At 41.2% G+C, this 288,358-nt stretch overlaps 1 protein-coding gene across 2 annotated transcripts; it reads right to left on the bottom strand.

Annotated features, from left to right (window-relative positions):
* Positions 1–75,854: 75,854 nt before the first annotated feature.
* jph2 (junctophilin 2) lies at positions 75,855–241,526 on the bottom strand. Of its 2 annotated transcripts, XM_059980571.1 has the most exons (6): positions 240,755–241,526; positions 228,786–229,572; positions 108,610–108,728; positions 97,395–98,326; positions 82,286–82,378; positions 75,855–82,143 (listed from the first exon to the last, which is right to left on the bottom strand). In XM_059980571.1, exons 1-5 carry the CDS (start codon positions 241,131–241,133, stop codon positions 82,298–82,300), a joined length of 2,298 nt encoding a protein of 765 aa, XP_059836554.1. In that variant the 5' UTR covers positions 241,134–241,526; the 3' UTR covers positions 75,855–82,143; positions 82,286–82,297. The 2 variants fall into 2 exon arrangements, with proteins under 2 accessions (XP_059836554.1, XP_059836555.1); XM_059980572.1 differs by lacking the exons at positions 75,855–82,143; positions 82,286–82,378; positions 108,610–108,728 and having other exon boundaries at positions 98,122–98,326.
* Positions 241,527–288,358: the final 46,832 nt, after the last annotated feature.

Below are 288,358 nucleotides of genomic sequence, written 5' to 3'. Positions count from 1 at the left end.
TCACAATCAATGTACACAAGGGATGCAGTTGGATTCAGCACCAGGTGAGACAGAAGCCAGGCATGTGACAGTGACAGAGGAAAAGCAGTGATCTATTGTTGGTTGGTTGTTCATCTGTTTCTCAGTGATTTACTTTACTCTATATAGGGAGTGTATTTAAAAGAAAATATTTTTAGCAAGTTCCTGTTGACCTTCAGTGGTGTATAACATCAGACTACTGTCTGAGATGTGAATTCAGAGCAATGCTTGAGAAAGAGCTTGCAGAAGTACAGATTTTAAGATTGATGTTGGCCTTAAATTGTTGACTGACGATGGGTATCCTTGCTCTGAATAGAATGGTGGTATAACTCAGGGCCTCACAGTGGGCCCCAGTGAAAAGTGGCCTATCTTAATTTACTTGGTATGCTTTGTCAATGTTGGATTCTGGTTAACTTATATATATTGTATATATAGGGCAAGGGCTATTAAAATTCTTAAAACTCCTTCTTTTGTTTATATCAAAAATTGTTAGGAATTTCTGCCTTGAATCCATGAAATTTAAAATAAAGTAGGGACAAGTGCAGCAGCCATTCTGTGAGTGGACCAGCGTTAGGGTGGAGAGGCTTTGACTCGATAGGTTTGGGCAATGTAAGTTTCTGGTACGTTTCTTCTTCAGCATTCTTCACCAGTTAGTGCAGTGATAATGGCTCCAGGCATTGTGGGATATTCTTTGTGAGGGATGTGAGAATTCTGGGAGGCTTCCAACTTCTGGGATAACTGTATCTGCACACAGCAGGCTTACCAAAATGCAGCACCTCAGAGACCATGTTAAGGCACTGGAGCAGCAGCTCAGTGACCTTCATCTCAAATGGGAAACTGAGGAGGTGATAAATAGAAGCTACAAGAAGGTAGTCACACCAAAGTAGCAGGATGCAAGTACCTGGATGACTGTCAGGAGAGGGAAAGGAAATGGGCAGGCAGTACAGAGTACCCCTGAATAATAAGTATACTGCTTTGAATACTGTTCAGGAGGATAATCTACCAGGAAAAGTCACAGTGACCAGATTTCTGGCACTGAATCTGGCACTATGGCTCAGAAGGAAAAGGCGGAGAAAAGGGTGCAGTAGTGACAGGCGATTCCATAGTTATAGGAGTAGACACGAGATTCTGTGGACGTGGAAGAGACACCAGGAGGGTATGTTGCCTCCCGGGTATCAGGATCAGGTCCATTATGTTCTAGAGGGGGAAGGTGAGCAGCTAGAAGTCTTGATACATATTAGCACCAATGAAATAAGTAGGAAAAAGGAGAAGGTCCTGAAGAGAGAATCTAGGGAGTTAGGAAGAAAACTGAAAAGCAGGATGTAAAGGTTAGTAATCACTGGATTGCTGCCTTTGTCACACGCCAGTGAGGGTAGAAATAGGATTATTTGACAGATAAATGTGTAGCTGAGGAAATGGTGTAGGGGGCAAGGCTTTAGATTTCTAGATCATTGGGTTCTCTTCTGAGGAAGGTATGACCTGTAGAAAGGGATGGGTTACATTTGAACTATTGGAGTGGATTTAAACTATTTGGTGCGGGGGGGGGGGGAGGTGAACGAGAGTGATAGGGCTGAGATTGGGGCAGTTGGTATAGAATTAGGTATAGTGTGCAGTGAGACTGTCAGGAAGGAAAGTCAGATGCTGAGACAAAATTTCAGTCAGTGGGATGACTTGCAATGTAACACAGGGACAAAATCATAAAGGGAGACTAATACGAGAGAGAAGATATTCCATTTGAATGCAGTAAGTATACAGAATAAGGTAGATGAACTTGTCGCACACCCAGAGATCGGTAAGTATGACATTATGGGCATCATGGACTTGTGGCCGAAAGAAGATCATTTTTGGGAGCTTAACATACAAGAATAGACATTGTATCAAAAGAGCAGGCAGCTAGGAATGTGGGGTGGATCTGTTGGTATAAAAAATGAAATCAGTTCATTAGAAAGAGGTGAAATAGGATCAGAAGAGGTAGAATCCTTGTGGTAGAGTTACAAAACTGCAAGGGTAAAAAGACTCTGATGGGAGTTTTCTACAGGCCTTCAAACTGCTGCCAGGACATGTGCTACAAATTACAATGTGAGATAAATAATTCATATCAAAAGGGCAATGTTATGATAGTCATAGGGGATTTCTATATCCAGGTAGATTGAGAAAATTAGATTGGTGCTGGATCCCAAGAGAGGGAACTTGTAGAATGTGTCTGAGATGACTTTTTAGAGAAGCTTGTGGTTGAGCTCACTAGCAAGAAGGCTATTCTGGAATCGATCTTGTGTAATGCACTGAATTTGATTAGGAAGCTTAAGGTAAATGAGTAGTGCCTTGACCAGTGGCCAATCCAGACATCAGAAGTTTGGAGAGGAGGGTACTTCATTCAGGTCCACTGCCCACGGATAAAACGCAACATAATAGAGCTTTCACCAGTAGCCAGTTGGTGATTGGGATTAATTAGTAAGAGCAAATTAAATAAAGGTGAATTTGGAGTATTGAGTGCAGTTTTGGTCACCTAACTGCAGGAAGAATATTAATAAGGTTGAAAGAGTGCAGAGAAGCTTTACAAGGATGTTGCCAGGACTTGAGAAACTGAGTTACGGAGAAAGGTTGAATAGGTTAGGACTTTATTCCTTGGAGCGTAGAAGAATAAGGGGTGACTTGTGTATAAAATTATGATGGGTATAGATAGAGTGAATGCAAGCAGGCTTTTTCTACTGAGGCCAGGGGACAAAAAAAAAACAGAGGACCTGAGTTAAGGGTGAAGGGGGAAAAGTTTAAAGGGAACATTGGGGGGGGGGGGCTTCTTCACGCAGAGAGTGGTGGGAGTGCGGAATGAGCTGCCAGATGATGAAGTGGTGAATGTGGGCTCACTTTTGACATTTAAGAAAAACTTGGACAGGTACGTGGGTTTGGAGGGATATGGCCCAGGTGCAGGTCGGTGGGACTAGGCAGAAAAATGGTTTGGCACAGCCAAGAAGGGCCAAAAGGCCTGTTTCTGTGCTGTAATGTTCTATGGTACTAAAGGCAGTGGCAAGCGCAGCAGCCGTTGTCGGATTGGACATAGTCAGAGTGGTGATCTTAAGGCTTTAGCTCTTCAAGGCTTCATGCGGAAAAACCAAAGAAAGCAAAGATCAAGTTTTTTTTTCCTTCTCTTCTTTATATCTGCTCAGCTAAGTAGAGATGACAGGCAGGATAGTGGAAAGCTCCTCTTGCAGAATGTGGGAAGGCAGGGAGACCTCCAGTGTCCCTGACCACTACAACTACGAAAAGTGCACCTCCTAAAAAAAACATGTTAAGGAGTAGGAGCTGGAACTGGAGAAACTCCGGGATCATTTGGGAGGCTGAAGGGGTGATAGATATGACATATAGAGAGGTAGTTACACCAAAAGAACAAGACACAGGAAGCTGGGTGACAATCAGGAATGGGAAAGGGGTTAAAGAGCCAATGCAGAGTACCCCTGTGGCCATCCCCCTCAATGAAAGGTATATCACTTTGGATACACTTGGGGGAGGGGACTGACCTAACAGGAAAGTTATAGTGGTCGGGTCTCTGGCACTGTCTGCCTCTGTGACTCAGATGGGAAGAGGGAAGAAGAGGCATGTTGTGGTGATGGGATTTGTTAGTTAGGGAAATGGACAGGAGATTTTTGTGGGTGAGAACAAGATTCTCGGATGATATGTTGCCTTTTGGATGCCAGGATCTAGGATATCTTGAATCGAGTCCTCGATATTCTTTAGTGGAAGGATGAACAGCCAGAAATCGTGGTCCATGTAGGTACCAATGACACTGTTAGGATGAAAGATGAGGTTCTGCATAGGGAGTTCCGGGAGTTCGGTGCTATGTTAAAGGGCAGGAAGGAAGGACAAAAAGTTGGAACACCTTGAGCATGAAAGAAAGTGGATCTGTTTAACATGACGAATATATTATGGAATTCCATCATATTGAAAATAGGAATTTAATTTATAGAAAAAATAAAGATAGGCATTCAGATACACAGACAGGTGGAGGGTTTAATCTGTAGCATGGAAGAAGGAAATTTGAAATCAAAAGAAACTACTGGAATCATTCAACAAGTGGGGCACATCCAGAGAGAGCAAAACATACATTGAGCCATTAATCTTTTAATAATCGGATCTCGTCAAAATATATAAACCTTTTAAAGTACATGTATAACTACAGAGTTCGTATTGAACTGGAATGTCTATCTTTTCTCACTGCTTTTCTGTTTTATTACATGCTTCAGCTTTATTACACCTGTAAATTGTGTGGGAATTGCCCAGCGGAGTTTTGACAGGATCTCTAGTTACACAGCATGAAAGCCAATGGTGCAGCAGCTGATCAGACAACACCCTCCCCCTCAACCGCACATACCCCACAGAAAATTTACCACTAATTTCATCTAAACACAGCAGTAAAAACATGTCGGAAATGATAGGAGCCTAAATTCATGGAATCCGAAAAAATAATCCTGGCTGTTACACTGTTCACTGCTGTGCTATTTTCCCAAAATTAATTATAATTGGCATTGTGCAGATGATATATTGAAGCATAAATTAAACAATTTACCACATTGGAAATAAAGCATTGCATAATACATTTTAAAATTAAATTTCATAACATTGAAAGTAAATGAAATTGAATTTTTCAATCAATCGTTTTATAAAGAAAACTCATTAGATCTTTTAGCTTGCAAAAGCAAATCCCTTCATATCAAAATAAGGTTGCAAAATTCAATGTTGCATTTCCCTACTCCTTTTCCTTCCCTTGTCTCACTGGAAATGCATCATATGTGTTTACAAAGTCTTTGTCCTGGGTAAAGCAGTATTGACCAACTGTCACAACATGGAACAGTCATAAGTAAACTCTTGGAAAATCTCATCTTTTGGAGCACCCAGCCATGCAGATTCTAGTTGCTATGCAGGTTGAAGATAGTAATAGTTATCTTATCAAATGATGCCATTAAAATTTGCTTTTAAGTGGATGGCTATTCCTTGATTGAGCAATAAATTTTCAGGAGGAAATATAGATCTTTTCATGAGCATTGACCTTTTGTTTCTGCTTCAAACTGGATTCTGAATCATGTATATTTCTCTTTCTTTCACTGGAGTTAAGTGCTGCAATTTAAAAACATAATTCAGATAAGCAAAAATGAATGATTATGTAATTATGTACAACTGCCAACTCAATGTAAATGTTTTTCTGATTTTATGTATTTGTGATTCTGTAGTACATGATGTTTCTGTATGACATGATGATTCTGTACTACATGATGATTCTGTACGACATGATGATTCTGTACTACATGATGTTTCTGTATGACATGATGTTTCTGTACTACATGATGTTTCTGTACGACATGATTCTGTACGACATGATGATTCTGTACTACATGTTTCTGTACTACATGATGATTCTGTACTACATGATGTTTCTGTACGACATGATGATTCTGTACGACATGATGATTCTGTACTACATGTTTCTGTACTACATGATGTTTCTGTATGACATGATGATTCTGTACTACATGATGTTTCTGTACTACATGATGTTTCTGTATGACATGATGATTCTGTACTACATGATGTTTCTGTACTACATGATGATTCTGTAGAAACATAGAAACATAGAAAATAGGTGCAGTAATAGGCCATTCGGCCCTTCAAACGCACCACCATTCGGTATGATCATGGCTGATCATCCAACTCAGAACCCTGTACCTGTTTTCTCTCCTTACCCCCTGATCCCTTTAGCCACAAGGGCCATATCTAACTTCCTCTTAAATATAGCCAATGAACCGGCCTCAACTGTTTCCTGTGGCAGAGAATTCCACAGATTCACCACTCTCTGTGTGAAGAAGTTTTTCCTCATCTCAGTCCTAAAAGCCTTCCCCTTTATCCTTAAACTGTGACCCCTCGTTCTGGACTTCCCCAACATCAGAAACAATCTTCCTGCATCTAGCCTGTCCAATCCCTTTAGAATTTTATACGTTTCAATAAGATCCCCCCTTATTCTTCTAAATTCCAGTGAGTATAAGCCTAGTCGATCCAGTCTTTCTTCATATGAAAGTCCTGCCATATCAGGAATCAATCTGGTGAACCTTCTTTTTACTCCCTCTATGACAAGAATTCTTTCCTCAGATTAGGGAACCAAAACTGCACACAATATTCTAGATGCCATCTCACCAAGGCCTTGTCCAACTGTAGTCAAACCTCCCTGCTCCTGTACTCAAATACTTTTGCTATGAATGCCAACATACCATTTGCCTTTTTCACCACCTGCCCACTTCCAATAACTGGTGTACAATGACACCCAGGTCTCGTTGCATCTCCCCTTTTCCTAATCGGCCACCATTCAGATAATAATCTGTTTTCCTGTTCTTGCAACCAAAGTGGATAACCTCACATTTATCTTCATTAAATTGCATCTGCCATGAATTTGCCCACTCACCTAACCTATCCAAGTCACCCTGCATCCTCTTAGCATCCTTCTCACAGCTAACACCGCTGCCCAGCTTCGTGTCATCCGCAAACTTGGAGATGCTGCATTTAATTCCCTTGTCTAAATCATTAATATATATTGTAAACAACTGGGGTCCCAGCACTGAGCCTTGCAGTACCCCATTAGTCACTGCCTGCCATTCTGAAAAGGTCCCATTTACTCCCACTCTTTGCTTCCTGTCTGCCAACCAATTCTCTATCCACATCAATACCATACTCCCAATACCGTGTGCTTTAAGTTTGCACACTAATCTCCTGTGTGGGACCTTGTCAAAAGCTTTTTGAAAATCTAAATATATCACATCCACTGGCTCTCCCCTATCCACTCTACTAGTTACATCTTCAAAAAATTCTATAAGATCCGTCAGACATAATTTTCCTTTCATAAATCCATGCTGACTTTGTCTGATGATTTCACCTCTTTCCAAATGTGCTGTTATCACATCTTTGATAACCGACTCTAGCATTTTCCCCACCACCGATGTCAGACTAACCGGTCTATAATTCTCTGGTTTCTCTCTCCCTCCTTTTTTAAAAAGTGGGGTTACATTATCCACCCTCCAATCCTCAGGAACTAATCCAGAATCTAAGGAGTTTTGAAAAACTGTCACTAATGCATCCACTATTTCTTGGGCTACTTCCTTAAGCACTCTGGGATGCAGACCATCTGGCCCTGGGGATTTCTCTGCCTTTAATCCCTTCAATTTACCTAACACCACTTCCCTACTAACATGTAGTTCCCTCAGTTCCTCCATCTCACTAGACCCTTGGTCCCTTACTATTTCCGGAAGATTATTTATGTCCTCCTTAGTGAAGACAGAACCAAAGTAGTTATTCAATTGGTCTGCCATGTTTTGTTCCCTATGATTAATTCACCTGTTTCTGACTGTAAAGGACCTACATTTGTCTTGACCAATCTTTTTCTTTTCACGTATCTGAAAAGCTTTTACAGTTAGTTTTTATGTTCCCTGCCAGATTTCTCTCATAATCTTTTTTCCCTTTCCTAATTAAGCCCTTTGTCCTCCTCTACTGGTCTCTGAATTTCTCTCAGTCCTCAGGTGTGCTGTTTTTTTTTTGCTAATTTATATGTTTCTTCTTTGGACTTGATACTATCCCTGATTTCCCTTGTCAGCCACAGGTGTACTACCTTCCCTGGTTTATTCTTTTGCCAAACTGGGATGATCAATTGTTGTAGTTCATCCATGCAACCTTTAAATGCTTGCCTTTGCATATCCACCGTCACCCCTTTAAGTATCATTTGCCAGTCTACCTTAGCTAATTCTCGTCTCATACCTTCAAAGTTACCCTTCTTTAAGTTCAGAACCTTTGTTTCTGAATTAACTATGTCACTCTCCATCTTAATGAAGAATTCCATTATATTATGGTCACTCTTACCCAAGTGGCCTCGCACGACAAGATTGCTAACTAACCCTTCCTCATTGCTCAATACCCAATCTAGAATGGCCTGCTCTCTAGTTGGTTCCTCGACATGTTGGTTCAGAAAACCGTCCCGCATAAATTCCAAGAAATCCTGTTCCTCAGCACCCTTACCAATTTGGTTCACCCAATCTATATGTAGATTGAAGTCACCCATTACAACTACTGTTCCTTTATTGCACGCATTTCTAATTTCCTTTTTAATGCCATCCCCAACCTCACTACTACTGTTAGGTGGCCTGTACAGAACTCCCACCAGCGTTTTCTGCCCCTTAGTGTTATGCAGCTCTACCCATATCGATTCCACATCCTCCAGGCTAATGTCCTTCCTTTCTATTGTGTTAATCTCTTCTCTAACCAGCAATGCTACCCCACCTCCTTTTCTTTCCTGTCTATCCCTCCTGAATATTGAATATCCCTGGATGTTGAGCTCCCATCCTTGGTCACCCTGGAGCCATGTCTCTGTGATCCCAATTAAATCATATTCATTAATAACTATCTGCACATTCAATTCATCCACCTTGTTACGAATGCTCCTCACATTGACACACAAAGCCTTCAGGCTTGTTTTTACAACACTCTTAGCCCTTATACAATTATGTTGAAAAGTGGCTCTTTCTGCTTTTTGCCCTGGGTTTGTCTGCCTGCCACTTTTACTTTTCAACTTACTACTTTTTGCTTCTACCCTTATTTTACACCCCTCTGTCTCTCTGCACTTGTTCCCATCCCTTTGCCACATTAGTTTAAAGACTCCTGAACAGCAGTAGCAAACGCTCCCCCTAGGACATTGGTTCCAGTTCAGCCCAGGTGCAGACTGTCCTGTTTATACCGGTCCCACCTCCCCCAGAAATGGTTCCAATGCCCCAGAAATTTGAATCCCTCCCCCTTGCACCATTTTCAAGCCACATATTCCTCTGAAATATCCTCATATTTCTACTCTGACAAGCACGTGGCACTGGTAGTAATCCAGAGATTATTTTCTTTGTGGTCCTACTTTTTAGTTTATCTCCTAACTCCCTAAATTCACCTTGTAGGACCTCATCCCATTTTTTACCTATATCATTGGTACCTATGTGCACCACGACCACTGGCTGTTCACCCTCCCACTCCAGAATGTCCTGCATCCTTGACCCTTGCACCAGGGAGGCAACATATCATCCTGGAGTCTTGTTTGCGACCACAGAAACGCCTATCTATTCCCCTTACAATCAAATCCCCTATCACTATAGCTCTCCCACTCCTTTTCCTTCCCTCCTGTACTACATGATGTCTCTGTACTATATGATGTTTCTGTACTACATTTTGATTTCTCCTCCTTTGGCCATGAAAGCAATTAACCCAGAAAAGATTTATTTCATTGCATTTCCCAGAAATTACAACTGCTCTTTGATTGTCATTTAGGAATTCAATTCAGCACATAATCTAAAATTATATATCATTTAGCTCACTAACAAGGTACTCTAAGAGACGCTTGCCAAAAAACTTGAATGGTGCATTAACCTATTAAGGTGTGGCTGGCAAAAACATCATTTTGTTTCAGGGCCCACTGCTCAAAAGTACATGAATGTAAGAAGCTTAAGCAGTTTGAATAGTACTTACTCAATAAAAGGCCTTCCCTTTAACAGAGAGAACAATTCAAGAAAAGGGAGAGAGGTCTGAGTTTAAAGAAAAGGCATTGGTATTGGTACGGGCTGGCAGGTGAGGTTTAAACTGAAGCTGAGGATTTACCTTGGGAAGATCCCGAGCACAAAACTTTAAGGTCTAAGTCTGCTTAAGCAAATCTAAGTTTAAGTGACATTGATATAGGTGGCATAAACTTCTGCACATAGTGTGCAGCCTGTGTTGTCCATGAGCATCATGTGTAAATGAAAATCCTAGAAAAGATGTCCAGTTGTGTTACTAAATAGCTCTGATCAAATTGTAAAGCAAATGCAATGGGGTAAATAGCATAAATCTGCTCCAATATCCTATGACCTTATGGTCTTAAATTAAATCCATGTTTATAAGGACTTTGGCACTATTTTAGCTCTGCCATTTGGAGATCACGTGTTTATTATATAGCTTCAATCTGTGGAATTAACACCTATTTCTAGGCAGAAAAGATAAAGTTTGGCTAACTTTTAAAATGTCATGCCTGGTTTTGCATTGCAGTGCCAACTTTTATTCATGTTTCTGGCATTAATGATTCTCAATTTACTAAACACAATTTTCAATTTAAATGATAGTCCTCAGTTTTTTTTCTAGCAAGTGCCACGAGGCTTTGAGCAAAGTGCACAACTGGAAGCCAGGAAGCACAGAGATGAGCTGTGAGTCCATGGTTGACTCCAGCTCTCACTGACCTCACCAAGTAAAGCACTGAGGAACACTGAAATTATCAAGGAGAGTGCAAAGGCAAGTGAGCATTCGGTCCTTCCTAAAGTTTCTCACTCGCTGCTGATGGAGGAGGGTGGCTGCGTGTGATGGTCTCTTTCTCCCTCTCACTCGTCTCTACCAAGAGAAGGTCCTTGCTTTTGAATGATCTCTCTCTCCCTCACTGCTGTTGGAGGATGGTGCCAGAGCAAGGTTTAATTTTCACATTATGATTTGTTCTATTTTTTTTGGTAAATTCCTTCTTTTCCTATTGCAACTTTGTGCAATTTTTGAATCAGGCTGGCCTGCAGATAAAGAACACTGAGCTGAACTGAAATATGCCTTTTGATTCTGTGTTTTATTTTCAGTGCTTTCACTTGTATTTGTAAAATTTTGCTGCCGTTTGTGCAATTTGTTTCTTTTGAGTGTGGGGGGGGGGGGCAAGAGGGGTGGTGTTTGATGTTTTTCTTTGAACAGGCTCCATGGTTCTTTGATTCATGGCTGTCTGTGGCGATGACTCTGAGTTGTATACTGCGTACATATTTTGATAATAAATCTGCTTTGAATCATTTGAAATGAAAATGATTGAAAAATAATGCTTTTGACATTTTAATCTTACTTTTAATCATCAGGCAGGTTTAAATGTTCTTGGTCATCAAATCAGAGTGCAGGAGCATTAATTGTGTTTAGTTGCTCACAGTTAGTGCTCTTACATTCTGAAGGCTTTCTTAATTTAGTACATTTTTGATTTCTGGTTGTTTCTAATGCATGTATAACTTAAACCTTAATGTAACACATTGCACAACTTTCAGCCTTTTGTCAGAATCAGAATCAGATTTTTAATCACTGATGCATATGCTATGAAATCTGTGAGTCTGCAGCAGCATCACAATGCAGAAGCATAAGTATTACTATCAATTATGAAATAAATGAATAGTGCTAAAATGGAACAGTAAGAGAGCATTCATAGGTTCATGAACTATTACGAAATCTGAGAGTGAAGAGGAAGGAATTGTTTTTAATATTTGGGTGTGGATCTTCAGGCTCCTGTATCTCCTCATCGATGGTGGTAGTGTGAGGAGCACATATCCTGAATGCTGATGGTCTTTAATGTTGGATGCCATCTTCTTGAGGCACCACCTCCTGAAGACCTCCTCAGTGGTAGGAAGTTGTGCCCATAATGGAGATCTCGGAGTCTATAACCCTCTACAGCATCTTGCATTTGGAGCCTCCATACCATACCAGCAACCAGGCCAAATGTTCTCCATTCTACATCTCATCTTTGGTGATATACAATATCTCCTCAAACTCCAAACAAAATAAAGACACTGAAGTGTTTTCTGCATGATTGCATTAGTATGTTGGGCTCAGGTGAGATCCTCTAAGATTTTCACACCCAGGAATTTGCACTGCTGACCTCCTCAATGAGGACTAGTGTGTGTGCTGCCAACTTACCCTTTCTGAATTCTACAATCAATTCCATGATGTTGCTGTCACTAAACGCAGGGTTGGTGTTATGACACCACTCAACCAGATGATCTTTGTCACTCTTGATTTAACCACTGCGAAGGATTTCCTACTCTTGTGGGATCACATCTTTCCTGACAAGGGGGACACTCTGCTTGGCAAGTGAGACCTGTGGCTGTGAAACAATCTCAGCTTCTGAGGGCTCTTCCATGGTTGTTGTAGGAATTGACTCTAAGACTGCATGAAGTGGTTCTGAAACTCTGGATACCTCTAACAATTGCCTCTGCTCTCCTAAACTGATGTGTCCAGATGACATCAGATGCAATCTCCACTGTGTTGGACAATGGTCCAGTTCTGTCCTTAATCTTTCCGTGTACCCACTTTTGATCATCTCTGTAGACCCTGCCAGGACTGCTCATCCAGGAGTGAAACCTCAAACCTAATTTGAGGAAACCTCAGTTCGTCTCTGCTGTTTGTCCTGCAAATGCCTTCTGAGATTGGGTTTGATTTAATCCTGAGCACAAGGGACGACCCAAGCATAGCTGGTGAGTTGTTAGTTGTGGAGTGTGCTGCATTGTGAAATGAAAGGAGTAAATTAGTGAGCTTCTGATTCAATGTCAATGTACTGTGTTCTGCTTTAGATCCTGGATAAAACTTTCCACCAAGCCACTTGTAGTTGGGTGGGATGCTGCACATGTAATTTGTTTTATTCCATTCATTTTCAGGAATGACTGAAACTGTTCTGCAACATACTGTGGTCCACTGACACTGATTAAGTGTTCTGGAACACCAGTCCTTGAGAAGAGGCTTCTCAGCACATCAACAGAGTATGAGGCTGTAGTGGAGGCCATTGGGAACACTTCTGGCTGCTTTACTATCGAGAAATTTGTGCCCGTGAATGGTCTGGCAAAATCCACATGAATGCTTTACCAGGGTGATGCAGGCCACTGCCAGCGATAGAGCGGAGGGGAGCTTGGCAGCTTCTGGAAGTGTTGGCACCCCAAACAGTGCATGGCAAGCTGTTTGATCTGCTAATCTATCCCAGGACGCTAGAGAAAGCTTTGAGCCAACACTTTCGTTGCTCCTCCACCACTTTAGCTTTCAGCTTGGATCATACCTTAAGCAATGCAGGCTATTTTCTGGTTTCTCTTTGGATCATCCCTGCCATAATCGAAGAGTTCCAAGAAGAGTGTCAGCTTTTAGTAAATTTTTTCATATTTTTTTTCAAGAGTATCCCTTCAATACAGCCACATAAGCTGAAGTGAACTCCCCTTCCTCTTGATTCCACTTATGAAACCTAAAGCATTCTGTTATCAACCATGGTATTGGTTCTATATGTTGCTGCATTACTTTCATGATATCAGCAAAGTAAATTTTGGCAGATTTGTTTGGAGCAGTTTAACTTCTAAACAAACTATATACTTTTCCATCTATTGCCATCAGTAACCCTGCATTGGCTATTTCATTTGCTCCAAAATACTGTTCAATTTGTTTAGCATACCTCATCCAGTTATCCATTGTGCAATCAGACTCATCTGTCTTTCCAATGTAGCTGGCCATTACATCATTTTTATTATTATTACCACCCAATGCCCATTGTCTATAAACCTGTGAATTTTGTTCATATTCTGCTTTTTTTTAACTGGACAGTCTCTCACAACCATTCTGGGGAAACACCTGGTGCACTTTAAAAAAAAAATTGAACCTCCTGCTGCACTTCAACAGGTAGGTAGACTTCTAGGGATCATTTTAAAACTCCAGAAACTGATCAAAAGATAAAAAACAGAACTTTGCTTTAGTTTAGTGAGGCGTTTACATTCAACGTGTGGCGTAATGACATATGCCATTCAAATACTGCTTACATAGAAACAAAGAATGCTTAATCAAACAATATATTTACAATATTACTCAAATATTACTGAAATATTAAACACACTACAATCTCCTGATTAGCAAGTTGAGGATTCATTTGCAGAGGGAGGTAAGGAGGCCCAGGTTTTGAAGATTAGACATTTCTGTTGATAGAGTTTGCTGCCTTTACTAAATGATGTTATATTCAATAGTTTCAATAGTTCAATTTGGTATCAGAGAAATGTATGCATAATACATCCATGAAAACAGAAGGTTGCTCCAAGTATGAGTGACAGTAAAATGTTAGAGACCCAAAGCCCCCCCCCCCCACTCCCTTCAAAGCGAGACATCAAAGGTAGACATGAAGCTGTTTCCACAGATGAGCTTGAAGCAGGGGCTGTTAAGTGCCTTCGTAGCTCTACCCCTTTCCCCTCTAGCTCAGTTGTTTGCTTTGGTAAAGGACAACACTAACAAGCCCATAAAGACTACAATGACTTTGAATTAAGGATGTTGATGCATGAGGCAACAGAAGGAAGGCATCTCTAGCAAAGATGATACAGAGCCGACATGACTGTTACCTAGAGATATGAGGGTAACTGGTTATTGTTGGAGACAGAAGGAAATCATGGAGAATATAGAATAGAATAACATGGCTGTAAGCAAGAAGAGCAAGAACATGTTTATGTTTCTGGTGGGAGAGGTGACAAACGAGATATCAGTGAGTTCATCAGTACAATGAACATCAGGCATAGTATTGTATGTAGTTATAGTGAGAATCATGAAATGAGGAATCTCTTGTGATTCTGTGTGATCCTGAAAGGAGATTTCAGTCTAGTCCCGGAAGGCATTTTCAACAATTACCAGTTTGGTGTATGCAACTAAAGGCAAGTACGTGGTTGAGCAGAGAACACATCGAAAAAGAATCATTTCTAGATCTCCATACATGATCCCATAATGCACAATCTAATGTACAAGCTAGTGAATAAATTGGACTTAACATTTGTGCCAGCAATATGTTTATGACACAGGCAGCAACATGGAATGGACACATTTCAAGACAGTTTCTCTAGGCTAACATTTCAGAGGTGAAAAGCAGCGAACAAGCCCATAGAATTGACAATGAATATATGCTTAACTGCACATGTGCAGAAATCCATTGGTGCTGTCAGCTTGGTGACAGCATGATGACACTTCAAGGCCAGTAAATTTATCTAATGTACACCACACTAGCACAGAACTATCAGATTAACTACTGAAAATGGGTCTAAACTGATTGCATGTCAATACTAATTGTAAAATGTTTAGCTTCTGTCATTGGAGGTAACTGCTTTCGATTTCTTTTTAATTTGCTTCGATCACAGTTGTCAGAGCTTTCAATACGGATCTTTGTTGTAACGCTCAGCAGAGATAGTAGCCACAGTCATTTAATGACAATCCAGGGAAGGAATGTCATCCTTTTTAAAAATGATTACTTTTAGTGACTTTTTTTTAGAGACAATATTTCTTAAACTAATCTTCCATAATCTTTTCAGTTACTAGCTATAGATAACTGTCCCTTGTAATGGAGTTACTCGGGTTTCTTTAATCTACCTTAATCAGTACTGATGAAGGGGCTTGACTCTAAATGTTGATTGTCCATTTCCCTCCATAGATGCTGCCTGATCCATAGGGTTCTTGCGTGTTGCTCCAGATTTCCAGCATTTTCAGTTTCTTTTGTCTCCAATCTTCTGCGCAGATCTTCTAAGAAGAACACATCTACCCTCCACTTGCTTCCGGATGTCAAATGTGGCTACTAAGATGTAAGCAACAATGTTCCTGGTATCCAAGGTAATCAGCGGTTGAAAAATATTGTAACTTGCCCAGCGAGACTATTTAAAAATACCTCACAGTTATAGTTTCCTAAAATTGTGTTTAATCAAGGACAAAAAACAAGCAAGAGTAATTTCAATGAAAAGTCTTCATTATGTCAGAGAAGAAAATTGCCCGACTTGCTCAGGGCTGGTAGGACTTCCAAGTTTTTCAGATTTCCAACATCTGCAATTTGTTGCTCCAAGAAACCTAAGTTCCCCAGGTTATTCATCCCCAGTATGAAATGAACATTGATTAATGTTAGTGTATTACTTATTGAAATGATCAAATCCCTTGATGAATTGTGGAAGCTCTGAGAGGAATACTTAATATACCTAGAGTTAATTATCACAGTGTAAGTTCCCATTAATATCAAGTTACAACAGAATGTAGATATATAAAATATAACGGAGCATGCATAAATTCAATAGCTGATTTAGTCATTCAATCCCTTGATAAGTTGTAATTCATTTTCTACCCTTTTACTGACTTGGATGGGCACCATGAAATGTTCTTTCCACATCAAGTAGTTGATTTGAAGTTTTTGAATAGGTTATTTTATCCTCTTTTATCCTGTGGAGCACATTCATGATGTTTCCATTGGAATTTACCTGTTCCCTGGGCTGGTAGTAACACAATGAGAGATCAAGAGCAATGGGAGGGCAATCTTTTGCTTCTGATAGTCTTTGCTCTTTTCCCCCAGTCTGAAAGCCAAAGTCACACTGCAATATTACTTCAAAGACACAAATTGCCCTCTTATATGTTGCATAAGTGCCCATTTGTTGTGGGCAGCAAATGTCAAAAGGAAGCTCAATTTTTCACTGCAGAGTACTCACAATCAGGTCTATTCTAGTTTTTACCTTACACAGTGGGCACTTTTAACTCCCTATGCATGACATTCCACAGTGTATTGGAGTACTGCATAATACACTCATGATAAATTTCCTTGTCCTATTTTAATGGAGTTTTTAGCTCATTTAACACTAAATTATGAACATAGAATTGTATAACACAGAATAGGCCCTTCAGCCCATGATGTTGTGCCAAACCGCTTAAAATACATCTTAATTAATCTAATTCCTCTTCCCACACATTGACCATATCCATATTTTCTCTGAATATTCATGTGCCTTTGTAAGAGCATCATAAATGGTTATGTTATCTATCTCTATCAAAACCCTTGGTAATGCATTCCAGGCCTCATACATCTCCTTACACCTTCTAGCTATTATACCACCAGCCAATTGGAACAGCTTTCCTTTATTTCAAAATAAAACTAATTAAATTTATTTATTTATCCTTTTAAAACATGTTGTAATCTGGTATACAGCTGTCAAATTTTTGTTCCTTTCCTCCAAGACATATACTCCCATCTTCTTCATCCTAACATTGTACCTAACATCTCTCCATTCTGTAAAATGTTTTCTGGTTGAGAGAGCTGCTGAAGCCTGGAGCTGCAGATGTAAAAGGCATTCATTTAGCACAAGCAAGTATGCAGGAGACACTAGGTAGAAAGAAGACAAGAAATGGCCTTGACAAGAAAGATTAAGGTAAATCCCAAACTCTTCCATAAATATTGGATGCAAGAGGTTAGGTAGGAAAAGACCCGTTCCCCTCAAGAACCAAAAGGGAAATCTGTACTTGGAAAAGGAGATGTGTGTGGGATACTTTTCTCCAGGGAGAAGGATGTATCAAAGTAGACAAAAAAAAATACTCAGAACATAAGTTGTAAAGAGACCTTAAAAATAGGTTGTAGAGCCTCTCAAAGTCCAACTCTACATCTCCGCTGTGAGAGGTGGAAATAGGTGAGGCAAGACAACAGGGCTCTGGCGAAGTTGTACAGGCCAAATTCATGTACAGTGGAGAGAATGGATTACAGAAGCATTGATGAACTCCAACCATACCATTGACTTCAGAGATATCATTAATAGCCTATGCTCCACTGTGAGCTCAGGGCCCAAGTATGTAAATAGGTTGCAGAATCAGTTCAGAGTTGTTATGAGTGAAGTTTTCCACAACAGTTCAAGATTGAGATGGTTTTATGGTACTAACTTTACCTAATGATGTGAGATCTAAGGCCTCAGTAACACCTGACAGATGGCAGTAGTGAGAAGGGAGCATGTCCTGGGTGCTGGAGGTCTTTGATGATGGTCGCTGCTTTCTTCAGTTTCATGTAAATAGGCTCAATAGTGGGGAGAGTTTTTTTTTTGCCTGTGATGAACTGGGCTGAATACACTATTTTCTCTAGTCTTTTCTGTACCTGGGCCTTGATATTTCCATACCAGGCAAGATGCAACCAGTTAGGATACTCTTCATAGAAGTTAGTCAAAGCTTTAGTGACATCTTGATTCTACAGAAACTTCTAAGAAAGTAGAAGCCCTGTCATGCCTTCTTTGTAATGGCACTTACATGCTGGTCCAAAGATAGATCTTCTGATATGATAGCACCAAGCAATTGCTTGGCTATTAGCCCACTCCACCTCCAATTCCATAATGAGGACTGGCTCGGACCTCCACTTCTTCCTGCTGTAGTCTATAATGAGCTCTTTGACTTTGTTGATGTTGAGTGAGAAGTTGTTGTACCACCATTCAATCAGATTTTCAATCTCCCTGCTATAAGCCAGTGCAACAAGTTATTAAGAAGGCAAACTGAATGTTGGCCTTCATTGCTAGAAGGATTGAATTTAAGAGCAAGGAGGTCATGCTGCAACTATACAGGGTATTGGTGAGGCCGCACCTGGAGTACTGTGTGCAGTTCTGGTCTCCATACTTGAGGAAGGATGTATTGGCTTTGGAGGCGGTGCAGAGGAGGTTCACCAGATTGATTCCAGAGGTGAAGGGATTAATTTATGAGGAGAAATTGAGTTGCCTGGTGCTATACTCTCTGGAATTCAGAGGAATGAGAGGGGATCATATAGAAACATACAAAATTTTGAAAGGGATAGTAGTAGGAAAGTTGTTTCCATTGGTAGGTGAGACTAGAACTAGGGGATATTGCCTCAAGTTTCAGGGGAGAAGATTTAGGATGGAAATGGGGAGAAACTGTTTTTCCCAGAGAGTGGTGAATCTGTGGAATTCTCTGCCTAGGGAAGCAGTTGAGGCTTCTTCACTAATTATATTTAAGAAACAGTTAGATTTTTCATAGTAAGGGAACTAAGGGCTATGGGGAAAAGGCAAGACAGACAGGCAGACAAACATACTTTATTGATCCCGAGGGAAATTGGGTTTTGTTACAGTTGCACCAACCAAGAATAGAGTAGAAATATAGCAAAATAAAAATCAAAAATAATTAAATAATAAGTAAATTATGCCAAGTGGAAATAAGTCCAGGACCAGCCTATTGGCTCAGAGTGTCTGACACTCCGAGGGAGGAGTTGTAAAGTTTGATGGCCACAGGCAGGAATGACTTCCTTTGACACTCAATGTTGCATCTCGGTGGAATGAGCCTCTGGCTGAATGTACTCCTGTGCCTAACTAGTACATTATGGAGTGAATGGGAGACATTGTCCAAGATGGCATGCAACTTGGACAGCATCCTCTTTTCAGACACCACTGTCAAAGAGTCCAGTTCCACCCCAACAACATCACTGGCCTTACGAATGAGTTTGTTAATTCTATCCGTGTCTGCTACTCTCAGCCTGCTGCCCAGCACACAACAGCAAACATGATAGCACTGGCCACCACAGACTCGTAGAACATCCTCAGCATTGTCCAGAAGATGTTAAAGGACCTCAGTCTCCTCAGGAATTAGAGACGGCTCTGACCCTTCTTGTAGACAGCTTCAGTGTTCTTTGACCAGTCCAGTTTATTGTCAATTCGTAACCCCAGGTATTTGTAATCCTCCACCAAGTAGATGGAGCTGAGTTACAGACAGGTCAGCCATGATCTTATTGAATGGCGGGGCAGGCTCAATGGGCCGGATGGCCTACTCCTACTCCTATTTCTTATGTTCTTACGCCAAGTTATCATCATCTGTGATTCAGCTAACAACTGGATCCAAAATTGGTTTGGTGATAGAAGGCATAAGGTAGAGATCAAAGGGCATTTTCTATCTGGAAGTCTGACACTAGTGGAGTTGCACAGGGATTGGTTCTGGGACCACTCATTCTTGTCTTATGAATAAATAACTTGGGATGATAATGTAAATAAAATGATTAGTAAGTTTGCTGATTATACAACGATCAGTCTAAAGCCCAACACATTAGGTGTTGGTTGATCTGTTGAGTTCCTCAGGCATTTTGTATACGTTGCTCTTGACTTAAAGCACCTGCAGAAGCTCGTGTGTTCATGAGATAGTGAGGGGCATAGATCAGTTGGAAAACATGAGGTATGGTGAGCCTTAGGATGGATGTTCACAGCTTTCTGAAAATGGTGACACATCAAGACATGGTAGTGAAGAAGGCATCTGGCATGGTTGCCTTCACACGCTGAGGCAATGTATTTAAGAGAGGGGATGTCATGTTGCATTTGTAGAAAACATTGGTCAGGCTGTACCTAGAACATTGTGTACAGTTCTGGTTGTCATGTAACTGGAAGAAAATAATAACATTCAAAAGAATGCAGAAAATATTCAGGGAGGATATGACCTAGATCAGAGATCTTCACTTGTAAGAAGAGTTTGGATAGGCTGGATTTATTCTAACAGTAATGTGGAAGGCTGGGGGGTGATCGTAGATGTTTTTACTGATAGAGGAGAGTTTACATCCTTGGATAAGGAGTCTGAAACCAATAGGCATAGATTTAAGGTGAGAGGGAAGATCTGATGGGCACATATTTCCATGTGGAAGGAGATGGCTGTATGGAGCAAGCTGCCAGAGGAGGTGGCAGAATGAGATACAATTACAATATTTAAAAGACACTTGGGCAGGTAAATAGATAGGAGATGAATAAAGTGATATGGTCCTAATTTGGGCTGGGAAGAAGTTTCCAGATGAATCATGTGTGTAATATGTGAGGCTATTAATTTAGTTGGAATCAGCAAGTATTTTTAAATGGTGGGATAATAATAAATGCTGTTGGATAGAGGAATCTCTGTGATCAAACCTAAAGAATTGCAAGCTTGTCATGATGTTAAATTCCCCTTTAACAGCTGTGCCTTTGATCTCATTTTAGCCAAAAGTCTCCCTACATATACTTTCTCCATCCTTCAGAATTCATCATCTTTCTCAACTTCACCCTCTGCCCAAGTGTTCCCAACCTTTTATATGCCATGGAGCAATACCAGTAAACAAGTGATCCATGGACCCCCGCTTAGGAACCCCTGCTCTGGCTTCTAAACTTCTGAATTGAAAACTTCTGTATTACAGCAGCTTCTCAATTATACTTGCTCTGGCCTATCCTGCTCTGAATTTGCATTGCATAGGAAAGGCCTATTCCTAATTTATGTTTAGGAACAATATACAAGGATCAACCACAGATTTGTAATTATCTAGCTAATAAGGGTAGTAGAGTTGTTGTTTGATGGACTAATTGTACCTTCTGGGATCTGAACACAAATTCAAATATTCCCTCAAAATCTTTCTCTCCACAATCAGACATTCATTGGCAATGGAGGCCATTCAGAGGAGGTTAACTTATGAGGAATCTTTGATGGCTCTGGACCTGTACTCACTGGAATGTAGAAGAATGAGAAAAGACCTTGTTGAAATTGTCAAATATTGAAAAGCCTAGGTTGAGTGGATGTGGAGAAGAGGTTTCCTATAGTGGGTGAGTCTAGGACAAGTGGGCACAGTGCCAAATAGTGGTCATCCATTTAAAAATAGAGATCCAAAGGGATTTCTTTAGCCCGAGGGTGGTGAATCTGTGGAATTCATTCCCATGGGTGGCTCTGGAGGCCAAATCATTGAGGATTTAAAACAGAGGTTAATGGGTTCTTGGTTAGGTAAAAGCATGTGAATTGGGTTGAAAGAGACAATAAATCAATCATGATTGAATGATGGAGCAGACCCGACTGGCCAGCTGGTCCAATTCAGCTCCTATGCCTTATGGTCTTATTCAGAGAGTAATTAAAGTAATCTCTGCTGGAGCTCTTGCCTTGGTACCACATGCAAAGCCCATAGTTTACTGTCTCCCGACATAGGATTGAGTTTTGTTTTGTAGGGCTATCATTTCGGTCAATTCTTCTACAATTCTTCAACTCATTTTAACCATTTCTTATTCCTTATCTATACTTGCAGTCTACTGATATCTTTCAATATTTTCCACTTTCTCCATGAATGTCAGATGCCTGTGTCCTCATTCTATCAGTAAAGCCACTTTGCTGAACAAAGCCTGAACCAGTCACACACCACAACCATTTGAGACTTCGATTTCACCTTTTTGATGGATAGCGCAGCAACCATTACCTACCACAAACCCCAAACTCCCACGATAACTGTGAGTTAATTGGAGAGTTATACTGCAGATGTTGAATAGACTTAATAAGCATAAATAGAAGCCATAGACGCCTTCAAGCTTTCCTATTCCTCAATAAAACTGTCATCAATTCTTTGCTCAGGTGTTCCAAATCCTCAGATTTCCTTTGCAATAGTATTGAGATTGGGTTACTCAGGGATATGGGAGCTATGCAGATCAAGTAAAGTAATTGACTTCAGATGACTAATCAATGTAAAAAAAAGTTTTACAGTCGTATCAAAATCACACATGGAACTGGCATATCTCTGCTGGAAACAAGCTTTAAAAATGGCATATGTAATACTGTTACCAATAATGAATTATCAGGGTCAGTACAGAGTATGATTAGAATTTTTCATTCAAGTTTTTCACTTTGCCGGGGTACCACTGTCAAGAAGTGTTATTTAACACTATTAAGCAATCTTAATAAGATCCTGATTCAATCACTACTATTAATAGAATCAAATTTTAAAATTGGAGGAGTGAGATTCTTGACTTGAATTATTATTACAGGCTGGAAATGGAAAATGTCCCCGCTGAAGTGATGACAAAAATAGTTTGGAATAAACTTGGCATTATATTTAAATATAGAACACAATTTTCACCTTAAATTAAAATTTTACCATTAACTTAATAGTTTGACAGAAACGTTAAAGCCAATAGGTACAATATTTTAATGTAAATTGGATTACTGTAAGCTGTTTTCATATGACATTTACCTAGTACAGAAGCACTACTCTGTCATTTATTCTAGTCTTTTAAATACAAAGTAAATCTTAAACTGTTTAATGTAACTTATAATTCAACAAACTTCAATGCCCCCTTCTCATTTTACCAGGAAATATGCAGCTCCATGAAACTTGTGTAAAAAGAGTTTATAATAAATCATCACAATACTAAATAATATCAACATGGTTTTATCCAAGAATCAAGATCATCACAATGCCCAAGTTTTATGATCTAGCTGGCTTCCTCAAGTTTTCTACAAACATTGAGAATTAACCAGAAAAATTCTATTTATTTTTTTAATTTATTCATTTATTTCATCTTGATTACAAATAAATTGATGATGATGAAGGATATGATAGAATATAGTTTGCTAGCAATGTCAAAACAATAATGAGTTTCCTTTGTATCTTTGCTCTGCCTCTTTAGAATGAAAATCTATTGCTTAAAATACTTGTAAGTTATAATTCATTTTAAAATATGGAATTGAATATTTTTCTCTACAATCACAGATGAAGGAAGAATCAAATGAAGATTAAATCTCAGTGCAATGTTTCACTTTAATTGGTCACTTTTGTGATGCTTCACATCTTAAATGTTTCATTAAAGCTAAGATTGGAATAAGATCTGAATGTCTGATTCAATATAAATAAACTGAAAAAAGAAAAAGCATTAAGTGGCTAGATTCAACATCCCTAAATTCACATGTACCTTTGGTACTCACTCTACTTTGTAGTTTCTTTTTGATTTTACTTGCCAGAATCAATTAAAATGTAAATATTAATCTATTGCTAAATTTTAAAATAAATTATTTTTCAAAAAAAACCCCTGGATATAACAAGTTCCTCTTATTTAATAAATCCTTCTCCTTAAATTGCTCACTGAAACTCAAAACTCTATTCTATATCCAAATTTCTGAGCAAACTATTGCATGAAGATTCTAATTTTTAAAAAATGGATTGAGATGGTGGAGAAAGCACATAGACCCACAGTAGTTGTGTGTTTGTGAAGTGCACCAACAGAACACCATATAGGATAGAATCACAAAATGTAATGCAATTTTAATAATATTACCTAGCATGCCAAGATTGTCTAGAAATTAGTGCATTATCAAACAAATTAATTTTGGTCAAAGTGTGGATAACAAGAATTGGAGAAAACGATCATAATTAGACCTGAAGTGTCGAAAGTAGGGCTTCTGCTTCACACAGAAAATAAATGACAACTGATCTCCAAGAATTTTATTAGAACATGACCTATTTTGGTTGCAATAGTCACAGAAGAAAAAAATCTATTATTCTTAACATTCATAATAAAGTATGAAAGAAAGCCATTCAGCTACTGTGTCATCACTGCCTCTTTGAAAATACAGTCTAATTTATGTTATCAGAAAGTTTTGCCACTCAATATTTATTGTGGGTATTTTGTCACAACCTAGCATAAGAAGCTTGGAAATAGTGTAAACATTTTTTGGATGATATATGTTTCTGTGCTGTATATTCTTTGCAATTAAGGAGATTCTCCTTATTTACTATACCAGACTTGTTAATCATTAATCATCTTCTCAAAAGATGCAAGTCAGTTTTTCAAGTTTCTGCGCAGTTAAAATCCCCATGCCTGATATCATTCCACTAAATCTCCAACTGTGATCCTAAAGTTTGCTGCCAAGTTTTCAACATAATACTTCAGTTAATGTTGCAACAGCATTTCCTTCACCTAATATGATTTGATTCTATTAATGAAGGCAAAAATCCCATGCAATTTTAAAAATTTTCTTGCCAAAGTGTCCAGCTACAGTCAAAAGTCACTCCCTTCGGTAATCACGAGCTTAACCTATGTAGTGTTAGTCTCATTTATATAGGCAGTTTTACGTGGTAATTTTGAAAGTTTGTGGATAATAACTAGAAGGTGAAAATTTAATACAACCTGTATCTAAAAAATTTGGGATCTTAAACTTCAAACTTGGTGAAATTAAATCTCTTTGCTTTTATATGTACTGTCTGGTACATGTTGGGACACGTCCCGACAGGACAGGACAGGACAGGACAAGACAGGACAGGACCAGACTGGACTGGACCCAATCAGACCAGACCAGACCCAACCCAGACCGGATCACACTCAAACCCAGGGCCACTTATATTCCCAGTCCCAAGTTGAGCATCAGGTGTTTATGTTTAAGTTCAACTGAAACAAGGGACAGCCGGAGAACCCAGAGTCCGGAGTCCATGGACTGGACTGTGAACTGGAATATTCTCTCTCTCTCTCTCTCTCTCTCTCTCTCTCTCTCTCCCTCCCTCCCTCCCTCCCCCCCCCCCCCCTTATTCAGGCCTCTACCCATGCACCCTATCCATGTTCCAAGCTTTCAATCCACCTTTTATTGTTCTGATTTCTAACTTTCTCCCTGGCTCCATTTAAGACTATACCCAAGCTCATGTCTGAGTGATGTATTTCATTCCTACGATTATACAACATTTATACTCTGGATACTGGTCATTAACATTAATAGTAGTCCAGCAGCTGAGGAAACCATTCTTACTCTATTACTAGTTTAACTATCTAACCACAGGAAGTTTTAGGTCTAACTGTTAATTACATAGCAAAAGCTAGCATTGAAATATCCACCTTTGCTATTTAAGAATCTGGACTTACACTGCATGTCTGCTAGTGACTGTGCAATTGAAAGTTTTGTAAAAAACTGTGGCTGTTGAATTGATTGAGGGGGTAACGTATTCCACACAGGATGCTGGGGGAGCTCTTCATATCAGGTGACATGGCAAGATCTAAGGAGGGGAATAAACAGTTCATGTTTCTGGTGGAGACCTTTCATTAGGACTGGAAAGGAAAGGGACAGACAATAAGAAGGTGAGAGGAGGGGAAAGAGTATAAGCTGGCAGGTGATAGCTGACGGGAGGTTGGATGGGCAGAGGTGTGAATATGAGTGCTGGGGGTGATAGTTGGAAGAGGTAGAGGGCTGAAAAAGAAGAAAATCTGATAGGAGAGTACAGTAAAGTAATGGGAAGGTGGAGGGGGACTGGGTGGAGGTGATGATGGCAGGGGAGGGCAAGAGAAGGGGGGAGAGCGTCACTCTCCAGCTCATACCCTTCCCATGAACTTATCTGGAGTTCCAATACTGAGGAAGGTTGATGAGACACGGGAAATTGTAACAAGTATTCCATCTCAAGCAGCTGCTGAGAGAAGTGGCAGAAGTCAGGGAGGGGCGGTGGGGAGAATGCACGTACCAAGGATTCATGTAAAGAATGGTCCCTGCAGAAGACAGAAAGAGGAGGGGAGAAGAAGGTGGGATCTCATTGCAGCTGGAGGAGATGACAAAGGGACAAAGGACCAGGTGAGGAGATTAGTAGTGTGAAAGGTGTGAATTCTACCTTAGTTCTGTTGGAGCAAGGTGAGGTGAGAACAGAACATGAGAAGCAGATGAATGAGGGGGCTTCATGAACCATGGTAAACTAAGTTTGCTGTAAATAAACCTTAACAATTTTGTTAAGCATAATCATTTTCAATATTAGCATGCTTAAGTTTATCATGCACCCCCACTAGACAGAAGTGAATGAAATCTCTGAGAATTCGGTCCTGGAGGCTAAGGGATGAAGTTACTTCCTTTTACCTCTGTTGGGAGGATTTCAATTCTCCAGCCCCATCTGAGTTGGCCAATAAATGAATCAAAACAAACAAAAGAACTGATGATTATAGAGGGTTTAGTTGAAGTAAATAATGAATTGAGATAGAATTCCACTTCAGGGAATTATTCCTCATGTCAGAGACATATGACCACAGAAAGGCATATAAATAAGTAACTAAGTGCAGACAGCAGGAACAAAATTCTAATGTTGCCAAGAAGGGAAATAAATTTCCAGATTGATCAATTCAATTAACCCCTTCATGAGAAGTCAGAATGAATCATTGGCCCTTCTGTCATGTTTATCAAATATTGATGGCTTAATGAAATTTAGAATGCCTGTAGAAATAATAGGAAATTCGGGCAATGATTAGTTAAATCTGGAAAGTTTGACTTTATATATAACACAAAACAGAACATTGGCCAGATTTTTTTTTTCAAAATTATAAGAATTACGGCTTACTGCTTTCAGTAAATGTTACACTGAAGAGCAGACGTGCAATCAAACTCAGAGGAAAGATTGCTGGACAAAAATAGGATTTTGTAGTTTCCTTGCTATTGGTTGCACCAAGGACCATAAGTTTCTTGTAGTTGTACAGTAGATCCATGATGGATAATTACTAGACAGGTATGCCTTGACTGCAGAAGCTTATGCTTTAGTCTAATGACGAGATGTTAATTCCTGTCAGTCAGCTTCCCTAGTGTTGAAAACGAATCACCATAAGTATGGAAACATATTCCTTTGTGTAGCATTTGTTATCAGTGGCTTTAAAAATGTCAAATTATGTTTAAGAAATGCTATGCCTTCTAATAAATTTCAGTTCAATCTTTCCTTAACTGAATGGCTAAAAACTGTAGATGCTTGAAATTGGGGAAGAAAGCAAACAATGCTCTAAATACGTCAAGCAGCATTTGTAGTGGGAGAAACATTGTTTACATTTCAAATCACTAATCTTTCATCTGAATTATTTCCTTTATTTCTCTTCTCTACCTAATTTGGCAATGAACTCTGAGTTAGAATTCCTTTTCCATTCTTCGTCTGTTTATTTCTTACTTGGTTGCTAATGGAGATATGTAGGTGCTTTTTACACTTACATCACAATGATCCATTTTCTTTTTCTGTGGCAGTATGAGCACAAAATTTAAGCAATTTGTCACATTAAAATGTTCAAAGTCTAAACATGCATAAATACGCCTAACTATTGGCAGATGCTGTTGAATACCAAGCCACAGCAAAATTGTAGCCATTATAGTAATACCCATTTACATAATTAACTCTCCTGAGATATGAGATCTTTAGTTTCTGCACCTCCAATGTTGCAAGACTGACTACGCTTCAGAAGTCTTTTATTACCTTGGGCTCTTTATGATGTGCTTAGGGCATGAGGTCTTGGACTATAATAATGTACAATGGTCAAGACAAATGTAGGTCCCTTACAGTCAGAAACAGGTGAATTGATCATAGGGAACAAAGACACGGCAGACCAATTGAATAACTACTTTGGTTCTGTCTTCACTAAGGAGAACATAAATAATCTTCCGGAAATAGTAAGGGACCGAGCGTCTAGTGAGATGGAGGAACTGAGGGAAATACATGTTAGCAGGGAAGTGGTGTTAGGTAAATTGAATGGATTAAAGGCAGATAAGGGCCAGATGGTCTGCATTCCAGAGTGCTTAAGGAAGTAGCCCAAGAAATAGTGGATGCATTAGTGATAATTTTTCAAAACTCCTTAGATTCTGGATTAGTTCCTGAGGATTGGAGGGTGGCTAATGTAACCCCACTTTTTAAAAAAGGAAGGAGAGAGAAACTGGGGAATTATAGACCGGTTAGTCTGACATCGGTGGTGGGGAAAATGCTAGAGTCGGTTATCAAAGATGTGATAACAGCACATTTGGAAAGAGGTGAAATCATCGGACAAAGTCAGGATGGATTCGTGAAAGGAAAATCATGTCTGACGAATCTTATAGAATTTTTTGAAGAAGTAACTAGTAGAGTGGATAGGGAGAGCCAGTAGATGTGGTATATTTAGATTTTCAAAAAGCTTTTGACAAGGTCCCACACAGGAGATTAGTGTGCAAACTTAAAGCACACGGTATTGGGGCTATGGTATTGATGTGGATAGTGAATTGGTTGGCAGACAGGAAGCAAAGAGTGGGAGTAAACGGGACCTTTTCAGAATGGTAGGCAGTGACTAGTGGGGTACCGCAAGGCTCAGTGCTGGGACCCCAGTTGTTTACAATATATATTAATGATTTAAATGAGGGAATTAAATGCAGCATCTCGAAGTTTGCAGATGACACGAAGCTGGGCAGCGGTGTTAGCTGTGAGAAGGATGCTAAGAGGACGCTGGGTGACTTGGATAGGTTAGGTGAGTTGGCAAATTCATGGCAGATGCAATTTAATGAAGATAAATGTGAGGTTATCCACTTTGGTTGCAAGAACAGGAAAACAGATTATTATCTGAATGGTGGCCGATTAGGAAAAGGGGAGATGCAACGAGACCTGGGTGTCATTGTACACCAGTCATTGAAAGTGGGCATGCAGGTGCAGCAGGCAGTGAAAAAGGCAAAAAGATTTGAGTACAGGAGCAGGGAGGTTCTACTGCAGTTGTACAAGGCCTTGGTGAGACCACACCTAGAGTATTGTGTGCAGTTTTGGTTCCCTAATCTGAGGAAAGACATTCTTGCCATAGAGGGAGTACAGAGAAGGTTCACCAGATTGATTCCTGGGATGGCAGGACTTTCATATGAAGAAAGACTGGATCGACTAGGCTTATACTCACTGGAATTTAGAAGATTGAGGGAGGATCTTATTGAAACGTATAAAATTCTAAAGGGATTGGACAGGCTAGATGCAGGAAGATTGTTTCCGATGTTGGGGAAGTCCAGAACGAGGGGTCACAGTTTAAGGATAAAGGGGAAGCCTTTTAGGACCGAGATGAGGAAAAACTTCTTCACACAGAGAGTGGTGAATCTGTGGAATTCTCTGCCACAGGAAACAGTTGAGGCCGGTTCATTGGCTATATTTAAGAGGAAGTTAAATATGGCCCTTGTGGCTAAAGGGATCGGGGGGTATGGAGAGAAAGCAGGTACAGGGTTCTGAGTTGGATGATCAGCCATGATCATATTGAATGACGGTGCAGGCTCTACTCCTGCACCTATTTTCTATGTTTCTATGTTTCTAATAAGACATTTAACAAGGTTCCACATTGCAAGATGGTCTAGCAGGTTAGATCCCATGAAATCTAGAGAGATCAGGTTAGGTGGTTTCAAAATAGTCCCAGACGAATGAAGCAAAGAGTGGTGGTTTAAGTTTGCTGCACAGAATGAAGGGCAGTGACTAGAGATGTGTGACAGGAGTCAGTGTTCAGACCCTTGTTAGTTGCTATTGATATCTTGGATGTGAATGTAGAAGGCTTGATCAGTGAGTTTGCAGAAGGCAAAATTAGGATTAGGAAGTGTTGATAGTGAAGAAAGTTATTGTAGATTATAGCTGGACCTTAATCAGTTAGGAAATAGGCTAAGGAGTGGCATAAGGATTTTAATACAGACAAGTCTGAGGTAATTTATTTAGGAAAGTCAAACCAGGGTAAGACATATTATGAAAGATAAGGCACTACGGGAGTTCAAGTGCATAGTTAATTGAAATTGGCATCACAGGTAGGCAGGTGATGAAAAGGCACTTAGCACACTGGCTTTCATCTGTGAGAGCACTGACTATGAGAGCTGGACAGTTATGCTGCAGCTGATTAAGTGTCTGATGAAGCTGCACTTGGAGTAATAGGCAGCTGTCGAACCCAGGGGATCGTGGGTTTGCGTCTCTGGTGGATTGTGTCCTCTCCAGGGCACAAGCCTGGGTGGGTGGGAAGATTTGAAGAACCAGCTGTTGCCCATGCAGCGGGTTCACCCTCTCTACATCACTGATATAGTCCAAGGGAAGGGTGAGCACTGATACAGCTTAGCAGAAGTGTTATCACAGAGGTTGCCGGAGTGAAGTTGTAAACAACATCAAACTGCCTTAGGGACCCCGGCTCCGGATTTCTGCCACCGGGTTTACTCCTGGAGCCTTTCCCATGGGAGGGTATGGCTGCAAGGCAGCAGAGGTTTAAAATCAGAGTTTTCCTTCTCTTCGGCGGGCTGCAGTCCAAGGCTGACAAGCCCTCCTGCCCGGGCACGTGGAGTACTGTGTACAGTTTTGGTCACCCTGTTATGAGAAAGATGCAGTTACACTGCAAAGGGTGAAGAAAAGATTTTGCAAGGGTATTACCAGGACCCAAAGAGCTGAGTTTTGGGAAGAAGTTGGCCAGGCTAGATGTTTAACCTTTGAAATGTAGGAGAGTGAGCGGTGAAATGCTTAAAATTCTAGGAGGCATAGATAAGGTGTCAGTGACAGTCTTTTGCCAAGGTAAGGGAGCCCAAATCTAGGAGGACATTTAGAGTGAAAGAGGAAAGATTTAAAAGTGACCTCAGGGGCAAAGTTTTCATGTAGAGGATAGTGAGTATGTAGAATGAGCTATCAGAAGTTGTGGTTGAGACAGGTACAATAATTTTGGAAGCACATGGATAGCTATATGGAGGCACAAAATTTAGAAGGATGTGGTCCAAGTGCTGGAAATTGCAACTAGCTGGGTGGGCACCATGGTTGGCAAGGAGTCGTTAGACCGAAGATCCTGTATCTCTGCTGATTTGTTCCATGACTTTTTAAATACACAGTGTTCCCTCTTTCCTTTTCTGAGATTCAGGCATTTTGGTGGGAATAAAATTAATTTCTGTTCTTTCATTTTCTATCTGTATATAAACACTATTACATTTCTTACATTCATTGCAAGAATGAAGGTCTAGAAATCCCGCCTGAGAGGCTAGTAGAGGCAGAAACCAAGGATATTTTGGGACTGCAAGAATTGTGACCTCCAAAAAGAATAAGGTCAATGCACACATGGGATCAACACCACATGCCTACTTCCTTCCAAATCACACTTTATTCTGTTTAGGAAATGTGTCAAGAACCATAAGACCATCAGACATAGGAGCAGGATTAGGTCATCTGGTCCATCGAGTCTGCTCCACTATGCAATCATGGCTGGTCCTTTTTGCTTTCTCCTCCTCAACTCCATTTCGAGGGCTACTCCCTGTATCCTTTGATGCCATGTCCAATCAAGAACCTATCAATCTCTGCCTTAAATACACCCAACAACCTAGCCTCCACAGCTGCATGTGGCAACAATTTCCAGAAATTCACCACGCTGTGGCAAAGGAATTTCTTCACATTTCTGTTTGAATGGATGTCCCACTATCCTGAGGCTGTGTTCTCTTGCATGTTAAACATGTTAAACCCAGCATGTTAAACATCCTTCCACATCTATTCTGTCTAGGCCTTTCAACATTTGATAGTTTTCAATAAGATCCCCCTTCATCCTTCTAAATTCCAGAGAGAACTGACCCAGAGCCATCAAACGTTCCTTGTGTGATAACCCTTTCATTGCTGGAATCATCCCTGTGAACCTCCACGGGACCCTCTCCAATGCTAGGACATCTTTTCTTAGATGACGGGCCCAAAGCTGTTCACAATACTCAAGGTGAGGCCTCACCAGTTCCTTATAAAGCCTCAGCTCTTGTATTCTAAACCTCTTGAAATGAATGCTAACTTGCACTTCTCTTCCACACCACCGACCCTACCTGCAAGTTAACCTTTAGGGTGTTCTGCACAAGGACTCCCAAGTCACTTTGCATCTCAGACTTTTGGATTTTCTCCCCATTTAGAAAATAGTGCCCACATTAATTTCTACTGCCAAAGTTCATGACCATGCATTTTCCAACATTGTATTTCATTTGCCACTTTCTTTCCCATTCTCCTAATCTGTCAAAGTCCTTCTGCATCCTACCTGTTTCCTCAACACTATCTGCCCCTCCACCTATCTTCATATCATCTGCAAACTTGGCAACAAAGCCATCTATTTCATCATCTAAATCATTGATATAAAGCATAAAAAGAAGTGGTTGCAACCCCAACCCCTGCAGAACACCATTAATCACTGGCAGCCAACCAGAGAAGGATCCTTTTATTCCACTCGCTGCAACCTTCCAATCAGTCAATGCTCTAACCATGTTAGTAACTTCCCTGTAATAGCAAGGACTCTTAACTTAATAAGCAGCCTCATGTGTGGCACCTTGTCAAAAGCCTTCTTAAAGTCCAAATATACAACATCCCTTACAACTCCTTTATCTATCCTACTTGTAATCTCCTCAAAGAATTCCAGCAGGTTCATCAGGCAAGATTTTGCCTCAAGGAAACCATGCTGACCTTGTCCTATCTTGTCCTGTGTCACCAAGTACTCCATCACCTCACTCTTAAAAATAGACTCCAACATCTTCCCAACCACTGAGGTTAGGCTAACTGGTCTATAATTTCCTTTCTGCTACCTTCCTCCTTTCTTAAAGAGTGGAGTGACATTTACAATTTTCCAGTCCTCTGGCACTACAGAAAGATAATTTACTGATGCGTCCACAATCTCTACCGCTACCTCTTTCAGAAACCTAGGGTGCGGTTCATCTGGTCCAGGTAACTTATGTACCCTTGGGTCTTTCATCTTTTTGAGCATCTTCTCCCTTGTAATATTAACCACACCCACTTCTCTTCCTTCACATACTACAACATCTGGCACACTGCTAGAGTCTTCCACAGTGAAGACTGATGCAAAATACTCATTTAGTTCATCTGCCATCTCCTTGTCCCCCATTATTATTTCTCCTGCCTCATGTTCTAGAGGTCCTATATCTGCTCTCATCTCTCTTCTATTTTTTACATACTTGAAAAAGTTTTTACTATCCGCTTTGATATTATTTGCTAGCTTGCTTTCAGATTTCATCTTTTCTCGTTTAATGATTCTTTTAGTTGCTCTCTGTAGTAGTAGGTTTTTTAAAACTTCCCAAACCTCTATCTTTCCATTAATTATTGCTTTGTTGTACACCCTCTCTTTTGTTTTTACATTAACTTTGAGTTCCCTTGTCAGCCACAATTGTACTATTTTACCATTTGAGTATTTTTTCTGTTTTGGAATACACATGTCCTGCACCTTCCTCATTTTTTCCCAGAAATGCACCATTGCTGCTCTGCTGACATCCCTGCCAGCAGCTCCTTCCAATTTACTTTGGCCAACTCCTCTCTGTGACTTCCCTTACTCCAGTGCAATACTGCCACATCGGACTTTACTTTCTCCCCATCAAATTTCAATTTGAACTCAATCATATTGTGATCACTGGTTTCTAAGGGTTCTTTTACCTTAATCTCCTTAATTGCCTCCGGTTCGTTACATATCACCCAATCCAGTAGAGCTGATCCCCTAGTAGGCTCAATGACAAACTGCTCTAAAAAGCTGTCACTTAGGTATTCAACAAACTAACTCTCTTGAGATCCATTACCAACCTAATTTTCCCAATCGACCTGCACATTAAAATCTCCATGACTATCATAACACTGGCCTTTTGACTCGCCTTTTCCATTTCCTGTTGTAACCTGTGGTCCACCTTCCATCCACTGTTGGGAGGCCTGTATATAACTGCCGTCAAAATCCTTTCACCCTTGCAGTTTTTTAACTCTACCCACAAAGATACAACATCTTCCAACCCTATGTCACATCTTTCTATTGATTTGATGCCATTCTTTATCACACCACCCCCTCTGGCTACCTTCCTATCCCTCCAATACAATGTATAACCTTGGACATTCAGTTCCCAACTACAACCGTCCTTCAGCTACGATTCAGTGATGGCCAGAACATCACACATGACAATCTGTAATAGCGCAACAAGATCATCCACCTTATTTCTTACATTCCACACATTTAGATACAACAATTTGAGTAGCTTTTTTGTTACCCATTTTGATTCTGCATCCCTAATGTACTGATACTCAGCCTGTTGGCTGTGACAATGTCCCACCACCTGCCTTCCCTTCCTGACAGCCTGACTACACGCTATCTTTACTTTTTTACCATCCGTCCTGTCCTGAGTCCCATCACTCTGCTTCCCACGCCCCTGCCAAATTAGTTTAAGCGCTTCCAAGCAGCTCTAACAAACCTGCCCGTGAAGATATTGTTCCCCCTTGGGTTCAGGTGCAACCAGTCACTTTCAAACAGGTTATACTTTCCCCAGATGAGATCCCAATGATCCAAGAACTGGAAGTCCTGCCTCCTGCACCAGCTTCTCAGCCATACATTTATCTGCCAGATCATCCTGCTTCTGCCCTCACTGGTGTGTGGCAAAGGCAACAATCCAGAAATTACTACCCTGGAGGCCCTATTCTCAGGTTTCTACCTAGCTCTCTAAAATCTCTTTTTAGAACCTCTTTGGTTTTCCTTTCATGTCATTGATATCAATATGCACCAAAACATCTGGCTGCTCTCCCTCCCTCTCCAAAACATTGTGGACACAATCTGTGATGTCCCTGACCCTGGTACCGGGGAGGCAACATACCATCCGGGTGTCCAACTCACATCCACAGAATCTCCCGTCTATTCCGCTCACTATTGAGTCCTCTCTTCTTGGGCAGTTAGAGACGGGCAATAGGTGTCAGCCTTACCAGCAAAGTTCTGATGTTAAAATATAAACAAGTAAATAGATTAATGAATATATAAATAAATAGATAAATAGACTTAGTTATTAATATAAAGTGAATGAGTTCATGCTTGTTTGCTGCTCTCAGCCTGTTCTACAAAAGGTTTATTGAGCTGCAGCTGCTGCAAGAGTGGTGAAAACAATGTAGGCTTGATAATGTGCAATCATATCAATATTAAAGATGATTTTAATTTTGTCATCTGTTTTTGTAAAAAGGTCCCCCCACTTCTTATCCCCCCTCGACCATCCCATGTTACTTCACTCCTGATGCTGTCTGGCCTGCTGAGTTCTGCCAGCATTTTGTGTTTTTCATTATAAACTGCAGTACAGCCAATTCTACTCCAGGTGATTTATTGAGCTCCACAATATGTCTCAATTAGATTAATGCACACTGCTAACAATAGGGTACCAGAGGCCATGATTAAATAAATGATCTTTTGATCCTTCGGTTGTTTTTCTTTAATCTATAGGATTCCAATGTTTAATAAATGTACTTTTTTGTTTCAGATTTCCGAAGCCTGCAGGTGTTTCTTTTCATATGCAGTATATTCTGGGCTGAGCTTTGGCGTCAACCTAAGAAATTTTCAACAGTTCGGACAGGGCACGCCTGATGAACCGAGCCTTGAATAATTTGTGAGGTAATCTCCTCCTGCAGGGCTAAGAGTTGGTGCAGCTCTTCAGTTTTTCCGAGGCTTTAGGCACATTCCTGAAATATTTCTGCCGTCCACCTCGTAATTTGTTCCAATGACAGAGCTCAGAATAATGCCCTTGGTGGGGACTGTTGGACTGGTATTTGATGTAGCCTGCCTGATGGAGCTACCTGAACATAATTTGCATTTCATCCTTGGGAATGTTAGCCAGAGTACAAACTTCCAGTGGATTTGGAGAATTTTGCAATACTTTGATGTGTATGCTGTAGATAGTCTGGGTCTCAGGGACCTAAAGGTGAGCAGGGATCTCTGCTGCCAGAGAGAACATGAGTTATGTATCAGGTTTGAGATTTTAATCTTCAACTACTGGAGTCAAATTGAATTTATTTTCATGAGTGTGAGTACAGAGAGGTACAGGTACCATGAAAAATACTGCAACTTCACAGGCACATAGTACAGACAACACTTAGAATATAAACTATGCATGGGTAATGAAGAGAGAGGAAAAACAGACTAAGAAAATAAAGACTTCTGTGTAAAAGCAAATGACATAGAGATAAGTCCATAGTAGTGCAAGATTTGGTGCAAAGTGTTCCAGTGCTGTTTCATTCCTTTCCCTCAATTGTCCAACAGCTGTGCTAGAACATTCAAGATTCCAGATTAAAGATACAAATTTATTCATCATGCATACATTGAAATATACAGTGAAATGCATCATTTGTATTAATAACCAACACACCCCAGGGCATGCTGGGAACAGCCTGCAGGTGCCCCAACACATTCCAAAATATCTTGCCCAGAGTACTTGGCAGAACAACATAGAACACATACAAACAAGCTGGATGAACTCAGCAGGTCGGGCAGCATCCGTTGAAAGGAGCAGTCAACGTTTCAGGCTGAGACCCTTCATCAGGACTGAAGAAGGAGGGGGCAGGGGCCCTATAAAGAAGGTGGAGGGAGGGGGAAGGTGCAGGTGAAAACCCAATCAGAGGAAAGATCAAGGGGTGGGGGAGGGGAAGCAGGGAGGGGAGAGGCAGGAAGGGTGAAGAAGGAATCTAAAGGGAAAGCACTATGGATAGTAGAAGAAGGCAGAATCATGAGAGAGGTGATAGGTAGCTAGAAGAGGAGGCAGAGTGAAAGTGTGATAGGGGAAGGGAGAGGGAGGGATTACCGGAAGTTGGAGAATTCGATGTTCATACCAAGGGGCTGGAGACTACCCAGACGGTATATGAGATGTTGCTCCTCCAACCTGAGTTTGACCTCATCATGGCAGTAGAGGAGGCCATGTATGGACATATCCAAATGGGAATGTGAGGGAGAGTTGAAGTGGGTGGCAACCGGGAGATCCTGTCTGTTGTGGCAGATGGAGTGGAGGTGCTCGACGAAGCGGTCCCCCAATCTGCGTCAGGTCTCGCCAATGTAGAGGAGGCCACACCGGAAGCACCGGATGCAATACCGGATGAAAAGGGCTAGGCAGTAGGTACAGAGATGTCAGGGGTAAGATTTTTATGCAGAGAGTGGTGAGTGTGTGGAATGGGCTGCTGGCAACGGTGGTGGAGGTGGATACAATAGGGTTTTTTAAGAGACTTTTGGTTAGGTACATGGAGCTTAGAAAAATAGAGGGCTATGTGTAAGCCTAGTAATTTCTAAGTTAGGGACATGTTTGGCACAGCTTTGTGGGCTGAAGGGCCTGTATTGTGCTGTAGGTTTCCTATGTTTCTAACTGTCAGTGCCTCTCTGTGGATCTCTTTCTAATATTATTTCAGAGAAACTAAAATCAGAAAGTGCTAAAACACTCCGCAGGTTAGTTAGCATGGAAAGATGAACAAGAGCATATGTTTCAGGCCGAAGACCAGGGTTTTAATTCTGTTCTAATTTGCCTCATCACCTGTTTATCTTTTTCCATTCACTTTCACCTTGGAGAAGCTGTGATCTAGAAGGTGGAAGTGAGGATGTTGAATTAAATGACTAAATGAGGACAAGGTGAGCAAATTAAATCCAAGTTTCTCAATTCCATCTGTGTAAGAAAATCCATGCTTTACAATATGCTTATGCTCACTGGGAGCTTTGAGGAAAATTTTGATAAACTGAATGACCTTTCTTCTCTACTATATACTTGTAATGTCTATCTTATTGTTTTCTATGTTAGCATTGCAAAGATGTATCTTCATCTGAAAAATTGTATGGATTTGACATTGCAATAAATAATTATTTTAAGTAAAATGTTCTGGTCACGATTTCTCAAAAACAACCTAAAAGTAAACCAAACTTCAACACAAGAAGTATCATAGGAAAGGTGGATGATAGTGCTGACTATAAGGGAGCTGGTTTACAAACAGAGGCAATGTGTAGTGAGAAGAGGCTGTTGACAGGGCAAAATTGCAGTCAACAGGATGAGTTGCAATGTAAAAGGTGGACAAAATCGAAAAGGTTGAATACAGGACTGAATGTGTTGTATTTGAATGCACTCAGTACACAGAATAAGGTAGATAAACTTGCAGCACAGTTGTAGATTGGCAGGTATGATTTTGCAGGCATTAAGGAACCATGGGTGAAAGGTTATTTCTTGCTATTGAGGGAGTGCAGCGTAGGTTCATGAGGTTAATTCCTGGGATGGCTGGACTGTCATATGTTGAAAGATTGGAGCGACTGGGCTTTTATACACTGGAATTTAGAAGGATGAGAAGGGATCTGATTGAAACATGTAAGATTATCAAGGGATTGGACATGCTAGAGGCAGGAAACATATTCCCAATGTTGGAAACAGTTGAAGAATAAAGGATAGGCCATTTAGAACGGAGTTCAGGAAAAAATTTTTCACCCAGAGAGTTGTGGATCTATAGAATGCTCTGCCTCGGAAGGCAGTGGAGGCCAATTCTCTGGATGCTTTCAAGAAAGAGTTAGACAGAGCTCTTAAAGATAGTGGAGTCAAGGGATATGGGGAGAAGGCAGGAATGGGGTACTGATTTTGGATGATCAGCCATGATCACAGTGAATGGTGGTACTGGCTCAAAGGGTTGAATGGCCTACTCCTGCACCTATTTTCTATTGTCTTTTATAGCTGGGAGCTTAATATCCAAGGATACACATTGTATCGAAAGGTTAGGTATGAAGGCAAAGGGGGCAGTGTTGCAGTGTTGGTAAAAACTGAAATCAAATCATCAGAACGAGGCAACATAGGGTTGGAAGGTGTTGAATCATTGTGGATAGAGCTAAGGAACTACAAGAGTAAAAAGATCCTGATGGGAGTTGAACACAGACCCTAAAACAGTACTAAGGATGTGGCCTACATCTCACAATTGCAAGGTTACAATAGTCATGGGAGACTTCAATATGCAGGTATATTGGGAAAATCAGGTTGATACTGGATTACAGGAGGGAGAATTTCTAGAATGGCAATGAGATGGCTTTTTAAAGCAACTCATGGCTGAGCCCAGCAGAGGATAAGCTATTCTGGATTGTGTGTTGTGGAATGAACCAGAATTTTCGATTTTGTAAAAGAACCTTCTGGGGAAAGTGATCATAATATGTTTGAATTTACTCTGCAATTTGAGAAGAAGGTAAAGCCAGATGTATCAGTATTACAGTGGAGTAAAGGAAATTGCAGAGGCATGAGAGAGGAATTGGCTGGAATTGATTGGAAGAGAACATTGGCAGGGATAATGGCAAAGAATACGAAAGAAAGGCAGCTAACAATACTAAAGAAGAAAGCAACATTTACTGCAGATACATGAACTGTGAAAGACAGGCAAGAGTGGACATCAAACCACTGGGAAACAACGCTGGAGAGGTAGTAATGGGAGACAAGGAAATGGCAGATAAACTGAATTTGTATTTTGCATCAGACTTCACTGTGGAAGATACTAGCAGTATGGTGTAATTTCCTGGTGACAGGGGTCATAAATTGTGTCAAGTTATCATAATTAGACAGAAGGTTCTTGGGAAACTGAAAGGTCTGAAGGAGGATGAATCACTTGGACCAGATGGTGTACACCCCAGAGTTCTGAAAGAAGTGGGTGAAGAAATCATGGAGACATTAGTAATAATCTTTCAAGAATCTGGAATGGTTCTAGAAGACTAGAAAACTGCAAAAGTCACTGCATTCTTTAAGAAGGGAGAGAGGCAGAAGGAAGGAAACTATAGGCCAGTTAGTCTGACATCAGTGGTTGGGAAGATGTTGGAGTTGATTACTAAGGATGAGGTCTCAGGGTACTTGGAGGCATGTGATAAAATAGGTTGTAGTCAGCATGGGTTCCTCAAGGAAAAATCTTGTCTGACAAATCTGTTGGAATTCTTTGAAGAAATAACAAGCAGGATATACAGAGGAGAATTGGTTGATGTTGCATACTTGGATTTTCAGAAGGCCTTTGACAAAGAGCCACACATGATACAAGCTACAAGCCCATGATATTACAGGAAAGATTCCAACGTGGACCAATCAACGGGGATAGTTGATTGGTGGGAGGCAAAAGGTGGGAATAAAGAGAGCCTTTTCTGGCTGGTTGCCGGAGAATAGCGGTGTTCCACATAGTCTGTGTTGAGACCTATTACTTTTAGGTTATATGTCAATGATTTGGATGATGGAATTGATGGCTTTGTACAAAGTTTGCAGACAATATGAAGGTAGGTGGAGGAGCAGGTAGTTTTGAGGAAGTAGAGAGGCTACAGAAGGACTTAGATTAGGAGAATGGGCAAAGACATTGCAGATGGAATATAGTGTCAGGAAGTGTATGGTCATGCACTTTGGTAGAAGAAATGGAAGGGATGGCTATTTTCTAAAAGGAGAGAAAATACAAAAAAAATTGAGATGCAAGGTACTTGGGCCCTTGTGCAGATTCCCTAAGGGTTAATTTGCAGGTTGAGTCTGTTATGAGGAAGGCAAATGAAATATTAGCATTCATTTCAAGAGGACTAGAATGTAAAAGAAAGGATGTAATGTTGAAACTTAATAAAGCACTGGTGAAGCCTCATGGAGTATTATGAGCAGGTTTGGGCGTTTTATCTTAGAAAAGATGTTCTGAAAATGGAGAGGGTTTAAAGGAGGTTCATGAAAATGATTTCAGAATTGAATAGTTTGTCATATGAAGAACAATTGATGGCTCTGAGCGTGCATTCACTAGAATTCAAAGGAAAGAGGGTAACCTTATTGAAACTTATTGAATGGTGAAAGGCCTTGATATCCTTTCCATATCCACTCTATCGTGGAACAGTCTCAGACCGGATGACACAGTCTCAGAGTACAGGGGTGTCCTTTTAGAATGAAGATGAGGAGGAATTTCTTTAGCCATGGAGTGGTGAATCTATGGAATTCTTTGTTGTGGAGGTAAAATCAATGGTCGGGGCATGAAGAGATACAGGGAGAAGGCAGGAGATCTGGGCTAGGAGGAAAATTGGATCAGCCATGGTGAAATGGTGCAGCAGATTTGATGGGCCAAATGACCTAATTCCGATCCTATGTCTTATGAACTATTTCCTGGAACCTCTACAAACAAGTCCCACAAAAGTTAAAAGCTGCTTCAAATTATGTGATTCCATAACTAGTTCCCCTGTTCTATCATTGATAAAACACCAGGTCTGCATCATTCATGTTCTCTAGACTTTCAACAGTGATACTCCATGGATGGGACCTGGTCGCTAAGAAATGCTCATTTTCAGCCAGGGCTACATTTGTCATTGATCTGGCTTAGTTTCAAAACTTACAGTGTATATCTGTGCCATAGCTCGGAAGGCCCATGAAATTTGGTTCCATTATTTCTGATGTAAAGGTTACGCTAATTAATTAACTGCCTGTGAAAGATGTTCAGGTTAAGATTACAATATAGAATAAGTTTTGAAGAAATGTCATAATGTAAACAAATCACACATGACCTCGGGTGGTAAGCGACTGATTATATCAATTACGATGCCCAGCAAATTTCTTATTCACTTTGAAGGAATGAATTCTATCAACTTCTGTGGTTTCATGTATTTTCACGAGTTCCTTTCACCATTTTTAAAATGGCCCTAAGTTAAAACCTTATCAACAAAGTTTTCAAAACATAAAATATCAATGAATTAATCAGTTCCTTCAGCAGTTGCATATTTTTACCTCAGTGAAGACCGTTTAAAATTAACTGATTTGAGTGCAAACCATGTTTACTTCATATAAGAACCCACAACTGCACCAGAAAGAAGAGCAGAATTATATTCCATAGGATGGCAATTTTCATTCATACCTTTCTGCATACAATATTGATAATCATTCATATTTTCCATGCATTAGCATTTCCATATTACTAACTACACAGAAACTGGAAAGTCATACAACTTCAATAAAGGCTTGTTACTTGAAAAACGATGCAACAGATAAGTGCACCTTTATGGTCAATGCTGACTTAGAAGAAGTATTTTGCTGTGGTTTCCTGATTGATTTTTACTGAAGCACAAGCTATGATCTTGAAGACTAATTGAGCATTATATGTTCAGAGGGCACTTCATTAGGTACGCCATGCTCCTGTGCATTAACGCAAATATCCAATCAGCCAATCATGCAGCAGCAACTCAATGCATGAAAGCATGAAGGCATGGTCAATATGTTCAGTAGTTCAATCCAAACATCAGATTGGGGAAGAAACGTGAACTAAGTGATTCTTGGTTTGAGTATCTCAGAATCTGCTGAAACCTTGGGATTTTCAAGCACAACGTTCTCCAGAGTTTAGAGAATGGTGTGAAAAACAAAACAAAAATCCAGTAAGTCACAGGTCTATGGGTAAAAATGCTTTGTTAATGAGAGATCAGTGATGAATGGCTAGACTGATTTAACCTGACGGGAACTCAGATAAGCAAGCATTACAACAGTGATGTACCAATGTGTTTCAAGGTACAACACATTGAACCTTGAAATGAATGGGCTACAGCAGCAGAAGAGCATGAACATGCATTCGGTGGCACTTTATTAGGTTACAGGTGGTATCTTATAAAGTGGCCACTGAGTGTATCACTGGTGTGGCTACTCTCAACCAGCACCAACAAAGCATAATTTCCTATAACTTGAATTTTGATTCTATTGTCTCTCATTTACAATTTACAACCATGACCTCAATATTTTTGGGCTGTGCATTTATGAATTCAAACAGTCCATTATTGCTCATTCCATCAAATCATTTGGTTTAGTTCTGCCCTGTCTGATTTGCATTCAGTAATAAACTTCTCTCTGCAATAATAGGATTCACACAAGTTACAATTTTTTGTCATTGAAATCAATAATCAATTTTGTTTCACCTGTTCAAGAATCCCATAATCAATCATTTTTCTTGGGTGACTAATTTTCAATATGTACCTGTAGTACTAACACTCAGCTGTTTCCAGTTCCCAGATTACTAATATTGATATAATCTGACATATAAAATAGGCCTGAATGGAGACACTTGTCCTAGTGCAGGATTACGACCCAAAACATCGACAATTTCTTTCCTCCCAAAGGTGCTGCTTGATCCAGCAGATTGTTTGCTGCTCTAAATATGTCTGAAAGTTCTATTTAATAAAACAAGTTCACCTTTATAATTATCCACAAACATCTCTACATTGTTAAATATTTCTTGCATGACATTTATATATGAGTGATTCAAGAAATAATTTAATATAATGGCAAGGAAAGGTCATAAGAGGAGGAAGTGCAGAACTGTAATTATTCTGACATGCCAATAGAATGTTTAAGTGCACTTGGAGAAAATATAATAATTCTGGTAATTAAGAGTAACTAAAGACCAATAAAGTAGTAAAATTTAGGTAAAACCAGTAATATAATTCAGGAGGCAAATAAATAGAGATATGTTCAGTGAAATAATGCACATTGGTGCCATCATGTGGCCAGTATTCAAATTGTATTGAAAACTGAGTGTGAGTTCACTCAGAATTTTAAGTAGTATGCTTTTATTTTAAACGCAATTTTAATTTATTATAGTAGACTTCTGACTAGTACAGCTGAATGAAATCAAATCAAGTAACTCCATTTAGGTTGTGTAAGAGTGTTGTAGAACAGCATGTTAAATGTCAAGGTATTGACTTCACAGCTATCAGATTCAGAAATGAGGGAGGAAATGCAGGCATTTCTCTATGGGTCATCTTCTCTTTGGAAGGAAAGTAATGGAAAAGCCTTGAATATCATTACATTTTTAAAAAGATGATAATTTTGGAAAATTAGTGCTGGAGAAGAGTCAAACACTGGGAGAGTATCCATAACTGGATTCCGCACTGCATAGAGCTCTTTTTACCACTGGAATTTGCAACAAAATCCTTACTTTATCCTTGAAGTCCTGAAGGCCCTCCTACAACATAGGTCTCTCTCGATGTCAAGAGGATGTATGAACGTAATTGCATAGGACAAAGGAACAATTGTAAAATGGAGACACAAGAGACCGTGAATGCTGGAATCTGGAGCTAGGAACAACTTAATGCAGGGTTTCAGCCTGAAACATGGACATTCCCACAAATACTGCTCAACTGATTGGGTTTCTCCAGCAGATTGTTTTTGTTTTGCTTTGTTTTGAGGTGGTGCTCTAGCATAATGGTTAGGGGGCCACATTAGAGTCTGGGTTAAATTGCCACCACTGCCTGTACATACTCCTCATGACCGTGTGGGCTTCCTGTCTGTTTTCTGGTTTCCTCCCACATTCTGAAGACATACATACAAGTTAGAGTAAGTAAGCTGTGGGCATACTATGTTGGTACCAGAAGCACAGCAACACTTATGGGTCCATCTTCAGATTGTGTTGGTCTTTGATGCAAGACGACACATTTCACTGTATGTTTCAATGTACTTACATGTGATAAATAAAGCTAAACTTTAATCTTTAATGTTTCTACTAGCATTTATGTCTTGTTTTTATAACAAGTTTATTTGAAGGATCTTGACCAAATTATTCAATTAGCAATGTGTCACTGAAAAATACAGGTTATAAATAATCTTAGCTCCAAAGAAGGACTTGTTTATCCCTTTGGAAAATTGAATCAGCCAGACATTCAGTTTTGCTTTTTAGAAGTAGCTGAAAAAAGGAAATTTTGTGGAGAGTAAAGGTAGGAATTGGAAGAGCTGTTCCCTTGTGATTGCTTTTCACTTGCCTCCACTCCAGTTTACTGGGTGCTAAAGGGCTGAATTGACAATGAACCTATGGATATTGCCTTAGTATTTTTTCCCTTTTTAAATTATTTATTAGATTTTATTTTTTATATATACTTCCTGTAATTTATAGCTTTAATTATTATGTACTGCAATGAACTGCTGCAGCAGAACCACAAGTTATCACGACATAAGTCAGTAATATTAAACCTGATTCTGATTAGGTCAAAGCAGGAACTACAGACTTGCTTTGGCGAGTAGGTAGTGATTGATAGAACAGGCTAATGTATAGTTTTCAAAATAGTCTGCTTCTTACGCCACATATGTCTGGCCTCTGTGTGTTCCTGGTGCAGGTCCTCTAAGATATGAACTACCTACAGCAGGCATCTCAAATCATTGGAAAAATACAATAGCTCAACACTGCAACACCTTGTAACATTTTCCATCTTCACTGGAAGAATAATCAAACTATGTCCCTAGTAACACACTCAAAATGTGGAAGGAACTCAGCAAGTCAGGCAGCATCAATGGAAGGGATCAAACGGTTAATATTTCAGGCTCATCGGCACGAGTGCCTCCTTGCCAGTCCTGACGAAGGATCTCGATCTGAAACATCAACAGTTTATTCCCCTCCACAGATGCTGTCTGTCTGACTTGCTGAGTTCCACCAGCATCTTGTGTGTGTTACTCAAGATTTCCAGGATCTTCAGAGTCTCTTCTGCCTACGTGCCTAGTATTGAGACCCTAGTCATACTTGGCCAGTAACTATGGTCAGGCCAATGACTGAAACTAGCTTTATTCTGAGCACTATTGTGGGAATACATCGCAAGACAGGCAGAGGAAATGATTCAAGGATATACTCAAACCTTCCTCGGTGAAATATAATAAACCTACTGACTCTTGCTCATGACTGTTCGACAATGAGAATGAGCCTTTGGGTTAATATGAGCACCTTGAACGTATATGCATGTGGCTTGTTTTTCACATCTTTGACTTGTGGGTGTTATCGTAGCAGCTCATTCTGTTTATTGAGTAAAGCACCCTGACAGCTGAGCAGTTTTAATAAGTGCCTCTGTGTGCAGCAACACATTACACAGACTAAGGGAGCTTAACTGCCCATTTAATGGCTGCATAATTTCAGCCTATCACAGATATTGCATATCCCAGCTTATCAGCTATCTAAAATAACTCGCTTTCTGTCTTTCTCAGTTGCGATGATAGGTTTTAAACCTGAAACATTAACTGCTTCTCTTTTCAGACCTGACCTGTCGCGTTTCACCTGCATTTTCCATTTTTTATTTCAATGTTTGACGCGTTTTCGGGTTACCTCATCATTTGATTACCAGAGGCTGTTGATAACAATGTTAATATATATATATTTCTTAGAGAAAAAAAGGGTAGAATTTAGTGGGGTTTTAAGCTTCTGTACACAAAGGTAGCTTTGTAAAATGTGTCATGAACCATTTTTAATTTGCTATTGTTTATTTTCTCTGATGAAGGTTGAGGATTCAGGAGTTGGACACAGTAACAATAATTTACACAATATAATTCATCTCAGAATGATTTGTGGCTCTGAGTAGATCTTGCACATGACATCATTCTTGTATGCCTTCCAATTGGGCCTCAGTAAACGTCACCTTGTAGAATGACATTGATTTTTGGAGATGATCTTTGGCACTCGTACTGTGTAAATATTACTTGCCACTTAAGTAACATAGTCCTGAAGTTGACTTAGTCCTATTGCATTCAGGTATGGGCTGGTTCACACCTGTAGCTACGAAGCTACAACTAGAGCTGAGCATTGTGAAACTATCACTTGGAAAGAAAGACATTGATGGGGCAACTTAAAAAAATGTTTAGCCTAAAATATTATTCCTACAGTGATATCCTGAGACTAATGGTTGACCTCTAACAAGTCAGGTCTTCTTTCTTTATAAACACAGTGTTTTGTCCTTTATCCTCTTTAATTTCTCATCTGATGGGATTCATTGATTCCACACATAAAGAAATATTGTTTTACAGTCAAGAACAATCACTGTCACCGGAACAGGAAAGTTTTAGGATGAATGAGAGGGAACAACTAAATCATAGGTCTCGCCTTGTGATGCTCCGTGTCTTCCTGAAAATTAGCACACAGACTTTTGGTATTGATCACAACCTTGGGTTGGTTCATGATTTGGAATAATGTTTAATTTGTAAAGGAAATTTAAATAATTATGGGAGTATTTCCTTCACACAGCTTCCCATGTCAGCACAGAGGGAGAAGAACAACTGGACCCTCAAAAGTATAATATGGCATTAAACCACACAATCTCTCTGCCAGACACTGGGGAGGAATTGACCATATGTACCCTGGGGATTTCTTCCCACCTCAATCCAGAATGTACATTCAGCACCTGGAGCATTCACAGTCTCCATCTTCCAACCCAGTCTGAGAGTTTTAATCCACAGCAGGACCTCATACTTTTAAATTTGGCACTTTTTGATGAATTAGTGTAGGGTAAGCCAGTAATTAACTTTTTTAATTTACTTTTAATTGATCTTTTAATTGAGAGTCTGTGTTGTAGAATTTGAACTATGTCAGTAATTTGTGGTTAAAGATTCTCCTTTGCTTAATCATGGAAATGTACAACAATCATTTTTGTATTTTTGAAAAGGTCAAAACATATTAATTTAGCAATCACTACAATACCAGAGACCAGGGGTCATTTTCCTGCCGCTGTCTGTAAGGAACTTGTACATTCTCCTCCTGACTGCACGGGTTTCCTCCTGGTGCTCCAGTTTCCTCCCACAGTCCAAGGACATACCAGCTGGCAGATAATTGGTCATTGTGAATTATCCTGTGATTAGACTAGGGTTAAATCAGGGGTTGTTGGTGGCCTGGCTCAAACAGCCTGTAGCGACTATTCCATGCTGTATCCCAATAGGGAGATGAATAAACTGAGTCTTATTATTTTATAGCTTTGTTATCTTTTGGATTTATGGAAAAAAGTACAGTCAACATTTCTGGCTGAGACCCTTCAGCAGGACCCTTCGGACGGTTTGAGTTCCTCCAGCATTTTGTGTGTGTTGCTCCGCGTCAGTTGTTATGTATCTGTCTGACAGCAGAAATGTGTGCTGCAGCGCCACCAAGAGCCTACACCAGGCATAACAGAAAATGAACTGACTTGCATGTTTATTTCCTCTTACTGGATTTTCACCTGGCACCTACCAGCCTTCTCCTTCCCACTCTCCCCCCACCTTCTTTATAGGGTCTCTGCCCCCACCCTCTTCAGTCCTGACAAAGGGTCTCGGCCCAAAACTTTGACTGCTTCCACGAATGCTGCCTGACCTGCTGAATTCCTCCAGCGTTTTGTGCGTGTTGATTTGCATGTTGGCCCAGTGTAACTGAGATGACTTAGTCAAAAAGAACTACAGCACAGAAACAGGCCCTTCAGCCCATCGAGTACATGTCAAATTATTATTCTGCCTAATCTCATCAACCAGCACTTGGACCATAGCCCTCCATACCCCTTGCATCTACATACTTAACCAAACTTCTCTTCAATGTTGAGATCATACTCTCATTCTCCACTTCCACTGACAGCTCATTCCACACTCCCACAACCCTCTTACCCCCTCATGTTCACCTTAAACATTCCATTTTTTGCCCTTAACCCATTACCTCTAATCTCACACAACCTCAATGGAAAGAGCTTGCTTGCACTTATCCTTCTTATACCCCTCAAAATTTTGAATATCTCTGTCAAATCTCCCTTCATTCTCCTATGCTCCAGGGAATAAAGTCCTGAAATATTCAATATACCCCTGCAATACAGGCCCTCAAGGCTTTGCAACATCCTTGTAAATTTTCTCTGTACTCTTACAATCTTATTGTTTGAAGTTAATTTTGGATAAGGATAGGTCTGGTCCTCGAGTTGAGGGTCTAAGTCGGAGAGGGGCCAATTTTGTGGAAATGAGAAAGGATCTAGGAAGAGTGGATTGGGATGTTGTTTTCTGGCAAGGATGTGTTCAGTAAGTGGAACGCCTTCAAGGGTGAAATTTTGAGAGTGCAGAGTTTGCATGTTCCTGTCAGGATTAAAGGCAAAGTTAACAGGTACCGGGAACCTTGGTTTTCGAGGGATACTGGTGATCTGTTTAAGAAAAAGAGAGAGGTGTATAGCAGGTATGGGCAACAAGGAACAAATAAGGTACTTGAAGAGTATAGAAAATGTAAGAAAATAATAAAGAAGGAAATCAGGAAGGCAAAAAGAAGACATGAGGTTTCTTTGGCAGATAATGTGAAGGTAAACCTGAAGGGCTTCTACAAGTATATTAAGAGTAAAAGGATAGTAAGGGACAAAATTGGTTCCCTAGTAGATCAGAGTGGTTGTCTATCTGTGGAGCCTCACAAGATGGGGGAGATCTTGAACAGTTTTTTTGCATCAGTATTTACTCAGGAAACTGACATAGCATATATGGAAGGAAGGGAAACAAGCAGTACTGTCATATCACATATAGAGTTTAAAGAGGAGGAACTGCCTTACAGTGAATAAAGGTAGATAAACTCCCCCAGGCCTGACATAATATTTCCTTGGCCCTTGAGAGAGACTAGTGTGAAAATTGCAGGGGCACTGGCAGAAATATTTTAAAAGTCCTTAGCCATGGGTGCAGTGCCAGAGGATCGGAGAGTAGCTCATGTTGTTACTTTGTTTAAAAAAGGCTCCAAAAATAAACCAGGTAATTACAGGCTGGTGAGCCTGGCATCAGTAGTGGGTAAGTTATTGGAAGGTGTTTTGAGAGATTGGATATACAAGCATTTGGTCAGCCAAGGGCTGATTAAGTATAGTCAGCATGGCTTTGTGCGTGATAGATTGTATTTAACCAATCTTGTAGAGTTTTTTGAGGAGGTTACCAAGAAAGTAGATGAAGGAAAGCCTGTGGATGTTGTATACATGGACTTTAGAAAAGTATTTGACAAGGTCCCACATGGGAGGTTAGTTCAGAAGGTTCAGACACTAGGTATCCATGGAGAGGTTATAAACTGGATTCGAAATTGGCTGTGTGGTAGAAGACAGAGTGGTAGTGGATGATTGCTTCTCAGACTGGAGGCCTGTGACTAGTGGTGTACCTCAGGGATCTGTGATGGGACCATTGTTGTTTGTTGTTTATATCAATGATCTAGATGACAATGTGGTAAATTGGATCAGATGCCACTAAGATTGGAGGCATTGTGGACAGTGAGTAAGGCTTTCAAAGCTTGCAGAGGGATCTGGACTGACTGGAAAAATGGGCTAGAAAATGGCAGATGGAATTTAATGCAGACAAGTGTGAGGTGTTGCATTTTGGAAGGACAAATCAAGGTAGGACATACACAATAAATGGTAGGGCACCAAGGAGTGCAGAGGAACAAAGGTATCTGGGAGTTCAGGTGCATAATTCCCTGAAAGTGGCATCACAGGTTGACAGGGTTGTAAAGAAGGCTTTTGGCATCCTGGCATTCATAAATCAAAGCACTAAATATAGGAGTTGGGATGTTATGGTGAGGTTGTGTAAGACATTGGTGAGGCCAAATTTGGAGTATTGTGTGCAGTTCTGGTCACCAAACTATAGGAAGGATATCAGTAAGATTGAAAGAGTGCAGAGAAGATTTACTGGGATGTTGCCGGGTCTTCAGGAGTTGAGTTACAGGGAAAGATTGAACAGGTTAGGACTTTATTCCTTGGAGCATAGAAGAATGAGGGGAGATTTGATAGAGGCTTACAAAATTATGAGGGGTATAGACAGAGCAAATGCGAGTAGGCTTTTTCCACTTAGATTAGGAGAGATAAATAAGAGGCTTTAGGGTGAAAGGGGAAAGGTTCAGGGGGAACTTCTTCACTCAGAGTGGTGGGAGTGTGGAACAAGCTGCCATCTGATGTGGTAAATGCGGGCTCACTCGTAAGTTTTAAGAATAAATTGGATAGATACATAGGTGGGAGAGGTCTGGAGGGTTATGGACTAGGCGCAGGTCAATGGGACTAGCGGAATAAAGTTTCGGCACAGACTAGAAGGGCTGAATGGCCTGTTTTCTGTGCTGTAGTGTTCTATGTTTCTATATCTTTTCTGTGGATAGGTGACAAGAACTGCACATAATATTCAAAATCTGGCCTCAGCAATATCCCATACAACTTCAAGATAACATCCCACCTGCTGTACTCAATACTCTGATTTATGAAGCCCAATGTGCCATAAGCTCTCTTTGTGACACATTTTCAACCAGTGCTGCAACTTTCAAGGAATTATGGATCTGTACTCCCTGATCACTCTGTTCTACTGCATTCCTCAGTGCCCTCCAATTCACTGTGTAATTCCTATAATAGTTTGTCCTCCCAAACTGCAAACCAAGTAGTGGACATCAAGGCAATAGCTTGTCTCGATGTCCACTAGTCAATTCGAGTCAGGTCAAGATTCAAGTTTATTGTAATTTAACCATATACTGTACATGTGTACCACCAAACGAGACAATGATACTCCAATCCAGGGTGTAAAGTACACATAACACACAATAACCTGTGGAAGTAAGGACAAAATCTACAGAGGAATCATACATTAATAACAAAATAAAGTGCATAGACTAAATAGTGTAAGGTACAGAACAGATTAACCAGTGACACTTTGAATACAATGCGGCAGGGAGTTTAGAAGCCTAATGGCCTGAGGGAGGAAATTGTTTGACATCCTGAACATTCATGTTTTAATGCAACAAAGTCTCCTGCCTGATGATAGAAATTCAAAGAGGATGCTGGATGGATGGTGGGATCCTTAATAATACTAAGGGCCCAGCATACGCAGCACGCACCAGACTTGGTGTCATCTGGAAACTTGCTGATCCAGTTAACCACATTATAATCCAAACCAATGATATAAATAACAAAACAACAACAGACCCAGCATCACTCACTGCAGGACACCACCTTTCACAGGCCACCAGCAACAATCTACTGCTGGTAGAATCTCAGGTGGTGATGAGAGCGTGGATAGGTCCTTGATAGCCAACTAGTGAAATGGTGCCGGAGCAAGAACCTGGCACTTAACGTCAGTAAGACGGAAGAGCTGATTGTGGACTTCCAGAAGGGTAAGATGAAGGAACACATGCCAATCCTCATACAGGGGTCAGAATTGCCGAGAGTGAGCAGCTTCAAGTTCCTGTGTGTCAATATCTCTCAGGATCTAACCTGGTCCCAACACATTGATGCAGTCATAAGGAAGGCAAGACAGCAGCTATACTTTATTAGGAGTATGAAGCGATTTGGCATGTCAACAAATACACTCAAAAACTTCTATAGTTGTACCATGAAGAGCATTCTGACGGGCTGCATCACTGTCTGGTATGGAGGGGCTACTGCACAGGACCAAAAGAAGCTGCAGAAGGTTATAAATTCAGTCAGCTCCATCTTGGGCAGTAACCTACAAAGTACCCAGGACATCTTCAGGAAGTGGTATCTCAGAAAGGCAGTGCCCATTCTTAAGGACCTCCAGCACCAGGGCATGCCCTTTTCTCACTGTTACCATCAGGTAGGAGGTACAGAAGCCTGAAGGCACACACTCAGCGATTCAGGAACAGCTTCTTCCCTTCCGCCATCCAATTCCTAAATGGACATTGAACGTTTGGACACTACCTCACATTTTTTTTAATATACAGCATTACTGTTTTTGCATATTTTTTAAAAATCTATTCAACATACATAATTGATTTGGTACATGGAGCTTAGAAAAATAGAGGACTATGGGTAACCCTAGGTAATTTCTAAAGTAAGGACATGTTTGTCAGAGCATTGTGGGCTGAAGGGCCTGTATTGCTCTGTAGGTTTTCAATGTTTCTATGTTTATTTATTATTATTATTATTTTAATTTTATTTATTATTTTTCCTCTGCTAGATTATGTATTACATTGAACTGCTGCTGCTAAGTTAACAAATTTCAAGTCAAATGCCAGTGATAATAAATCTGAAACTTACCCATACTGACCTATAATTCCCTGGGTTAATCCCAGACCCTTTCTTATACATAACAGAACAACATTTGATATCCTCCAATACTTCAGCACCTCACCCGTGGAACGCTACTAGTCATTGGCAGCCAACCAAAAATGGATCCATTTATTCCCACTCACTACCTCTTACCAATCAGCCAATACCTTAAGCATGTTAATAACTTCCCTGTAATACCATGGGCTCTTGACTTGCTAAGCAGCCTCACGTGTGGCACCTTGTTAAAGGCCTTTTGAAAGCCCAAGTGTACAATAACTACTGCATCCTCTTTATCTATTCTACTTGTAATCTCCTCAAAGAATTTCAACAGGTTCTTCAGGCAAGAATTTCCCTTAAGGAAACTATGCTGACTTTGACCTATCTTGTCCTGTGTCACCAAGTACTCCATAACCTCATCATTAACAACTGACTCCAACATCTTCCCATCCGCCTGAAGTCAGGCCAGCTAGTCTATCATTTTCCTTTCTGCTGCTTTCCTCATTTCTGAAAGACTGGAGTAAAATTTGCAACTTTCTAGTCCTCTGGCACCATGTCCGATTCCAATGATTTTTGAAAGATCAGAATCAGGTTTGTTATCACTGGCATGTGTCATGAAATTTGTTAACTTAGCAGTAGCAGTTCAATGCGATATAGAAGATAAAAGAATAAATAAACAAACAAACAATAAATACATCAATTGCTGTATATGTATAATGAATAGATAAAAAAAAACAGAAATATATATTTAAAAAGTGAGGTAGTGTTCACAGGTTCAATGCCTATTTTAGTATTGGATGGCAGAGGGGAAGAAGCTGTTCCTGAATTGCTGAGCGTGTGCCTTCAGGCTTCTGTACCCCCTACCTGATGATAACATTGAGAAAAGGGCATGCCCTGGGTGCTGGTGGTCTTTAATAATGGACACTGCCTTTCCGAGGCGCTGCTCCCTAAAAATGTCCTGGGTACTTTGTAGGCTAGTACCCAAGATGGAGCTGACTAGATTTACAACCTTCTGCAGCTTCTTTTGGTCCTGCGCAGTAGCCCCTCCAAACTAGACAGTGATGCAGCTTGTCAGAATGCTCTTCATGGTACAACTATAGAAGTTTTTGTGTGTATTTGTTGACATGCCAAATCTCTTCAAACTCCTAATAAGGTATAGCCACTGTCTTGCCTTCTTTATAACTACATCAATATGTTGGGACCAGGTTAGATCCTCAGAGATCTTGACACCCAGGAACTTGGAGCTGCTCACTCTCTCCACTTCTGATCCCTCTATGAGGATTAGTATGTGTACCTTCACCTTACCGTTCCTTAAGTCCACAATCAGTGCCTTATAGTCTGTGTTGCTGGCCTTATTTCAGTTCCTGCACAGTCAAGAAACTAGATCTTGGGAGATGATCCCCATCCTCTCTTTCCCTGGCTTCTGATTCCTGGGCCCAACACAATGATGTAATCAGGAAGAAGCCAGTTCCTCTACTTCGTTAGGAGTTTGAGGAGATTTGGTATGCCACCAAAGACTCTTGGAAATTTCTATAGATGTACAGTGGAGGGTATTCTATTTTGTGCATCAAGGTCTAGTTCCGAAGTTCCAATGCACAGGATTGAAAGAGGCTCCAGATGGTTGTGGACTCTGCCAGCTCCCTCATGGGCACATCCATATCCACCATCTTCAAAAGGAAGCACCATCATTAAGAAAGCTCACTACCCAAGACATGCCCCCTCCTTGTTCTTTCCGACATGATGAAGGTAGAGTAGCTGAATATACACACTCAACATTTTAGGAACAGCTTCTTCCCCTCCACCATCAGATTTTTGAAAGTGGTATGTACACCACCTCATCATTCCTTTTTTTGCACTATTTATTATTTTAGTAGTTTTTAGCAATTTTCTGTCATTCCAGACTACTGCTGGTGCAAAATAACAAATTTCATGTCATATAAGAGTGATAATACTGTGATTCTGGTTCTGATGCCTATTATGATTCTGTTCATGCTCTTTGAAGATGTCCTGGGTACCATGTAGGCTAGTACTCAAGATGGAGCTGACTAAATTTACAACCCTCTCCAGCTTCCTTCAGTCCTGCGTAGAAACCCCCAGCCCATACCAGACTGTGATGCAGCCTGTCAGAATGCTCTCCACGGTACATCTATAGAAGTTTTTGAGTGTTTTTGTTGAAATGCCAAATCTCTTCAAATTCCTAATGAAGGACAGTTGCTGTCTTGCCTTTTTCGTGGCTGGATTGATAGCTCGGGACCAGGTTAGGTCTTCCGAGATCTTAACACCAAGATCCTCTATCTTCCCGCTAATCTTTTTGTTGCTCTGTGCCCTCTCTTTTGCTTATATATTAGCTTTGACTTCCCTTGTTAGCCACAGTTATACTATTTTGCCAGTTGAGTATTTGTTTTTGGAATACATCTATCCTGCACCTTCCTCAGATTCCTCAGGAACTCACACCATTGTTGCTCTGCTGTCATTGCCACCAGCATCTCCTTCCAATCTACTTTGGCCAATTCCTCTCTCATAGCACTGCAATTTCCTTCACTCCACTGAAATACTGCTATGCCAGACCTTACTTTCTCCCTATCAAATTTTAAGAACTCAATCATATTTGATCACTTCTTCCTAGCATTCTTTTACCTTAAGCTTCCTAATCACCTTCTGTTTATTACATGATTCGCTAGTGTTACCTGCTCACAGTTTGATCATGGGGTGAGTGGGATGATGTAATTGTCTCATGACTGTGGGCTGATGTTATGTAACGTGATGGCATGTTCCAAATGGTATTTAAACCAACTTGCAGTCTGTGATGCAGTTCTCATTTTTATTTTTGATGCAATGTTGTTGTTGCCAGTCAGAGGTGAGGAGGCTCCACTGGTTTTGTTTGTTGCGTGTTTATTTTTCCCTTACAGTCCAGTATCGGAGAGAGAAGGCATTACCGGAGTTATCCGAGTTCAAAGGATTGGATAAGGTTAACGTCATTCAGCGTTTTGGGGAATGATAGACCTTCGTGACTTCGTTCAGGAATTGCGGCAAGCACTTTTTAATCAAACCCTGCAAGGTCGGGAAAGTTTGAGCAGTGACTACCCTCCAATCAAAATGTCAGTTCCTATTATTTCCTCATGATTTCTTTGAAAAAGGCACCTCTTGGCTGTGGGATCGGCAGGTTCATCGCTATGTCGAAGGAATCATTGTTTCGGGGAAGTCTCTCACATGGACTTTTGAATTTATCACTTTAAGTCTGCACTTGGATGAGAACTCATTAAGAACAGTTTCTAAGTTTGACTGTTTGTTAGATACTGCCGCCAAACTGTTATCTCCCAGTTAAGTTAGTCGTGTATTTACTTTTTTAAGTTTTGAGCAGAGGTTAATAAATCTTGGGATTTGTTTTAAACCCTGTCTCAGTTTCATATTCATTGCTGCTGCATTCGTAATACTAGTAGGATCAACAACAAACTGCTCTAAAAAGCCATCTTGTAGGCATTCAACAAACTCACTCTCTTCAGATTAATTACCAACATTATTTTTGTAATCGAAGCGCACTTTGAAACCTCCCATGACTATCATAACATTGCCCTTTTGACACACATTTTCTACATCCCGTTGTAATCTGTGGTCTACATCCCAGTTACTGTTGAGAGGCCTGTATATAACTGCCATCAGGGTCCTTTAACCCTTGTAGTTTCTAAGTTCAACCAACAAGGATTCAACATCTTCTGATCCTATGTCACATGTTGATGCCATTCTTTACCGGCAGAGCCATGCCACCTCTTCTGCCAACCTTCCTATCTATCCAAAACAAAGTGTAACCTTGAACATCCAGCTCCCAACTATAACCATCCTTCAGCCATGATTCAGCGATACCCACAACGTCATACCTGACAATCTGTACAACAAGATCATCCACTGTATTTCTTACACTTGGTGCATTGAGATATAACTCTTTGAGTACTGTATTTGCTACTCTTTTTGATTCTGCATCCCTAATACATTGATACTCACCTTGTTGGTGCAATTTTGTCCTATCATTTGCCTACCCTTCCTGACAGTCTGATTGCACACCATCTTTGCTTTTTTACCATCCTTCCTATCCTGAATCCCTTCACTCTGGTTCCCACGCCCCTGCCAATTTAGCGCTCCCCAACAGCTCTAACAAACCTGCCCACGAGAATATTGGTTCCTCATATTCATTGTCTCATATAGCTGGGGAGGCTAGATCATTGGAAATATTTAACACAGAGGCTGATAGGTTCTTGATTAGTAATGGCATCAAAGGTTAAAGGGAGAAGGCAGGAGAATAGGGTTGAGAGGAAATATTAATCAACCAGGATTGAATGGTGAAGCAGACTCGATGGGCCAAATGGCTTAATTCTACTGACGAAGGGTCTCAGCCTGAAACGTTGACTGCTCATTTCAATGGATGCTGCCCAACCTGCTGAGTTTATCCAGCTTGTTTGTACGTGTTGATCTGACCATAGCATCTGCAGTGTACTTTGTGTTTTAATTCTACTACTACTACTATGTCTTTTAGTCTTATACTCTTAACAGCCCAGAATCTTGAATCTTTTGTCACGTGTGCTCAGTGTGCAGCACATTTTGAACCTAGCAACAGCAGTGAGGCAATACTTCTAAGAGGTGAATTTCGTTGGTATGTGTTAGTTCACGGTTGGTGTTGGAGTGAGGGTGTTCATGGTCCATAGTGAGGTGAAGGCACAGTTCTTTATTTTCACCCTAAGTCCATTGCAGATATTTGAATAACTATTTTTCAAAGCATAATTTTAATTTCTTTCTCTCTGCACACTAATGTCTATCAACATTTCAATCTCCTGAAGCTGTCTTCTAAAGTTTTCACATGCTGGAAGGATCTTTCCTATTAAAAATTATTTCTAGCATATTTTCTCCTCTAGATGTCCTCCCCAGGTTACAAACAAGTGTTTGGAATCCCACAGGATGGATTTGCTGCTGCTGTGGAAATGCAGGCATCTTATGTGGGAATACTATTTGCATCTTGCAGAGAAATCTGAATGGTTTCATTGAAGATTGTCCTTGGATGTCCTATGATTTTTATTTTAAATATATTGCTGGGTGGCCACATTTCCATCCTGTGAATTATTCACAGAAACAGAACCTTGGGTAACCTGAGGAAGGCCTGTATTGGAAAATTAATGTGAAGTGGTTTTGACTGAAGCCAGAAAAACACATTGTTCTTGAAGAGTCCCAGGAAGCCAGCTAAAATAATAGCTAGCATTATCACTCTCTACTAAAATGAAATGTGGCCATTGATCTATCACTTACATCTATCATTCCACACTTCGATAACCGTACAGCAAATCTTTCAAAATTCAATATTATACCCACTCTGCACTGAAATTGGGAGACATTGACCTGTTATGGGGTTTCAATTGTCAGATACTTACCTTCTTGGTCTTGTAGACTAGTCAGCTGAGGAGGATGGGAGAAGTTACTCATTTAACTTTCTTTGGGTAGGGTAAAACTTCATGGAAATATTCTGAATATTCGGTTCTAGGTCATTGTTAAATCTTGATTCCCCCACTTTGGTAAAGTTGTCAAAGAGCACCATTATTAACAATCAATTAATAGAGCTGGTCCCAAAAAATTCTTGGGATACAGTATTGAGGAAATAGTAATGATACAATGTAATTACTTTTGGTACATTGAACAGTTGCGATTAGTTGCTGAACATTGTCATCACTTGTCAAAATGAAAATTTTTCTTTTTCACTAGTCTTCACTTCTGCTGAACTCTTGAGATTGAATGTTATTGTGATAAATATTTGCAGCTCATCAATCAATGTTGCAGTCTTTAATTACATTCTATTAACATTATCTGGGTAATCCATCTGCCTCCTGAGAGGGCGACCTTATCCACATTAATAAATTTGAATACCAGTCATAAAATAATCGCTCCCATGATTTTTTTCTGAAAGTGGAGAATTTGTTTAAATAACCATGAGTGTGAAATAAAGGGAAATACTGAATTTATCAAAACTAATTAATTCACATACAATACTGGTGAACTCTTAAAATGTTCATTGAAATATAAAAAAATCTACTTGAAATTAAATATTAACTGAGTGAAGTTTTGTGTGATGGCCATTTAACTGACACAGAAGAGATGCTTAGAAAGCTTATGATTATTTAGAGTTTGTTTTTCAGTCTGAGTTGAATAGCTACAGAATTGGCACAATTCATATTAATGACTTCACTGAACAGAAAGTGGCTTTATTGCACCATATTTTATTTCCTTTCATTCATTAGTTAGAACGTTGACATTTATTGCCTATCTTTGGTGATGATGGTGGTGAGCTACCGTGTTGAAACACTGAATTACTTTATAACCACATAATTGTGATTTAGGTCCAATGGGAATGTAAGATTCTGTCCAAGGCAGGGTGATGTGTGATTTGGAAAGATGCATGAAGGATGATAGTATTACATTGTGCACGTTAACTTTTCCTTTCCCAGTGGAGGTTACATGTTTGGGAGGTATTGTTAAGGTAAACTGGATGAGTAAATTTGTGTACTATAGTTATAGTAGTGAGGAGACTAAATGGTTGTGGGACTACTGACTTCTCTATCTCCTCCTTAGTGGTAGGAGTTAAAATAGGACATATCCTGGATGGTGAGCATCATTAATGATAGATACCACCTTCCTGAAGCACTACTTCTTCAAGAGTCCTCAATGGTAGGAGGATTGTGTTGAACTGATTGAGTCTCTTGCAATTCTGTTCATTAAAACCTCCATATGAACCTGTGATACAACCAGTCTACATGCTCAGCCTCATCTGTACACATTTGCAAGGGTCTTTGGTGACATACTGAATTTTATCAAACTCAAACCAGCTAATCTATCTCACTCCTCTAAGCTTTCTCATTGCCACCTGAAAATCTACCAACAATAGTGGTGGCATCAGCAAATTTATAGGTGGCATTTGAACTGTGCCTAGCACACAATCAAGAGTGTAGAGAGAATAGAGTATTGGGCACCTTGAGGTGGTCCTGTGTTGATAAGATGATTTGCTCCTCCATGTTCAATAACCACACCATATCTCTGACAAATTTTACTATGGCAGCATCCCATGCAGCTACTGGAGATGCAACACGTTTCATCTCTTTCCACCAAACTGGAAACCCAAACAGTCCTTCCAGATGAAGGAGTAAATCACTATTACTTCTTCCAATCCAAAGTGTTCATGAAGTGAAGTCTTCTAGGAAGGAGAAATCAAAGAAAATTGGATGACTGCTAAATGGATCAATCTCCTTTGTTACTTCCTCAGAAAAAAAAATCAATGTTTCAGGATTTCACTTCTCACAAAGTCATGCTGATTATTAATAATCAGTTTCTTAGAACACTGAACAGTACAGTACAGGCCATTTAGCTCACGATATTGTGCCAACCCTTTACCCTTCTCCAAGTTTACTCTAACCCTTCTCTCCTCCACAGACCTCTATTTTTCTTTCATCTATGTGCCTATATAACTCTTTTAAATGTCTTCCTCTACCATCAACTCCGCAGTGTGTGTTCCTCTGACATCTCCCTATACTTTCCTCAAAACACTTTAAAATTATGCCCTCTTGTATTAGCCATTTCTGCTCCGGGAATAAGGAGCAGGTTGTCAGCTCTAATTTTGTGTCTTATCAGCTTCTACACTTCTAACAAACCAACTCTCATCCTCCATCTTTCCAAAGAGGTAAACCCTAGCTCGCTCAACCGATCCTCATAAATCATGCTCTCTAATCTAGGCAGATTAATCTCCTCTGCAAGCCCTTCTATAACGAAGTGACCAGACTGAACATAATACTCCAAGTGTGGTCTAAACAAAGTTTTATAGGGCTGAAATATTATCTTGCGGCTCTTGAACTCGTTCTCTAACAATTGAAGGCTGACACACCTTCTTAAGTACCCTATCAACTTGCACTATAACTTTGAGAGGTCTATGTATGTGAACACCTTTGTTCCTCCACAGTCAGAAATCCAGCCATTAACACTATATTCTGCCTTCTTCCTTAACAAATGAACGTAAATCCCATCCCTTAGATTTTTCTCCAGTTATTTTCCACCTCTTCCTTAAGGCTTGAAGGCCTGTAGTTACTTGTCTTATCATGCTCCCTTTCTTAAACAAAGGAGCAACATTAGCTCTCCTCCAGTTTTCTGGGACCTCATGTATGGCTACTGAAAATTCAAAAATCTCCATCAAGACCCCAGCTATCTCCGCCCTTGTTTCCCATGGCATTCTGGGATAGATCATGTGACCCTGCGGATTTATTCACCTTTACATGTTTCAAAATATGTAACACGTCCACCTTCTTAATACCTATTTGGTCTAGACAATAAATTATCCCTCCCTAAACTCACTATTCTCCATGTGTTGCTCCTAAGTGAATGCAGATGATAGCTATTCAGATAAGACCTTGTTCACATCCTCTTGATCTTCACACAGATTCTACTGTCTTGTTCCCCAAAAGGACCTACTATTTCTCTAGTTCCCTTCTTGCTACTATTATAGAATTACCTAGGATTGTGCTTAATCTTACCTTGAGAGGACATTTAAATTAATAATTACAGATCACAGCCATGTTATGCAGAAAGGCCAGCACTAACTCTGTCCACAGCTTAGAGAACAATATTGTATTGAAGTAAAAGTTCCTATACTGTCAAACTTCAATGTGTTGAACAAAATAGCACATTTTGAAATGTATAGCTCCCACTCAGATTTTTTGGTTTTCCCTGGCAAATAGAAACAACTTTGTAAGCATGAGCTTTCATGATAATATGTGTTGAATAAGGACCTGAGGTTGGCTTTTAACTTAACACAACTGATACAAGTCAAACACAAAATCTGCCTGAAGAACTTAGTGGGTAGAGCAATATCAGTAGAAGAAAAGAAACTGTTGATTTTCAAGGCAAACCTTGCATTAAGATCACAAGTTACTGCTTTTGTATAGTACTGCTTTTTGTGTGGTAAATTCACTTTGAAAATCAGAGTAGAGTCATTTAAATGCCTTTAACGAGCATTTGCACTGAGCAGGAGAACAGAAAAACAAAGTAGGAGCAAGGATAGGCCATTCAGTCCTTCATGTTCTCTACCATCACACAAAATCTTGTCTCATTATTTATATTCATATCTTATTCCTGGTTCCTACTCATACAACATTTGTGCCTTTTGTATCTGAAAATCAATTTTCTCTTCAACTATTTTCAGGGACCTGACCTCCACTGTCTTCTGCAGTAGATAATTCCATAAGTTCACCATGCATTGAGTGAAGAAAGTTGCCGGTGACTAGTGGTGTTCCACAGGGGTTTGTTTATGTTGGGACTGATTCTTCTTACATTATATGTCAATGATTTGGATGATGGAATTGATGGCTTTGTTACAAAGTTTGCAGATTATGTGAAGATAGGTAAAGGGGCAGGTAGTTTTGAGGAAGTAGAGAGGCTACAGAAGGACTTAGACAACATTCATTTCAGGAGGATCAGAGTATAAAAGCAAGAATATAATTTTGAATGTAATTTTAGTTTGTAAACCAGCTACCTCATCTTCAGCACTATCATCTGCCTTTCCTACAATACTTCCTGCATTGAAATATAGGCAGCTCAGGACATTAGTCACACCATGCTCAACCTTTCTATTCCTAGGCCTTTTCTGAGGTCTCACCAACTTCTGCATCTACAACTTTTTCATTAACTGTTCTGACATACTGGTTCCCACCCCACTGCAACTCACTGTTAAACTTCACTGTGCAGCATTAACAAATCTTCCCGCTAGGATATTAGACCCCTTTAGTTCGGGTGCAAACTGTCCCTTTTGTTCAAATCCCCCCTTCCCTGGAAGAGAGCCCAATGATCCAAAAATCTTATGCCACCCCTTACTACACAAACATAGAACATTACAGCACAGAAAAAGGCCTCTTGGCCTTTCTTGACTGTTCCAAACCATTTTTCTGCCTAGTCCCACTGACCTGCACCTAGACCACATCCCTCCATACACCTCTCATCCAGGTACCTGTCCAAGTTTTTCTTAAATGTTATAAGTGAGCCGGCATTCACCACTTCAACTGGCAGCTCATTCCACACTCCCACTACTCTGTGTGTGAAGAAGCTCCTCCTAATGTTCCCTTTAAACTTTTCCCTTTTCATCCTTAATCCATGTCCTCTGTTTTTTTCTCCCCTGGCCTCAGTGGAAAAAGCTTGCTTGCATTCACTCTATCTATACCCATCATAATTTTATACACCTCTATCAAATCACCCCTCATTCTTCTACACTCCATGGAATAAAGTCCTAACCTATTCAACCTTTCTCTCTAACACAGTTTCTCAAGTCCCAGCAACATCCTTTTAAACCTCTGCACTCTTTCAACCTTATTAATATCCTTCCTGTAATCAGGTAACCAAAATGGCACATAATACTCCAAATTTGGCCTCACCAATATCTTATACAACCCCACCATAACATTCCAACTCTTATACTCAATAGTTTGATTTATAAAGGCCAATGTGCCAAAACCTCTCTTTACGGCCCTATCTACCTGTGACACCACTTCTAGGGAATTATGTATCTGTATTCCCAGATCCCTCTGTTCTACTACACTCCTCAGTGTCCTACCATTTACCTTGTATGTTCTACCTTGGTTTGTCCTTCCAAAGTGCAATACCTCACACTTGTCTGCATTAAACTCCATCTGCCATTTTTCAGCCCATTTTTCCAACTGATCCAAATCCCTCTGCAAGCCTTGAAAACCTTCCTCACTGTCCACTACACCTCCAAACTTTGTATCATCAGCAAATTTGCTGATCCAATTTAACACATTATCATCCAGATCATTGATATAGATGACAAATAACAATGGACCCAACACTGATCCCTGTGGCGCACAACTAGTCACAGGCCTCCACTCAGAAGCAATCCTCCGCTACCACTCTCTGACTTCTCCCATTGAGCCAATGTCTAATCCAATTTACTACCTCACCATGTATACCTAGTGACTGAATCTTCCTAACTAACCTCCCATGTGGGACCTTGTCAAAGGCCTTACTGAAGTCCATATAGATAACATCCACAAACTTCCCCTTATCCACTTCCCTGGTAGCCTCCTCGAAAAACTCTAATAGATTAGATAAATATGACCTACCATGCACAAAGCCATGTTGACGCTCCCTAATAAATCCCTGTCTATCTAAATGCTTGTAGAACCTATCTCTTAGAACTCCTTCCAATGATTTACCTACTACTGACATCAAATTTACCGGCCTATAATTTTCCAGATTACTTTTAGAGCCTTTTTAAACAATGTAACAAAATGAGCTATCCTCCAATCCTCTGGCACCTCACCTGTGGATACCAGAATTTTAAATATATCTGCCAGGGCCTCTGCAATTTCAACACTGGCAGTTCACCCTTCCACTTAAGAATGCTGTGGACTTGATCCAATATATCCTAGACACTGGCACCCGGGAGGCAACATGCCATCTGGGCATCTCTTTCTCACCCACAGAATCTCCTGCCTATTCCCCTAACAAATCCTCTATCACCACAGCATGCCTCTCCTCCCACTTTCCATTCTGAGCTAGAAATGTGACCACTGTGATCTCTGTTAGGTCAACTACTCCCCCTGCCCCTGCTAATAGTGATATACCTGTTGTTGGGGGGAATGGCCACAGGGCTACTCTGAACTGGATTCTTAATCTCTTTCCCCTTCCTGTCACCCAGTTTCCTGTATCCTACACCTTGGGTGTAACTACCTCCATATATGTCCTATCTATCACCCCTTTAGTCTCCTGAATGATCCAAAGTATATTCAGTCTTGCTCTGACACCTTAACATGGATTGTTAGAGGCTGCAGCTGGATGTCGTCAGAGACGCTGGATGTCGTCAGAGACGCTGGATGTCGTCAGAGACGCTGGATGTCTCCTTACCTTCCCACATCCTGTAAGAGAAGCACTCACCTATTCTGCCTGGCATTGCTGCTGTCCTAGCTGAGCAGATTTAATGAAGTGAAGGAAAAAAAACTGAAACTTGAGCTTTTCTTTTCTTTGCTTTCTCTAACTGAAACCTCGAGTAGCTAAGGCCTCAAGATGACCACTTTGACTCTGTCCACTCTGCCAACAGTCATTGCATTTGCCACTGCCTTCCTGTAATCATTTCCAAACACCAATTGGTCACTGGTCAAAGTTCTTTTCATAAATTGCTGTGAAACCTGCATTTAAAATCTTGATCACCATCTGATTAAGAGGTACCTGTCTGACACAGTCCCTGTGATGGATTTTGTGAAGCTCTGCAAAAATTTCACCCACCCTGAACATCCACTTTTCTCCTCCCTCCCATCACCCAGCAGATACAAAAGTTTGAAATCTTGTACTGTTATGTGTGATGAGAAAACCATGGGGAGATGGGGTCCAGAGTTGATCCCTGTGAACTATGCTGCTAACGAGAGAGAGAGCAATAAAGAGGGGGAGAGGCGCCATGCTAAACATGCTCATAATGAGAGGGACACAAGGATTTAAAATTATGGCTGCTTTGCTGATTGTTGACTTTACTTTCAAGGACTCTGCCTGCTTGTGTGAATACTTGCTGACACAGCAGAGTGATGCCAGGTGCCTGCTGAGACAGGAGGGAGTGGCCAGTTTGGTGGACATGGTCAGTTGATGGATGACTGGTACCCTGGCTGGGGAGATGAAAGACGAGTCTGCTGAGATACAGGCAGAAACGCTACTACTGGATACTGGAAAAGTGTTGTGCACCCACAGGAAGGTGGGGGCTTGGAGGATCGATTCGGATGAATCTGTCCGAAGCTCATAGTGTGTGAAACCAGGCCGGTGGGGGCTTGTGTGTGTGTCCACCCATGCCTGGGCTGATGAGCCCACCACTGAAGAACGCTCTGGCTTGGAATGAAAGGGTCATAATCAATGATCACAACAGTACAACAGAAGGTTTGCCTGCTGCAGCTGCTCATTTCTCACTCACTCACACTCTCTCTCTCTCCAACGTCACGACAGCAACTACCTCAACCCAAACTGAACTGAACTCTGCATTATCTTAAGACTATTCACTTACCCCTAGACTACGATACAGCTTGGTTTTGATTCTTATTCCTACACTTCTGTATTTATCATTGCTAACCTGTTTTATATGTATATTTGCATTTTTGATACTGTATTACTTAGTTTACTAATAAACACCTTTAGTTACAGTTCCACCAGACTCCAACATATCATTCCATCTCTGCTGGTTTGGTAACCCGGTCATGGGGTACATGACAGTACCATCAAGCTCTAGGGCAGCTGCTACAGACTATAGACTGGTATGGTAACCTACCTTGTTATGGCCTTTTACCTTATTGTCTGCTTGCACTGCACTTTGTAACTGCAAATCTTTATTCTACATTCTGTAATTGCTGTCCCTTATGCTACCTCAATGCACTGAAATTATGAGTGGCATACCTAAGTTTTTCACTGTACCCTGGTACAAAAAAAAAAAAAAATATATATATATATATAAATGTGTCAGTAATTTACCAATTCATCTTTTTTTTCCTTGGGGCATAGGAAACTGAGAGGTGATCTTATGGAAATGCATATAATCATGAAGGGCAAAGATAGGATGAGTGCACTTCGTCTTCTTCCGAGGATTGGGAAATCAAAAACTAGAGCGTATAGGCTTAAGGTGAGAGGGAGAATATTTATTAGGAACTTGAAAGGTAACCTTTTTACATACACAGAATTATCCGTGTATGGAAAGAACTGCCAAATGAAATGGTTAAAGTAGATACAATAACACTTTTAAAAGACAGTTGGACAGGTCCATGGATTGGAAACATTTGAACAAAGTTGGGTCAAATGTGAGCAAGTGAGAGTGGCTTCAATGGACATCTTGATCAGCAGGGATAAGTTGGAGCAAAGGTCATTTTCTATACTCTACCACTCAGACTAGTTGCTTACTGCACTAACTTGTTCATTTTCAGTGATGGGCATATGAGCACATCCAGGTCCTTTTGTACATCAATATTTCCCAATCTATCACCTGTTTTTGCTGTCACATTCAGCCTTGTTTTATTGTAGTTGCCATGTATTTGTCCACTAACTCAAATTGTCTAAAATCCCTTGAAGCTTCTTTTGTGTTTTATTAATTTATCATTCATCACAGTTTAATACTGTTTTAACAAACCCAGAAAGATAACTTTCAGTTTTCTCATCCAAATCATTACTGTTATGAATAGCACTGGTCCACACACTTACCCCTGTAGTTCCCCACTAGTCACCAAATGCCCTCCTGAGAAAAGTTCATTTCTTTTCTTCTTCACTGCCAATTAATTTCCAACCTATGCCAGTATATTACTTTAAATAGCATGTACTTTAATTTGGCACGCTGTCTTCTTCTGTGAGACTTCATCTGAAATTTCATTGGTTCACTGGCCTATCCTATTATTTCCATTAAACTTTCAAGTATGTTTGTCAAACACTATATCACTTTCATGAATCCATGTTGATTTTGCATAATTCCATTGATATGTTCTAAACTTTTTGTTGCCAGGACACTCCAGTGTTTTCAAAGTCGCTTGTTTTTCACTGTTCTTCTCTCACACACATTTTTTAAATAGAGGAGTTACATTTGTTACTCCCTCACCTGTAGCAACTGTTCCATAATTGATAAAATTTTGGAAATTGTCAACCAATACATCTATTATTTCCATTGATTCGCCCTTTAGGATGCAGAATACTAGACCTTGGGGACTTATCAACTGTCAATCCCATTAGCATCTCCAACACCTTTTTTTGCTGATATTAATTTAATTTCTTTTCTCTTTGTCATTAGACTTTTTATTTGGTAGTATTTCATAGAAACAGAACCAAAGTATTAAATTTCTCTGTCATTTCTCTGTTCCTTATTTTAATGTCCCTTGTTTCAGACTGTAAGGGATCTACATTTGTCTTCACAAATCTTCTACTTTTTACATACCTGAGGAAGACTTTAAAACCCACTTACTGTATATACATAAACACAAGAGATTCTGAAAATCGAGCAAAAAATGCAAAATGCTGAAGTAACCTAGCAGGTCAGGCAGCAGTTGATGTTTTGGGCCAAGACTCTTCTTCAGGGTCCATATATGAATATACTGCATATTCATTCTTCTCATGCTCTGTTTCTCTGCTCTTCATCAAACTCATACATGTTTCTGAATTGGATCACTTGCAGTGACATGAATAAACAGTTTACGTCCTACATCACCAACTGGAAGCATTTCAAGTAATCAATTTCTTCCAGCTCTAATGTAAAATCTTAGGTACTAAAATCTGGCAGCTCTGTTCAGTCTATTTGCCAATATTTTCCATTACTTTGAAGAGGAAAATACTTCTGTAATCTCAGTAGCATTCTTTAATTATTTTGTAGTTCAAAAAGATTTTATTCCAGCAGATGGCAATCTGCTTCAGCAGTCACCATCTTACTTCCATAAAAACCTGGTCCAGGCTTGTCAGAGAACCTAACTGCCAAGGGCTCCTTAGTTTGTGTACAGTTCATTTCTTCTTCTGTTGATGCAAATAACCTTTTATTCATTATGCCTGACTGTCCCATATCAAAACAGGATTACATTATACTGTAATGTTACATCTTTATTAAGGTTATAGATTCTAACCATGCTGAGGTTTGTAATTAGTGGCTTAGCAAACAGAAGATAAATCTGTTATCTCGAGACAGTATTCTCTGGAAAATACATCTCACAGACATATTTGTGTGCAATTTTGTGGTCAGTAGAAATGTTTGACTCCAATTTTAAGTATGATGCTAGTCAGGTTTGAAAGAGATAGTTTAAAAGTCTTTCCCTACAATACAGAATGTTATTGAAAAAAAAACAAATTGAGGCTTATTTAAAAAAAACAACCAGATAATCTAGGAGAAAAACATGCAATTATTGAGTCAGACATAATGTCTTTTCATATTAATGTAAATACAGTGGTTAATGATTTGAAGATGGATTCTCTGTGGGTGTATTTTTATAGAAGTGCTTAATATATTAAAAAAAGCTGTGCAGTGGGAATAGAAAATCTGTACTAACGAAAGTAAGTTGACTGATTCACTGTGATTTATCATTTTTATTACAGATTTCTAGCATCTGTAGATTTTTACTTATCAAGGAAAAGTCAGTATCATGTCACAGTTGGATCATATATCCACCAGGAAAAGTTGCACTTGGATTTCAAGACACCCCCATGAAAAAATATCCAGCATAGAATCCAACAATTGAGGCAAAACCCACCCCACCATCATCACCAGAATCTGCAGACTATAGGTGCGAGTTAAAAATGTAAAAACTCCCAGGTATATTTTCAATTGAAAAGTAAGGCATCGTATTGACACTTCTTTTAAAATTAGGCTCTCAGAGTGCAATTAGGAACTGGATTAAAATGTAACAGATGCTAGCCAATATATATTGGGATATCAAGTACTAACAAAACATGTACAGTAAGTAGTAAGGACTCAAGAATGTTGATGATTGACTGAGATGCAAGTTCATAGCTCCCTGATAATGGAGATAGTGACAGTGAAGAAAGCATTTAACATGCATGCTTTCATAGGCTGAGGCACTCAGTATAAGAGTTGGTATGTCTTATTAGAGCTGTACAAAAGATGGCCAGGTATTGAGTATTGTGTATAGTTCTGGTCATCAAAGTTCAGGATGGATGTGCAAAAGAGATTCACCAGGATGTTGAGTGAAGAGAAGGCTTTACTGGTAATGATAGCTAGTTTTATTCTCAATGAAGGTAGGAGGCTGAGGAGCAACTTCTGAAATTATGATAATATTTTTCTGATTATGGGTAGTATAAATTTGGGGGACATAGGTTTAAGGTGAGAGGGGAAATATTTAAAGAAGGCCTTAGAGGCAAGTTTTTCACACAGATAGTGGTGGTTACTTAGAATGAGCTCCCAAAGAAAGTGGTAGGTGCAGGTACAACTAGTGTTTAAAATGTATTTGGACAGGTATTTGGGAAAAAGAAGGACCAGAGGAATAAAGTTCTAATGTAGAGAAATGGGACTAGCATAGTGGGACATTATGGGTGTGTAGGTCCAATAGGACTGTTTCTATGCTAGGTAACTCTATGACTAAGGTTTCCACTCATATAATACCACCTTCTGTCTCCCATTTGTTTCTGAGTGCAAATATAGCTGGTGCTGTTTGCTTCATTGAAATCTGCTTTTTTTTAAATTTAAGACCAGAACCTGCAGTATGTGACCAGCTAGAGGCAAGCCATCCTTGAGTTGCAGCTTCATACCAACAGACTGCTGAATCAGACAAATCAGTACAAGTATTGAGTCATTTAAAATAATTAGGTAAATTACCTCACACACCGCATCTTTTTGCCAGTTTCCCTATTTCATCCTGTGATTAAATTGGCTTAATTATGTAATGATCTACACAAGCATAGAAAATTATTCCAACCTGAAGGAAGGTAAAATTATTGAAGTGGAGCTAAAGATATTTTTAGGTCACATTTTATTACTGAAAATCTATTCACCAAATATTAGGAAGATGATGTTCAATTCATGTCAAATTGGGAATTTAAAATCATCTACTGTTAACTGACAGCAATTAGCAATTCTTATCCATAAACAGCAATGTGTTTAAGTGATACTAGTAAATGTGGCTGCATGTCCAAGTTCCTTCTTGATAATGAAACATTCTGCAAAGTATTTTGTAGAAACCCACATAGAAAAAGCATCTGAGCTTTTGACTGACTGTGTAAATTAACTGAATCCTAAATTATATAATCTTGCAAGACTTACTTCTCTTCATATTTTATATTGCTTTATTGCATAAAAACTGTAGCATAAAGTTGTCTGGATTCAGCAGGAGATCATCACAATAGTTGTATTTATAATCACACATGAAGGAAGCTGGTGTGGTTGTTCATTATCATTCATCCCAGCCCGAGACTTCCATGTAAGAGTTCTTCAAGGTATGTCTGAGACTCTACCATCTTTAGCTATCTTATCAATGACCTTTCTGCTATCATAAAGCCAGAAATAAAGATGGTTTCTGAAATTGCACAATCCTCAAGTCTTCAGCAAGTGAAAAAATACATGACTGCATGAAACAAAACATAGACAACATGAAGGCATGGATGATAAGAGGCAAGTAACACTCACAATGCAAAAGTGCCAAACAATGACAATCTCCAACAAGAAAAATCTAACCATCTATTCTTGACATTCAATGACATTGGCATCATCAGATCTTCCACTATCAGCATGCTGGAGATCACCATTGACAAGAACCTCAACTGGAACAGCTACATAAATACTGTTTTGTAAGAGCATTTCAAAAGGTACAAAAGGTATCCTCATGGAAGTCATTCACTTCCTGATACCACAAAGTCATTCCATATTCAGGACACTAGTTTAGACCATAAGACATAGGAGCAGAATTAGGCCACCTGGCCCATTGAGTCTGCTCCGCCATTCAATCATGGCTGATCCTTTTTTTTTCTCCTCCTCAACCTCAGTTGCTGGCCTTCTCTCTGTAACCTTTGATGCCATGTCCAATCAAGAACATAGCAATCTATGCCTTAAGTACACCCAACGACCTGGCCTCCACAGCTGCATGTGGTAACAAGTTCCACAAATTCACCACCCTTTGGCAAAAGAAGTATCTTCGCATCTGTTTTGAAAGGGTGCCTCTTTATCCTGAGGCTGTGCCCTCTTGTCCTAGACTCTGCCACCATGGGAAACATCCTTTCCACATCTACTCTATCTAAGCCTTTCAACAATCGAAATGTTTCAATGAGATCCCCCGTCATCCTTCTGAATTCCAGAGAGTACAGACCCAGAGCCATCAAATGTTCCTTGTCTGATAACCTTTTTATTCCTGGAATCATCATTGTGAACTTCCTCCAGACCCTCACCAATGCCAGCACATCTTTTCTAAAATGAGGGGTCCAAAACTGTTCACATTACTCAAGGTGGGCCTCACCAGTGTCTCATAAAGCCTCAGCATCACATCCTTGCTCTTGTATTCTAGAACTCTTGAAATGAGAGCTAACATGGCATTTCCCTTCCTCACCAATGAATCAACCTGCAAGTTAACCTTCAGGGTGTTCTGCACAAGGATTCCCAAGTCCCTCTGCATTTCATATTTCTGAATTTTCTCCCCATTTAGAAAATAGTTTGCACATTTACTTCTGCTACCAAAGTGCATTACCAAGCATTTTCCAACATTGTATTTCATCTGCCACTATCTTACTCATTCTCGTAATCTATGTCCTTCTGCACCCTACCTGTTTCCTCAACACTACCTGCCCCTCTAGAAATCTTTGTATCATCTGCAAACTTGGCAACAAAGCCATCTATTCCTTCATCTAATTCATTTATATACAGCATTAAAAAGAAGTGGTCCCAACATGGACCCCCGCGGAACACCACTCGTCACGGGCAGCCAATCAGAAACAGTGTTAGAATACTCCCCACTTACCTGAAGAGAGCATTTGTCTTCCCATTAGCAATGGCTATAGATGGTGAAACTTTTAAAGAGCCTGTGAAAACTCGTCAAAATTTATTGAATGTAAGAAGCAAATTAACATGAGCAGTATAGTAACTAATCCACAATTAAATTTAAGTTTAATTTATTGTCTGAGATCAGTACTGCTGTCAATTCTCTACCATCAAAATCAATATTTAATTAAAAGTTTAAGAAAAAAATAAAAGAAAGCAAAAAAAGTCTCATTGTTCAAAGACTCCTAACAGTTTTCTAATAAATCTCAGTGATAAGATTATTTCTTTGAACATTGTTATTGCATTTGCAAAATGAGATTAGTAGCTGTTTGAAATATTAACAATCTAAACTTTATTTAGATTTTGTTCACTGTGTACTGGCCATAAAACCACACATCTGGTTTAGAATTCTTTAAACTATTAAACAGATAGAATTAAAATTTTGTATTGCTTTTTGTAAAATTTTGAACTGCACGAATATTGCTGAGATCTTAAGACTACTCAGATTACATACTGCAAGTAATGGTCTAGCATGAAAAGAGGATACAAAAGTTGTTCAACCTTATCATCTGATCTGGAATGCACAAAATTCCAGTGTGGTAGTGAACATGCAAAGCAACTGTGTGTTAAAAATACAGTGTTACTTTTCTGTTTAATGATTGGACATTTAAAAGGAAGTCCCTGTTGAAGTGAAACTGTCTTATGTTAAATAGGTAAATGCAAATGAGTATATTCAGAACCTGAGCTGGGTTTGATTGTATATCATCAGATGTCAATGTCTTTCTAGCTGCCACTGTCTGCTATTTAATCTTGGCATTTAGTAATACCACTGGTTATTTCAGGATCATCGCTTTCCCATTTGCCAAGTGTCAGTTTCCCAGCAGACAACTCTTGTGACAGATGCCAGCAGGTGGTAGCCTGACCTCTTGTGATTCCTTATGTAAGAGTAGCTGCCTGTTCCAATTCTGGAGCCAGAGGGGATGTTCCAGTAAGGCACCAACTAACAATTATGTTTTCTTCAAAGACCTTGATATCGAGAGAAGGTCAATAAGCCCAGCTTAAATGAACAAATGGAGTCTATCTGTATATTAATATTAAAAAAAAACATCAGAATTCAATGATGCCTAATCTGGAGGTGGATTTTGTGTTGACTGTTATTGAGTATTGGTTGCTGGCAAAGCACTACAGTGTGCTTACAAAAAGTGCTGAGGATACAGCAGTAATATCATCTGTGTTCTATGACCAACCTGTGATATCAACTCTCCTTACAACAAAGCTCTTGCTGACTATTGTTTTTGTTTTTTTTTTTGTGGGTGCTCCCTCTTACTGCCTCGTTTTTCCTCTGAGTACACTAGTACAGCTGTCTCTTGTGCTTGGATTGTGCAAGGCATTAGATACTGAGCAAATGATCTTTAGCTGAACCTAATTGATATTTCGTCTTTTTGTGTTTGCTCCTTCTTCCTGCTTTATCCTTTTAGGGTCCTAGGGCAAAGCGAAAATGTATTTCTGTGGTAACGAGGGATGAGATGATTAAGATCATAACATAATAGGAGATGACAGAGGTTTGGAGAAATGTGGTGAAAAGAGTAAGAAAAGAAGGCCCTATGAAATGAATTTTGTAAGAAGATAGCAATGGAAGGAAGGCTTGAGGGATTGGATCTCAGCAGAAATCCTGAGGCAATGATTTAATTTCTGAACTGGGGCCAGAACCTGACAATACATTCCTCAGCATTGTTCTGCTCTGTGATTGATAAGTGGTTGTCGTGTTGCATTTAGAACCTAATAGGAAAGTACATCCTTAATATTTCAAGACTCAGATCCAGAATACAGTACCAGATATTATGAGAACCTTGCAACACCAGCTCTCATTTTGACCCTTTCCATTTGAAATTTACTATTTCCATTAATTACAGCTTCTCCCTTTAAGATCTACAGTGGGTTTATTTATTTTGTTCTGTTTCTCATGAGATGAAGAACTAGTGTTTGAACAGTGCAGGCAGCTCAACTGTGGTGAGAATATTATACACAAAAAATTATAATTGCTCCATGCTTTCATGATGAGAAATACAGGATAAATCAATTTTATCTCCCTTATTTGTAATTGTTATTAAAGATCTATTTCACATGCCATCCCAAGAATGTTTTGTTTTTAATTAATACAAAGGGAGCATTGTTGAAAGTTAATGTTGTTACCACATACCAACTACTAAATCCTTCTCCAATCATTTTCAAGTGATTTTAATGTAATGTGCATTTTGACAGTGTCACCCAGTGAGTTGTGTGTCATGTGATCTGCTTTGCTAGCAAACATTCAATTCAATGGCAGTCAAGGTACTCAATCTATTTAAAAGAGAGACCAAAAATTAATGATTCTACCCTAACGTTTGTTAAGTTGCTATAATATCCCCTGGAAATTATAGTTAATGGCGTATAGTTACATAAAAATCATGTGCATGAAATCAGTATCAATCACTTACTATGGTGCCTTCACCAAGCTTGACTTCTTTCTGCTTCCTTTCAGTCCTGATGAAGTGGCTCAGCCTAAAACATCAACTGCTTATTCATTTCCATAGCTGCTGCCTGACCTACTGAGTTCCTCCAGCATTTTATGAGTGTTGGCTCTCATATAGCATTTTACATAAGTGCACAGCTTGACTGAGCTGTCAGCTAAATCCATTATTTAATTAATATGAATTTAGTGGCATTGCTTCAAAACCTCTGCTGAGAATTTTGAAGAAAATAAGGGCTAGTTGGTAGCTTACTGGAGCAATCATTCATTTTGCCTAGCCTCAGTGTTATTACCCCATTCAGTTCGCAGCTTTTCCCTACAGAATTAATCCCAATTTATTTCATCCACCCTCTGGTAAAGGACAGTGTGAAGCCTTGAGAATTGTTTTGTGCTCCAAGTGGAAATCTATACTAAAAGAAATACATTGGAAGTAGAACTGCAGTCTCACGCATCAGCACTCAATACAATGGGATCTAATGTTAATTCCAATGCTCTACTAATTTATTAGAGCATGCAAAACTATTCAGCTCACTGGGTCTATGCCAGGTCCCAGCAGAGCAGCCTTGTTGGACAGAGGCAATGGTGGGACCACAACCTATACTGTAGTATTGTAGGCTGGAGTTCCCTCAAGGGAATTCCATGATTCAGACCAATTGATAAATGAAATACATCTTATCAATCATACTTTATTAGTCTGAAGATGATTTCCATTTAAGAAATCTGGAATACTGCATTCAATTTTCAAATCTGTATGACACTATCATTGATAATACTGCCTTAGCTGACCTGTGTAATAACCTGCTGAACCTCTACTTTTCTCTGTTTAAAAGAGTTCTTAAAATTTCTCTTATCCAGATTTCTGGTCACCTGTCATACGGTCTTTCTGCACAGATTGTTGTCAAATTTAACTATATTGTTTCTGGCAGTTTTACTAAAGTGGAATGCATGATCTAAATGCTGGTGGACCTGCATTCTTGCTCATTAGTAGCCAACAGGCAGGTGGGCACTTTGGCAGTAAACAGTGACAGGACACTAGACTGTGGAAGTGTCCAAAGATGAGCCAATACTAATTGGGGAAGCATATGTTTGGTGGTTGCCATTTAACAGCAATATTAATTGAAAAGCTTTGAAACCCTCAGGAATTCTTCGGCTACTTTAGAACTCTCATAATTAACAGATACGCAAGGTCAACTTTTAAAATGAATCATTTGAAGATTTTGAATAAAGGATTACTACAAAGAATCAAAAGAATGAAATGTTTATTTAATAGAGTATGCGAAAAGAAAAATCAGTATGATTAAGAAATAATAAAACATTAATATCTCCATAAAATAAACTGACAAGACTTTTGTTTTGAATAGTGTTTAGAGGGCTCATACCAAATTTATTGCCTGCAGGAACTTCTGAGGCATTTTTGGTTTCTCTTGGAAGGTCTGGCAATGGAATATGATGAAACACTGTAATGCGACATTCAAAATTTTTATTTGTTTCAAATACTTATTTACTTTTTACCAATTTACTTTGTCAATATATGTTTGAGATGTGAGGTTACCAGGAATTTGTGCTATTCACCAGTTTCATTTCTTCATAGGAGACACTTCTAGGAAGTGACCTCTATTGTTTCCACTGTGTGTACACAATTTTCAATTACCTCTTTCTCAGACTGATTAAAATCTTATTCAATTAAACCCCACCAATTGCAGTAAAAAATATTGTTTCAAACTGATCAACCACCATTTAATCAGTCCTAGGCAATGCCAATCTTGTAAAAATCACAGTTCATTAGTTTTCTTCAACAAAATTTATGAACAAATTATAAACCATCCAACATAATTTTATTACATCAGATTGTTTTATAAATGTAATAACTGTTTATAAAATGTATAAACAATCTGACATCATCATGCTTAGCTTTTCATTTCAGAGATGCAGCAAAATAAATTAGTTCTATATTTCTATTAAACCAAAGGAAAATCTATTTAATCTGTTCTGAGTCCAAGCATGATATATTTTTTGAACAGGTTACACTTATTACAAACTTTACGATTTCACTATCACTCCATTTAGGAGAAAACCCAATATGATCACGTGAAAATCAAGAGAAAATCTGCAGACGCCGGAAATCAAATAACATACACAAAATGCAGACTACGCATCATCCATGGAAAAGATAAACAGTCAACATCTTGGGCTGAGAACCTTCATCAAAACTGGTGATAAAATTAATTTCTTTTAGGACCCTGTATGCAAATTCTGTTCAATGTCATTATGCATGCAGTGATTCATGCTAAGCAACAGCTGAAATAAGGGATTTAAGGAATACAACTTCAAAAGAGTCAGAAACAAAACATTATTGATGGTAAATCCATGTTTAGTGGCCATAAATTTCCACAAGTAGTAATTCATGTCTTTGCAGATATTGGCCGAGTAAATAAAATACAATGCATACCCTTCAGCTTTTGGAATAATGAGAGTTAAAATCATTGAAATATACAAACATTGTGGGTTTGTCAGGGTAAATGTAGGAATGATTTTTGTCCAGCTGGCATACCTAGACCAAAGATCACAATCCCCAAAATTAGGAGTTAGTCATTCAGACACGAGAAGAAACGTGTCACATGGAGTATGATGAACCTTCAGAATTCTGTAACACAAAGGGCCGTGGTAGGTAAAATACTGGGTATAATCAAGATAGAGACTAGAGGATATTATGGGAAGCAAAGAGCCTGGAGTTGATTCAGGAAAGTGACATTAAGATAAATGATTAGCCTTGATGTTACTGAGAGGAAGAGCATGGACCTGTTTCTATATCTTAATTGCTTTATTCCTACAACAGACTGATCTTGCTGTTGCACTGAAAGTCTCTCATGGTTCCTGTACATGTGACAAAAGCCTAGGAGAAAATGGACCTAAAGTACAACTAAAGCTGACGTCAAATTCGAGTATCAGTAGAATGTGAACCAAGTGCCATTTTGCTTAATACTAATTCAGTAACTAAGTCGAGGAAGCAACATTTAATTTGTCAGCTTTTGTATTAAAATAAAAGTATCTTAACAGTTGTTGTATTTTATCTGTAAACAATGATAGATTTAAAATAATGCAGCATTTCTTTGGCAAATTTAGCCAGTCCTGCTCCAGCATAATCATTAATTGTATTAAGGATATATGCATATGAGTTCTTAACATGCCCCTCCAAAAGTAAATTCAAAATCTTCTCCAGGCCTCAGCACCATTCCAGAAACCTATTGATATTAAGTAATTGGAATTTCAAGGGTCATGTATCCATTGAAGCACACAAAAATAGGACAACAAATGAATATGGAATCAACTGTGCTGAATGCTATCAAAATTAAAAACTATACGAACCCACTTTTGCCAATGGTATGATTTAGCTATTTTAAATTAAGATTCTCTTTTACAACATAGTGCTCTAGTTACTTTATCAATGTGACAAATATTGATTACAATAAATGCAGTATGTCAGAATTAAAGTTTATCTGAGTCTGTACCAAAGTATCAGATTTACAATTGCCTACTTTGGTGTACTAAGCTGGTTGAGTTGATGAAATTGAAGTATTTTACTACAATAAAAGTGATCAATTTTATTATGAAGATTATCTTTCCACTTTGATGCATCAGGTTTGCATCTTGCAGCTTTGTTATCCACTGAAATAATTTGAAAGTACATACAGTTTCTGCACTTTTACTGAAGATAAATATTAAACTCACCACAAAAAATAAATCATGTCAATTTCAGTCCAAGTACCCATTTGTTAGAATAATCAGGGTAAGTACTTATCTGACCACTAAAATTAAGCATTATAAATAAGGAATCTCCTTCATTCAAGATTTAAATTGTTGGAGATTTTAGAAGAGGCAAATTCCTTTGTTTAATTGCTTTGGTTGCACATAATCATATCTTCCTTTCCCTTTTGTATATTTCACTTTCTGAATCTTTTTGACATTGAATTCACTTACTCTGACATGCACTTCTCCCTCAATCATCATGAAATGTTCACTTTATAAACCATCAAACAGATTTGTTAAGGACACAACTTCTTGCCCATTTCACTTGGGTTCCAGCTGCTTGTCTTTTTTTTACATTGTTTTATTATCAGCTCACACTTTCAGTAACTTGCTCTAAAAATATTTACAACCTATTGTAGACATGTAGATGGCAAGATACTGGTAAATATGGCCCATCTTCTCTTATAATCACTTACTAGTTCAAAGTCAGAAAAATTTGGTTAACCTGCCAAAATAATTTACACTTTCAATCAGAATCATTTCAGTGTGGATCCTACAAAAGAGAAGCAATTGTATAATTTTTGAATATGTCATTAAAACTATGTTGACATTTTCATAGAGATAGAATTATGGTTTAAAATTAATTTTTAAAAAAAATCTTAACTCTTTTAAGACTGTTTTACTTTTGCATATTACTTAACATAAAGGTTATAAACGATCTTTGAAAAAAGTACTCCCCTCCCAAAAAAACATATTATACTGTACATTCAAGTACAAATTTTAAAATAATTTAAAATTTAGATTCCATATATAGAAAAGACCAATACATATCAACCATTGCAACAGTTTTAGGATGATTTGGCAAAGGTCTCCATGACTTGACACTGTGCAACAATCCTAAGAGTAATTTCCAATAGTGCCTGGCATGGAATAATCAGTTGGCCTTAAAATGCATTGAGTGTAAAGTTTATATTAATTAAAGATTTCTTCTAACAAGAAAACAGTTTCCAGGAGAACCTAGGACAACCACCTCCACCCACCTTAAACCTGCTCATGCTTGGCAGAGGCCAGAATGGATTTTGAGGCCTGGAAACAGAACAGATTCAAACTGCAGCTTTCAGGAGTTTAATGCTTTTTTTTGTGCACAGGAAATTGGGAATGGGTTGGGGAGAAGATAGGTCCAGGACAGAAACAAACCAGTGAATAGTACTAATACTCCTCCTAGCATACAAAAATATGACAGAAAAATCCTTAGACACTTTGCCTGTGCAAGTGATCTCCTTCTGTAGTCCTACATTAAAAAGCCCAATGACTGAACTGTGGACAGTGAATGATTGCTCCATAAGTCTTCTCAAACTGTGATTGGGTACCAAACCCTATTTCTGATTTGCATAATAGACCCATGCTTAGGTGTCTTTGAAGGACGTTGTTAAAAGCTGTAGTCAGCATATCAGTGCTACTCAGCTATAAAATCTAATGTACTTATCATCTCATCATTAATGCAAAGCTCAGTTAGATAATATCAGTCCCATTCTTTGCAAGTTCCTCAAATATGACACAGTTAAGAAAATAGTTTGTTTTAAATTATAACAGCCCAAATCAAAATCACTAACAATGTTAAGAAAAAGTTGAGGGTGTTCTCCAGAGAGGGGAGGGAAGGAGTGTGTTGGGATGGATAACCTGTTAATGTCCATTTTCAACAATACCAAAAGAATTTCAAATAGGTCTTAATGTTTTAACTTGTCAAAACATTCTAGAAAGAAGCATTCAAAGCAGAGCTTTGGTGAATGACAAAATCTTAGAGATCATTATAATTTATAACACTTCTAAAATACTACAATTTGTCATAAGATTATAATACATTTCATTCAAAATAGAGCTTTTTATATCAGTAGCACTGATAATTAAAAATGGCTATTTTAAATGAAATTTTAACATCAGAACTATTTTGTGATAGGAAATATTTGCTGTATAAGGCACTAATCCCTCCTTTGTTTATAATATCATTGTAATAAATGCCTTATGGATCAATTAAGATACCTTTAACTCACTTCACTTCAATTAATTATCACATCATATCATATGGCAGTGAAAGAATACAGCTTCACAAGAATAATACCATAGAATGCTTTGGACACTCAACTCATGTAGGAATTTTTCTTAACCATCAAAGCCGTAAATTAAAAATACATCCTGATTTACATAAGCACATTCCACAAAGTACTTCATGTAGAAATAGCTAACAAGACAGTATTTAATAACATTTGTAGAAATGAATAAATATCTGGAAGATAAATGTTCAACGTGGCTGGTGAAGTTATTCATATTATAGTAAGACCTGAAAATACCAAATAAGCATTTCAATCAAAATTTTGGAGAAGCATGCGTCTCTGAGGTAATTTTATACTTTTTTTATATATATAAATCTTACAAAGCAAAAAACAGTCCTGAATGTATATCAACACAAAAGCATTTATACCTTGCTACATGTGAAACAAGGTTTAGAATCATCTGTGCTAACATTCTACAAAGTGCGCTACATGCAGAGAAAAGGAAGAAAGACAGCTCGTAACATTTGTATTTTAGCCAAAAGAAGGAAAATACTAAACTGCAAGCAATTAATTACCAAGTACTGTGTGAAATTTCTGGTTTAATCTGATTTTTCCCACTTTGAATATACTGGCAAAAGTACTGTTAGGCATTTGTTTTGAATGTCTGTGACTTAAAACTTAATGCCAAAATTTCTTCTCAAAAATATATGGTTACAAACTGTAGGTGCACAATCTCAAACTAACAATGGCATTCAAAATGTGAAGTGTTAAATTTGTTGCAAAATAGTTTTGGTCTTCTATGAGTTTTTAATCAATTTAAATCTTAAAGCAAAGTGATGTTAAGAACTAATCTGTGCATTCACTTTAGTTGATTAGTTATTCAAAAATGCATGCTACTTATGGCAGGACTGCATAATTAGTTTAAAAATGTAATTTAAAAACATTTCATTGTTAAAACATGCAACAAACACGAGTTATTGTTCTTGTACTCATTTGATTAAAATAATCATATAGTGAGAAAAATTAATTAAAAATTCACAGTAGACCAATATTTCCCTTCATAACATATAAAAAGTCCCATGAATGCAGTGCACAGCATCCACATTTGCATTTCCAAAAGTCAAGCTCTAAAGGGAGTATTTTCATCTGAAGGTCTTTTTAGTGGTAAATGAGGATTCTAAACTAGGGAACACCACATTACTTTTGTTTTAAACCAGAAATAGTGAAGAGAGAAATATAGCCCTAAATCTTTCAGTTAAGTATGCCAAATAAGTATAGTAAAATTCATATTGAAAATCATTTTGCTTTACTCATTTTAACCAAAAAAGTTCATCAAGCTACAAAAATACATGAGCAAGATCTCCCTGAACTAACTCAACTTTCTTGTTTATGAAATAGAACCATAAGAATCTGTTTTACTCTACTCCTCTCCCATCTGAGTCCCCAGCTCCCTTTATACAATAGAATAATTCAAGCAGTCGAGCACAAACCTTGGCAGCTAATACTGTGTAATATAAACATAGGCAAAAAGGTAAGGCAGCTGTTAGTTTCTACAAATAAATTCAGCTCAGATGTATCTCTTCCAATGTGTCTCATTTCCAAAACTTTAGGGCACAAACTGGTGATGGAAAACAGATCAGAGAATCCTTCAAGAAGGGCCATTGTAATCAGTTTCTGCAGTATCTTGAATGCTAAGTCTTGCAGAATGTACAATTTTCCAAAATTCATCTTCCTTATTCTCAACAATAGACAGAACACAGACGTCTGCAATGACTGCAAAGAATTCATACAGCATTAACATAAGTTTATTTTTAATTTTCTAAAAGCACTGTTGCAAGAAAATATTGGACTTTTAAGAGTGCTACTATAAACATTTTTTTTATAAATAATAAATGTAGTAAAATGTGCTTCATACCTCAAAAACAAATCATGTCAGGAAATGCACAAACAAGATGGCCAAGCCAATGTTCAGTAAAATGACCATGGCAATCATAATGGTATTAGGTCCCTGCAATAAATAACAAAATGTCAACATCAATGGTCTAAACTGAAATATTCTTCATAACATGTTGTTCCAAAGAAGTGCAAACAGTACAGTTTTAATTTCTAAGCCTCATTTTAAGTACTATATTTAAGTATTTTTTTTTCATTTTGGCATAAATGATATAAGAAAGACATTCCAGTGATCTGGAATGGATGTCTTCTGTATCATATATTCTTGACATGACTAACAATATTCAGATACTTTTGACTATATGGTACTCTCTGTCCATACAGAAAATTATAAGGTATTTTTGAAAATACTCTGCCCTCCATATAACGGAAATGAAATACCACTATCTCATTGCTAGGTCTGGAGTCACATATAGGTCAAAGTGCCAAAAGATGACAAATTTCCTACACCACTGAGCAATAATGAGACTGATTTGTTTTCAATAACAGTGCACAACCTTTGTATTATTGTTACAAGGGCTGGCATTGTTTGTTTTAATAACTTCATCAGTATTTAGTTATTAGAACTTAAATTCCCCTGCCAATGGGCACCAATGGTCCACACTCTTGGTTGGTGATCCAGTAGCTTAACTACTAAACAGAGTAAAAAACATTTTTTATCACTATGTTTTGCTGCTGCACACCACATGGAATCTGACAGCAGAGCTGGTCTCTCTGGGTTTCTACAGAATTACCGTGAGGAAGTCACAAAGTCTATGACAAGTTCAGTGCTTTTATTGAGATTCCAGGCCTGCAGATGAGATGGTACATGAAGGGCAAGTTTATATATGTTTAATTACTTCACTATAATTTTTAGTTTTGTGTTTCTAAAATTCATAGGAAACACAAGACTGCCAGTCCCCACACCCCCATGTTTTTGTCCATTAGCCCATAACTGACACTATGCAATCACGTCTTATATTGTTGTGCCACATATTACAAGTCTCCAAGTGTCTTCAATTCTCTGTACCCTTACTTGATCTAGATAGGATTCAAAGCAATGCTCATCAAAATCCATCCAGTATCTTAACAGAGACCAAAACTTGGAGTGAGAGGTGCAAAAGATTAAAATAAATCAATCTCAGGACTTGCTGGTGAGTTTCCTTAAACAGCACTCTATAAGAGACACATTGGCAAACTGTTAGTTAATACTTTATTGGATAATTAGCTAACACCAGCCAGCTGCAGCTCAAGAGACTACCAAGAAGTTACAGTCAAGTACAGTGGCCACTATGAGAGGGGGCCAGTGTAAGGTGGGGAGCTGAGGCTTTGATTCAAGAGGATTCAGTGTGAAGAAATAAAGTAGCCCAAGTATGGGGAGTGAGAGCACTTCCTTAAATAAGCTTCTGTGAGAAGGAACTTGGTCTCCACATGAGTCTGTGCAATGAATTCCAGAGTCACCACCAGTTGCTAAAGAAATTCCTCATCTCAGTTCTAAATGGAGGTTCCTCTATTCTGAGGCTGTGCTCTCTGATTCTGGACACTCAGTAAAGGAAACAACCCCTCCAAATCCACTCTATCTACACTTTTCAATATTCAATAGATTTCCATGAGATCTCCTTTCAAATGTGCCTCATATGTTAACCCGTTCATTCCCAGAAACATTTTCCTGACCCTCCTCTGGACTCTCTCCAATGCCACGACATCTTTTTTGAGACAAGGGGCCCAAAACTTCTCACAATTCTCCAAGTGCATTCTGACCAACGTCTTATAAAGCCTCAACATTACATCTCACATTCTAGTGTCTGCAAAATGAATGCTATTATTACATTTGTGTTCTTTACTACCATTTACAAGGAAGAAGATGCTCAAAAAGCTGAAAGACCTAAGGGTACTTAAGTCACCCAGGGCAGATGAAATGCACAATTGGGTTCTGAAAGAGGTAATGGTAGAGACTTTCAAGACATTAATAATGATCTTTCAATAACTATTGGATATGGTGCCAGAGGACTGGAAAATTGCAAATATCACTCCACTTTTTAAGAAAGGAGGAAGGCACCAGAAATTATAGACCAGTTAGCCTGAACCCAGTGGTTGGGAAGATGTTGAAGTTTATTGTTAAGGATGAAATTATGGAATACTTGGTGATACAGACAAGACAGAAGAAAGTCAGCATGGTTTCCTTCAGGAAAAACTTATTTGACAAATCTGTTCAAATTATTTGAGGATATTACAAGTAGGATAGATAAAGAGGATGCAATGTATGTTGTATATTTGGTCTGTCAGAAGACCTTTAACAGGATGTCACACATGAGGCTGCTTAACAAGTTAAAAGCCCATGGTACTACAAGGAAAGTTACTAACATGGCTAGAGCCTGATTGGAAGGAAACAGCGAATGGGAATAAAAGCATCCTTGTCTGGTTGGCTGCCAGTGACTAGTAGTGTTCCACAGATGTCGCTGTTGGGACCACTTCTTTTTATGCTGAATATATATGATTTAGATGATGGTATATATGGCTTTGTTGCCAAGTTTTCAGATGATACTAAGATTGGTAGAGGGGTAGGTAATGTTGAGAAAACAGGTAGGTTTCAGAAGGACTTAGACAAATTAGGAGAATAGGCAACAGAGTGGCAAATGAAATACAATGTTGAAAAATACACGATCATGTACTTTGGTAGAAGAAATAAAAATGCAGACTATTTTCTAAATGGGTAGAAAATTCAAAAATCTGAGATACAATGGGACTTGGGAGTTTTTGTGCTGAGCACCCTAAAGATTAAATTGCAGGTAATGTTGGTGGTGAGGAAGGCAAATGCAATATTAGCACATAATTCAAGAGGTCTAGAATACAGGAGCAGAGATTTACTATTGATTTGTACTCTAGGGCGTGTGAAGTGCAGAATCAAATATCGCTGTGATAATTGTACGCTCTAGTATCAATTGTTTGGCGACAATAAATTAAAGTAAAGAGATGTGATGCTGAGACTTTATAAGACACTGTTGAAGCCTCACCTTGAGTATTGGGAACAGTTTTGGGTTCCTCATCTAAAAAAAGGCATGCTGGCATTGGAGAGGGTTCAGAGGAGGTACTCAAGGATGATTCCAGGAATAAAAGGGTTATCATGCGAGGAACTTTTATAGCTCTGGGTCTGTACTCGCTGGGACAGAAGGATGAGAGGGGATCTCATTGAAACCTTTTAAATGTTGAAAGGCCTAGACAGAGTAGATGTGAAAAGGATGTTTCCCATGGTAGGGGAGTCTAAGACAAGAGGGCAGTCTCGGAATAGAGGGGAGTCCATTTAAAACAGAGATAAGGAGAAACTTCTTTACCCAAAGGTTGGAGAACTTGTGGAATTTATTACCATAGGCAGCTATGGAAGCCAGATCATTTTGGGTATATTTAAGGCAGAGCTTGATTAGTTCTTGATTGGACACGGCATCAGATATCACAGGGAGAAGACTGGGGAGTGGGACTGAGGAGGGGAAAATAGGTTCAGCCATGATTGAATGGTGGAGCTGACTTGATGGGCCAAATGGCCTAATTCTGCTCCTATACCTTATGGTCTTAATTCGACCTGCAAGTTAACCTTTAGGAAATCCTGCACAAGTACTCCCAAACCCTTTTGTACCTTTAATTTTTGAAATTTCACCCCAGTTAGAAAATAATCTACATCTTTATTTCTTCTACTATGACCACACCCTTCCCTGCAGTTTATTCCATCAGCCATGTCTTTGCGCATTATCCCTAAGTCCTTCTGCAGACTCCCTACTTCCTCAATACTATCTGCCCCTGCACCTATTTTCATATCATCTGCAAACGAGGCCACAAATCCATAAATTCTGTCATCCAAATCATTGACATATAACATGAAAAGCAGCGGTTCCACACAGACCCCTGTGGAATACCACTAGTCACTGGCAGACAACCCAAGATGCTCTTTTTATTCTCTCTTTTCTTCCCGCCAGTCAGCCAGTCTTCCATCCATGCTAGTATCTTTCTTGTAATATCATGGGCTCTTACATATTTTATTAAACAGCCTCATGTGCGGTACCTTGTCAAATGCCTTCTGAAAATCCAAGAAAACAACATCCACTGACTCTTCTTTGTCTTTCTGCCTGTTATTTCCTCAAAGAATTCCAACAGAAATGTCCAGGCAAGTCTTCCCCTTAAGGAAACCATGTTGACTTTGTCCTTTATCATGTGCCTCTAAGTATCCCAAAACTTCATCCTTAATAATGGATAACAAGATCTTGCTAACCACTGAAATTAGGCTAATTTCCATTCAGCTGCATCTTCCTCCCTTCTTAAAGAGTGGAGAGACATTAAAATTTTTCTGTTCTCCAGAATCATTCCAGAATCTAGTGATCTTGAAAGATCATTACTAATGCCTCCACAATCTCTTCAGCTACTTCTTTCAGAACCCTGGGATATTGTCCATTTCGTCCAGATAACTCATCTAACTTCAGACCTTTCAGCTTCCCAACCACCTTCTCCTTAGTAATAGTGACTGCACTCACCTCAGCACCCTAACACTTGAATTTCTGGCATTCTGTTAGTGTCTTCCACAGTAAAAACTGACACAAAATACTTATTGAGTTAATCGGCCATTTTGTTCTCCTCCATCAGCTCTCAAGCATCATTTTCCAGAAGTCCAATATCTACTATTGCCTCTCTTTTACTCTTTATATATCTGAAAAAAATTTGGTATCCTCTTTAATATTATTGGCTAGTTTACCTTCATATTTCACCTGTAGTTGCTTTTGATGGTTTTTAAACGCTTACTAATCATCTAACAACCCAATATTTTTTTTGTTTTTATGATGTCTTTGACTTCCCTTGTCAACTACAGTTGCATTATTCTCCTTTAGAATGCTTCTTAACCTCTGATATATATCTTTCCTGCACCTAACAAATTGCACCCAGAAACTCCAACTTTTGCTGTTCTGTTGTCATCCTTGCTAGTGTCCTTTCCAATCACTGTTGTCCAGCTCCCATCTCATGCCCCTATAAACTCCTTTTACTCTTCTGTAATACTGATACTTTTGACTTTATTTACCAACAGAACCACCTGCCCCCTCAGTCTATCTGCCTGTCCTTTCTAAACAATGTGTATCCCTGGATGTAAGCTCCCAGCTATCATCTTCTTATAGCCCCAACTCAGTGATGCCCACAACATGGTACCTGCCAAACTCTAACTGTGCTACATCATTTACCTTATTCCGTATACCGTGTATCCAAGTATAACACCTTCAATCCTGTATTCATCATGCTTTGCAATTTTTCTCCCATGTTACACTTCAATTCATCCCAGTGAGTTCAATTTTGCTCTATTATCTGTCTGTCCTTCCACACACACTCCATCTACTTGTATACTAACTGCCCCATCCTCTACCCTCTCACTCAGATTCCCATCCCCTTGACAAGTTAGTTTAGACCCTCCCCAAAAGCTCTAGCAAACCTGCCTGCAAGGATTTTAGTCCCTCTCGAGTTCAGGTGCAACCCATCCTTTCTGTACAGTTTGTACCTCCCCTAGAGAGTTCCAAATAATCCACAAATCTGAAACCCTACCCCCTGCACCAATTCCTTAGCCACACAGTCATCTGCCAAATCACTCTATTCTTACTCTCATTGGCACATGGCACAGACAAAAATCCAGAGATTACTATCCCGGAGGTCCTGATTTTCAGCCTTCTACCTAACTCCCTAAATCCCTAAATTCTCTCTTTAGGACCTCCTCCCTTTTTCTACCTATACCTACATATTATTATACCACTAGTAAATTTTCTGAGAGCAATAACATATTGAAAAGAGACTAAATGATAAACTCTGTGGCACGAAAGAATAGCAATCCACTGACTTAAATAGTATATTGAGAACAAATTTGAAGTAATTTCTTCTTAGAACAATCATGTTCAACCAAAATATTTAATTAACTACTGGGCATCACCTTTTCAATATGATATTTTATCAATAATTTTACATATTCTTACCATTTTAATAAATAACCTAAAGATTTTAAACAAATGAATCTCATTTAATCATCAAAGAGTTAGTAATTTTACTTTATTTCTTGTCAAGTTTCAAACATATCCATAAAAGGGTGAGAAATTACAAGTGTGTCATACTAGTGAGGGTTGAGACCAATATGACCAATGTGTGTTGGGCAAATGCAACTTGCTCAATACACATTCCGAATTCACTGCATGTTATTAATAGCTAAAGGATTAGATAATATTGCCCTATGTACAAGCAGTTCTTTTATATTCTCATGCAGTAAATGTTACGTCCCATGTTCCTTTTTAATTTCTGCCTGAATTATTGTTAATGTAATTTAGGTCTGATACTGCAGTTTGATTCGCATAGTGACCTATTGGTCTCATGCACCTGGTTCACTTGTTTACTTTTTATGAGTTTTCTCTTTCATTTGAATATAAATGTTTAAGAAACAATGAGTAACAATGCTGCAGTAACAGTCATAAGGTTCTAAGAACTGATCATTCATTGTCACAAATCCACTAACACCCCTTCCAAGTGATTTTTCATACGTGGCTTTATTAACATAATTTACAGGTCAGTTGATATATGATGACCCTTTGTACTTAGGAGAGCAATCAAAATTCAAATATGTACTATTGATACACTGGTGGTAACAATGGCACACCAACAACTCTTAGAGATTAATATACCACTGGCGTATGTTGGAAAATTTGTTATTATGTGGTAGCAATACATTGCAAAAAATAATAATAAAAATTGTAAATTATATTTGAAAAGGTTAAATTAAATAAGTAGTGCAAAAAGAGAAACAAATCAGTGAGGTAGTGTTCATGGGTTCAATATTCATTCAGAAATTTTAATAGAGAGGAAGAAGCTATTCCTGAATCACCGAGTGGGTGTCTTCGGGCACCTGTACTTCCTCTCTAATGGCACCAATAAGAAGGAGGCATGTCCTGGGTCATTAACGATGGGTGCTACATTTGTAAGACCTTGCTCCTTGAAGATGTCCTGAACACTGGGGAGGCTAGTGCCGATGATGGAGATGACTGAATTTACAACTTTCTGCAGTTTATTTTGATCATGTACAGTGTTCCCTACACCAGAGAATGATGCAGCCAATTAGAATGCTCTCCACAGTACTTCTATAGATATTTGCAAGTGTTCTTAGTGACATAAAAAATCTCTTCAAAGTCCTATTGAAATATAGCAACAGGTGTGCCTTCTTTGAAACTGCATTGATATGCTGGACCCAGGATAGATTCTCAGCGATATTGACACTCTTTCCATTTTCATCCCCTTGATGAGGACTGGTGTGTCTTCCCCTTCCTGAAGTTCACAATCAATTCTTTGATCTTACTGACAACGAGTGCAAGGTTGTTGCTGTGACAGATAGATAGCTGTTCTATCTCACTCCTATGCATCTTCTCATCACTATCTGAAATTCTGCTAACAATATAAATTGTCAAAATTACTTATAGATAGTATTTGAGCTTTGCCCAGCCACACAGTCTACACAGTGTAGAGAGGACAGAGCAATGGGCCAAGTACTTATCTTTGAGGTGCGCCAGTATTGACTAGCAGTGAGGTGGAGATGTTATTTCCAATCCATGCAGACTGTGGCCTTTCAGTGCTGAAGTCAAGGATCCAGTTGCAGAGGGATGTATGGAGACCCAGGCTTTGGTGTTTTTTTGATTAGAAATGTAGTCAATAAACAGCAGCCTGACGCATGTGATTGTCCAGGTGATCTAAGACTGTGTGAAGAGCCAATGAAATTGCATCCACTGTAGACCTATTGTGATGATACATAAACAGCAGTGGATCCAGATCCTTGCTGAGGCAGGGGTTGATTCTAACCATAACCAACCTCTCAAAGCACTGTATCACCATAGATGTGAGTGCCACTGGATGATAGTTGTTAAGGCAGCTCATCCTGCTCTTCTTGGGCACTGACATTATTGTTGCCCTTTTGAAGCAGGTGGGAACATCTGACTGTAACAATGAGATGAAAAAGTCTTTGAACACACCCACTAGTTGGTTGGCCCAGGTTTTCAGAGCCCTACCAGGTACATCATCGGAACCTGCCACTTTGCAAGAGTTCATCCTCTTGAAAGACATTTTGATACTACGTCAGGATGCTGTTCATCGACTACAGCTCAGCATTTAATACAATCATTCCCACAATCCTGAGAAGTTGCAGAACCTGGACCTCTATACCTCCCTTTGTAATTGGATCCTCGACTTCCTAACTGGAAGACCACAGTCTGCATGGATTGGTGATAACATATCTTCTTCACTGACAATCAACACTGGCACACTTCAGAGGTGTGTGCTTAGCCCACTGCTCTACTCTCTGTATACACACGTCTGTATGGCTAGGCATAGCTCAAATACCATCTACAAATTTGCTGATGATACAATCATTGTTGGTAGAATTTCAGGTGGTGATGAGAGGGCCTTGAGTGAGATATGCCAACTAGTGGAATGGTGCTGCAGCAACCACCTGGCACTCAATGTCAGTAAGACAAAAGAGTTGATTGTGGACTTCAGGAAGGGTAAGACAAAGGAACATATACCAATCCTCATACAGGGGTCAGAAGTGGAGAGAGTGAACAGCTTCAAGTTCCTAGGTGTCAAGATCTCTGAGGATCTAACCTGGTCCCAACACATTGATGTAGTCATAAAGAAGGCAAGACAGTGGCTATACTTTATTAGGAGTCTGAAGCGATTTGTCATGTCAACAAATACACTCAAAAACTTCTATAGTTGTACTGTGGAGAGCATTCTGACAGGCTGCATCACTGTCTGGTATGGAGGGGCTATTGCACAGGACCGAAAGAAGCTGCAAAAGGTTGTAAATCTAGGCAGCTCCATCTTGGGCACTAGCCTACCAAGTACTCAGGACATATTTAGGGAGCTGTGTCTCAGAAAGGCAACATCCATTATTAAAGACCTCCAGCACCCAGGGCATGCACTTTTCTCATGGTAACCATCAGGTAGTAGATACAGAAGCCTGAAGACACACATTCAGTGATTCAGCAACAGCTTCTTCCCCTCTGTCATTCAATTCCTGAATGGACTTTGAAGCTTTGGACGCTACCTCACTTTTTTTTAAATATACAGTATTTCTGTTTTTGCACATTTTAAAATAATCTGTTCAATATACATAATTGATTTACTTGTTTATTTATTATTCTTTTCTCTCTAGATGATGCTAGATGATGTATTGAACTGCTGCTGCTAAGTTAACAAATTTCACATCACATGCGGTGAAAATAAACCTGATTCTGATGTTGGTCTCTGAAATAGAGATCACAGGGTCACCGGATACTGCAGGTATCCTCATAGATGTGGTTTTATTCTTCCTTTCAAAGTGTGCATAGAAAGCATTGATCTTGGAGTGAGGTTTTACTCTGTAGGAACTAACGGCTTGTAAACCCTACCAGAGTTGACATGCATCTGATTATGTCTCTAACCTGAATCGAAATTGTTCTTTAGTTCCATAAGTCGTACCTGGCCTTCTTGTTTAGTGCTGGATCATGAGACTTTAATGCTACAGATCTAGTCCTCAGCAGACTAAAAATCTCCTGGTTCCACCATGGCTTTTTATTCGGGTATGTATGGTACTTTCTCATGGGCACACACTCATCCACATAGGTTTTAATGAAGTCCGTGACAACTGTGGCGTATTCATTCAGACTCGAAGATGAATCGCTGAATATTGTCCAGTCCTCCGACTCAAAGCAGTCCGGTAAGCACTCCTCCACCTCCATTGTTCATACATTCTTGGTCCTCTCTACTGCTGCTGCAGCCTTCAGTCTCCGCCTACACTCAGGGAGCAGAAGTACAGCCAGATTTTCCAAGTATAAGTGCGGGATGGAACGGTAAGCACTTTTGATGGTAGTGTAACAGTGGTCCTGTGTGTTTGCTCCACTGGTTCCACAAGTAGTATGTTGGTGATAATTATTTAGAGACTTATCATGCTGGCCTGGTTAAAATTCCCCAAAATGAGAAGGAAAGCAAAAGGAGTATGCGCTGTTTCATGCCTGTTGATTACAATAGACAATAGGTGCAGAAGTAGACAAGTTGGCCCTTCGAACCTGCACCGCCATTTTGAGATCATGGCTGATCATCTACTATCAATACCCGGTTGCTGCCTTGACCCCATATCCCTTGATTCCCCTATCCATAAGATACCTATAAAGCTCCTTCTTGAAAGCATCCAGAGAATTGCCCTCCACTGCCTTCCAAGGCAGTGCATTCCAGACCCCGACAACTCTCTGGGAGAAGAAGATTTTCCTTAACTCTGTCCTAAATGACCTACCCCTTATTCTCAAACCATGCCCTCTGGTACTGGACTCTCCCAGCATCTGGAACATATTTCCTGCCTCTATCTTGTCCAATCCCTTAATAATCTTATATGTTGCAATCAGATCCCCTCTCAGTCTCCTTAATTCCAGTGTGTACAAGCCCAGTCTCTCTAAACTCTCTGCGTAAGACAGTCCGGACATCCCAGGAATTAACCTCGTGAATCTACGCTGCACTTCCTCTACAGCCAGGATGTCATTCCTTAACCCTGGAGACCAAAACTGTACACAATACTCCAGGTGTGGTCTCACCAGGGCCCTGTACAAATGCAAAAGGATTTCCTTGCTCTTGTACTCAATTCTCTTTGTAATAAAGGCCAACATTCCATTAGCCTTCTTCACTGCCTGCTGCACTTGCTCATTCACCTTCATTGACTGATGAACAAGGACTCCTATATCTCTTTGTATTTCTCCCTTACCTAACTTTACACAGTTCAGATAATAATCTGCCTTCTTGTTCTTACTCCCAAAGTGGATAACCTCACATTTATTCACATTAAATGTCATCTGCCAAGTATCTGCCCACTCACCCAGCCTATCCAAGTCACCCTGAAGTCTCCTAACATCCTCATCACGTCACACTGCCACCCAGCTTAGTATCATCAGCAAACTTGCTGATGTTATTCTCAATGTCATCATCTAAATCATTGACGTAAATCATAACAGCTGTGGTCCCAATACCGAGCCCTGTGGCACTCCACTAGTCACCACCTGCCATTCAGAGAAACACCCATTCACCGCTACCCTTTGCTTTCTATCTGCCAACCAGTTTTCTATCCATGTCAATGTCTTCCCCCCAATGCCATGAGCTTTGATTTTACCCACCAATCTCCTATGTGGGACCTTATCAAATGCCTTCTGAAAATCGAGGTACACTACATCCACTAGATCTCCCTTGTCTAACTTCCTGGTTACATCCTCAAAAATCTCCAATAGATTAGTCAAGCATGATTTACTCTTGCTGGCTTGGCCCAATCCTATCACTGCTATCTAGATATGCCATTATTTCATCTTTAATAATGGACTCTAGCATCTTCCCCACTACTGATGTTAGGCTGACAGGTCGATAGTTCTCTGTTTTCTCCCTCCCTCCTTTCTTAAAAAGTGGGATAACATTAGCCATTCTCCAATCCTCAGGAACTGATCCTGAATCTAAGGAACATTGGAAAATGATTACCAATGCATCCACAATTTCCAGGGCACCTCCTTTAGTACCCTAGGATGCAGACCATCTGGACCTGGGGATTTGTCAGCCTTCAGTCCCATCAGTCTACTCATCACCGTTTCCTTCCTAATGTCAATCTGTTTCATTTCCTCTGTTACCCTATGTCCTTGGCCCATCCATACATCTGGGAGATTGCTTGTGTCTTCCTTGGAGAAGACAGATCTAAAGTACTTATTAATTTCTTCTGCTATTTCTCTGTTTCCCACAACAATTTCACCCAATTCATTCTTCAAGGGCCCAACATTGTTTTTAACTATCTTTTTTCTCTTCACATACCTAAAAAAGCTTTTGCTATCCTTTATATTTCTGGCTAGCTTGCGTTCGTACCTCATTTTTTCTCCCTGTATTGCCTTTTTAGTTAAGTTCTGTTGTTCCTTAAAAAATTCCCAATCATCTGTCCTCCCACTCACCTTAGCTCTGTCATACTTCCTTTTTTTTTAATGCTATGCAATCTCTGATTTCCTTTGTCAACTGTGGCCCCTTTCCCCCCTTTGAATCCTTCCTTCTCCGGGGGATGAACTGATTTTGCACCTTGTGCATTATTCCCAAGAATACCTGCCATTGCTGTTCCACTGTCTTTTCTGCTAGGATATCCGTCCAGTTAACTTTGGCCAGCTACTCCCTCATGGCTGCATAGTCTCCTTTGTTCAACTGCAACACTGACACCTCCGAGCTGCCCTTATCCTTCTCAAATTGCAGATAAAAACTTATCATATTATGATCACTACCTCCTAATGGCTCCTTTACTTCAAGATCGCTTATCAAATCCTGTTCATTACGTAACACTAAATCCAGAATAGTCTTGTCCCTGGTTGGCTCTCGTACAAGCTGTTCCAAGAATGCATCCTGTAGGCACTCTACAAACTCCCTATCCTGTGGTCCAGCACCAACCTGATTCTCCCAGTTCACCTGCATGTTGAAATCCCCCATAACTACTGCGACATTACCTTTGCCACATGCCAGTGTTAACTCCCTATTCAACTTGCACCCAATATCCATGCTACTGTTTGGTGGCCTGTAGATAACACCCATTAGGGTCCTTTTGCCCTTACTGTTCCTCAGTTCTATCCACACAGACTCCACTTCTCCTGATCCTATGTCCCCCCTTGCAAAGGACTGAATCTCATACCTCGCCAACAGGGTCACCCCACCCCCTCTGCCCACATTTCTGTCCCTACGATAGCACGTATACCCTTGCACATTCATCTCCCAGGTCTGATCTCCCTGCAGCCATGTCTCCGTTATCCCAACAACATCATAGTTACCCATTCGCACCTGAGCTTCAAGCTCATCCGCCTTATTTCTGACACTTCGTGCATTCAGATATAGAATTTTTAGCCCATTTCTCCTCTCTGTTTGAATTGCTGCCTATTGTTCTTAACCCAGCTCCCTGAACTCCCATCGGTCTATACGCCCCTAAAATTTTGTTGTCCTTCCTAAATTTACTTATTCTTTCTGCACATTTAACTCCATGTTTCGTCAGACCATCCCTCTGTACATGTGTCCTCCTTATTACTTGTTCCGCCTCACCTTTCTTTACTACACACTTAATATTCCGGAACCGTGTAGTCCCCACCTGTCCTTAAGATGCTCTCTACTAAATAGTCAAGTCTGGCAATGACGAAGGGAAAGAGAGGGCCTGTGCCTGCAGAGCCAGCCAAGCCTGTGGCTCAGTTTGTTGTTTAAGTAATTGGTCAGCTGAGCTTTATTTAGTTACGCATGTAAATTTTTCTGAAAGGCTGGCATTTATTGTCTACTCCCAAGACATCTGAAAGTCAACCACACTAGTGGGTTTGGAGTCACATGTGGCCTAGTCTGGGTTCATCAGGAGACAAGATGTATTAAACTAGAGAATAGAGCCCTGTGAGATAGGTGTATGGGGGAGGAGGAATCAAGGGAAAGAGAGGTAAGAGGGTTCCATTCTGACACTGGATTGTGAAGTCCTAGTGAAGTCCTGGAAAAATCTGTCAATCAACATTGGTCCTGAACTTATCTGGTATAGAACTGTATCTGGAGTAAGGAGTCTTGGTCGGGAAACGTGGAGTTTACAGTTCCCATTCTTGCATAGTGCAGTATCTTATTATGTTTGTGCTGTGATCATTTTTGTTATAAAAGTTGATCACTATGATTGACTGGTGTGAGGTGACTGAGTGAGATAGCTACGCTCATTGCAGTTCAATAAATGGTTAATTGTGTAGCACTGAAATAATTAGTGTTATGCAATCTAAGTGTTAGGCCGTGGTTGTTCTCCTACAACATTTCCACTGAAGAACCAAAATGCTCGAAAATAATGGCATGGCTACCATGGAAATGGGTAGATTGTTAAATAAAATAAGCAGAGAACCACAGAATCCCAGTCTCAACTTGGGCACAGTTTTGTTAACTTGTATTCAGAATTTTCAAAACAAAATACCTATTAGATTAGACATGTAATTTGTTGTAAGATTGCTAAATGATATTAAAAGTGGTTAATGTTGGTTGATGAAATAGCTTTAAAAATTACTTTTGAAGAATGGATTGCAGTGCCTTCCCACAGAAGTCCATGGTTGCTCATAAGAAACCTGCATCATTTGTGTGCTGAAAATCACTTTTATTTTCATATTTATTTTGCTGCCTCCTCCAGATGCCAAATTCCAAGGAAGCAAAACTAGGCAGACTTCACCCAATAGGCAGTTGGAAAAAGAGACAGGCATGTCAGGATTTATTTTGTGCAAAAGATATTTCTTGTTCCCTTTGATACCAGGGCTGATGAAATATGAGGGCTGCCAATAGAATAGTATTATTTAATTATTCTAATTCTACTTTATTGTTGGTTATGAAACACTGGGATGTCATTATGCACTCCATTGTAAATTCAAACTGCCTGCATCCTTGCTCCATGGAAATAAAATTAATTCTTTTTTAGTGTGGAATTGATGAGTTGGTTTTCAGGTTACATAAATGACTCACACAACTGATAGGCACTGAGCACTTTGACTCAAAACAGAAAATCAAATGGGATTTTAAAAATTATTATAGGCTGGTTTGTCAAGTTGCTACTGATCAGCAGAGACTAAAATGAATAGCTGTGTTCTTTGGACAAAAATAAAACTTACAATGCATTATATGGTCATTCTTAAAAAAGGCTTATTTTAGACTTAGTACTTAGACTTAGAACACAAAAGATCACTGGAAAGGACTCTGCCATAAATGTAATAAAAGTTGGAGTTGCATTGAAAAAAACATATAATAATAAAATTGATTTAGTCTCACTTCTCATGATCCTTTGACATGGTGCTCTGAGGGGGAAGGTAATTATACACCTTCTGCTGATTACATCCAAATGAAAATGTATCTATTTAACAATTCAGGATCTTAAAATAAAGGAATATACAAAGAGGATCAATGAAGTCATAAATTAGTTAAGCTGCCCTATAGTCTATACCATGTCAGAGTATAATTCTCTATATGAAAAGTCTGTTCGTAAGTCCATGGTTCATTCATTTGTAAAATTATAAACTCACCTGATCAAATGATTCTACCTCCCTTCCTTCCGTACTAGACGGTGTTACCACTTTAGGTGCTGATTTTGGTGCAGGTTTGGGTTCTGGCTTGGACTGAGGTCTGTGTTCTGGCAGGGCCTGTAGCTGTTTTTCCTGTTTGGGACGAGGTGCAGCTTCTTGCACCCGAGGTGCTGGCTTTGGTTCCAATTCCGGTACTGCCTTCTTCACTTTAACCTCTGCTTTTGATTCTTGTCCTGAAGGACCTTTTGGGGTTGCTTCTTTCTTGAAGGAAAATGATGGGACAGAAACTTCATCATCCAATAAATCCAGTGGAGGAGGTCCTACCTGTGGCCGTACAGCATAGCTGTGATAACTTTCATGGAACTGTGCATCAGCCTTATGATGAGGTGGCGTTGTTTCTCTTGGTTTGCTCTTTTGAGCTGTGCGAGGTTTACCTTCAAACCTTTCTAAAGGTTTTATGTCCAAGTCACAGCTATTTTGCAACTGTTCCTCCATTTTTATTGGCGTCCTTCTGTTACTTTGATGGCTAGAGCTCCTCGATAGATTCCGGCTGTTGGCAGTTGACCTGTTCTCAATCTGAACTGTCAATAAATCAGAAGATGCTCCAGGATGATTGCTAGATCGGGAGGTGAGGCTTCTGTTTTTATTTTGCTCCCCATTCCAGCTGCCTGGGCTCAGGAAGTTGGAGTCCTCTACCTTGAGATTTGATTCTCTAACTTTTCTGACTTCTGGCGGTGTCTCTATGGGGCTCGGCAAAGGAGTAACAGCAGGAGAAGATTCAAGTGGAGTTGCAGCTTTATCATGGATTCCAGGACTCTCTGGTGGGGTTGGCGGAGGTTCTTCTATTGACGGGGGCTCTTGGTCTGTATTTTCTACATTAACCCCATTTTCTATCAGTTCCTGTAGCAGTTTTCTCTTTTGATATTCTGGACCTGAAAAAGAAATTATTGCAAGCTATTCACAATAATTTCAAAGTGTAAATGATAATTCCAATATATTTTGCACAGAAACTCAATATCACCCATAACAAAAAATAATCAAATATAATTATGTAAAAATAGAACTATATTGCAATGAGCTCTCAAATAATCCCGAATGACTCTATCCTTGACAATGAGCTACATCACTTGACTTTCAGCCACTACTAGCTCATATTAATAGAACTATTATCTTCCTTAGACCAAATTTTGCTGACAGTGTGTACAGATTTTAAGTATAAGATAGTCACATGTGCACATATAGAAAATTACACACATTATTAATTTTTGCAATATGGCCAGCATGCCAGCTTTTATTTATCACCCAAACTTGAAAACTCTGAATTCATCAAGGGTGAAGTATGTTGTTCCTATGAAAAATATTAAATACTTCTCAGTAAAATCAACCCTTCTTACAAAGTTCAAAGTACATTTATTATCAAAGTATGTATACACTATATAACCTTGTGATTCATCTCGTTATAGGTAGCTGGAAAACAAAGAGAAGAACACAAATACCAACACAAAAGTTCACGGATACAGTCATTGGCCACTTCATTATGTAGACCCGCTCGTTAATGCGGATACCTAATCAGCCAATTATGTGGTTGGCTCAATGCATAAAAAGCATGCAGCCATGGTCAAGAGCTTCAGTTGTTTTTCAGACAAACATCAGAAATGGGAAGAAATATGATCTAAGTGACAGATTGTGGAATGATTGTCAGTGCCAAACAGGGTGGTTTGAGTATCTCAGAAATTGCTGATCTCTTGGGATTTTCAGGCACATCAGTCTCTAGAGTTTATAGAGAGTAGTGCGAAAAACAAAACAGAAATTCCAGTGAGTGACATTTCTGTAGGTAAAAAGGCCTTGTTAATGAGAGAGGTCAAGTGAGAGTGGCCAGACTGATTCAAGCTGCAAAGAAGATTCCAGATTCACAATTGTTTAATGTCATTTCCTGTACACAAGAGTTTCCTGTACAAAATAATTGTTACTCCAGATCTGAAGCATCACAAAAAACCAACAAAAATAAAGAACACAATAATTATTATAATAAAGACACAATAAATATAAATACTTAAAGTAATTCATGTACATAGATTAATTGTATGTCCGTAAGTGACATTAGGCTGTACATAAGGTGACTGAAGGGAAGTAATAAAGTATTGGTGGAGTTAACAGATGGAGATGTCGATCAGCTTTACTGCTTGGGAAACATAACTGTTTTTGAGTTTGGTGGTCCCGGTGTGGATGATACATAGCCTCCTCCCTGAAGGGAGCGGGACATGCAGTCACTGAGCAGGATGTGTGGGATCATGTGTGCTACTGGCCTTTTTTCAGCATTTTCTGTACATATGTCCTTAATGGCAGGGAGGCTGGTGCCAGTGATGCGTTCGGCAGTTTTGACTGTCCGTTGTAGAGCCTTTCTGTATGCAGCAGTGCAGTTTCTCTACCAAATAGTGATGCAGCTTGTTAGAATGCTCTCCACTGCACATTTGTAGAATGACCATAAGACCACAAGATATAGGAAAAGAATTAGGCCATTTGGCCCATCGAGTCTGCTCCACCATTTCATCATGGCTGATCTATTTCCCTCTAAGCTCCAATCTCTTGCCTTCTCCATGCCCTGACTAATCAAGAACCTATCAACCTCTGCCTTAAGTATGTCCAATGACTTGATGTCAGTCACCTGTGGTAATGAATTCCACAGATTCGTCACTCTCTGGCTAAAGAAATCCCTCCTCATCCCTGTACAGAAAGGTCGTCCCTCTATTCTGAGGCTGTGCCCTCGGGTCCTACACACATGGAGATCCTCTCCACATCCACTCTATCAAGGCCTTTCAATATCTAATAGGTTTCAATGAGATACCCACCCTCATTCTTCTGAATTCCAGTGAGTACAGGCTGAGAGCAATCAAACACTCCTCATATGACAAGCCTTTCAATCCTGAAATAATTTTTGCAAATATCCTTTGAACCCTCTCCAATATCAGATACCCTTTAATAAAGGACCAAACACTGCTCATAATGCTCTAAATGAGGCCTCAATGGTGCTTTATAAAGTTTCAACATGACATCCTTACTTTTATATTTTGGTCCTCTCAAAATGAATGCTAACATCATATTTGCTTTCCTCATCACCAACACAACCTGCAAATTAACCTTTAATGAATCCTGCATGAGGATTCCCAAGTCCCTCTGCACCTCACATTTTTGAACATTCTATCCATTTAGAAAATAGTTTATGCCTTTATTTCTTCTTCCAAACTGCATGATGCTACACTTCCCAACACTGTATTCCATCTGCCACTTCTTTGCCCACTCCCCTCATCTGTCTAAATCCTTCTGTTGCCTCTCTGCTTCTTTAACAATATTTGCCCCTTCTCCTATTTGTATATTGTCCATAAACTTGGCCACAGAGCCATCAATTTCAAAATTTTTTTTCTTTTTTTTTCTTTTTCCAGTATTTTTCCTGTAATACCATGAGCTCTGATCTTGTTTAGCAGCCTCATGTGTGCACTTTGTCAAAGGCCTTCTAAAAATCCAAGTATATAGCATCCACCAATTCTCCTTTGTCTACCCCGCTTGTTATTTCTTCAAGAATTGCAATAGATTTGTCAGACAAGATTTTCCCTTAAGGAAAATCTTGGCCTATTTTATCATGTGCCTCCAAGTACTCTGAAACATCATCCTTAAAATTAACTCCTGTTAAGGATGATATTGATTACTATTGATGGTGAAGACGTCAATGTGGTAAGGTCCTACAAATGCCTGGGGGTGCAATTGGACACAGGCTTGAGTGGAACAACAACACAGAGACCGTGTACAAGAAGGGCTAGAGTCACATCTACTTCCTGAGGAGACTGAGATCCATCGTAGTATGCAGACCTCTCCTTCAAATATTCTACCAGTCTGTTGTCACCAGTACAATTTTCTATGCAGTGGTGTGCTGGGGCAATGGCATCAACATGGATAATGCCAACATCCTCAATAATCTGATTAGAAATGCTGTCTCTGTTATAGGAGTCAAAATGGACATACTGGAGGTTGTGGTAGAACAAAGAACCCTTCAAAAAATCCTGGGAATTCTGGACAATGTCTCACACACTCTGCATGCCACCTTGGCTGAACAGAGAAGAGGTTTCAGTGATAAACTAAGACAGTTGTGCTGCTCCAAAGAGCTCTTTGTGAGATCATTCTTACCCTCAGTCAGTAGACTTTATAAGTCAACCTATAGTCAGGGAAGTGATGACACCCCCCCCCCCCGTTAGATTGTTTTAACCTCTGTTTAAACTCTGTTTAGTTCTGATATCACACCCTGTTATCACAGACATCCCGTGTAATACTGCGCAAAACTACCATCACTTCTTATCTGGATGGTGTGAATGTGTACCTTTACTGTATAATATTATGGTAATTCATGCACTGCCATCTTATTAGTGTGAGGTTGTAAATCTTGTAATCTTTGGCCAAGTGCAAAATAAGATGTACAAAAGTTCCAAGTCAAAGGCTACAGTTATTTCATCAGGTAAATGAACAGAGCACCCCAGTGTATGAATTAAGCAAAAGTAAGGTAACTTATTTATTATTCTTATTTCTTCTCTTCTAATATTGGTATATCTATGCACATGTAATACCACAGTGATGCTGTAATTTCCTTTCCTATCAATAAAGTTATCTATCTATCGTGACTCCAAGATCTTCCTAACCACTGAGGTTAGACTTCTTGAACTATAATTTCCTTTCCTCTGCCCTTCTTGAAGAGTGAAGTGCCATTTGCAATTTTCCAGTCCTCTTCTGAAACTATGACAGAATCTTTTGATTCTTGAAAGGTTATTACTAATGCTTTCACCACCTAACTCAGCCACCCATTTCAAAATCCTGGGGTGTAGACCATCTGGTCCAGGTGATTTATCTAACTTCAAACATTTCAGTTTCCCAGCACCTTCACACTAGTAATGGCAACTTCACTCATTTCTGTCTCCTGACACTCTCATGCTTCTGACATACTGCTAGTGTCTTCCACAGTGAAGGCTGATGCAATAATACTTCATCAGTTCATCTGCCATTTCCTTGTCGCACATTACTACCTCTCCAACACCATTTTCCGATGGTCTGATACCTACTATAATCTCTCTTTTTCTCTTTATATATCTGAAAAAACTTTTGGTATTCTCTTTGATATTACTGGCTAACTTACCTTTGTGTTCCATTTTTGCCTTCTTTATGAAGTGAGTTTGGATGTGTAAAGTCCAGCTCTCTTCAGCCTCCTCAAAAAACTAGAGGCACTGCTGAGTTTTCTTGACTGTGTTGGATGTGTTCTGGGATTATGAGAGGTTGTGTGTGATGTGTTCAGTCAGGAGTTCGAAACTGCTTGCAATTTCCACTAATGTGCAGCCGATGTAAAAGGGACTGCGAGTGGTGCAAGTTCTCCTAAAGTCAATAACCATCTCCTTTGTCTTTGCAGGGGTGGAGTTGGATGATTGCGACAGGTGATTGATAGATAGAGGAGAGAGGGGAGAGAGAGAGGGAGAGGATAAAGAAAAAACAATAATGGATGGAGCAAATTGCGAGGGGAAAATGATAGAGATGGACTGGAGGGAAATACGTAAGAACCTTAAGTGCTACCATAGCTGGATTCAGATAAATAAACAAGGGGAGAATGAGAACAACTTCTTTCTTCCCACCAATGCTGCTCAAACTGCTGAGGTCTTCGAGTAGACGATTGTTGGGACTGAACTAGATTTTTGAAATTCAGCAGGAATGTGGGTTTAGACTGGTGTTGGTACTTTTTACTGCTGTTGTGCTGCATGAGTGCATCCTCCTGGTATCCAGTGAGACATTGTGAACTTTCAGAATTCTCAAGTTTCTGGCTGACAGCAATCCACAGAGCCTGCGCTGATTTAAATCTGGTGTATTAGTGTGATGCCAATGAAAATTAATGGAAGAAATCAGCTGCCTGGAAAAAGGCAAGCAGAGCTTTATATTTGATATAAATTGATTTAAGTATCCAAAATTGTATTTAGTTACCTGGTTTAATTTTTAATTAATGTTTTTCAGGATCTCTATTGTTTGTGTTTGTCAAGCTGACTGTTGACTCCCAATGAGTAGTGCCAGCTAGTTGTTCTGAGGTAACTTTAACATTGCACTGCACCACACTGATAAGGGGTGCTCAGAGAGCTTCCCTGAAGAAGCCAACTACTACTTATCAACCAATTGGTGACCTCCATGCTGTGCTATGTTCATTATGGTCCCAGACTCTACTTTTGCTGCCAATGTTTGAAGGAAACTTGCAAATTTCTTCTGGGGTAAGCAGAAGCACTAGGACTCTACCGTGGTTCATGTACCCCACTGTGGAAGGTTGTCAGTTCCAATGTATATCTGTACCCAGCTGGGACCTCTCTGCTTTTGGATCCCACAGTCGTAGCTGTACATAGAGCATCCTCATGGCCTTCAGAATGACACACAGTTCCCAATGGCAAGCATCAACTTTACTGCTCTAGAGAAATTGCATGCCTTTTCACTAGGACCTTTAAAGAGTCTAGACCCAAGCTGCCTCCGGTCAAAATACTCCACTGTCATCAGAGGGAGGTGTTTTCCACCTGATCCTCAGCACTCATGTGAAGACAAGGCCAGTTCTATTGCACAAAATCATACATAATTGCATCTCTCAGTGTACTGCTTCAACATGTAAACACAGTAAAATACTCGTCCATTTTAACAAACAAAATTAGAGTAACAAGATTTATATAATCACATGTTATATCAAGTTCAAGTTTAATTGTCATTCAACCATACAAGAATACTGATGCATTAGAACCAAATGAAACAGCATACACAAAGTTCACTGCAGATACTTCACTTGTGAGTCTGTTACGGTCATCTATTGCATCTGGTGCTCCCGGTGTGGCTTCCCCTCCATCGGTGAGACCTGATGCAGATTAGGGGACCGCTTCGTCGAGCACCTACACCGTCCGTCACAACAGACAGGATCTCCCGGTTGCCTCTCACTTCAACTCTCCTTCACATTCCCATTCGGATATGTCCATACATGGCCTCCTCTACTGCCATGATGAGGCCAAACTTCAGTTGGAGGAGCAACATCTCATATTACGTCTGGGTAGTCTCCAGCCCCTTGGTATGAACATCGAATTCTCCAACTTCCGATAATTCCTTCCCTCTCCCTTCCCCATCCCACTTTCACTCTGTCTCCTTTTCTAGCTGCCTACTACCTCTCATGACTCTGCCTTCTTCTACTACCCATTGTGCTTTCCGCTTAATTCCTTCTTCGCCTCTCCTGCCTCTCCCCTCCCTGCTTCCCCTCCCACACCCCTTGATCTTTCCTCTGACTGGTTTTCCACCCTCCCCCCACCATCTTTATAGGGCCCCTGCCCCATCCTTCTTTAGTCCTGATGAAGGGTCTCGACCCGAAACGTTGACTGCTTCTTTCAATGGATGCTGCCCAACCTGCTGAGTTCATCCAGCTTTTTTGTACGTCTTGAAATGAAAGAGCATTACTCTTATCATGAATGGCAGGCAGAAGCATGTGGTATGAAGGATTCTCTTGAATATGTGATTGTTTTTACTGGCTAAGCTGAGATGTTAATCACAAATCTTTGGTCTGGTCAGGTTTCCCCATCAACTGACATGGAAACCAAAACTGGCACAGAGTGCAAAGGCAGCTCTATTTCAAATGGCTGCGTGCCCAGGATTCACATTTGCCAGTCATAAATACATAACGCAGTCAATGTGAGAGTTATCCAAATTGGATTAAACAATCTAACCTCATTACAACAGCTGCTAACTTACTGAAAATGGAACAAGTTGGCTAGAGATTGTCATTCACTGTCAACTTTAATTGCTGCACATCTTTCAATGTATTGAAATGGATTGGAGTATTTGTATCTGTGTTTGTTGTTTATTTAATAAAGTATGCTACTTGAATCAAATCTTCACATACAGCCAGCACAGAAGCCTAGGATACAGGCTTCCTTCCTTATCTCACCTGTGGTGATTATGGTAATAGGTCTATTTCTCTTATAACCAGTAGCTTGCGGTATATCATGGCAAATCCTGAGACACATTCAGCTGTACACAATGGTGTGTCTCCATGGTTGGCCGATATCAGAATCAGTCAGCAAATAAATATGATTTCTCTATTGTATCAGAATAGCTCTGAATTGATGCAGGCTGAGCAGAAACAGAACATGCTGAGAAAACTCAGCAACCAGCGGCATTATTCGAAAGAGTACAGATTTAGAGCAGATTTTAAACTATTCACCAGCTCAGACAAAGAGACTTCAAACCAAAATGATTCCAGTGATGACCTCCCTCATGAATGTTAGAAGACATCAGTAAGGGAAGTATTTAATCATTGCAGAATTATCCTGATGGAACATTCTAAAATTATAGCAGCAACCAGAAATAAGTAAGCCAGTAACTAACCCTTGTCTTGCAACAAAATAGATATGATCTAGAACATTTTGCCAGGAGTAATAGTACAGCAGAGCCAATTGTAGGATTCAAAAGGGAACTGCATAGGAACGAAGCTGCAGACGCATGGGAAAGTCAGTGTTCTGGTACTTGCTGGTAAGCTCTTACATGAATTGGTACACACTTAAAAGGACAATTGGTCTTCTTTAATACAAATCATTTTGTGATACTTGTGTGCTTGCACAATTCAATGGGTATTCAACAATGGATAGTGCTCTTAGGGTTGTAGATCTGAATGGAAAAATTAAATAAAAGTACAGGGTTTAATTTTATAAAATAAGGCGGCAAGTATTCTAGCTGAACCTGAGTTGTGCGGTTGCAGTAAGTTTATGTAGCCAGGGATATCAGATTTTAGACTCAACATAAGACCTTAAGACACACTGGCAGAATTAGGCCAATTGGCCCATAGAGTTTGCTCCACTAGTCCAATATGGCTGATATATTATTTCTCTCAAACCTATTCTCCTACGTTATCCCCATATTCTGTGATGCCCTTACTAATCAGAACCTATCAATCTTCACTTTAAATATATAGCCTCCACAGCTGTCTGCGCCAATGAATGCCACAGTTTCACCAGCTTTTGGCTAAAGGAATATTATGTTCTAAAGGGATATTCTTGTATTCTAAGGCTGTGCGCTCTGGTCCTAGACTCATTAATATAGGAAGCATTCTCTCAATGTCTACTCTAGGCCTTTCAAAAGTTGATACTTTTCAATATTTGATACATTTCAATGATATTTCCTCATTCTTCTAAACTCCAGTGAGTACAGGCCCAGATCCATCAAACACTCCTCATATGCTAACCCTTTCATTCTCGGGATAACTCTCATGAACTCTTCTGGACTCTCTCCAATGCCAACATAACCTTTTTTAGATAAGGGGCCCACAACTGCTCACACCCAGCTGATGGAACTGCAATCTCATCAATGCCTTATAAAACCACAACATTACATCCTTGCTTTTATGTGATGTATGCCAGACTACCCACACCCATGTCTAAAGATGTCTATTGTCAAAAGCTGCAACATTATAAAACAACTATCAATTTTTGATTTTACTGGATAAAGGTGAGTTGGGTATGGGCAGAAGAGTTACTGTGAGAGCAAGCAACATTTTTCAATGAGGATTTGTCATAGAAATCTTTTTCTGAAAAAGGCTTCAAAGTTCAAAGTAAATTTATAAACATAGTATATCTCTGTCACCAAATGCAAACCTGAGATCTGTTTTCTTGAAGACATACTCAGTAAATCCAAGAACCGTAATAGAATCAATGAAAGACAAAACCCAACAGGATGGACAAGTAACCAGTAAAAGACAACAAACTACAAATATCAAAGAAGAAAAAAATGACTGACTGACTGACTGACTGGCTAAATACATAAATACATACATACATACAGAAATAGATAGATAGATAGATAGATAGATAGATAGATAGATAGATAGATAGATAGATAGATAGATAAATAAATAAATAAATAAGCAAGCAAGCAAGCTATATATATCAAAAACTGTCCTTGAGCCTTTGAAAGTGAATCTATAGAAAATCTGCTGATGCTGGAAATCCAAACAACACATATAAAATTCAGTCTAGGTAGCATCTATTGAAAAGAGTACAGTCAATGTTTCAGGCTGAGATCCTTCAGCAGCACCTGCTTACTCTTTTCCATAGGCGCTGTATGGCCAGCTGAGTTCCTCCAGTGTTTTGTGTGTGTTCCATAGGTTATGGGAACAATTCAGTGATGGGACACATGAAGTTGAGTGCAGTTGCCCCACTGGTTCAAGAGCCTAACAGTTGAGGGGTAATAACTGTTCTTGAACCTGGTGGTGTGAGTCCTGAGTTTCCTGGTCCTTTTTCCTGAGAACAACAGCGAGAAGGGAGCATGACCTGGGTGGTGGGAGAACCCTGATGATGGATGATGCTTTCCTGCGACAGTAATCCATATAGATGTGCTCAATGGTGCCTTCATTTTAATATTTGTATTTATATATTATAACAGGCCATGATTCCAGAGCCTTAGGAATTTTAGACAACCAGTTATTGATCAGTGAAGTAAATGCTTTTGAGATGATTATAAGCTAGTAGATAACATATTTTCAAAATCCAAGAAACTTACCTGCATGAAACCAGACCCTCACTTTTAGCCAACTTTCTATCTTTCCCCAACCCCAGAGTCAAATACATTCAGCAGATTTCTTCTCACACTAAAAATATATCTCTTTATACGTGATAAGCTATTGTGCAAAAAAACAGCAGAAAATCACAACATATAACTTTTGACTGGAAACTCATACTTTGTGATGTCCCAGAGAAAATCTACGCATCTGTTCTTCTCCCTCCACTGATCCTGTCACCAGTACCACACTTCCCATACCTACCCCATGCACACATACACTTACTCTAAGTGAATTACTCCATAAAAATTCATTAAGATATTGTAGAGACAGGTTTATTCTGAGCAGACCTTTTAATTGTAAATTTTATTTGACACAGAACTACAATTCCTCTTCTAATTTAATGTAACTGATATTTCACTGGGAGAAGGTGTTTTGTTAGATCAACTTTTATATAAATACTGCATGTTCTTTGTAAAGGAATTTAAGTTGCCATGGTCTGAGAACAGGACATTCGATCCTCCAAATTACAGCAAAGTTACTCAATGTGCTGATTTAACTATCCCCTTATTAAAGAATGTACTAGTTTTTAACTGAAAATTTCACATAATTATGAATAGTAAAATGTACCTGGTTGGTAAAATGTTGGAGAGAGCTCCCTGGCAATTGCCCTTGCAATACTGGATTCATTGTTTGCAGCAAGGGAAGCGTGATCTGCTGCTTCAGCCTTTGTTTTAGCATGTGAAGACCTGAAGGGAAGAGTTAAAGGTCCTTATAAATTAAGACTTCAAAACACAAACTGCATACAAAATCCACTGACACTTATAAAGTATACAATATTAGTCCCAGGATGCAGATGTTGATTTCTCCAAAACTTCAATAGACTTCCATGTGAGTAACACTTATTTTATCCTTTCTATGAGATACAACATGGTAAAAGGGCTTTCCTCACAAGCCTGTGCCGTGAACTACACCCACATGATCAATTAACCTCCTATCCTGTATACCTTTAGAATTTAGGAGAAATACAGAGCACCAGGAGGAAAGCCACGTTGTCATACAGAAAATGTACAAACTCTTTACAACTAGCAGCAGAATTAAACTCGGGCCGCTGGCACTATAATTACATTATGCTAACTGTTACACTACCTTGCCACCCAAAAGGTATTCCCGGAAAAAGTTTAACTGTCATTTTTCCAATTCTATTTGAGGCGGAACCATGTGAGGAACTATATGAGAAAACAAACAATTTATAGTGCACAGGGAACTTATTGTGAAAAACTGTTTCCTTAATAAAAATGTTGTGTGGCATCAAAGTCAATATTAACCTTAGTAGCTAACTTCCAGTAGGTTTCTGTGGAGAAGTAACACTTACAAGATTTATCCATGTCAAGACAGTAGGAAAAGTATTTTCTAACAGATATAAAATATCAACTTGTAGGTCATTAAAGCCTGAATTGTTCTTCTTTCATGGGTAGAAGTTTGCTATATTTTCTTTCACATAGTTTTAATGTTTTTTTGAAATAAGTTGCTGCTACGAGCCTACTAATATTGGATGTACTTTTACACACAGCCACTCTTCAGCTCTGCACCAGGGATGACTGACATTAGAACCACAAACCCACTGCCCAGAGTACTATATTTGCATTGTCTGTTTGAGCTCAGATCCAAATTTTAAAACATCAGACTAAGCCTGGCATATTTCAGAGTTTATACATCAGAAAGAAGTAGTTAACAAGGCATCTTGAAGGTATTTATAAAGAATCAATGTAGTGGATATTTAGTAAAATGAAACGTACAAAATTAAGATAATAATATCGATTCTGAAATCTGAAATTAAATAGAAAATGTCATAGATACTTTCTAGGTCTTAGTAAGTTTAGCAAGTTTGTGGATAGCATGGAAGGCAGACAAAGAATACAGCATGATATAGATCACTTGGAGATATGAGTAGAGAGCTGGCAGATGGAGTTTAACCCAGATAAATGTGAGGTGTTGCACCTCGGTAGGGCAAATGCAAGGATACAGTACACTGTTAAGGGCAAGACCCTTCACAGTGTTGCTGAACAGAGAGATCTTGGGATCCAAGTTCATCAATCCATGAAAGTGACTACACAAGTCAATAAAATGGTTAAAAAAAAAGCTCATGGAATGTTTGTTTTTATTAGTACAGTCACTGAGTGCAAAAGTCAAGAGGTTATATTGCAACTTTATAAAACTCTAATCAGGCCAGATCTGGAGTATTGCATACAGTTCTGGTCGCCCCACTATAGGATGGATGTTGAGGCTTTGGAGAGGGTGCAAAAGAGGTTTACCAGGATGCTGCCTGGTTTAGAGGGCATGTGCTATCATGCAAAACTGGACAAACTTAGTTTGTTTTCTTCAGAGCAGCAGAGACTGAAGGGCGATCTAATAGAGGTTTAAGGTTATGAGAGGCATAGAGTAGACAGTGAATATCTTTTTCCCCCAGGGAGAAGTGTCTAATACTAGAGGGCATGCATTAAAGGTGGGGGGGGGGTTAGGTTCAACTGGGATATGGGGGCAAGGTTTTTCTACTCAGAGAGTAGTGAATGGCTGGAATACACGCCTGGTATGGTAGTAGAGGCAAAATATATTAGAAGCTTTTAAGAGACGTTTAGCTAGGCACATGAATATGAGGAAGATGGAGGGATATGGACTTTGTGTAATAAGAGGGATTTATTTTTGGGGTTTTTGATTTACTTTTTAGCTGATTCGGCACAAAAATTGTGGGCTGAAGGGCCTGTCCTGTGCTGTACTGTTCTATATTCTATGTCAGGTAGCATCTTTGGGAATAGAGAAATGGGGAATAATTAATGTTTTCAGCATTCACAGTAATACTCCTTTGGTAATTTCTGGTTAAAATCCTGCCTCTCAGAAACGTAATCAAACCAGTCTCTCGCTTCTTTACCTTTGCCATTATGACCACTATCACTCCTCTTTAACACTTCATGTGTCTTCCTACCTACTTTAGATTTCTTTTTACCTCCTCTCTCCCTGCTCACCATGTACTTCAAAGACTGACCAACTTTGTCAGGTCTGCTAAAACATCACCAACCAGGTACAATATATTAACTGTTCTGCTCCCTTTGGCTGGCCTACAAAAATACCATGATCTTTAAATAAAGGGTCAGATAATTTGTTGACCAAAATCTCAGCTTGATATAAGTACCTGCCTGCACTAAATATTTCAGGATACACAGAGCAGATACAGCCCCAATACCTGGGAGACCAATGCAAGGCACAAGAAGGCTTCAAGCATTAAATACAAAAGTGCTTCCCCAGAAGACTTTAACATCTTTGATTGTACCCCATTATTAATGAATTTTGTATTTGTTTTTAGATTACTAATAGCAATGCAATCAAACACTGTTCAACAGAAGTATTTAACTAATGTTAATTAAATACTTCAATATACCAGTAAATAATTAAAACTTTAAAATTAAATAAACTAGCTACCCACGCAAGCCTTGTTTAAGTTTAACTCCTTTTTAAATGGATTGATTTCTGGTTCTTATGCCAGCCAGCCCTAGAGAAAAGCAGATGGGCTGCAAGTAAAGTCTCTCCAGCCCATCCCTCGGTATGGAACTCAAATGGCAAGTTAGAAGGTGGAGGAGGACCACCATTCAACTTCCAGCTATTCTGACTATCATGTTTGACCATACACAGGCAGAAGTGTTTTCCCTGGTAGGACTTGGTGCTTTCACTGCTGCAGCACAGGTTTGTTTTCAGTCTGAAAACACTGTTTAATGGTCTTTTACAGCTCAGGATTTTCTGGAGTTCAGAGTTCAATTCCAGCGCCATTCTGTCAGGGCATTCCCCAAGGAATGCATGGGTTTTCTTGAGGTGCATTTGCACAAGAGGTCAATGACACAGTTGTACAGCTGGTGTTGGAAGAGGGACTTAGTTATGGGAATTGTTACTACATTTAACACCTACATTTGCACTATTTTAATGGGGCACCATGGTAGCGTAGAGAATAGTGCAACGTTGTTACAGTTTGGGGAGTTGGAGTTTGGAGTTCAACCTTGGTGTCCTCTGTATGTATATTTGCCCCATGGAATAAATGGGTTTTCTCCAGGTTTTCTCCAGGTACGCTGATTGCCTTACACAGTCCAAAGATGTATCAGCTGGTTTAATTGCTCATTGTCAAAGGTCCTGCAGGTAGGTTAGGGTTAAATCAGGGTTGTCAGGGGTTGCTGGTGGAGCAGCTCAAAGAGCCAGAAGGGCCTATTTCACGTTGTATCTCTGAACAGAATAAATCAAGTATCAGCAAATAGCAAACAACCTGCGGTTTCCCATAATATCACTCACTAGCTAAAGACAAGGGCCACCTGGCTCAGTATTATTTATTTTACACCGAATACATCAAAGTAATAAATCAGTATTCCAGGCTATAGATCGTAAAAGATTAGAAGTAGTCATTATACTACAACTTTAATCTACATTCAGACCGTCTTTGTACATATATTTACACACATTAGAATTGCAGATCATTTAAAAGAAATTATAATGATTTACAGTTCATATAAGAATTTCAATTTTATTGATACACTTCTTGGGCTGATGATTAAAATTACTTCACCAAAATTTTCACATATGACCAGAAACAGGAAAACTTCTTACCTACAGGTTTGCTCCACTACCTGAAAGTAGAGCATTCTTACAATACGGTTCATAGGCCAAAATGTCGTAAAGTGAAGAAACAATTACTATTTATTTATATGGGAAAAATTTGTGAGCGTTCGCAGACCCAAAAAATAACCTACCAAATCTTGCCGAATAACACATAAAACATAAAATAACAGTACAATATAGTAAAACAGTATAGTAAAAGCAAGAATATATGATAAATACACAGCCTATATAAAATAGAAATATTTTTCTGCAATCATTGCAGCACTGTCCACCATAGCGAAAATCTCACACAAGGGCTCTCGGCAGAAAAAAAGTGCAAGGGCTCTCGGCAGAAACACTCGACACAAGGGCTCATGGCAGAAACACCCGACGCAAGGGCTCTCGGCAGAAACACTCAACGCAAGGTCTCTCGGCAGAAACACTCGACGCAAGGTCTCTCGGCAGAAACACTCGACACAAGGGCTCTCGGCAGAAACACTCGACGCAAGGGCTCTCGGCAGAAACACCCGACGCAAGGGCTCTCGGCAGAAACACTCGACGCAAGGTCTCTCGGCAGAAACACTCGACGCAAGGTCTCTCGGCAGAAACACTCGACACAAGGTCTCTCGGCAGAAACACTCGACACAAGGTCTCTCGGCAGAAACACTCGACACAAGGTCTCTCGGCAGAAACACTCGACGCAAGGTCTCTCGGCAGAAACACTCGACACAAGGGCTCTCGGCAGAAACACTCGACACAAGGTCTCTCGGCAGAAACACCCGACACAAGGGCTCTCGGCAGAAACACTGGACACAAGGGCTCTCGGCAGAAACACTCGACACAAGGTCTCTCGGCAGAAACACTCGACACAAGGTCTCTCGGCAGAAACACTCGACACAAGGTCTCTCGGCAGAAACACTCGACACAAGGTCTCTCGGCAGAAACACTCGACGCAAGGTCTCTCGGCAGAAACACTCGACACAAGGGCTCTCGGCAGAAACACTCGACACAAGGTCTCTCGGCAGAAACACCCGACACAAGGGCTCTCGGCAGAAACACTGGACACAAGGGCTCTCGGCAGAAACACTCGACACAAGGGCTCTCGGCAGAAACACTGGACACAAGGGCTCTCAGCAGAAACACCCGACACAAGGGCTCTCGGCAGAAACACTCGACACAAGGGCTCTCGGCAGAAACACACGACGCAAGGTCTCTCGGCAGAAACACTCGACGCAAGGTCTCTCGGCAGAAACACCCGACGCAAGGTCTCTCGGCAGAAACACCCGACGCAAGGGCTCTCGGCAGAAACACTCGACACAAGGTCTCTCGGCAGAAACACTGGGCACAAGGTCTCTCGGCAGAAACACTCGACGCAAGGTCTCTCGGCAGAAACACTCGACGCAAGGGCTCTCGGCAGAAACACTCGACACAAGGTCTCTCGGCAGAAACACTGGGCACAAGGTCTCTCGGCAGAAACACTCGACGCAAGGTCTCTCGGCAGAAACACTCGACGCAAGGGCTCTCGGCAGAAACACTCGACACAAGGGCTCTCGGCAGAAACATTGGGCACAAGGTCTCTCGGCAGAAACACTCGACGCAAGGTCTCTCGGCAGAAACACTCGACGCAAGGGCTCTCGGCAGAAACACTCGACACAAGGTCTCTCGGCAGAAACACTCGACACAAGGTCTCTCGGCAGAAACACTCGACGCAAGGGCTCTCGGCAGAAACACTGGGCACAAGGGCTCTCGGCAGAAACACTCGACACAAGGTCTCTCGGCAGAAACACCCGACGCAAGGGCTCTCGGCAGAAACACTCGACACAAGGGCTCTCGGCAGAAACACTCGACACAAGGTCTCTCGGCAGAAACACTGGACACAAGGGCTCTCGGCAGAAACACTCGACGCAAGGTCTCTTGGCAGAAACACTCGACACAAGGGCTCTCGGCAGAAACACTCGACGCAAGGGCTCTCGGCAGAAACACTCGACACAAGGGCTCTCGGCAGAAACACTCGACGCAAGGGCTCATGGCAGAAACACTGGACACAAGGGCTCTCGGCAGAAACACTCGACACAAGGGCTCTCGGCAGAAACACTGGACGCAAGGGCTCTCGGCAGAAACACTGGACACAAGGGCTCTCGGCAGAAACACTGGACGCAAGGGCTCTCGGCAGAAACACTCGACACAAGGGCTCTCGGCAGAAACACTGGACGCAAGGGCTCTCGGCAGAAACACTGGACACAAGGGCTCTCGGCAGAAACACTCGACACAAGGTCTCTCGGCAGAAACACTCGACACAAGGGCTCTCGGCAGAAACACTCGACGCAAGGGCTCTCGGCAGAAACACTCGACACAAGGTCTCTCGGCAGAAACACTGGACACAAGGGCTCTCGGCAGAAACACTGGGCACAAGGGCTCTCGGCAGAAACACTCGACGCAAGGGCTCTCGGCAGAAACACCCGACGCAAGGGCTCTCGGCAGAAACACTCGACACAAGGTCTCTCGGCAGAAACACTCGACACAAGGGCTCTCGGCAGAAACACCCGACACAAGGGCTCTCGGCAGAAACACTCGACACAAGGTCTCTCGGCAGAAACACTCGACACAAGGGCTCTCGGCAGAAACACCCGACACAAGGGGTCTCGGCAGAAACACTCGACACAAGGGCTCTCGGCAGAAACACTCGACGCAAGGGCTCTCGGCAGAAACACCCGACGCAAGGGGTCTCGGCAGAAACACCCGACGCAAGGGCTCTCGGCAGAAACACTGGACGCAAGGGCTCTCGGCAGAAACACCCGACGCAAGGGGTCTCGGCAGAAACACCCGACACAAGGTCTCTCGGCAGAAACACCCGACGCAAGGTCTCTCGGCAGAAACACTGGACACAAGGTCTCTCGGCAGAAACACTGGACGCAAGGGCTCTCAGCAGAAACACCCGACGCAAGGGCTCTCGGCAGAAACATTCGACACAAGGACTCTCGGCAGAAACACTGGACACAAGGGCTCTCGGCAGAAACACTGGGCACAAGGGCTCTCGGCAGAAACACCCGACACAAGGGCTCTCGGCAGAAACACCCGACGCAAGGGCTCTCGGCAGAAACACTCGACGCAAGGGGTCTCGGCAGAAACACCCGACGCAAGGGCTCTCGGCAGAAACACTCGACGCAAGGTCTCTCGGCAGAAACACCCGACGCAAGGGGTCTCGGCAGAAACACTGGACGCAAGGTCTCTCGGCAGAAACACCCGACGCAAGGGCTCTCGGCAGAAACACAAGACGCAAGGTCTCTCGGCAGAAACACCCGACGCAAGGGGTCTCGGCAGAAACACTGGACGCAAGGTCTCTCGGCAGAAACACTCGACGCAAGGTCTCTCGGCAGAAACACTCGACGCAAGGTCTCTCGGCAGAAACACCCGACACAAGGGGTCTCGGCAGAAACAGTGGACGCAAGGGCTCTCGGCAGAAACACTCGACACAAGGGCTCTCGGCAGAAACACTGGACACAAGGTCTCTCGGCAGGAACACTCGACGCAAGGGCTCTCGGCAGAAACACCCGACGCAAGGGGTCTCGGCAGAAACACCCGACGCAAGGTCTCTCAGCAGAAACACCCGACGCAAGGTCTCTCGGCAGAAACACTCGACGCAAGGGCTCTCGGCAGAAACACTGGGCACAAGGGCTCTCGGCAGAAACACTGGACGCAAGGGCTCTCGGCAGAAACACTGGGCACAAGGTCTCTCGGCAGAAACACTCGACACAAGGGCTCTCGGCAGAAACACCGGGCACAAGGGCTCTCGGCAGAAACACTCGACACAAGGTCTCTCGGCAGAAACACCCGACGCAAGGGCTCTCGGCAGAAACACTCGACACAAGGTCTCTCGGCAGAAACACCCGACACAAGGGCTCTCGGCAGAAACACTCGACACAAGGGCTCTCGGCAGAAACACCCGACGCAAGGGCTCTCGGCAGAAACACTCGACGCAAGGGCTCTCGGCAGAAACACTGGGCACAAGGGCTCTCGGCAGAAACACTGGGCACAAGGGCTCTCGGCAGAAACACTCGACGCAAGGGCTCTCGGCAGAAACACTGGACGCAAGGTCTCTCGGCAGAAACACTCGACGCAAGGGCTCTCGGCAGAAACACTGGACGCAAGGGCTCTCGGCAGAAACACTCGACACAAGGGCTCTCGGCAGAAACACTGGGCACAAGGGCTCTCGGCAGAAACACTGGACACAAGGGGTCTCGGCAGAAACACTCAAAGCAAGGACTCTCGGCAGAAACACCCGACGCAAGGGCTCTCGGCAGAAACACCCGACGCAAGGGGTCTCGGCAGAAACACTCGACGAAAGGGGTCTCGGTAGAAACACTCGACGCAAGGTCTCTCGGCAGAAACACTCGACACAAGGTCTCTCGGCAGAAACACCCGACGCAAGGGCTCTCGGCAGAAACACTCGACACAAGGTCTCTCGGCAGAAACACTCGACACAAGGGCTCTCGGCAGAAACACCCGACACAAGGGCTCTCGGCAGAAACACTCGACACAAGGTCTCTCGACAGAAACACTCGACGCAAGGGCTCTCGGCAGAAACACTCGACGCAAGGTCTCTCGGCAGAAACACTCGACACAAGGTCTCTCGACAGAAACACTCGACGCAAGGTCTCTCGGCAGAAACACTCGACACAAGGTCTCTCGGCAGAAACACTCGACGCAAGGGCTCTCGGCAGAAACACTCGACACAAGGGGTCTCGGCAGAAACACTCGACACAAGGGCTCTCGGCAGAAACACTCGACGCAAGGGGTCTCGGCAGAAACACTCGACACAAGGGCTCTCGGCAGAAACACTCGACACAAGGGCTCTCGGCAGAAACACTCGACACAAGGGCTCTCGGCAGAAACACTCGACGCAAGGTCTCTCAGTAGAAACACTCGACGCAAGGGGTCTCGGCAGAAACACACAACGCAAGGTCTCTCAGCAGAAACACTCGACGCAAGGGCTCTCGGCAGAAACACTCCATGCAAAGGCTCTCGGCAGAAACACTCGACACAAGGGGTCTCGGCAGAAACACTGGACACAAGGGCTCTCGGCAGAAACACTCGACGCAAGGGGTCTCGGCAGAAACACTGGACACAAGGGCTCTCGGCAGAAACACTCGACGCAAGGGCTCTCGGCAGAAACACCCGACACAAGGGCTCTCGGCAGAAACACCCGACACAAGGGCTCTCGGCAGAAACACCGGACACAAGGTCTCTCGGCAGAAACACCCGACGCAAGGGCTCTCGGCAGAAACACCCGACGCAAGGGCTCTCGGCAGAAACACCCGACACAAGGGCTCTCGGCAGAAACACCCGACGCAAGGTCTCTTGGCAGAAACACCCGACGCAAGGTCTCTCGGCAGAAACACTCGACGCACGGTCTCTCAGCAGAAACACTCGACACAAGGGCTCTCGGCAGAAACACTGGACGCAAGGTCTCTCGGCAGAAACACTGGGCACAAGGGGTCTCGGCAGAAACACTCGACACAAGGTCTCTCGGCAGAAACACTCGACGCAAGGTCTCTCGGCAGAAACACTCGACGCAAGGACTCTCGGCAGAAACACTCGACGCAAGGTCTCTCGGCAGAAACACCCGACGCAAGGGCTCTCGGCAGAAACACTCGACACAAGGACTCTCGGCAGAAACACTCGACACAAGGGCTCTCGGCAGAAACACTCAACGCAAGGGGTCTCGGCAGAAACACTCGACGCAAGGGCTCTCGGCAGAAACACTGGACACAAGAGCTCTCGGCAGAAACACTGGACACAAGGGCTCTCGGCAGAAACACTCGACACAAGGTCTCTCGGCAGAAACACCTGACACAAGGGCTCTCGGCAGAAACACTCGACACAAGGGCTCTCGGCAGAAACACTCGACGCAAGGGCTCTCGGCAGAAACACTGGACACAAGGGCTCTCGGCAGAAACACTCGACACAAGGTCTCTCGGCAGAAACACTCGACACAAGAGCTCTCGGCAGAAACACCCGACACAAGGTCTCTCGGCAGAAACACTCGACGCAAGGTCTCTCGGCAGAAACACTGGACGCAAGGTCTCTCGGCAGAAACACTGGACACAAGGGCTCTCGGCAGAAACACTCGACACAAGGGCTCTCGGCAGAAACACTGGACACAAGGTCTCTCGGCAGAAACACTCGACACAAGGGGTCTCGGCAGAAACACTCGACACAAGGTCTCTCAGCAGAAGCACCCGACGCAAGGGCTCTCGGCAGAAACACTCGACGCAAGGGCTCTCGGCAGAAACACTCAAAGCAAGGACTCTCGGCAGAAACACTCGACACAAGGGCTCTCGGCAGAAACACCCGACACAAGGGCTCTCGGCAGAAACACCCGACGCAAGGTCTCTCAGCAGAAACACTCGACGCAAGGTCTCTCGGCAGAAACACTCGACACAAGGTCTCTCGGCAGAAACACTCGACACAAGGGCTCTCGGCAGAAACACTGGGCACAAGGTCTCTCGGCAGAAACACCCGACGCAAGGTCTCTCAGCAGAAACACTCGACACAAGGTCTCTCGGCAGAAACACTCGACGCAAGGTCTCTCGGCAGAAACACTCGACACAAGGTCTCTCGGCAGAAACACTCGACGCAAGGGCTCTCGGCAGAAACACCCGACACAAGGGCTCTCGGCAGAAACACTCGACGCAAGGGCTCTCGGTAGAAACACTCGACGCAAGGTCTCTCGGCAGAAACACCCGACGCAAGGGGTCTCGGCAGAAACACCCGACGCAAGGGCTCTCGGCAGAAACACTCGACGCAAGGGGTCTCGGCAGAAACACTGGGCACAAGGTCTCTCGGCAGAAACACTCGACGCAAGGGCTCTCGGCAGAAACACTGGACACAAGGGCTCTCGGCAGAAACACTCGACACAAGGGCTCTCGGCAGAAACACTCGACACAAGGTCTCTCGGCAGAAACACTGGACACAAGGGCTCTCGGCAGAAACACTCGACGCAAGGTCTCTCGGCAGAAACACCCGACGCAAGGGCTCTCGGCAGAAACACTCGACGCAAGGGCTCTCGGCAGAAACACTCGACACAAGGGCTCTCGGCAGAAACACTCGACACAAGGGCTCTCAGCAGAAACACTGGACGCAAGGGCTCTCGGCAGAAACACTCGACACAAGGGCTCTCGGCAGAAACACCCGACACAAGGTCTCTCGGCAGAAACACTCGACGCAAGGGCTCTCGGCAGAAACACCCGACACAAGGGCTCTCGGCAGAAACACTCGACGCAAGGGCTCTCGGCAGAAACACTCGACGCAAGGGCTCTCGGCAGAAACACTCGACACAAGGGCTCTCGGCAGAAACACTCGACACAAGGTCTCTCGGCAGAAACACCCGACTCAAGGGGTCTCGGCAGAAACACTGGACACAAGGTCTCTCGGCAGAAACACTCGACGCAAGGGGTCTCGGCAGAAACACTCGACACAAGGGCTCTCGGCAGAAACACTCGACGCAAGGGCTCTCGGCAGAAACACCCGACACAAGGGCTCTCGGCAGAAACACTCGACGCAAGGGCTCTCGGCAGAAACACTCGACACAAGGGCTCTCGGCAGAAACACCCGACACAAGGGCTCTCGGCAGAAACACTCGACGCAAGGGCTCTCGGCAGAAACACTCGACACAAGGGCTCTCGGCAGAAACACTCGACGCAAGGTCTCTCGGCAGAAACACTGGACGCAAGGTCTCTCGGCAGAAACACTCGACGCAAGGGCTCTCGGCAGAAACACTGGACGCAAGGGCTCTCGGCAGAAACACTCGACGCAAGGTCTCTCGGCAGAAACACCCGACACAAGGGCTCTCGGCAGAAACACTCGACGCAAGGTCTCTCGGCAGAAACACCCGACACAAGGGCTCTCGGCAGAAACACTCGACGCAAGGTCTCTCGGCAGAAACACCCGACACAAGGGCTCTCGGCAGAAACACTCGACGCAAGGTCTCTCGGCAGAAACACTCGACGCAAGGTCTCTCGGCAGAAACACTCGACACAAGGGCTCTCGGCAGAAACACCCGACGCAAGGGCTCTCGGCAGAAACACTGGACACAAGGTCTCTCGGCAGAAACACTGGACACAAGAGCTCTCGGCAGAAACACTGGACGCAAGGGCTCTCGGCAGAAACACTCGACGCAAGGGCTCTCGGCAGAAACACTGGACACAAGGTCTCTCGGCAGAAACACTGGACACAAGAGCTCTCGGCAGAAACACTGGACGCAAGGGCTCTCGGCAGAAACACTGGGCACAAGGTCTCTCGGCAGAAACACTCGACGCAAGGGGTCTCGGCAGAAACACTCGACGCAAGGGCTCTCGGCAGAAACACTCGACGCAAGGTCTCTCGGCAGAAACACTCGACGCAAGGGCTCTCGGCAGAAACACCCGACGCAAGGTCTCTCGGCAGAAACACCCGACACAAGGGCTCTCGGCAGAAACACTCGACGCAAGGGCTCTCGGCAGAAACACTCGACGCAAGGTCTCTCGGCAGAAACACTCGACGCAAGGGCTCTCGGCAGAAACACCCGACACAAGGGCTCTCGGCAGAAACACCCGACGCAAGGTCTCTCGGCAGAAACACCCGACGCAAGGGCTCTCGGCAGAAACACTGGACGCAAGGGCTCTCGGCAGAAACACTCGACACAAGGGCTCTCGGCAGAAACACCCGACGCAAGGGCTCTCGGCAGAAACACTCGACGCAAGGACTCTCGGCAGAAACACTGGACACAAGGGCTCTCGGCAGAAACACTCGACACAAGGTCTCTCGGCAGAAACACCCGACACAAGGGCTCTCGGCAGAAACACCCGACGCAAGGTCTCTCGGCAGAAACACTCGACACAAGGGCTCTCGGCAGAAACACTCGACACAAGGGCTCTCGGCAGAAACACTGGACACAAGGGCTCTCGGCAGAAACACCCGACACAAGGGCTCTCGGCAGAAACACTCGACGCAAGGGCTCTCGGCAGAAACACTCGACGCAAGGGCTCTCGGCAGAAACACTGGACGCAAGGTCTCTCAGCAGAAACACTCGACACAAGGGCTCTCGGCAGAAACACTCGACACAAGGTCTCTCGGCAGAAACACTGGGCACAAGGTCTCTCGGCAGAAACACTCGACACAAGGTCTCTCGGCAGAAACACTCGACACAAGGGCTCTCGGCAGAAACACTCGACACAAGGGCTCTCGGCAGAAACACCCGACGCAAGGGGTCTCGGCAGAAACACTGGACACAAGGTCTCTCGGCAGAAACACTGGACACAAGGTCTCTCGGCAGAAACACTCGACGCAAGGGCTCTCGGCAGAAACACTCGACGCAAGGGGTCTCGGCAGAAACACTCGACGCAAGGGCTCTCGGCAGAAACACCCGACGCAAGGGCTCATGGCAGAAACACCCGACGCAAGGTCTCTCAGCAGAAACACTGGACACAAGGGCTCTCGGCAGAAACACTGGACACAAGGGCTCTCGGCAGAAACACTGGACACAAGGACTCTCGGCAGAAACACTCGACACAAGGGCTCTCAGCAGAAACACTCGACGCAAGGGCTCTCGGCAGAAACACTGGACACAAGGACTCTCGGCAGAAACACTCGACGCAAGGGCTCTCGGCAGAAACACTCGACGCAAGGGCTCTCGGCAGAAACACTGGACACAAGGACTCTCGGCAGAAACACTCGACGCAAGGGCTCTCGGCAGAAACACTGGACACAAGGACTCTCGGCAGAAACACTGGACACAAGGACTCTCGGCAGAAACACTCGACGCAAGGGCTCTCGGCAGAAACACTGGGCACAAGGGCTCTCGGCAGAAACACTGGGCACAAGGGCTCTCGGCAGAAACACTTGACACAAGGGCTCTCGGCAGAAACACCCGACACAAGGGCTCTCGGCAGAAACACTCGACACAAGGGCTCTCGGCAGAAACACTCGACACAAGGGCTCTCGGCAGAAACACTCGACACAAGGGGTCTCGGCAGAAACACTCGACACAAGGGCTCTCGGCAGAAACACTCGACGCAAGGGCTCTCGGCAGAAACACTCGACACAAGGGCTCTCGGCAGAAACACTCGACGCAAGGGCTCTCGGCAGAAACACACGACGCAAGGGCTCTCGGCAGAAACACTCGACACAAGGTCTCTCGGCAGAAACACTGGACACAAGGTCTCTCGGCAGAAACACTGGACACAAGGGCTCTCGGCAGAAACACTCGACACAAGGGCTCTCGGCAGAAACACCCGACGCAAGGGCTCTCGGCAGAAACACTCGACACAAGGTCTCTCGGCAGAAACACTGGACACAAGGTCTCTCGGCAGAAACACTGGACACAAGGTCTCTCGGCAGAAACACTGGACACAAGGGCTCTCTGCAGAAACACTGGACACAAGGGCTCTCGGCAGAAACACCCGACGCAAGGGCTCTCGGCAGAAACACTCGACACAAGGTCTCTCGGCAGAAACACCCAACGCAAGGGCTCTCGGCAGAAACACTCGACACAAGGGCTCTCGGCAGAAACACCCAACGCAAGGGCTCTCGGCAGAAACACTCGACACAAGGTCTCTCGGCAGAAACACTCGACGCAAGGGCTCTCGGCAGAAACACTGGGCACAAGGGGTCTCGGCAGAAACACTCGACGCAAGGGCTCTCGGCAGAAACACCCGACGCAAGGTTTCTCGGCAGAAACACTCGACACAAGGTCTCTCGGCAGAAACACTGGGCACAAGGACTCTCAGCAGAAACACCCGACACAAGGGGTCTCGGCAGAAACACTCGACGCAAGGGCTCTCGGCAGAAACACTCGACACAAGGGCTCTCGGCAGAAACACTGGACACAAGGGCTCTCGGCAGAAACACTCGACACAAGGGCTCTCGGCAGAAACACTCGACACAAGGGCTCTCGGCAGAAACACCCGACGCAAGGTCTCTCGGCAGAAACACCCGACGCAAGGGCTCTCGGCAGAAACACCCGACGCAAGGGCTCTCGGCAGAAACACTCGACACAAGGGCTCTCGGCAGAAACACCCGACGCAAGGGCTCTCGGCAGAAACACTGGACGCAAGGGCTCTCGGCAGAAACACCCGACGCAAGGGCTCTCGGCAGAAACACCCGACGCAAGGGCTCTCGGCAGAAACACTCGACGCAAGGGCTCTCGGCAGAAACACTCGACGCAAGGGCTCTCGGCAGAAACACTCGACGCAAGGTCTCTCGGCAGAAACACTCGACGCAAGGTCTCTCGGCAGAAACACTGGACGCAAGGTCTCTCGGCAGAAACACTCGACGCAAGGTCTCTCGGCAGAAACACTCGACGCAAGGGCTCTCGGCAGAAACACCCGACGCAAGGGGTCTCGGCAGAAACACTCGACGCAAGGGGTCTCGGCAGAAACACCCGACGCAAGGGCTCTCGGCAGAAACACCCGACGCAAGGGCTCTCGGCAGAAACACTCGACGCAAGGGCTCTCGGCAGAAACACTGGGCACAAGGGCTCTCGGCAGAAACACTCGACGCAAGGGCTCTCGGCAGAAACACCCGACACAAGGGCTCTCGGCAGAAACACTCGACACAAGGTCTCTCGGCAGAAACACTCGACGCAAGGGCTCTCAGCAGAAACACCCGACACAAGGGCTCTCGGCAGAAACACCCGACGCAAGGGCTCTCGGCAGAAACACTCGACACAAGGTCTCTCGGCAGAAACACTGGACGCAAGGGCTCTCGGCAGAAACACCCGACGCAAGGGCTCTCGGCAGAAACACCCGACACAAGGTCTCTCGGCAGAAACACCCGACACAAGGTCTCTCGGCAGAAACACTGGACGCAAGGGCTCTCGGCAGAAACACTCGACGCAAGGGGTCTCGGCAGAAACACCCGACGCAAGGGCTCTCGGCAGAAACACTGGACGCAAGGGCTCTCGGCAGAAACACTCGACACAAGGGCTCTCGGCAGAAACACTCGACACAAGGTCTCTCGGCAGAAACACTCGACGCAAGGGCTCTCGGCAGAAACACTCAACGCAAGGTCTCTCGGCAGAAACACTCGACACAAGGTCTCTCGGCAGAAACACTGGACACAAGGGCTCTCGGCAGAAACACTGGGCGCAAGGGGTCTCGGCAGAAACACTCGACACAAGGTCTCTCGGCAGAAACACTCGACGCAAGGGGTCTCAGCAGAAACACTCGACACAAGGGCTCTCGGCAGAAACACTCGACGCAAGGTCTCTCGGCAGAAACACTCGACACAAGGGGTCTCTCGGCAGAAACACTCGACGCAAGGGCTCTCGGCAGAAACACTCGACGCAAGGGGTCTCTCGGCAGAAACACTGGACGCAAGGGCTCTCGGCAGAAACACCCGACGCAAGGGCTCTCGGCAGAAACACTCGACACAAGGGCTCTCAGCAGAAACACTCGACGCAAGGGCTCTCGGCAGAAACACTGGACACAAGGACTCTCGGCAGAAACACTCGACGCAAGGGCTCTCGGCAGAAACACTCGACGCAAGGGCTCTCGGCAGAAACACTGGACACAAGGACTCTCGGCAGAAACACTCGACGCAAGGGCTCTCGGCAGAAACACTGGACACAAGGACTCTCGGCAGAAACACTGGACACAAGGACTCTCGGCAGAAACACTCGACGCAAGGGCTCTCGGCAGAAACACTGGGCACAAGGGCTCTCGGCAGAAACACTGGGCACAAGGGCTCTCGGCAGAAACACTTGACACAAGGGCTCTCGGCAGAAACACCCGACACAAGGGCTCTCGGCAGAAACACTCGACACAAGGGCTCTCGGCAGAAACACTCGACACAAGGGCTCTCGGCAGAAACACTCGACACAAGGGGTCTCGGCAGAAACACTCGACACAAGGGCTCTCGGCAGAAACACTCGACGCAAGGGCTCTCGGCAGAAACACTCGACACAAGGGCTCTCGGCAGAAACACTCGACGCAAGGGCTCTCGGCAGAAACACACGACGCAAGGGCTCTCGGCAGAAACACTCGACACAAGGTCTCTCGGCAGAAACACTGGACACAAGGTCTCTCGGCAGAAACACTGGACACAAGGGCTCTCGGCAGAAACACTCGACACAAGGGCTCTCGGCAGAAACACCCGACGCAAGGGCTCTCGGCAGAAACACTCGACACAAGGTCTCTCGGCAGAAACACTGGACACAAGGTCTCTCGGCAGAAACACTGGACACAAGGTCTCTCGGCAGAAACACTGGACACAAGGGCTCTCTGCAGAAACACTGGACACAAGGGCTCTCGGCAGAAACACCCGACGCAAGGGCTCTCGGCAGAAACACTCGACACAAGGTCTCTCGGCAGAAACACCCAACGCAAGGGCTCTCGGCAGAAACACTCGACACAAGGGCTCTCGGCAGAAACACCCAACGCAAGGGCTCTCGGCAGAAACACTCGACACAAGGTCTCTCGGCAGAAACACTCGACGCAAGGGCTCTCGGCAGAAACACTGGGCACAAGGGGTCTCGGCAGAAACACTCGACGCAAGGGCTCTCGGCAGAAACACCCGACGCAAGGTTTCTCGGCAGAAACACTCGACACAAGGTCTCTCGGCAGAAACACTGGGCACAAGGACTCTCAGCAGAAACACCCGACACAAGGGGTCTCGGCAGAAACACTCGACGCAAGGGCTCTCGGCAGAAACACTCGACACAAGGGCTCTCGGCAGAAACACTGGACACAAGGGCTCTCGGCAGAAACACTCGACACAAGGGCTCTCGGCAGAAACACTCGACACAAGGGCTCTCGGCAGAAACACCCGACGCAAGGTCTCTCGGCAGAAACACCCGACGCAAGGGCTCTCGGCAGAAACACCCGACGCAAGGGCTCTCGGCAGAAACACTCGACACAAGGGCTCTCGGCAGAAACACCCGACGCAAGGGCTCTCGGCAGAAACACTGGACGCAAGGGCTCTCGGCAGAAACACCCGACGCAAGGGCTCTCGGCAGAAACACCCGACGCAAGGGCTCTCGGCAGAAACACTCGACGCAAGGGCTCTCGGCAGAAACACTCGACGCAAGGGCTCTCGGCAGAAACACTCGACGCAAGGTCTCTCGGCAGAAACACTCGACGCAAGGTCTCTCGGCAGAAACACTGGACGCAAGGTCTCTCGGCAGAAACACTCGACGCAAGGTCTCTCGGCAGAAACACTCGACGCAAGGGCTCTCGGCAGAAACACCCGACGCAAGGGGTCTCGGCAGAAACACTCGACGCAAGGGGTCTCGGCAGAAACACCCGACGCAAGGGCTCTCGGCAGAAACACCCGACGCAAGGGCTCTCGGCAGAAACACTCGACGCAAGGGCTCTCGGCAGAAACACTGGGCACAAGGGCTCTCGGCAGAAACACTCGACGCAAGGGCTCTCGGCAGAAACACCCGACACAAGGGCTCTCGGCAGAAACACTCGACACAAGGTCTCTCGGCAGAAACACTCGACGCAAGGGCTCTCAGCAGAAACACCCGACACAAGGGCTCTCGGCAGAAACACCCGACGCAAGGGCTCTCGGCAGAAACACTCGACACAAGGTCTCTCGGCAGAAACACTGGACGCAAGGGCTCTCGGCAGAAACACCCGACGCAAGGGCTCTCGGCAGAAACACCCGACACAAGGTCTCTCGGCAGAAACACCCGACACAAGGTCTCTCGGCAGAAACACTGGACGCAAGGGCTCTCGGCAGAAACACTCGACGCAAGGGGTCTCGGCAGAAACACCCGACGCAAGGGCTCTCGGCAGAAACACTGGACGCAAGGGCTCTCGGCAGAAACACTCGACACAAGGGCTCTCGGCAGAAACACTCGACACAAGGTCTCTCGGCAGAAACACTCGACGCAAGGGCTCTCGGCAGAAACACTCAACGCAAGGTCTCTCGGCAGAAACACTCGACACAAGGTCTCTCGGCAGAAACACTGGACACAAGGGCTCTCGGCAGAAACACTGGGCGCAAGGGGTCTCGGCAGAAACACTCGACACAAGGTCTCTCGGCAGAAACACTCGACGCAAGGGGTCTCAGCAGAAACACTCGACACAAGGGCTCTCGGCAGAAACACTCGACGCAAGGTCTCTCGGCAGAAACACTCGACACAAGGGGTCTCTCGGCAGAAACACTCGACGCAAGGGCTCTCGGCAGAAACACTCGACGCAAGGGGTCTCTCGGCAGAAACACTGGACGCAAGGGCTCTCGGCAGAAACACCCGACGCAAGGGCTCTCGGCAGAAACACCCGACACAAGGGCTCTCGGCAGAAACACTGGACGCAAGGGCTCTCGGCAGAAACACTCGACACAAGGGCTCTCGGCAGAAACACTCGACACAAGGTCTCTCGGCAGAAACACTGGACGCAAGGGCTCTCGGCAGAAACACCCGACGCAAGGGCTCTCGGCAGAAACACCCGACACAAGGTCTCTCGGCAGAAACACCCGACACAAGGTCTCTCGGCAGAAACACTGGACGCAAGGGCTCTCGGCAGAAACACTCGACGCAAGGGGTCTCGGCAGAAACACCCGACGCAAGGGCTCTCGGCAGAAACACTGGACGCAAGGGCTCTCGGCAGAAACACTCGACACAAGGGCTCTCGGCAGAAACACTCGACACAAGGTCTCTCGGCAGAAACACTCGACGCAAGGGCTCTCGGCAGAAACACTCAACGCAAGGTCTCTCGGCAGAAACACTCGACACAAGGTCTCTCGGCAGAAACACTGGACACAAGGGCTCTCGGCAGAAACACTGGGCGCAAGGGGTCTCGGCAGAAACACTCGACACAAGGTCTCTCGGCAGAAACACTCGACGCAAGGGGTCTCAGCAGAAACACTCGACACAAGGGCTCTCGGCAGAAACACTCGACGCAAGGTCTCTCGGCAGAAACACTCGACACAAGGTCTCTCGGCAGAAACACTCGACGCAAGGGCTCTCGGCAGAAACACTCGACACAAGGTCTCTCGGCAGAAACACTCGACACAAGGGCTCTCGGCAGAAACACTGGACACAAGGGCTCTTGGCAGAAACACCCGACGCAAGGGCTCTCGGCAGAAACACTCGACGCAAGGGGTCTCGGCAGAAACACCCGACGCAAGGGCTCTCGGCAGAAACACTCGACGCAAGGGCTCTCGGCAGAAACACTGGACGCAAGGGGTCTCGGCAGAAACACTCGACGCAAGGGGTCTCGGCAGAAACACTGGACGCAAGGGGTCTCGGCAGAAACACCCGACGCAAGGGCTCTCGGCAGAAACACTCGACGCAAGGGCTCTCGGCAGAAACACTGGACGCAAGGGGTCTCGGCAGAAACACTCGACGCAAGGGCTCTCGGCAGAAACACCCGACGCAAGGTCTCTCGGCAGAAACACCCGACGCAAGGGGTCTCGGCAGAAACACTCGACGCAAGGGGTCTCGGCAGAAACACTGGACACAAGAGCTCTCGGCAGAAACACTCGACACAAGGTCTCTCGGCAGAAACACTCGACGCAAGGGCTCTCAGCAGAAACACCCGACACAAGGGCTCTCGGCAGAAACACTCGACACAAGGGCTCTCGGCAGAAACACTCGACACAAGGGCTCTCGGCAGAAACACTGGACACAAGGGCTCTCGGCAGAAACACCCGACACAAGGTCTCTCAGCAGAAACACTGGACACAAGGGCTCTCGGCAGAAACACCCGACACAAGGGCTCTCGGCAGAAACACCCGACACAAGGGCTCTCGGCAGAAACACTCGACGCAAGGTCTCTCGGCAGAAACACTCGACACAAGGTCTCTCGGCAGAAACACTGGGCACAAGAGCTCTCGGCAGAAACACTGGACGCAAGGTCTCTCGGCAGAAACACTGGGCACAAGGGCTCTCGGCAGAAACACTCGACGCAAGGGCTCTCGGCAGAAACACCCGACACAAGGTCTCTCGGCAGAAACACCCAACACAAGGGCTCTCGGCAGAAACACTCGACACAAGGTCTCTCGGCAGAAACACTCGACACAAGGGCTCTCGGCAGAAACACTGGGCACAAGGGCTCTCGGCAGAAACACCCGACACAAGGGCTCTCGGCAGAAACACTCGACGCAAGGTCTCTCGGCAGAAACACCCAACACAAGGGCTCTCGGCAGAAACACTGGGTACAAGGGGTCTCGGCAGAAACACTGGACGCAAGGTCTCTCGGCAGAAACACTCGACGCAAGGGCTCTCGGCAGAAACACTCGACGCAAGGTCTCTCGGCAGAAACACTCGACACAAGGGCTCTCGGCAGAAACACTCGACGCAAGGGCTCTCGGCAGAAACACTCGACACAAGGGCTCTCGGCAGAAACACTCGACGCAAGGGCTCTCGGCAGAAACACTCGACACAAGGGCTCTCGGCAGAAACACTCGACGCAAGGGGTCTCGGCAGAAACACCCGACGCAAGGGCTCTCGGCAGAAACACTGGACGCAAGGGCTCTCGGCAGAAACACTCGACACAAGGGCTCTCGGCAGAAACACTCGACACAAGGTCTCTCGGCAGAAACACTCGACACAAGGTCTCTCGGCAGAAACACTCGACGCAAGGGCTCTCGGCAGAAACACTCAACGCAAGGTCTCTCGGCAGAAACACTCGACACAAGGTCTCTCGGCAGAAACACTGGACACAAGGGCTCTCGGCAGAAACACTGGGCGCAAGGGGTCTCGGCAGAAACACTCGACACAAGGTCTCTCGGCAGAAACACTCGACGCAAGGGGTCTCAGCAGAAACACTCGACACAAGGGCTCTCGGCAGAAACACTCGACGCAAGGTCTCTCGGCAGAAACACTCGACACAAGGTCTCTCGGCAGAAACACTCGACGCAAGGGCTCTCGGCAGAAACACTCGACACAAGGTCTCTCGGCAGAAACACTCGACACAAGGGCTCTCGGCAGAAACACTGGACACAAGGGCTCTCGGCAGAAACACCCGACGCAAGGGCTCTCGGCAGAAACACTCGACGCAAGGGGTCTCGGCAGAAACACCCGACGCAAGGGCTCTCGGCAGAAACACTCGACGCAAGGGCTCTCGGCAGAAACACTCGACGCAAGGGCTCTCGGCAGAAACACTCGACACAAGGGCTCTCGGCAGAAACACTGGGCACAAGGGCTCTCCGCAGAAACACTGGACGCAAGGTCTCTCGGCAGAAACACTCGACGCAAGGGCTCTCGGCAGAAACACTCGACGCAAGGGCTCTCGGCAGAAACACTGGACGCAAGGTCTCTCGGCAGAAACACTGGACGCAAGGTCTCTCGGCAGAAACACTCGACACAAGGGCTCTCGGCAGAAACACTCGACGCAAGGGCTCTCGGCAGAAACACTGGGCACAAGGGCTCTCGGCAGAAACACTGGACGCAAGGGCTCTCGGCAGAAACACTCGACGCAAGGGGTCTCGGCAGAAACACCCGACGCAAGGGCTCTCGGCAGAAACACTGGACACAAGGGCTCTCGGCAGAAACACTCGACGCAAGGGCTCTCGGCAGAAACACTCGACGCAAGGGCTCTCGGCAGAAACACCCGACGCAAGGGCTCTCGGCAGAAACACTCGACACAAGGGCTCTCGGCAGAAACACTGGGCACAAGGTCTCTCGGCAGAAACACTCGACGCAAGGTCTCTCGGCAGAAACACTCGACGCAAGGTCTCTCGGCAGAAACACTGGGCACAAGGGCTCTCGGCAGAAACACTCGACACAAGGACTCTCGGCAGAAACACTCGACACAAGGGGTCTCGGCAGAAACACTGGACGCAAGGGCTCTCGGCAGAAACACTCGACACAAGGGCTCTCGGCAGAAACACTGGGCACAAGGGCTCTCGGCAGAAACACTCAACGCAAGGACTCTCGGCAGAAACACTGGGCACAAGGGCTCTCTGCAGAAACACTCAACGCAAGGACTCTCGGCAGAAACACTGGGCACAAGGGGTCTCGGCAGAAACACTCGACGCAAGGACTCTCGGCAGAAACACTCGACACAAGGGGTCTCGGCAGAAACACTCGACGCAAGGGCTCTCGGCAGAAACACTCGACACAAGGTCTCTCGGCAGAAACACTCGACGCAAGGGCTCTCGGCAGAAACACTGGGCACAAGGGCTCTCGGCAGAAACACTCGACACAAGGGGTCTCGGCAGAAACACTCGACACAAGGGCTCTCGGCAGAAACACTCGACGCAAGGGCTCTCGGCAGAAACACTGGACGCAAGGGCTCTCGGCAGAAACACTGGGCACAAGGGGTCTCGGCAGAAACACTCGACGCAAGGACTCTCGGCAGAAACACTGGGCACAAGGGCTCTCGGCAGAAACACTCGACGCAAGGTCTCTCGGCAGAAACACTGGGCACAAGGGCTCTCGGCAGAAACACTGGACGCAAGGGCTCTCGGCAGAAACACTCGACGCAAGGGGTCTCGGCAGAAACACTGGGCACAAGGTCTCTCGGCAGAAACACTGGGCACAAGGGCTCTCGGCAGAAACACTGGACGCAAGGGCTCTCGGCAGAAACACTCGACGCAAGGGGTCTCGGCAGAAACACTCGACGCAAGGGCTCTCGGCAGAAACACTGGGCACAAGGGCTCTCGGCAGAAACACCCGACGCAAGGGGTCTCGGCAGAAACACCCGACGCAAGGGCTCTCGGCAGAAACACCCGACGCAAGGGGTCTCGGCAGAAACACCCGACGCAAGGGCTCTCGGCAGAAACACCCGACGCAAGGGGTCTCGGCAGAAACACCCGACGCAAGGGCTCTCGGCAGAAACACCCGACGCAAGGGGTCTCGGCAGAAACACCCGACGCAAGGGGTCTCGGCAGAAACACCCGACACAAGGGCTCTCGGCAGAAACACCCGACGCAAGGGGTCTCGGCAGAAACACTGGACGCAAGGGCTCTCGGCAGAAACACTCGACGCAAGGGCTCTCGGCAGAAACACTGGACGCAAGGGCTCTCGGCAGAAACACTCAACACAAAGGCTCTCGGCAGAAACACTCGACACAAGGGGTCTCGGCAGAAACACATGGAGCAAGGGCTCTCGGCAGAAACACTCGACGCAAGGTCTCTCGGCAGAAACACTCGACGCAAGGGGTCTCGGCAGAAACACATGGAGCAAGGTCTCTCGGCAGAAACACTCGACGCAAGGGGTCTCGGCAGAAACACATGGAGCAAGGGCTCTCGGCAGAAACACTCGACGCAAGGGGTCTCGGCAGAAACACTCGACGCAAGGGGTCTCGGCAGAAACACTCGACGCAAGGTCTCTCGGCAGAAACACTCGACGCAAGGGCTCTCGGCAGAAACACTCGACGCAAGGGGTCTCGGCAGAAACACTGGGCACAAGGACTCTCGGCAGAAACACTGGGCACAAGGACTCTCGGCAGAAACACTCGACGCAAGGGCTCTCGGCAGAAACACTCGACACAAGGGCTCTCGGCAGAAACACTCGACGCAAGGGCTCTCGGCAGAAACACTCGACGCAAGGTCTCTCGGCAGAAACATTGGGCACAAGGGCTCTCGGCAGAAACACTTGACACAAGGGCTCTCGGCAGAAACACTGGACACAAGGTCTCTCGGCAGAAACACTGGGCACAAGGGCTCTCGGCAGAAACACTCGACACAAGGTCTCTCGGCAGAAACACTCGGCACAAGGGCTCTCGGCAGAAACACTCGACACAAGGTCTCTCGGCAGAAACACTCGACTCAAGGTCTCTCGGCAGAAACACTCGACACAAGGGGTCTCGGCAGAAACACTCGACGCAAGGGCTCTCGGCAGAAACACTCGACACAAGGGCTCTCGGCAGAAACACTCGACACAAGGGCTCTCGGCAGAAACACTCGACACAAGGACTCTCGGCAGAAACACTCGACGCAAGGTCTCTCGGCAGAAACACTCGACGCAAGGGCTCTCGGCAGAAACACTGGACGCAAGGACTCTCGGCAGAAACACTGGGCACAAGGGCTCTCGGCAGAAACACTCGACGCAAGGTCTCTCGGCAGAAACACTCGACGCAAGGGCTCTCGGCAGAAACACTGGACGCAAGGGCTCTCGGCAGAAACACTGGACGCAAGGGCTCTCGGCAGAAACACTGGACACAAGGGCTCTCGGCAGAAACACTGGACGCAAGGGCTCTCGGCAGAAACACTCGACACAAGGGCTCTCGGCAGAAACACCCGACGCAAGGGGTCTCGGCAGAAACACTCGACGCAAGGGCTCTCGGCAGAAACACCCGACGCAAGGGGTCTCGGCAGAAACACTCGACGCAAGGTCTCTCGGCAGAAACACTCGACGCAAGGGCTCTCGGCAGAAACACCCGACGCAAGGGCTCTCGGCAGAAACACTCGACGCAAGGGCTCTCGGCAGAAACACCCGACACAAGGGCTCTCGGCAGAAACACCCGACGCAAGGTCTCTCGGCAGAAACACTCGACGCAAGGGCTCTCGGCAGAAACACCCGACGCAAGGGCTCTCGGCAGAAACACTCGACACAAGGGCTCTCGGCAGAAACACCCGACGCAAGGGGTCTCGGCAGAAACACCCGACGCAAGGGCTCTCGGCAGAAACACTGGGCACAAGGGCTCTCGGCAGAAACACTCGACACAAGGTCTCTCGGCAGAAACACTGGACACAAGAGCTCTCAGCAGAAACACTCGACACAAGGGCTCTCGGCAGAAACACTCGACGCAAGGGCTCTCGGCAGAAACACTGGGCACAAGGGCTCTCGGCAGAAACACTCGACACAAGGTCTCTCGGCAGAAACACTGGACACAAGAGCTCTCAGCAGAAACACTCGACACAAGGGGTCTCGGCAGAAACACCCGACGCAAGGTCTCTCGGCAGAAACACTCGACGCAAGAGCTCTCAGCAGAAACACTCGACACAAGGGCTCTCGGCAGAAACACTCGACGCAAGGTCTCTCGGCAGAAACACTCGACGCAAGGTCTCTCGGCAGAAACACTCGACACAAGGGCTCTCGGCAGAAACACTGGACGCAAGGTCTCTCGGCAGAAACACTCGACACAAGGGCTCTCGGCAGAAACACTCGACGCAAGGGCTCTCGGCAGAAACACTCGACGCAAGGGCTCTCGGCAGAAACACTCGACGCAAGGGCTCTCGGCAGAAACACTCGACGCAAGGGCTCTCGGCAGAAACACTCGACGCAAGGGCTCTCGGCAGAAACACTCAACGCAAGGGCTCTCGGCAGAAACACTCAACGCAAGGGGTCTCGGCAGAAACACCCGACGCAAGGTCTCTCGGCAGAAACACCCGACACAAGGTCTCTCGGCAGAAACACTGGACACAAGGGCTCTCGGCAGAAACACTGGGCACAAGGGCTCTCGGCAGAAACACTGGACACAAGGGCTCTCGGCAGAAACACTCGACACAAGGTCTCTCGGCAGAAACACTCGACACAAGGGCTCTCGGCAGAAACACTCGACACAAGGGCTCTCGGCAGAAACACTCGACGCAAGGGCTCTCGGCAGAAACACTGGACACAAGGTCTCTCGGCAGAAACACTCGACACAAGGGGTCTCGGCAGAAACACTCGACGCAAGGTCTCTCGGCAGAAACACTGGACGCAAGGGCTCTCGGCAGAAACACTGGACGCAAGGGGTCTCGGCAGAAACACTGGACGCAAGGGCTCTCGGCAGAAACACTCGACACAAGGGCTGTCGGCAGAAACACTCGACGCAAGGGCTCTCGGCAGAAACACTGGGCACAAGGGCTCTCGCCAGAAACACTCGACACAAGGTCTCTCGGCAGAAACACTCGACGCAAGGTCTCTCGGCAGAAACACTCGACACAAGGGCTCTCGGCAGAAACACCCGACGCAAGGGCTCTCGGCAGAAACATTCGACGCAAGGGCTCTCGGCAGAAACACTCGACGCAAGGTCTCTCGGCAGAAACACTGGGCACAAGGTCTCTCGGCAGAAACACTGGGCACAAGGACTCTCGGCAGAAACACTCGACACAAGGTCTCTCGGCAGAAACACTCGACACAAGGGCTCTCGGCAGAAACACTGGACACAAGGGGTCTCGGCAGAAACACCCGACGCAAGGGCTCTCGGCAGAAACACTCGACACAAGGGCTCATGGCAGAAACACTCGACACAAGGGCTCTCGGCAGAAACACTCGACGCAAGGGCTCTCGGCAGAAACACTGGGCACAAGGGCTCTCTCCAGAAACACTCGACACAAGGACTCTCGGCAGAAACACTCGACGCAAGGGGTCTCGGCAGAAACACATGGAGCAAGGGCTCTCGGCAGAAACACTCGACGCAAGGGCTCTCGGCAGAAACACTCGACACAAGGGCTCTCGGCAGAAACACTGGGCACAAGGGCTCTCGGCAGAAACACTCGACACAAGGGCTCTCGGCAGAAACACTCGACACAAGGGCTCTCGGCAGAAACACCGGGCACAAGGGGTCTCGGCAGAAACACCCGACGCAAGGACTCTCGGCAGAAACACCCGACGCAAGGGCTCTCGGCAGAAACACCGGGCACAAGGGCTCTCGGCAGAAACACTCGACACAAGGTCTCTCGGCAGAAACACTCGACACAAGGGCTCTCGGCAGAAACACCCGACGCAAGGTCTCTCGGCAGAAACACTCGACACAAGGGCTCTCGGCAGAAACACATGGAGCAAGGGCTCTCGGCAGAAACGCTCTCTCCAGTAACCTTTAAGCTATGAAGTTGCCAAATCATGCCAAATGATATATATAAATACACAGCCTATATAAAGTAGAAATAATGTATGTACAGTGTAGTTTCACCTACCGGAATCGCGAAGACAGCGAGCACACTGATGATGGTGTGTTCGGCTGAGTTGTCGGAGGTTGGGGTGGTTGGACACTGGGGTGTCATCTCATTGCCGTCTGTTTCCATCAGGGCAGGCAGGTCACCTTCTTCTATGTCTGCCTGCCTCGATGTCGAAGGTCGAGATTTGTTGTCTGCTGTGGCTGATGCGGAAGTCTTGAAAACACCACAGTATACTTGACTGCTTAGCCTCGTGCATTTTGCTATCACACAGTTCTTTGTAAGCACTCAAACCATCCTCCAAATATGCCCTAAACCTACATACCCTTTCAAATTTAAAGTCATACTTACCTGCAATCATTACAGTGTTGTCAATCACAGTGAAAATCTCACACAATTGCTTCACGTTCAGTTCCTGGATGACTTCATTTTCAGTCCGTTCACCACTGCATTCAGTTTCGATTGTTATCCTTTCCTCTTGCAATTGTATCAGCTCTTCATCTGTCAGTTCTTGATCATGGAATGCCAAAACCTCTTCAGTGTCATCTTAGTCAACTTCTACAAAGCCAGCCTCCTTAGCCAAACTCACTATGTCCTTACTTGGTTCACCATGATTGAAATGATTAATTATGTCTAGTTCTACGCTAAGTGTAACACCCTTACGAGCTGTCTTAGGTTTTTCTGATACTGTACCTTAGAACTCATCTTGTTAATAGATGGACAAAATAAATCGACATAAAGCAGAGATGCTCACAGGCATGTGTTTAAGCAATGCCAGCTAGAATGCAGTTCCTGGAGAGGCAGTGCCTTTTTTCGCACGCTGTCTTTTTTCATAACAGTGAAAACACCTTCTGTTAGCAAAAACAGGTAACTAATGTAGGTCTTTCGTAACAGCAAGGTGTCGTAAAGCAAACATTTGAAAAACAGGGGACGCCTGTATATAAAATTGCTAACTGTTGATGATTACAAGTATCTTTATTTAGATTTGTAATTGTATTGTGTGTACAATAAATGGAAGTACATTTTAACTTACATTGGACAGCGAAAAATAAATAAGTGAGAAGTCATTAATCCAAAGTGGTTCCGCTATCGTCTGCAGGAGCTATCCTACTTACTAGTAGTAAGCTTAAACCTGCACCACATTGTATTTCACAGAAGGTATATTGATTTAAAGAGCAACTTGCTTTAATGTTCAGGTGGGAGAGGTAAAATCAAAAATACAAGCATATTTCATTCTAATCATCCATGTTCTCAATTTAAAAAAAATCATGGCTGTTTTTTAAAAATCCTCTGCAAGAGAAGAAATATTTTGTGTGAAATACTTCTTGAAATTATTTTGGAATTTTATGAAAGAGCCCTGCATTATTGCCATTGAAGAGTTAACATTTGATTACTGATAGTGTTATCAGATTTGGATTTTTCAATGACACAATCAAAAACACAATAATAGTAAACATTACACTTTATCATTAAGTCACAATAATACTGGAGATTAGAGACTAAACTGCACACACTGCTCTTTAACATAATAGAAATAGCTATGGGCAGATTTTGCTGATTTTAGCAGGAAATCCACCTCTCCAGAAAATTAGATGTACAGTGTTTATTGTTTGATGAGCAGCTTGATTAAGACACCAGAAAGTTGTTCACAAAAGAGGAACTGCTGCGTACAATACAACTTCAATCAACGTCTTCTGAATAAATCATGAAAACATATACTTCACTTCTCTTATGTCTTTTACGCTTGTTTTCCATCTTGGATGTGATTCTGGAACCTGTAACATGCAGTTGGAGATCTTTTGGGCATTTCAGCTCTCTGCAGTCTCTGAGGGGATTCTGGGAGGCAGAGGGGGCATGTGTGGGAACTTCGTGATCAGAAGGCTGCATGTCAATGTTTGACTTCACTTGGCCAATTAAAGTTTCCATTGTTTGCTGATTAAAGTGACAAGGGAGCTTGGAATGCCAGTGGCCTGCCTTTTTAATCATGAGTGAAATCACTCTGCTACAGAGAGGGAGAACATTATCCAGGTTTTCTGCACTTAGGATGGGGATTTGATTTGAACTGTGGAATTTTTTTCAGTATTATCATATTTTGTGTGTGGGAGAAGGGGATTTGGGGGTAGATGTGGCTGCTCTGTTTTTGTTATAAATTTTGTCTGAGAAATGACATTCTTTTCGTGACTATCTGGAGAAAAAGAATTTCAGAGTTGTATTTTTTTTTAGGCATCTGTTAGTCTTGTGAGACCATGGATTTGAGCCTTGGAAGGTTTCCAGGGCGCAGGTCTGGGCAGGGTTGCATGCCACCGATGTTGTCCAAGGGAAGGGCACTAGGATCCAAGCAGCTTGTCACCGGACACAGAGCAATGTGTTGTTAAGTGCCTTGCTCAAGGATACAAACACGCTGCCTCGGCTGAATCTCGAACCAGTGACCAGTTACTAGTCTGAGGCCTTATCCACTAGGCCATGCGCCAACACAAGAGTTGTATACTTTGATAACAAATGAACCTTTGAAACATTGAACAATGCAGCTGAATATCCAGCACCAGGACTATGGATATTATGTTCCCATTTAGGAACACAGTCTGAAAACCATTTCTTTTGATCATCTTCAAAATAAAATATCAGGGAAAACATTCACATCTATGGACCAGGAATCAGTGTGAGGAACGATGCAGCACCTCATGCCCCTGATAAATAGTAGCATCCACTTTTGAGACGGATTGATTCTAGATAAGATATTTTTGATCTTTTCCTTTATCTTGAGAGGACAAAATAAACTTTTCCAGCCCTTTGTATCCACCATTAAACAAACTGTTGAAAGATACACATGAAAATCTCAGAAATAACAAATATTCAGATTACATGTCATACAGTTATTTTTAATTACCTACAATGCAAATCAAATCTATTCTGTCCCTCTTTCCCCAGGATCTGACATACTATGTTGAATTAGGAACATTACAGTTTCTTTGATTAATGATGCAGTATATTTCATCTGTAGATGAAAAAGTAGTGATCCAGTTGAATCTTATGAAAATTGTTATTTATTAGGAAAAACTATTATAAAAGACTTAATCCCTTTGAAATACAAAAAGAAAATCTATTCAACAATGAAGTGCTAACAATGGTTAAAACTCCAAATTGGTTTGTTAACTTGAACAGAATACAGTGGATACATAGTTCTAGCCAAATCAACTGGCTTCTCTAAGTGCATTTGAACATGCATCATCTACACCCCAGGCTACTGTGGGAGGTGAGGGAGGAGATTGCTGAGCCTCTGGCAGTGATCTTTGCATCATCAATAGGGGCAGGAGAGGTTCCAGAGGATTGGAGGGTTGCAAATGTTGTTCCTTTATTCAAGAAAGGGAGTAGAGATAGACCAAGAAATTATAGACCAGTGAGTCTTACTTCAGTGGTTGGTAAGCTGATAGAGAGGATCCTGAGAGGCAGGATTTATGAACATTTGGAGAGGTATAATATGATATGGAATAGTCAGCATGGCTTTGTCAAGGGCAGGTCATGCCTTATCAGCCTAATTGAATTTTTTGAGGATGTGACTAAACATATTGATGAAGGAAGAGCAGTAGATGTAGTGTATATCTACAACACTACCCCATTCAAGGTACCCCATGCAAAGCTTATTGAGAAAGTAAGGAGGCATGAGACCCAAGGGGACACTGTTTTATTGATCCAGAACTGGCTGGGCCACAGAAGGCAAAAAGTGGTGGTACACGGGTTATATTCTGTATGGAAGTCGGTCACCAGTGGAGTGCCTCAGGAATCTGTTCTGGGACCCTTACTCTTCGTGATTTTTATAATGACCTGGATGAGGAAGTGAAGGGATGGGTTAGTAAGTTTGCTGATGATGCAAAGGTTGGGGGTGTTGTGGATAGTGTTGAAGGCTGTCAGAGGTTACAGCGGGACATTGATAGGATGTAAAACTGGGTTGAGAAGTAACAAATGGAGTTCAACTCAGATAAGTGTGAAGTGGTTCATTTTGGTAGGTCAAATATGATGGCAGAATATAGTATTAATGGTAAGACTCTTGACAGTGTGGAGGATCAAGAGGATCTTGGGGTTCGAATCCATGGGACGCTCAAAGCAGCTGCGCAGGTTGACTCTGTGGTTAAGAAGGCATAGGGTGTACTGGCCTTCATCAATCATGGAATTGAATTTAGGAGCCAAGAGGTAATGTTGCAGCTATATAGGAACCTGATCAGACCCCACTTGGAGTACTATGCTCAGTTTTGGTCACCTCCCTACAGGAAGGATGTGGAAGCCATAGAAAGGATGCAGAGGAGATTTACAAGGATGTTGCCTGGATTAGGGAGCATGCCTTATGAAAACAAGTTGAGTGAACTCAGCTTTTGCTTCTTGTAGTGACGGAGGATGAAAGGTGATCTGATAGAGGTGTACAAGATGATGAGAGGCATTGATCGTGTGTATAGTCAGAGGCTTTTTCCCAGGGCTCAAATGGTTGCCACAAAAGGACACAGGTTTAAGGTGTTGAGGAGTAGTTACAGAGGAGATGTCAGGGGTAAGTGTTTTACTCAGAGAGTGGTGAGTGCATGGAATGGGTTGCCGGCAAATGTGGTGGAGATGGATACGAGAGGGTCTTTTAAGAGACTTTTAGTTAGGTACATGAAGCTTAGAAAAATAGAGGGCTATGGGTAATACTAGTAATTTCTAGGGTAGTGACTTGTTCGGCACAACCTTGTGGGATGAAGAGCCTGTATTGTGCTGTAGGTTTTCTATGTTTCTATGTTACACAAAATCTTCCAAGACCTATTGAAAAGGCAAGCTGGCTTTAGCCAAGAACCCTGCTGTTTGTAAAAAAAGAAAATCAGGTCAGTAATTGCTATTTGTGTTTCAGACTATTTTAAAAGAGGATATTATTCATTTGTTTACTGACATTAACCAGTAACTCTCCCCGATTCTCCTATCATCCACCTATACAAAGGGCGACTTGCAGTAGTCAATTGACTTACCAACTAATGATTCCTTAGAACATTGGAGGAAACTGAAGTATCAAGGAAAATCCAGATGGTCATGGAGAACAAACTTCACACAGGCAGCATTTGTCTCAAGATCAAACCCAGCTCATTGTAGCTGTGAGCAATACTTTATTTTGGTAAAGTTATCCAGTTAGAAAGGGGTAAATAGGAGGCTGATAAGCATTGATTTGGTGGGCTGAAAGGTCTGTTTCTGTCTGCTTTTTCTCTATGACTTGTTTCTTGAATAAACCGATGCTCTGAAAAGGTGCTCTGAAGCTCACAGAAGGTGATACTTCAGAGGCAGTGGTTCAATTGCAAGGCTGGCATACTGCATTGTTGGCAGATAAGAATGCGAAGCACATAAGAATTATACTCATTACTATCCTATTAAAATAAAAGAACAAGCTCAATATATAAGCTTTCATGAATAAAGAAAGACACAATCGCAGGTAACAAACATATTATATATAATGTTTGTTAAGGAACATTAAGCACCATGTTAAAGAACTGGAGCTGCACTTTGATGACTTTCAGATCATATGGAAGAATAAGGAGGTGATAAATAAGGGTAACTTCCTCCCTGTAGCTCCTAAGTTGCAGGAGGTAGGCCCTGAGTGACTGTCAGAAGAAGGAAAGGGAACAGGCAGCAAACACAGAATACTCCTGTGGGTGTTTCTCACAATCATAAATATATTACTTTACTGCTTTGGTTACTGTTGCGGGGTGGCGGGGGGGGGGGGGCAGCTGCAACAACTAGACCTCTGGCTCTAAGTCTGTCTCTGTGGTTCAGAAGGGAAGGAGAAGAGGAATGCAGTAGTGATAGGGGATTCCATAGTTAAAGGAGCAGAAAGGAGATTTTGTGGACATGAAAGTGATGCCTGTATGGTTTGTTTCCTCCCAAATGCCAGGGTCAGCATGTTCACAGCACTCTAAAGGGGGAGGGTGAGCAGCCAAAAATCATGGTACTGGGACTAACAATAAAGGTGGGAAAAGGGAGGAGGTCCTGGAGAAAGAATATAAGGAATTAAATAAAAAGTTTTAAAGCAGAACCTCCAGGTTAGTAATCACTGGATTGCTGCCTGTGCCACGTGCCAGTGAAGGTAAGAATAAGATTGCTTGGCAGTTGAATGCTTGGCTGAGGAACTGGTGCAGGGAGCAGGGTTTCAGATTTCTGGATCATCGGGATTCCTGCTGGAGAAGATATGATCTGTACAAAGAGGACACATTACTACTGAATCCGAGGGGGACCAATATCCTTGCGGACAGTTTTGCTGGGGCTATTTAGGAAGGATTTAAACTACCTTTGCAGGGAGATAGGAACCAGATTGTTACGGTAGTTGGCATATAAGTAGATGCAGCCTATAGAGACTGTGGAAGGACAGGCAGATGAAGGGCAAAATTGCAATCGGTGGGGTGAGTTTAAGTATGACATGGGGGGAGAATTGAAAAGCATGGTAAACACAGGACTGAGGGTGTTATATTTGAATATACACAGCATACAGAATAAGGAAGACGTTCTTGTTGCATAGCTAGAGATAGGCAGGTATGACGTTGTGAGCATCACTGAGTCGTGGGTGAAAGAATGTCATGGTCAGGAGTTTAACATCCAAGGATACACATTATATTGAAAGGACAGGCAGGTATGCAGATGGTGTGGGGTGGTTCTGTTGGTAAAAATGAAATCAAATCTTTAGAAAGAAGTGACATAGGATCAGAAAATGTAGAATCCTTGTTGGTACAATTAAGAAACTGCAAGGGTAAAATAACCCTAATGGGAGTGATATATAAGCCTCTGAACAGCAGCCAAGATGTGGGATTACAGCAGGAGATAGAAAAGGCATGTAAAAATGGGGATGTTACAATAATCATGGGAGATTTCAATATGCAGACTGGGGAAATCAGGTTGGATCGCATGAGAGGGAATTTGTAGAATGCCTATGAAATGGCTTTTTAGATCAGCTTATGGTTGAGTCCCTAGTGACTTCTGGACTGGGTGCTGTGAAATGAATCTGATTTGAGTAGGGAGGTTAAGGTAAAGGAGCCATCAGGAAATAGTGATCATAATATGATAAAATTTGCCCTACAGTTTGACAGGTTAATTTAAAGTCAGATGTATCAGTATTACGGTTGAGTAAAGTGAATTACTAAAGTATAAGAAAGGAGCTGGCAGAAGTTAATTGATATTAGCAGGGATGAACACAGAACAGCAATGTCTGGAGTTTCTGGGAGCAATTCAGAAGGCACAAGATGGATACATCCTAAAGATGAGGAAGTATTCTAAAGGGAGGATGACACAATCATGGCTGACAAGGGAAGTCGAAGACAGCATAAAAGCAAAAGACAAGGCAAATAATAAAGCAAAAAGTAGTGGGAGTTTAGAATATTGGGAAGCTTTTAGAAACCAACAGAAGGCAACTAAAAAAAGTCTTAAGGAGAGAAAAGATGAAATATGAAAGTAGGCTAGCCAATAATATAAAAGAGGACACCAAAAGTTTTTCAAATATATAGAGTAAGAGAAGTGAGGGTGGATATTGGACTGGTGGAGAGGTAGTAATGGAAGATGAAGAAATTGTGGATGATCTTACTAAGTATTTTACATCAGTGTTTACTGCAGAAGACACTAACAGTATACCAGAAATTTGGAAGTGTCAGGGGATAGAAGTGAATGTTGATGCTATTACTAATGAGAAGGTGCTTGGGAAGCTGAAAGGTTTGAACATTGATAAGCCATCTGGATCAGATGAACTACAGCCCAGGGTTCTGAAAGAAGTAGCTGAAAAGATTGTGGAAGCATTAGTAATGATCTTTCAAGAATCCCTAGATTTTGGAATGGTTCCAGAAGACTGGAAAATTGCAAATATAACTCCAAACTTAAAGAAGGGAGAGAGGCAGGAAAAAGGAATTTATAGTCCAGTTAACCTGACTTCAGTGGTTAGGAAAAAGTTGTAGTCCATTATTAAGGATGAGGCTTTGGGGTGCTTGGAGACACATGATAAAACAGGCCAAAGGCAGCATGCTTTCCATTAAGGAAATCTTGCCTGACAAATCTGTTGGAATTCTTTGAGGAAATAACAGGTAGGATAGACAAGGGAGAATCAGTGGATGTTGTTAACTTGGATTTTCAGAAGGCCTTTGACAAGATGCCACACACAAGGCTGCTTAACAATATAAGAGCCCATGGTATTACAAGGAATATACTAGCATGGATAGAAGATTGGCTGACTGGCAGATGCAGAGTGGGAATAAAGGGAGTCTTTTCAGATTGGTTGCAGGTGACTACCAGAGTTGCACAAGGGTCTGTGTTGGGACCGCTTCTTTTCATATTATATATCAATGAGTTGGATGATGGAGTTGATGGATTTATGTCCAAGTATGAGGATGATACCAAGATAGGAAGAGGATAGGACGAAGCAGGGAGTCTGCAAAAGAACTTAAGAGAGCTGGAAAGGATGGGAATAACAGTGGCAGATGGAATATAATCTAGAAAGAATAAAGGTATAGACTATTTTCTAAACTGGGAGAAACTTCAAAAATCAGAGGTGCAAGCGGACTTGACAGGTAAGTTTGCCAGTTGAGCCAGTGGTAAAGAAGGCAAGTGAAATAATAGCATTCATTTTGAGAAGATGAGAATATAAGAGCAAGGATGTAATGCTGAGGATTTATAAGGCATTGGTCACACCACATGAAGTACTGTGAGCAGTTGTAAGCCTCTTATCTCAGAAAAGATGTACTGGCATTGGAGAGAGTCCAGAGGAGGTTCACAAAAATTATTCTGAGAACAAAAGGGTCAGTGTATGATGATTGTTTGATGGCTCTGGGCCTGTACTAGCTGGAGTTTAGAGGAATGGTGTGGGGAGTGGATTCTTACTGATATAGCAATACTTATCAAGAATCTCTCCATCTTTCTCAGCTGTATGTTGCTGAAACAAATGACTTGTATATATATTCACTAGAAAGAAATGTTATGATTAGAAATTAACTGTTAGCCTTATTATACATGCTAATCAGTTCCTAGCATGAATAGGGGACAAATTGTATAAACAATGACCAGAACATGCGGAGAATTTGAACAGGATAATGGGGGCCTCAGTTTAACATCACATCCAAAAGATGGCACCTCCAACAGTGTAGCACTCCCTAGATGAGAGCCTAATGACTGATTTAAACCCACAATTTTCTGACTCCAAAATGAACATCCTACCATTGAGCCAAGTATAATGTCTAATTAATTAATGACTGCAATAACATATTGTTGAAGTGACACTCAGCAAACAGAAAACAGCAAAATCTCAACTGTTACCAAAATTAATGGAGATTTGAGGTGCAAATCTTAGTACAAATGCAAACATTGGCTTCACCCAAAAAAAGATGTTGCTGTCTTTATTTAAATAAACAACATAAGTTAACAATGATCATCTCTGGTTCTTTGCAGAATTTGAAAGTGTTATAATTATCTAATGATGCAACAATTCCTCATTACAATGGTGCATCTCTTGGTGTTGGCCACATGGCATTGATTAATTATGGTTCTCTCAGTCCTAAGTTCAAATAATCGTTGGTATTTACTCCACTAAAAGCTATAAAATGCTTTCAGCTTAAGCTGTGTGATGCATACTGCTATGCCTGGAATTCTGGTACTTCAGTGACAAAGCCAGTGAATGAGGGTTGGTGTTGGGCAGGAGGAGATTAGCAGTGTGGTTGCTTGGTACTGTGATTCATACAGGGCTCAGCATTGCACTCTGATCAGCATGCTAAGTATGGGCCTTTGCTGGGAGCTAACAGCACTTGCTCTATATTTTGACAGACTAATGAAAGAGATGCTCAGTTTCATCCCAGTCTGCCCAATACCATCCCTCACAGGCAACCTCACCAGACTGAGGTATCAGCAACCCATTATTTTAAGCGTGCTAACAGAGGTTTCCAACCCATTTTTTAATACACAGATTAATGTTATATGACTCCCTTTAGTCACAGACAAGAGAACATTTGCAGATGCTGGAAATCCAGGCAACACACACAAAATGCAGTAGGAACTCAGCAGGCCGGGCAGCGTCTATGGAAAAGAGTACAGTCAACTGTCATGATGAGGCCACACTCAGGTTGGAGGAACAACACCTTATATTCCATCTGGGTAGCCTCCAACCTGATGGCATGAACATCAATTTCTTAAACCTAGTAATGGCACCCTCTCCCCTTTTCCCTTTCTCACCTTATCTCCTTGTGTGCCCATTACCTCCCCTTTCTCTTTCTTCCATGGCCTTCTGTCCTCTCCAATTAGATACCCACTTCTCCAGCCCTATATCTCTTTCACCTATCAACATCCCAGCTCTTTACTTCACCTTTCCCCCTCCTGATTTCACTTATCACTTTGTGTTTCTCCCTCCCCTCTCCCCACCTTTTAACTCTACTCCTCGTCTTTTTTTCTCCAGTCCTGCTGAAGGATCTCAGTCCAAAACATCGACCAGACACTTTTCCATAGATACTGCTTGGCCTGCTGAGTTCCTCCAGCATTTTGTGTGTGTTGACTCCTTTTAGTGTTCTATTAGCATTCTCATTTCTGAGAGCTAGTCTTGAGCATTATGTGAGGTCCTCTGGAATTACACCAGAATGGAAGCCGAGATATTTGTTTTCAAATTTCTGAAATTGTATTTAAATATACAACCTTCTGATCCAAAAAAGGCACAGCTGACACCAATAATTACCATCTCTGATGTAATGTGAAGCAACATTATGTAAACTGTCAGAAAGTTAATGGACCTGTATGAATGATAATTCAATCTCGTCACATATTCCACATTATAATATTAATTGCAGTATATCCTTTATATTTATATTATACCCCTCCTGTACCAAATACTATTCTACACCCGCACTTGGGAAAGTCTGATCACCTGGCGGTACTTCTACTCTCCGAGTATAGGCAGAAACTGAAGACTGCTCCACCACTAATAAGGACCAAGAAGTATGGACAAGGGAAGCACAACAGCACTTACAGGATTGCTCTGAATCCATGGAGTGGATTATATTCAGGGATTCATCTTCAAATCCAGTTAATTATGCTGCAGCTGTTCACAACTTCATTAAAACTTATGTGGATAGGAAATTTTGCTGTATATTCCCAAACCAAAAACCATGGATGAACGAGGAGGCATGCCATCTGCTGAGGGCTAGATCTGTGGCATTTAAATCTGGTGACCCAGGTCTGTACAAGGAGGCCAGTCATGACTTGCAGAGGGATATTTCAAGAGCAAAGAGGCAATTCCAAATGAGGTTGGAGGCAACAGCAGATGTACGTCAACTCTGGCAGGGTTTACAAGATATTACCTCTTACAAAGAGAAACCCAATAGCATGAATGGGAGCAATGCTTCACTACCATATGGAGGAATTTAAGGTGGAGGGTTATATGGGGGTGCAGGGTTTAAGTTTCAGCACAACATTGTGGGCCGAATGGCCTGTACTGTGCTGTATTGTTCTTTGTTCTTTGTACCAGATGAGCTCAACATTTTCTATGCCTGCTTTGAAAGGAAGAATATAACCACAGCTCTGAAGTTCCCTGCTGCACCCAGTGACCCTGTGATCTCTGTCTCAGCGGCTGATGTTAGTCTCTATTTAAGGAGGGTGAACCCTCGCAAGGTAGCAGGCCCTGATGGAGTAACTGGTAAGGCTCTGAAAATTCATGCCAACCAACTGGTGGGAGTATCCAAGGACATTTTCAACCCCTCAGACACGGTCAGAAGTTCCCCCCTGCTTCAAAAAGGCAATATTATAAAAGTGCCTAAGAAGAGTAGTGTGAGCTGTCTTAATGATTATCGCCATTAGCACTCACATCTACAGTGATGAAATACTTTGAGAGGTTTTTCATAGCTAGAATCAGCTAGCCTGCCTCAGCAAGGACCTGAACCCATTGGAATCTGCCTATCGCCACAATAGGTCTACAGCAGACGCAATCTCAATGGCTCTTCACACAGCTTTAGACCACCTGGACAATATAAACACCTATGTCAGGATGCTGTCCATCGACTATAGCTCAGCATTTAACATCATCATTCCCTCAGTCCTGATCGATAAGTTACAGAAACTGGGCCTCTGTACATCCCTCTGCAATTGGATCCTTGACTTTCTAACTGGAAGACCATAATCTGTGAGGATTGGTGATAATATCTCCTTCCCACTGATGATCAGTGCTGGTTCATCTAAAGGGTGTGTGCTTAGCCCACTAGTGTACTCCCTATATATCCATGACTGTGTGGTTAGGTATAGCTCAAATACCATCTCTAAATTTGCTGATGATACCATTGTTTGCAGAATCTCAGATGGAGACAAGAGAGCATACAGGAGCAAGACTCCAGCTAGTTGAGCGGTGTCGAAGAAACAACCTTGCCCTCAATGTCAATAAAATGAAAGAACTGATTGTGGACTTCAGAGAAGGTGAAACAAGGGAACACGAACCAAACCTCACAGAAGTAGATACAGTGAGCAATTTCAAGTTCCTGAATGTCAAGATCTCTGAGGATCTAACCTGGTCACAACATATCGATATAGCTGTAAAGAAGGCAAGACAGCAGCTATATTTCATTAGAACAGGTTTAGTTTATCAGCTGTTACTTATCCCGTAACTGGATAACTTACTAGCAAAGATAGAGAGGTCCGTTGAAGTCTAATGTCACTATTTTCAAACGTTTTTATTTATAAAGGGGCACAAAAGTAAGGTTAATACAAACATTCAGATAATGCACGTCGTCAATACTCAATCTAAAGCGCGGGTATAGTAATAATCATCATTAAGAAGTGAGCTCTACTGTTGTCTAGGGGATAATATATTGTCCGTTGGAAATATAAAAGTCACTCAGAAGTCTGCAGACTTTAGCCTTTCGAGGAATCGCTGGGTTTCACGTGTTTTAGAGGGATCGGTGAAAAACGATAAAAACTTGCCCGGGTCTTTATGAAGCCACTCTGTAAAATCAGGGGAACGATGTTTCCCCGTTGTTAGTTCAAAGTCCTTCTCGGTATCATCAGCCACCTGCTCCCCAGGCAAAGGAGTTAGGAGCTCACGTGGCATTGAGTGGCTTCCAGCTATTACAGGAGCACTGAGCGAGGATGTCCTTCTGGTGCGTCACTGGGGTACTGCCTCCTGCAGTCCCCTTTTATCTTGACTTGCAGAGTTGTAGATGTCCATCAAAGTAGGGTGATGTAATCCCTACCCCCACATTGCCCAAGGGTGTCCATATCCATGGTAGCTGTCACGTAACAGGGACATGCACATCACACAGGTGCCTCTAAGAACAATGGCCAAAAGCGTTGCATTGTCTCTCACTTCCTGGGTCCAAGACCCGAATTAATAGCGATCTTGCGATTCTCCAGAAGGAGGGGGCTGCTCCCGCCCCTTCGGCCCCTCAGAGCTGTGGTACATTCATAACACCTCCCCTCTAAAAACAGCGTTTTTTTACCAGCTGTTAAAAACGGAGTTGTACAGTGTCTTACAGGATTTTTAATCTAACACAATACCCAAGCTTTTTCTCTTCACAGAATACTACCGTTATACATTCAAGTCAGTATCTAAATCGTTAACGATTACATTACAGTGTCCCTTTCTTTAATATCTTAACATCGCCTACCGTACTAAAGTCTTGTAGCATCAGACTTCAATTCAATAACCACCTATTTATTATTTTTTTTCTTAAGCAACAAAACTAAGGAGGTGTGACCTTAGCTTAGGTGTATTTACAAAAGTTTATGCAAATACTAATCGTTTCAGTCATTTTACTTAACCGGCAGGTCTCCAAAGGGGCTGTCTTTATTATTCACAGGCTTTGGCGCAAACCCGTTCAACCTGCTTGGCTGTTTAACAATGGCATCCCCATTAACCGTCGCCTCTTTTACGGCGAGCTCCCCGTGGGGAACTTGAGTAATTTTTCGTGGTGAACTCCCGCCAGCCTCGTTCATCGGGGTTATTTTAGCAACACCATGCCCCAAACTTAGACCATTTCCACCCAATTCTTTGATTTTACCCAGGTGGCTGGCCCTTTTATCAGTCCCCTTCAGGCTACTGGTGTTTGATTCGAACTCTTCACTCAAGTAGCATTTCGAAGGCGGCCTCTTCACACCCCATCCTGGCATAACAATAGAGTGGGGTGCCCCGCTATCCCCCGGCTCACTCTGTGAGCGATCTGCCAGGTTTAAGATTTCTTCCTTCGATTTGGAAACTACAGACTTTCCGTTTCCTTCAATAACAATCCTCATCCCCCCATTCTTAAATTCTGCATTAACTTTGAACCCACCTTCGAGTACAAACACCGGGGAACTCACACTTCCCCCAGTTACCAAGGTTAACCCTTTTCCCACTGAACCAAGTCTATCTGACCCACAAGGACGGCCGCCCCGTTCCACTGAATCAGATACCTCAGGCTTCTTCTGAGCTCCAGGTTCAGCACCACGTGCATCCCCATCTCGGACACACTCAAACGGGACATTTGCCTCTTCCAGGCTTTCAACACCTGTACCTTTTTTAAATTCTAACTTCCCCCGATCCTCCCAGTTACTCTCTGGGCAGCTCCCACCCGGGGAAGGCGCAACCCTGCGAGCTGGAACAACCTCCTCAGCCTTTTCAGCAGACTCTTTCGAGGCAAGGGTACCCTTTACATCTAGGACTGCCCTCACCTCATTATCGGGAACACCTTTAGAACTCTCAAGTTCTTCAAACAATTCTGCCAAACCAGACAGATCATCCATGTCCAACTCTGGACCTTTTAACAGCTTTATCTGTTTCTCATCTTTATTTCCTACCTTTAGGACCTTTCTCTTCGCTAAGGGCAGATTTATCTCCTCTCCCTTACCCCCTTTCACTTTACTACTCTTCGTCTTACCACCCTCTAAACCCTTGTGGCACAGGGTCGGCAAAGACGTCTTGGCCAAATCAAAATTGGCCAGATTTAAACTGCTCTCGTTCTCAGTTGTCTCTCTTGACATGCTGCGAGTGACCGCGCCTGCGAGATAGTCCTTGGGTGCTAGGGCCGGGGCCACCATACTCGCCGGTCGACAGGTCGGCAGCATTGCTGACCAAACCTTACCCCCTGCTAAGTCGTTTCCCAGCAGGATGTCCACGTCAGCTCTCGGGAATTCTGAGGGCACCCCTATTTCAACTGATCCATACACCAGCTGACAATCCAGAATGACCTTATATAAGGGCACCATTTCTATCCTTTTATTTATTCCTTCCACCTTTACCATGCCCATTTTCTGACCAAATTCTAGTACCTTACGGCTAACCAGAGACAGTTCAGCTCCCGTATCCCTCCAGATTCGTACGGGAACTGGTGTGTCTCCCTCCGTCACAGACACGGTTCCGTGTGACAGACAACTCTCAGAGCCTTCTCGTACTCTGTCTACCCTCGGCTCTCTGGTCGATTTGCTGATTACCACGGCACACCCGATAGGGACTGCGCCTTTCCCTCTTCCTATCTCCTTTCTCGGAGCAAAGCATCGAGATGCAATGTGCCCCTCCTTTCCACAATTAAAACAGGTCAAACCCAGAACCCTCTGGCCGTCTTGCCTTTCCCCCGCAACCTTACCGCTAGCTCCCGGTGGGACCTCTGCCTCACTCCTCGGACTTTCTCGATCGTTCCCACAGTCTCTCTGGGGACCTTTATTTGAGGAAGTCTTTGTCTTGTGGGTTAGGACATATTCGTCCGCAAACCTAGCAAATTCTGAAATGGACTTATCCGGCTTCTCATTCAAATACATCCGGATCTCCTCCGGAACACAACTTTTAAATTCCTCAATCAAAAATAAATCCCTGAGACGCCCATAATCCTCATCCACCCTTTCCGCGGTGCACCAACGGCACACCTTCTCATGGGCTAGCTCGGTATATGTTTGATTCCACCCTTTCCTTAAATTTCGAAACTTTTGTCTATAGGCCTCAGGTACCAATTCATAAGTCCGGAGAATGGCCTCCTTTACTTCAGCATAATTCTCCGTGTCTCCCTCCCCCAGGGACAACGCCGCATATGCTCGTTGGGCCTTCCCCTTTAACACACTTTGTAACAACGCCACCCACTGCTCTTTTGGCCACTTCTGATTTACTGCCACCTTTTCAAAAAGCAAGAAATAACTATCGACATCTGTCTCCTCAAACAGGGGCACCAATCTCAACTCCCTACTAACATTAAACCGCTCCGCTCGGTCTAACCCTGGATCTCTTTGCTCATTCCTCATCTTCTCAATTTCCCGGTCATGTTGCCTCTGTTTCTCTTTCTCGGCCTGTTCCCTCTCTTTCTTGGCCCGTTCTTTCTCTTTCTCGACTGCTTCTAGCTCCTTTAGCTGAATTTCATGCCGTCTTTGCCTCTCAGCCGCTTCCAGCTCTTTTAACTTAATTTCATGTTCCAACCTTAATTTTTCCACCTCTAACTGAACCGTCCCACTTGATGGTACCTTTTCAGGGATATCGTCCAATACCTCAGCTCCAAACACATTCTTCCCAAAGTAATACTGAGTTATGGCCCTTCGCACCTCCCGCTTTTTCATGGACAACCTCACTTCTGCGAGGTTCAGCCCTTCGCTAAATTTAACAAGTCTGAATTGGTGGCCGCCTCTAGAGCCCCCCACAGTCGGGTTTTTCATAAACTCACCCACGTCCATCTTTGCTGGTTTCCCGTCTGGCTACCCACGTAACCAGATTCAAGTTTTGGACTTACAAGCCCAATTCACTGGCCTCCCAATTTGGTGTCAAATCCCGAGACGAGAAACCCCAAGTTGTTACGTATCCCGTAACTGGGTAACTTACCAGCAAAGATAGAGAGGTCCGTTGAAGTCTGATGTCACTATTTTCAAACGTTTTTATTTATAAAAGGGCACAAAAGTAAGGTTAATACAAACATTCAGATAATGCACATCGGCAATACTCAATCTAAATCGCGGGTATAGTAATAATCATCATTAAGAAGTAATCTCGACTGTTGTCTAGGGGATAATATATTGTCCGCTGGAAATATAAAAGTCACTCAGAAGTCTGCAGACGTTAGCCTTTCGGGGAATCGCTGGGTTTCACGTGTTTTAGAGGGATCGGTGAAAAACGAAAAAAACTTGCCCGGGCCTTTATGAAGCCACTCCGAAAAATCAGGGGAACGTTGTTTCCCCGTTGTTAGTTCAAAGTCCTTCTCGGTATCATCAGCCACCTGCTCCCCAGGCAAAGGAGTTAGGAGCTCACGTGGCGTTGAGTGGCTTCCAGCTATTACGGGAGCACTGAGTGAGGGTGTCCTTCTGGTGCGTCACTGGGGTACTGCCTCCTGCAGTCCCCTTTTATCTTGACTTGCAGAGTTGTAGATGTCCATTAAAGTAGGGTGATGCAATCCCCACCCCCACATTGCCCGAGGGTGTCCATATCCATGGTAGCTGTCACGTAGCAGGGACATGCACGTCACACAGTTGCCTCTAAGAACAATGGCCAAAACCGTTGCATTGTCTCTCACTTCCTGGGTCCAGGACCCGAATTAATAGTGATTTTGCGATTCTCCGGAAGGAGGGAGCTGCTCCCGCCCCTTCGGCCCCTCAGAGCTGTGGTACATTCATAACACAGCTAAGACACATACAAACTTCTATAGATGTATTGTGGGGAGCATTCTGACAGGCTGCATCCACCATTCTGTATGGGGGAAGGGCTACTACACAGGACCAACAGAAGCTACAAAAAGTTGTAAGATCAGTCAGCTCCCTCTTGGGTACTAGCCTCCTTAGTATCCAAGACATCTTCAAGGAACGGAGTCTCAGAAAGGCAACATCTATTATTAAGGACTCCCATCACCCAGGACATGCCCTCTTCTCATTGTTAGCGTCAAGAAGGAGGTACACACTCAGCGATTCAGGAACAGCTTCTTCCTGTCTGCCATACTTTCGCCTCTCTGTCAGGGAAGTGAAGTATGTGCAGTGAAAATTACGACTGAGAAGGTGATCAGGAAACTTAATGGTCTGAGGGTGGATAAATCTCCTAGACCTGATGGAATGCACCCTCGGGTTCTGAAGGAAGGAACTGGAAAGACTGTGGAGGCATTAAAGATGATCTTTCAAGAATTGATAGATTCTGGCGTTGTACTGGATGACCGGAAAATTGCAACTGTTACTCCGCTATTTAAGAAGGGTGGGAGGCAGCAAAAAGGAAACTATAGACCTGTTAGCCTGATATCAATGGTTGGGAAGTTGTTGGAATCGATTGTTAGGGATGAGATTACAGAGTACCTGGAGGTACATGACAAGATAGGCCAAAACCAGCATGGTTTCCTGAAAGGAAAATCCTGCCTGACTAACCTACTGCAATTTTTTGGGGAAATTACAAACAGGGTAGACAAAGGAGATGTAGTAGATGTGGTGTACTTGGATTTTCAGAGGGCCTTTGACAAGGTGCCACACGTGAGGCTGCTTAGCAAGATGAGAGCCCATGGAATTACAGGGAAGTTACTAGCATGGGTGGAGCATTGGCTGATCAGCAGAAAGCAGAGAGTGGGAATAAAAGGATCCTATTCTGTCTGGCTCACAGTTACCATTGGAGTTCCACAGGGGTCAGTGTTGGGACCGCTGCTTTTTATGATGTTTGTCAATGATTTGGACTTTGGGTATACAAAGTAGAGGAGTAGGTAGTCTTGAGGAAACAGAGAGCCTGCAGAGAGACTTAAGATAGTTTAGGATAAAGAAGTGGCAAAGGAAATACAATGTTGGAAAGTGTATGGTCATGCACTTTGGTGGAAGAAATAAACAGGCAGACTATTACTTAGATGGGGAGATAATTCAAATTGCAGAGATGCAAAGGGACTTGGGAGTCCTCGTGCAGGATATCCTAAAGGTTACCCTCCAGTTTGAGTTGGTGGTGAAGAAGGTGATTGCATTGTTGGCATTCATTTCCAGAGGTATAGAATATAAGAGCAGGGTTGTGATGTTGAGGCTCTATAAGGCACTTGTGAGACCACACTTGGAGTACTGTGTGCAGTTTTGGGCTCAGATCTTGTTGCAGAATGCTGGAGCATTTGCTGGAGAGCTCGCTGTGAGCCAGTCGAAGCTGGGTGCCGGGACTTTGCTGGCCATTCATTACAGCGGACTCTTAAACTCCTTGCAGTTAAAGGACTACAGTGCAGAAGAGCCACCAATAACATTCTGGGGGCTGCTGAAAAGGCCTCCTGGTGGCTGTGGATCCGGAGTGGGGAATCCATGACCACTTAGACCCGAAACAACCTACGACCCTGGGTTCATCACTGAAGACATGTCCAAGTAGCACCAGAAGGTGTATTCGACAATTAAAAAGGATATACTGTCATCGGAGAGAGTTCAGAGAAGATTCATGAGAATGATTCCAGGAATGAAAGGGTTACCATATGAGGAATGCCTGGCAGCTCTTGGGCTGTATTCCCTGGAGTTCAGGGGAAGGAAGGGAAATCTCACAGAAACATTCCGAATGTTAAAAGGCCTAAACAGATTAGATATGGAAAAGTTATTTCCCACAGTAGGGGAGTCTAGGACTAGAGGGCATGACTTCAGGATTAAAGGACATCCATTTAGAACAGAAATTACTTCAGTCAGAAGGTGGTAAATCCGTGGAATTTGTTGACAATAATACCTTAAGATTGATGTGTTCTTTAATATTGTAATCCACATTCTCAGCGCAGTATTGCAAATGAAAGGGATAACAGATCTGTTCAGTTTTAATGGCCTTCATGCCTTCTAATCACCAACTGGCAGTACTAACATTACCCTCATTTATTACAGTATGTTAACTGAACTTATTTCTCATAATTTTTCCTTGATGTTGATGGACATTAAGGACAGAAGAATATTTAAATATACTTTAAATTACATGATACAGGGGGAGAAAGGTAAAAATTTGAGAAATATTAATCGAGACTAGTGATATTATTTTTTCTTCTCTTACATATACTTTTTTCATGCTACGAGGCAGCTGGGGGAACTTCAGATCGATAGCTACGGGATTCACGTGTGTAATCATGGCGTTTGCCATGACCCACACAACGGAGGGAGGTAATGTTGTGTTTTTTTTTATTCACATTAGCGGGGGGGAGGGTTGTTGTTTTTTCTTTATAATCTATTTTTCTTTTATCTTTCTTTCTTTGCCTGGATGATCGGAGGGGAGACACATAGCAACATGGAGAATTTTAAAATAATTACTCAAGGTACTACGAGAGTTGAAATATTATGTATTATTACAGATTGGAGTAACCCCGTTAAAAATAATGACTAATTTACTGAATTTTTAAAGTTTTAATGTTAATGGGCTTAATGGACCGGTGAAAAGAAAAAGAATTTTAAAATACATTAAGAAAATGAAAATAGATATAGCTTTTATACAAGAAACACATTTAAGAGAGATAGAACATCAGAAATTAAAGAGAGGTTGGGCCGGAAATATTATTGCAGCTTCATTTAATTTAAAAGCGAGGGGAGCTGCAATTTCGGTTAACAAAATTTTACCAATTAAAATACAAAATGTATTAATTGATTCTGTGGGAAGATATGTAATTACACATTGTCAAATCTTTTCAGAACTATGGACTCTTATGAATATTTATGCACCAAATGAAAACGATGTAAAATTTACACAAGAGGCTTTTTTGAATTTGGCTGATGTACACGATAAAATATTAATAGGTGGAGACTTTAACTTTTGTCTAGACCCAGTTTTAGATAGGTCAACAAAGGTTGTTACAAAACCAAAAGTAGCAAAATTAACTTTATCATTGATGAAAGATTTAAATTTGATCGATATATGGAGAAGAATTAACCCAAGAGAAAGAGATTATTCATTTTATTCAAATAGACATAAAACTTATTCAAGGATAGATTTTTTCCTACTATCAGCGAATATTCAAGACAGTGAAAAATATGGAATATAAAGCAAGAATATTGTCAGATCATTCCCCCTTGATAATGACAATGATAATGATGGATAAGGAGGAATCAATTTACAGATGGAGATTTAATTCAGTATTATTAAAACATCAAGATTTTTGTGATTTTATGAAAAAACATATTCAGTTTTTTTTTAGATACAAACTCACACTCAGTTGATGATAAATTTATATTATGGGAAGCGATGAAGACATATTTGAGAGGCCAGATAACAAGTTATACTTCTAAAATTAAGAAGGAATATATGGTAGAAATAGATCAATTGGGAAAAGAGATTACAAAATTAGAAAAAGAATCTCAAAGATATATGACAGAAGAAAAACAAAGGCAACTTGTTAATAAGAAACTACAATATAATACACTTCAGACAAACCAAACAGAAAAAGCAATTATGAGAACTAAACAGAGATATTATGAACTAGGCGAAAGATCACACAAGATTCTTGCTTGGCTGTTAAAAACAGACCAGGCTTCCAAAACGATAAATGCAATTAGAACAAGTGTAAATAAAATTACTTTTAAACCTTTAGAAATCAATGAAACTTTTAAAATTTTTTATTCTGAACTGTATCAACCAGAATCACAAAATGATATTGTTGAGATAGAAAGGTTTTTATCACAAATAACTCTCCCAAAATTGAATTCGGAAGAACAGAAGGGATTAGATGTGCCTTTTACATTAAAAGAGGTCAAAGAAGTTCTAGGATCACTTCAGAGTAATAATTCTCCAGGAGAAGATGGTTTTCCAGCTGAATTTTACAAAAAGTTTAAAGATTTATTAATTCCTCCTTTTATGGCGCTAATACACCATGCGGAAAGAACGCATAAACTTCCAGAATCTTTTTTGACAGCTATTTTAATAGTATTGCCAAAAAAAGACAGATCTTTTAAAGCCAACATCATATAGACCTATTTCTTTGTTGAACATGGACTTTAAAATAATAGCAAAGATTTTATCTAATAGATTATCTAAATTCTTACCAAAATTAATACACATGGACCAAACAGGATTTATTAAAAATAGACAATCGGCAGGTAACGTAACTCGGTTACTTAGCATAATTCAATTGGCACAAAAGAGGGAAGAAGTGAGTGTGGTAGTTGCTTTAGATGCAGAAAAAGCATTTGACAGATTGGAATGGGATTTTTTATTTAAGGTATTGAAAAAATATGGATTAGGAGTATCTTTTATAAAATGGATTAAAACCTTAAATACTAACCCAAAAGCTAAAGTGGTGACAAATGGCCAAATTTCAACATAATTTCAGTTAACAAGGTCAACTAGACAAGGTTGTCCATTATCACCTTCTTTATTTGTGTTGGCGATAGAACCATTAGCTGAATTAATTAGAACTGACACAGATATTATGGGTTTCAGAGTTAATCAGGAGGAATATAAGATTAACTTATTTGCTGATGATGTTCTGATTTATCTATCTAACCCATTGCATTTGTTGTGTAAGTTATCTTCTAGATTGGAAGAATATGGGAAAATATCAGGGTACAAAATAAACTAAGTTCAATTCTGACCTCCAGCGTTGTCTGCGTGGTTTTGCACATTTTCTTTATCACCGCGAGAATTTTCTCTCCAGCTTCTCCCAGATCCAAAACATGTATGGACACTCAAAATGGCCTATTGTGTGTAGCGGGTGAGGGGAATGTTGGGAATGTTGCAAAGAGGGCAGGATTAGTGTAAAGTGGAGCTTGATGGTAGTACAGATTCAAGGGCATCTGTGTTGTCTGACTCTATGACCCTAACAGCTGACCAGGTAGAGGGCAGGACCTATTGGCAAAGTTGCCAAGATTTTGCAAAAGATTTTTAGTGTCTCTGATATCTGTAAACTATTAATCCTGATTTGCAATTAAAGTTTTTTTTTACAAAATTCTTTTGAAAGACAGAAAAACACAACTCAATAAAAATAAAGACATTAGCAGAAAAAAAAGTTTTAAAAAAATATTAAGTTAATTTTCTTTATCTATTCCACAGATGGTTGGGGACCGATCCTCCTCAAATCTGGAGTCAAGAGATGCAATAACGACACTATTGTTTGTCATTTAGCACTATCACATTTTCCTACCAGTAAGTGGCTAACATCAACAGTTCCAAAGGCTCAGTGAGTTTAATTTGTCCAAAATAATACTGATGTTGAAATTATTCTATTTTTATTTGCACTGGGTGAAGGGCCTCACCCTGAAACATCAACTTTTTACTCTTTTCCATAGATATTGCCTGGCCTGCTGAGTTCCTCCAGCATTTTATGTGTGTTGCAACATTATCTTGTGGTCTTGAACTCAATCCATGACTAATGAAGGCCAGCATACCATAAACATTAACTACCCTATAGATTGCACTGCAACTTCAAGGGATCTATGGACATGAACTTCAAGATCCCTCTCTTCATCCACACTGTTAATAAACCTGCCATTAACCTTGTATTTGGCCATCAAGTTTGATCTTCCAAAGTGAATCATTTCACGCTTTTCCAGATGATCTTTTGTATGTCCTGGTTCTATTATCTACTTCTTCCCTGAAATCTTGTTTCGTTTGAAGGCTATAATTGTGGCAGATACATTACAAAGAAAATTAAGTTAATTGTAAAGTTAAAATAATTTTGGTACTTTATACATCTCCCCCTTTAAACTTTACTTTATGATTGAAAAAGAAAATCCAATAAATTCAAAAGTTAAATTCAAAACTTTTAGTATTGATATACAAAAGAAATTTAGAAAATTGAGTATTATATTATTATGTTGATTTTATTTCTATGTGTACATTTCTGAAGAGTCAATATACTTGCTCATTATATCACTAATATCACAAGATTATAGTAGCACTTAAAATTACACAAATTAATTTATACACAATGTTACTGACTAACTACAATATATTGAAGCAATGTACACAATTTGTGATTAAAATGTGCAACAGGGTCTTTTGGCAAGTGTATTTTCAACAGTTATTACAAAGGGCAAGTACTTTTCGAGTCATTGTCACAGCAATTATAAAATTGTTGTGGAAAATAGCAAACCTAAATTTGAAAGATCATGTAAAAATTCACCTGTGGGTCTTATACAAGAGAGCACTGATAGAATTTGTATTTGTATGAAGTCACTTGGCTGTTTATTTCTCTTGTCTGTTTTTCTAATAGAATAGTTGGAAAACTGTGTCATGCATCCATTATCTCAACTATAAAAACTGCAGTCTTAACATTGTCTGACAGGAGGAGGAGGAAATGATTGTTAAATTTTATGGCAGAATAATAGGTATATGATGCAATTTCAAAACATTTTATTTCAAAAAGTTTTAACACGGGCAAGAGAAAGTGAGTTACTAAGGAAATGAAATGTCAATCTCAAAATGGCACAAGACTAACCTGAGCAATGTACATATGACAAATGCACACAATCTCAATGTTTGCCAGCTGCAGCAAAAATGGACTTTCCTGGGCTGGTTTTTGCTGAAGTAGCAACGACTATCACATACCCACATGTATAAGTGGTGTGTATGGAAAATGTGAGACATTCTCATTGTGCCCATTACAGTCCAAAGGTATCCAGAATGCAACTGAGTAACTTACTCTCCAGGAAAGTATCTGGATCAGAACCAGTGATTAAAATCAAACATTTTAAGTAAGCTATGGTGCATTGCATTAACTGAAAGACATAAAGGCTTGAAATTCTGGGTTTCAAAGACACCAGCAGATACAGATGGAATGGATCCATGAATGTTTTTATTGAATTGTTCACGGGGTACAAGAAACAAAAGTAATTCATTAGAATTAAAATCAGGTTTGTTATTACCCACGTGTGACATGAAATTTGTTAACTTAGCAGTAGCAGTGCAACGCAATACATAATCTTGCAGAGAGAAAACAATAAAATAAATAAACCAGTGAATCAATTACTTATATTGAATAGATTATAAAACATGTAAAAACAGAAATACTGTACATTAAAAGAAGTGAGGTAGGGTCCAAAGATTCAATGTCCATTTAGGAATCAGATGGCAGAGGGTGAATCGTTGGGTGTGTGCCTTCAGGCTTCTGTATCTCCTACCTGATGGTGACAGTGAGAAAAAGCTCTAAAAATTTCTGAAAATAAGCTGTTTACGGAAGGTAAAGTAAGATTCAGAACAATGCTGCTGTGCTAGGGAGGATGGATCTTATGTGACAATGAAGGACAATTTACCAGTCTAGAATAAAAAGTTAACCATGGTATAATAATATTTCAGAAGTGTTCCAGAAATTGTAGAGATGTGCCACAGCCATACAGAAGCAACAGGAGGGAATTTCAATTTCCCGATAAGATTGGGAAATCAATAGTATAAGAGATAAAGAGGGGGAGGACTTCCTTAAGCTCATTAGGCAGCAGCAGAACTTTTCTGATCAGTACCCCATTGGCCAAATAGAGGAAAGGCCATTTCTGGACTTGATTTAGCTCATTTTTACAGATACTAATACAGCATGGCAAAACATCTTCAAAACAGAGACATTATATGCATAGAGCAGCTATGCAAAAGAATGTAGACTCCAAAGTAAAAATAAACAATTAGAGATGGGTCAGTAGTAATAAGATGAAAACACGTCCACCTAGGTAAATGAAACCCGAGCAAGATGCCAAAATGATGTTTATTTAAATTGTTGTAGAGAGAAAGTAAATTCAGATCTCATTGCATGCCAAAACATGACTGAATCATTGAACAAAGATGGCTGATGGCATAATTAAAACAGAAGGCCGTATAACATTACCATTTTTTTCATTATTATAAGCATTTGCAAGAGAAAGGTGAAAATACAGAATGGTGCTCTTCAATCCTTTGCCTCCAGTACAGAGCTATACTTTGTCAAAATGTACAAAAATTCTATCTTCTACAAACGTACTTGCATGCTACTAGTGGCTGAGACCCCCAATTGAGAGTGCAAAATTAGAAAATTTCTTATAACTCAAATGTAGATTGAGTGTAGTAAAGCCCTTAAGTGTGAGACTCCCAGCAGTAGTCTAAATAGAGTGTAATATAAACACAGGTTTGAAGAAATCGGTCTTACTGAATGTTTATTGGCACCCTAAACATATGTATTATGAAGAGTTTCAAACTGCAATTGATGCATTATATAAATTCAATGCCATCTGTGTTTTAGACAACAAAACACACAAACATCCAATCATGCCCTGCTTAGTTGCCACAGGATAGTAGAATGCCAGTTCTTTCTCTGATTTTCATCTGAGAAAGGGAATGGGTGAAATGGCAGTGGAAAGGAACACTTGAAGAGGTTCTACTGTCTGTGTGAGATCCAAGTAACAACTGAGTAGGAAGAAAGCACTATGGATTGCAAACACATACTGCATGAGTCAAGCCTCCCTAGTATGAGCTATGTATTAATTTCTCTGAACTTTAAATGCACATCAAATGTTTGTAGTCTGTGCACCAAAGCACATGGCATTTATTAAAGATGCTGATTTTAATGCAGATACTGTGGGTGGATTGCCAGCCGGTGGTATAGTGGCATCCGCACCGAACTTCAAGACAAGTGGTGACAGGTTCAAATCTGGCCAGCTCCTTGCACGCTTTCCATCTGTGCTGGGTTGATCACTGAACTAGCAACTTGGCCTTGCAAAAACATGGGTGCAAAAGGAACAAGAACAACAATAATGAGTGGATTAGCTACAGTATGCACCACGTCAAGCTCTTAAGCAAATAGTTCAAGCAATCTGTTCAATTAAACTGCTGGAGGAACTCAGTGGGGGAAAAGTAACTGTCAATGTTTCAGATCAAGATCTTGCAACAGATTCTGCCAACGCCTCTTGGATCTCCAAGGTTTTTATTTCTCTGATCAGTCTGTTATGTGGACCTAATTAAACACATTGTTCAGATCCACACTGACTTGTCAAGTGTGCTGACCTCATTGGCCCTCCATACTTAGCACATCCTTCCCTTAACAATTAACATGGACTGCCCATAATTAGTCTACCCCTTTCTGAATGATGATTTACATCAAATGTTCAGCAGACAAACTAGTAACAACTCTATATTTATTCCTTTCCTTTTTAAACAACATATTCTGACTATCAATCTTCCCATTCCTCTGGTACAATGCCACAGCCAGAGATTGATGGGCAGAGCTTCCACAGTTTCCTCCTGCTCTTCTCCATTCCATCTTTAGCAGGCTCTGATGATTTGTATACATATTAATAAGCAACAAAACGCTTATTTTTTAACTCTATTTAATATTCAGTTTTAACTTGAGTGCAGCTTCTTTTTTTTATCAAACTTCTGTAAAAAAATAACCGACAGACATTCATTTAGAAATGTACCAATGTGTTCTGACTCCATAAGCAGTTTATTTTTGTTTCTAACAATTTTTACTCGTATGATTTCTTGACTGGTACTGTGTCAATATTTTTCAAACCATAAATCATTAAGCATCTTCACAGTTTTAGAAAGAAAATGGACTGGAATCTTCAGTTAGAATCACCTAAAATCCTATGATGATGTTTTGACATCATATTATCAGAAATAAATAAACCCAAAGGTCTTGCATCCGTGGTCTGATAGAATGTGATCTTGATTTTCTTAATATGTGGACTAGAAAAGCTACAGTTCTGTGCAAAAGTATTAAGCACATATATATAGCTAGGCTGCCTAAGGTTTTTGCATAGATCTGTATTTGTCAACGTGGAGCAGAGGGCAAATTTATAAATCTGGTGGGAACAAAGGATGTTGGGAATTGCGAGAATGGTGCACAACAGCAGGGGTATGGAACAGGTGGCAGATGAGTGCCAGGGACAGGGGCTTGGAACGGAAGCAGATACACCCAGCCCTGATTCACTAGGCAGGGTTATGTGATTTCAAACAATTGGCTTATTGAGATCATTACAGAATGTCTCCCTGGTACTTCCGGCTTCCTCCCCTCTCCCTGCCTCTTTCCCTAACCATGATTCTCCTCTCCTTGCTCCCTTCCTGCTCTCAGTCAACAATAGAGGCCAATATGAGAATCAGGTTTATAAACACTCACATATGTCATGAATCTTTTTTTGCAGCAGTACAGTGCAATACATAAAATTACTACAGTACTGTGCAAAAACTCTTAGGCACACAAGCTATGTAAATGTGCCTAAGACTTCGGCAAAAAAAATTAAAGAAACAAAAAAAATACAACATTCCAAATATGACACCCAAAACCACTATCATAATGAGAGTTAATAAATTACACAATGTTATCACCTGGGACAAATACCTGGGAAGATTGGATCTAACTAGAGCAATATTAACACTTGAGAATTGGTGGCCATAACTGATAAAATTGATATTTTTCAACACAAGTACAGATTTTAATTCAAAGTCGGTATTTTCTCTATATCTTCTACAACTTTAAACATTTCATCCATTCCCCTTTTTCTTCATGGATATTTTTAGAATTGGAATTAGTTTATTATTGTCACATGTACTGTCAGAATCTAAATGTTCCATTCCACCTGCTTTGAAGATCTTGAGAGAAAAGCAAAGTAAACCAGATAGGCGGAGCTACAAACTGCAACCAATCTTCGTGGTAGTTCAGCCAATACTACATTAGTCAGGGTCTTTAATTTGATAACTTTGTATTGAAATTAATGCATTGATTTCAATACTGAAATAAGATCATTCATAGCAGATAAATGTCAAAGTTATCTCAAGATTCCTAGATAACTTTTCCCTAGTTGCAGCAATCCACATATTCTAAATGACATTTCTGGATCTCGATCAACTGAACCATTTGTCCTTCATGGGGTCACTAGGGAAAGGCAAAAAACAAAATGAAACAAACCTCAAGAAATCTAAAAAGTTGCCGAGTCCAGGGAAAAAAAAATTATTTCAAATGTTTTAGGGCAATGGACAAACTTGAGTTGTTTTCTCTGGAATGGCAGAGGCTGAGGAAAGTCCTGATAGAAGCACATACAAGCATAAAAAGGAATTGGAGTTGGAATTGATTTATTATTGTCACATGTAATAAAGTACAGTGAAAAGCTTGCCTTATATACTGTTCAGACAGATCAATTAATCAAACAGTGGATCAGGTATACAGGGTAAATCACCAACAAAATGCAGAATTACGTGCAACAGGTACAGAGAAAATTTTGTGCAGGTAGACAAAAGGGTGCAAAATCATTATGAGGTAGATTATGAGGTCAAGTGTCCAACTTATTAAACTACAGACCATTCAATAGTCTTATAAAAGCTGACCTTGAACCTTTTGATATGTACATTCATGCTTTTGTTAATTCTGCCCGATGGGACAAGGAGAAGAGAGAATGTCTGGGTTGGGTGGGGTCTTAATTAAACTGACTGCTTTACTGAGACAATGAGAAATATAGAAATAGACAGTAGGTGCAGGAGTAGGCCCTTCGGCCCTTCTAGCCAGCACCGCCATTCATTGTGATCATGGCTGATCATACACAATCAGTACCCCGTTCCTGCCCTCTCCCCATATCCCTTGACCCCGCTATCTATAAGAGCTCTATCTAACTCTCTCTTGAATGCATCCAGAGACGGCCTCCACTGTCTTCTGGGGCAGAGCATTCCACATATCCACCACTCTCTGGGTGAAAAAGTTTTTCCACATGTCCGTTCTAAATGGCCTACTCCTTATTCTTAAACTGTGGCTTCTAGTTCTGGACTCACCCATCAGCAGGAACATGCTTCCTGCCTCCAGCATGTCCAATCCCTTAATAATCTTGTATGTTTCAATCAGATCCCCTCTCATCCTTCTAAATTCCAGTGTATAGAAGCCTAGTCGCTCCAATCTTTCAACCTATGACAGTCCCGCCATTCCGGGAATTAACCTTGTGAACGTACGCGGCACTCCCTCAATAGCAAGAATGTCCTTCCTCAAATTTGGAGACCAAAACTGCACACAATACTCCAGGTGGGGTCTCACCAGGGCCCTGTACAGCTGCAGAATGACCTCTTTACTCCTATACTCAATTCCTCTTGCTATAAAAGACAGCATGCCATTAGCTTTCTTCACTGCCTGCTGTACCTGCATGTTTGCTTTCATTGACTGATGTACAAGAACACCTAGATCTCGTCGTACTTCCCCTTTTCCTAACTTGACTCCTTCCTGTCCTTGCCACCAAAGTGGATAACCTCACATTTATCTACATTAAACTGCATCTACCATACATTTGCCCACTCACCCAACCTGTCCAAGTCACCCTGCATTCTCATAACATCCTCCTGACATTTCACACTGCCACGCAGCTTTGTGTCATCAGCAAATTTGCTAATGTTACTTTTAATCCCTTCATCTAATCATTAATATATATTGTAAATAGCTGCGGTCCCAGCACTGAACCTTGCGGTACCCCACTGGTCACAGTCTGCCATTCCGAAAGTGACCCGTTTATCACTACTCTTTGTTTCCTGTCAGCCAGCCAATTTTCAATCCATGTCAGTACTCTGCCCCCAATACCATGTGCCTTAATTTTGCCCACTAATCTCCTATGTGGGACTTTATCAAAAGCCTTCTGGAAGTCCAGGTACACTACATCCACTGGCTCTCCCTTGTCCATTTTCATAGTTACATCCTCAAAAAACTCCAGAAGATTAGTCAAGCATGATTTTCCCTTCATAAATCAGACAGATCCTTTTACTGCTATCCAAATGTGTTGTAATTTCCTCTTTTATAATTGACTCCAGCATCTTTCCCACCACTGACGTCAGGCTAACCAGTCTATAATTCCCTGTTTTCTCTCTCCCTCCTTTCTTGAAAAGTGGGACAATATTAGCCATCCTCCAATCAGCAGGAACTGTTCCTGAATCTATAGAACATTGGAAAATGATTACCAATCCATCCACGATTTCTAGAGCCACCTCTTTAAGTACTCTTGGATGCAGACCATCAGGTCTCGGGGACTTATCAGCCTTCAGACTCAACAGTCTATTCAACACTGTTTCTTGCCTAATATAAATTTCCTTCAGTTCATCCTTTACCCTAGTTCCTTTGGCCACTATTACATCTGGGAGATTGTTTGTGTCTTCCCTAGTGAAGACAGATCCAAAGTACCTGTTCAACTCATCTGCCATTTCCTTGTTCCCCATAATAAGTTCACCCGTTTCTGTCTTCAATGGCCCAATTTTGGACTTAACTATTTTTCTGCTATTCACATACCTAAAGAAGCTTTTACTATCCTCTTTATATTCCTGTCTAGTTTATCTTCGTACCTCATTTTTTCTTGGCGTATTGCCTTTTTTGTTATCTTCTGTTGCTCTTTAAAACTTCCCAGTCCTCCAGTTTCCCGCTCATCTTTGCTATGTTATACTTCTTCTCTTTTATTTTTATACTGCCCTTTACTTCCCTCATCAGCCACGGCCGCCCCTTACTCCCCTTAGGATCTTTCTTCCTCTTTGGAATGAACCGATCTTGCACCTTCTGCATTATTCCCAGAAATACCTGCCATTGTTGTTCCACTGTCTTCCCTGCTAGGGTATTGTTCCATTGAACTTTGGCCAGGTCCTCCCTCATAGCTCCATAGTGTTTCTCACCATCAATACACATACAAAGGGCTTTATCGCTATAATTGGCTTAATTTTGGAGTAGCATCTGCACCTGCATTCAGGCAGAAAGCTCTGGATCAGGTGCTACAAGGCTGCCCAGGCACTCCGTGTTGTCTGGATGACATCATTGTTACTGGTATGGATAACAAAAAAAATCTCAAGACACTGTTAAAAAGATTAGAAGATTATGGGCTCAAAGCATGATGTAATCAGTATGAATTCTTTAAACCAAGCTTCACTTTCTGTGATCACAACATTGATACATAAGGATTACACAAGTGTGCAGAGAAAATTCTAACAGTGGTGAATGCCCAAAGACCAAAGGACATGGCATAGTTGCAGCCCTGAATGTCAGTGGCTGAACAGGCAGTAACTAACTAACTTCGGATTTGTCAATTACTAGAAGAGATTCCTGCCAAATCTGGCTCCAGTGCTCCACCCCTTTAACTCACTACTACAGATGAGAAGAAAAGGCAATGGACAAAGCAGTGTGAGGTAGCTTTCAAAAAAGTAAAAGAAATGGTGGTGCCAAACATTGTATACACAAATTGCAATCCACATCACCTAGTGAAGCATGCCTGTGACGCCTCACTTTATGGGAGAGGTGCAATCACGTCATATATTGTGAGTGATTCAAGTGAACGCCCCATAGCCTTTGCATCATGTTTCCTTACAACTGCAAAGAAATATTACACACAGTTTGAAAGTGAGGCCTTGAGGTGGAGCTAGGAGGATGATGGTGCCTAACAACAACACCTTTGCTTGCATCTCTGGAAACAGCTCCATTTCTAGCTTTAATATCTCTATCTTTCCCTTTCAGGGTTATTTTGAAGACCCTGACCTGGAGTTACATGCTGACTTCAGTTCTTTGTGGGAATGGGTCCCACTCTCGGGGTCTCACAACTGGCAGCTATTCGATATACCAAGGACGCAGCCCTGAAGACTACCGCATCTTCAGGTTTTCAGGATTTCGTGGCTCTGAAGGAGTGCAGTCTTGAGGTCAGTGCCACTGCAGAAAATTAGTGTGTGTGGAAGACAAAAGATCGAAAGCAGCAAGTTGTCAGCTGGCTGTGTGACCAGACACTCAAGTTCTTTGGGCACAGAGCTTGGAAAAAGCAACCCAACAGACTTTTAACATCATAAATCAGTGAGTTGTTTGTTATGTCTCCTTTCTCACTGTGAAACGGGCACACCTCCTTTTCCCTTATTAGGGAGGGAGGGAGGGAGAGGGAGAGGGAGAGGGAGAGGGGAGAGAGAGAGAGAGAGAGAGAGAGAGAGAGAGAGAGCACGCGCGCGCGCCTGTGGTATGTCGAATTACGAATTACCGGATGAACGAGTGGTCCTCTGGGTACTGCAAGTCTGTGTCTTTATTGATGCTTTGCTGCACGTTTGAGTGCTCAGTGTGGGGCACTGATGCTTTCTTTGCTGTTGCTTATGCATGGGAGGGGGGAGCTGGGGGGGCTTTGGGGTTCTACCATTTAACTGTCATTCATTCTTAGGGGCACTCTGTTTTCGTGGATGGTTGAGAAGAAAAAAGAATTTCAGGATGTACATTGTATACATTTCTCTGACATTAAATGTACCTTTGAAATCTTTGAGTATGGTGTGGGATGTAAAACATTTCAACCAGTACTTGTATGGGAGAAAGTTTATCCATGTTATTGATCATCAATCACATGTCCATTTTCAATCCACAGACGACTAACAGCAGCAGCACAAAAGCAGAGATGGGTTCTGTTTCTTGGAGGACACAATTACAAATCAAATTCAAGAGGATGACTAATCATGGAAATGTTGATGGATTGTCTCATTTATCCTTGGAAAAAGAAATACCAAAATGCACAAGTCAGATGACTCCAAAATAATATCCTTTCCTCCAACAATACCAAATAAAGTGGTCAAAGGATTAGGCTTAAAGTTTACTTTGAAAAGTATCGAGAAAATTTGAAATACTTCTTTCCAAAATTTTCCAAGTCTCGGACATGTCTAAAACAGATGAATGAGTGAAACTTCCCCATTATTACATTTATCACAATATGGAGATATATCTAAATAAAAATGAGACAACTTATCCTTGATCATATGGGCCCTATGTACCACTTTCTCTTATGGCCAGAAGGACACACTTTCTTAAATGGAAGGATGCAGCCCCTCCTAGTCACGCCCAATGGTTACGTGATGTGATGTCACGTTTAAATTTGGAGAAGATTCGATGTTCAATCTTTGAATCTAGTCACGACTTTCAAACACTGTGGGGACCTTTTCTGAATTATTTTCAAAACCTTTGATTTCCTGTTAAAACACAGATGATGACTAAGATTTTTTTTTCCTTTTTTTCTTTACTATTCAGCTTTTGTCTCGGTAATGGGTTTTAGATTTTTTTATGTAATAAATGTTACAAATTAATTAATCTGTATGAATATAGGGTAAGGAGTCTTTATATGCAATTTAGTATAATGTATTGATACATTTTTTCTTGTACTTTGTACTCTTATATGTAAATTAATAAAAACATTGGATAAGAAAGGAAAAGGAAATATCTGAAAAAATTACAAAGGAGGATACTCCTCCATGTATTCTCCCTAATGCAAATCAAAAGTCTCCCTATTACGTCAGAAATGATCCAAAGGGAAACCAGAAAAGACCCCACACAGTCTCAGGCCTACATGGCAACCCAAAGTGGCTGGAATGCGCAGCAGAAACTCCAGTTCCCCCAGTTTGGATGAACTTGCTCTTGATGGAGGTTGCCTTGTGTGGGGATTGAGAGTTGATGTACCATCCAAGCTAAAGCTAAAGTGCTGGAGCAACTACATGCCAGTCATCTACACAAGGTCAGAATGAAAGCATTGGGCCAAAACTCTGCCTGGTGACTTGGAATATATCAGCATATTGATCAGCTCACCATGCACTGTCCGGAATGCCACCACATCCGGAAGATGCCGAGAGCTGTGCCTTTCATTCCCAGGAATGGCCCACATTGCCCTGGCAGAGGATTCATGTAGATTTTGTCACTTCTGTCATAGGCACACATTCCTTTAATAGTACTGGATACCTCTACAAAGTGGCTAGAAGTGGTCCCAACAGCCTCCAGTACAGCCTTCCACACTGCTGATATGTTGAGAAACTTCATCTCAAGGACTGGTGTTCATTGACAATGAACCACAGTTGGTTGGAAAACAGTTTCAGTTATTCCTGAAGATGTATGAAATAAGACATATTACACCTGCGCTGTAACACCCAGCTAAGGTTTGCCTGGAATTTAAAGAACACACTGTGAACAATAACAGCAGAATACACCACTGACACTAAATCAGAAGCTCACCAATTTCTTCCCTGCAAATTGCAACGCAGCACACTCCACAACCAACAATTTACCAACTTTGCTGTTCCTGGGCCATCCCTCACATTCACACTTGGATCTACTCAAACCCTACCTCAGAAGGAGTATGCAGGACAAACAGCTGAAACAAACTGAAGGCTCCTCAAGCAAGGAGGTTCAATATTTCACTCCTGGATAAGTAATCCTGGCAAGGGGCTAAAGAGGTGATCAGAATCAGAATCAGGGTTATTATCACAGGCAGGTGTCGTGAAATTTGTTAACCTAGCAGCAGCAGTTCAATGCAATACATAATGCAGAAGTAAAAAAAAAACAAAATAATAATAATTATAAATAAATCTTATTCAGTATACTTTATACAGTTTATGTATATTGAAAAGATTAAAAATCATGCAAAAACAGAAATAATATATATTTAATAAGTGAGGTAGTGTCTAAGGGTTCAACATCCATTTAGGAATCGGATGGCGGAAGGGAAGAAGCTATTCCTGATCCGCTGAGTGTGTGCCTTCAGGCTTCTGTACCTCCTACCTGATGATAACAGTGAGAAAAGGGCATTCCCTGGGTGCTGGAGGTCCTTAATAATGGATGCTGCCTTTCTGAAACACCACTTCTTGAAGATGTCCTGGGTACCTTGTAGGCTAGTACCCAAGATGGAGCCAACTAGATTTACAATCCTCTGCAGCTTCTTTCAGTCCTGTGCAGTAGCTTCACTGTGACAGTGATGCAGCCTGTCAGAATGATCTCCATGGTACATCTATAGAATTTTTGAGTTTATTTGTTGAGATGCCAAATCTCTTCAAACTCCTAATGGAGTACAGCTGCTGTCTTGTCTTCTTTATAACTATATCGCTATGTTGGGAACAGGATAGATCCTTAGCAATCTTGACACGCAGGATCTTGAAACTGCTCACTCTCTCCACTTCGATCCCTCTGTGAGGATTGGTATGTGTTCCTTTATCTTACCCTTCCGGAAGTCCACAATCAGCTCTTCTGTCTTACTGATGTTGAGTGCCAGGTTTTTGCTGCGACACCACTCCACTAGTTGACATATCTTGTTCCTGCATGTCCTATAGTCACCACCCAAGATTTTACCAAAATTGGGTGTATCATCAGCAAACTTATAGATGGTATTTGAACTATGCTTAGCCACACAGTCATGGGATAACAAAGAGTAGAGCAGTGGGCTGAGCACACACCCCTGAGGTGCACCAGCATTGATTGTCAGTGAGGAGGAAATGTTACCACTAATTCACACAGATTGTGGTCTTTCAGTTAGGAAGTCTAGGATCCAATTGTAGAGGGAGGTATAGAGGCCCAGGTTCTGCAACTTTTCAATCAGGATTGTGGTATGACAGGACAGCATTAAATGCTGAACTATAGTCAATGAATAACATCCTGACATAGGTGGTTGTGTTGTCCAGGTGGTCTAAAGCCATGTGCAGAGCCACTGAGATTGCATCTACTATTGATCTATTGTGGTGATAGGTAAATTGCAATAGATCCAGGTCTTTGATGAGGCAGGAGTTCAGTCTAGTTATGACCATCCTCTCAAAGTATTTCATCACTGTAGATGTGAGTGCTACCGGGGGATAGTCATTAAGGCAGTTCTCATCATTCTTCATAGGCACTGGTATAACTGTTGCCTTTTCAAAAGTGGGTACTCGGGAAGATTAGGGACAGAACTGGAGATTACACAATGGAGATTGCATCCAATATCATCTGTAGACTACATAGCGATCAGTTGTTGGAGTGGAAAGTCAATTGTTAGTGAGGAAAAGTGGCTAGAGCTCTCAGAGTCACTTACTGCAGTCCCAGAATCAACTCCTACAACCAGCACAGAGCAGACTCCAAAACCTGAAATTGTTTCACAGCTACAAGTCTCACCTGCCAAGCAGAGTGATCTTTGTTGGGAAAGATGTAAGAAAGCCTCCACAGCAATTGAATTTTTAGACTTAAATGAGACTATTTAAAATTTACTATGCTGTGGATGTTCATACTGTAGTTATATGAACATTTCAGTAATATCTGTAATATTGTAAATGTATTGTTTGATTATGTATTCTTGTTTCTTTAAATAAATCATTATAGATTATATTTTTAAAATACAGGAATTGTATATGTCATGATGCTAGCACCAGCTCCATGTTTTCCTTTCAATTCGTTTTTATGTTTTGGAGTTACAAAACATAACTTTAAGTTTCTCCCCAAATAGAAAGTGGTAGGCTCCTGGAATGGTCTGCCAGGAATAGTGGTGGAAAAAGATATGATAGTGGCATTTCAAGGCTTTTACAGAAAAGCATGAACATGCAGGACTGGAGGGATATGGCAAGAAAAGCGATCTGGCATCATGTTTTGTGCCAATGTCGTAGGCTGTTCTATATTCTATTTTAATCATTAGTAATTGGTTCTGAAATTAAAATATACCTGTTCTATATTTCTAGATCATTAGTAGTCCACAGTCTTCCCCCTCCTAACAGCCCCCTTCTACTCCAACCATATTCGTTTTGGGACCTTGGCACAGAAGAAAAGTTAGCTCCAAAAGAACCAGTAAACCAAGAGAACAAAGTTAACCTTGGCCCTCTAATTATTCAATTATGAAAGTCATAATGCATGCTGAATTGTGATTGTTTCAAACAGCTTCCAGGAAATAATAGCATGAGGTGGAAACTCCACGTTAATTGCAATCTTAAATGTGAGACAGTGCGCATCTTATCATAGAACATGTCATCTACAAACCTCAGTTGATCTTTGCGTGCTATCTTCTAGTTGTGACTGCTGCTTAAGAGGGAAAAAAATATTCAAGTAAATTTTCCCACACTTAACCTGGGACCCAATGTCATGTGAGATAACACTGACTTAAATCAGAGATTAATTTGAAGTCATCCCATCTCATAAAGACACAGCATATTGCTGAAAAAAACTCCAAAATAAATGCTTATCTGATATGTTTATGGTTATCTATTCTTTATGTATGTTTTTGTCTATGGGAATCAAACTGAAAAGCATCTTCTTTGCATTCACATGGTGCAAAAATAGTATCAGCAATGGCATAAGAATCTACTAATACGTCCACAGGGACTAAACTTGGTACATTATGTTCTTACACTAGACATCTGACATACATATAGTAACAGTACAAGTTGGCTATTGTTTATTTTTAATATTGTACTGAGGTTAAGTTAATTCAAATTATTCCATCTGAATTTAAATCATACAAATTAGTTTGAAATTTTGCATACGCTTGAACGGTGAAACACTTTTCCAACAAAAAGGTTAGCAAATAGTCAATTATTTCTTAAGTGTTTTAGAAGTCAACTACAACCTGGAAAGGCAATCCTTCAGATCAGTGAATTTAAAATTAATTCAATCTTGATATTCTCAGACTAGAGAAAATTTGCAGATGCTGGAAGTCTAACTGACACACACCAAAAGCTAGAAAAACTCAGCAGACCAGGCAGCATCTTTGGAAAAGAGTACAGTCGACATTTTGGGCCGAGACCCTTCATCAGGACTGGAGAAAAAAATTAGGAATCAGAGTAAGAAGGTGGGGGGAGTGAAGGAAAAACAAAAGTAATGGGTGAAAACCAGGGGAAGGGGGGGGGGGAGGAGGGTGAAGAAAAGAGCTGGGAAGTTTTTTGGTGAAAGAGAAACAGGGCTGGAGAAGGGAGAATCTGATAGGAGAGGACAAAAGGCTATGGAAGAAAAGGGGAAGAACACTAAAGGGAGGTGATGGGCAGGTAAGTAGATAAAGTAAGGCAGGGAAATGGGAATGAGTAGTGGTGAAGGAGGTAGGGGGGCATTATTGGAAGTTCGAGAAATCGATGTTCATGCCATCAGGTTGGAGGCTACTCAGGCGGAATATAAGGTGTTGTTCCTCCAACCTGGGTGTGGCCTCATTTCAGCAGTAAAGGAGGGCATGGATTGACATGTCAGAATGGGAACAGAAAGTGGAATTAAAATGCGTGGCCACTGGGAGATGCCGATTTTTCTGGTGGGTGCTCGGCAAAGTGGTCTCCCAATCTACATCCGGTCTCACCAATATACCGGAGACCACACCAACAGCACTAGATACAGTAGATGACCTCAACAAAATCACAAGTGAAGTGTCACCTCACCTGGAAGGACTCTATGGAGCCCTGAATGACACTAAGCATATTCTCAGAACATTTAGAAAATTCGAAGTTCAGCCCATAGGTCAGTTGATTTTAATTTTACTTTACAAGAAAGGAATATTAGCCTGAGTATAAAATTAGCAGCCAGTTCACATTTATTCATTTTCTACTGTAGTCAAGGATAAATTTCAAGTTCAAATTGTGAACAACATTCAATTCCAGACTTTGCTACACTACAACAGCATTGTGTTTCTTTATAATATGGAATAGTGCTATCTTATCATATTTCTTATACCTTCTTTCAATTATATGGATATGCTCGGTTATACCCATAAAAATACCAAGCAGGACTAATCAGTGATATATGACAAGTATTTTACCACTCAATGGCTGCTTCACGTAACCATTGCAAATCCCATCTAAAACTTCTTTTCTCACTGGAATTAGAATTAAACCAGTATTTGCCTCTAATGTTCAGGTTTTGTGGGAGCAATGCTCCTGATCGCTTTGCCATTTGTTAACTATCCTGTTCCACAATATAACTTTTCAATTGTTTGTTTAGTAAATTCTTGATATCATCATTAGGTGATAATAAGGCAACTGGGACCTGAATGAATAAGCAAAAAAATGCATCTCAGTAATTAATGAGATTTAAAAAAAAACTATGGTATGAACAACACATTAACAGATAATTGTTTATCTGTTATTAATTGTTTAATACCAAATTAATTTGGTATTAATTGTTTAATACCAAAAGAATCACACAGAACATAAAAACTAAGGCTACATCCACACTAGACTGGATAACCTTGAAAATGCCGGTTTTGCATAAAAATGATAGGTATCCACACTATGTGTTTTTAAAAGTATCTCTGTCCACATTGAAATGGAGATTTCAGTGAATCTCCTCCTACTGCTCATGCACAGGACACATCTACCGAAAACAAGCGACGTGTTTGGTGTCGAATCTCGCCGTAAAAGTGCACATTTGTATAGTGACAGACTAGAAAAACTTAAAACGATGGACAGCTGTTGACTTTTGCACAGGAGAACTTAAAAGAAAAAAAATACTGGAGCGTACGGAAGCAACCGACAGGGAGTTCACGGACAGATTGACCCGGCTGATGATGAACATTAAAAAACTGACTAACTCTGTTGCATTAATAAAGCACCTTGTTAAATGTATAACACACGTCTGCATCAGTGTTATCTTGTATTTCCATACAATGTTACATTAGGCTGTTACACATCTATTGTCAGAGAAATACTTTCATAAATAGGTAAACCACCTTCATACGAGCAAGGACAGAAAACAGGGCAAAATGAGTATACTTATTTATTCAGTAAGTTATGAGTCAAAGTATTTGGTGAGTACATTTCTAACTCTTCTGGCATCAGTTTTGGTGCCGTCTGTTCTGAAATTGTTAGGCTGCGTTCAAGAAAACAATGAAATAGCACACTGCTGTCTGACAGCTTTTTCAGAAGTCTCCGGTTACCCCGTCCACACTGATCTGGCCAATCTGGTGTTTTCAAAAATACACACCCTGGAAAGCATTTCTGAAAAGCTCCGGTTTCAGGGGACGAAAACACCATTTTAGGGTGGCCGGAGCGTAAAAACTAAGAGAAAGAGCTTCAGTTACGGATTTATCCAGCGTAGTGTGGACCGGCAGATCCGGCGTAATCTGCCTAACAGCAGAAGAAAACGAATCCATAAACAAGAGAGGACAAAGAGGGGAGAAGCACAGAAAAGAAAATGCTTACATATTTTCATAATCTCAGCAATTAAAAACATGAAAGAATGATCCAAACTACTGGTGTGATTCAGCACCTCAGGCAGTATCTACAGAGGGAATTGTGTAGTTGACATTTCGAGTCAAGACCCTTCATCAAACTGGAAGGAGAGCAGATGACCTCTCAAAAGAGGGTGGGGAGGGAAGGGGGCAGGGGTGCAGTACGAAATGGTGGATGTTAGGTGGATCTGGGGTAGGCTGGTTGATTAGTAGGTGGGGGGAAGGTGAGAATGGGAATAATTACCAAAAGTCAGAGAAATTGAGAATAACTGCAAGAGAGGAAGTGCAATGCAGGTAGACCACCAGGTGCAAGATCATAGCAAGGAAGATAATGAGGCCAAGAGTCTGTATTATCATACTAGGGAATCATTTAATTGTCTTATAAAAGTGGGGTAGAGATATCTTTGAGGCTGGTGGTATGTGCTGTCAGGTTACTGTATCTGCTCAATGGAAGGGGGAAGAAAGAACGTCTGGGTTGGGCAGGATCTTTGATTATACTGGCTGCTTTACTGAGGCGGTAAGTATGTAGTCCATGAGGTGATGCTAGTTTTTGTGATGTGCTGAGCTACAGCCATAATTCACTGCAATTTCTTGTAGTTGCATGCAAAGCAGTTGCATAACCAAGCTATAATGCATCCCAATAGGATGCATTCAGTGGTGCATTGATATAAGTAAAAACAAAAATTGATAAGGATTGAAAGAGACATGCCAAATTTCTTTAATCATTCATCACTTTCCTTTGCTGATTTTATTGTACCATAACAATGTTTCACCATAAATTATGTTTTCTTTATTCTGAAGATAAAATCCAAGCTCTCATATGTGCAGAATTTTTTCCAATTCTGTATCAAATTCAAATTGTGTAGATGGTAGTAGATGAACAATGTGCGAAGAGGTTAATAACAAGAGTTAACAGTGAGCTTACACAGAAGTAGCTGAGCACTCAGAAAACAACTGACACTCATGCTTTCATTAAATTCAATGTTGTTTTAAACCACATAGTACATGTGCAAAAAGAGAAATTTTTCATCTTTCTGCATTTACTAAATTTTCCCCAAATTGAAACTTGGACAAACATTATGAAATATTTTCTTAAATATTCATCACTGCCCTTCATCTTACTTTCTGATCTATTTTCCTAATCCCCTATTTCATTCCAAACTTTAAAATTACCTTTCTTTATGTTTAAAGCACATTTTTTGACTGAAGTCTCATTTTCAAGCTGAATGTGAAATTAACCTCAGCACATACGCATCATCTAGCATGTTGATGTACGTACAATCAGTTTATATATTTAAGTTATTTGTACTTTGTGTTTTAAAGGATCGCTTTTATATGCTTATTTGTTGCATTTTTATTGTGTTTATGCTTACTGTGTTTTTTCATCCTGTATCAGATCCAGAGTAACAATCATTCTGTTCTCCTTTGTTCTTCGTGTATTGAAGAATAGCAATCATTTTTCTTGAATGAAAATAATTTCTTCTGAAATCTCATTACTTCTTGTTATATATGCTGTCCTTTTGTACAGCTAACATTTGAGTGGGCTTCTATTTCTTCTCTACTCATGATCTTTCATTTTCTGATCTTTCAAGCCAAGGTTAATTTTCATAAATCTCACTTTTATCAACTGTACTACACCACCTCCTTTCCCTTTGTCATATTAGCTGGAATAAATTAACACCCAGTCTTCGTGACTTTGTAATCACATCCATGTGATTACATCCATTACACATCCATTACATCCATTTATTTCTTCCTGGACCATCACTTCATCAACCTAGCTATGAATCTGATGTGAATTAATTTAAACTACCTTTAATTTTGCAGTCTACCATATTTCCCTATACAGACTTTAAACATAAGTATCATCTTATGTCTGTATGCTGTGCCCATTTTATAATATATAACACTAATAGGTATTTGTACTTCCATCTTCACAGACTTTCCTCAGAGACAAGGGTTATTTGCTTCCACTTCAGTTTTATAGGATGCAAGTTGTTGATAAGTCCTGACAGGATCTATTACACTCTGCCACAGGAGAAGCAGGTAGGTCACTTGTGAGATTTACTACTGTCTCCTTGCTTTTGCTTTGGCCACTGTCTTCTTTCTGGTGCCTTATAAAAATGACTTCTAGAAGCTCACTATTTCTCTATTCTGAGCCATCGTGGGCTATGGATTCCCACCAGTCCATCGGGATGTTACTTCTTTTTCTCTCATATTGAAATTTATTGAAAACATCTTTGAAGAGTTTCCTCTGGGGTTCTGCAAATCTTTTGCCATAATGGAATTTAGAATAAATTGCTTGGCATTAGGCATGCAGATAGTGATCTATGAATCTCTGATTCAACCTAGCCAAGGAAGTTGTATGAGCCTACTTGCAGCTTTGAAGTTGGAATACTGGCTTGCAAGTGCTTGCTATTATTGACTCAGTTATCCTAACCATAGGTTTGGAAGATTTTCCAGAGACTAAATTGCTGGTACTTCTCAAGTGTTTCAAATTCATGACTCCAAAGCATTTAGGATTATACAAATTACCAATTATTACTTTATGCAGAGTACATATATTGATAACAATGATAAACTGTGTTTCAGTCCAGTGCATGACTCATTTATCACCTAGTCAGCGGGGTACAAATGACGTTAAGAGCTTGAGTAACACATGTCTTTTGCTTCAGATCATATGTTACTCCAAGTGGCTCTCTGTAATAGTTTGCTGAGAACCTACTAGCACTAGATCTACTTGAGCTGTGCACCGTGTGGCAATTCAAGCGCCTTGGCTGCAGACTCTGCAGATAGTATAGCTGCTGATTCTGAGCAAGAGTGTGATCATCACTGCTATAAAAATTAGACACCACTTACATTTCTTATTGCAACTAGATTTTCAGCTTGGAGTTGTATCAGTCATTTAATAAGTTGCATTTCAAGGGGATCCGTATTTCTTCTTTCTCATCAACTGCTGTGCTGCACAAGTACTATACTTACACTCAACCACAAACTCAACCATATGCTGCTCTATACATAATTACCAAGTAACATATAGCTAAACCTGATACAGCATCAACATGGTAAACTGGTTCATGATCTCTTCCATACAAGGATATGCAGTAGAATATTGATTAATTCATTAATAGGAAGTGTTTTTGTTGGTTGATCTTACCATATCTCAAAGCAACACAGCTGCAAATCTGAAACTACATTTTCAAACATACTTTTCAAACGCACCATTAGCAAGAAAAACATTTCAAACTTTAAAATGTAAAAAAAACCCTGCAGTTTCTACAAATTGAAAATGAAAACAGAAAATGCTAGAAATACTCAGGTCAGGCAGCTTAATGTTTTAGCTTTTTACATCTGCTGAGTAAATACAGTTACTCATGTTTATAACCTTTTCAAAATGAAAATATATGGCAAATAACATTTTAAAATACTAATTTAATTATAAATGTTGCTCTCCACCTAATGGGGACTGAGATAAAACACAATCAATGTGATAGCTTGTTCTGGCTCTAAGTTTTGAATGCTTCACATTCTGCTGTGTTCCCCAGACTGATCACCAGAGCTACAAAGGAGAAATGCCTCTGTGCGGATCTAAGTACTAAATGGGAATAGGAGCAGATGTCAACTATCAGCTGTTGCATTCTCCTTCTGCTATGATAAACTAGCTTGCGCATTGCCTTATTTAGTAAGGGCTTGCTGCTGACTCTAGGAATTTTGTGCGTCATTTTCACCCTGCTTGACTAGCCCAAGGAGACACTCATTTCTAGCTGTATAAAGCATGTATGAGCATTTGATAGCAACCAGAGAATCAACTGAGAAGGGATTACTGTGGTTTGAAGGAGCTGACAGGAGTATTGTATATCATGTTATTTTGGTGTTTTACTTTACTACAGTTTAGCATTTATCTTATTTTCAAAATAGTCCTTTTATAAAGCTAGATTTCAAATCAAAAGTAGGTGAAATTAATAAAAGCTTTAAGTCTTACTAGAAAAGAACTTGGCAATCAGCCCACAGTTTACAATTCACTGAGTAATCCTGAGGTGGTGGCCTTAATAACTCTACTTGAAAAAGTTAGTTAGATCTTTGAAATATTCTGTTTCTAACATGCTGTTTAGTGATAACCAAAAACCAAATCACAAAAAAATATTCTACTAATCCATACAAATTTCTTTGTATCCTCAAGTTTATCTGGCTGACTGTGATTTGTCATGATGCTGCACTCAGTCTGTTTCTTGTCTTTATTTGGAGTTATACCCTGTGACACTTTAGTTAAGCATTTACAGTGTGCATTGCATTACAAGCAAAGGAACTAACAGTACTACAACATAGTCTGAATTTCCTCAAATCCAATCCTGCCTCTTCAAATTCATTCTGCTCAAAGCTGCAATATCTAATCTCTACTTAACAGGGCAAACAACATGAAGCTGCTCTCAATGCAAGCCTATTTTTATCCAATTTGATGTTCACACTCACTTTTCTCCCTCCAGTGTTTAAGCTAAAGCTACAGATAAGGACAAGGCTAACACAGAAAGTATCCAACACTAGTGACCCACCAGAATATATATAAAACATTTATTTCCTGTCTCTTCTATACAAAAGATTCTATCAAATAACTTCTTGTGTGTGGGTGCAAATGTGGCAAAAGCTGGAATTTACTTGCTTAGTAGATCATACACTGCAATTCTAAAGCCAGGGTAAACAGAGGGCTCAAAGACAAAACTCTCAGAAAGAAGAACAGCAGCAGAATGGCCCTGTCCATGTAGATATACCCTGCCACAATATTCCAGTGACATAGATGGCAAGGGACCCAAAGAGGTGGTTATGGAGATCTACCAGTTACAGCAGCCAAAACTCCACAATTCCAACCCCGTCTGCCTCAGTTAAGGTGACAGTGTTCCTTAACATGTTTGAATCCAGCACTTTTCAGACAGGATCTATGTCTGCATGCTATTGCACAAGGAAGATGACAGACTTCTGATTCAAGATGAGGAGTACTCATATCTCTTTCTTCAAGTAAAGCACCAGGCAGCACAGGTTTACTGACCTGTGAACAATCTAGCCTCACTATGGTGCAAAGTAGTGATAGTTTGACCCACTTAGGAGTTTCATCAAATAAACCTAACAATTCATTAAATGAAAAACTGGAACAGGGATTTCATTCCCTTAATGCACAAATACTATTAGCTAGAAAATCATCAAAGCCAATACAAGGTATAAAAGAATGTGATTTTCTTAGAAATTTGACGAGGCAGGTGTGTCTGCAATAATCTTACCATCATAACAAACAGATAGACAGTGGCTGGGGAACAAGCACTTGGCCCCTAACTTCAGTCAGAACTCCAAGGGTACTTTTTTGTGGTAAAACTCTGCAGTTTCCAAGCCTAGTAACGGTACACACATATTGCCTAGTCACAAGAAATATAAATGACTAAAACACCCTTATGAATAATTGAGGACAATCAGTCAATGTTACCCTACCAGCACCATCCACAAGCCATTGATGTTAACAATGTCTTTCATTCTACTGGAGTCTCATTTACGTTTTCACTACTGCCAACCAATTCATTACTACCGGACCAAACAAAATCATTCCAGAAACATTTATGATCTAGTCAGGGCCAAAATTGTATGTCCACTAAACAGTCACCCGACAATTAATCTCCTTCATGTTGGTACACCCATTTTCTTGCTTATCAAGCATTCATCATCCTTTGCTGTTTGCTGAAACTCTCCCAATCCTCCAGCCTTTTACTACTACAGCACTACTATGATATTTCAATCAAGCATCTCTCCACTTATTTAATGGTGAAAGAATCAGAATGCAGTTCACAGTAGTTTTACACCTGCTGAAAGGCAAAACTGCCACTGAGATTGTTCAGATCACTTACTACAAAGGTACTCAACACTCATCTAACAAGATACTTATTTCTGAAGAAAGAGGAGTGACTCGCATATTGCCTAGTCACAAGTAATAAAAATGACTAAAACACCCTTATGAATAATTAAGGATGATCAGTCAATGTTACCCTACCAACACCATCTGCAAGCCATTGAATTTAAGAACAATGTATATTGTTCTTAATGTTAAGAACAATTATGTCTTAATGAACAATGTTAAGAACAATGTATAAAACTATATAGATTTTTTTCTTTCATTTGCATGAACTTTAAATTAAAAATCAAAAAATTACTAACAAAAGCCAGCTAGACCACATGCTGCAGTCAGGCCTTCAACAACTCTGCATTGTCTGATTGGTGAATCAATCAGACAATACAGTAACAATGTGACAACACAATACAGCTGTACTGCTAAACCTTTTCCTTCAATCTAATACTATCATGAACTTCTTTAAATACCCATCAATAGACCACTTTTCTCATTAATTCTTCAATTATCAATTGAAAGTAAATTCATTAATCATTAAGGCAATAGATTACGCTTTAAACAAAATAGTGGGAAGGAAGGGGTCAGGTGAGGGTAGTATTACAGCCCAGATAATGATAAGCCGGAAGAAAGACAATGTTGAATAGTTACAATGCAGCAGCAATTAAGGTCAAATAGGGAGAACAAATGTTTCAAAAGGGTTTTAATCTAAAATTTTCTTATCAATAATCTGAATCCCGTTCATCTGAAGGCTTCTCTTCCCTTTCTTCTTAACCAACAAGTCATTTAAAAATAAGAATGCCAACTCTTCATCCTATTCTGAGAAGAAACCTCTCAAATCATTTCCACCATCAAGTGCGGGGAAAGAATTCTTCCCTCTTAAAGGTACTACCAATAACTTCAATAGAGCTGGCCAGTTTAACTGATACTAGCTAGTAGACACACAAAATAATACTAAAATGAGAGTGTGAACTCTTATCTGCCTCTGGTTCTATATAATAACGGTAAGACTCATTTTTTTTTTCTTCTCTTCATCAAGGTTTCCCATTCATTCTTGAAGCATTTCAGAAAATCTCCATAAATTATCTTCCAATTTTGATTATACACTGACCAAGGAGACAAAAGTATAACTAAATATCTTATAACAGTTCGTTCACACAATTAGTGGTAAAATGGCAGCTGTCACAGCAGTAAGTGGCAATCTGCACCATTAAAAAAATTGTATGATAATACAGAAGTTAAAAAAGTCAAGTTAACCTTTATCTGAATGTTTCCACAGATGGAACTGTTGACTGACAAAGGCCAGCTAGACCATATGTTGCAGTGAAGCCTTCAGCAGCTCTCCGTCAATTTACTGGCGAATCAATCAATGTAGTACCAATGTGATAGTCCAAAGTTCAGCTTTACTTCTGCTGAGAGCCAAAAACTGCCACAGAGATCATCCAGAACATGAAGTTTATAAAGGCACCAAAGGTATTCAACCAAATATACTTTTTATTATAGAACCATAGAACACTGCAGCACAGTACAGGCCCTTCAGCCCTCCATGTTGTGCTGACCCATATAATCCTTTAAAAAAAGTATTAAATCCACACTACCCCAACACCCTCCATTTTTCTTTCATCCATGTGCCTGTCCAAGAGGCTCTTAAATACCCCTAATGTTTTAGCCTCCACCACCATCCCTGGCAAGTCATTCCAGGCACTCATAACCCTCTGTGTAAAAAAACTTACCCCTAAACATCCCTCCCTTAATGTTGTACATATGCCCTCTGGTGTTTGCTATTGGTGCCCTGGGAAACAGGTACTGACTGTCAACCCTATCTATGCCTCTGTTAATCTTGTAGACCTCTATCAAGTCCCCTCTCATCCTTCTACACTTCAAAGAGAAAAGTCCCAGCTCTGCTAACCTTGCTTCGTATGACTTGTTCTTCAAACCAGGCAACATCCTGGTAAATCTCCTTTGCACCCTCTCCATAGCTTCCACATCCTTCCTATAATGAGGTGACCAGAATTGAACCCAATACTCTAAGTGCAGTCTCACCAGAGATTTGTAGAGTTTGCAATATGACCTCTCTACTCTTGAACTCAATCCCCTGTTAATGAAGCCTAGCATCCCATAGGAGTTCTTAACTACCCTATCAACCTGCACAGCGACCTTGAGGGATGTATTGATTTGAACCCCAAGGTCCCTTTGTTCATCCACACTATTAAGTAACTGACCATTAATCCTGTACTCAGTCTTCTGGTTTGTCCTTCCAAAATGCATCACCTCACACTTGTCCAGATTGAATTCCATCTGCCATTTTTTTGCCCAACTCTGCAGTCTGTCTATATCTTCTTGTAACCTTTGACAACCTACAGCTCCATCCACAGCTCCTCCAATCTTCCTGTCATCCGCAAACTTACTCACCCATCCTTCCGCCTCTACATCCAGGTCATTTATAAAAATCACAAATAGCAGGGGTTCCAGGACAGATCCCTGCTGCACTCCACTAGTCACCGACCTCCAGGCAGAACACTTTCCTTCCACAACTACCCTCTGCTTTCTTCCTTTAAGCCAATCTTTTATCTGAACAGCTAAGGTTCCACTTATCTCATGCCTCATGACTTTCTGGATGAGTCTCTCATGAGGGACCTTGTCAAATGCTTTGCTAAAGTCCATGTAGACCACATCCACTGCCCTACCCTCATCAATTTCTTTTGTTACCTCTTCAGAAAACTCAATCAGGCTCGTGAAGCACGATCTTCCCTTCACAAAGCCATGTTGACTATCCATGAGTAGGCTGTACTTCTCCAAATGCTCGTAGATCCTATCCTTAAGAATCCTTTCCAGTAGTTTGCAGACCACCGACGTAAGACTCACCTGTCTATAGTTCCCAGGTTTCCCTCTATTGCCTTTTTTTAAACAAGGGAACTACTTTTGCCATTGTCCAGTCCTCCGGCACTTCCTCTGCAGCCAAAGAGGATTCAAAGATCATAGCTAATGCTCCTGCGATCTCTTCTCTCAATTCCCACAACAACCTGGGATGTATCATATCCGGCCCTGGGGATTTATCAATCTTAATGCTTTTAGGAAGATTCAGCACTTCTTCTTCCTTAATCTCCACATTGTCCAGCACACAGGCCTGCTCTACTTTGACCTCATCCTGATCAAGATCCTTTTCACTTGTGAATACTGAAGCAAAGTATTCAGTTATGACCTCCCCAACCTCCTCTGCTTTCAGACACATGTTGCCCTCTTTATCCTTTAGCGGTCCCACCTTCATTCTCATCATCCTCCTATTCTTTACATACGCATAAAACGCCTTGGGGTTCTCCTTAATCCTACGTGCTAAGGCCTTCTCATGCCCACTTCGAGCTCTCCTAAGTCCTTTCTTTAGCTCCTTCCTGGCTACCCTATATTTCTCATGAGCCCCTCCTACTTCCTGCTTCTTATATCTAGCATATGCTTCCTTTTTCCTATTGACGAGTTGCCTCACATGTTTCATCAGCCACGGCTCCCTTTCCCTACCATTTTTTCCTTGCCTCAGTGGGACGAACCTATCCTGAACCCAGCTCAAGTGGACCCTAAACTTCTCCCATATTACTTCTGTGCTTTCCCCTTTGAACATCTGTTTCCAATTTACTCTCGCTAGTTCCTGCCTTATCCCTTCAAAGTTAGCCCTTCCCCAGTTAAGCACTTTAACATTTCATCTGATTTTATCCCTTTCCATAGCTATGCTGAAGCTAAGGGAGTTGTGGTCACTCTCACTAAAATGCTCCCCCACCAAGAGATCTGTCACCTGACCAGGTTCATTACCCAGAACTAGATCCAGTGTGGCCTCTTCTCTCATCAGCCAGTCCACATACTGTGTCAGGAATCCTTCTTGAACACACCTGACAAATTCAGCCCCATCTATTCCCCTTGCATTCAGGAGGTGCCAATCAATATGAGGGAAGTTGAAATCACCCATAACTACTACCCTGTATTTCCTGCACCATTCTAAAATCTGCCTGCTTATCTGTTCCTCGGTGTCCCGAGGAGATTATGTTTGTCTTCATCTGCTAAGATACCAATTTCTGAAAAAAATCTCCTCAGTATCTATATATTTATTATGCAGAAGTTATTTTTCCCATTATCCCAAAGTTCAAATTAAAATCCTAAAAATAATTAAGATATTTTGTTGTTAATTCTGTTCAATAGATTTAGCTTGTCCAGTCCGAGACCGAGTGCATGAGAATCACCGGGGAGGGAAGGAGGTGTTGCTGGGTATGATTGAGGGAGTCCTTCTTTGTAGGATGCAGTACATTCTTTGCCCATGAACTCTGCATCAGGCTGTCTTGTTAATTTAGTTACCACTTTGCACTTTGTGAAGTCTTAATTAAAACAGTTTGAATAGAACTCAACAATAACATGCATTTATATGGCTTCCTTTACAATTTGTAAGTATCACGGGGGAGGTGGCCTTCATTCCTGGTATGCTGTCCATTAAATGAAGCTTGAACATCTGCATGTGTCAAGAAACACAAGTTGATAAGAGGTATCTTTTCTCTACACATATAACTTCCATCAGAATTAATTATATTCCATTTCTGGAATTTGTGGGTAATGATTTGTGAACTCTGTAAGGAGAAAATACCATTGCCCAAATGGCCATAACGTGAAATGACCTGAATATTAAAAAAAGCTACAACACCATTCACATACAAAGATGTCTTTCCACAATACCTTCAACCTAAACTGTTTTCAGGAGTTCTACTAAAATGTGCAATTACAGAATTATTTGTACACTCGCAAGCCTTTGATCAAAGCCTTCACATTTCATGAAATTGCAAGCTTTCCTGTCTATTACTTCCCAATATTATCAAAAGAAGTCTGATCTATTAATCTTAGATTCCCTCCTGCTTCAAAACTCAATGCCTTCACAGACTTGGATGAAGAATTTGATTCCTGACTTAATTGACTTAATTTATAGACTTTTAATCTTCAAACTAAAATGTCCATTCATTTTGTTTTAAACTGTATGGAAGCCAAAGTTTAGAAAAGAAAATCCCAGAATTTTACTGTTGGTTTCACCATTTTAATTTGTTTAAGCTTACCATTTTCGTGCATATTTTATTCTCAAAATTTACTGACAAATAGAACTAAGCTGCAAGGTATTGATATCATTATTGGCCAACAAAACAACTTGTTAAGATTTATAGCTCAGAAACTTTCATGTTGATGTACCTGCTTTGCTCCACTGACTAGACTTCCATGGATCACCAGAAATTCTAATAATCTTCTCAAATGTAAAACTGAGGGAAAAAAGTTGAAGCTAGCTGGAAATGGCTGTTATTTTTAATGGCATATGTTCAGTACATTCTTCCACAGCTAATTATAACTGGCATTTTAAAGAGCTATCTGGCAGTATCTTTCCAGGTTGTCCAGGAGAAGGAGGATAAGAAGGAGCTTCTGCCAGATACAATGTACAATGCAGAGATCGGATTTCACACACAAAAGCAAGTTCAAAACAGGGAAAATATTTCGACACTGCCAATGAACTAGCTTAGTGGTGCAAATAAAAATTAGGAAAATTCTATGGTGGTCATGATAACCTCTCTAGCCATGTTTGTACTTCCCTCCCAACAGCGAGAGAATATAGTGGGGAGGAAATTGTTGGGGAAAACCAAGCAGGTTTTTCATAGTAGTCTTTCTAATGAAAACTGTATAAGTAAAAAGGATTTTAATGTAGCTGAACAAATGATAAGTTGACCTTCATAACAAAGTGGATTTGAATACAAGAGCAAGGGTATCATGTTACTAAGTCTTATGAGACCAAGAGTATTAGGTGTAATTTTAATCTCATCTGGAGAAAAGTAGGAAATCACAAAAGGTGAAAGCAACCATCTTAATCACCACACTTTACTAGAAACACACAAAGGTGCATCTTCGAAAAGAGGCTGCCAAATTCACCAAATACCAGAGCAAGAAGCTAAAATGAATAACAATGAGGAAGGAAAAGAGACTGCAGATGCTCATATATGGAGCAACAATCTGCTGGAAGAGGCATCTGTCGGGAGAACAGAATTGTTGATGTTTTTAGTCCAAGCCCTGCACTAGGACTGAAACAAATAAAGATATATTTTGTCTGAACGAAAAAGTGAAAAATCAAATATCTTCACCCAAAGGACATCTGCTATCCATGGTGAAGGTTGAAACAGGATGCAGAAATGTAGTTTCCATATTGGGCACAGTCAGGAATTGTAAGCAAAATACATCGGACATTGGGTCAGTAAGGTTAAGCTTCAAACTTACATAAGGCAAAGTCTTCCATATTCTAGAATGATTAAACAATGTACATCTTGTCTCTTTTTTTGTAAATTGCCAATAATAATTGTTCTTTAATATATTTAAGAGGTTATGTGAAGCAATTTTATTAACTAAACTGGAAATTGATGAGCTAAAAAAAATTTCTTTAATGAGTTTCAGTACTTAATAGGAGTGGTTTGATCATTACATTGATTAAAGTAACTTTAAAAGAAGCTTTTAAAATTATTCCTTTGTTGGGCCTGTGCATTTTGTTGGGCCTTAGCCCATTGCTCTACCCACTTTCTACTTATGACTGAGGCTAAGTACAGCTCCAATGTCATATTTAAGTTTGCTGATAAATCGCTGTTGTTGACCAAAGCAAAAATGGTGATGAATCAGCTCATAGAGGGAAATAGAGAATCTGGTTGAGTCGTACCTACAACCAACCTCTCATTCAACGTCAGTATAACAAAAAAGCTGATTATTGATTACAGGAGGAAGGCATTGGGGGTCCATGGGCTAGTGCTCATTAGGGGATCAGAGGAGAAGAGGGGCAGTAACTATAAGTTCCTGGGCTTTATCATATCAGAGGATCTGTCCTGGGACCAGCACAAGAGTACCATTTAAAATTAAGTACAGCATTGCCTCTGACAGAAGCAAGAGAACATCTTCAGATGTTGGAAATCCAAGCAATACACACAAAATGCTGGAGGAACTCAGCAGGTCAGGCAGTATCTTTGGAAAAAAGTATAGTCGATGACCAAGACCTTTCATCAGGACTGTTATTAATATATCTCAACAGACGGTCATAGAGTCAAAGAACACTACAGCATAGCAGCCACCCCTTTGGCCCATCCAGTCCATGCTGAACCATTATCTGCCTAGTCTCATCGACCATAGCCCTCCATACATCCCCCATCTATGTACCTGTCCAAATTTCCCTTAAATGTTGAAACTGACCCCACACCCACCACTTGCGCATTCCACACTCTAAGTGAAGTAGTTCCCCCACACATTCCCTTAAACACTTCACCTTTCAACTTTAACCCATGACCTCTAATGTTAGTCTCAACCAACCTCAGTGGAAAAATCCTGCGTGCACTAACTTCATCTATACCACTAATTTTATATACTTCTATTAAATCTCCCCTCAATCTTCTACATTCTAGGCAATAAAGTCCTACCCTATTTAACCTTTCCTAGAACTTAAATCTTCAAGTTCCTGCAACATCCTTGTAAATTTTCTTTGCATTCTTTCAAACTTATTTACATCTTTCATGTAGGAAGCTGACAAAACTAGACACAATACTCCAAATTAAACCTCACCAATGACTTGTACAATTTCAACATAACATCTCAACTCCTGTACTCAATACACTGATTTATGAAGGCCAGTGTGGCAAAAGCTTTATTTTATTTTACAACCCTATCTATCTGTGACCCCACTTTCAAGGAATTATAGATCTGTACTCCCAGATCCCTGTTCTACTACACTTCTTATTGCCCTACCACTCATCATAAGACCTACTCTGGTTAGTCCTCCCAAATGCAACACATCATACTAGTCTGCATTAAATTCCATCTGCCATTTTCAGCCCATTTTTCCAGCTGCTCCAGATCCCGCTTCAATCTTTGATAGTCTTCCTCACTGTCCACTACTCTCCCAGTCTTGGTATCATCCGCAAATACGCCAATCCAATTTTCCAATTTATCATCCAGATCATTGATATAGAAAACAAACAATTGACCCAGCACCTTCTCCCTCGAAGCCAACGCCTAATCCTAATCCAACGCCTCATCTCGAATGATAAGTGACTGAACCTTCTTTGTCGATCTCCAATGCAGGACCCTGTCAAAGGCCTTGCTAAAGTCCATGCAGACAAAACCTACTGCCTTGCCTTCATCACCTTCCTCAAAAAACAATAATATGTGTTAGACATGACTTACCATGCACAAACAGTGACCATTCCTAAACAGTCCCTGTCCATCCAAATACTTACGTATTCAGTCCCTTAGAATACCTTCCAACAACTTTTCTGATGTCAGGTTTACTGGCCTATAATTACCTGACTTATTCTTTGAGCCTTTCTTAAACAATGCAACAACATTAGCTATCCTTCAGTTTTCTGTACCTCACCCTTGGTTAAGGATGTTTTAAATATCTCTGCTAAAGCCAATTTCTGCACTAGCCTCCCACGGGGTCTATGGAAACACCTTGTCAGGCCCTGGCACTTTATTCACACTATTTTGCCTCAAGATAGCAAACACTTCCTCCTCTGTAATCTGTGTAGAGCTCATGACCTCTCTGCTGCATTGCCTCACATCTATACACTCTGTGTCCATCTCACAAGTAAGTACAGATGCAACAAATTCATTGAAGATTTCCCTATCTTTTTTGGCTCCACACATAGATTACCACTCTGATCTCCCAGAGGACCAATTTTGCCCCTTAGCAACCTTTTGCTTGTAATAAATCTTTAAAAGCCCTTAGGATTCTCCTTCACCTTGTCTGCTAGAGCAACTTCATGCCTTCTATTTCTCCTCCTGATTTCCTCCTTGAGAGTTCTCTTGCAGTTCTTATACTCAATTACTTCATTAGTTTCTAATTACATATCCCTGTTATCTGCCTCCTCCTTTTCTTTACCAAAGTATCAATATCTCCCAGAAACCAAACCCTATTATCTTCACCTTTATTCTGACAGGAACATACAAACTTTGTACTCTCAAAATTTCACTTTTGAAGGCCTCCCACCTACCAAATACACCTTTGCTAAAAAACAACCCGTCCCAGTCCACACTTGGCAGATCCTTTTTGACAACATCAAAATTGGCCTTTCTCTAAATTAGAATCTTAACCTTTCCCATTAATTATCTTGAAACCAATGGTATTATGATCACTAGGTGTAGAGTGTTCCCCGACACAAACTTCTGTCACCTGCCTGGTCTCACTCCCTAACAGGAGATCCAGTATCTAGTTGGAACTTCTAAGTATTGATAAAGGAAACTTTTCTGAATACACTTGACAAACTCTTTCCCATCAGACTTTATGGGAGTTCCAGTCAATATGTGTTAGCACCACATACTAACACAACCTTGTATTTCTTGAAAGAGTCTGCAAATTCTCTATAAATTTGCTTCTCTAAATCCAGTGGACTGTTGGGTGGTCTATAACAACACGTACAAACACGCTGGAGGAACTCAGCAGGTCAGGCAGCATCTGAGCAAACGAGCAGTCAACATTTTGGGCCAAGACCCTTCATCAGGCCTATAATATAGGCCCATTAACGTGGTCATGCCTTTCTTATTCTTTAGTTCCACCCTAAGCAAGCTTTCTATTCTCCTGATTGAGCACTGCTGTAACATTGTCCCATACCAGTAATGCCACCCCTTCCCCTTTAATTCCTCCCACTTTATCAAGCAACAAAATCCTGGAATATTGAGCTACTATCCTGCTCTCCTGCAACCATGTCTCATTAGCAGCTACAATGTCATAATTCCATGTGTTAATCCATGCCCTAAGCTACAAAAGGTAGTGTGTTCGGCCCAGTACATCATGGGTAAAGCCCTCTCAACCATTAAGCACATCTCCATGAAACCGCCACAGAAAAGCAGTATCCATCATCAAAGATCCTCACCACCCAGGCCATGCTCTTTTCTCGCTTTTGCCATCAAGTAGAAGGTACAAATGCCTCAGGACTTGCACCACCAGCCTCAGGAACGGTTACTACCCCTCAGCCATCAGGTTCTTGAGCAAAAGCAGATAACTCATTCTACTGCAGGTGTTCCTACAACCGATATCTTAATTTAAGGACCTTTTATCTTATCTCATTTCTTACAATATTTAATATTAATGCACTTTAGTTTATTTATGTGTGATTCATCTGTAGGTTTTATCCCTACCTTCATAAGTTAACTTGTGTTATGTGTACTACTGTGCTTTACACCCAGGTTCAGAAAAACATTGTCTTGTTTCTATATACATTATATGGTTACATACATTAAATGCATATACATAGTTAAATGGCAATAAAGTTGACTTGACTTGTTATTTCATGCTTTCATAAGTTATTGCTATTTATTTATATCTATATTTGCATAGTTTGTTATTCATAGATCCTGTTTACAGTTACTGTTCTATAGAGCTGCAAAGTATGCCCATAGGGAAAAAGGAATCTCAGGGTTGTATGTAGTGACATGTATGTACTCTGAAAATAAATTTTACTTTGTACTTTCATCTGCTTTTCCTACAACACTCATTGCATTAAAATAAATGCATCTCAGAACATTACTCTCACCATGCTCGACATTTCGATTCCTGACTTAACAGCATCTTTCTCCACAACCAGTCCAATTTCTGCTCTGGTGCACAGGTCACCAACCCCCTACAACTCTAGTTTAAATGCTCCCATTCAGTAAGAGAAAATTTTCCCACTAAAACATCAGTCCCTCTTTAGTTTACCATTCCTTCTGTATAAGTCCACCTTCCCACCTTGGGCTTTTTAAGAGAACCCAATGATTCAAACATCTAAATCTCTTCCTCCTGCACTATCTCCTTAGTCACATCTAAACAGTATGATCTCCCTACTTCTGGGTCAATACGTGTTCACAAGTAACAATCCTGAAGGATCTGTCCTTTAACTTAGCACCTAACTCCATGAACTCACTTAGCTGGAACTCATCACCCATTCTACCCATGTCATTAGTACTGATGTGGACCATAGCCTCTGGCTGCTCACCCTCCCTCTTAAAAATGCTGTGCACTTTATCTGAGATATTCCTGACCCTGGAAACTACCAGCTGTGAATCTCATTCTCGTCCACAGAACCTCCTTTCTGTTCCCCTAACTAATGAATCCCTATCACTACAGCTCACCCTCCCCACCCCCACTTCTCTTCTCAGCCACACAAGCAAACTCTATGCCAGAGACCTGACTGCCTGACTGCTATGATTTTCTCTGCTAGGTCATCACCCCAACAGTATCCAAAGCAGTATACCTGTTGTAGAGGGGAACAGCTACAGAGGTACTCTGCACAGGCTGCCCACACCTTTCCACTCCTGACAGTCACCCAGCTCCCTTAGCCTTCTAACTGATCAGGAGATCATCCGGTTCCTGCTCCAACTCCTCAACATGGTCTGTTAGAAGCTTCAGCTGGATGCAATTCTTGCAAGTGTGCTTGTCATGGTTACCATAAGTCTTCACATATGCAAAAGGAGCATTCCTCTATCCTGGCTGGCATCCCCAATGACATAAATATGCAATAAGAAAGGAAGAATTAATAACGATATAAATATCTACCTAGAGCCTACGCCTCTCCTCGCTGAAGCATCAATGAGTCAAACCTCAACTTCCCACTCATACAAGGGCCACTCCCACAATGGCAACTCTGCTTAAAGCTATCCTCTTTTCCTTGCCCTAGCCAAGTGCCAAATTCTACCCAATCCAATGTCTCCTCGGGAACTGTAGCACGATTCCTCAACAAAACACACTGGAGTGATATTTGCCAGAACACAAGCTTCTTGTAGTGACTTAGAAGCCAAAGTACTCTATTTTCTTTTCAAACATCAAAATTCAAAGTAAATTTATCAAGTACGTATGTGCCTCATATACTACTGAGATTATTTTCATGGTAGAACAAAGAAATACAATAGAATCAATGAAAAACTACACACAAAGACTGACAAAAAACAATATGCAAAAGACAAATTGTGCAAATACAAGTAATAATAATAATGATAAATAAACAAATAAATAATATTGTGAACATCATTTGTAGAGACTTTAAAAGGGAATCCATGGGTTGTTGTCCCCGCTGGTTCAGGAACTTGAAGGATGAAGGTTAATAACTGTTCTTGAACCTGGTGGTGTGACCTAAGGATCCTCTACCTCCTTACTGATGTTATCAGTGAGAAAAGACATTAGTGGGGTCTTTGAGAAAGCAAATGAAAGAAAAGCTCAGATTTTTTACTTCTCTTCTTTATATCTGCTCAGCTAGGTAGAAATGACAGGCAGGAAAGTACAATGCCCATCTTGTGGGATGTGGGAAGACAGGGAGACCTCCAGTATCCCTCACCACTACAACTGCAGCTTCTAACTAACCATGTTAAAGAGTTGGAGGTGCAACTGGATGAACTCTGGGATCATTCAGGAGGCTGAAGGGATGATCGATAGGACATATAGAGAGGTAACTACACTCAAGGTGCAGTACACAGGAAACTGGGTGACAGTCAGGAAGAAGAAAGGGGTTAAAGAGCCAATGCAGAGTACACCTGTGGTCATGGCCATACCCCTCTTAACAACAGGTATATCACTTTGGATTCTGTTGGGGTGGGGGGGAAAATGACCTAACAGAGGAAAGTCACAGTGTTCAGGACTCTGGTCTATAGTCGGAGTCTGTCTCTGTGACTCAGAAGGCAAGGGGGAAGAAGAGGCACATTGTGTTGAAAAGGGATTCATTAGTTAGGGGAACGGGTAGAAGGTTCAGTGGGCAACAATGACAGTTGCAGATGGTCCATGTGCCAAGCTCCAGGATTTCTCAGATCGAGTCCTCAGCATTCTTAGGTGGGAGGGTGAACAACCAGAAGTTTATATAGGTACCAACGACATGGTAGGACAAGTGATGAGATTCTGTAAAGGGAGCTTCGGGAGTTAGGTGCTAAGTTAAAGGACAGAACGTCCAGTGTTGTGATCTCAAGATTGCCATGTGCTCGTGTGGCTAGAACTAGGAAGATTATACAGTTTAACATGTGGCTAAGGAGCTGGTGTAGGTGGGAAGCCATAACATTTTTGGATCATTGGATTCTCTTCCAGGGAAGCTGGGACCTGTACAGAAGGGGCAGTTTGCATCTGAACTGGTGGGGGTCTAATATTCTAGCAGTAAGATTTGTTAATGCTGCACAGTGGGGTTTAAACCAGAGTTGCAGGGTGACGGGAAGCAGTGTCAAAATAGTCAATGGAGAGGTTGTGGAGGTGGATGTTACCAGACAAGTTTAGGAATCAAAAGACTGAGCATGGTGCAACAAAATCAAAAAGGTGCATACAGGACTGAAGATGTTGTATCTGAATGCGCGCAGTATATGGAGTAAGGTAGATGAACTTGCAGCATAGTTCAGATTGACAGGTATGATGTTATAGGCATTACAGAGTCATGGCCAGGAGCTTGGTGTCCAAGGATGCACATTGTATTCAAAGGATAGGCAGGAAGGCAGAGGGGGTGGCGCTGTTCTATTGGTAAAAAATGAAATCAAACCAGAGGTGACAGGGTCGCAAGGTGTTGAATCATCATGGATAGAGCTAAGGAACAGCAAGAGTAAAAAGACCCAAATGGGAATTATATACTGATCCCCAAACAGTAGTACAGATGTAGCCAACAAATTATAATGGGAGAAAGAAAATGGATTCTGAAAGGGCAATGTTACAATAGTCATGGGGGACTTCAATATGCAGCTAGATTGGGAAAATCAGGTTGGTGCTGGATTACGGGAGGAATTTCTAGAGTATCTACGAGATGGCTTGGGGGTGGAGTTTCAAGATGGCGACGTAAACATCTGCCTTTAGGCGCTCTTCATTTTTTCAACTATAATCACTCCTTAATTAAATCTTTTTGAATTTAATCACATGGGTTGATACTTTTGATTAACTTTTTCTTCCTAAAATAATATTTGACCTAATCTCGACAAACTTAAAATGGCTACAAGCAAGAAATCGTCTAAGGAACCTGTATCCATCGACGCAATCTCTACTCTTTTGGACACTAAACTGAATATTAAACTTTCGAGTCTGGAAGGCAGATTGGATGGTAGATTGGGAAGCAGACTGACAAGTTTGGAAAATAAACTTACCAGGAAAATATCCGAACTTGAAGAAGCTGATAGATCGCTTGAAGTTAAACTTCAATCGCAGGCATCGGACATTCAGCGGCATGAAGATAAGATCGCGACTCTTGAAAAATCCATTTGTGCAAAAGTACGTACAATTGAAGCGTTGGAGAAGAAGGTAGAGTCGAATGCTAAAACTATGGATCAGTATAAGTTTAAAATTACTGATCTCGAAAATCGATCTCGTAGACAGAATTTGCGTATCATTGGGTTTCCCGAAAAAGTTGAGTCTGGTGATTTAACTGAATTTTTCTCTAAATTACTATGGGAAACTTTCAGTGCTGAAGGTTTACAATCCAAACCTGTTATCGATTGTGTTCACAGAGTTGCGAGATTTTCGGCTCTGTCTGATAAACCACGAGCGGTGATTGTTCGCCTTCATTATCCTCGGGAGAAAGAGCTTTTAATTCGATTAGCTCGTAAAAAAGGCATGATTTCTTATAACACCAATTCATTCCGAATTGTTGAAGATTATTCTTATGATGTAATGAAATCAAGAATCGCTTTTAAACCAGTGATGGCAGAGATTTATTCGATTGGCCTTAAACAAGCTTTAATGTATCCAGCGAAGCTCAGAATTACGTTAAACGACAACAGTCAGCAATTTTTCAAAACACGGGAAGAAGCGAAGAAATTTGTTGAAGAATATAGATCTTCTAGTGCAACTTGAACTATGTGTCATGTTGAAGATTCCTCGGAGAGAGGGTGCCATCTCATTTTAAGTAACCTACGAAGTTGGGTTATAACTTTCTATCCCGTTCTACGGGTCTGGCTCTTATTTTTCACTATTATCACTGTTTTATGGATGCTTTTTTAACTTTTATAATATTGTTTTTTATTCTTTTTTCTGTTTCAGATATATACATCTATGATTTATTTTTTTTCAAGATGTCGTTTCTTCTTCCCATAAGACTCTGCTTTTTATAAACATTTATTTGTTTGCCTGTACTTAGAAATGGGACGAATGTTTTGAATTTTTTTTAGTTTCTTTTATATATATTGTAGTGTTTATTGAATCTTTTTTGATCCTATTTTGGTATTTTTTTTATTATTAAACTTTTTTAATAGATTGTTGAATCTACATTTATATTTTGTAAGATGGCTTTTTCAAAATGTCGTTTCTTCTTCCCATAAGTCTTTGCTTTTAAAACGTCATCTTTCTTGCATTTATATATGAAATTTTTTTAAAGGTATATTACACTCTTAAATTTTAATGTTTATTTTTTTTGTTAAAGATTGTTTGTTTTATTATATTAGTTTTCTCATTCTGATTGACATATATTTTCTTTTTGCAACCCTATATTTAAATATGGGTGTTACAGTTTTTTTTAAAAGCTTTTTATGGAGCTGCCATCTTGAAATGGGGGTAAGGTTAGTGTTAGATTATGCGCTTGCCGCTTGGCTTTTCTTCGAAGGGTGGGGGGAGGGGGTGGGGATCTTTTTTCACGCTTTTGCGTTTTTTTCTGCTTTTAGTTTATGGGCCAACTTTAAATTATTAATATTGTTGAGGTGTCATGTTCTCCGGTTGCTCCTGAATCTATTTTCCTTTTTCCTAAATTATGGGTTATGTGTCTTTTTAACCTATTATGATATACACAACTAATATTGGCATGATGGATAAATCTATTAATTTTATCTCTTGGAATACTAATGGTTTAAATCATCCGATTAAACATAAAAAAATATTTAAGGTATTCCATAGATTGAACGCTAATATTATTTTTGCACAGGAAACCCATATTAGGAGGGAGGATAATCAACGTTTGTTTAGGTTCTGGAAGGGTCAACAATTTCATTCGAATTGTACCGCTAAAATTACTGGTGTGTCTATTTTTATAGACCCCTCAATTTTGTTTACACATCACGAAATTATTTCTGATCCACAGGGCAGATTTGTGTTGATAACTGGTTCACTTTTCAATCGGAAAGTGGTTCTAGTTAATATTTATGCCCCAAATTTTGACTGCCCTGAATTTTTTAAACGTTTATTTACTTCCCTTCCTAATCTGAATGAATATATGTTGATAATGGGTGGAGATTTTAATTGTTGTTTGAATCCTTTGATGGATAGATCTAAACCTATTCGAACTCTTCCGAATAGATCAGCCTTACTTATTAATTCTTTTATGGTTGATTCAGGAATTACAGAAATATGGCAGTTTTTGAACCCTAAAGATAAAGAATTTTCATTTTTTTCACATGTATATCATAGTTATTCTAGAATTGATTACTTTCTTATTGATCATCGGTTATTAACGGATGTTATTGATTGTAAATATGATTCTATTACTATTTCGGATCATGCACCTTTGAAGTTATCTATTAAGATTCCAGACTTTTCCAATAATGTTAGATCTTGGAGACTTAATGCTACTCTGCTTCAAGACCCAGAATTTGTCACCTATATAAAACAGCAAATTGATTTGTTTTTCTCAACAAACTATACTGAAGAAATTGACAGAGGAATACTTTGGGACTCTTTTAAGGCTTTTATCCGTGGACAAATTATTTCGTATTCCGCTGGTAAAAGGAAACAAAGATATTTAGATATTGCTTTATTAGTGGATAAAATTAAGGAAATTGATAAGATTTATTCCGTGACTCCTACCATAGAACTTTATAAGAAGAGAGTTGAGCTTCAAATGGAACATAGTTTATTATTATCCTCTTCAATTGAAAATCAATTAATTAGGACTAGAGCTCAATTCTATATTCACAGTGATCAAACTGGTAAACTGTTAGCTAATCAATTAAAAGCTATTTCGACCAGGCGACAAATTATTAAAATTCGTAAACAAGACGGTAATTTAACCACTGATCATAAAGAAATCAATAATACTTTTCAAGATTTTTATAAATCTTTATATCAATCAGAATTTGATGGTGATCTGTCCATGATGGATAATTTTTTTAACAATTTGAATATTCCTAAACTGATTGGTGAAGATCGTAGCTTGTTTGATGCTCCTATCTCTATGGCCGAAATAGGTGAGGCTGTCTCATCAATGAATTCAGGGAAAGCTTCTGGCCCTGGCGGTTATATTGTAGAATTTTTCAAAACTTTTTCTTCTTTGCTTTCCCCATGGTTATGTGAAATCTTTAACGATGCATTTGCTAAGAAGAGATTACCTCAAGTCTTTTTATGAAGCTACTATCTCTCTAATTCTTAAAAAAGATAAAGATCCTACTTTATGTACATCTTATCGCCCTATATCACTATTAAATGTAGATTCTAAGATTCTTACAAAAATTTTAGCCACTAGATTAGAAAAGGTACTACCACAGATTATTTCAGAAGATCAAACTGGTTTCATTAAGAATCGGTATTCTTTTTTTAATGTTAGAAAATTGATTAATATAATTCATACTTCATCACCCACAGTCCCAGAATGTGTTATTTCATTAGATGCTGAAAAAGCCTTTGATAGAGTTGAATGGACATATTTATTTAATGCATTGAGAAATTTTAATTTTAGTCCTAATTTTATATCATGGATTAAACTAATATACTATAAACCTGTTGCTTCTGTTCTTACAAATAATTATAGATCCTCCTTTTTTCAATTATCTCGTGGTACGAGACAAGGTTGTCCTTTAAGTCCTTTATTATTTAATATTGCGTTAGAACCTTTAGCCATTGCTATTCGTGAATCTCCTAATATTTTTGGTATTACCCGTAATGAGAAATTATATAAATTATCACTTTATGCTGATGATTTGCTGTTATATATTTCTGATCTTGATAGATCTATTCCCACTATTTTATCCTTGTTGGCTCAATTTGGTAGTTTTTCTGGTTATAAATTAAACTTAGATAAGAGTGAATTATTCCCTTTAAACGCGCAAACTTCATTGAATGACAGGATTCCACTTAAACTTGTTACTGATAATTTTACCTATTTAGGTATAAAAATTACCAAGAAATATAAAGATTTATTTAGACTGAATTTTTTACCTATGCTTCTTCAAATACAACATCTTACTACAAGATGGTCTCCCTTATTCCTATCATTAGTTGGTCGGATTAATGCTATTAAAATGATGATTTTACCGAAATTTTTATATTTATTTCAAGCCTTACCAATTTTTATTCCTAAATCCTTTTTTGACAACATTGATTCAAAAATTTCCTCATTTGTGTGGCAAAACAAAAACCCCAGGTTAAGTAAAAGGCAATTACAAAAATCTAAAAAAGATGGTGGTTTAGCTTTGCCTAACTTTAGATTTTATTATTGGGCGAATAATATTCGTAACCTAACGTATTGGAAATTAGATTTGGACTCATTATTGTGTCCGCAGTGGGTAAATTTGGAATGCAATGAAGTAAAGGGATATTCTTTATTCTCTGTTCTTGGTTCTTCTCTTCCTGCTGATTTAGTTAAATTTAATAAACAGATATCTAATCCTGTTATTAAACACACATTACGAATTTGGTTTCAATTTCGGAAATTTTTTACTTTGAAAAACTTTGTGCTTGATAGCCCTATTTTATTTAATTTTTTCTTTAAACCTTCCTTGACAGATCAAGCCTTTAGCATATGGAAAAGGAAAGGTATAAAATGTTTTCGTGACCTTTTTTTTGAAGGTACTTTGATGTCTTTTGACCAACTTTCCAATAAATTTAAATTACCTAAATCTAATTTCTTCAGATATTTACAAATCAGAAATTTTTTACATAAAGTTTTACCATCTTTTCCCAACTCAACTTCAACGGATTTCTCAGATTTGATTTTTACCTTAAATCCTTGTCAGAAGGGATTAGTTGCTTTTATTTATAACATGATTATGAAGATACAACCAGAGATGTCTGATAGAATTAAACAACAATGGGAAAAAGAACTTCGATACAATATACCAACAGATAAATGGGAAAAAATTTTACAAATGGTTAATTCTTCTTCTATATGTGCTAAGCATGCTTTAATACAATTTAAAATTGTACATAGAGCTTATATGTCTAAAGATAAACTTGCTCGATTTTATTCTCATATTAACCCTCAATGTGATAGATGTCATTCAGAAGTGGCTTCACTGACCCATATGTTTTGGTCATGTCCCACTTTACATAACTATTGGAAGGACATATTCGTTACCATTTCCTCAATTTGGAACATCGATTTACAACCTAACTTTATTACTGCAATCTTTGGTATACCAAATGAGGATGGTAATCAGTTTTCTCCTTCAATCAGACGAATGATTGCTTTTGTAACATTAATGGCCAGAAGGTCTATATTACAAAATTGGAAAGAAGTAAACCCTCCTACCACGTCTCAGTGGCTTTTTCAAACTATTTCTTATCTGAGTTTGGAAAAAATTAGAAGCACTATTTTTGACTCGTCAATTAAATTTGAAGAAACTTGGGGACCGTTCATCCGACATTTTCATATGAATTAATTTGGCCTTTCCCAGACCTTCTCTCTGTTTATTCTTGTTCAGGTATGGAGTTCCGGAGTTCTTTGACACTATCATATACTTATAAACTGTTATTATTGCCCATGTTAGTTTTAGTTTAGTGTTTGTTTCATATATATATTTTCTTTTACACATCTTTAATTTTTTTTTCTTTTTCTTTTGATGATTAGTTTTGTTTTTTTTCATATATAATTATATAGACTTGATTGATTAATGTACTTTTTTGTTGTTGATGTTTAATAGGATATCATTATCCTATTATTAATGTAATCTTAAGTCTATTGTATTCATAACCTATTCATTATTATGTTATGTTTTTTTATATTTATATGAAACTCAATAAAAAGATTGAAAAAGAAAGAAAAGAGATGGCTTTTTAAGAGCAGCCCATGGTTCTGAAAGAGATGGCTAAAGAGATCATGCAGGCATTAGTAATGATTTTTCAAGAATCACTATATTCTAGAATGGTTCTGGAAGACTGGGAAATTACAAATATCACTCAGCTCTTCAAGACGGGAGAGAGGAAGAAAAAAAGGAGCTATAGGCCAGTTTGATCTCAGAGGTTAAGAAGATGTTTTACATCATATGTCAATGATCTAGATGACGGAATTGATGGCAAAGTTTGCAGACAATATGAAGAGATAGGTGGAGAGGCAGGTAGTTTTAAAGAAGTAAAGGAGATCAGAAGTACTTAGATAAAGAGAATGGGCTAAGAAATGGCAGATGGAATACAGTGTATAGTCATGCACTTTAGCAGAAGAAATAAAATGGTTGACTATTTTCTAAATAGAATGAAAATACAAAAAACTGAGATGCAAATGTACTTGTGAGTCCTTGTGCCAGATTCCCTGGAAGTTAATTTGCAGGTTGAGAGTGTGATGAGGAAGGCAAATGCAATGTTCGCATTCATATCAAGAGGACTAGAATAGAAAAGCAAGGTTGTAATGTTGAAACTTTACAAAGCACTGGTGAGGCCTCACTTGGAGTATTGTGAGCAGGTTTGGGCCCCTCGTCTTAGAAAGGATGTGCTGAAACTAGAGAGTTCAAAGGAGATTCACCAAAATTATTCCAGGATTGAATGGCTTGACATATGAAGAGCATCTGATGGCTCTGGACCTATATTCATTAGAATTCAGAAGAATGAAGGGTGACCTTATTGAAACCTATTGAATGGTGAAAGGTCATGATAGAGTTGATGTGGAGAGGAGGATGTTTCCTGTGGTAGAACAATTTAAGACCAGAGGACACAGCCTCAGAATAGAGTGGTGTCCTTTTAGAATAGAGATGAGCAGAAATCTTTTTTAGCCAAAGAGTGCTTGAGTCTATGGAATTCTTTGCTACAGGCAACTTTGGAGGCCAAGTCTTTGTGTATATTTAACAGAGAGGTTGATAGATTCCTGATTGGTCAGGGCATAAAGGGATATGGGGAGAAAGCAGGAGATTGGGGTTGAGAGGAAAATTGGATCAGCCATAATGAAATGGCAGAACAAACTCAAAGAGACCAAGTGGATAATTCTACTCTATCTTATGGTCTTGTCATTTTTGTGACAAATGCTGCATAATTGTGGCTGTGCTCCTTTTAGCTGTGAACAATGGTGTAGGAGGAATGTATCCACTATTTTTTGTAAGGCTTTTCCTTGTAATTTTTTTCCATTCAATTCTATCAACAATATGCACTCACATAATAAATATTCCTCAACACATAAATGGCAAGCTCCCCATGGAACTGTCTTCAAAGAGAAAAATAATTGGCTTTAACAAGTGTAACATAAAGGATTAATTTAACTGCCAGTCGAAATCTGCTTCCGCCGTGTGGGTTGCTCATTGGCGGTTTAAAGGATGTGACAGCTCTCTACCATTGGTTGGCTTTCACACCACAGCATCAGCTTCCAGTTCTGGGTAACCCAGGGGTATAAGAATAGTGCATGCCGTACACTGTCTCTTTTTCCATGGGGGGGGGGGCTGCCTTCAGACTGGGTCACTGGGAAAGTGTGCTGAAGATAGAAGGGCTCATGTGCACATTTAGATAAGTATCTGTTTGTTGAATATTTAGTGTTGTAACTGTGTATCTTGGGACTTAATTAAGTATCTACATGAGTCAGAAGTGCTACTGAATGTTTAGTGCCGTAGTTGTGTAACTAGAGGAGTTTAGTTAGGTACTTGTTAGACTTAGATGCATGGTTAAGTATTTTGCTGTTTGTAAGTAGTTAACATGGTTACTCACAGTGTTTGCTGTTCCACTTACAGAATTCGTGCACCTGATTCTGCGAAATAACAAGTACCTATAGTACAACTGTTTAATGTCTGTCAGTAACTTTCTTAATGTGACTATGTTCAAGAAAAAATGCTCTAACTTGCATTCAAGGTATAAACTCTGCCAATTTTATGCAAAATTGTTTCATGTTGATGTACAAGTGAGTAGCAGTAACCGAGAAAGCAAACCTAAATATTGTGAAGGGATCCAATGATACAGAGGTAGATTCAAAACCTCTTAAATCTTGCACTATATACAGCAGAACTTAAGCCAAAAACAACACTTTAAAAATGTTCAAATGTTCCAAGGAATATCAAGAACTTTATAAATCTGCACACCAGAAATATATAACCAAAATGTCAGATCAAACAGTTGTGAAAAAAGTCAGTTTAGTCTTGATACTTTCCATTTCTCCCATAAACTATATTAACAACTACAAATGAGAATTATGTCTATTAAATAGCTTGATTGAGAGTAAAGTAAATAAACCATTTTCCCAAAATCAAGGCACAACTGAGCAGGCGCGTGGGCATCAGCAGTTTAGACTGGTGGGAAAAATTTTAAAAGAAGACAACTTTATAATGTGGGTGCCAGAGTAGGAGTGCTTTGGCTCAATGGGGCTTCAGCGATAATGCATCAAGGCGAGGTAAGTTATTTGTGAAGAATAGGAATAGGAAGTATTTCTGTGAGGCCGGTGTTCTGTATTGGGTGTTGGATATGGGATGTCCGGGAGACTACCAGCCTTCTGGACGACCACATCTGCACCAGGTGCATTCAGCTGCAGCTCCTCAGGGACCAGGTTAGGGAACTTGAGGTACAGCTCGATGACCTTCGGCTGGTCAAGGAGAGTGAGGAGGTGACAGATAGGAGCTGTAGGCATGTAGTCACACCAGGGCCTTGGGAGACAGATAAGTGGGTAACAATCAGGAAAGGGAAGGGCAAGAGTCAGTTACTAGAGTGTACCCTTGTGGCTGTCCCCCTGAACAATAAGTACTCCTGTCTGAGTACTGTTTGTGGGGGGGGGGAAATGACCTACCTGGGGTAAGCAACAGTGGATGCACCTCTGATACAGAGTCTGGCCCTGTGACTTAGAAGGGTAGAGAAAGGAAGAGGATTGTAGCTGTGATAGGGGACACTATAGTTAAGGGGTCAGACAGGCGATTCTGTAGATGCAGGAAAGAAAAACAGATGGTAGTTTGCCTCCCAGATGCCAGGGTCCGGGATGGTTCTGATCGCGTCCGTGATATCCTGAAGTGAGAAGGTGAACAGCCGGGGGTCGTGGTACCTAGTGATACCAACAACATAGGTAGGAAAAGGGAGGAGATCCTGAAAACAGACTACCGTGAGTTAGGAAAGAAGCTGAAAAGCAGGACCACAAGGATAGTAATCTCGGGATTACTGCCTGTACCATGCGAGAATGAGTATGGGAATAGAGTGAGGTGAATGATAAATGTGTGGCTGAGGGATTGGAGCAGGGGGCAGGGATTCAGATTTCAGGATCATTGCAATCTCTTTTGGGGCAGGTGTAACCTGTGCAATAAGGATGGGTTGCACTTGAATCGGGGGGGGGGCAATATCCCAGCAGGGAGTTTTGTTAAGGCTAGTGGGGAAAGTTTAAACTAGAATTGTTAGGGGATGGAAACGGAATCGAAGAGACGGGGGAAGGGGCGGTTGGCTCACAAACAGAGAAAGCTTGTAGGTAGTGTGAGAGGGAGGATAGGCAGATAATAAAGAAGGAATGCACTCAGACTGATGGTTTGAGATGTGTCTATTTTAATGAAAGGAGTATCATGAACAAAGCTGATGCACCATCAATAACTCACTCTGAGACGTAAGGCGAGATATCGGCTTTTATTGACTGGAAGAAGGAACCAGAAGGGAGTGACCATCATACTATGTCCTGGAGACTGAGGCTGAGGATCAGGCCTCAGATCGCCTTTATACAGGGGTCTGTGGGAGGAGCCCAGGAGCAGTCAGCGGGGGGCGTGTCCAGACAGGCACATAGTTCACCACAAAAGCATATGAGCTTAGAGTGTAGATCAGTACTTGGAGCTATGATGTTGTGGCTTGGTTGGCTCAGGAGCAGGATTGGCTACTTAGAGTGGAGGCTTTAGATGTTTCAGAAAGGACAGGAAGGGAGGCAAAAGAGATGGGGGTGTGGCACTGCTGATCGGAGATAGTGTCATGGCTGTGGACAAGGAGGAAGTCATGGAAGGATTGTCCACTGAGTCTCTGTGGATAGAAGTCAGAAACAGGATGGGATCAATAACTCTACTGGGTTAGTAGAGTTATTTTTTTATCTCGACTATCCAATAGTAACAGGGACATCAAGGAGCAGGTAGCGAGACAGATTCTGGAACAGTACAATAATAACAGGGTTGTTGTGATGGGAGATTTTAATTTCTCCAATACTAATTGGCATCTCCTGAGAGCAAGGGGTTTAGATAGGGTGGAGTTAGTTAGTTGTGTTCAGGAAGGTTTTCTGACACAATATGTAGATACAGTTTAAGTCAGAAGTTTACATACACTTAGGTTGAAGTCATTAAAATTCATTCTTTAACCACTCGACAGATTTCATATTAGCAAACCATAGTTTTGACAAGATGTTGAGGACATCTACATTGTGCATGACATGAGTAATTTTTCCAACTATTGTTTACAGACAAATTATTTCACTTTTAATTGACTATATCACAATTCCAGTGGGTCAGAAGTTTACAAACAAAATGAAAAGAAATCAGCCAAGACCTCAAAAAAAAACTGTGGACCTCCACAAGTCTGGTTCATCCTTGGGAGCAATTTCCAAATGCCTGAAGATACCATGTTCATCTATACAAACAATAGTATGCAAGTATAAACACTATGGACCACGCAGCCGTCATATCGCTTAGGAAGGAGATGCATTCTGTCTCCTAGAGATGAATGTACTTTGGCACAAAAAGTGTAAATCATCCCAGAACAACAGCAAAGGACCTTGTGAAGATGCTGGAGGAAACAGGTAGAGAAGTATCTATATGCACAGTAAAATGAGTCCTATATCGACATAACCTGAAAGGCTGCTCAGCAAGGAAGGAGCCACTGCTCCAAAACCACAATAAAAAAAGCCAGACTACAATTTGCAAGTGCACATGGGGACAAAGATCTTCCTTCTTGGAGAAATGTCCTCTGGTCTGATGAAACAAAAAATGAACTGTTTGGCCATAATGATCATCGTTATGTTTAAAGGAAAAAGGGTGAGACTTACAAGCCAAAGAACACCATCCCAGGTGTGAAGCATGGGGGTGGCAGCATCATGTTGTGGGGGTGCTTTGCTGCAGGAGGGACTGATGCACTTCACAAATTAGATAGCATCATGAGGAAGGAAAATTATGTGAATCTCAAGACATCAGCCAGGAAGTTATAACTCAGTCGCAAATGGGTCTTCCAAATGGACAATGACCCCAAGCATACACCCAGAGTTGTGACAAAATTGCTTAAGGACAACAAAGTCAAGGTATTATAGCGGCCATCACAAAGCGCTGACCTCAATCCAGTAGAAAATTTGTGGGCAGAACTGAAAAAGCATGTGCGAGCAAGCAGGCCTACATACCTGACTCAGTTACACCAGTTCTGTCTGGAGGAATGGAACAAAATTCCAGCAACTTACTGTGGGAAGCTTGTGGAAGGCTACTCAAAATGTTTGACCCAAGTTAAACAATTTAAAGGCAATGCTACCCAATATTAACAAAGTGTATGTAAACTTCTAACCCACTGGGAATGTGATGAAAGAAATAAAAGCAGAAATAAATCATTCTCTTTACTATTATTCTGACATTTCATATTCTTAAAATAAAGTAGTGATCCTAACTCACCTATGACAGAGTATGTTATCTAGGATTAAATGTCAGGAATTGTGAAAAACTGAGTTTAAGTGTATTTGGCTAAGGTGTATGTAAACTTCTAACTTCAACTGTAAGCCAACAAGATGAGAGGCTGTACTTGATCTGGTATTGGGAAATGAATCTGGTCAGGTGTCAGGTCTCTCAATGGGACAGCATTTTGGAGATAGTGATCACAATTCTTGTCTCCTTTACCATAGCACTGGAGAGGGATAGGAGCAGACAAGTTAGGAAAACATTTAATTGGAGTAAGGGGAAGTATGAAGCTATCAAGCAGGAACTTGGAAGAAAAAAATGGGAGCAGATGTTCTCAGGGAAATGTACGGCAGAAATGTGGCAAATGCTCAGGGGATATTAGCGTGACGTTCTGCATAGGTATATTTCAATGAGGCAGGGAAAGGATGGTAGGGTACAGGAACCATGGTGTACAAAGGCTGTTGAAAATCTAGTCAAGAAGAAAAGAAAAGCATATGAAAGATTCGAAAAGCTAGGTAATGATAGAGATCTAGAAAATTATAAGGCTAGCAGGAAGAAGCTTAAGAATGAAATTAGGAGAGCCAGAAGGAGCCACGAGAAGGCCTTGGTGAGCAGGATTAAGGAAAACCCCAAGGCATTCTACAAGCATGTTAAGAGCAAGAGGATCAGACGCGAGAGAATAGGACCAATCAAATGTGACAGTGGAAAAGTGTGTATGCAACTGGAGGATGTAGCAGAAGTACTTAATGAGTACTTTGTTTCAGCATTTACTGCAGAAAAGGACCTTGACAATTGTAGGGATGACTTGCAGCAGACTGAAAAGGTTGAGCATGCAGATATTAAGGAAGAGGATGTGCTGGAGCTTTTGGAAAGCATCAAATTGGCTAAGTCACAGATATACCCCAGGCTACTGTGAGAGGCAAAGGAAGAGATTGCTGAGCCTCTGGCATTGATTTTTGCATCATCAGTGGGGACAGGAGAAGTTCCGAAGGATTGGAGGGTTGCAGATGTTGTTCCCTTATTCTAGAAAGGGAGTAGAGATTGCCCAGGAGATTATAGACCAGTGAGTTTTACTTCAGTGTTTGGTAAGTTGATGGAGGAGATCCTGAGAGGCAGGATTTATGAACATTACGAGAGGCATAATATGATTGGGGATAGTCAGCGTGGCTTTGTCAAAGGCAGGTCATGCCTCATGAGCCTGAGTGACTTTTTTGAGGATGTGACTGAACACATTGATGAAGGTAGCACAGTAGATGTATTCTATATGGATTTCAGCAAGGCATTTGATAAGGTACCCCCGTAACACTTATTAAGAGAGTAAGGAGCCAAGGGATCCAAGGGGACTTTGCTTTGTGGATCCAGAACTGGCTTCCCACAGAAGGCAAAGGGTGATTGTAGATATTCTGCATGGACGTCAGTGACCAGTGGTGTGTCTGAGGAAACTATTCCGGGACCCCTTCTCTCCATGATTTTTATAAATGACCTGGATGAAGAAGTGGTGGGATGGGTTAGTAAATTTGCTGATGATACAAAGGTTGGGAGTGTTGTGTATAGTATGGAGAGCTGTCAGAGGTTACAGCAGGACATTGATAGGATGTCAACTGGGCTGAGAAGTGGCAGATGGAGTTCAACCTAGATAAGTGTGAATGAGGTAGTTCATTTTGGTAGGTCAAATATGAACACAGAATATAGTATTAATGGTAAGATGCTTGGCAGTGTGGAGGATCAGAGGGATCTTCGGGTCCGAGTCCAGAGGACATTCAAAGCTGCTCCACAGTTTGACTGCATGGTTAAGAAGGTAGACGGCACACTGGCTTTCATCAACTATGGGACTGAATTCAAGAGCCGAAAGGTAATGCTACAGCTATGTAGGACCCTGCTCAGACCCCACTTGGAGCACCGTACTCAGTTCTGGTCACCTCACTACAAGAAGGATGTCGAAACTATAGAAAGGGTGCAGAGGAGATTTACAAGTATATTGCCTGGATTGGGGAGCATGCCTTATGAGAAAGGGTCGAGTGAACTTGGCCTTTTCTCCTTGGAGCGGCAGAGGATGAGGTGACCTGATAGATGTGTACGTATAAGATGCTGAGAGGAATTGATCGTGTGGATAGTCAGAGGCCTTTTCCCAGGGCTGAAATGGCTAACACAAGAAGGCACAGTTTTAAGGTGCTTGCGAGTAAGTACAGAGGAGATTTCAGGGTTACTTTTATTTTTAAACACAGAGAGTGGTGAGCGCATGGAATGGGCTGCTGGCAACTTTGGTGGAGGTGGATACAATAGGGTCTTTTAAGAGCTTAGAAACCCCTGAGCTTAGAAAAATAGAGGGCTATGGGTAAGCCTAGGTAATTTCCAAAGTAAGTACATGTTCAGAACTACATTGTGGGCCGAAGGGCCTGCATTGTGCTGTAGATTTTCTATGTTTCAATATTTCAAAAGAATTTTAATTTGCCATTAGAAAGTGGTGAGTGAAGTCCAGAAAGGACTTTCTATGATGTTCCTATCCAAAAGCAGCATTATAATTTATAGGAAATGTTGCTAACTTCTCTACTATCAGTCAAGTTTGATTTTGGTAAACATGTGCATTGAAACCTGTCCTATAATGTAAATCTAAGGAATTAAAGAAAGGCATACAAACTGAAAGTAAATGCTCCTGGAGCTCCTTTACCATTCAAATGCTGATGCTGTACTGCGTACATTTTCTTCACCAACCCGGGTATCAAAAAGTCCATTACATCAGCACTTAAAAAGAGAATTCCACTATTTAAGTTATAAGAATACATTCCTTTATCTCAGTCCTAATAAGTGGGAAAATAATTAGGAAGAATTGATTTTGATTGAATAATGGAGAAAGCTGATGAGGCCAATGTAGTAAACACCATCCACTTGGGTTTTGAAAATGCATCCAGTAAAATTCCACAGAAAATGGAGACTCGTGGAACTAAAGGGTCAGTAACAACATGGACAGTAAATTGGCTTAGAAAAGTTTATAACATTAAAGTGACAGCACTTTAAAAATGGAAGATGGTGGACAGTGGAATCTCCAATAGTACAAATGTTTTCTTATGCAAAATTGTATTAGTGTGATCGTGAGCAGGACAGTAATTATTGATACACTAACTGTATAGGCAAATGTGTTGCCCCATCATAAAGGATATCTTCAAACAGAGGTGCCTCAAGTAGGTAACATACAGCATTAAGGACCCTCACAATCCGGGACACGCCCTTTTATCACAATCATCAAGGACGAGGTACAAGATCCCCATTAAGCATCTCAGGGACAGCGTATTCCCTCTGCCATAAAATTTTCAAATGTTCTATGAACACTCACTCACCATTCTTCTTTTGCAAAATTTTTTTTTACTTTTCATTGTAACTTGTAGTAATTTTTATGCTTTGCACTGCTGCCACAAAACAACAAATTTATTGACATGTGGTCTACAATTTTCTGCACATCTATTGGGATAGTCGTAGGATATCCGAGTAGGCTAACACTCACAAAGTCTGAGTGTTCACATCCAAATCCGAGTCCACTGGAGGCCGAAGAGTACATACTGTTTTGAAGTTAGAGGACTGTGTATGTGTGTGGGTGGGAGAGAGGAATAGGCTTGTTTTGCCGTTGTTGTTTGGTTACTTGTTTTCAGCTTAGGACAGTGCGTACGCTATGCTGGCATCCAAGTGTGTGATGACACTTGTGAACTGCCCCCAGCACACTCTTGGCTGTGTTGTTTGTTAATGCAGAAAATGCTTTTCACTGTGTTTCGACCTATGTGTGATATATAAACTTGAACCTTGAAAATAAACCCAATTCTGATATCAAGTTCAGAGAAATTTGAAACTATACACTGCAGCACAATGAATGAGAGATATACACTTCCTACACCTAATAAAGTAACCACTGAGTGTATGTTTGGGGTCTTCTTCTGCTGTAGTCCATCCACTTCAAGGTTCAACATGTTGTGAATTCAGAGATGCTCTTCTGCACACTGCCTCTGTAACATGTGATTATTTGAGTTACTATCACCTTCCTGTCTGCCTGAGCAGTCAGGGCATTCAGTTCAGACCACTCTCATTAACAAGGCTTTTTTGCCCACGGGACTGCTGCTCACTGGATACTTTTCTATAAACTCTAGAGATTGTTGTGCGTCAAAATCCCAGAAGATCAGCAACTTCTGAGATACTCAAACCACCCCATCTGGCACCAACAATTATTCCACAGTCAAAATCACTTAGACAACATTAATCGCTTGTGATTAGATTACATCAAACACTTACTGTGCCTTCCCACGTTCACACTTCGGAAAGCACTATCACCTGTTTGTACTTCTACTACCAGAGACGAAAGAGCACAGCACCAATGGCAAGTACAAAGATGTGGTCAAAGGAGAACTATACCTGTGCATGTCACTGCAGCATCTGGTGATTCTGTCTCAGAGGTTGATGTCAGACCTTCTTTCAAGAGGGTAAACTCTCACAAGGCATCAGGCACTGATGGTGTACCTGATAGGGCTCTGTCAACCAAATGGCGAGAGTGTTCAAGAACAGTTTCAATCCCTCACTGTGGCAGTCAGAAGTTATCTCTGCTTCAAAAAGGTGACAATCATATCATTGTCCCAGAAGACCTGGATAAGCTGCCTCAATGACCATCACCAATGTATCTCATATCTTCTGTAATGAAGCGCTTTGCAAGGTAGGTCATGGTTAGGATCATCTCTTGCCTAAGCTAGGACCTGCACCCAGTACAATTTGGGTGTCGCAGTAGAGTAGTGACTAGCAGGATACAATTACAGCTTGGAGTGTTCCAGACTTCTGAGTTCACTTCCAATGCTGTTCTATAAGGTCCACTAACATGAGAAAATTTGAGGATTCTGGAAGGAGTTGCTATACATGTGAGAAGGAGGAACATCTTATATTCCATCTGGGTAGTCTCCAAGCTGATGATAAGAACACTGACATCTCCTTCCAGTAAAAAAAATCACTCCCTCCCCCACTCTTCTTTCATTCCCCACTCTGGTCTCTTACCTTTTCTCACCCGCTTATCACCTCCTCCTGGTGACTCTCTTGGTTCCCTTTCTCCTATGGTCCACTCTCTTCTCCTATCTGATTCCTTGGCATCATGTATCACCTCCTAGCTATCTTTCATCCCCTCCCCCACCTTTTTTTTTAAACTGATGTTCCCCCCACACCCCCACCCCACCCCCAGTCCTGAAGATGGATCTTGGGCTGAAACGTCGACTGTCTGTTGACTTCCAAAGATGTTATCTGACCTTCCAAGTTCCTCCAGCATTTTGTGTGTGTTGCTTTAGAAAGGTCTAAACTCAGCCAGCTTCATCATGGGCACTAGCCTCCCCAGCATCCAGGACACCATCCAAAGTTGATACCTCAAAAAGGTAGCACTCATCAATAAGGAACCCCATCACCAAGGATATGCCCTCTTCTCATTCCTGCCATCAAGGAAGAGGTATGGAAGCCTGTAGACTCACATTCAATATTTCAGTGGTGAGGTGGCATTGGTCGAAGGACCAGAAAGGCTTAATCTACATTGTATTGGTAAACAAATAAATTTAATCTTCTTCTTCATATGTGCTTAATGTGATTCTTAGTTTTTATTATTATGTATTACAATGTACTGCTGCTGAAAAACAATACATTTCATGACATATTCCTGTTGTGATTTCTTCCCCATTCTGATGTTTGGTTTGAACAACAAATGAACCTCTGGACTATGTCTGCATGTTTTAATTACTGAGTTGCTGCCACATGATTGGCTAATTAGGTATTTGCATTAATGAGCAGGTATACAAGTGCTCCTAATAAAGTGGTCACTGAGTGTATGTGTTCAAAAATGTACAAGATCATGGAATAAATGAAAAGCTTACTGTACAAAAGAAGAAAGGTTAACTTTTATAAAATAATGGTTAGGACTCAAGTGGAGTAACATATCCAAATATGCTCACCATGTTTTTTTTTTAAAAAAAGGATGTAAAGGTTATAGAGAAGATGAGAAAAGATTTACTAGAATGGTTGCAGGGACAAGGAATTTCAAAATAAAAGCAGATAAGCTAGCAATGTTCTCGTGGTTAAGAAAGTAGGCAGAAGATTTGGTACAGATTGAGAACTAAGGAGCAGAAATTTGAAATTTTGGTCCACAGATAAAAAGGGGAAAAACAAGGAAATTGTTTTTATTTTATTCTGCAAAAATTAATTATGATCTGAAACTCACTGCTGTCAGGGTGAAATAAACATAATCAGGGTATTCAAGAGGGAATGGATAGGACTTTGAGTGAAAATAGTCTGTAGGATCATAGGAACAGAATAGAGAAATGAAACTGATCTGGTGGCTCTATGAAATCCAACCAATCGAGCAAAACAGCTTCACTTCATTCCACAATTCTACAATTCTCTGAATTGTACAGCTGCAAACAAATTGAAAGTTGTACCAGAGAAACAGCAACCCAGTTAATAACATCATAAAGAACAAAAAGCAAAATAATTGGGTGAGCCTGAAAAAGTATTTGCTGTTCAGCAGCTGACCATGACACACAGAGCATGGAGCAAGGTGAGAGAAGTTGAAAGAAGTCAAACAAGAATCAGTCGTGCCTGCTGTCCTGTTCCCACTTCATCAATATGTCATCACCTTGCTATTTTTTAATCTTTAAGCGACCAATACATCTGCATGACTTATAGATAAGTGCAAATCGATATCCTATTATATTATTAGGATTGTAATATACATTTTAACAACTACATTACTGGGCATGCTGTAATACTAGCAGAGACAGAAAAGGCGGTTTTATTAATGATTTCCAGTTCCATCCGCCTCCGAAAGACATGGCTGGGACTCCCCTCAGCTCTCCGACAGTATTTCCTGAATCACTCATGACTCATCAGACTAACACTGCCTGGTCACGAGATTCAATCTGAATCCTAACATAAATGTTTGGATTGTCCATCACAACTGAAACAACAATCTACAAACACATCTACAATTAATGTTTGAAATTAACTCAGCTAACTGGTCGCAGAGCTCCATCTCTGACAGAGCATTCTGCATTCAACACAACAGAAGCAAATAAAAACAGGCATTAGAGATATAGGACTTTGGCTTCTGTTTCACAGTGATCTACATAACTTAAAATAGCAGAAAAAGCTAATAAGGTATGTCTGCTATGGCAAGAGGCCACACAGAGCAGGTAGTTGAAGGTGTATCAGATCACAGCCAGAGGAAATTGAGCAGATATACAAAGGTAAATGCTGAAATCATCCCTCCTACATACATACACACACACACACACACACACACACACACACACACACACACACACACACACACACACACAGTTCAGAAATGCATCGCCAATATCAAACAGAGGGAGAAACTTCCAAAGATAGGAGCACACTAGGTCAAAGAATAACGTCTGACAGAAGGAAGACATTAAAATAACTTAGACTTTGGCACGGCTAATTATGTTTTGGATAGTTTGGTATGAAACAAACATCTTGAACTGCATAAATGTAAAATGTGTTCTATTTATATTTACATGTATATGTCCTGGCCATTCATTCACAAAGTCAAGACATAATATTTTGTTTCAATGCTCTCTTGACTTAAAAGTTAATGAGTTCCCATCCTCGTACCCCACCCAGCCAACCCAACCATCTGGAAAGGAGTATCACTTTGCAGAAGAGCAGGAAGATGAATGCATCTCGTCACCACAAAACACCATAAATGCAAGAGAGTCTGTAAATGCTAGATTCTAGAGCAACACATTCACAAAATGCAGAAGGAACTCAGTAGGTCAGGCAGCATCTATGGAAAGTAATGAACAGTTAACATGTTGACCGAGACTTTTCATCATGATAATAAAGGATGTTGGCCTGAAACACTGACTGTTGATTCCTCATCACAGATGCTGCCTGCCTTGCTGAGCTCCACCAGCATTTTGTGTGAGTGTTGCTCTGGATTACTAGCATTTGCAAAATCTCTTAAATTTATGGTGCTTTATAGAGTCAAATGTGGAGATCTTCCTGCTCTTCTACAAAATGATATCCCTTTCCAGATGGTTGGGTTGGCTGAGTGGGTGGGCAGGTGGGAAGTCCTTGAGTTTTGAGCTTCTCCAGCATTTTGTGTGTGTTACTATAAAATGCAAACTCTTGTTAATAATACTGAAGGTTGAACTAGCTCGTACAGAAATACACATTTTGCATAGAGTAAGAGCTGGTATTAATTAGTTTAGGTTTAGTTTAGTGCAGGGGTTCCCAACCTTGGGTCCACAGCTCCTCAGTTAATGGTAGGGGTCCAAGGCATTAAAAAGGTTGGGAAACCCTAGTTTAGAAATACAGTGCAGAACAGGCCGTTCCGGCTCTTTGACCCATGGACCTAGCGCGGGATCATTTACCAATTAACCTACAAACCGGTACATCTTTGGACTGTTGTTGGAAACTGGAGCACCCAGAGAAAAAACATGCATTCCACGGGAAGGACGTTCAATCTTCTTACAGAGAAAGGCAGGATTGAACTCCAAACTGTGATACCCAGTGCTATAATAGAGTCGTGCTAACGCAGCCAGAGTATAGTACCAATTCCACAAGTGAAGAAAATGCACTTTCGTACTCTTCCAGAAGATTCTGATGAATATAATGAAAATGAATCATATTTACGAAGGCTATTATGGAATAATGAGAACACTTAAGTCAGTTTATGGAGTATGCAGAAGTTTATATGGAATCTCCTGCCTCAGATCATATATGGGAAATTATATACAGGTTGACCATACTAGTGTTTCAGATTTTTTCAGATTTTGGAATTTTGCATCCATATAATGATATACCTTGGGGATGGGACCCAGGTCTAAACACATATACAGCCTATGCACAGCTGGTGTAATGGAGCTGGGTTTCTCCTTCAGAGAAAACAGTCCACAGTCAGAGCACAGTCTGGTATGATGGAGCTAAGTCCTCCACAGACTGTCAGATTTGAACAACCGCATCTATTACTGGGCTGCAGCGCTGCAATTCGCTTTATACCCATCATCTATTTTAAACAACCACCCATTCCACAGCAACTACAAGAGGGGAGAGCAGTTTTACATAATAATTTAAATAATTTTGTGCACAAAGCAACTACATTCAATTTTCTGTTCATCATGATAGATCTTTGCTTGTTCAATGATTGGTATATCATTTTAAATATATAATCAGTATATTCATTTTTCACTTTATGCTGTTTTCTGTTTTTCATTAACTTCTGTTCACGTGAGGTCACTTCTCAGAACTGTCTATGCTGCGCAAAGACCTGGAAGCTTCCCAGCGACTTGTGGAATTTTCCATTTGTGACATTATGTCAGTACTCAAAAGACTTCAGATATTGGAGGCATTTGGATTTTGGAATTTCGAATAAGGGGTACGCAGCCTGTACCAGACTCCATTGGTAACTTTTGCAAAGCTTAACACCAACTGTCATTGACATTTTCACTATCTGCTTCCATCAAGACTCAAAACATAGCAAAATTCTTCAAGCCCTACTTGAATATAATACCTATCTCAGAGGACCACTTTTGCTAGCTGGGAGACTGTTGTTCTTCAAGAACTGACAAATAACAACCAGGAGTATATTTTTGTCATCAGTGAGCAGACAGAATTGGTATGGTTTGGAGGCCTTGATGACAGCTGGGTTACTACAGATAAATTGCCCACTGTCCACTTAACAATGGGAGTGTTATATTGGCACTATGGATCTTCTGGGTGAGGTGCTCAATACATAACTTTGTTATAACCATTACCATGTTTCATCAAAGAGATGAGCACAAGACTTCACGACAACACTCATGACGCCAACATGTTGACTGTTTATCCCTCTCCATAGATGTTGCCTAACTTGCTGAGTTCCTCCAGTATTGTGATCACCAAGCCGTAATATTTAGGCAGCATTTGTGTACACACAAACTTGAACATCACCACCTCAATAACATGAGAATGAAGCTTACATCAAAGATCCTCCAGAAACCTACATGTGCTGCAGAGTAATGTGCCTGCTGCACCACACTATCTCTTCTACAAGTCATATCTACAACAGGACCCTGGAAAATGTGAACCAGTTTCCATACCTCAGGGGCACTATGAAATAAATGAAGGCAAACACTGATGATGAAATTCCTGCTGCCCATCATGTTATGACAGACTCCAGCATATCAACCAAAGGAAGTTCATCTTTGTTGCTAATCCATTTATGCAGTTTCTGCTGAAATAAAATATGAACAATAGTCCCATGTATACCTAAGAGATAAAAACATCCTGGATGCTGGATGTGGCCAAATGTCCAGCCTTCAAATGAAAGCTTGAGACAGATATAATTTATTCACTAATATAGTCAGAAGCACATTTATTTAAGTTTTTTTGGTGAGATAACGTTCAATTGGTTGTTTTGTTCATTTCAAAGAAATCACTTCATGAATTTCTCAACTATAAAATGTAATGTTTTAGTAGAATATATGCCTCTCTTATATTCTCCTAGCTCAGACATTTATCATATCATGAGAAGAACCTTGACAAATTACTCACTACCCTGCTTATGCCAAGTCCACCCCAAACATGAATAAGCATATCCAATGTGTTCTGGCCCCCAAAGGTGCAGTTCATTTTGTATGAACATCACCTCCTGTACATAAGCTGTTAATTTATATATATCATTTCCTACACAAGTTAATTTAGATTTCATTTTGGAACACACCTACCTCCACCCTCTCATTATTTGCCTTTGAAACAGCAATATTTGTAAGTCCTAAGTTTTTGTTAATACTGGTAAATATTTGGTAAATGTATTTTGGAGGAAGTATTAAGTTTATCATTTGTAGTGGTTATTTTCATGCCACAAGTTCACTCTTGTTTACAAGGCATAGTTATGGATCGTCACAGATTTCTAGTGAGAGAGGATCATCGAGACTACTTCAGATTCTTGTAATTTCCTGATCACCAATTGGACAATGAGATTCTGGAGTACCACGTGTTTTTGTGGTTTCGTGACCACTAGATGGACAACGAATTCTGGAGTACTGCATGAGAGTTCATGCAGTTAGTAACTGCCCCTCCCCAGCTGTATCAATGTATGGCCTTAAAAGGACAGCTATTAAGGAAAAAAGGAATTGGGACTGAAGCACTGAAGCAACATTTCTATGTTAATGATGGTCTTAAATCATTTTCTCATGCAGAAGAAACAGTGAGTGTACTGAAAGCAGCACAAGACATTGTCTAATCTCAGACTGCACAAGATCATATCCAACAGTGCTGAGGTCAAGCAATGTTTCCCATCTGAAGATCTGGCCAAAGGTCTACAGAACCTTGATCTTGGACAGGACCTCCCTCCTTTATAGCACAGTCTGGGCTTTGGATGGGACCTTGTTAATGACAGCCTTACTTTCCAGGTCGCTGATACTGAAAGACCCTTTGCATGTAGTGACGTACTATCTATCGACTATCAACAGCCAATCTGACCCTTTTGGATTTCCAGTCAGTATGCAGGGCAATTCATGTTAAGAGGGTTGACCATAGACACTTGCCCCTCCCTAAAGAGAAACATTAGCAGTAGCAGCAGTAGTGCTCTTCCATTCAGGATCTTAAAAGTTTGAAGATTCCAAAACAGTTCTTCTATCTATAGTTCAAAAGAAAGAGGGGTGCATCAAACAAACCTATTGCTGTTACATACCTTAAGGCCACAGGTGCTGCATCATATAATGAAGTTGGATTCATCCTGGGTAAGGGAAAGCTTGACCCAAACCAAATCTCATAGTACCAAAACTTGAACTCAGTGCTACTGTTCTAGCAGTTGAGATGGCAGAGATGATAACAGAAGAACCGGACACAGAACTGGATAATACCAAGTTCTTTTCCGACAGGAAGGCCGTGCTCTGTTATATATTTAATGAACCAAGGAGATTCTATGTTTATGTTCATAACAGAATGCAACGTATCAGTTGATCAACCCAGAAGAGCTAACGGAACTATTTTCCTACTGGTATCAACCTGGCTGATCATACCACAAGAGGGTTCCAAATTGATCAACTTAACGTCTCCTTATGGTTAACTGGCCCAGCATTTCTTGCTGATCTTCACCAGGAACATCATCAAGGCCAACATTTTCAAGAGAATGGTTAAAGTCTGTGTTATAAGGTAGTAAGGCTGTTTTCAAGGCCAGTCTTTGAGACTCACCTTCTTTTGCCAAAGACAGTGAAATGATCATTTGAATTATAGTTTCAGTAGTTAAGTTTGACATCCTATGGCTGCCAGGTGGGGAGTGTTCTGGCCTCTAGAAACACAGTTTATTTTATATAAACATTATTTCCAATACATAAGCTGCTTTTTGTACTATTTTCTGTGTGGGTTAATTTGGATTCAATATGAAGCACACAGTGGAAAGACATGCATCTCCATCTCACTTTATTTGCTCTTGAAACAGCAATATCTGTGAGTTTTTAGTTTTTATTAATATTAATAAACATTTCATGGATGTATTTTGAGAAAAGTATTACATTTGTTGCTATTACCTAATGTTGCACTACAAATTTGCTCTTGCTTACATGGCACAGTTATGGAGTGTCACATGTGTGCATTATTTTGGTTAATACCAATTACAAGAATAATCACCAGTATTAGTACAAACGCATATTCGAGCATGCAACAATTCTATATCGAATTTGTTATGTCTTTTACTGAACTTTCTACAGTTTCAGAAGTAAGGTCTTATTAAAAACGCAGAAGTAAGCTTCTGTCTCCAGTGAATTTTGAGAAGGTGTCTGACTTACTGCACCCCTTTGCATATATAAACTGCGAAGGCAATAGACAATGCCTCAAAACCATTCATTAATCAGCATTGCATGCACCATTGATGATCAATATTTTGGTCTCATGCTCCATAAAGCACAATGTTTCTAAAACAATGAATCATGCAGAGATATTGATTTTCCAAGGGCACTGAAGAGCACAACGTATGGTTTCTTGCTGGTCTCTCAAATAACAGTTTCCTAAAGCCTCATTGCTATTCCTGATACTTTGTTAAATAACATGGATGTCCAGCTGTCAAGTCCAGTAATGGCACAGTGATATAATCTTGTTTAGCCTTGAAATGATATGACAAGCAAAATCACCAATTATACTTCTATTATTGTCTTCTCAGCTACACATATTTTTTTAAAAAGTCACAAACTTTTTAACAATTCCATTTTATTGCAATGAATGATTCCTCTTTGTATTCTCACAAATACTTCAATTGATTACACATGCTAATGATGAAGCCACATATGTAAATCTGAACATTAGAAATGACAGGCTGCTTGAGGTGGAGAATCTTCTTGAAAATGCTTTTAAATCCCTGCTATTTGCTTAACATAGTAGAGGAGGACATATTAGAGGTAGAGGATGTACGCTGGGTGAAATATGCCTATTGATCAAGCATTTTGAAGGTTTCAGTGTAACAATGGTTAAGAACCAATAGAAGGTGATGAAACCACCAGCTGAAATGCAGAGCAGAACTCAGTAATCTCTTCCCATGGGTCCGTGACAATAAAATACAAAAAAAACAAGTGAAGTGTCTGTAACCCAACATTTCTACTAAAGCTGGTAAAATGAGGCTCCTCTGGGGGTTCTTAAAAATTAACAAATGATCTGATTAACTAACAAAGGGAGAGTTTCTCAGAGCATAATGCGAGTAAACAACGTAGTCCTGGAAATATACTCTGAGATAGAATCCTTTTATTGTCTAACAAGATCATCTGCTATTCCATCTTCTCCCTGACTTTCTTAGCTATGTTTTTATGGACCTTGGGCTTCACTGAAATACCATTTAGTTGAACTTACTGGAGCACGAGCAGAATCAGAATAGAAATCAGAATCAGATTCAGAATGGTTATCACTGTCTTGTGTTACGTCCGTGGCCCCTTCTTTTTTGAGAATTGCAAGATCACTATTAAGTCAGTTCAGGAGACCCAGGAAATGAGAGAAAGACATGCAGAATCCACAAAGAGTTTGGAATATGTCCTGGCCTCCGAAAGGCAGAACCATTGATACCGGCTATTGTCTCTTGGAGACGGAATTGTGTATTGAATACTGTACGATGCATTGAAGCCCCCAGGCAATGAACCGAGGGGGGGTTGGTGGAGGGATTGCATCATCCCAACCTGATTGACATCTGAGACCCTGTGAGTCAGGATGAAAGAGGTCTGGGGAACAGCCCCTTCAGACGCACCAGAAGAAATGCTAGAACTCCTGTAACAGCGTAATAGCGAAAGCCGGTGGAAAGCTCACGTGCGTCCTTTTCCATTTGCCTCGGAATCGGTGGGCCTTTACCACGGAAGCACGGCTTTAGTTAACCACAAAGGGAAACCAGTCCCCAACAACTCTCGAAGGATTGACATCATAAAAAGAATGGGCAAGTTAAACCTCTGTCTTTCTCTCCAACCAAAAAGCTGCAGCTTGATTGAACTTGAGTGACTTTTATATTTCCATCGGACAATACATTATCCCCTAGACAACGATAGAGCTATTTCTTATTGATTATTATTATACCCATGCTTTTAGATTTAGTATTGACGACGTATATTATCTGTATGTTTGCATTGATATTATTTTTGTGTATTTTTATCAATAAATACTGTTAAAAATAGTGCCATCAGACTTCAACAGACCTCTCTATCTTTGCTGGTAAGTGACCCAGTTACCGGGTACGTAACACTTGAATGACATGAAGTTTGTTATTTTGCACCAGCAGTACCGTACAAAGACAGAAAATTGCTATTAACTACTAAAATAATAAATAGCGCAAAAAAAGGAATGATGAGGTGGTGTGCATACCATGTTCAAAAATCTGATGGTGGAGGGGAAGAAGCTGTTCCTAAAATGTTGAGTGTGTATATTCAGCTACTCTACCTTCACCATGTCGGAAAGAACAAGGAGGGAGCATGTCTTGGGTAGTGAGCTTTCTTAATGATGGTGCTTCCTTTTGAAGATGGTGGATATGGATGTGCCCATGAGGGACGGCTGAGTCCACAACCATCTGGAGCCTCTTTCAATCCTATGCATTGGAACTTCGGAACTAGACCTTGATGCACAAAATAGAATACCCTCCACTGTACATCTATAGAAATTTCCAAGAGTCTTTGGTGGCATATCAAATCTCCTCAAACTCCTAACGAAGTAGAGGAACTAGCTTCTTCCTGATTACATCATTGTGTTGGGCCCAGGAATCAGAAGCCAGGGAAAGAGGGGATGGGGATCATCTCCCAAGATCTAGTTTCTTGATTGTGCAGGAACTGGAATAAGGCCAGCAACACAGACTATAAGGCACTGATTGTGGACTTCAGGAAGGGTAAGACTAAGGAACCCATACCAATCCTCATAGAGGGATCAGAAGTGGAGAGAGTGAGCAGCTCCAAGTCCCTGGGTGTCAAGATCTCCGAAGACCTAACCTGGTCCTAACACATTGACATTGTTATAAAGAAGGCAAGACAGTGGCTATACTTTATTAGGAGTTTGATGAGATTTGGCATGTCAACAAATACACACAAAAACTTATATAGTTGTACCATGAAGAGCATTCTGACAGGTTGCATCACTGTCTGGTATGGAAGGTCTACTACACAGGACAAAAAGAAGCTGCAGAAGGTTGTAAATCTTGTCAGCTCCATCTTGGGTACTAGCCTACAAAGTGCCCAGGACATCTTTAGGGAGTGGTGTCTCAGAAAGGCAGTGTCCATTATTAAGGACCTCCAACACACAGGACATGACCTTTTCACACTGTTATCATCAGGTAAGAGGTACAGAACCCTGAAGGCACACACTCAGTGATTCAGGAACAGCTTCTTCTTCTCCACCATCCAATTCCTAAATGGACATTGAATCTTTGGACACTGCCTCTCTTTTTAAAAAAATATACAGTATTTCTGTTTTTGCACTTTTTAAAATCTATTCAATATACGTAATTGATTTACTTATTTATTTTTTTTCTCTCTGCTAGATTATGTATTGCGTTGATTATGCTAGATTATGTATTGCTGCTGCTAAGTTAACAAATTTCACGTTATGTGCTGGTGATAATAAACCTCATTCTAAAACTCACTCACTCATAGTTTCAATGTGAGATACGGCTATAAATTTTGAGCCAGCACCTTGGGCTACTGGTTCCCACACTGACAACAAAGTGTGGCAGAGAGATGCACAGCACTATGCAAAAATCTTAGGCTCATATATTATATATAGCTAGGGTGCATAAGACTTTTGCACAGTATTGTATTTGTTGACATGGCACAGTAAACAAGTTGGTGAATCTGGAGACAGCAAAGCATGTTGGGAATGGCAAGACTGGTGTGCCACAGGAGGGATGTGGGACAAGTAGCAGAGGAGTGCCAGAGGCAGGGGGTGGCATGAATGCAGACACACCACCCCTGAGACACCAGGCAAGGCCATTTAATTCCAAACAATTGGTTTATTGATCATTACAGAATGTGTCTCTGCTGCTTCCCACTCCCTCCCCTCTTCCTTCCCATGAGAGACCCATATCAAAATCAGGCTTATCAACACTCACATCATGAAATTTGTTTTTTTTTACAGCAGCAATACAGTGCAACACATAAAATTACTACAGTACTGTGCAAAGGTCTTAGGCTCCGTAGGTTTCTTTGACAGTGACCGTATTCCCAACAGGGATGAAATTCCACTCCTAAAGCTACACATGATCATTCACATCTTGAAGATACAGCTGACAAGATCCCCGCCCCCCTCCACTAGACCCCTCTGCTGAGATTCTCCTGTTGCTCGGCAGAAACACCATCAATGCACACAAGTATGTGAACAGTGCAAATGATCAGCACAACACACCTTTTGCCCAGCAACTGGATCAGGCTTGGGTCATGGAAGGTGAAGTCTGTCTTGATGGTGCTCATCAGCCCACTACCTATGCATTTAAGACTAATATCCTAAAGACTAGATGCCGAAGTCATTTCAGACCCTATGAGAGTAGTATTTATATGAAAGAGAAGATCGTAGGAATAGCCAAAGACAGCCTCTGCAGTGGTTGGCACATTTGTAAGCAACATGTCAGTGCACAGCCACTAAATCGGACAAAGTTAGAATCGTTCTTGCTATTCAAAGATCAGTGAATGCAGAGGATGTGCAGTGCACCACAAAGCTGGAACCTTTCCCAATCCAAAGTTACCTTTGTGAACCCAGTCACTTTCTTGACTAATAGGGCACAACTCACTTTAGAGGTACCCCACCGAATCATCTTTCTGAATGAGCAGCAAGTCACCAGTCTGCTCCTCAGAAATCACTGTGATCAAGTATGTCATCAAGAACATTACTTTCGAAGTGAGAAAGCAAAAATCTGTGCAGTAAGACTGTTTCAAGACTAGTCTCTGAGACTTTTCATTCTTTTGCCAAGGACATAATAAAATGGTCATTTGACTTTTTGTTTCAGCAGTTAAATCTGACTTCTTATGGACACCGAGTGTGAAGTGTTCTGCCTCCCATTCATTTTGAACGAATATCACTTCCTGTATACAATCTGCCTTTTACATCATTTCCTGCGTGGTTTAATTTGGATTTCAACATACAGTATACATGGTAGAAAGACAACGATCTCCATCCATTCTTCATTTGCTCGTGCAACAGAAATATCTGTGAGTCTTAAGCTTTCTTAATATTAGTCAATAACTAGTAGATGTACTTTGAAGGAAACATTATGTTTACTGTTCATCTCCATTAAACTACAGTTGCGCCACAAGTTTATTCTAGTCCACAGATTAGATGTAGAATGCAGCATGTATGTATTACCTTGTTTAATGCCTACCATGAGAATAATAGATAATATTAGTATCTTCAAGCACACAACTCTGTATTAAATCTAATATGTGCTTTACTTAACTTTTTGCAGTTTCACAAAGTTTTCTCATTAAAAACCCTGAAGAAAGCTTTTAGTTTGGGTGATTTTTCAGAAGGTTTTCAACTTTCTGCTTAGCTTTGTACAAAACACTGTGAGGGCTATAGATAATTCTTGCATAACAACTAAGTCTTAAGACTTTTGCTCAAAACTGAGGTTCAATCACAGAACATTTAAAAACATCACATCCATAACTTAGTCTCTAATCCTACAGTTCTTACTTTGTATATTCCATGTATGACATCAAGTTAGAAACAATTCAAATGTGAAGATAATTATATCTACAGTACATAAGGCTATTATTGTACATACACATGCCTCCTACATTGAGCCTACATCAGCCTTTGTTATTACAATGAAAATCTCATCATCCATCCGCACAATACATTCTTTCAAATTTGGCATTGAATTCAATTTCAAATAAGCAGCAATTCCAACCTTTGTATGCCACATTTCCAATATCATCTGGTAATTTCAAAGCTAATTCTCTGCTTCCACTTACCCCTCTAGACCTGCATCTGATAATTCATATATGCATTTACCATCCTCCTTACTCAATTACATCATCACTTTCTTCAAACATTCCTTTTCCCAGACACTAGTTCAGACCTTTTTTTTGTTTTCTCCACTCCCCCCTTTCCTTCTGCACCTCAAAACTTGTGTTATACTTTCTTCCTAGTTCTGAAGATCAACCAGAAATGTTAACACTGTTTCTATTTCTAAGTGTTCAGCAAAATATTTCCAGAATTTTGTTTTATTTCAAATTTCTCCCTTTTAGAAAATTCTGTCTAAAATTCAGATATTAAAAAAGACAGTTGAAAAGGTCTGCTTACGGTGACCCGATCTATACCCTCATAATTTTGTATACCTCTATTAAATCTCCTCTCAATCTTTTACATTCCAAAAAAAATAAAGCTATTCAATCTTTCCATATAACTCAGGTCCTCCAAACTGGCAACATCCTTATAAACTTTCTCTGTACTCTTTCAACCTTGTTTACATCTTTCCTGTAAGGTAGGTAACCAAAACTACAAACAATACTCCAAACCAGGCCTCATCAATGTCTTACATAACTTCAACGTAATATCCTGTCTCCTGTACTTAATACTTTGGATTTATGAAGGCCAATGTGCCAAAAGCTTTGTTTATGTTTCTATCAACCTGTGATGCCACTTTCAATGAATTATGGGCCTGGATTGCCAGATCCCTTTGTTCTACCTCTGTCCTCAGTGTCCTACCATTCACTGTGCAAGACTAACCCTGGCTGGTCCTACCAAAGTGCAACACTTATCTACATTAAATTTCATCTGCCATTTTTCAGCCCATTTTTCCAGCTGATCCAGATCCCCCTGCAAGCCATGGTAGTCAACCTCGCTGTCCATTACACTCCCAATTTTGGTATCACCTGCAAATTTGATGATTGAGTTAACCATATTATCATCTAGATCATTGATATAGATGACAAACAACAACAGGCCCAGCACCAATCCCTGTTGTACTCCACCAGTCTGAGGCCTCCACTCAGAGCAGGAAAAAACTACTACCATGCTCTGGCTTCTCCCAAAAAGCCAATCTCAAATCTAATTTACTACCTCATCTTGAATGCCGAGTGATTGAACCATCTTGACAAACTCCATATGACCCCTTGTCGAATGCCTTGCTAAAGTCCACGTAGACAACATCCACTACCTTGCCTTCAACTTTGCTGGTAACTTCCTCAAAAAAATTCTATAAGATTGGTTAGACACAGTCTACCATTCATGAAGCCATGCTGACTGTCCTTAATCAGTCCATGTCTATACTCATGTACCTGGATCCTTAAAAAAACCTTCCAATTAATTTGAAGCTTTTGCCATGAAGACAGTAAAAACTAAAGAGCATATGGCTTTCTGGATTTTTTATTAGCTTAAATTTATTTAAGATTCCTGATAAATGGGAATGTCAACACTTACAGGTTTTCTTTCAAGTTACGCACCACGTTATTCTGAGTAATGTTATCAATCTTTTACATTAGTGGATTCAAAAAATAGCACAGATATGAGAGAGAATCTTCACCCAAAAGTAGTTACACTTGTTCAATGAAATTGTTCATTACCAAATTCTCAGTTATGGACGCAGAATAAATGGACGACTTGTTCGTGACACTCACATCCTGGATAAGAAACATCCTCATCCTCATTCTGAGACTTGAGCTATCTGCTCCAAACCACTGCTAAGGGGAATTTTCTCCCCTTCTCACGAATGACATAAGAACTTAGAAAGACTTACCTCGACAGTGCAATTTCCGACTTCTGCCTGGCTATGGCCGCTGCCCTCTGTGCTCCTTCCATACTCCTCTCCACCTTCTCCCGCAGCTTGTTGGTCCTCAGGGGGATGAGGTGCTTCTTCTTGCCTTTGATCAGCACGTTGTTCTTATACTTGCCCTCCTCCTTACGGCCGTCTGGGAAGGTGGTGCAACCGTAGCCATGCCGCAAGTTGTCATGCCACTCGCCCTCGTACTTGAGGCCACTAGACCGCTCACTGACTCCATAGCCTGACCGCTTGTCACTCTTCCATTCGCCCATGTAGCTCTCTGTGGTTGTGGCATCAATGTCAGCCTCGATAGGCGGGAAGTCATCGCCACCACCTTCGCCCAGGCTGATGGTGGAGTTGGCATCACTGGCAGCGGAACTGAGGCCAGTTTCACTCTTCAGGAAGCTCAGCTTACTCCTCTGGCTGGCCAGTGAGCTCTTGGATTCACTCTTTCTAAGCTTGCCAAGCAGCGAAGCCCGCCGGAACAACCCCTTCCTCTTGGGCTTCTGCTCAGCATCGCCAGCACTGTGGAGGCTGAGTGCGAAGCCGCCGCGGGCCGGCCCCAGGGTGGCAGATGTGGCCGTGGCCAGCGAGTCGCCTGGAGGCTCGTGTTGTAACACAGCGCCATTGCTATGCTCACTGCGCAGCGAGGTGAGTGAGGTCCGCAGGGGCGAACGTATCATGGTGGCCATCCCAAATGGAACACTCTGGCGCACTCCATAACCATGCCGCATCCCTCCTGTGAACTGGCCTTGGTATGTACCTGGAAATGCAACCACATGATAACAACACTAATTACTCAAAAGCCTCAACTATGGTCACTACACCATTTAAAATCACTTGATCAGATAGTCGGCGTCCATGGGTGATGCTATCATCTAACAAAAACAGAATTATCCTGCGTTTTCCTCATTCTGCATTCTTGCAGGCAATTTACCTGCCATTATCCTTTGAAACAACCAGAGGGATGAAATTTACTCTGGAAGTGCATTTCTTTAACAACTATAGCGGAATATCAAGACACACTTCTTACTAGTTTCCAATTTATTAAAGGACGTGTGCTGACTGCTGTAGGTACAAAACAGTGAACCAAGTTCTATAGTAAAAAGCCTGAGGATGAATGTGGACATCCAGCATTTCCCCGGCTAAGTGACAGCACACAGCATCTTAGTACATTTATGAATGAATGTAAAATTTAAAGTTTGTTAGTTGATCTTTGCCACCAATTTCTTGAAGCAGTGAGAACAGAGCAACTAAAAAGATATCAGATTCATTTCAACTTTACTGCACTTAAGTCAAATATTTCAATTGCTTTAGTACTTGAAATTTTGTTTGGTTTTAATATTTTAAAAATTTTACAAAAAATTCAAATCATTTTGATAGAAAGCTTGGCAACCAAATGACATGTTTTTACACCAGCTTTTTGACTGATAGTTTGATCCAAGGCTTTCCACGTGATACTTCAAAAAACATCATGAATTCTATTGCATCTTTGGGTCACACTACTGGGAATTTGGATACTTTTTTTCAGCAAGCTTAAGTACCAAAATAAGAATTAGGAAAATATGTACATAAATCACCGTGAAGTATAGGTAGCTCACAAAATCTAGGATATTGACTTGACATGGATGCAGTCAGGCATTAACTATCTAAACACTAAATAGGTTGGAATTCTTTTTAAGAAATAGATGAAGGCTAACTTAAAAACTTTATTTAAAATGATAAAGGGATTTGGCAAAGTAGATATATTGATAATATTTCCATTTGGGAATACAAAACTAAAGATCAGCCAAGGTCAAGGTGTCACTAAATTCAAGAGATTGCTTTTCAATTGTAATGTGGAGCTTCTTTACTATTTAAGTTGATGATGCATAGAACATAGATATATTCAAATGTAGAGAATATAAGACTATAAGACATAGGAGCAGAATTAGGTCATTTGGCCCATCAAGTCTTCTCCACCAATCAATCATGCCTGATCATTTTGCCCCTCCTCAGCCACACTCCCTGACCTCCCTGTAAGCTTTGATGTCATGACCAATCAAGAACCTAACAAGCTCTACCTTAAATACAACCAACGACCTAGCCTCCACAGCAGCCTGTGGTAACAAATTCCACAAATTCACCACCCTCTGTCCATACCTGTTTTAAATGGATGCCCTTCTATCCTGAGGCTGTACCCTCTTGTCCTAGATTTCCCCACCATGGGAAACATCCTTTCCACATCTGTGGTCTAGACCTTTCAACATTCGAAAGGTTTCAATAAGATGCTCCCCCTCTTCTAAGCTCCAGCAAGTACAGATCCAGAACCATTGAATGTTCCCCAAATGATAACCCTTTCATTCGCAGAATCGTCGTTGTGGACCTCTTCTGTATCCTCTCCAAAGCCAGCACTTGTTTTCTTAGATGAGCAGCCCAAAACTGTTCACTATTCTCAAGGTGAGACTTCACAAGTGCCTTATAAAGCCTCAAAATCACAAATCTAATTTTGTATTCTAGACCTCTTGAAACGAATGCTAAAACTGCATTTGCCTTCCTCACCACTGACTCAACCTGCAAGTTAATCTTCGCATCTCAGATTTTTGGATTTTCTCCTCATTTAGAAAATAGTCTGCACATTTATTTCTTCTACCAAAGTGCATGACAATGCACTTTCCAACTTTGTATTTCATTTGCCACTTTCTTGCCCATTCTCCTAATCTAAATCCTTCTGCAACCTACCTGTTTCCTCAACACTATTTGCTTTTCCACCAATCTTTGTATCATCTGCAAACCTGGTAACAAAGCCAGCTATTCCATCATCTAAATCATTGACATACAGCATAAAAAGTGGTCCTAACACTAAACCCTGTGGAACACCACTAGTCATCAGCAGCCAAGCAGAAAAAGATTCTTATCCTTTTATCCCCACTTGCTGCCTCCTACCAATCAGCCAATGCTCTCACCATGCCAGTAACTTTCCTGTAATACTATGGGTACTTAACTTGGTTAGCCACTTCATGTGTGGAACCTTGTCAAAGCCCTTCTGAAAGTCCAAATATACAACATCCATTGCATCCCCTTTATTTATTCTACTTGTATTTTCCTCAAAGAATGCCAACAGGTTCATCAGGCAAAATTTTCCCTTAAGGATTAGGCAAGGTTATAAAGGAAATAAGAGAGAAAAACAGTTTATGGTGATAGGATGAGGTAATTCATGTGGTTAACATCAACATTTACTTGGACTAGTTGGGTAAAAGTCTATTTTAAAATTCTGTACAATAACTTTCATATAATTCTAGAGTTTAGTCCTTATTGTGATTTATATGCTATTAACTTTACTTAACATTATATATTAACTTAGCTGAATCAAACCATGTGAAGTTACTTTAAAGGGAAATGAATGAACAGGGTGGAGAAAAATTGAAACACGATTATATCAGAATCACATAATTCAGGAATCATATTATTATTTTAAAGCCTAATAGGTTTCATCATTTATTGTTTTTGAACTTATAAAAGGAGAAATTGATTTTTGCATGAAATACAATTCAGCAACTGGAAAAAATTAAAAATTAAAAATATTGGGAGAATTCAGCAGATCCACTAGTGTCAATGCATTGTGAAACAGCACTAATGCTTCAGAATGAGGAAAGTGAGAAAAGAAGCAGGATGAGGGAATGAACAGTAGAGAGAGGCAGCAAAGAAAAGATGTGAAGGTAACATCATTTTATAAAAGAAAACAATCTGAGACATTTAGAATTAAAAAAAAACTTGGAATAGAAGAATGCAGCTGTATCTGTGATGTAAGAAGGGAAAAAAAATAGGAGGTTACCTGAAAATGTTAAGTTCAGTATTAGTTTCAAGGGCTGCAGTGTACCCCTCAGAAAAAAAAAATTAAGTGTTTTTTACAAGTGTATGAGAACTAAAATAGATCAGAGCAGGAATGGAACACAGAATTAAAGTGATATGAAACTGAAAGCTCTGGGTCAACATTTCAAACAAAAAAATGGATATTCTATGAGGTAGTCATCCAACCTGTTTTTATTTTTATCCAGTTTATATTTTAAACCAAGAATACAATATATTAAACTGGAAAAAATACAAATGAATTGCTGTGACATTCAGATGTTGGGAGCGGAAGTGATAAATGTACAGGCATTGGATCTCCTGTGATAGTATGTGCATATACCTTGAGAAGGGGACTAAATCCGGGAGTTATAGAGAGAATGTTCTTTGAAATGCTGAAGATGAAAGATGTAGAATCTTGTCAGAAGTGGCTGACGTTATGGAAAACAATCCATTGAATATGGAGGTTTGTCCAATGGCAGACGTAAGTGAGGGAAATCCTACCTTTTTCTTGATGGAACATCGAAATAGAGATCAGAAATGTCCTAATACATCTGGAGTCATCATCTGCAAACAGTATTATCCCTAATTCAAATTTCTAAAATTGGTCACTCTTCTCAAAGTAAAGCACACAGACATCCCTAGATTTATCAGAGTCAGATGGTCTCTCATATCTAATAAGATTTCTGTGATTTGGTACATGCTCCTTCTGCCGGCAGTTTAAAATTGTAAGCAGTTAGAACAGGTTTTAAAAAAAGTATACAAGTTCCTAACTCGTAAATGCATTCATTTCTACATGACCTGAGTGGGGTTAAAATAGTGACCAATGATTCATTTACTATTCCCAATATTTCCCAATTTAACCTTTACAATATGTTCAGTCATCTATGACTTTTACAAGTAAGGAACCATTCTAAATATTTCAAAGCAAATACTGTAAGTTTTAATTTGGAAGTTAGTGACAAATGAAGCTGTTCAGTACAAGGTTAATAACAGTTATACAAATTGCGAAAGTGTGAAATACTTAAATTTAAAATAGTCCACTTGAGAAAGGAATGAAGGCAGTCAGTGATAAATCATGAACAATGATAATAACTTTTATTTATGGAAAATCATGTGACCACATTTCATATAACAACACAGCTCAAGTTTGGATGTTTATAGAACATAGAATAGTACAGCACAGTTCAGGCCCTTCAGCTCATAATGTTGTGCCAACCCTTAAACCCTGCCTCCCATATATCCCCCTCCCACCTTAAATTTCTCCATATACCTGTCTAACAGTCTCTTAAATTTCACTAGTGTATCTACCTCCACCACTGACTCAGGCAGTGCACTCCACGTACCAACCACACCCCGAGTAAAAAACTTTCCTCTAATATCCCCCTTGAACTTCCCACCCCTTACCTTAAAGCCATATCCTCTTGAATTGAGCAGTGGTGCCCTGGGGAAGAGGCTCTGGCTGTCCACTCTATCTATTCCTCTTAATATCTTGTATACCTCTATCATGTCTCCTCTCATCCTCCTTCTCTTCAAAGAATAAAGCCCTAGCTCCCTTAGTCTCTCATCATAATGCATACTCTCTAAACCAGGCAGCATCCTGGTAAATTTCCTCTGTACCCTTTCCAATGCTTCCACATCCTTCCTATAGTGAGGCGACCAGAACTGGACACAGTACTCCAAAGTGAGGCCTAACCAGAGTTTTATAGAGCTGCAACATTACCTCACGGCTCTTAAACTGTATCCCTCGACTTATGAAAGCTAACATCCCATAAGCTTTCTATCTACCTGTGAGGCAACTTTCAGGGGTCTGTGGACATGTATCCCCAGATCCCTCTGCTCCTCCACACTACCAAGTATCCTGCCATTTACTTTGTACTCTGCCTTGGAGTTTGTCCTTCCAAAGTGTACCACCTCACACTTCTCCGGGTTGAACTCCATCTGCCACTTCTCAGCCCACTTCTGCAACCTACCAACGTCTCTCTGCAATCTTTGACAATCCTCTACACTATCCACAACACCACTGTGTCACCTGCAAACTTGCCAACCCACCCTTCTACCCCCACATCCAGGTTGTTAATAAAAATCACGAAAAGTAGAGGTCCCAGAACCAATCCTTGTGGGACACCACTAGTCACAACCCTCCAATCTGAATGTACTCCCTCCACCACGACCCTCTGCTTTCTGCAGGCAAGCCAATTCTGAATCCACCTGGCCAAACTTCCCTGGATCCGATGCCTTCTGACTTTCTGACTAAGCCTACCTAAATGCCTTACTAAAATCCATGTAGATCACATCCACTGCACTACCCTCATCTATATGCCTGGTCACCTCCTCAAAGAACTCTAACAGGCTTGTTAGACATGATCTGCCCTTCACAAAACCTTGCTGACTGTCCCTGATCAGACCATTATTCTCTATACGCCCATAGATCCTATCTCTAGGAATCTTTTCTAACAGCTTTCCCACCACAGACACAAGGCTCAGTGGTCTGTAGTTACCCAGACTATCCCTACTACCTTTTTTGATTTAAAAGCAAAAAAAAAACAGAAGATGCTAGGAGACAAGATGAAATCTGTAGATGCTGGAAATCCAAGAAACACATACAAAATGCTGGGGGAATTCAGCAGGCCAGGCAGCATCTATGGAAAAATCTTGCCGAAGGGTCTCAGCCCAAAACGTCAACTGTACTATTTTCTATAGATGTTGCCTGGCCTGCTGAGTTCCTCCAGCATTTTGTGTGTGTTGACCAGATAATTTTTAGTGCTTTTGATTTAAATATAAATATTGTCCAGTATAAATGGACACTTATTTTTTGTGCATAATTGATGTAGCATTAGATCTATAATCTGCAGATGATTAAAGACCAATCTAAGAGACTGCAACTTCAACATGTGCCAATCCAAACTATGCACTAAAATTTCTAAATAGGGACTTGAAACTGCTATTTTCCAACTCAGATCTGTGTAGGGACAGCAACTATTCAGTATATGTATAAATCATTTTATGATGGGATAGAAAGTAACATATCCCAAGTTTGTTGATAACACGAAAATGGTGGTTTTGTAAGCATTGATGGAAGCTTTGAATAAATAAGAGAAGAAGTTAACAAACTATTGTGCCAAGTGTACTATTATCCTCCTGATATCCAAAAGGGTAGAACAGGGTATTTTACAAATGGTGAACAGTTAGAGGTAGTGGAGATTCAGAGACTTGCTGTTCATGTACTGAGATCAATAAATGCCACAGATACAGAGAGCAATTAAGAAGGTTAATTGAATTCTAGTCTTTATATCTAGAAGACTGGAGTACAAAGAGGAAAAATGATAATTAAACCATACCTTAGGAAGGAAATACAAGTTTGAGCAGTGACAATTTGCCTAAATAATTGATCTTCAAAGTTCAATTCATAGGAAAAATTATACAAACGGGCTGTATTCCCAGGAAATAAGCTGATTAGTAGTTAATACATTTTCAAAGTATTACTAAACACTAGGTGAGATTGGAAACATTTCTACTGTCAGCAGGTAATATAAATTAGGAACTCTGACCAACAGTAAACAAGGTATAGTTACTTGATGATTTAAATCTTGAGAATGTTAGATTTTTCATTCGAAAGATGTTGAGAGATGTTGGGGAAATGTAGGCATGTGGTGTTAAGGCACAGATAAACTATGATTGCAATGAGCATGTGTGAGGGTCTAAATTTTGCATCTTTATATTCCACATTCTAGAGGCCAGGGTAATATCCATAATGAAGGCTGACAGTTGTTTGATTTTAATACACTGGAGAATACTATATAAGCAAAAATAAAGATTGGGTCTTGTCCATGATGCTGTAGTAGGAAAACCATACATCCATGAATTGATTATATTACCGCCAATGAGACATGCTTACTTAATGCTTGATTGCCTTGATTTTGTATTACCAGCAGTACATAATACATTAGGGATATTATTAACAACTACTTAATAGATAATGAATAGAGTTTGTTACTTCTGTGATGTTAATTATGAAGTGTGAAAACTAAACAACATCTGGAATGAGATTCTAATTCATTTGATACATTATTCATTGTGGTTTTCAGGTTAAGTTGTGAATTTTCAGAATGCAGATTTTTGATATATTGTTGAAATGAAAATGGACGTGTCATCCAGCATCTGCTGAACTGGTTCAAATGACCAAAATTGTCCCCTTCTATAAACAGGCACTTACACTGACATTTCAAAATGTTATATTTGAAGTAACTTGAGGAATCATTCATTGTAATATTTTCAGTCTTGCTGTAATATAAATTAGTAATTTCTTTCAAAGACAGTCATTTACTGCAGTGTAATATTGCAGTTGGAGTTGATGCAGTGTGGTTTAGATAGTTACTATGGAAACTGGCCAACACCTCTAGCAGTATCACTGTTTAGTGCACACAGTACACAATGGCAAATCTGTTATGTAAGTTGGAATATTTAACAAATTTTGATGCATTGTTTAGCTATTACAATCACATGAAAGCAAATGTTTATGCATTCACAATTAATGGGAAAAATATTTACCGATTCAATTACTGATTTGTTAATGGGGAAAATATAATTTCATTTAACTACTTTAACTAATATCTGATTCTCAATATGTAAATTCAGATTGAGATCGCCAGCTGTTTAATAAACTCTGATGCTCACTAATTGTTATTTCTTTGATGCCAGGTCTAAATTATAAATCTGAATTACAAACATTACCTCTAACATGTTTTATTTGAAATGTTGGTTAGAGAATAATTTGGTCAAAAAAATAAATCAAGGTATCTACATTAGAATTTACTTCATAATGATCCACCTTGAATCATTATTGCATCTGATTACTATTGTGCATTAGTTTCCAGAAAGATTTGTATTCATCTTGCAAGCTGTCAATGATGACTTTAAGAAATAACTCAAGTTCTAAGTAAGAGTATCAATTGTAATTTCCCCTTTTCACTATCTATTTAATTATATAATTTCATAAGATTAAAATCATTGACATATAATTAACCACTGAAAAATATAGATGTATTTATGTACCATCTTTATGCATGCAAAGCCTAGGCGGTTATGTCAAAAGGTCAAAATCCAAGAGGAAACAATTATTTAATATAAAAATAGCAAGCTAGAGACTTGGCAGGAAGACAGCCCACTGTAGCTGCATCAAAACTCCTATTAGGGTAATAACTTTTCTGATTAGGACAAGAAAGTCAGGAGAGAATGAAGGATTAAAGTGAATTGTGTTTTTCTTCTACTATAGCACTGTTTAATAATTTTGATGTACTTTGAGACTGCTTCTTGCTGAAAAAATATTACACATTTAGTCAATCTATTCAACTTATAGATGAAGAGAAGAGATCCTTCAGGTATTGGAGGAGAATAGCTAAAGCATAACTCCTCATAAAAGAAAATTACTCACAGATAATCTGGATGCTATATATTTAAACAACCGTGTATTGTGTACATGGACTATAGAAAACATTTGACAAGGTGAACTTCAGAGAGAAAATTAAGAAAAATGCAACAGGAGGGAAAATGGGAGGAAAGAAACAGATTTTTGTAATGATTTATAGTGAGGAATCAAATCTAACAAGATTAAGTTATGGGCGAATTATTTTGACTGTAAACATAATGTCTTGGATACAAGTCTAAGTGGTGTTATAATTTGAATATAAGACCATTAAAACATAGGAGCAGGATTAGGTCATTCAGCCCATTGAGTCTGCTCCATCATTCTTTCATGGCTGATCCCAGATCCCACTAAGAGCCTCCCACCTGCCTTCTCACCATATCATTTGATGCCCTGATCAATCAGGAAACAATCAACTTCCACCTTAAATATACCCATGGGCTTGACCTCCACCGCAGTCTGTGGCAGAGCATTCCACAGATTTACTACTCTCTGGATAAAAAAAATGACTTTTTACCTCTGTTCTAAAGGATCACCTCTCAATTTTGAGGCTGTGCCCTCTAGTTCTGGAAACCCCCATCATTAGAAACATCATCTCCGATCTAGTCCTTTCAACATTCTATAGGTCCCTCTGCATTCTTCTAAATTCCAGTGAGTACAGGCCCAAAGCTGTAAAACACTGTTCATATGTTAGCTCCTTCATTCCTAGAATCATCCTCATGAGCATCCTCTGAACTCTCTCTAAAGATAATACATCCTTTCTAGGGCCCAAAGCTGTTGACAATACCCCAGGTGTGGCTTGACTAGTGTCTTATTAGCATTATCATTATCAGCATTATCTCCCTGTTTTTTATATTCAATTCCCCTTGAAATAAATGCCAACATTGCATTTATCTTCCTTATCATAGACTCAACCTGTAAATTAACTTTCTGGGAGTCTTGCAAGAGGACTCCTAAGTCCTTCTGCACCTCTGATGTTTGAACCTTCTAACCATTTAGATAACAGTCTGCACTATTGTTTGATCTACCAAAATGCACTTATCATATATTTCCCAACATGTATAACATCTGCCATTTTTTGCCCATTCTTCCAATCTGTCTAAATCCTGCTGCAGTTGCATTGCTTCCTCAACACAACTTACCCCTCCACCTGTCCCCATGTATTTTACCATTGTGGGGATACCGGTAAGTATTTAGAAAACTAAAGGATACAATGAAAGGATATTAATAATATGTAAAAGGCTAAAAAGTGGCCATTGGAATTCTGTAGCACTAAGTGTGAATGATGCATTTTGGAAAATATATGACAGTGGTTAAACTATATACATGCCTTATAGACAAACAGAGAGCTCTTGTAAAGAACTTTCAAAACTGTTCCCCAGGTTGAAAAAGAAGTTGACAAAGATATACTATAGTTGGTAATAAAAGAGAAAACATTTATATTAAGAGAAATTTTTCAACCTGACTGAAATATCGGTAAAATTATAGTTGGAATACTATTGAGCTCTATACCGTGCTTCATATGTTGGGGTTTTAGAAAGACTATATCACAGATTTAAAAATCTGCTTTGTGGTTTTAAGAGAAAATATGTATGAAGAAAGAATTGAAGCAGAGGAAGAGTTAAGAGCTGGGGTAGATTAGCCGAAGGTCATATTGAACGGCAGGGCAGGCTTGGGTCACTGGTGGTCTAGTTCTCCTATTTTCTTGTGTTCTTATTCATTTGCCATCAGGAAGGTTAAATGCTGACAAAGGATGGGTCAAATTGCCTATTTTCCTTTTAATGCTGCCAAGAAGAAATATGAAATTGAACAAACAGTCAACGTTTCAGGCTGAGACCCTTCATCAAGTCCTGATGAAGGGTCTCAGGCAGAAACGCCAGCTGTTTATTCCGGTCCATTGATGCTACCTGAACTTCTGAGTTCCTGCAGCATTTGGTACACAAGATTTCCCACAATTACAGAATCTCTTGTGTTTAGAAATATGAAATACAAGTATTGTATCTGTAAGGTGGGTACTTTTCTTGTTTACTCTTCATCGTCACTTTTATAAATATCTGCATTAAATGGATGATAAATCTACATCTATGATAGGTTTTATTTTTCTTTAAGGGCAAATCACACTGGTTGCCGAAAAATCAAAGCTATTCACCCACAACCGGAGATTAAGAATCAACAAGTGACAGGAATTAATTTTCCCCAGATAATTCCCATTTCCTCAAAATATGTTATATATAGGCCATACAAAAATGTTATCTCTTTTTAAATGTTGATCCCTGGATAACTTAACAATGCAGCAATGAGTAAGAGGCAATACTCTATTGGGTCTGTTAATTTGTTGAAAAGTATTTAGTTTACATTCAGTGCTGAACTCGTGTTACGTGTTGATACCGTTACCATGGCAACCGGACAAGAAATCACAAATAACGTTGACGGGAGGCCAGCAAGCAATTCAAAAGAAAATATCTGATTTCAAATGAAGAGAGAAATAAAACGATTTAATATTAAAAAAAAATAGAAATAAACATTCAAACGGGAGAGCTCCGAATACAGAGCAACACGTACATCAGGATAACAGAACCGAATGCATTCGTGTTATGAGCGATAGATGTGTTGCTTCTTTTAATGTAAACTGGAATTTGATAGAATTGGAGCCGGGTGACACATAGTAAGGGGGTGGGGGAGTTGATTTTACCTCCATCCGCGTACTTCTCGGTACCGTAGCCGTCCTGGAGGCCGTTGTTCCAGGTGCCCTCGTACCTGGCCCCGCTCGCCTGGCTCTGCCTGACCCCGTACCTGCCTTTGAAACCGTGCGTCCACTCGCCTTTGTAAACCCAGCGCCCCTTAGTTTCCAAGCCCAGGCCGTGCCTTTTGCCCTGAGACCAGTAACCCTCGTAGGTGTTGCCGCTGGGCCAGGTGTACACGCCGACCACCTCGAAGCCGTAGTTCCAGGAGCCCGAGTACTCGCCCTGGCCCTTGGGGCCGGTGCAGATGCCGTGGCCGTGCGCTTTGCCGCCTTCCCATCCTCCACAGTACGCCCCACCATCGTCGAAATCAAATCTTCCTCCACTCATGCATGAAACGGATGCCGCCCGCCGCCAGCAGCAAAGAATCAGAAAGGGGTTACTCTATGTATATAAGGAAAGGAATCCGGATCGAACTGATGAGTGTTCAGTTCTGAAGGTAGGAGAGATGGGGACGAGGGCTCCGTGCACCTGGTAGCCGAGAGTGCGGCGCCTCTCCCCACCGAACAACCAGACGTCATTGGGGGAACGGGAGGCAGCTGAGTGGCTGACCCCACTTCTCCATCTCGGCATACAACCGGAATGTTATAACATACCTAACAAGGCTATCAGATCACACTCGGTTCCAAAAATAAAACCCAATCAACAATCTCCGCAAACGCTTTTTTTAAAACATTACCAGCAGCACCGTTAAGGGACTGGATTAATATTTCAAAAAGCGAGTTAACAGTGCAAAAATTGTCATTCTATTTACTGAAAAAGACATACATGGTGATCTTAAAAGCGTCGTCTTCCCCATCAATGTCTTTCATGCCCTGTGCAATTCCATTAACTGTATCCTTGAAAAGTAATAAATAAAAATCGCACTATCCCTGTTATCGGCTTTTATTCGGGATTTAATTTAAATCACAAAGAACTGTAATTTTCAAAACACAGCAATACAACTCTCCTTTGCTTTATATTCGGTTCCGAGAAATTTAGTACAAATTAAATATCCTGGGAATAGTTTCAACTATATCCCTGTTTCCAATACCTGTGTCAATTTCGAAACTCGTCCAATTAAATCTGTTTTTGTATCGTTGTACGTGTTTTGAAATAATCATTTTCTGTTTTGAAAGGGTTGTGAATGCTAAACACGTAGATAAGATAGTTTTCAAGCGTTCGAGGCGTAAACGGTTGTCCCGAGTCGTTTTTGGGAAGGGAAGATCTATCTTGTAATTCCGGTCACTAGAAGGCGACCTAACGGATCATGAATTAGTTTGATACATAAAAGCTTCAAACGGAGTGATAACTCATGTTCGAATCAAAATATAATTAGTTGCCACCAGTCACGTAATCCACTGTATGCTATAATTCCACTTTTACATGATTGTAAATTTTCAAAATTAGATTACATTTTAAAAGTGCATTTTCTTGTAATTACCGTGTTTACTTCAACCCTTAAATGGATTATTAGGGTGCACCAGTAATTAACGTCGTGGAACTGTCATTTCCAAAGGTAATAATCCAAAATGTATGTGGGTGTCTGGTGCATTATAAATCATTTGCATACCTAAGGTATGTAAGCAGTTCATACGCCAATATTTTACCTCTGCCGCATGCAGAATTACGCAACTCATTACGATTTTGTTCTTTTCAAGGCGAGGAACCCAGTCAGAGCACAAATGTGGACGTTTTTATTAATATAGCTCGCCCATGCAAGGAGCCCCCTTTCGCGAAGGGAGAAAATTACAACCGAATGTCAGGAATCCCGCAATAAAAGTATTGGTATAAAATTAAATATGTTAGAATTTAATTAAGCAATTGCGCAGTGTTCCATATAAAATGTGATAGGTGTTTGTAAAATATTTGTAATGTATGGCATAACGAACACTTAGAAAACAACAGAACACAACTGACTGCTTTTGATTTATGTTAGTTGTATTTTTTTTCTAAGGGAGATGACAACTTTTGACGTCGTTTTCTGGTGCAGAATCGGTGAAAGGACTTTCTCTACATCAGGTAAATTTGATATTGCCTGCTGGTACGACTGTCAGGAAAATTGCTTGGTGTGTCCCGTTAACCTTTGACAGCTGACAATCAACCTCACAAGACTTCTTACATAAGCTAATACATAACTTTGAAAGAACCAAATAGAATCGGGAACTGCAGATGTAGCAGCTCTTTATTCAACAAAGAACATCATTTTTTAAATACTCTTATTTCAAATTTAATTGAATACTGTTTCAATAGAAACATAAGCGTAGTTTACTTCAGAACTTTGGGTATGGACAAATGGTTCCATACAATGATGCATTTCCAATAGGAGCACATCTTAACAGATGCTAACTAAGGGGCAAAATACAATCTAGAACTTTCCTTGATTTGTGTCATAATGGTACAAAATGGTACAAAAGATGTCTGATGCTTGGTTTGATGTAGGGCAATTCCCATGGCCCTTTTATCTGTACATTTGGCCAATGCATATAGTTATGTCAGTTTCCAAAGCTCAGCTATTAGGTGGCCTCCTGCTGTGAACTGGTAGCCTACCCTTAGCATAGAGGGTTTGTTAATGCAGTTGATTAACACATTTTACTGTGTAAGTTAATGCAAATGACTTTAGAATTTCAGAACTGATTAATGTGTGTAGCTCACATTTGGTGACAATTTAAAAGCTACCACTTGTTTGTTTACAACTTATACATTCTGACAATTGCTGTTTTCCCCTAACTACGTACTAAACAGCATATTTGTTAGTTGGGTATTTCAATACCTTTGGTATTGGATATGCGGTGTTATAACAGTTTGAGAACTGGAGTTTTCCCCATACAACAAGAGTAAAGTGTTCTCTACTTGCATACGTGGTGATATACTGTAAATGCCTGTAAAGGAACATAGCATCGTATGAAATCCTTATGCTAGTTCTTTCACTGGTTTTAACCAGTGGAATTGTCACTAAAAGCAGAAGAAAAATGATTCACTTACTGACAGCATTTTAGTAGATGCAAAAAATCTGCAATAAAATAGAAAATGTTGGTCGGGTCACATCTGTGCAAAGAAAAACAGACCTGACGATTCCAGTTGAAGCCTCTTTGTCGGAACTGAGGTTAGTGTTTCAGCTCACAGACCCACCATCGGAATTTTATCGGCATAAATTTACTGGCCTATCAATCCATTGCCACAGGTTGATGATTCAGAGACAAAAGATCAAATCCCACCACAGCTGCAATGGAGCTTAACTTCAGTTAGTGGGGGAAAAATCTGGAATTCCTGTTAGTAATGATGGCCAGAAACATACTGTAAAGAAAACCCCTAAGAAGTAGGAAGTTAGGTTTACATATAGCTCCATAGTTATATATTTTGTTCTTATCTTGTACCTGAAAACCTTTCAGGGTAGTTATTGATGAATGATCTATTATACATTTATTTTCAGAAAATGACAAAAGTATCCTTTAAAAGATAAATAAACCATAGATTATAATTGATAAATGTTATTTCATTGACTTTTTTTGTCTATGGGACATTATTGATGAGAACTCAGCAGCCCTGGATGTCTCTTCAATGGTTGTTAGTGCAAAGAAGTTTTGACCTGTAAAAAAAGATGCAGGAGGAGGTAGAACAGTATTGTTAAATCATTTATACAGGATAATTAAGCTACTACCTGTTTCAAGCAGTGGCTCCTTCATCAGATCCACTTTGCCAAAATTGTTTTAACAGTGTAGAGACCCGGTGTCATGGGTCATTCCTCTGATGACTTGTTCCCAATGCCTTTGGACAGGTGCACTTGTGCTATTAAAAATGCATTGGTGGAGTTAGTACTATCTGATTATAATTAAAGGTCATACACTGTTTCAAGAAGGCAATTTCATTGATTTTGAAAGGTGTAATGAGCAATAATGCGTAATTCTATAAAGCATATTACACAAATGAGAGATTCAGACCTCTCCAACTCAAAAATGTTCATAGCCTGGGAAAGAGTTGAAGCTACATAGATTTCCATTGCTGAAGATGATGTTTCTTATACCTAATCCTTTTATTTCTGATTTATCTATTCCCAACACAGTCATGATCTGACAAACTGTCAGATTGCGCAGCAGTTTAGAGATGCTAACAATATTTCCTACACCAACATTATCTAATATCAATCTTGCAGAAACAACACTTAAATTATGTTTTAATTTTTAACGTGAATCGTAATTGCCTTATTCACATACCAGACGAGCATCAGGAATCAAGGTCCAAATGGACACATTGCATCCATTTTACTACTCTGTACTCTAGTTCTATTGTGAATGATTCAGGAACAAGTCCATCTATCATAATGCAGAGTAATACAATCCTCCAGCAAATTTAGCCTAATATTGACAGACTGCAGAACTACAATATATCTTTGCATATCTGATATTCAAGTTATGATGAATGCTGGGTGAACATTAACAATATTAACTTTGCTAATGTGCCAAAATATGTTAATGCCCATAAATTGAGAGGAGTCAGAGATTGTAGCCAGTTCTGCAAAAAAGGGGCTTCAAGAAAAAATTGCCAAACACATATCAATTTTTTTTCTATTAGAATAATGTAGTCATATTGAATCAATTACTCAATTGACATAGGAGTTAAGACTTTTGAGAAATTAGTCATTGCAATTTCTTATATTTTTGGTGGTGATGGCCATCCCCATGGTCCCTAAAAAGTCACAAACAAGAGAAAATCTGCAGATGCTAGAAACCCAAGGCAACACACACAAAATACTGGATGAGCTCAGCAGGTGAGGCAGCATCTATGGAAAGAAATGAACAGTCGACATTTCAGGATGAAGTGTTACGTACCCCGTAACTGGGTCACTTACCAGCAAAGATAGAGAGGTCCGTTGAAGTCTGATGGTACTATTTTTAACAGTATTTATTGATAAAAATACACAAAAATAATATCAATGCAAACATACATATAATATACATCGTCAATATTAAATCTAAAAGCGCGGGTATAATAATAATCAATAAGAAATAGCTCTATCGTTGTCTAGGGGATAATGTATTCTCCGATGGAAATATGAAAGTCACTTCAGTTCATTCAAGCTGCAGCTTTTGGTTGGAGAGAGAGACGGATTAAAACTTGCCCATTCCTTTTATGATGTCGATCTTTCGAGAGTCATTGGGGCTGATTTCTCCTTTAGCTAAGCCACCTTCCGTGGTAGGGCCTCAATCCTGGGGCAACGGGAAAGGACACACGTGGGCCCTCCACTGGCTATCGCTATTAAACACCGTCACAGAATTTCTAGCTTTTCTCCTGGTGCGTGTGTGAAGGGCTGTTCCCCAGACCCCCTTTTATGCTGACTCACAGGGTCTCGGATGTCAATCAGGGTGACTGTCTTGTTGACTTACTGATTACCACGGCAGATCCAATAGGGACTGCTGCTTTCCCTTTTCCTGTCTCTTTCCTCGGAGCAAAGCACCTAGATGCAATATGCCCCCCCTTTCCACAATTAAAACAGGTCAAGCCTGAAAATCTCTGGCCGTCTTGCCTTTCCCCCTCAATCTTACCACTAGCTCCTGGCGGGACCTCTGCCTCAGCCGGTGGGCTTTCTCTATCATTCTCATGGTCTCTCTGGGAACTTTTGTTCGAGGAAAACTTTGTCTTGTGGGTTAGGGCATATTCATCTGCGAACCTAGCAAATTCTGAGATGGACTTATTCGGCTTCTCATTCAAGTACATCCGGATATCCTCCGAAACACAACCTTTAAATTCCTCGATCAGAATGAACTCCCTGAGACGCCAATTATCCTCTTCCACTATTTCTGCTGTACACCAACGGTCCAAGAGCACACCCTTCTCATAGGCAAACTCGTTATACGTCTGATTCCACCCTTTCTTTAAATTTCTGAACTTTTGTCTATACGCTTCAGGTACCAATTCATAACTCCGGAGAATGGCCGCCTTTACTTTGTCATAACTCTCCGCCTCTTCCTCCTCCATGGACAACGCCGTATATGCCCGTTGTGCCTTCTCTTTTAACACACATTGTAACAGCGCCACCCATTGATCTCTGGGCCACTTCTGATTCACTGCCACCTTCTCAAAAAGCAAGAAATAACTATCAACATCCGTCTCCTTGAACGGAGGTACTAACCTCAACTCCCGACTAACATTAAACCACTCCTCTCGGTCTGACCCTTGATCTCTTCACTCTTGCCTTAACTTCTCCATCTCCAAGTCATGTTTCCTCTGTTTCTCTGCCTCTCTCTCCTTCTTGGCTATTTCCAGCTGTTTTAACTGAATTTCATGCTCCCTTTGTTTCTCAGCCCTGTCCTGCTCCTTTTTCACCTCTAACGCCTTTAGCTGGAGCTCATGCTCCCGTTTCACCTCTAACTCCTTTAGCTGTAGTGCATGCTCCCTTTGTTTGTCCGCCCTTTCTTTCTCTCTCTCTTTCTCTCTCTCGGCTCTTTCTTTCTCCTTTTCAGCTGCTTCCAGCTGCTTTAACTTAATTGCATGTTCCAACCTTAATTTCTCCAACTCTAACTGAGCCATCCCACTAGCTGGTACCTTTTCAGGGATATTTTCCAATACTTAAGCTGCAAACAGATTCTTCCCAATATAATACTGAGTTATTGCCCTTCGCACCTCCCACTTTTTCATGGACAACCTCACCTCTGCGAGGTTTAGCCCTTTTGCCAGATTTATCAAGTCCGATTTGGTGGCCGCCTCTAGCGCCTCTCGAGTCGGGTTTTCTATAAATTCATTCACGTCCATCTTTGCTGGTTTCCCATCTGGCTACCTGCGTAACCAGATCGAAGTTTGAATTTCCAAGCCCGATTCACTGGCCTCCCAATTTGGTGTCAAATCTCGAGACGAGAACTCCAATTGTTACGTACCCCGTAACTGGGTCACTTACCAGCAAAGATAGAAAGGTCCGTTGAAGTCTGATGGTACTATTTTTAATGGTATTTATTGATAAAAATACACAAAAATAATATCAATGTAAACATACATATAATATACGTCGTCAATACTAAATCTAAAAGCGCAGGTATAATAATAATAATCAATAAGAAATAGCTCTATCGTTGTCTAGGTGATAATGTATTCTCTGACGGAAATATAAAAGTCACTTCAGTTCATTCAAGCTGCAGCTTTTGGTTGGAGAGAGAGACGGATTAAAACTTGCCCATTCCTTTTATGATGTCGATCCTTCGAGAGTCGTTGGGGCTGATTTCTCCTTTAGCTAAGCCACCTTCCGTGGTAGGGCATCAATCCTGGGGCAACGGGAAAGGACACACGTGGGCCCTCCACTGGCTATCACTTTTAAACGCCGTCACGGAACTTCTAGCGTTTCTCCTGGTGCGTGTGTGAAGGGCTGTTCCCCAGACCCTCTTTTATCCTGACTCACAGGGTCTCAGATGTCAATCAGGGTGAAATGATGCCATCCCCCAACCAGCCCACATTGCCTGAGGGCTTCCATGAAGTACAGTATTCAATACACAATTCCGTCTCCAAGAGACAATGACCTGTTCCGTGGCTTTGTATCGCTGGGGCCAGGACATTCCAAGCGTCTCTCTCTCTCATTTCCTGGGTCTCCTGACCTGACTTAATAGCGATCTTGCGATTCTCAAAAAGGAGGGGAGGGGCACAGGTGTAACAGAAGGGACTCGGCCCAAAATGTTGAATGTTTATTCCTTTCCATAGATTCTATCGTACCTGCTGAGTTTCTCCAGCATTTTGTGTATGGTTCCTAAAAAGTGTTTCCCTGCTCAGTGACAGTAAAATTTATTGGCCTGCATATGCCACATCTTATTGTGTGGTGTTATAGTCATATAGTTTTAGAGCACAGAAATGATCCCTTCAGCCCACTATGCTCATGCTGATATTTTTGCCTTTCTATACTAGCCGCACATTAGAACCACATCTTTTTCTACCTTGCCTATTTAAATATCTGTCTTAATGACATGTAAACAAAGTAATTGTCCCTGATTCCACCACATCTTCAGGCATTGCATATCAACCGCTCTGTAAAAGCAAAACTTATGATTCTCTCTAAATCTCCTACTTTTCACATTAAAACCATGCAACCCCCCACTTCTTTTTGATACTGCCACCATATGAGAAGAAGATAGTGACTTATCTACCCTATCTATGCCTCTGTCGGGTCACTCCTTGGCCTCATTGTGTCCAGGAAAATATGCACAATCTAACCAATTTCTCCCCATAGCTAAAGTCCTCCAGTTCAGGCACCATCCTGGTAAATCTCCTCTGGAGTCTTTCCAGCCTCACTATATCCTTCCTATAATATGGCTACTTTCAGGGAATGACAGTATGTCCTTGGATTACAAGATGTCTCCCTTCATCAACATTCCTTAATGCTCTGTCATGTATATGTCTGACCTTTTCTTGACTTTCCAAAATATGTCACCTCTCACTGAACTTCAAATCTTCACCCCATCTTAAAAGTTTCTTCCCCCCAGGCAGTTAATCGGATCAACCATTCTAGTTAGCCCCTCCACCCCTCTCTGTCTATAAATTTAGTGACAGCACTGCACCATAAATATTTTAAACATTCTTTATAATGATTATATTGTAAAAAATGCAGATATTTATGTGAGGGATGTATGGGACATCCAGTGAGGGGTAGCACCTCTGGTGAAGGGGCTTGTCAGGTCCATTACGGGGCAGCTCACTCACTTTAGGCCCCCAATGGACATTCAGGTCTCACCTGTGGCTCCAAATAGCAGTTTGCATGTGACTGCACCCACAGCACGGTACATTGCTTTGACAGGCATGCTAAACCAGGCGAGGGTAACCAGCAGCCTAATACCCCAGTGAGATAGGGACATCTATTGTGAGATCCAACAGCTAGGAAGGCAGTACTGCAACGTTCCATGGTGAGCAAAGGGCAAGACAAGGCACAGAAGATGTCATGGCCATTCACTGCAACGAAGGAAGACCCCAGTTTGTGATGCTTGCTTATATCACTGGACCCAGACTTCCAGTCGAGAGAGTGGGATTGCCCCATTGCATTGGCTTTTACACTTTCAGAACTGTCCCTCACAAGTTTCCTGTCATCATTGGACGTAATGGTCAACCATCACCATGTATATTTTATTCCATATTTGTGCTTCTAACTTTATTTTCGTACAATTCTTTATTCTATATAATTGTTGAACGTTGCTGTTTTTGTTGCATGTAGCAGCAAGATACCACAGTGATTTCCTACTACATGCAAATGTATATGGTGAATAAAGTTGATTCTTGATCAAAGGTGACTCTGTTCTGGAGTTATAACTTGAGCAAGTAGTTTGCATTTAATATACACAGAACAATATTGCCAGCTTTCCCTATGTGCAATGTAGTGTTGTATATTCATAAGTGGCAGATTCTCACAATTTTTAGCCTGTAAGTACAAATCTACAATACAAGTAACACTCTTCCAGGGGACTATTGCTACTAAATGAATGTATGCTACAATAGTGAGAGGGAGGAAGGAGCTATGCAAAGTTCAAAGTAAATTTGTTATCAAAATAAGTATATGTCACTGTAAACAACCATGAGATTCAATTTCCTGCAAGCATACACAGTAAATCCAAGAACACATTCGAATCCATGAAAGACTGCACCTAACAGGATGGACATCCAAATTGAAAAAGACAACAAACTGTGTAAATACCAGAGAAAATTATAATAAATAAATAAATAAATAGATAGATAGATAAGCAATAAAATTTGAGAACATAGAATGAAGAGTGGTTGAAAGTGAGTCCATAGGTTGAGGGAACAGTTCAGTGATGGGGTGAGTGAAAAGCCTTACGGGTGAGGGGTAATAACTGTTCCTGAATCCAGTGGTGTGGGTCCTGAGGCTCCTTCTTGACGGCAGCAGCAAGAGGAGAGCATGGCCTGGGTTGTGGAGGTTCTTGATGATGGATGCTGCTTTCCTGTGATGGCACTCTGTGTAGATGTGCTCAGTGGTAGACAGGGCTTTACCTGTGATGGGTTCGGTTGTGTCCGCTACTTTTCTATTCAAGGGCATTGGTGTTTCCAAACCTGGCACTGATGCCAATAGACTCAACATAACACATCTATAGAAGTATCTCAACGTTTTAGATGTCACGCTGAATCTTCACAGATTTCTAAGTAAGTAGAGGTGCAGCCATGCTTTCTTCATAATGCGCCCAGGGGAGATCCAGTGAAATGATAACTCTGAGGAATTTAAAGTTGCTGACTACCTCTGATTTCCCTGATGAGGTCTGCCCCATGGACCTCCAGCTTCCTCCTCCTTAAATCGATAATCATAACATGGACAGGTTAATGAAGAACAGTAGCTATAGACAGCAAGTTTCCTTAACTTTTAAATAGCATGTTTTCAGGGAAACAGAGTGGGCATGGGTTTGTTTCGCAAGTAAAGAAGACTTATTTTTTATACAGTGAGGATAAAAATCTCACTGCTTAAGAATTTTATGTGTTGTACTACTGTTAACAACATTTGGAGCTGAGAAGGATGGTTTTTAAGCTAGAGATATTGTGCTAAGGAGAATGAAAATCCCGTAAAATAATGTAATAAATTTCTTAATAGATGCCAAAACACACAGAAATGCGTGTAATACAGTTCTCCTCCAGTTAAATTGATTTTCAATAGAGTTGTTGGAATGAATTCTAGCCCCATAGGAATTAACACAGCACATTGTACTGAAAAATCAATCTATTGAAATCAATAGAACTAAACTTCACAGGCAGGGGGCAATTTACTAATACCATACTTCGGCTTTAACACTACCGATGAATGATGAGTTTCTAGACATGTATTTTAAATACCTTATTATAGATTTAAGAGAGTAAGGGTGCTCATTTCAGTTCCACGCTGATGGGTTGTTATTAGTTGTTGCCCACTTTTTCCTTGATTTCCACCTTCCTCTGGAATCTTTTGAATTTTCAGATGGCACCCAATCAATTTCATTCATGGTCACTGCTTAGGACTGGTGAGTTGCCCCAAGTCTTCAACTAATATTGTGCTTTACTTTGTGTTTGTTACCTATATGCATGTGTATTCCGGCTCTAATCATTGACCTTAATTCAGTATGGTGTTTCCCAAATTTTCAAGGGCATAAAGTGGAGGGTAAACAGCATGACAACTTCACACCTCTTGCTCATTATAATTATATCACTTTCCAACCAGAGCTTCTCATGATATTTAGTAATTAATTGTGTACATCAGCAGGACCACCTATTTAGTTTCTCACTTCATGGATTCAATATGACTGAGATCTACTGGAAGACTTAGCAAGGTTTAATATATCTTGTTATCTTTTATTTTATGTAGTTGGCATAATTAGTTATTTACTGAAATAGATGGAAGTAACCAAGGCGCAAGCATAGACCTTGTATAGATAATGCATTTTTTGGAGACATAGTTATAGATTTATATTGACCAAAATTATGGGAGCTGGCATGGGACTAGTGATCTGAAAGGCCACCTCCTGTACGAAATTGATAAGAAAAGCTATGTTGCGCATAGCAAGAAGAGTAGAATATTGATCTGATGGAACATTTGGCAAAGCACAGGAAAATGAAATTTAATCCCAACAGCTGCGAAGTGAACAACACACACTAAATGCTGGTGGAACACAGCAGGCCAGGCAGCATCTACAAGGAGAAGCACTGTCGACGTTTTGAGCCAAGACCCTTCATCAGGACTAACTGAAAAGAAAGATGGTAAGAGATTTGAAAGTATTTGAATCCAAACTCAGTTTGGAGGAACACCTTATATACCGGCTGGGCAGCTTCCAACCTAATAGCATGAACATTGACTTCTCTAACTTCCTTTAATGCCCCTCCTCCCCTTCTTACCTCATCTCTGTCATATTTAGTTGTTTTTTTTTCTCTCTCTGCCCATCACTCTGCCTGTTCTCCATCTCCCTCTGGTGCTCCCCCTCCCCCTTTCTTTCTCCCAAGGCCTCCCGTCCCATGATCCTTTCCCCTCTCCAGCTCTGTATCACTTTCACCAATCACCTTTCCAGCTCTTAGCTTCATCCCCCTCCGGTCTTCTCTTATCATTTCGCATTTCCCCCTTCCCCCATTACTTTCAAATCTCTTACTGTCTTTCCTTTCAGTTAGTCCTGATGAAGGGTCTCGGCCTGAAATGTCAACAGTGTTTCTCCTTATAGATGCTGCCTGGCCTGCTGCGTTCCACCAGTATTTTGTGTGTGTTGTTTGAATTTCCAGCATCTGCAGATTTCCTCATGTTTGAACTATGAGGTAATGCATTTTGGGAAGGCAAACAATGGGACACAACATCAGGGAGAGCATGTGTTTATGATCAGAAGTGAGACATCAGGGGCACCTTTTTCATGCAAAGGATGGCACATACTTGGAATGAGCTGCCAGAAATGGTTCAGGCAAGCAAATTGACAACATTTAAAAGTCATCTAGGTAAGTACAGATTGGAGAGGTGGAGAGGGCTATGGGCCAAATACAGGCAAATGGGACTCACTCACTGGGCAACACAGTTGGCATGGGTGAGTTGGGCTGAAGGGCCTGTGTTAATGCTGTACGACTATGACAAAGTTAGTCTCTATCATTTAAAGCATATCTGAAGTGGTATTAAAAGAAGATACTAGGAGTTATTCTACAAATGGATCTAACTTGAGAAAGAATAACTGGGACAGTATGAACCCAGCTAATACTGGATATGGAGCAAGTGGGCAGGGGATCAATATCCTATTTCTTTGGGGATAGAAGGTCCTGCAGACACATGACAGTAAGGTGCTGGGAAAATTATGGATGGAAAAATATGGCAATAATTTGATTACTGAAGTTATAGAAATAGAAGTGACAGAGTGGACTTCAGGAGTGAATGCACCATGATTCTTGTCAGACTGCTAGGCACTGAAGCAGGTGACATGGTGTCTTTGGAAATACACTGGAAGCCAAATCATGTTTAGTTCCAATATAGGAGGCGCATACAACACAATGTACATTAATTTGCACTGTGCTCAAAAACAAGCTGTAATCCGTGTAAAATCTTATGTTATATCTGTCAGCTTCTTTATGAGATATGGCAACTCAGTGTTCTCCGAACCTACAGAAGTGCATCACTTCTGTTAATATTGTGAGCCTTAGTGTAGTCAAACTCGTAACTGCTCATGGCCAGGGTAATCTACACATCCTCTGGCATTATGACCCTTATCCTGCTTGGACCTGTGTTTACAACAGATGTTAAACTTCAATCATCTCCATTAAGACACAGGCAACATAAACATTAATCCACACTAACATTTGAACCATGGACATGGGCCAGATACAGGCCAAAAACCTTCATTCCATTCTTTCTCCCTTATCTTCTAGTAGTTTGTTCTGCTCTGTCTGACTTCTCTTCATTTTTCTAGTCAAATTCAATGTGAAAAGGAAGATTATTCATGCACCCATACTTTGGAGTGATTGGCTACTCTAGAAAACTTGAAGTCGTCAGTAAACACTGCAGCATAAGCCAGATTTTTGAAACTGGAATCAATTATGGCAATCCTCACAAGAAATAAATCAGCAGATAATATGTAAACTCTGATAATACTAGACAAAATGCACATGGGTGGAAGTGACTGGTTCTTCATTATATTGACTGCATATTGATTGTCTCTATTTCCTGAGGAGACTGAGGTCCTTTAAAATCTTCCAGACGATGTTGAGGATGTTCTACGAGGCTGTGGTGGCCAGTGCTATCATGTTTGCTGTTGTGTGTTGGGGCAGCAGGCTGAGGATAGCAGACACCAACAGAATCAACAAACTCATTCGTAAAGCCAGTGATGTTGTTGGGGTGGAACTGGACTCTCTGATGGTGGTGTCTGAAAAGAGGATGCTGTCCAAGTTGCATGCCATCTTGGACAATGACTCCCATCCACTCCATAATGTACTGGTTAGGCACAGGAGTACATTCAGCCAGAGACTCATTCCACCGAGATGTAACACTGAGCGTCATAGGAAGTGCCTGTGGCCATCAAACTTTACAACTCCTCCCTTGGAGTGTTAGACACCCTGTGCCAATAGGCTGGTCCTGGACTTATTTCCATTTGGCATGATTAACTTATTATTTAATTATTTATGGTTTTATATTGCTATATTTTTTCACTATTCTTGGTTGGTGCGGCTGTAACAAAACCCAGTTTCCCTCGGGATCAATAAAGTGTGCCTGTCTGTCTGTCTGTCTGTCTGTCTGATTACCTGTAGCATGTTAACACAGAGTACAGAGTATATTGTCCAAATTAACAGAACTATATTCAACATTCATTATGTTGGTTGAAATCATGATCTACCAGTATTGAATGTTGATAATAAATGTCAGTTACGCCCAAGTCAATAATTTTATTATTTGTGGTATTTTTGCAATTAACATGTGCCATAGATGTAATCTGGCCTAGGAACAAGGTAATGCCCATGAAAACAGGAATTTTCATCTCATGGAATTCTTGTGTGTCAGTGTGTCACTCACTAATCAGACACTTCCAGCTGTTGTTGTTTTTCTTCCTCTTGAGAAAATATCAGCCCTAAAATAAGAATTTACTTTTCTTCTTTATTGATATTAATAGACATAGTGAATTTGACTTGACTTTGGTTAAAAAAAACATATTTTTCTCTCTTGTGATGATTTTAATATAACAGTATCCTGCTGACAAGTTTTTGCATTAAATGATTATTCCATTAGAGACACATGAATGTATATATCAGAATGACTAGGTTACAGAACTTATTCTCTTTTCTCTTCCGATATCCTCTTGTTATAAATAGATTTAATAAGCTATTTGAGTAATGACGTTAATGGCATCTAACACATTTTAAAACTTCTAAAAATATAGAAATGAAAATTTCATCACCAAGCTTGATGTATCAAAATGTGATAAGTTGAAAAAAATCTGGCAATTTTAATAATGGTAAAACTATTAATATACAGCACAATTAAACCATGAAACCGACAGAAACCTTGGGATTAAAACTTCATTCTGATGAAGGGTCCACAACTTGATACATTTACTGTTTCTTTCTTCATACATATCATTGAATTTTCCAAAATTTTATGGTTCTTCTTTGTGAGCTCCATGCTTATATAGTACAACATGAAAATCACAATAGTATTGTCAATAATTCAGCAGTCCTATGTAGACTTTGCTGTTTTATTACCCTTACCTTGAGAAATCAGTTGAACTGATATGAATTTGAGGTATTTAAGAATCTGAAAATATCATGATAACAGGAGGCCACTGTTGTGTCTGTACAACTATATATCAATTAAATAAAGGCATGCAAGCGGAGGTGAGGTTAAATCGTATTCACTTTACAGAGAGAGTGAGAGAATGACAGATCAATGTGCATGAGTCAAAAAGTCATGTTAAAGGTAGTCATTGTGCGAAAAGAAACAGATCCATGCCTTACACTTCCTCTCCCTTGAGACTAATATAAGATAAAACTGTGTATGTAACAGAACATTCAATTTCCCTTTAACAAATCATAACTAACTTCTCTATACTAAAGGTTCAGTCTTTTGGGTGGCACTCTGTTTCTTGCAAGATAGTGCCTTTGGACCTGTGGAGTATCATCAGGTTTGACCGTTGTCTTGTCAAAGACAACTTTCCCTGTTGCAGCTGTCATGGTGCTATTAGTGACATGATCATCTCTGAGACAGTCCAGTGGCTGTAATGTGTCCATCTTGTTCAATACAGTCTGTACAGGTGTGTTCTTCAGCTGAGCATCCAGTATCTGATCCACATGACATCTCCCTGTATGATTTCCAACATCCATTGTACATCAGTCATCCGGTTCTTGTAGCCATCCTGCCGGATGTCCACTTGACTTCTCAGTAATCATGTACTGGGACTTCCAGTCCAACCTCGAAGCTTCTTGCTGATTTACTTGGCAACTGGCTGAATTGTTTACTCTGCACTCCCTTCATAGATCTGGTTTCAGGAGGTCTAAGCAAGGTCTCAGCTTCTTGCTCATAAACAGCATTACAGGTGTTTGATGTGTTATTGCAAGGACGGAGTTCCGATACACAAAAAGGAAGTTGTCCACCTTGTGTGGTAGAGAAGTGACATCATTGTTCATCATTTTAATGGACTTCTTGAAAGTTTGGACTAACCCTTCAGCTAACCTATTCGTTGCTAGGTGATGAGAACTAACTTGAAATATTTGATGCCATTTTTCTTCATGAATAACCTGAACTATTCTTGCATATATTGTGGTCCGTTGTCACTCACAATTTGTTCTGAAAGACATTTCTGGAGAAGATACTCCTCAGAGCAGAAAAAGGCTTTTGTAATGTGTTTGGCTTCATTGTGTGATCTCAGGCCATTTTGAATGAGCATTTACAGCAATCAGAGACATGGAGTTCGTGAATGACTCAACAAAGTCAATATGTACTCTTTGCCATGGTGAAGGTGGCCACTTCCATGGGTGTAATGGTACCTGTGGGGGTACATTTTGAACTTCGTGGCATCCCAGACAGCTTTTTGTCAGGTCTTCAATCTGTCTATCTATTCCCGGCCATCACACATAGCTCCAGGCGAGATTCTTCATCTTAACTGTACTCAGGTGTCCTTCGTGCAGATTCTCTAACACTCTGCTGCACAGTTTAGAGGAACCACAATGGCAGAGCCATGTATTAGTGTTATTTGACATACATCTGGTCTCATCTCACTGAGAACTCTGGAAACGTAGGAGCTGGCAATCATAGACTTTTGACAATGTCTGGTCATTCCTTGTTTCTCTTTGTATTTCAGAATTTGTTACTGGCAAACTGGTCCACCAATGCTGTGTAGAACACTTCTGCTTGGTCACAATATGATGATTTTTCTTCTTCTGTTGCCAACAATGGAAGGCATTGCAAGCCATCAGCATTGAGGTGTTGGTTGGTGCCCTTGAACTTGATGTCATAAGAGTGGGCTCCTAGGAACAGTGCCCAGTGTTGCAACCAGGTAGCAGACATCACTGGAATTGTAAGTGGACTCAAGGGGCTGGCGGTCTGTCACTAGTGTAAACTCTTTTCCGTAGAGGTAGTGGCAGAACTTCTTTATCCCCCATACTAGACTAAGGGCCTCTCAGTCAATCTGTGCGTAGTTGCATTCTGCACTCGTTAGTGATCTTGAAGCAAATGCAATCGGACGTTCAGATCTATTTTTCATAATGTGTGACAAAACGGCTCCAATGCCATAAAGGGATTCATCACACGCCTGTCTGATGGGCAGGGAATGGTCATAATGGGTGCGTAGTTCATCTGATTTCCTTGAATGCTTTTTCACATCTTTCTGACTATTTCCACTTTGCACTTGTCTGCAACAGTGCATTCAATGGGTGCAGCACTGTAGCAATGTTTGGGATAAACTGGTGGTAATAGTTTACAAGGCCCAAGTATGACCTGACTTGTGACACATTTTCCAGTTTGGGTGCCTGCAGCACTGTTCCAGTCTTCTCTTGTAACTTATGTAAGCCATGCTTGTCAATGACATGTCCACAAAATGAGATTTCATTCTTGAAAACTCACGTTTCTCTCTCTTTGTTCACAGACCACACTCACTCAGCCTGATAAGCACTTTACCAAAATTCTGGAGGTGCTCTTCATCATTCTTGCCAGTCATAATTATGTCAGGAACACATTGAGTTCCTGGGATATCTTGGAGCACTTGGTCCATAGCTGTTTCCCAAATTGCTGGAACTGATGCAATGCCAAAGATGGGTTAATTATACTGGAACAGACCCATATGAATGTTGACTGTGAGGGATTTCCTGCTTGACTCCTCAATCATCATTTGCAGATAGGTTTGTGACAAGTCAGTCTTTGAAAACGTCTCCCCATCTGCCAAAGATGCCAAAATGTCTTCTACTCATGCCAGGGGATGCTGCACAGTACACAGCACAGGGTTAATACTCACTTTGAAGTCCCCACATATGCAAACAGCCCCAGCCTTCTCTTTCCTGATCACAGGGACAAGGGGTATGGCCCAATTGCTCCACTCATCCTTAAAGAGAATGCCAGGAAGCTCCAAGCTCTGAAGTTCAGCATTTACTTCAGGCCATGCTGCGTAGAGCACTGGACGACTTTTATGGAATCTTGGTATTGCTGCTTCATCCAGTTCATTTCTGGCCCTCACGCCTTTCAGTTTAGCAATTGCCTTCCCAAACACTTTCTTGTTAGCATTAAATGGCTGTGCCAGTCTCTGGTTAGTGCTACTAGTTGAGCTACAGTTTCCTGTTGATGACTCATTGAGAGCTTTTATTGTGTGCCAGTCTAGTTGTTTTTTCTCAACCATTCCCATCCAAAAGATGCTGGCCTTCCACTTTTCACACATGAAGTTCTAACTACTGTGTTTGGCCTCTGTACGTCACATTTACTTTCAGTTTCCCTTTGGGAGAAATTTTTTCACCTCTGTAGTTCTTTAGCATCACACAGGTCTTTTCTAATAGTAGCTTGGAAAACAGTCTGTTGGAGTCAGCCTAGGAAATTACAGACAAAGCTGACCCTGGGTCCAGCTCCAATTTCAGTTTTACACCAGGTACGTCTGATGTAATCTATATGATTTTGCGATTTGCTTGAGGAATTCTAGGCATGACAGCTCACCTTTGTCAGACACTGTTGTCTGATTCAGTTTCATATTCAGTCACTTTGTGTATTTGTTTAGATTTGCATTTGGAACTTTTCACTTTATGAGGTTTTTCTCTTTGTGCTTTTTATCTGACACACTCTCTCTACGCGACCTTGTCTGTGACACTTCCTGAAAACTTTTTCTTTGAACCAACAGTCATTTGCATCGTGGGAGGATTTGCCACATCGATAACATTTTTGGCTTTTTCCACCATTCAGGGATATTTTTTCATATTTTTAACTCTTTTTCTGTAGTTCTGATGCGTCCTTTTCAAAGGTCTGTGCCTGTTGTAAGGTTAGATCTCTTTCTGACAGTAGCCCCTTTTGAGTGCTTTGACTATGCTTGACAATTACAAGCCTATCCCATTATAGATTAGAGGGTCCATCTTCAAAGTCACATTATTGTGAGTTTGTGTAGTTCTGCAATGTGTCCAGAAATGTTTTCATCCTTTGACTGGTTCCATTTGTGAACCTTAAAAATCTTAGTTATTATGAGCTGTTTGGGGTTCAAGTGATTTTGGAAAATTGTAACAATTTCATCAAATATCTTGATAGGTAGCTTTTCAGGAGTTACTAAGTTGTGTAAGAGCTTGTACGTTTTAGCTCCCATTAGCTACGAAGTGTGGAGAATTTCTTTTCCTCATCCACTTGGTTAGTATTACATTACAGTTCAACCCTCTCGCTATATGATTCCCAGTCCTCAATAGTACTATCAAATTGCTCAACTTTCCTGACTAAGACCATGATCACATTACTTTCACTTTAACATTGCTAGATGTGTGTCTCTTACTGTGTACCATGCACTATTACTCACACATCCCTGTGTTAACGTCTGTGACGGCCTTCTCCGTACTGATTCACTCTTTCCACTCGCTGTCTGTCCCTTCCTCCGAATTCTGTCATCTCATAACTGTTGGTGCTGTTGGTGATATTCACTAACATTCACATTCATACTCATCGCCAACTTATTGTATCTGTACAACTACATATCAATTTAATAAAAGCACGCACGTGGAGTGGAGGTTAGCTCATTTTGCAGAGAGAAAGAATGATAGGCCAATGTGCATGGGTAAGTTGCCAGTCAAAAAGTAGTGCCAAGGGGGAGTCATTACACTATAAGAAATAGATCCATGCATTACAGCTACTGTGATATTTAACACTTTATTAAACCATGGTTACAGTTTAACAGACTCTTTAACTGTTTTTTTTTATTTATCTACCTCAGTGTAATACCCAAAGATGATTATTTTAAAACACAATTGATTTTAAAAATCACATTTCTAAAAGCTATATATATATATATATATACACACACACAGTAATAGCCTATATCAAAAACCAAAAGAGATTATAGAGATTATAAACTTCATTATATTCTCTATAAATCATTAAAATATTGGTTAATAATTATACCTCTTCCTTTCTGGATTGCTTTCTATGTCATTTCTTTGATCTGATTTACTGCTCAGGCAGATGAGTAACATAATGGTTGCTAAATGCCAGGCACTTCCCACGGCTTCTGAGGGAAAACTTGAAAAAGTCATTTATACTGTACTCCATGTAGTCCACTGGTTCTCTGGGGTTAACGTCCTTTAATGCTATTTTGCCGCTGCAAAATCTAGGCTATTTATTTCTTTGTTACCATCAGTCAATACAAAAGATAGCATTAAACACGGGTTAGAAAGAAAATTAATTTTCTATAATTTTTTTTCTGAATTAACTGAATGAAAATGCATGAGGTTACATGATTTATCATTTTGTGCCACCTTTTATCTTCAATATTCTCTGAGTGATGTCAGTATATCGTCCAAAAAAACAGTTCTGTTCTCTTTGCCCTAGTTGCGAGTATCTGTAAATTATTTGATAATGAAAGACCATAACAGATAAAAATAAAATTTTAAATGGTTCTTGTTCCATTTCACTTCAAGTAGAGTTATTTCAGAGAAAGATGGGAGATCACTAATAGGGGAGTCAGAATGGTGTACTTTCTTATATTCACACCCTGAGTCTTATTTCTGGTTGGAGACTGGAACATCTAAGCTAATCAAGAGTAAATAAAGAGTATTTTCTGTGATGAAAAATAAAGGAATCTCAGATGATGCACAGATCATTAAAATTGAATTTATCTTTCTCTTGTTGCCATTACTTAAGATTGGATAAGGGCAGCGAGAGTTTTATTAATTTATTAGCAGCTGTAGCAAAATTAAGTAATTTAACACTGTTTATTATCGTCCTTAATATAATTGTACAAAGGTACCAAAATAATCCTTGTGAGAAAAACAGTAATTACTCACCATGATTAAGTTCATTTTGAAATAAGCATCAAAAAAGTTTCACTTAGTAAAATTAAAAGCTATTTTTGACACCAAAATTGGTCAGAGGCTGTTCAGGTGTCCAAGGAAATGACTTATTAAGGAAGACTGAGAGGAATGTTAAAGAAAAATTGTGTTTTGTGAGTCACACTTTCTAAGGACTGTGAAGGTATTGAAATAAACGTTAGAAGTTTGAGAAGTTGTTGATAGAGGAGCAATCATTATTTAATAGATTGTTTACTCAATGGAGAAAGAAACTAAAATTGAAATTACCTATAGTCCAGGCATAATAAAGGCAAGCAAAATTAGATCTGTCGGGAAGAATAAAGATAACTTAAGAGGAAATAAACACCTGTCAGAAATTTCAACATGTATTTCATGTAATTAAAATATTAGATTGACCACATTGCAAAATCCCTTCTTTGTGCTTTGAAGACAATAAATCAGAAAGTCATAAGAAGTATCTAATGGGCAGATAATCCAATAGTTGTTCCTTTATAACTCATCATATGTCCTGGTCTATGTTTATAAATGAAAGACTATCATACCAATCTTCCCCAAAGTAACTCAAGCATTGCAGACTAGTATTAGACAGTCAACTTTACAGTATCTGACTCAAAGTCTAAATAAATGATAGCAGGAATATTACCACTGCAGACATTAGAAAAATACCAAATAAAATTTGCTCAATGCGGTTCAAGCTATTCTGCCATAGTTGAGTCTAAAAATAAAATATTGCAGGTGCAAAAAATCTGACTTCTGGAAAGTTGCTGGAAATCTGACTGCTGGAAAACCTTTTACATCTTTTCTGGGGACTTCAATAAGGCTAGATTGAATAAATCCCTGCCCAGTTATCATCAGAACATCACCTGCAGCATGGGAGGATCCAACATATTCAATCACTACAATGATACCATCAAGAATGCCTACTATTCTATCATCAGACCACATTTCAGAAAATCTAATCATCTCACTGTACTCCTCCTATCTTCAATGATTGAATGGTGGAGCAGATTCGATGGGCTGGATGGCCTAATTCTGCTCCTATGCCTTATGGTCTTATAGTCTTATCCGCAGAAGGCCATAAAACCATAAGACACTGGAACAGAAGCCATTCAACACATCATCTGCTCCATCATTCCATCATGGCTTATGCTGGATCCCCCTCAGCCCCATACACCTGCCTTCTCACCATATCCTTTGATGCCCTGGCCAATTGGGAAACTATCAACTTACACTTTAAATATACCCACGGACTTGGTCTCCAGCACAGTCTGTAGCAGAGCAATCCATGGATTCACTATTCTTTGGCTAAAGAAATTCCTCCTTACTTCTGTACTAAAAGATTGCCCAACAATTTTGAGGCCGTGCCCTCTAGTTCTGGATACCCCCACCATAGGAAACTTCCGCTCCACATCCATCCTATCTAATTCCTTCAACTTTTGATAGGTTTCAAAGTGATTCCTGCCCCTTCCCATGCATTCTTCTAAATTCCAGACGGTACAGGCCCAAAACTGCCAAGCACTCCTCATATGTTAACCCCTTCATTCCCAGAATCATTCTCATGAACTTCCTCTGGTCTCTCTCGAATGACAACATATCCCTTCTCAGATAAGGCACCCAAAACTGGTGACAATACCCCGTGTGGCCTGACTAGTATTTTATAAAACCTCAGCATTATCTTCTTACATTTATATTCTACACCCCGTGAAATAAATGCCAACATCGCATTCGCCTTGTTTACCACAGACTCAACCTGTAAATTAACCTTCTGGGAGTCTTGCACAATGACTCCTAAGTCCCTCTGCACCTCTGATGTTTGAAACTTCTCCCCATTTACAGATTAATCCGGACTATTGTTCCTTTTACCTAAATGTATTATCATATATTTTCCAACACTGTATTCCATCTGCCACTTTTTTGCCCATTCTTCCAATTTGTCTAAGTCCTGCTGCAATCACATTGTTTCCTTAGCACTACCTACCCCTCCACCTATCTTCATATCATCTGCAAACTTTGCCACAAAGCCACCAATTGCACTATCTAAATCATTGACAAACAATGTGAAAAATAGCAGTTCCAATATTGACCCCCAAGGAACACCACTAGTCACTAGCAGCCAACCAGAAAAGGCCCACTTTATTCCCACTCATTGCCTCCTGCCTGTCATCCATTCCTCTATTCATGCCAGTATCTTTCCTGTAAAGCCATAGGGTTTCATCTTGTTAAGCAGCCTTCTGTGCGGCACCTTATCAAATGCCTTCTGAAAATCCAAGTTAGTGGCATCCACTGCCTCTCCTTTGTTTACCCTGCTTGTTACGCCCTAGGAAAGGTTTCACAGCTAATGTAATGGTATTTCTGAAGCAGCAGTGTTTGGGTTATGGCTAGAGATAATGGGAGCTTGGGAATATGCACTGTCCAATGAAAGAAGTGTTTTTTTCTTTTTGTGTGCCTGAGAACGAGGTGATCTGGATCTTTTGTTTGACAAGAGATGAGGAGAGAAGACACTAGAAAAGATAGGTTGCAGACAGCAGGATGGAGGGGACTTGGAGTGGGGCTGGGAGTCGATGAAGCCCGGGAAAATCGATCAAGGACCACTGGAAGGGAAACTGTGAGCCCCAATGTGCACACTTGACTGTTTCATTAAATTGAACCCTTTTCATTTGTTTTACTTTACTAACCCTCTGGTCAAATTAAGAATTATAATGCTAAATCACTTAATTGCATATGGGGTACTTTCTGTTATTTCGTGGTACGGATTTGTAACGTGGGAACAGATCACACAGCATCCAAACAGACCAGAGGTTTTGCACCTCAGATTTCACACGTTTGGTGGGACCAGAGACTGTCTTCCTTAGACTAATGTTGCTGGCCAAACCTGAGGGTTATCTTTCCTTGAAAAACTCTAACAGACTTGTTGGGCAAAATGTCCCTTTGCCAAAACCATTGTGACTTTGACTTATTTTATCATTAGTCTCCAGGTACCCCAAAACCTCATACTTAAGAACAGACTCCAGCAGTTTCCCAGCCATTGAGGTTAGGCTAAATGGCTTATAATTTCCTTTCTTTTGTCTTCCTTCCTTCTTAAAGAGTGGAGTGACATTTGCAATCTTCCAATCCTCTGGGACCATTCCAGAATCAGGTGATTCTTGAAATATCAGGACCAATGCATCCAGTATCTCTTAAGGAATCTCTGTCAGGAATTTGGGATGTAGTCCACATGGTCCAGGTGAATTACCACCGAAAGGCCTTTGAGTTTGCCTAGCACTTTTTCCTTTGTAATAGCAATGGCACTCACACCTGCTCTCTGACACTCATGGATCTCTGGCATACTGCCAGTGTCTTCCACAGTGAAGACTGATGCAAAGTACCCATTACATTTATCTGCCATTTCTTTGTCTCCCATTACTACCTCACCATCATCATTTTCCAGTGGTCCAATATCAACGTTCACTTCCCTTTTACTCTTTATATAACTGAACAAAACTTATAGTATTCTGCTTTATATTATTAGCTAGTTTGCCCTCATATTTCATCTTTTTCCTTCTTATAGTTCTTTTAGTTGCTTTTCATTGGATTTTAAATGTTTCCCAACTTCCCACTCACTTTTGCTACCATTTATGCAGTCCTTAAATTTGTCAGCTATGGTTGCCTCCCATTGCCATTAGAGAACTTCTTTTTCTGTGGGATATATCTATTCTGTGCCTTGTGAACTATTCTCAGAAACTTCAGCCACCTCTGCTCTGCTGTCATCCCGCTAGTATCCTCCTCCAATCCACCTGGGCAAGCTCCCCTCTCATACCCCTGTAATTCCCTTTATTTCATTGTGATACTGATACAAGTGACTTATGCTTCTCCCTCTCAAATTGCAGTATGAATTCAATCATATTATGATCACTGCCTTCTAAGGGTTCCTTTACGTAAAGCTCCCTAATAAGGTCTAGGTTATTGCACAACTCTCAATCTTAAATAGTCTTTCCCCGAGTAGGCTTCTAAGCACAAGCTTCTCTAAAATGCCTTCTCATGGGCATTCAACACATTCCCTCCCTTGTGATCTGACACCAATTTTCCTTATTCCCTTGCATATTGATGTCTCCCATTACAATTGTGACATTACCTTATTACATGCCTTTTCCAGCTCCCTTTGCAATCTCAACCCCACATCTTGGCTACTATTTGGAGGCCTATATATGATCCCTATAATGTGTTTTTTACCCTTGCAGTTTCTTAACTCCACCACAAAGATTTAACCTTCTCTGACCCTATATCACCTCTTTCTAAAGATGTAATTTCATCTCTTACCAACAAAACTATGCCACACCTATGCCTTCCTGCCTATCCTTTTGATACAAAATATATTCGTTGATGTTAAGCCCCCAACTATGGCCTTCTTTCAGCAATGACTCAGTGATGCCCACAATGTCATCTCTAATTGCACCACAGGTTCATCCACCATATTCCAAATGCTATGCACATGTAAATACAGCACCTTCAGACCTGCATTCTTTGCCCCTTTGAACTTTGCTTCTGTGATACAATTAGCGCTTTGCATTGCTCTCTCCAAGCATTGGTTTGTCCTTCCTTACATTCATGTTACACCTAACATTAACTTGTAAACCTACTTGCTCAACCTCAGCTCTATCATACTGGTTCCCATCCCCCTGCCATATTAGTTCAAACCACTCCCAACAGTTCAAGCAAAACTGCCCACAAGGATATTGGTCACCTTTGGATTCAAGTGCAACGGGTCCCTTTTGTACAGGTTACACTGTCCCCAGAAGGGGTCCCAGTTATCCAGAAATTTGATTCCCTGCTCCAATTCTTCAGCTACACATTTATCCACCTCATTCTATTCCTATACTCAGTGTCGCGTTCCGCAGGCACCAATCCAGAGAGTACTACCCTTGAGGTCCTGCTTCTCGGCTTCCTTCCTAACTCCCTGCATTCTGTTTTCAGGACCTCCTCTTTTTCTACCAATATTGTTGGTACCAATATGTATAACTTCTGACTGCTCACCCTCCCTTTTCAGTATATTGTGGACGCATTCAGAAACATTTCAGACCCTGGAACCTGGCAGGCAAAGTACCATCCTGTTCCTTTTTTGAGTTGACAGAACTGCCAATCTGTCCCCCTGACTATAGAGCCCCTTATTACTGCTGCCATCCTCTTCAGTTCCCTGTCCATACAGGCAGATGTCAAAGAGCAAGGCACAATAAAGAGATAATCATGGGAAGCAGAGAAGCAGCTACAGGATTGCTTTGAGTCCTTGTCACAACCGTGGATCCAGCAGCGCAGTAGAGACGGCAACTGCGCTTGTGAATTTGCACATGTCAGCTAATTATTATTTAATCATGATGGTATTTAACTCCATACTTGTCGTCATAGTGCTTATTGAGACTTGGACAGAGCACAGCAACGCTTCACTGCTGTTCCGCTTTCAACCTTCCCTGAGATATTGGACTTTCAAATCAACTGACTCTGAAGACCATTGGTATTCATTTAATGTTTAAATGTTCTTTTCAGCTGTAGTGTAGGCTTCATGCTCCTTTTGAGAGTTTTAATTAATGGCCCTGTTTGGCCCAGCATTTACTATTTATTTCCCTATAACACTGTTCGTATTAAAGTCTGTGAACGATCGACCTGCTTCAGTGTCTCTCACTCCGCACTTGGGCCACTTCTGAAACTGGTAATAGTTCATAAAGACAATTGTGGACAAGTGTGTCAGCACAAAATCATTCTGTCCTCCCCAACCAGAAGCCCTGGATGAACCAAGACATCTGTTGTGGGCTAGGTCAGTAGTGTTCAGGACTGGTGACACAGGGAAGTACAGGAGGTTCAGGGTTGACTTCCAGAAAGCCATCTTACATGAGAAATGAGTTGCCTTCTGGACGAAACTTGAAGTACAAAAGGATGTTTCATAGCTTAGCGGAGATTGAATGCTATCAAGTTGAGAAAATCAACAGATGCAGTTATGTGCACTGATTGAATGCTATCACCTTCTACAAAGCAAAACCAAGCAACATCTGACTCCCAGATAAACTCAATGCCTTTTATGCTAGTTTTGACCAACATAACATAGAGGCACTCTCACAAACTTCCACAGCCCCCAATGACCCTGTGATTTCAGTCTTTGAGGCTGACCTGAGAGCATCCTTAAGGAGGGTAAACATTCAGAAAGCATCTAGACCAGACAGTGTAACTATACAAGTACTAAAAACTTGTGCTAATCAACGTGCTGGAGAGTTTACTGACATCTTCACCCTCTTGCTTCCGTGGTCTGAGGCACCCACTTTCTTCAAGCAGCCTTCACTTATACCCATGCTCAAGAGGAACATGGTAATCACTATTGTCCAGTAGCACTTACATCTACTGTGAGGTTGTCATGAAGCACATCACCTCCTGCCTGAGGTGTAACTTGGATACGCTCTAGTTTGCCCACCATCACAACAGGTCACTGGCTCTTCACTCAGCTCTGAAACATCTGGGCAATAAAGATGCAAACATTAAGATACTGTTCATTGACTACAGCTCAGCGTTCAACACTCTCATTCCCTTGAAACTAATCACTAAACTCCATGACCTTGACCTCAATATCTACCTAACCAACCCTTCATTTACTCCCCTGAAGAGCCCAGTCAGTAAGGATTGGTAATGATATCTCATCAACAATCACGACGAGCACAGGTGCACCACAAGCTGTGTCCTTAGCCCCTACTCTAATCAGTTTATACCTGTGACTGTGTGGCTAAGTACAGCTCCAATGCTTTATTTAAGTGACGCTGCTATTATTAGCCGCAACAAAGGTGACGATGAATAGGAGGGAGGTTGAAAATCTGGTTGAATGGTGCGACAACAATCACCTGTCACTCGATGTCAGCAAAACCATAGAGCTGATAAATGACAGCAGTGGGAAGAAACTGGAGCTCCATGAGCCAGTCCTCATTAGGGGATCAGAGGTAGAGAGGGTCACTAAATTTAAATTCCCAGGAATTATCATATCAGAGATTTTGTCCTGAGACCAGCTTATAAGTGCCATCACATACTATAGTTCTACTTTCTTAGAAATCTGTGCAGATTTGGCATATCATCTAAAACTTTGACTATCTTCTATAACTGCACAGTGGAGAGTATTCTGAATGGTTGCATCATTGTCTCATATGGAAACACCAATGCCCAAGAATGGAAAAGCCTACAAAATGTAGTGGATACAGCTCAGTTCATCACAGGAAAAGTTCTCCCCACCATGGAACACATTTACATGGAATGAAGCCACAGTAAAGCAGCATCCATCATCAAGGATCCCCACAACCCGGACAATACTCTTTTCTTGCTGCTGCCAGTGAGATGAAGGTACAGAGGCCTTAGGTCCCACATCACCAGCTTCAGGAACATTTATTACCCTTCAACCATCAGGCTGTTGAACAAGCATGGATCTATAGACTAACTTTCAAAGAATCTGCAATTCATGTTCTTAGTGGTTTTTATTTACTTACTTATTGATTAATTTTTTACAAACGTATTTGCAGTTTCTCTCCTTTTGCACATTGGTTGTTTGCCAGTCTTTGTGTGTAGCTTTTCATTGACTATTGTAGTTCTTCGTTCTACTGTGAATGCCAGACACAAAATGAATCTCAAGGTAGTATATGGTAACATATACATACTTTGATAATAAGTTTACTTCGAATTTTGAACTTTGAAATGCAAACAAAAAAGCCACCAGAATATTTAGTAGACAATATTAGGGTGACTCTGTCAAGAGAGTGACAGAGTTGAAGGTTCAGTGCAAAATCCATGCAGAACATATTGGTATTGGTGACAATGACAATGACAATGGCATTGGTATTGGTGTTGGATTATTATTGTCACATCTACCAAAATACAGTGAAGTGCTTGTCTTGCATGCTGTTTATGCAGTTCAAATCATTACAAATACCGTATGTGTAACATTTATGTCCACCTGATACTTAGAATAGGAGACATTACATACAGTTTTCGAACGGAAACCATGACCCTTTTTCTTCATCAACGATCCAATAGACTGAAGTTAATCATGAAGTTTTATCCCTGGCCCATTAATTATTGCCTAATATTGAGGGTCACTGAGGGCCACACCAGGGATTGGTTTGCCTTAATATGTGCTAAATAAAGTAGTTACAAAGTCACTTGATATACAGATTTAGTCCTTTCCTTAAGTTTTTTTTTAAATTTTAGTAAAATTTGTACCATGCTGATCATTCTGTGGGTTGTAAGATTCCGTACTGTAATGCACCCTGACCATCCTGACTGCATGGATTCGTATCTAGAATGACAAAGCAAAATATCATGTTGGAACATGAATACTTTTTTTAAAAAGGTACAATTAAAATTATTGTCAGGGGAATCCACACTACCACAGATAATATGCTGCATTTGTCTTTCAGTGGAATATCATCAACCATTTTGAAGGCCCAGAAATAAAAGTTTGTTTAAGAAGAGGTGAGATCCCTACTAAGAAACAGTGTAGCATTCCAAAGTCCTGACTCCATAGGTTCAAAGTTCAAAGTAAAATTTATCATCAGAGTACATACATGTCACCAAATAGAAACCTGAGATTCCTTTTCTGCGGACATTCTTAGCAAATCTATAGAACAGTAACTTAAGGCTGTAAACATCAGAAACTGTAAACAATAAAAAAAACTGTGCAAATGCAGATATAAATATATGGAGGAGCATAAAGACGAGAAAATTGCATAAGATGGAAGCCAAATACCGACGTTTCTATTGTGCAGAAAGCTTAAAGTATTGTAGAAACTGGAGGAGAAAAAGTTGAAAAAAAAAGAAAGAGGAAAGTCAAGGGAGGACATAAAAAAGTTCTAGCAAGCAAAACCCAGAGATATTTTAGTTTGCCATGATTAAGTGAGAAACAGAAAATATGCCTGAGATACAAATAAATTTATTTGCTCCAGTACTCCTTTCTTATTAATATTTAATGCTAAAGACAATAAAAATATTCAACTAGCATGTGCATAATTAAATAATTAAATTTAGTTATTTAACATAGGATTGTACCAGAGAGAGTGAAAAGATAATCATGAGAAAGTGTAAAACATAGGTTTGGTTCCAAATTGATATTCTGCATCATAAAAGAGGGATACAGCACAGGTCTTGTAATTGAAGAAGTAATGCATGAAATATTAGAAATTATATAATTTATGGAAATATGTTGAAATGTGGGAATATTTTAAAAATTGGTATATTTAAACAAAAAGCTATATCCAGATTTGGATAAAATGTATCTCCAGCTGATAAGAGAAACAAGGAAGGAAATAGGAAAAGAGCTGGCTATCATTTTCATTGCCTCTGTCTTCTGTACAGGGAACTGGAGAACTGCTCACTTGATATCATCATCTTCAAAGAAAGGGTAGGTACTTATGTATATCACTTGATATCGGCATGAACATCACCGAGGATCTCACGTGGTCTGTACATACTGGCTGTGTGGTGAAAAAGACACAGCAGCGCCTCTTTCACCTCGGATGGTTGAGGAAGTTTGGTGTGGGCCCCCAAATCCTAGGAATTTTCTATAGAGGTACAACTGAGAGCATCCTGACTGGCTGCATCACTGCCTGGTATGGGATCTGTACTTCCCTCAATTGCAAGACTCTGCAAAGAGTGGTGAAGACAGCTCAGCTCGTCTGTAGATGTGAACTTCCCACTATTCAGGGTATTTACAAAGACAGGTGTGTAAAAAAGGCCTGAAGGATCATTGGGGAACCGAGTCACCCCAAGCACAAATTGTTCCAGCTGCTTCCATCTGGGAAACAGTACATCAGACTGATTAACTCATGCTGACACAACTGTATTTCTATGTTATATTGACTATCCTCTTGTACATACTGTTTATTATAAATTACTACAAATTGCACATTGCACATTTTGACGGAGATGTAACATAAAGATTTTTCCTCCTCATGTTTATGAAGGATGTAAGTAATAAAGTCAATTCAATTCAAAAGTTATTTGTACATTTTACATCTTTCATTTTGTGAATAGTTTCAGTATTCATTTATACATGTTGACTTTCATTTAAATAACTAGCTGAAGAGTATGACAGAGCAGTTATCAACATTCTTTCATTATTTTTACAAACAAGCATTTTTCTTACCCTAATGCATGATTTCATTATATCACAGGAGGTGATATCAATTCTCTGACCACAAGTTTCATCTATGAAATCACAACAGGAAAATCTGAACTTCTTTCAGTTGGTATTTGTGAATATGTGCAGGTGCAAGTTAAGGACCTTTGAATACATGTGTATGGAGACCAAGCTAGAATCAGGCAGTCAACTAGGCTACCACTGTAACAATGCAAATGGTTCTGGCGTTACGTTACATGAAGCAGTGATGTACTTTTACATGTCATTCCCATATGTCCTTTGCCTTAATCTTAAGGGCAAACTGACAAGTGCATATCAGAAACACAGGAAATTCTACAGATGCTGGAAATCCAAAGAAGCATATTCAAAATGCTGTGGAACTCAGCAGGTCAGGCAGCATCTATGCAGATGAACAAACAGTTGATGTTTTGGGCCAAGACACTTCTTCAGGACTGGAAAGGAAGGGATAAAAAGTAAAAAAGTTGGGGGAGGGGGAAAAGATAGCTAGAAGGTGATAGGTGCAGCTAGGTGGGTGGGAAAGGTAAAAGGCTATAGACCATAAGACATAGGAGCAGAATTAGGTCATTTGGCCCATTGAGTCTGCTCCACCATTCAATCATGGCTGATCCTTTTTATAATATCCTCCTCATCCACGGTTCCCAGCCTACTCCCCATAACCTTTGAAGCCACGTCCAATCAAGAACCTATCAATCTCTGCCTTAACTACACCCAACAACTTGGCCTCCACAGCTGCATGTGGCAAAAAATTCCAAAAATTCACCACCCTTTGGCTAAAGAAATTTCTCTGCATCTTTGTTTTGAAAGGACTCAACTCTATCCTGAGGCTGTACCCTCTTGTCCTAGACTCTCCCACCATGGGAAACATCCTTTCCACATCTACTCTGTCTAGGCCTTTCAACACTCAAAAGGTTTCAAAGAGTTCCCCTCTCATCCTTCTGAATTCCAGCGAGTACAGACCCAGAGCCAACAAACGTTCCTTGTATGATAACCCTTTTATTCCTGGAACCATCCTGGTGAACCTCCTCTGGACCCTCTCCAATAGCAGCACCTCCTTTCTAAGATGAGAGGCCCAAAACTGTTCACAAAACAAGGTGAGGCCTCCCCAGTGCCCAGCATCACATCTCTGCTCTTGTATTCTAGGCCTCTTGAAATGAATGCTATCGTGGCTTTTGCCTTCCTCAAACCTGCAAGTTAACTTTCAGGGTATTCTCCACAAGGACTCCCAAGTCCTTCTGCATCTCAGATTCCTGGATTTTCTCCCCATTTTCAAAATAGTCCGCACATTTGATCGAGGCATGACTGATCAGGTACGTGGACATCAACGAGTTAGCCCAGCAGGAAGAATTTTAAAAAGAAGACAGCTTTATAATGCAAATGTCAGAGTAGAGGGAGTGAGAGTGGGAGGTCTTTGCTCAATGGGGCTTCAGCAATATGAATTGAGGCGAGGTAAGTTACTTGTGAAGAATAGGAATAGGAAGTATGTCTGTGAGGCCAGTGTTCTGTACTGGGGTCAGATGTGGGATGTCCGAGAGACTCCCACTCTCCTGGATGGCCACATCTGTGCCAGATGTGTCGAGCTTCAGCTCCTTTGGGACTGCGTTAGGGAACTGGAGATGCAGCTCGATGACCTTCATCTGGTCAGGGAGAGTGAGGAGGTGATAGATAGGAGCTATAGGCGAGTAGTCACACCAGGGCCTCAGGAGACAGATAAGTGGGTAACAGTCAGGAGAGGGGAGGGCAAGAGTCAGATCCTCGAGAGTACCCCTGTGGCTGTCCCCCTGAACAATAAGTACTCCTGTTTGAGTACTGTTGGTGGGGGATGACCTACCTGGGAGAAGCAACAGTGGCTGTGCCCCTGGGACAGAATCTGGTCTTGTGGCTCAGAAAGGCAGGGAATGGAAGAGGAAGGCAACAATGATAGGGGTCTCTATAGTTAGGGGGTCAGACAGGCGATTCTATAGACACAGGAAAGAAACACAGATGGCAGTTTGCCTCCCAGATGCCAGAGACCAGGATGTTTCTGATCGGGTCCACAATATCCTGAATTGGGAAGGTGAACAGCCAGAGGTCGTGATACATATTGGTACCAACAACATAGGTAGGAAAAGGAAGGAGGTGCTGTAAACAGACTTCAGGGAGTTAGGAAAGAAGCTGAGAGGACCACAAAGGTAGTAATCTCCGGATTACTGCCTGTGCCATGCGACAGTGAGTATAGGAATAGAGTGAGGTTGAGGATAAATGTGTGGATGAGGAATTGGAGCAGGGGGCAGCGATTCAGATTTCTGGATCACTGGAACCTATTTTAGGGCAGGCATGACCTGTACAAAAAAGATGGGTTGCACTTGAATCTGAGGGTTCCAATATTCAGGCAGGGAAGTTTCCTAAATCTGCTGGGGAGAGATTAAACTAGAATTGCTGGGAACAAACAGAAAATGCTGGTGGAACACAGCAGGCCAGGCAGCATCTATAGGAAAAAGTGCCGAAACATTGACTGCACTCCTTCTTTTAGATGCTGCCTGGCCTGCTGCGTTCCACCAGCATTTTGTGTTTGTTGCTTGAATTTCCAGCATCTGCAGATTTCCTCGCCTTTGCATTTTAGAATTGCTGGGATTTGGGCTCACAGGTAGAGGAAGCTGGTTGGCAGTGTGAGAGGGAGGGTAGGCAGGTGATAGAAAAAGGATGCACTCAGACTGATATTTGAGATGTTCCTATTTTAATGTAAGGAGTATCATGAACAAAGTGGATAAGCTTAGAGTGTGGATCTGTACCTGGAGCTACGATGTTAAGGCCATTACTGAGACTTGGATGGCTCAGGGGCAGCAATGGCTACTTAGAGTGCCAGGCTTTAGATGTTTCAGAAAGGACAGGAAGGGAGACAAAAGAGATGGGGGCATGGCACTGTTGATCAGGGATAGTGTCAAAGCTGCAGAAAAGGATGAAGTCATGGAGGGATTGTCTACTGAGTCTCTGTGGGTGGAAGTTAGAAGCAGGAAGGGGTCAATAACTCTACTGGGTGTTTTTTATAGACCACTAAATTGTAATAGGGACATCTAAAAGCAGATAGGGAGACAGATTCTGGAACAGCGCAATAATTACAGGGTTGTCATGATGATAGATTTTAATTCCCCAGTGTTGAATGGCATCTCCCTAGAGCGAGGGGTTTAGATGAGGTGGAGTTTCTTAGGTGTGTTCAGGAAGATTTTCTGGCACAATATGTAGTAAAGCCAACAAGAGGAGAGGCTGTTCTTGATCTGGTATTGGGAAATGAGCCTGGTCAGCTGTCAGGTCTCTTAGCGGGAGAGCATTTTGGAGATAGTGATCACAATTCTATCTCTTTTACCATAGCATTTGAGACAGATAGAAGAAGACAAGTCAGGAAAATGTTTAATTGGAGTAAGGCAAAATATAAAGCTATCAGGCAGGAACTTGGAATCATAAATTCAGAGCAGATGTTCTCAGGGAAATGTACAGCAGAAACGTGGCAAATGCTCAGGGGATATTTGCGTGGCGTTCTGCATAGGTATATTCCAATGAGACAGGGAAAAGATCGTAGGGTACAGAAACCATGGTGTACAAAGGCTGTTAAAAATGTACTCAAGAAAAGAAGAAAAGCTTGCAAAAGGTTCAAAAGACAAGGTAATGATAGAGATCTGGAAAATTATAAGGCTAGCAGGAAGGAGCTTAAGGATGAAATTAGGAGAGCCAGAAGTGGCCATGAGAAGGCCTTGGCCAGTGGTATTAAGGAAAACCCCAAGGCATTCTATAAGTATGTGTAGAGCAAGAAGATAATATGTGAGAGAATAGGCAATCAAGTGTGACAGTGAAAAAGTGTGTTTGGAACCAGAGGAGGTAGTGGAGATACTTAATGAATACTTTCATTCAGCATTCACTACGGAAAAGGACCTTGGCAATTGTAAGAATGACTTACAGCAGACTGAAAAGCTTGGACATATAGACATTAAGAAAGAGGATGTGCTGGAACTATTGGAACCAGAGGAAGTGGCAGAGGTACTTAGTGAATACTTTGCTTCAGTATTCACTATGGAAAAAGATCTTGGTGACTGTAGTGATGACTTGCAGCAGACTGAAAAGCTTGAGCATGTAGATATTAAGAAAGAGGATGTGCTGGACCTTTTGGAAAGATCAAGTTGGATAGTTCACTGGGACCAGACGTGATATACCCCAGGCTACAGTGGGAGGTGAGGGAGGAGATTGCTGAGCCTCTGGCAATGATCTTTGCATCATCAATGGGGACAGGAGAGGTTCTGGAGGATTGGACAGTTGCAGATATTGTTCCCTTATTCAAGAAAGGGAGTACAGATAACCCAGGAAATGATAGACCAGCGAGTCTTACTTTAATGGTTGGTAAGTTGATGAAGAAGATCCTGAGAGGAAGGATTTATGAACATTTGGAGAGATATAATATGATTAGGAATAGTCAGCATGGCTTTGTCAAGGGCAGGTCGTGCCTTACGAGCCTGATTGATTTTTTTTGAGGATGTGACTAAACACATTGATGAAGATAGAGCAGTAGATGTAGTGTATATGGATTTCAGCAAGGCATTTGATAAGGTACCACATGCAAGGCTTATTGAGAAAGTAAGGAGGCATGGGATCCAAGGGCTCATTGCTTTGTGGGTCCAGAACTGGCTTGCCCACAGAAGGCAAAGAGTGGTTGAAGACGGGTCATATTCTGCATGGAGGTTGGTCAACAGTGGAGTCCCTCAAGGATCTGTTCTGGGACCCCTTTTCTTCATTATTTTTATAAATGACCTGGATGAGGAAGTGGAGGGATGGGTTAGTAAATTTGCTGATGACACCCAAAGGTTGAGGGAGTTGTGGATAATGTGGAGGGCTTTCAGAGGTTACAACGGGACATCATGCAAAACTGGGCTAAGAAATGGCAGACAGAGTTCAACTCAGATAAGTGTGAAGTAGTTTATTTTGGTAGGTCAAATATGATGGCATGATATAATATTAATGGTAAGACTCTTGGTGGTGTGGAATTTCAGAAGGATCTTGGGGTCTGAGTCCATAGGACACTCAAAGCTGCTGTGCCTGTTGACTGAATGGTTAAGAAGGCATATTGTGCATTGGCCTTCATCAACCATGGCATTGAGTTCAAGAGCTGAGAAGTAATGTTACAGCTATATAGGACTCTGGTCAGACCCCACTTGGAGTACTGTGCTCAGTTCTGGTTGCCTCACTACAGGAAGGATGTGGAAAATATAGAAAGAGTGCAGAGGATATTTACAAGGATGTTGCATGCCTTATGAGAATTGGTTGAGTGAACTTAGCCTTTTCTCCTTGGAGATACGGAGGATGAGAGGTGACCTGATAGAGGTGTATAAGATGATGAGAGGCATTGATCATGTAAATAGTCAGGGGCTTTTCCCCAGGGCTGAAATGGCTAAATGAGGGGTCACAGTTTTAAGGTGCTTGGAATTGGGTACAGAGGAGATGTCAGGGATAGGTTTTTTATGCAAAGAGTGGTGAGTGTGTGGACTGGGCTGCCAATGACGGTGGTGGAGGTGAACACTTAGAAACATAGAAAACCTACAGCACAATACAGGCCCTTCAGCCTACAAAGCTGTGACAAACACATACCTACCTTGGAAATTACTAGGCTTACCTATAGCCCTCTATTTTACAAAGCCCCATGTACCTATCTAAAAGCCTCTTAAAAGATCCTATCATATCTGCCTCTACCACCGATGCCAGCAACCCATTCCACGCATTCACCACTCATTGAGTAAAAAACTTACCCCTGACATCTCCTCTGTACCTGTTCCCCACCACCTTAAACCTGTGTCCTCCTGTGGCAACCATTTCAGCCCTGGGAAAAAGCCTCTGACTATTGACACGATCAATGCCTTTCATCATCTTGTACAACTCTATCAGGTCACCTCTTATCCTTCATTGCTCCAAGGAGAAAAGGCCAAGTTCACTCAACCTATTCTCATAAGGCATGCTCCTCAATCCAGACAACATCTTGTAAATTTCCTCTGCACCCTTTCTATGGCTTCCATATCCTTCCTGTAGTGAGACGACCAAAACTGAGCACAGTACTCCAACTGGGGTCTGACCAGGGTCCTATATAGCTGCAACATTACCTCTCGGCTCCTAAATTCAATTCCAGAATTGATGAAGGCCAATACACCATACGCCTTCTTGACCACAGAGTCAACCTGTGCAACTGCTTTGAGCATCCAATGGACTTGGACCCCAAGATCCCTCTGATCCTCCACACTGCCAAGGGTCTTACCATTAATACTATATTCTGCCATCATATTTGACCTACCAAAATGAACCACTTCACACTTATCTGAGTTGAACTCCACCTGCCACTTCTCAGCCCAGTTTTACATCCTATCAATGTCCCGCTGTAACCTCTGACAGCCCTCCACACTATCCACAACACCTCCAACCTTTGTGTCATCAGCAAACTTACTAACCCATCCTTCCACTTCCTCATCCAGATCATTTATAAAAATCACAAAGAGTAGGGGTCCCAGAACAGATCCCTGAGGCATTCCACTGATGACCGACCTCCATGCAGAATATGACCCATCCTCAGCCACTCTTTGCTTTCTGTGGGCAAGCCAATTCTGGATCCACAAAGCAAGGTCCCCTTGGATCCCATGCCTCCTTTCTTTCTCAATAAGCCTTGCATGGGGTACCTTATCAATGCCTTGATGAAATCCATATACACTACATCTACTGCTCTTCCTTCATCAATGTGCTTAGTCACATCCTCAAAAAATTCAATCAGGCTCATAAGGCATGACCTGCCCTTGACATAGCCATGCTGACTACTCCTAATCATATTATACCTCTCCAAATGTTTATAAATCCTGCCTCTCTGGATCTTCTCCATCAACTTACCAACCACTGAGGTAAGACTCACTGGTCTATAATTTCCTGGGCTATCTCTACTCCATTTCTTAAGTAAAGGAACAACATCCTCAACCCTCCAATCCTCGGGAACCTCTCCCATCCCCACTGATGATGCAAAGATCATCACCAGAGTCCCCTGGGGTCTTTTAAGAGACTCCTGGATAGGTACATGGAGCTTAGAAGAATACAGGGCTATGACTAGCCCTAGGTAATTTTTAAAGTAAGTACATGTTTGGCACAGCATTGTGGGCTGAAGGGCCTGTATTGTGCTGTAAGTTTTCTATGTTTCTATGTTTGTATTTATTTCTACTACTAAAGTGCATGACCATGGATTTTCCAACATTGTATTTCATTTGCCACTGTCTTGCCCATTCCCCTAATCTAAGCCCTTCTACATCCTACCTGTTTCCTCAACACTACCTGCCTCCCACCAATCTTTGTATCAGCTGTAAACCTGGCAACAAAGCCATCTATTCCATCATCTAAATCATTTATATACAGCATAAAAAGAGGAGGAGGAGGAGCTTAGAAGGAGACAATATTGCCTAACGGCAACTCCTTTGCTTGCCTCTTCGGAAACTGCTCTATTTCCATCTTTAATATCTCTATTTTTCCCTTTCAGGGTTCTTTTGAAGACCCTGACCTAGTGTTACACGCTGACTTCGGTTCTTTGTGGGAATGGGTCCTGCTGTCAGGGTTTCACGACTGGCCGTTATTCGATGTGCCAAGGATCGGCCTAAGAGATTAGCTCACCCTCGGAGTTCTGGGATCTTGTAGCTCTGTTGACAGCCTGACTGAAAGTGAGTATCCTGTCAGGAAATCGGTGTGTCATGAGAGATGGAAGATCTCTCGCTGTGTGCTCAGAGACCCGAGACCTTTGGGCACAGAGCTCGGAAAAGGTGACACAATGGACTTTTAAAATCTTAAATCAGCGAGTTGCTTGTTATGTCTCCCCTCTCGCTCTTTCTCCCTTATGAGGGAGAGAGAGAGCCTGTGGTATGTCGAATGCTGGATGGACGTGGAGTTTTTGAAGTACAGCAATTCTGTGTCTTTGTTGTTGCTGTGCTGCACGATTTAGTGCTTGATGGTGGGTGCCGATGTTTTTTATTTTGCTTGTAGGGGAGGGAGATCGTTGCTTTGTTGCTGTTTATATGTGGGAGGGAGAGCTGAGGGATCTTTGGGGTTCTAACATTTACTATCATTCATTCTTTGGGGGCACTCTGCTGTTTTCATGGATGGTTGTGAAGAAAATACATTTCAGGATGTATATTGTATATGTTTCTCTGACATTAAATGTGCCTTTGAAACCTTGGAAATTTTTGAAGATGTGGTCCCAACACCGACCCCTGCGGAACACTACTAGTCACTGGCAGCCAACCAGAAAAGGATTCTTTTATTCCCACTCTCTGCCTCATACCAATCAGCCAATGCCTTAACCATGTTAATAACTTTCCTGTTGTATTGTGGCTCTTAACTTGCTAAGCAACCTCATGTGTGGAACCTTGTCAAAGATCTTCTGAAAGTCCAAATATACAACATCCACTACATCGCCTTTATCTGTCCAACTGTAATATCCTCAGAGAATTCCAACAGATTCATCAGGCAGGGTTTTCCCTGAAGGAAACCATGCTGACTTTGTACTATCTTGTCCTGTGTCACCAAGTACTCCATCACCTTATCCTATACAATTGACTCCAACATCTTTCCAACCACTGAGGTCAGGCTAACTGGTCCATAATTTCCTTTCTGCTGCCTTTTTCCTTTCTTAAGGAGTGGGGTAACATTTGCAATTTTCCAGTCCTCTGGCACCATGATTTCTGAAAGATCATTCTAATGCCACCACAATCTCCAATGCTAAAAGGCTGGAGATGAAAGAATCTGACAGGAGAGGGAATGGACCACAGGATAAAGGGCAGGTGGAAGAGCACAGGGGAGATAATAGGCAGATGAGAAGAGATAAGAGGCCAGAGTGGGAATAGAGGAAAAGGGGAGCGGGAGGAATTTTTTTACTGGGAGGAGAAATCAATATTCATGCCATCAAGTTGGAAGCTACCTAAACAGAATACCAAGTATTGTTATTCCACCCTATGGGTGGCCTCATCCTGGCACTAGAGGAGGCCATGGACCGACATATTGGAACAGGACTGGACATTGGAATTAAAATGTTGGACCACTGAAAATTTACATTTTTAGCAGATGAAATGGAGGTGCTTGACAAAGTGGTCCCCAAATTTATGACGGGTCTCACCAATGTAGAACAGATGCACTGGGAGCACCAGATGCAGTAGGTGATCCCAGGTGAAGTGCCTCACCTGGATAGATCGTTTGAAACCCTGAATGGAGGTGAGTGAGGAGCTGAATAGACAGGTGACGTGTACTGAATATTTGAATAATATTTGAGTAGTCTTGTATATGTATTAGTTGATTAAGCATTTTTCATTTCAATAATTAATTACAAGTTATATGTATAAACACATGAATCGCATGCGTCATCACACGACCAAGTGATACATGTGCATCATGATTAACATAAAAACGAAGTTAGACTCACATTTCGGACTCCCATGTCTTCCTTTTGATCTTGTTCTTTTTGGACTTCCATTCATCCTGCCGGGCTTTGGTCTTTGCGTATACTTCTATATCACAGGCAGTGGCAAGATGATGTCCTCACAGATCACTGATTCCTTGAAGTCTCCTTCAAGGGGAGCCCATTTCAGCATTTGTGACTGAATTAAAGAAGTTGTCTGAGTGTTGTCAGATTGGTAATGGGCTTAATGATACACTGAGAGAGATTGTTTAGTTTGTGGAATCTTACAAGAAAGCATTCAAAAATGGCTCCTAACTGAAGTACAACACACATTTAAAAGTGCAGATGAAATCTCTGCTTCAATGAAAACTTCAGAAAATTGAACAATTGAATTGCAGTCAGGAATGAAAGTGAGCGTGAACAAAATTGCAGAGTCTGAACAGAAACCGGCCTGGCCAAAAAAAATGATGTCACCATTGTGGCAGGGGTTCACATACACCAGATCGATACAGGTTTAAGGGTAAAAGTTGCGGAGAACGCAACAAAGTAGGACACATGCAAAGAGTATGCCAAGCAGACAAAAATAAATGGACTGCACAGGGAAGAGAAAAAACTATAAAGTTACAGATTCAAAAAGAGCACTAATCTGAAAGTTATGAATGAAATATCTGATAATGGTGCGAGTGACACAGGACTGAGTAGCCTTAAGATTTACAAGTGAAAACTAACAATAGACAAGCAATATGGCTTACACCAGAAGTGAACAGCAAATTAATTAAGATGGAATTGAACACTGGCTCAGCTATTTCAGTTATTTCACAAAGTAAGTTTAAATGGCATTTCAAAGATGCTAAACTGAAGCCTGCAGATATCCAACTAAGAATTTATACCGGAGAAAAGATAACTCCGGTGAGAATGACATATGTGACTCTGAAATACGGCAACCAGCAAGTCACATTGAGCTTGTATGTGGTAAGAACAGGAGGGCCAGCATTGGGGGTGGGGGGCAGGATGTGGTTGACAGAGACAACTATACCTTGATTGGAAGTCCATCAACGATTTGCATGCCACATTCCCTGCAATAAAGTCAACTGAAAATCAATTGGTACTGGATGATGCCTCCCTGCCGTACACCATGAACTGTCATCCAACAGAGGACAAACAGGTGTTGATGCCAACCTCTGTGCCTCTGGTTGGAAAGCATATTGGGCCAAGGAAGCACTATACTGCTCACAGCAATCATGAAAGTCACAAAAGCAGTGGTCCAACTTTCATAGTTTTTGTAGGCAACAAACCTGAGAAAGCTTCTGATATGTTAATCAGGCAGTTCCTTGAGAGATGTGGTTTGGTTTTAAGCTGGAAGAGGGTTCAAGGAGCTTCAGGAAAGTTGCAAGCATTTTGCTTTTGTGGGGATAAAGAACCAAAATCTATTCTGCATGCTTTAAGGTTATTTTATGAACTTCAAGTGGGAGACTAAAAGCTACTTGTAAAAGTAGGTGTAAAGACCAAAGCCCAGATAGATAAATGGAAGACCAAAAAGAAAGAAATTAATGGAGATACAAAAACAGAGAATTCATCAAATAATGTTAAGAATTTATTGTTCTGTGGTTAAGAAGGCATACAGTGCATTGTCCTTCATCACTCACGGGACTGAGGTTAAGAGCCAAGAGGTAATGTTGCAGCTATATAGGAACCTGGTCAGACCCCACTTGGAGTAATGTGCTCAATTCTAATCACCTCGCTACAGGAAGGACGTGGAAACTATAGATAGGGTGCAGAGGAGACTTACAAGGATGTTGCCTGGATTGGGGAGCGTGCCTTATATGAATAGGTTGAGTGAACTCAGTATTTTCTCCTTGGAGCGACAGAAGATGAGAGGTGTCCTGATAGGGGTGTACAAGATAATGAGAGGCATTGATCATGTGGATAGTCAGAGGCTTTTCCCCAGGGCTGAAATGGCTAACATGAGAGGGCATAGTTTTAAGGTGCTTGGAAGTAGGTACAGAGGAGATATCAGGGGTAAATTTTTTATGCAGAGAGTGACGAGTACATGGAATGGGCTGCTGGTGGCGGTGGTGGAGGCAGAAATGATAGGGTCTTTTAAGAGACTCCTGGAAGGCTATATGGAGCTTAGGAAAATAGCGGGCTATGGGTAAAGCCTAGATAGTTCCAAGGTTCGGCACAGCTTTGCAGGCCAAAGGGACAGTATTGTGCTGTAGGTTTTCTATGTTTCTATGTTCTAGACGATGAAATCAAGAGGAGAGATAGGATCATAAGAGGAGAAATAAGAGGATTATAAGAGTAAACCTAGCAATTATTGGCCTGTAAGTTTGACGTCAGTGGTGGGTAAATTAATGGAAGGTATTCTTAGAGATGGTATATATATGTTTGTAATTATCTGGATAGACATGGTCTGAATAGGAACAGTCAACATGGATTTGTGTGTGGAAGGTCATGTTTGACAAATCTTGTTGAATTTTTTGAAGAGTTACAAGGAAAGTTGACGAGGGTAAAGCAGTGGAAGTTGTCTATATGGACTACAGTAGGACCTTTGACAAGGTTTCACACGGAAGGTTAGTTAGGAAGGTTCAATCGTTAGGTATTAATATTGAAGTAGTAAAATTGATTCAACAGTGGATGGATGGGGGATGCCAAAGAGAAGTGGTGGATAACTGTTTGTCAGGTTGGAGGCTGGTGACTAGTGGTGTGCCTCAGGGATCTGTACTGGGTCCAACATTGTTTGTCATATACATTAATGATCTGGATGATGGGGTGGTAAATTGGATTAGAAAGTATGCAGATGATACTAAGATAGGTGGCATTGTGGATAATGAAGCAGGTTTTCAAAGCTTGCAGAGAGATTCAGGCCAGTTAGAAGAGTGGGCTGAAAGATGACAGATGCAGTTTAATGCTGATAAGTGTGAGGTGCTACATTTTGGTAGGACTAATCAAAATAGGAAATACATGGTAAATGGTAGGGCATTGAAGAATGCAGTAGAACAGAGTGATCTAGGAATAATGGTGCATAGTTCCCTGAAGGTGGAATCTCATGTGGACAGGGTGGTGAAGAAAGCTTTTGGTATGCTGGCCTTTATAAATCAGAGCATTGAGTATAGGAGTTGGGATGTAATGTTGAAATTGTACAAGGCATTGGTAATGTCAAATTTGGAGTATTGTGTACAGTTCTGGTCACTGAATTATAGGAACGATGTCAATAAAATAGAGAGAGTACAGAGAAGATTTACTAGAATGTTACCTGGGTTTCAGCACCTAAGTTACAGAGAAAGGTTGAACAAGTTAGGTCTTTATTCTTTGGACCATAGAAGGTTGAGGGGGGACTTGATAGAGGTATTTAAAATTATGATGTGGATAGATAGAGTTGACGTGGATAGGCATCAATAATATAGTATTATATAATATATAGTTTAGATGCATTCTCTGTTGAGTTGAATTTTATAGCTAAGCAGGGAAGAGTGTGTATTTAAGTAATATTTGAGTAATCTTATATTTAGGATGATTAAGCATTTATGGTCATTTAAATAATTAATTATGAGTTATATATATCAATACGTGGTTTGGATATGTCACCACGCTACCACATGATGCATGTGTGCTTTGCTTAAAGTAAACACCAAGTTGAACCCACATTCTTGGACTCCTGTGTCTTCCTTTGAATTAGTTTAATGTTTTGAAGTTACAAAACAAAACATTGAAACTAAACCTGAAGTTAGACCTGCATTCCTAGATTTCCGTGTCTTCCTCTGAATTAGTTTCATGTTTAGAAGTTACAAAACATAACAGCAGGTGTATCACTTTGGGGAGGGACAAATGGTCGAGGGAATCATGGAGGCAGCGATTCTTGGGGAATGGGGGTCGGTAAAGATGAGTTTGGTGGTAGCTTCCCTTTGGAGATGATGGATGTTGTGGAAAACAATGTGTTGGTTGCTGAGGCTCACTGGGTGGTAGGTAAGGAAAAGAGGAACTCTATCACTGTTAAGGTGACAGGAAGTTGTGGTGAGCATGAATGTTTGGGAAATAAATGAGATGCAGGTGAGGGAAGCATCAATGGTGGAGGAAGGGAAACCCCATACTTTGAAGAAGGAGGACATCTCCAATGACCTGGAAAGGAAAGCTGCAGCCTAGGAACAGACACTGCAGAGGCAAAGGAAATCGCATCTTTCAGGAGACAGTTTGGGAAAAGCTATAGTCAAGATTGTTGTGGAAGTTGGTAGGTTTATAAAAATGTCAGCCAACAGTTTGTCTCCAGAGAGGGAGACAGAGAGATTAAAAAAGGGCAGGGAGGTGTCAGAAATGGACCAAGTGAATTTAAGGGCAGGGTGGATGGAGGAGGCAAAGATAATGAAATTGATGAGCTCAGCATGAATGTATGGAGCAGTACCAAAGCAGTCATCCATGTAGCAGAGGAAGAGTTGGGAAGCATTACCAGGGAAGACTTGGAACATAGACTGTTCTATGTCCCCAATGTAAAGGCGGGCAGAGCTGGGACCCATCTGGCTGCCTTTGGCTACCCCTAGAGTCTGGAGAAAGTGGGAGGAGCTGTAAGAAAAATTGTTGAGGGTGACGAATAGTTCTGCCAGACAGAAGAGGGTGGGTGGTGGAGGGGAGCTGGTTGATTCTTTTATTGAGAAAGGAGCAGAAAGCTTTAAGTCCTGCTTAATGGGGATATAAGTGAATAGGGACTGGAGTGCATATCAATGATACCATGAGAAGGACTCTACAGACAGTCAAGTCCCATTATGCTGCCAGGCCAGACAGTAACCCAGGGTGATACACAAGCTCACTGATATCCTCACAGACATCTTCACTGCATCACTCATCTGGGCTGCTTTCCCCAAATGCTTCAAACCAACCCCCAACATCCCTGTACCAATGAATTCAACACCTTCAGAACTAACCAATTACCACCAGTGGCACTGATACCAATCACCATGAAGTGAAACATTAAAAACTCCACTCCTTCCACACTGGACTCTAACCAATATGCTAACCGACAAAACCACTCTCGGACAGGTGCCAAAGCATGTACCTGGCCCTGACACAACAAGAAAACAAGGACACTTATGTCAGAATGTTGTTTTTGGATTGCAGTTTGGCATTCAACACTATTGTCCCACTGATGTAGAGATTTATGTTAACACTGGTGAGGCTGGGAGTACTTAGCAAAACTCAGGACACCACAAAGCAATGTGCTTAACTCCCTGCCCCACACGCTTTATACTTATAACTCTGAAGCTAAATACAGCTCCAATGCCATTTTTAAGTTTGCTGATGACACCAAAGTTGATGGCCAAATCAAAAGTGGTGATGAATCAGCATAGCAGAGAGATTGAAAATCTGGTTAAATAGTGCCACAGCAATGACCTCTCACTTAACGTCAGCAAAACCGAAGAGCTGGTTATTGCAAACTGGAAGTGGAAACTGAAGGTCCATGAGCTAGTCATCATCGGGGATTGGAGGGTCAATAACTATAAATTCCTTTGCATTATCATTTCAGGGGATATACAGTATCCTGGGGCCAGCATGTAAGGGGCATTACAAAGAAGGCACAGCAGTGCCTCTACTTTCTTAGAAGTTTGCACAGATTTGGCATGTCATCTAAAATTTTAACAAACATCTATAGATGTAAGTCATTAAGCGTCCATCATTAAAGGTAATGATGGCGTCCATCGTTAAGGATCCCCACCACCCAGGATATGCCCTCGTCACACTGTTACCATCAGGAAGGAGGTACAGAAGCCTGAAGGCACACACTCAGTGATTCAGGAACAGCTTCTTCCCCTCTTCCATTGGACATTTAGAACAACATCTCACTACTTTTTGTTTCTGTTTTTTTGCACTACTCATTTAACTTTTTTGATATATATATATATTTCATGTAACTCAGTTTTTTCTCCATATTTATTTATCATATATTTAATTGTACTACTGCTGTAAGGTTAACACAATTCACGACATATGCCAGTGATATTAAATCTGATTCTGATTCTCTATTATGCCCTGGAATGGAAACACCCAAAAATGCCCAAAAATGGAAAAGTCTACAAAAAGTAGTGGATGCAGCCCAGTCCATCACAGGAAAATCCCTCCCTGCCATTGAGCCCCTCTCAGGGAGCAACGCCACAAGAAAGCATCATCAGAGACCCCCAACATCCGGTCCATGCTCTCTTCTTGCTGCTGCCATCAGGAAGGAAGTACAGGAGCCTCAGGTCCCACACCACCAGGTTCAGGAACTGTTATTACCCCTAACCATCAGGCTCCTGAGTCAGCTTTTATAACTCCACTCACCTCAACATTGAACTGATTCCACAACCTATGGACTCACTCCAACTCATGCCCTCGGTTTATTTATTTATCTATCTATCTATCTATTTATTTAGTTATTAATTATTTTTGTATTTGCACAATTGGTCTTTTGCACATTGGTTGTCTGTATCTGTTTGTGTGTAGGTTTTCATTGATTCTGTTGTATTTCTTCGTTCTACTATGAGTACACATAAGAAAATGAATCTCAGGGTAGTATGTGGTGACATATGCATATTTGATAATGATTTTACTTTGAATTTTGAACTTTGAACTTAGTTCTTCTGAGAGTTGAACATAGATCAGATTGTTTTCTTTAGAACAGAAGTGGCCGATAGAAATTTCATTGAGAAGTATAAAATTATGAGGAATTATGTGAATAAGAAGGATCTATTCCCCTTATCATTGAGGCCAATGAGTAGAAACAATAAGTAGAAGGATTAGGGGAGGGGCTAAGTTAAATATTGCCACATAAAAAGTGGTAGAAGCCTGGAATTCTCTCTATGAGAGTAAGTAGGTACAGAAAACTGCAGGACATTTAAAAAGCACCTAAAAGAGCAGCTAATATGCTGTAGTTTATAAGATGACTGATTAAAAGACGGAAGTGACATTGGTCTGGATAGCTCTTCTTTTAATTCATACTGGCTGGGTATACCCATTGGATTACTTAAGAATCAGTGATAAGCTTTCATCTGCAAGTTACCCACAAGTATTTAATGGAAATCTACTGAACCGCTCTCAGCTATTGGATGT

This window comes from Hypanus sabinus, chromosome 9 (genome assembly GCF_030144855.1).
Source record: "Hypanus sabinus isolate sHypSab1 chromosome 9, sHypSab1.hap1, whole genome shotgun sequence".
Lineage (NCBI taxonomy): Eukaryota > Metazoa > Chordata > Chondrichthyes > Myliobatiformes > Dasyatidae > Hypanus > Hypanus sabinus.
Note: the sequence above shows the minus strand (reverse complement) of the source record. Positions and strands in the feature narration are given on the sequence as shown.

What these genes read in the sequence shown, in the direction of transcription:
- jph2 (XM_059980571.1), bottom strand. Translation starts at nt 241,133, where the DNA reads ATGAGTGGAGGAAGATTTGATTTCGACGATGGTGGGGCGTACTGTGGA. An exon ending in CGAGAAGTACGCGGATGGAG is followed by an intron (nt 229,573 to 240,754) that starts GTAAAATCAACT and finishes TTGCATTTCCAG; the next exon opens with GTACATACCAAGGCCAGTTC. An exon ending in AGGTAGAATCATTTGATCAG is followed by an intron (nt 82,379 to 97,394) that starts GTGAGTTTATAA and finishes TATTTATTGCAG; the next exon opens with GGACCTAATACCATTATGAT.